The sequence below is a fragment of the Xyrauchen texanus genome, chromosome 1 (genome assembly GCF_025860055.1).
Source record: "Xyrauchen texanus isolate HMW12.3.18 chromosome 1, RBS_HiC_50CHRs, whole genome shotgun sequence".
Taxonomy (NCBI): Eukaryota; Metazoa; Chordata; class Actinopteri; order Cypriniformes; family Catostomidae; genus Xyrauchen; species Xyrauchen texanus.
The window spans coordinates 7,351,625-7,639,982 of NC_068276.1; the positions used below are offsets into that span (position 1 = coordinate 7,351,625).

Genomic DNA, 288,358 nt, shown 5'->3' on the forward strand with positions numbered 1-288,358 from the left:
TTTACTGGATTTCATGATGTAAACAATGGAAGCTCTATGGATTTTTCATTCCAAGTTCATTGTTTTGGGAAAAAATGTACTATGGATATTGTGTAATGGACTATTGCAGTCAAAAAAGACAGATGTCATCATTGATCAAAATCTACATTGCCATAACACAAACAAGGTAAGGACTCCCTGCTTTGTTGTTGTGCTGTCTATTGTGCACTCTTTACACAAAATAAGAAATCATCATCTGAAAGTCATTTAAATTGATCAATGCTTTCATTGGAAGGAATCTGTAGCCTTAGATCTTTTAAATTGTGTATTGGTTGACAAGATTACTTCATACAGCGATACTGTACACATGTGCTGAATGTAAACAATTGAAAACACAAGGCCCCCCCCCCCCCCCATGGCTTTTGCAAGGAAACAATATAAATGTTACAATATAATATTGGATATATGGGTTATTTTTGATCATCTAAGCATCTGGAACCTTTTGAAATTAACAGTTTTATTTTCTTCAAGGTGCTGTGGGAAATCAAACTAAACTGTAAAGAAAATGGAGACTTCACCCACAAGCGGTGAACCAGGTGTGCGAGTGATATGGGGAAGCTGCCGGCGCTCTTCGCATCACCCGAAAACGCTCAATCACTGTCATTTGAACCAGTGTACAAAACATTTATGTATAGCTTCTAATAATGCATTTTCAATTAACACAGTGTACACTTGCCAATAAAGCTTGATATGAATTGAATTTGCCCATTTGATCCTATTATTTAAAAAGTCCACTGAAAAACTTTTAATTACAGCATGTTTATTGATTTTATGGCATGTAGCCTATACATACACTAGTATCAACTATTAATACCTGTAAAACAAAAAAGGTGTCTAATAATCTATTTGCACAAAACAACATAACATTTTTATTGCCAACAGTATTATATGATAAAAATTAATTATGGCTATCAAATTTCTTGTGAGTCCTTTGAGACAAAGTATACAGTAAATAAATGTATGATTATATATGAATGTTTGTTTTAATGCACCATGTACCAGGATTAATCGCAATTAATCACAGAAAAGTGTGATTAATTCGTTAAATAAAATCTAATTACTGCCCTAATTATTACTGTAAATGTGGGAACATATTTTTATTAATGGAACTTGTTAGTTAATAGAGGCTTACTGAGATAAAGTGTGTCTTATGTGGGTGTACATCATTTCAATCTTATTTACATTTATGCATTTGGCGGATGCTTTTATCCAAAGCGACTTACAGTGCACTTATTACAGGGACAATCCCCCCAGAGCAACCTGGAGTTAAGGACACAATGGTGGTGGCTGTGGGGATCAAAACAACGACCTTCTGATTAACAGTTGTGTGCATTAGCCCACTACACCGCCACCACTCCATTTGTTATTTGTTAAAATTATTATTAGGGCCCAAGCACAAAGTGCGTAGGACCCTATTGTTTTCGTTAGGATTATTAGGGCCCAAGCACAAAGTGCGTAGGACCCTATTGTTTTCGTTAGGATTATTATTATTATTATTATTATTTTTTTTACGACTATTGGGGCACTTTTGGGGCTCTTAACGTGCTCAAAAACTCTTGAAACTTTGCACACGGGTCAGAACCCGCGGCTGTCAGGGCCGGGCTGAAGCTGGTACCCGGGCGTGGCAGGGGGCTCGACAGCGCCCCTGGAACAGGGTCCGAAAACTTGGTCTATAACTCAAACACGCTTGCATGTAATAATATGAAACTCGATGCACGTATAGATCTCATCGTTTCATATATCCTTCATACTTTTACTTTTTACCCCAGACCAACAGGAAACCGTCTATTTAGGGTTGTTTGAAAACGCACGCAATGGAATTTGGAATACTCCTCCCAGAGAATTCCACCAATCGCCACCAAACTCGGTCAGCATGATGTCAAGACATTGAGCATGAAAAATTGCCGGCAGATTTTTGATATCTCTAACGGTTTGGCCGTGGCGAGGAAACGAAATGATGGCGCGAAAAGAGAAACAGGAAGTGTGTTATAACTTCTGCATACATTAATTGATCTCCATGAAACCGCAGCAGCGTGATCGCTGGAAGAAGCCGATCGCATGGATGTGACTATTGTCAGTCAAAGTTATAGCGCCACCAACTGGCAGAAGGAAGTGTGTCACTTTTAAAATGCTTTGAAATCACCCACTTATTTTTACCCGATTTACTTAAAACTTTAGGTGTATAATGTAAACACACGGCAGATGTAGACATGTGAAAGGATTATTGATATCTTCGATACTGTCGCCAGCGGCAACGCTTCAAACTCGAATATTCTTTTTGATGCTTTTGAGACTCTTAGCATACTTGAAATTGCATGAAACTCGACAGACTCATCACATTTATTAGCCAGTACACATGTGCAAAGTTTCAGAAACGGGCGTGGTGCAGGGGCTCAGTAGCGCCACCTTTGACAAAAGTGGGGGTTGCTTTACACTTTGACCCACAGTCACAAAACTCAGGAATTATATTGTTCTCATCGAGCCGGACAACTTTCTAATTTACCGTCATTAGCTCAGACCAACAGAAAGTCAGATATCGTGGTTTGAATGTGGATGTTTTGGAGAATTTTCTCTCCCTCTCTCACTGACCCTACGTCTCTCTGTGTCTGGGGGGAGGGTGCTGATTTTGCTGAGGAGTGAAAATGCTTTTATTTTTGTTTTTCAAGGTTTTGGGGCCCTTAACGTGCTCGAAAACTCTTGAAACTTTGCACACGGGTCGGAACCCGCGGCCATCAGGGTCGGACCGAAGATGGTACCGGGCGTGGCAGGGGGCTCGACAGCGCCCCTGGAATGGGGTTCGAACACTTGTCCATATATCAAACATGCTTGCATGTAATGATATGAAACTCGGTACACTTGTAGGTCTCGTCGGGCCGAACAACTTTCGTGCTCTAAGTTTTACGCCAGCCCAACAGGAAGTCGGCTATTATGGGTTGTTTGGAAACACGTGCTCTGGAATTATATATATTCCTCCTAGAGAATGAATCCAATCGCCACCAAACTCGGTCGGCATGAAGTCAAGACATTGAGGATGCTACATTCCGGACGGATTTTTGATATCTCGAACGGTTTGGCCGTGGCGAGGAAATTGATTTATGACTAAAAATGGACACATGAAGTGTGTTATAACTTAGTTAGTTCTATCTACAGTTACAAAACTCGGCGTGTATATTGTTCTCGTCGAGCCGAACAACTTTCTAATTTACAGTCATTAGCTCCGACCAACAGAAAGTCAGATATTGTGGTTTGAATGTGGATTTCTTAAAATTTTCTCTTTCTGAGTGACCCTCCTCCTCCCTTTCTGTGTTTTTTCTCTCAGTGTCTCTCTGTCTGACAGACAGAATGGGCCTGCCAAATTTTTTTTGTGTGTGTGTGTGTGTGTGTGTGGGGAGGGAGGGGGGGTTCTCTGTTGGGTTTACATTTGCTTTTTGATTGTTTGATTGTTTTTCAAGGTTTCTGGGACTTTTGGGGCCCTTAACATGCTCGAAAACTCTTGAAACTTTGCACACAGGTCAGAACCCGCGGCCATCAGGGCCGGGCTGAATCTGGTACCCGGGCGTGGCAGGGGGCTCGACAGCGACACCTGGAATGGGATTCAAACGCTTGTCCATATATCAAACATGCTTGCATGTAATAATATGAAACTCGGAACACTTCTAGATCTCGTCGGGCCGAACAAATTTCTAATTTACAGTCATTAGCTCAGACCAACAGAAAGTCAGATATTTTGGTTTGAATGTGGAACACATTTCAAATTAACTTTGAAGCTCCAAAAAGCACATCAAAAGTAACATAAAAGAAGGAAGTGTGTTATAACTTCTGCATACATTAACTGATCTCGATGAAACTTCAGCAGTGTGTCACATGGATGTGACTATTGTGAGACAAAGTTATAGCGCCACCAACTGGCAGAAGGGAGTGTGTCACTTTCAAAATGCTTTTAAATCACCCTCTTATGTCTCAAGTGAACAAACAGACCAACAGAAAGTCAGATATTTTGGTTTGAATGTGGAACACATTGCAAATGAACTTTGAAGCTCCAAAAAGCACATAAAGGCAGCATAAAAGCAAGGAAGTGTGTTATAACTTCTGCATACATTAACTGATCTCGATGAAACTTCAGCAGTGCGTAAATTATAATTACATTAATAAACCTGAACAGACACCTCCGGATAAATACTGGCCTTCTGGATTAACACGTTTAAGTGCTGCAAAAGATATTGACCTATGACATCAAAAATTATTCTACATTTGAATTACCTCATAGATGTGACTATTGTGGTTCACGGTCCTAGGCACTGTCCCTGTCTCAAATGGCACACTTCATATGAATTTTCAGTCTTGTGTACTTATTTCGTGTGTCCATTAACTCCATGAGACCGTAGGGTGTCTCATTTTTCATTTTAGGTATCGGAAGGGTGCTCACACATACTTTGTGGTTGATATGTGCCCTCCATGCGAACTTTTGCAGAGCCCACGCTGATGCGAGCTCTACAGCACACGTCTTCTCGACGGTCAAAGCGAGGTTACGTTATTGCCCATCGTGCACAGCGACCCTAAAGGCACGGGGGTGGCGGTGCCACCGGCTTGGGCCTGCCATCGCTGCTCGCAGCTATATTTACATTTATAGTTGTAAAACCCTTCAAAAGTGGAAAAATTTAGTAGGAGGTACACCAATATATCGGCTTTACCGATTAATCGGTGCCAATAGTTGCTTTTTAGAACTACGCATTGGCTATCGGCAAAAATGTATGCCAAGATTTTTCTTAACTTCAAAATAAGAGTTCAAAGTGTGTTTTGTACTTGTTATACTAAAAAGTTCCACATTATGCACCAAATCTTCATTTTTTTTTCTCTTAATTATTAGGATTTTGGTTGAACAATAAACTGCATCTAACATTCTATAAATCGATTTTAAAAAACTATCGGTCAATTAATCCGTTATCAGCTTATCCCACCAGCTTAGTCATTGGTATTGGAAAAGGGTTAATCCATCTCAAGTGGTCCAACACAGGTTGCTTGACCATTTTTAACTTTCCTCATTTTTTTGAGTGATTACCTCCTATGTATTGGTATTGCAAAACAACCAGTTATTTATTTTTATTTTACTTGGTTTAACCACGGCAGCCATCTTTGTGCCATGGCGCATGACAAATTTTGGTTATATAGAAACCTCAAGGTCAGGATGGTCCTAGCTCCTTGGAACAAAAACGGATCTCTAGAGCACATTACAAGGAGCATGTACATATATAATACATTTTACACATTTTCCTTAGACTTTGAACTTAAGTCCTTATGCAATGATCAAGATAATTGAAAGTCCCTCTTTTAGGGTCAATTTATAATATAAGGGTTCGAGTATCAGTCCTATATTTTGTTTTAGGGGGTTCCTAGGTAAGTATAGTGTGCATGCAGAACATTTCAGGTTTGATATTTTATTTTATTTTTTAAGGGGGTGAGAATGTGCAATTTTTTTATATTTCCCCTCACTTGGGTTGATTATCTCTGGTGGGGGACCAGATTTAAACCTGAAGTTTTGAGTTTGAGATTCCCCTGGTGACAGAGTTAGGGCTAGTAGAATTCTGGGGAAAAGCCTACTGTATTCATGCATTTTGAGAAATGAACAGATGTAATATAAGCATGACAAAAAAAAAAATGTGCAGTATATTACAGTAATTATGTTTATGATTGACATGTAATATGTTCTGATCAACAGCCTTGCTTTAAAATATATTCCGGGGACACGCCACCCAGGGTCACGTGATCATAAATGGTGAAAATACTTCCTCAAAGTGACCATCACATGTACCCTTAGCTAACGGCTTTGTGGAAGGGCCCTTCGTGGAGGGCTTCAGTTGCTCACTTTCGTTTGGAACACCCCTTTGTGTGGTGCAATGCCCTTTAAGGGTGCAAAAAAGCAGTTTGGAATTCGCCCCTTGTAGGCTCCATTAAAGAAGAGCTCTGATTTCGCCTGCCAAAATGTTTTTGGTAATGTAGTCCAACTGCTCGCTGTCACTATTTTTTTTTATTTGTATTAATGATATCACTTTACCATGGCCACTCTATAAGTTTTCATAGGTCTAAGTAATAATTGTCCTATTTAAAATCTTTCGACCACTGCTGAAGCAACACAGAGTTGGCATTTGTCACGTGATAGCTTTTCAAAGCGCTGAGTAATATGAACCATAGTTCATATTACTTTATAGTTCATTGTTATGACTGAATAACAATTTTTAAAACCAATTGTATGTACATTTTAGAGGAGAATTGTCTCTGTGTCTCAGGTGTGAAACTTTGAAAACAATTGATAGTTTCAAATATTATATGTTTTAGCATAGAAAAAAGTATTGCGATGTATATACACGACTCAGATTAAGATGGAGTGGTGGTGGCGTAGTGGGCTAAAGCACATCACTGGTAATCAGAAGGTTGCTGGTTCAATCCCCACAGCCACCACCATTGTGTCCTTGAGCAAGACACTTAATCCAAGTTGTTCAGGGGGGATTGTCCCTGTAAATAAATGTAAGATTCAGATTTTTGAGCCTTCAAGTGCTCCCTGGAGAAAGAACAACTATGTGTCTCATTATTCCTGCAAACTACAATGTCCAGAGAGCTTTGCAATAAGATGGTCATATCTCAGGTCATATACCTGATAATTTTTGTGTACGTTGGCTTAAACTGCAGTTAGATTTCGTTATTCCAGGATACACATAGGTGAGGACGGATAGGGTTGAAACAGGTGGTGGATGTGCAACTTTTGTAAAGGATGGGGTAGCATACAGAGAGATAGTAGTAGAAACACAAAATCAATGTGATGTGGTTCAAGTGTGGACAGTAGTTGGGAAGGTAAGTGTAGTGCATTTTTATAATACTTGTAAGCAATTATGGGGCAGTGGTGGCTCAGTGGTAGAGGCTCAGGGTTACTGACCAGAAGGTCGGGGGTTCAAGCCCCAGCACCACCAAGACGCCACTGTTGGGCCCTTGAGCAAGGCACTTAACTCCAGGTTGCTTTTTGTGCTGGGGCACTTTGTGCTTGGGCCCTAATAATAATTTTAACAAATAACAAATGGAGTGGTGGCGGTGTAGTGGGCTAATGCACACAACTGTTAATCAGAAGGTCGTTGTTTTGATCCCCACAGCCACCACCATTGTGTCCTTAACTCCAGGTTGCTCTGGGGGGATTGTCCCTGTAATAAGTGCACTGTAAGTTGCTTTGGATAAAAGCGTCTGCCAAATGCATAAATGTAAATGCAATTAACAACTGAAAGGGAGCTGTAGCACTGATAGAAATGGTGTAGTAGTGGAAGAATACACGGACACTTGTATGTTTAAATCCAGAATTAACATTAGAGACTCATCAATGTCCTGCATAGATTCATTAGTATCAGCAACAGGGATCAATTAGAACACACACTCCGATTGGAAGTGATCACTTTCCCATTACATGTAGAGTAGGTATGATTAATAGAACAATTAAAAAATAAACAAAATGGAGATTTGGAAAAGCTGACTGGGTGAAATTGAATCAAACATGTATTGAGGGATTAATACATTTTAATATTGATTGGAAATATAGATATGAAAATTTTACATCAGTACTAATGAGAGCAGCAGAGGAGTCCATTCTTATGTCAAAGGGCAGTGGAAGGAGGAACATAGTTCCATGGTGGAATGATGATTATACTGAAGCTGTTAAAAGCAGAAATCAAGCGTTTAGGGTGCTGAGAAGAACGTTAGTACCAGAATCCATTCATAGCTGCCAGAGGAAAAGGGCACAAGGAGAGTTCTTAAACAGACATATTAAAATATAAAAAGACAAACACAGCTGGAAGATGTATGGAGTTTTATGTATGCTGGGCTAATTCCAAATGTAAAAAAGATTAAATATTTTGGTGCTTGGCATGGATAGACTGGGGTGCAAATCGTTATGTATAGTGTATAGTTTTGCGTCAGCGTCTTTGATCAAAAAGGTAAATGGTATTCAATCCCAAGCTTTAAGATTACGTTGTGGTGCATATAGATCATCTCCAGTAACAGCATTACAGGGGGAAGCGCGGGAAATGCCTTTAGACATCAGAAGACTCCAACTGAAAATGGTTTATTGGACTTCGATAAAAGGTCATCATAATACTCATCCGGTAAAGAATTTTGAAAGAGTGCTGGGAGTATGAATATGAACAATTAAATAGCTTTGGATGGTAGAAAATACCGGGCTCATGACATAGCAATATCAAATGTTGATATTAGCCCACCGGCGGCTGTACTTGTAACACCCCCTTGGCTCTTTCCTATGCCATTAGCTGACCTCCAGCTGCTGGATAAAATCAATAATAAACATAGTGTTCCTAAAGATGTAGTATTTGGATAAGAATTATTATTCAATTATGCAAATTTATACATGCGATTCGAAAGATACTGATACTGGACGTACACCCCCCCTATCCCCACTTGCCCCGCGGACGACGGCCGTTCCCCGCATCCGGGCGGTCGGGCTACTCCGTCACCCGGCAGATGGCAGCGGCGCTCCCCAGGGTGGACAGCAGTGTCGAGGACTCTGCGACGGGCATCCCTCCTCCTTCCCGGCTTTCGGCACCAATGTAAAACAGTTAAAGGATGGGCAAGGAGGAGGCGAGAACCGGCTTGTCAACATAAATAATAATTTAATAAAAAACTTAAAACACAACATAAACAAACACACATGACGGACATGCCCGTAATATTTATTTATTTTATTTATTTATTCTCTCTCTCTCTCTCTCTCTCTCTCTCTCTCTCTCTCTCTCTCTCTCTCTCTCTCTCTCTCTCTCTCTCTCTCTCTCTCTCTCTCTCTCTCTCTCTCTCTCTCTCTCTCTCTCTCTCTCTCTCTCTCTCTCTCTCTCTCTCTCTCTCTCTCTCTCTCTCTCTCTCTCTCTCACAATCGTCACCGGCCGCCTTTATCCCTCGCGCGCCTCATCAGGCTGATTGGGGACCGGGCGCGCGATATTCCGACCCGGCCCCGCCCCACTCCGCTCCACAATTGTGTATTATGCTGTTTACATTTCATTCAAGCGAGCGGTGCAACATTTACTGAAACTGAAATAACTCCAAATTCCTGCTTTTTGCTTCAGTTCTAAAGCTTCTTTTTGAGTTTTTGAGTTTTTTCTCAGATTAGTGCAATTCAGCCTGCTTTTTATTTATTTATTTATTTGTATATACTTCCATAGGGTAAAGAGAACACTCTTGGGGTCATAGTTGTCCTAGTTTACACAGATTATTTTAGATTATATGTATACAGTAGATAGAGCTGTCATTGGATTTGAACACCACAGTGAACAGGAATAGCAATGTTGTTCAATCTACTAGTGACATGGTCTGTCATGGCTCTAATCAAGTCTGCTTTTGCTACTGAGATTAACTGAGAGCAGTTTTTTGTTTCTTAGTGTGAATTAATCAATTAATTAAATTCAATTATTTGCAAAACTGTAAATTGACCTTATCTTTATTGGATGGAGTCAGGACAGATGTGTGTATTCTATCTATGAGCAGTTATTATTTGAGCAGAGATGCTTGTGGTTGACAGTTGTTTGTCCTCTTCATCAAGGTGATTGAGTTTTACATATCTCAGAGGAATGCCATGCTCAGCAGACAAATGGCTCAAAGGTAAAACCCGTGTCCATTACCGCAATCAATGCCACTTGTTATTTGTTTGTACTGCACAAAATATGTTTCTGACATCCAAATGTTCTGGATTGGAGTTAGAGAATTAGAGAATTTGTATGTGACCGTATCAACTTGGACTGGACACTGTTGCATCAAACACAGAATTCTCTTTTCAAAATTTATTTTTTTAAACATGAATTTTACATTATTCTTAAACCAAACTGAGATTAAAATTGCATAATGATTAAACATTGAGTTTACACAGAGGACGTGATTTGATAAATAATAGCAACAAATCACCATAGAATAAAAAATTCAATTACAAAGACCTGAGTCAGATATGCCAACATTTCACAGACTTAGAGGTGGATTTTTAAGACTTGGGCCAGTTAGAAACCAACCAGGACATAGCAATGCACTAAAAATACTGAGTATCCCTTCATCGTCATGGCTGCGTGTTTTGCATAGGCAAGCACCACTTACATTTTTCTTCTTCAAATGTAAAACCCTACATGTGTGTTTTGTAGATGTACCTGTGGATTAAACTCAAGGGTTTTAAAAAGACACACAGCAGCTTATAATGGAGAGAGCAATGGAGAAAGGGGTTTATACACACAGCATTTGTGGTGCCTTGATTTAACGCTAAACTCGCTCACATGCAGATAAATCCCTCATATGCAAAGGTACAAGAAACACAAATGCTTGACTTGTTTGCTGAATGTGATGTGTAAATGGCTGAATGTACTAAATGCACAATAGAAAAGCACTTTTCAAATCAAATCAAATCAAATCAAATCAAATCACTTTATTGTCACACTACCATGTACACAAGTGCAACAGTAGGTGAAATTCTTGTGTGCAGTTCCAAGCAACGTAGCAGTCATGACAGTGATGAGACATATACCAGTTACAATAAACGTACACAAATGTACACATACACTCACCTAAAGGATTATTAGGAACACCATACTAATACTGTGTTTGACCCCCTTTCGCCTTCAGAACTGCCTTAATTCTACGTGGCATTGATTCAACAAGGTGCTGAAAGCATTCTTTAGAAATGTTGGCCCATATTGATAGGATAGCATTTTGCAGTTGATGGAGATTTGTGGGATGCACATCCAGGGGACGAAGCTCCCGTTCCACTACATCCCAAAGATGCTCTATTGGGTTGAGATCTGGTGACTGTGGGGGCCATTTTAGTACAGTGAACTCATTGTCATGTTCAAGAAACCAATTTGAAATTATTCAAGCTTTGTGACATGGTGCATTATCCTGCTGGAAGTAGCCATCAGAGGATGGGTACATGGTGGCCATAAAGGGATGGACATGGTCAGAAACAATGCTCAGGTATGCCGTGGCATTTAAACGATGCCCAATTGGCACTAAGGGGCCTAAAGTGTGCCAAGAAAACATCCCCCACACCATTACACCACCACCACCAGCCTGCACAGTGGTAACAAGGCATGATGGATCCATGTTCTCATTCTGTTTACGCCAAATTCTGACTCTACCATTTGAATGTCTCAACAGAAATCGAGACTCATCAGACCAGGCAACATTTTTCCAGTCTTCAACTGTCCAATTTTGGTGAGCTCTTGCAAATTGTAGCCTCTTTTTCCTATTTGTAGTGGAGATGAATGGTACCCGGTGGGGTCTTCTGCTGTTGTAGCCCATCCGCCTCAAGGTTGTGCATGTTGTGGCTTTACAAATGCTTTGCTGCATACCTCGGTTGTAACGAGTGGTTATTTCAGGCAAAGTTGCTCTTCTATCAGCTTGAATCAGTCGGCCCATTCTCCTCTGACCTCTAGCATCAACAAGGCATTTTCGCCCACAGGACTGCCGCATACTGGATGTTTTTCCCTTTTCACACCATTTTTTCTAAACCCTAGAAATGGTTGTGCGTGAAAATCCCAGTAACTGAGCAGATTGTGAAAAACTCAGACCGGCCCGTCTGGCACCAACAACCATGCCACGCTCAAAATTGTAAATAAATCACCTTTCTTTCACATTCAGACATTCAGTTTGGAGTTCAGGAGATTGTCTTGACCAGGACCACACCCCTAAATTCATTGAAGCAACTGCCATGTGATTGGTTGATTAGATAATTGCATTAATGAGAAATTGAACAGGTGTTCCTAATAATCCTATATGTATATGAAGTAGTATATTGAGGAGAATATGTTGACAGCCCAGTGTGAGATTATAGATTAATAAAGTGCAGTGCTAATTATTGATCCTGATAGATCAAGTGTTCAACAATCTGATTGCTTGGGGGAAAAAGCTATCATGTAGTCGGCTGGTGCGGGTCCTGATGCTGCGATACCGCCTGCCTGATGGTAGCAGTGAGAACAGACCATGACTCGGGTGGCTGGAGTCTCTGATGATCCTCCGAGCTTTTTTCACACACCGCCTAGAGCACATGTCCTGGAGGGAGGGAAGCTCACCTCCGATGATGTTCCTGGCAGTTCGCACCACCCTTTGCAGGGCTTTGCAGTTGTGCGCGGTGCTATTGCCGTACCAGGCGGTGATGCAGCCAGTCAGGATGCTCTCTACAGTGCTGGTGTAGAACCGTGTGAGTCTCAAGATGTCTTTTTTTGAGACAGTGATGTATTACAAGCACTTTTAGTGAGTCAAAGTCATTTGTATGTCTCACTGTGACTGAAGTGCAGAAGTAATACTTTACAACAGCTTTACTGGAGCTCTTTGCCAAATCAGAGATCATAATTTGTGTTTTACATTATGGAAATGATGACTGAAACACCTGATTCTGATTCACTCATGCATTCCTAAAAATTTAAATCTAAAATCTTGCAAATTGTTGATTAAAATGTCCATGGACACGTCAACTTCCCATTTATTTCATTACGTGCTTAGCACCAAAAACGTAAGGAAAGGCACTCTGGTTCATGTTCTTTAATGCAAGATGCAACCCACCGACAATACAGTTTTAACTTGCTTTAATGCAAAATACAAGCCATCTGATAAGACAAAATGTCCTTTTTTTGTGCAGTGATTGAGTGATAGCACAACATTGGAATATTTGCCATAAAAATGACAATAATAGAGGAGTACTGTAAGTAATGATTGTTCAGCTGTTGAAATAAAATGGTGCTAGGTATGTACAGTAAAACATATGTTATATATTAAACATATTTCCAAGTAGGTTTCCAAAAGGGGAAAAATCCCCAAAATTAACTTTTTACCAATGGCAGGTCAAATGAAAAAAAAAAGACAAGTCAAGAAACTGTATTGTGCATTATTATTATCATCATCATCGTTATTATTATTATTATAAAAACGTTTAAAAATACTGTAAGAAATATTTTACACATAGTAAAAAAAATACTGTTTGAAAGGGCGGAGGCCGCGGCCGGGCCATGATTCTACGCACCCGGCCCCTAATCAGGCTAATCAAGCCTCAGAGAGGAATAAAGGCCGACTGGAGACTGCAGTGGGACAGAGAGAGAGATTTACGGGCAGCTGTCTGACACCTTTGTGTGTTTGTCTTTTTGATTAAGTTCCTTATTAAAATATTATTTATATTGTCAAGCCGGTTCTCGCCTCCACCTTTCCATTAATCGCTTTACAATCTGCATCCTAGATAAACTTCTGATGCTGAATTTTCGTTTTCCAATAAGGGAATACTGAGTAAATATAAAAAAACTATGTTAAAGCTAACATTAGTTTGTTCTTAAGTCTGTTCTATATAACCCGCAAGAACAACATGCACTCTTGTTTAATATACTCTTTATTTTTGCATAGGTTCTTCTGGTACCTGGTGGAGTTTTCAACATCAACAACTCAGATCCTTGTCCATACTTTAGAAGGGCCTTCTCCCTCTCTCAACACCTCAACAGATCGATGAGGTACAAGCACACAATTACTCACCAGACTAGTGAGCTGCCTACCAATGGCAGCATTTCTAGTAATCAATGGCTCCTAAAGAAAAGGGGTGATCCAAAAGTTCAATCATTTGCAGCCTTCTAAGATGCCGTCTTTTTGGATAAATCACATGTGTCATTGTGACACATGTGAATGGCAGAGCAAGTCGAGAAAAATATTGATTATACATTTAATTTAATTTAATCGCAAAAAGTAAAAAGTTATTATTTGCCTAATTTTTTTATATAATATAACTATATATTTGATCCTTATTAGAGTATTGCTGCGTTAGCTTAGCAACATGCTAATGTCAAATTCAATAAAGTGCAACGGTGCACGGCCACTTTTTCAGCAGCCTGGGTTCCAGAAGTATTTCCCATTCATTTTTTTCCATGGGATTTCATAAAAGTTAGAAAAGAGTTCTAAGCCATGAACTGAAACCAACCAGTTCTGGAGTGAATCACAACATTACAAACTTTGCTTTGAAGCAGAAAAGAATTTGAAAACCAGACACAAGATAAATGTTCAAGACTGTGTACTTACCATCTTTCATAAGGGAATGAACTACAATGACATGAAGCACCGTGAATGATGTTTCAGAAAAAATATATAGAAATGAATTGTTTAATTGTTTTTAATATTGACTATTTTTTACAATACATTTTACATTTATTGCAAAAAAAATCAGATATGTACAAAATATAAATAATTTCAGATTGTAGAGAGACCAACACGTTTGGTTCATTAGCAGCGTGTCGTAGAAGTTGGTGGTCGCTGCAGCACTTGTTTGGTTGGCCGTGATTCTCTGTTTGGTGGATCTTTCTCTGCTGGATCATGGGAAGTGTAGTTCCTTAACTGGAATTTCGCTATTAAATACGTTTAAAAAATGGCATTAAAATAACGCAGACGGATGGCTTTAACAGGAGCATATTCCAGCAGTTTATAACCTCAGAGTTCACGGTTGGTCTGTCTTATCGTTAATAATTATTCATAGTTATTGCCAAAGCTGCACTATGGAACTTTGGACTTTGTAGTGACACCTGTGGTTGAAACCTATAATTGCCATCACATGCTATTTGAATGTTGATATTATGCCATTCGTTTTAACATTTAGTTATTATTTGCTTTGAGGAAAATAAACAACACTCTTATTTGCGTATTTTATCCACCATGCGTTAATGTTTGTATTGTACTACACATACCAATTTAAGGGGTGAAACTCTTATAATATAATGTAATACGGCTGATATGAGAATTTATATTTACATTACAATCTACAGCCTCAGAAGACAATAGGAATTAACCGTTATAATACAAGAGTTGATCAATGCACTGCAATCTGAATATATATCATAATATTAGTTCACATGTAACGGTAACTTAGCCTATTAAACACATTGTGATCGACGGTAAACACAATATCCCATGTGTAATGTTTGATTAATTAAAGGTGCAGTATGTAAGATTCAGAAACCCTTGTTATTAATGACACTTGTGGCCATTAAGTGAACTGCAGCCAGCAAACTATTGCTCGTGCTAAAACCAACTTACATAAACTATACAAGACAGTTTACTGTTGCTCTGCACTGTTATGTTGCACTATTGTACGTTTTGTACTTCACATGTTGTACTACGATCAAGAAACCAGCATATTTGCTGAAATGTATCCTGTATACCTGACTTTTAGTATAAAGAGAGGATCGTTGAAATTATTTGAAAGTTACGAAGCAAGGTAGTTTGCAATTCGTCAGCGTTAGCAGGCAAAATCAAGATGGTTAAAATTTACACAGATCGATCCTTATGGCACTATATTTCACATGCTTTGCAGTTATGTAAGCTTACCTGTCCAATAAGAGGAACGCCAATTCAGGGTCGGTTTTGATCCCCAAAACCGAACGAAGGTCCTTCCAGGAATCAAATGCCCTGCCGATGTTCACTTTAGTTTTCACTTGACCACGATCACATTCCCGTTTAGCCAGACAGGATTCCGTAGATATATTATAATTTTTTTTTTTTGGCTTACTCAGAGTTTGTGTAGGAGTCGGTGTTGTGCTGGGAGCTGGACGTTTGCTGGATTCCATCTCTAAGATAACGTTGCCTAGTGTTGCAGTTTGTTGTCGCTGTTGAATAGCAGAAGAGAAGCACTGAGGCAAGGCTCTCGAGAGCGCGCATAAACGTCACATCCTTTGGATTTTTCTGGCAAAACCGACCCACCCCCTTCGCATGAAAATCAGTCTCTACAGGCTTTAATAGGCAACCTAGGAAGTCCAGGAAGGGCTAATATTTTTTAAGTTACGTTACAAGCCGTTCACACTGTGGCAAAAAAAGGTGAATATTACATGAAAATATTACAACTAATATAAGCTTCAACAACCCTTCCAGAAAATCTGAAAACATCCATCCTCTCAATGCTGTCCTGATCTGTGACTGATTGAAGCACCTAGTGGCATAGATTCGCTACAACAGAAGTTCTCAGTTACCACTGATGCGATTGTAAAATGTGCTACTCGCATCAGGCCGCTATTTAATTTATTCCGCGAGTGAAAGCCAGTCATATGAAAACAACTGCTTTTTCTCTAAGACTGATATCACTAGAGTGTACATAATTTTAAACATTTCTCAAAAATACTATTCTACTATTATTATTTATTTCTGTTTAAAAGCAATAGCAACTAACAAATCACTGAGTGCACCTTCAATCACTCTGAAGTGACAAATCAGATTTTACCTTTTAAAATGTCTCTCTTCTCTATCCACAGGCTTTTAGGAGACTATCTGATCTTATTAAGGATGCCATGTGAGTGCTTAATTCTCAGGAAGGATGAATTAAGGGTCTGACATGTGTTTGATACTCAAAATCATGAACCAAATGCAGCTGTCACATGCCAAGAGGACAAACCGAAAATTCTTAATCCTCACTTGTGATGTTGGCAATCATGTCTGCCTTTAAAAAATCCATATTTTTTACCTTTGATTTGGTACCAGATGAACAGTACTTGAAATAAAATGTAATAACACTATATAGGGCATATTAAGGGAATACATTTTTCATTGAGCATTAAAGGGATAGTTCACCCAAAAATGAAAATTCTCTCATTTACTACCCCTCATGCCATCCCAGATGTGTTTGACATTATTTCTTCAACAGAACACAAATGAAGGTCCACACAATGCAAGTGAATAGTGACAAAAATTTGGACGAAATAATAACAAAAGAAGCATAAAAGTAATCCATACGACACCAGTGGTTTAATGTCTTCATAAGTGATCCAATCGGTTTGGGTTAGAACAAACCAAAATGTATCTTTGACTGTATATTTTGCCATTGCAGTCTCTAGGCACGATCATGATATCAAACTTGATTACACTTCCTAGTGCTTGATGCATACTCAGAGTTCTAGATGGCTCTCGGAAGAGTAATCAAGCTTGAAGTCATGACCGCCAAGGAGACTGCTTATGTCTTATAAGATTAATATAGAAAAAGGAGTTACATTTTGGTCTGTTCTCACCCAAAACTAATTTGATCACTTCAGAAGATTTGGGTTAATCCACTGGAGTTGTGTGGATAATTTTATGCTGCCTTTGTGATTTTTTGAACTACAAAGGCCTGATCACCATTCACTTGGCCATACAATGTGCCATATAGAGCTGAAATATTCTTCTAAAAATCTTCATTTTTATTCTGCAGAAGGAAGAAATTCATACACATCTGGGATGACATGAGGGTGAGGAAATGATGAGAGAATTTTCATTTTTGGTGAACTATCCCTTTAAGAGTTTGTTTACAACATATCTGAATAAATACACTTAATTACTTTTTCTGATGTATGATCTCTGTATAATTCTGCTGATGTTGTGAGATAATATGACAACATTTTTGTTGCTCAAAATATAATTTTGCGCATGTTGAACTATGGCACAGATACTGTATAATCCCATTTTTCTGTGGCACAACAGAGGCTTTGTGTGCAGTACTTAGGGAAAGTGTTTATGAAGGACTCACACATGCGCACTCAGACTGCTATGATAATTCTGTTTTATGTAAACCAACAGAGATACACTCAAGACTGTTTTAAAAGTGAGATTAGTAGCTTGACCATGAGTTCCCTCTCGAGAGGTCTCTCCTATTGCGTAAGTAGCTTACGCTATGGGAAAACTCCGTTTCTCGAGAAATATTGAAGTCTTTATGTAAAACGCATTGCAGCAGCGAGGCAGCTCGGTCATTGGCTGTGCTGCGGCAACTTGCTTGAACCAATGACGGGGCGACTCTGAACGCTCACGCTCACGCTCGCGCTCAGAGCCCGCCAAGACGGGCGTGGCTTAGGGCTATATATTAGGCGCCCCGTCATGAGAGTTCTTTAGATTTAATCTCCTTCAGCAAAGACCTTCTCTTTGCTGGATCCTCCAGATTGTTGGAGTCTTTCGCCCGCCGTCGAAAAGCCTACAGCAGGACCGCTAAGAGGACGCCGGCGCCTTCAGCCGCCTTCGAAGCCTTCTGCTACGCCATCCGGCGCGCGATCGCTATATCATTTTACTGCAAGCTCGCCTCTGCGACGCTTTTTTGATTAAGTAAAAGAGCAATTTTCAAGGCGTTGTTGCAAATGCCTTCAGCCTGCGCCTCGTGCAGAGGCCCTCTTCCTGACGGGGATCGTCACATCATTTGCACTCGCTGCCTGGGACCGGACCACGCAGAAGCTGCTCTCATTCAGGGCGGATGCCCCGAATGTGACTCCCTGGGCCTCGCCGAGCTGCGCGCTCGCTTTGCCGCTTTTGCCGCAAACGAGCCTGCTTCCACCGTGCTGCCACCCCCTCTGTTCGAGCCACGCAAGAAAAAGCGCCGCTCACAGAGGCTGCCAGAGCACGTAGACTTCAGTGATGTCACGCCGGCTCAGTCCCCACGTGCTTCACCGCTACCAGAGATCTCCCCGCCGCCAGTCCATTTCACGAAGGCGGACCAGCACTCCTCCAACAGAGCGGTGGGTCTCGTCTCGTTCGGCGCGTCAGGGGACGACGATGAAAAAGATGACAGCCTCTCTATTGACGCTGCATCCGACGACTGGCCGGGCTCGGCTTTCGACCCTGCGCCATCGACATCAGCGGACACGAGCACAGGCACCAGCATGGACTCTGAGATCGTCCGCATCCTGTCCAAGGCTGTGGAAGACCTCGGGCTCGACTGGTCTTTTCCGGAAGAACCCGCCCGCAGCCGGCTGGACGAGTGGTTCCTGCAGGGGCGCCGGCAGCCCCTCGACAGAGACCCTCTCCTTTCTTCCCCGAAGTTCACGACGAACTCACGAAGTCGTGGAAAGCCCCGCATTCTGCTCGCCTGAAGCCTTCTTTTTCTTCCTCGCTCTCCTCAGTGGACGCCGCGAGAGAAAGAGGCTATGAGGGAACTCCGCCCCTCGAGGAGGCTGTGGCCAACCATCTGTGCCCACCCTCCACCGCTGGATGGAAAGCCAAAGCTTCTCATCCCTCGAAGCCCATCCCGCTTCATTCAATGGCGGTTTTACAAGTTTATCAGGCCAAACTTCTCCGCACCATGGACGAGTCTGGACCTGAACCTGAGGCTTTCAAGGACCTGCGCAGCGCCACTGACGTAGCCCTGCGAGCCACGAAGGCCACCGCCCAATCCATCGGCCGGGCCATGGCTAACTTGACTGTCCTTGAGCGCCATCTGTGGCTGATGCTAACGGAGATGAAGGACGCGGATAAGGCGCCATTCCTTGACGTGCCTATCACTCCAAGCGGACTGTTCGGACCGGCGGTAAAAGAATTCGCTGAACGCTTTACTGAGGCCCGGAAGGATTCGCAGGCTATGCGTCACTTCCTGCCCAAGCGCTCCAGCTCGTCTCACCAGAGACCGCCTCAGCAGCAGCAGCGAGCCAGGGCGGTGACTCCCGTCTCCCAGCCAAAGAGCAGACCTGAAACGGACGCTCGACGCCGCTCGCATTCCGCTGGCCGAAGAAAGCCGCCTGAGCAACGAGGTCCTTGGCCCAAGATGCACCCCTACACACAAACACTGTATGCATAGCCAAAAAAACCCCGCGCGAGTGGAAGACTTTATGAAAGTGATGCGCGTGCCTACTACAGTATATGCACCCCCACCCATAAGCGCTGCCCATACAGTTTCAAACAGCTCTCTGTCTCATGCCGCAAGCATCACAGATGCGATGCATGAGCCAAGAGACTCCCCGCTAAGAGCGGGAAGCTTTATGAATGTGGCGCGCGTGCCTATTACGATGTATGCACCCCCACCCGAAAACTCTGTCCATACAGTTTCAAGCATTTCTCCGACTCATGCTGCAAGCATTTCGAAGATAGCGCGCGTGCCTGTACTCTCACACGCACCCCTGCACTCGGCATTCAACACGGCTGCTCAGCGCGCACCTGCTCCTCTGAAAGCTGTAAACTCAGTGTTAGCACAAGGCAATTTGCCGGTGGGGCCCATACGTCACTGCTACACGCCCCCAGCCGACATTCAGCCCATATCTGTGCGAGCAAAAGCCTGGGAAAAAATCCCCGACATGCCGAAATGGGTTTTGAACATAATAAAACACGGTTACTCACTTCAATTCGCTCGCGAGACCACCCCGCTTTTCAGCGGTGGTCGAGACGAAAGTGAGGAAAGATGTGTCACATGTTCTACGCACCGAGGTGCTCAAACTGATAGAGAAGGGCTTATAGAAACTGTTCCTCCCTCTATGAGCTAGGCGGGTTTTACAGCCGCTATTTTCTCGTCCCGAAAAAGGACGGTGGCCTCCGCCCCATCCTAGATCTCAGACATCTGAACAAAGCTTTAATGATTCGCTCGTTGAGAATGTTAACAACCAAACATATCCTCGCGCAAGTTCACCCCGGGGATTGGTTTCTATCAGTGGATTTGAAAGACGCTTACTTTCACATTCAGATAGCGCCTCATCACAGGCCTTTTCTGAGATTCGCTTTGAGGGACAGTCATACCAGTACACAGTACTACCATTCGGCCTATCATTGGCCCCCCGTACATTCATGAAATGTATGGACGCGGAACTTTCCCCCCTGAGACAGCGGGGAGTGCGAATACTGAATTACCTCGACGATTGGCTAATCATAGCACAATCAGAGGGTCAGTTAACAATGCACAGATCTTGGATTATCAGCCATCTAGAATGCCTGGGTCTGAGAATCAATTTTGCAAAGAGCGTGCTATCCCCCAGCCAGAATATCTCTTTTCTGGGAATAGTGCTAGACTCAGTGCAGATGACAGCGCGCCTCTCATCAGAGCTCGGGCTCTCTATTCGACGCCTTGCAACATCATTCAGAACGGGCATGCGCGCCCCCGTCAAACGATTTCAAAGAATGCTCGGTCTCATGGCCTCCGCATCAGCTGTACTCCAGCTAGGATTGTTGCACATGCTTCCTCTCCAGCGCTGGCTCAAGAGCCGTGTCCCCACTCACGCGTGGCGCTCGGGCCACTTTTTGATCAGAGCGAATCACGGCTGTATAAAAGCCCTGACACCCTGGAAAGCCGTTAACTGGTATCAAACCGGCGTGAGTCTGGGTGTGAATACGCGGAGAAAAATTATCATGACAGATGCCTCCAAAATAGGATGGGGGGCCCTTTACGAGGGCAGGCCTGTCTCCGGCTTTTGGTCAAACCCGGAAAAGCACCTACATATAAACTGTCTGGAAATGAAAGCGGTTTCCTTGGCTCTCAGAGCCCTGCTTCCGTACCTGAAAAACGAACACGTCCTGGTCCGAACGGACAACATGACGGTAGTTTCGTATATAAATTGCCAGGGTGGACTCAGGTCGAGCTCCCTGCACTCTATGGCCAGGGAGCTCATCTTATGGTCACAGCACCACCTGCGCTCGCTGAGAGCAGCGCATGTGCCAGGCGCCCTGAACCAGGGAGCGGACATGCTGTCCAGAGACAAGGTTCTCCCAGGAGAATGGTCTCTCCACCCCTGACGGTTCAGTGGTTATGGCAAACCTTTGGCGAGGCAGAGGTCGACCTCTTAGCCTCCAGGGAAAATGCGACTGCCCCTTTTCTTCTCAAAGAGCACGGACGCGCTCGCCCAAATCTGGCCGAGCCGCCCCTTGTATGCTTTTCCCCCGATCGCGATGCTACCTCAGGTCATCAGTCGGATCAGGGAAGTGAAATGTGCAGTGCTCCTGGTACCCCCACTCTCGAAAAACCAGACGTGGTTTCCAGAACTGATGCAGATGATGCAATCTGCCCCATGGCCGATTCCGTTGAGGCTTGACCTCCTCAGGCAGGCCAACGGGATGATTCTTCATCCCCACCCCGATCTGTGGGCCCTCCATGCATGGCCCCTCAACGGGTTCCCGAGAACCTCCCCAGTGGAGTTTTGAGAACCATCACTGAGGCGCTGAGCCTCTACGAGGCTTTATATGCCCAAAAGTGGAAAGTGTTCAGTGACTGGTGTGATACCAAGAGCTTGAACCCCAAATCGTACGAGATACCAAGTGTACTCGCCTTCTTGCAAGAGCTGCTGGAGGCTGGCCGCACACCCTCCACGCTCAAAGTCTATGTGGCTGCCATAGCGGCGTCACACAATCCTGACAAGGGACGCTCATTAGGGAAAAACGACCTAATCATTCGTTTCCTAAGAGGCGCTAGGAGGATGAACCCTCCTCGCCCCCCCTCGGTGCCGATCTGGGACCTGGCCACGGTCCTGGACATACTCAAGAGTGCCCCGTTCGAACCTCTCCGAACCGTGCACCTTAAACCGCTCGCCTCAGTCAAGAGAGTGGGCGACCTGCACGCGCTGTCATCAAGCGCTGCTTGCCTGGAATTTGGACCTAACGACTGCAGAGTTGTCCTTAGGCCAAAGCACGGGTATATTCCTAAAGTGCTCTCTACACCCTTCAGAGTACAGGTTATATCTCTGGCAGCGCTATCGTCTCCAGCAGACGAAAGCGACGCTAATTTACTCTGCCCGGTCAGGGCGCTCAGAGTATATTTGGAACGTTCTGCCCCGTTCAGACAGACGGAACAATTATTTGTATGCTTTGGCGGCCGCACTAAATGTCTCGCAGTTTCAAAGCAAAGAATATCAGCTGGATAGTGGATGCTATAGGCTGGCTTATGAAGCCAAGGGCCTTCAATGAACCTTAGGCATCAGAGCTCACTCTACGAGGAGCATGGCCTCCTCGGTGCGTGGTCGAGTGGGATACCCATTGAAGATATTTGTGCGGCGGCAGGCTGGGCCTCGCCTTCGACATTTATCAGGTTTTATAACCTACAGGTCCCCTCATTGCATTCCAACATTCTATCAGCCTGACTATAGAATGGACTAGGGTATGTATATGCTGAGCATTATCTCCTCCCTTATAAGGTTTGTCTCTGACTGACTTAGAGGATTTTTCATGCATATCAGTACATAGAAAAATCAGTACATAAGATATGTGCTTGTGGTTTTACAACGAGCGCCCCACCATAGACCACCTTGGGGCAAAGGCGCTCTGTATTACTCCATTATATAGCTCGCCGTTGGCCGGCTTGTTGAATAATCACTTTGCTTTAAGGCTCAGGCATCTGCCTCTGGCTTTATAGAGCGAAGTCAGCACGCACGGCATTTTGCATGGTGTTCCCATAGCGTAAGCTACTTACGCAATAGGAGAGACCTCTCGAGAGGGAACGACTCGGTTACTAACGTAACCTCGGTTCCCTGAGAGGAGGGAACGAGTATTGCGTAAGCTGCCGTGCTTGTGCTTGGTCAGTTCAGCTTCAGTCGATTGAACCTAAAGAACTCTCATGACGGCGCCTAATATATAGCCCTAAGCCACGCTCGTCTTGGCGGGCTCTGAGTGCTGAGTGGCAGCGCCCATTGGTCGCTGCGTTCAGAGTCGCCCGTCATTGGTTCGAGCAAGTTGCCGCAGCACAGCCAATGACCGAGCTGCCTCGCTCATTGCTGTCTGCTGTGCAGCTGCAATGCGTTTTACATAAAGACTTCAATATTTCTCGAGAAACGGAGTTTTCCCATAGCGTAAGCTACTTACGCAATACTCGTTCCCTCCTCTCAGGGAACCGAGGTTACGTTAGTAACCGAGTCGTTTCCTCTGGTTTTATAGGCTTATCACACTGGCTATAAAGAGATTTTTCTTCAAACATGGTCAAAGTACTGCAAAGTGATTTGACATTGAACAAAAGGGCAGTTAATCATTAAAGGGATAGTCCGTCAAATGAAAATTGTCTAATCATTTGCTCACCCTTATGCCATGCCAGATTTACAGAAGAAGAATTTTAGAAGTATATCTCAACTCTGTAGGTCCTCACAATGCAAGTGAATGGTGATCAGAACTCAGAAGGTCCAAAAAGGAAATAAAATCAGCATAAAAGTAATCTTCTGAAGCAATATGCAATAAGGTATAGGTGAGAATCAGATCAATATTTAAGACCTTTTTACTTTCATTCTCTACTTTTACCAGCCCCAACCAGTAGATGAATTAATGTGAATGCGAAAGTGTAGATTTACAGTTAAAAAGTACTTAAGTATTGATGGTTTCTCACCTACACCTATCATATTGCTTCAGAAGATATGGATTTAACAACTTAAGTCATATGGACTACTTTTATACTGCCTTTATGAGATTTTTGGACCTTCTGAGTTCTGGGTCACAATTCACTTGAATTATAAGGACCAATAGAGCTGAATTATTCTTCTAAAAATCTTTGTGATTTTGAGAATAAAGTGTCATACACATCTGTGATGGCATGAGGGTGAGTAAATGAAGAGACCATTTTCATTTTGGGGTGAACTATGACTTTAAAACGAAATCAAATCTGCAGTAATACGGAAAAACTGGTTCCTTAACACCGAAAATGTTTATGTTTTTTTTTTTTTTTTAACTATCTGATCACGAATTCTGCCAGAATGCTCTTTGTTTTCAGGGCTTATGCAAGTTATGTAACAAAACCTAGAAGCTGTAGAGCAAATAAACCAAACTAGGTGACAAAATTCAGCTCAAATTCACACCAAGTGCAGGAAAAAATGGGTCAGAAAAGAGAAGAGGATAGGCACAGACAGGAGGGGGGGACCAAACATAACGCATTTGCTTGTCAATACAGTGACACAAATATTGTTGTATACTTTGTTTAGAGGTCTGAATTCTCAGCAGGTGTTCGTGTCCCTCCATTGACGTCAGTATTTAACCCGTTTCAGGAAACACATGATTGGCATCCTCAACGAGCTTCACCGTCTCGCATTTCAGGCCGAGCATCGACAGATAACAGCGAAGGAAACAATGGTGTAAGTTTTACGCTATTAAAATATCGTGTAAATAAATATCGCAGTTTTGCGACAAAAGGAAACGTGCTTGTTGTCGGCTAGTCGGTTAGCTGCATATTTAGCGACCGGATAATGACGAAATCCGTCATTACTTTGTGTTTATAAATGTTAATATGTTTATTTTATGTTCTAGCGTTAAATCGTGAATGTTAAATAGCTTGGATATGGAAAATCTGCTTTATTTTGTGTTACTGAGCGAATGTTGAATCGTCATATTACTAGTTAGCCGCGATTAGCTTGAGCCGTTTTTAACAGATTCAAATATAAGACAATGTTTATTAATTTACTTATTTATTTTTTTAAATCACTATGAACATGAAACTCATCTCAGCTGGTTTATATTTGAATGGTAGGCCTAAGTGAACGATCAGGTTTGCATGTATATGATCTTTTAATTAGGTTAAAGGTACAGACTCGTCACCATTTCAGTATATAATCTATATGATTCATTTAAAGTATTTGAGGTTGAGAATGGGATGCTTATTAAATGTAAGTCACTATTTTCAACTGAAATTGCATTATTTTCTTTTTTAACAATTGCACATGTAAGTCTTGGAAATATGAGTCATTTCTTGTTATTCTAGTTTGATAAGAAAATATGAGGGGGAGGAGTCACGGCTTGTTTTTGTGCTAAACCTGAATTACAAGCCCTTATCTCATTCTGACAAATCAACTGTCTTTACATTTTCTTATTTTTCTTCCTCCTTTCTAGTGATGCATCTATGTGAAGGACCATGCATGCCAGCAGTTTGTCTTTGGCTGCTTGCAGATAAGCCGTGAATGTAATATGAGCACCGGTGGAGAATGAAATCTCATTAAGGGGGTTGTTACAGAAAGCCAGAGAAAATGAACCAGGTGAACGGATACGTGATCATTTATTTATTGTCCGTGATCAGTTTCTGTGCCGCAGGGATCTTTAACGTCTCTGCGGTGGATGGAGATGCCACTGAGAATGGGACTGTGCCAGATGGTGGCGGCTCAGTTCCTGTGGTGCTCACCAAAATAGGCCAGATCATAGCCCGGGAGGGAAACTGTGCTTTCATTGACTGTAATGTCACTGGTGACCCTTTTCCGAATGTCCAGTGGTTCAATTCACACGGTCATCTGCTTGATACAAAGAAAAGTGGTAAGTTTACCATTAAACACCTTAAAATACACTGTTTAAATGAATAGTTCACCAAAATGGAAAATTCTCATTTATTTGCTTTCATGCCATCCCAAGAACATGTCAGTAGGCCTACTATAGATTCCATACAATGCAATTAAAAGCTCAAAAAGTACATAAAGGCAGCATAAAAGTAATCGTACAACTCCAGAGGTTAAATTCAAGTTTTCAGAAGCCATACGATAGGTGTGGGTGAGAAACAGATCATTATTTAAGTCCTTTTTCACTATGAAATCTCCTCAGTGAGCAGAAGGTGGTGATATAATCAAAGAATGCGAATCAGCAAAAACAACAGAAGAGCTCTTAGGAGAGAAGACAGCTTAGGAGGGCTGTTTGAAAGTACATTTATAGACGTGTACATAAATGTCCACATACATATGGGAAGAGAAAGGAACAAATGACCGTGTATGAATAAAAAGAGAATAAATGGATCCAAAAAAAGCTGATAGACAACAACAGTGTTTACATGCAAAGCATAATCGACAGGCCTGGATTTTTGTTGATATTTGGTATGCCTTTATTATGCAGGGTTTATAATAAGCATATCATTTTACACATAAATGCACTCAATGTTTTACTTGTTTTAAGAATGGCCGCAATAGATGTTTTCCATTGTTGTGGTTACTACAGCTCAAGGAAGATTTGAGATTATATAATTCATAGTGTAGTGATTTGAGAACAGTGGGCTGTTTATATAAAGCGTGACTTGATAATCCCAGCTGTAACGTTTTCATAATACACTCTGAGTCCCTGCATTTGCGTGACATTTGTAGAATTACTGATGGTGTGTGAGCGTGTTGCTTAGTACCTGGAAAAAATATTAACACTGAAGAGAGGTAGAAACAACATTTAGAGGTGTTAACATGCCAGGTCTTTGTTCATTTGAGCGTGTATAGAAAATTGGAGGTGTGTTCTGCATCTTAAAGCATTTGCAACACAAAAGAATTAGTGCAAAGGCCATTTAATGTGCTTCATCTTGCACTGAAGATATAAGCAGAATGCCACTCTAGGCTCAGATTTATACTCTCCGTATTTGAGGTTAGACTAAATCTAATCTGTCACCATTGAGCTGAGCTTGCGGATGTTAGTTATTAGTCTTATCGGCTTACTGTTACTGTGCAAAGATCAACTGCATTTTACTTTACATGCATAATTGATTGCTGAATTGTTGTGTATGTCAGAATAAATGGACTCTGTTTGCATCCAATAAGTAATGTCTTGGCAAATGATGCCAGAAATTGTGTTATGTTGTAAATTCCTCTTAGCACTTACCACACAAATGGGTTGTGTTCAGTGTATGCAAGTGTCCATGAACCAGGTGGAATTTGAGGATCAAGGATCAGTTCACCCTGTTTCTACGTTGATAAGTAAAAAAAAAACTGACCTTGGAATAGTGCTCTTTATGTATATATTTTTTATTTTTTTTGCCAATCGATTAATCTTAATGTCATCACTCGCAGTGCCTTTGGCTAAAAGGAATAGTTCACCCTAAAATAAAAATGTTCTCTGTTTTCTTCCTCTCCTCAGTCAGGCGTGAGCTGCAGTGCTGCTCTTGTGCGCCATATTTAGTTTCTTATGATCTCATGTTATGTTAAATAAATTTTTAACGACAACATCGACTAATTGTTTCAGCCCCAGTCAAAAGTTGTGTTGTCATGATACCAAAATTTCTGTAATCAGTACCGATACAACAATTCGATACCTGAGCAAAAATATGCTAATATGGTAATATGCTATTGAACACACCCCTATAGCCTATTTTAAATTACATTTCAATGTAAATAATGGATTAAATCAGACCAGGCTACTTTTTTTCCAGTCTTTAACTGTCCAGTTTTGGTGAGCCTGTGCCAACTGCAGCCTCAGCTTTCTCTTTTTGGCTGACAGAAGTGAAACCCAACGTGGTCTTCTGCTGTTGTATCACATCCACCTCAAGGTTCGACGTATTGTGCATTCTGAGATGCTATTTTGCAATTGTACAGAGGGGGTTATCGGAGTTACCATAGCCTTTGTCAGCTCGAACCAGTCTGGCCATTCCCCTTTGACCTTTCTCATCAACTAGGTGTTTTCATCCACAGAACTGCCGCTCACTGGATGTTTTTTGTTTTTGGCACCATTCAGAGTAAACTCTAGAGACTGTTGTGCGTGAAAATCACAGGAGATCAGCAGTTACAGAAATTCTCAAACCAGTCCGTTTGGCACCAATAATCATGCCACGGTCCAAATCACTGCGATTTGTATAATAAATTTGTTTCCCTATTCTGATGGTTGATGTGAACATTAACTGAAGCTCCTGAACCGTATATGCTTGATTTTATGCATTGCACTCAGTGTAGTTAACACTGTTACTGTATAATTTACAGCATTATCTGAGAGAGAACATATGTAAGCAAAATGGACATTATAACTTAAAATATACCCAAATGAATCGGAATCTAATCAAGAGCATGTGAATCGAATCAGGAAATCTGTATCAATTCCCAGACCCAGTCAATGTCACTATATCCAGTTGAAATGTGTGCAGGTTACTGTGTGAACAAATTTGGGCATTTTAGCTAAAATCAGGGAGGAAGGAGAGTGATCTTGTAGTTGACTCACCCATCAGTTTTAAAGAGTGTGCACCAACACATCAGAAAACGAGAGACTGTGAGACTTAAGAGTGCACAGATGAGCTTCAGCCTTGTAGTTTGCACTTGGCTTTAGGCATGAAAGTATTCCCAAAATAGCCTAGCCTCTTGTACCTTATTGCTCAACTTGTTGCTTTTCTCTGTCTTTTTTCTACAGATGGTAAATGGTGGATTCTGGAGAATGGTGTCCTCAACATCACCAGCATCACTTTTGCAGACCGTGGTAAATACACCTGTGTAGCCTCCAATGCGTACGGCATGGCAAACTGCACAGTGACACTTCGAGTAGTCTTCACCAATGGAGATATGGGCGTTTATTATATGGTGGTGTGTCTGGTGACTTTTACGATCATAATGATATTGAACATCACTCGACTTTGCATGATGAGCAGCCATCTGAAGAAAACTGAGAAGGCCATCAATGAGTTTTTCCGTACTGAAGGTGCAGAAAAGCTCCAAAAGGCATTTGAAATTGCAAAGCGTATTCCTATTATTACCTCGGCAAAAACACTGGAGCTGGCCAAGGTCACCCAATTCAAGACCATGGAGTTTGCACGCTATATCGAGGAGTTGGCACGAAGCATACCGCTCCCTCCACTAATCATGAACTGCCGTACCTTCATGGAGGAGATTCTCGAGGTCGTCGGGGTCGAGGAAATGAGACACACCTTTGTTCGACAAGCACCTGAGAGTCCTGAAGATACCGTACATGGCGGTGAGGTGAGAGCTGTAACCTCTGGTGATGTTTTCACCATCTTGCAAGAAAGGGAGCGAGAGAGGGATCGGAGTGAGTCGCCCGTCGTGGATTCGGACGACGTGTCACTTCACGAGCAGCCTCAACACATAGCCATTCAGGTTTCGGTTCATACGCCGTTAGCTGCAGCAGGATGCTGCAACATGGAAGCTCCACCTCTCTCTGAAATTGTCTCCTCTTCTCCTCCTCCTCCCCCATTGGCTCAGCTGCCTTTGGAGGTGGAGTCAGATGAGAAGGAAACTAAACCAGAGTCTGAACAAGGGGGTGGTGCAACTCAGAACACCCAAGTTATCTATGAAAGCCATGTGTAATATCCTGAAACCAGGATAATGACACTGCTATGCATTTTCAGGAAAGGACAAAAATATTTAATGTTTTTGCTCTGATTAGAGAAATAGAGGCTTCTTCTATCATTTAAAAAGCAATTCTGTGTATAAGTTCTATTTTCCATGACAATTAATGGTTTGAATCTCACAAACGTCTGGGTCATATTTCTCACAAAAAATAAATAAAATATACATTTTGCACACTGAAAATGAAGCCTATTTTAGGACCATTAAAATGTTTTGCATTGTGACAACATTTTCATTCTAATTAACAATGCGATTTTGGCTGTACTGTAGTAAAAATCAGTCCTATTGAAGGGGGGTTTCCAGCATAACTTTAATTCAAAACCACAAATACTACCAATACTTGCATTCGTACGGTAACACTTAATAGTAAGGCTCTATTTGTTATCATGAACCTACAATGAACAATATACTATATACTCAATATACAATATACCTATCATTTTTACAGTATTTATTAATCCGTTAATGATAGTTAATAAATATACAGTTGTTCATGTTAGTTTATAGTGCATTAACTACTGTTAACTAATACAACTTTTAGTATATTCTGTCCCAGATTGTTAAAGATTAATGTTCATTGTTAAGTCATGTTAATAATGTTTCTAACTGCTATCAAATGGAACCTTGTTGTCAAGTGTTACCAGTTGTACTTCATAAATGTGCTTTACAATGTAAATATCTTCTGTTTTCGCCCTGCATAACTGATGAGAATGAGATTTTTTTTTTTTTTTTTTACATTACAGTAGGCAACTAACCATTGGGGGGGGGGGTATAAATGTGTTTACGTGTCATGAAAATAATGTCACGATGCAATATATCTTATTAATCTCAATAAATTGCCTTCATTTTCAAAAATTAACTGGTAATTTGTAAGAGTCTTTGATAGATTCACCCGAATAAGCTTGTTGAATGTATTTTGGGCAAAGTACTGTATTTTGCCCTTTTATTTTTTTTGTGTAGTAAATTGATGGAAATTAGGGCTATTGATGGATTGGAAAGCTCAGTCTTAAAAGGCTAACATCTTTTTTGGATGTAGTTACAGATTATACATTTCACAAATGAATGAGGAAAAATTACTGATTATACTCCGGCTGAAAATAACCTGTTGTTAGACCCTTTGAGGCTGAAGTGCATTTATATATATATATATATATATATATATATATTTTTTTTTGACACTATTTCAGAGGTGGCATATTTTTTTTTTTCTTTTAAGAATTTCCCTTATAATATGCATGGAAAAATGCATGTTTTCAATGCTGGAAACTTGTTTGTTTAAACTGTCTTTGCCTGTTATTTATTATTTCTTTCACATTGGACAGGTAAACAGCATCGACACTTTATTGAGTAACATAACTTTCAGTTTGAGGTTGAGGCATTTTATTCAGTTGAAATGTTGAATTCCACTGGAGTCCTTCTACTGTTACTGTAATTAATAATTGATAGTATTATTACTTTAATAGTACTACAGTGAGTATTGCATTGTAATATTAAATGCACAGCTGTTTAATTCTTTTTCTTTTTTCATTGTAAGAATAAGATGTTGCTGTGTTTTTGTTTAAACCATTGTAAACCTTTTCGGTTCCAAAACAATTTTTTCAACAACAATTTCTTGATATCAGAAACCCAATAATTATATTTAATATCTTCTAATGTCTTAGACATTCAGGACATACATTTGCTTCCTAACAAGGCACACCTCTTAACCTCTTAGATTCAGTGATAGAGTTCTTCTATGTTGATGATCTTGCTTTCTTTGGTACAGAGTAAATTTCTTAGTTGTTTACTGTACTGGTAAAAATATGGAGATTAAGCACTAGTGCATTCCTTGTCAGGGTGTGTGAGAGAGATTGAGAGAGAGAGAGAGAGATGGCCACGGTGTTCGTCAAATGCAGTTTTTGAGTAGTGAAATAAACGCTGCTGTGTACCAATTTGTTTGTGTGTTTTTTGCATTTGAATGGTTGAATCTCGCAAACTTTTTTTTTTTTTTTTTTTGCATTAGACTAATTCAAGTAGCTAGTGTAAAATTACAGGTTTTTTATTTTATTTAATCCAACAGTAATAATTAGCAAACTAGCACCCACAAGGCATGGTGCTCTAGGGTTGACACCTTCCCTGTAAGGCAATAAAACAAATGTTTGTGTGGATATATCAGATGAGCAGGAATGTATGTGACATCACTCGGGAGATAACAGAATATAAAAATAGTTTTGCAGTGGTAATTTATTTTTATATGAAATACATTAAAAAAAATCAGTATTTGTCAGAAGTTTACATACACATTAGCCAAATACATTTAAACTCAATTTTTCACAATTCCTGACATTTAATTTTAGAAAACATTCCCTGTCTTATGCCGGTTAGGATCACTACTTTATTTCAAGACCCACAACATGACCCTTTTTCCTCCAAACATAATGATGGTCATTATAGCTAAACAGTTCATTAGACTAGAGGACATTTTTCCAAAAAGTAAGATCTTTGTCCCCATGTGCACTTGAAAACTAGTCTGGCTTTTTTATGGTTGTTTGGAGCAGTGGTTTCTTCCTTGCTGAGCAGCCTCTTTTGTTATGCTGATATAGGACACTTTTACTGTGGATATAGATACTTGACTACATGTTTCCTCCAGCATCTTCATAAAGTCCTTTGCTTCTGTTCTGGGATTGATTTGCACTTTTCTCACCAAACTATGTTCATCTTCAGGAGACAGAATGCATCTCCTTCCTGAGCAGTATGATGGCTGTGTGGTCCCATGGTGTATATACTCGCGTACTATTGTTTGTACAGATGAATGTGGCACCTTGAGGTGTTTGAAAATTGCTCCCAAGGATGAACCAGACTTGCGGAAGTCCAACATTATGTTTTCTGAGGTCTTGACTGAATTCTTTTTGAATTCCAGGATGTCGAGCAAAGAGGCACTGAGTTTGAAGGTAGGCCTTAAAACCTCCTTTCAGGCTTGATGACATTTTCTGGAATTTTCCAAGTTGCTTTAAGGCAGAGTTAAATTTTGACCCACTGGAATTGTGATATAGTCAATTAAAAGTTAAACAATCTGTCTATAAACAATTGTTGGAAAATTTACTTGTGTCATGCACAAAGAAGACGTTACGTTATTGCCATATCAAGAGAACAAAATTCAATGGGACACAACAAGAGGCTCAAATGCTGAAAGAGGATCCTTTCAATTGTCAATAATAAAGAATCACTGATACAAACTGCTTGCCACATTTTAATGAGAAATATATATATATATATTGTAATTTCATGGAAATGTCAACCATACATGAAAATTATTTTGTGAAAATGTAAGATTTACAGGGCCCTATTTTAAAAACATCTACATAAAATAAGTTTGGAGGTTGTTATATGTCTCTTAATAAGACCTTTAAATAATTGTTTTATTATTATTTGAATAAGACACCAAGGCTACATTCACATTAATCAAGATACATTTGAAATTTGCTTTTCTTAAAAGCACTCCGTCCACTCTGCCATTTTAAAAGTTTTCGAAATGTTGCTCGTGGAAAATCGCAGTTCCATTTATGGTCTAAAACTCAATAAATCTTGTGTTCCGCCACCGGACACCGATTTCGTGTAAACTTCCTGTCACCTTTGAAGGAATGCAATGTTAAGGTCTTGGAGTTAGAGTGACACCTAGCGGCGTGCATGCAGTATCATTAAAATTCAATAGTTTTCAGTTGCCAATGGAATAGTAGAAATGTACTATTCACAGTCAGCCATGATTATTTAATCCATGAGAGTAAGTGTCTAATAAAAGGGAGGTTACTGAGATTAAGCGAGTAGTATTCCGCTGGTCATGTGATTCAAACATGGCCGTCCCCATAATGGGACCCTCTCCATGTAGAATAAAACAGAAATGATAAGGTTACGAATATGACTGAAGTCTTCATCTCATCTGAGTGTTCATGATTTTATAAGTTTCAAAATTACAATAATTTTCTTTGAAGTAAAACTTAATTTAGGAAAGAATTACTGAGTGCACATTTAAGGCTGTACAAATTAACATTAACAAAGCTATCAAAGTGGATAGAAGGCTCAAGAATGCCCCTCCACCTTGCGAGGCCATCTTGATTGTTGTAGGTTGAATGGATCGCATGACTCAAATTCTTTATTGCAGGTGCACAAATCCTTTTCTATGAATCATAAATTAAGAAACTCGTATGCTCACATTTTTGCTACAGTTGTTCCAGTGAATGTGGTGCAAAACACATTCACACACCCGCATCAAAAAATGTGAAGTCACGGACAAATTTTGCTCATCCACAAATCAGTTCCACAATTAATCCAATGAGAGTTGCATACTTGTAGAATATTTTCTCACAAATATTTAATTTTTTCTTTGATATTTTTCTCGCACAAACACAAGTACAAAACTACAACTGCTTGAATCTGCTGCTACGAGAAAAACACTGTTTTTCGCGCGCTCTCCCTTTTGCACCACCTGTCTGTGTTAAATATGGAGCAAAAGTGATTTGTGCATCTGTAGAGGCAGGAGGCGGGCACTGTTCAGAGATCAGAGAATTGTGGCCAATCAGAAGAGCTCGTTTGGGCGCCTCTCCATTGGCGGAACATGACGCCCGAACAGGGAGAAGAAAAACAACAACAACAACAACAACAAAAAAACTTCCATGAGCATCTTCCCGAGCTGGCAATGGCAAATACCAATAAAGGTATGTTTTTTTTTCTCTTTATTTTTCTGAAATCACTCACTGTTATACATTTGTTTAGTTTATATATGAACACTGGTCACTGCGGTCAAGCCAGACGCGATTAAAGGGTAACTAAACCCTAAACATTTTTTTAGTTAATGATCTGTAAGCATGGGGCTTTATTAGTACTGGTCATTGATTCAAGTAATTTTTTTGACATTTGTGTATAAAGTGTTTTAATTCTACAATATATGGTGTAAAAACATCTGAGTGCTGCCCTCTTCAGGTTGAACGGTGGCTACTGCTGTTGAATTTTCCTATTGGCTGTTTCGGTACTTCGTGACGTAAGCGGTGACAGCTGATGTAAGCAGAATCCAGCTCACCACGCCCTTGGTACGAGCTACCACGCCCATGGCAGTATGAAAACCATCTCGTTTCGTCAAAACCACTGTAGCGAGTCAGGAGTTGGAATTGCAAGTATTGAAAACGATCAGGATAGAGTATTTTAGCATCTATTTAGCATAGCATTTATATAGTTATTTAGATTATTTCGTGTAGCCTAGGTAGTTAATTAGCATATTTGTTAGTGTAGTATTGTTAGAAGCATAGTTAGTTAGTAGCATAGTATTGCGTCAGTTAGGATAGCTTCAAGTTAGCGTAGATTATCTGTATTTAGTACAGTGGTCAGGATGGTACGTAGGTGTAGTGTTTCTGGTTGCAACAGCACTGCTGGACTGTATAGCTTTCCAGCAGACTTGGTAATTAGGCGCCAGGGGTTGCACGTCCTTGCACGGAAGACCGCGAGTTCCCGCCTAGAGCTGGAGTGTGCAAACTGCATTTTACGCATGATTGCTTCTCCAACGCAGTGGAGGTGGAAATGGGCTTCTCCAAACAGCTTGCGCTGAAAAGCGACGCAGCGCCAAACGCTGCTACTCCTGCATGGACTCCACCACCGCAGCGGCGTCTTGAGGTGAGTGATCATATATATTTGAATCACAATTTATGGTTAGGCTAAAGTTAATCCTCTGGGGTCGACAAACGCGCGTTCTCGATGTGGGAGTGTTAAACGTATTGCACCCTTATACGTTGTATTACGGTATTGACTGTATATTTGGAGGTATACGGTTTTGTACATGATGACGTTACGCTTTACGTCACATTCTTCTAAGTTGAGAGAACAGCTAACTGATGTTATGTTCAAGTGAAGCTTGCTAAATAAAAATCCTGCTAAAAGGATAAACAACACTGAACAGCGTTTCATTTGTTTTTCCTGCACGCGAGTGAAGGTGAATGCGCACTCGGATGCTCAACAGGGAGTTAAAACCGCAGTTTGAGCCAGTGGCTCGAATTGATATGGCTCCGGCCCTGTGTCCACAGACAATTCACCCTCCTCCACTTCAGGTCAAGGTGGGGGAGAAAGGTCCTCGACTTCAAAAGACCGCTCCGTGGCAATGCTACTTGCATCACTCTAGTCACTCTCCATTTTAGAGTCTGACAGCAGCTGTCAATTAATCTGTCACTACGGGTCTCAGATGCACCCCCACCCCCGCTCAGCCCCACCCTCGGTTCGTCCCCTCTATCCCCGCTGGAGTCTGCCCACTTTTCGAGCATTTTTCAAATATTGCTAGTGGGTGGAGTCAGACTCTGAGCAGGGGTTTAGTTACCCTTTAAAAATCCATATAACAGAAAGACGTGCTTTCTGACTCCTGTTGAGTGCAGAAGATAGCGAATCTTTCTTTATTGACAAAAAAGTGTTTATTAAGTGTCTGTGACGTGCTGGTGTTTATTAATATGTTTGATTTAGCCCATGTGAAATCTGCCTGGTTAAGACTCTTGGATAGGACAGGTGAATATTTTATAACCAAAGTTTAATGAATTAAATGACATTAAATGTACATATTACATAAAATAAATGTGACTTTTCTGCCAAGGATCTCTCATTGTCATTCGTATGTACCTTGTAATAAACTTTGAATTGTAAATCCTGTAGGTCAATTAAAAGTGCACAGTGTTTGAGAAAATTAAAGGCAACATCACCCCAAAATTCAAAGTGCATCATAGCTGGATAATTCCCTCATATTTAAACACTCTTACAAAGCTTTCCTTTATAGGTTTTCTTACATTTTCAAAGGATTATAGGTTAGGGTGACCCTGACTGTTACTGTATCCATTTTCAAGTAACTTAACTGTACAGTTTTAGAAAAAATTTATTTTGAGAAAATAAATTTCATTTATAGGTTTGTTATTAATATAATTAATGGCAAAATCACCCCAAAAATCTCATATTGTCAAGGCACGTGGATCAGATCCTCATATTCAAACACTCGTAAAAAGTTTTGAAGGGTTTCTTGTTCAAATATACCATGCTTATTAACATATGAAATTTAAACTCATTTAATGTAGTATTGGACAAAATTACAGAAATACTCTCTTGATATCATACACAGAATCTCTTCTTACATTTTATGTTTTATATAGCATTGAGATTAACTTAAACTTTAAAAAAGATCTATCTAAATGAAAACCCAGATACAAGTGACAGATCAGAGAGATAAGGAAAGAGATTTGTAACACATAGAAATATCAAAACGATGTCATGTCCTTGTTTTCAAATGATCACACTTCTATAAATTATTTTCTTTTCTTATTTCAGATAACAGCTAGGCCTATGTGCATCTTAAAGTACAACCGCACTTTCGGCATGCTGTTGTACTGATGCACAATCCATCAGAATGCACAACGGTGTCTACTGTGGCTTCAGCACCTGTGGAAATTTTTGACTCTCTGCTGCACACTGATGGGTTGTTGTTGTTTTTTTACATCATTAAAAAATTATGTATTTAAGTATTTAAATGAGTATTTAAAAAAGGAAACATGAATTTTTAACATGATTCATTTGATTTCTATTTTTACACCAAACATTTTATAACACAGCTCTCCTGCTTTCCATGACATGATGGTCTTTATTTATTTGATGCATGATGAGTTTATTGTTGCTATAGTAACGAATGCAACATGCATGTGCGTCTGATTGACAGATAAAACGCACGCTCTTACTTCAGTGTTGATGTTAATTTTGTAGTCATTATTCTGTGGTTATTGCTTTGTATTCAGTTCAAAAACATTAATAATTTTGGGGTGATGTTGCCTTTAATTTTCTCAAACACTGCACTTTTAATTGACCTACAGGATTTACAATTCAAAGTTTATTACAAGATACATATGAATGACAATGAGAGATCCTTGCCAGCTCGGGAAGATGCTCATGGAAGTTTTTTTGTTGTTGTTGTTGTTGTTTTTCTTCTCCCTGTTCGGGCATCATGTTCCGCCAATGGAGAGGCGCCCAAACGAGCTCTTCTGATTGGCCACAATTCTCTGATCTCTGAACAGTGCCCGACTCCTGCCTCTACAGATGCACAAATCACTTTTGCTCCATATTTAACACAGACAGTTGGTGCAAAAGGGAGAGCGCGCGAAAAACGACTCGGTTACTAACGTAACCTCGGTTCCCTGAGAGGAGGGAACGAGTATTGCGTAAGTAGCTTACGCTATGGGAAAACTCCGTTTCTCGAGAAATACTGAAGTCTTTATGTAAAACGCATTGCAGCTGCACAGCAGACAGCAATGAGCGAGGCAGCTCGGTCATTGGCTGTGCTGCGGCAACTTGCTCGAACCAATGACGGGCGAATTTGGAACGCGAGACCAATGAGCGCTTCACGCCAGCGACTCAGAGCCCGCCAAGATGGGCGTGGCTAAGGCTATATATTAGGCTCCGTCATGAGAGTTCTTTAGGTTCAATCGACTGAAGCGACTGACCAAGCACAAGCACGGCAGCTTACGCAATACTCGTTCCCTCCTCTCAGGGAACCGAGGTTACATTAGTAACCAAGTCGTTCCCTTTCGAGAGGTCTCTCCTATTGCGCGCACATTTCTTATGTACTGATCTTTCTATTTACTGATATGCATAAAAAACTCCCTAAGTCAGTCAGAGACGGACCTTATAAGGGAGGAGATAATGCTCAGCATATATGTACTCCAGTCCATACTACAGTCAGCCTGATAGAATGTTGGAATGCAATGAGGGGACCTGTAGGTTATAAAACCTGATAAATGTCGAAGGCGAGGCCCAGCCTGCCGCCGCACAAATATCCTCAATGGGTATCCCACTCGACCACGCCCACGAGGAGGCCATGCTCCTCGTAGAGTGAGCTCTGACGCCTAAGGGGCATTGAAGGCCCTTGGCTTCATAAGCCAGCTTATAGCATCTACTATCCAGCGCAATATTCTTTGCTTTGAAACTGCGAGACCTTTAGGGCGCCGCCAAAGCATACTGAATAATTGTTCCGTCTGTCTGAACGGGCAGAACGTTCCAAGTATATTCTGAGCGCCCTGACCGGGCAGAGTAAATTAGCGTCGCTTTAGTCTGCTGAAGACGATAGGCTGCCAGAGATATCACCTGTACTCTGAAGGGTGTGGAGAGCACTTTAGGAATATACCCGTGCTTTGGCCTAAGGACAACTCTGCAGTCGTTAGGTCCAAATTCCAGGCAAGCAGCTTGATGACAGCGCGTGCAGGTCGCCCACTCTCTTGACTGAGGCGAGTGCCAGCAAGAGCGCAGTTTTGAGCGAGAGCTGTTTAAGGTGCACGGTTCGGAGAGGTTCGAACGAGGCACTCTTGAGTGCGTCCAGGACCGTGGCCAGGTCCCAGATCGGTACCAAGGGGGGCCGAGGAGGGTTCATCCTCCTAGCGCCTCTTAGGAAACGAATGATTAGGTCGTTTTTCCCTAATGAGCGTCCTTTATCAGGATTGTGTGACGCCGCTATGGCAGCCACATAGACTTTGAGCGTGGAGGGTGTGCGGCCCGCCTCCAGCAGCTCTTGCAAAAAGGCGAGTACACTTGGTATCTCGCACGATTTGGGGTTCAAGCTCTTGGTATCACACCAGTCACTGAACACTTTCGGGCATATAAGCGCCTCGTAGAAGGCGCTCGCGCCTCAGTGATGGTTCTCAACACTCCGCTGGGGAGGTTCTCTGGAACCCGTTGAGGGGCCATGCATGAAGGGACCACAGATTGGGGCGGGGATGAACAATCATCCCGTTGGCCTGCCTGAGGAGGTCCAGCCTCAACGGAATCGGCCATGGGGCAGATTGCATCATCTGCATCAGTTCTGGAAACCACGTCTGGTTCTTCCAGAGTGGGGCTACCAGGAGCATTGCACATTTCACCTCCCTGATCCGACTGATGACCTGAGGTAGCATCGCGATCGGGGGAAAAGCATACAAGGGGCGGCTCGGCCAGACTTGGGCGAGCGCGTCCGTGCTCTTTGAGAAGAAAAGAGGGCAGTCGCATTTTCCTGGAGGCGAAGAGGTCGACCTCTGCTTCGCCAAAGGTTTGCCATAACCACTGGACCGTCAGGGGGTGGAGAGACCATTCTCCTGGGAGAACCTTGTCTCTGGACAGCATGTCCGCTCCCTGGTTCAGGACGCCTGGCACATGCGCTGCTCTCAGCGAGCGCAGGTTGTGCTGTGACCATAAGATGAGCTCCCTGGCCATAGAGTGCAGGGAGCTCGACCTGAGTCCACCCTGGCGATTTATATACGACACTACCGTCATGTTGTCAATTCAGACCAGGACGTGTTCATTTTTCAGGTACGGAAGCAGGGCTCTGAGAGCCAAGGCGACCGCTTTCATTTCCAGACAGTTTATATGTAGGTGCTTTTCCGGGTTTGACCAAAAACCGGAGACAGGCCTGCCCTCGTAAAGGGCCCCCCATCCTATTTTGGAGGCATCTGTCGTGATCATTTTTCTCCGTGTGTTCACGCCCAGACTCACGCCGGTTTGATACCAGTCGACGGCCTTCCAGGGCGTCAGGGCTTTTATACAGCCGTGATTCGCTCTGATTAAAAAGTGGCCCGAGTGCCACGCGCGTGAGTGGGGACACGGCTCTTGAGCCAGCGTTGGAGAGGACGCATGTGCAACAATCCTAGCTGGAGTACAGCTGATGCCGAGGCCATGAGACCGAGCATCCTTAGAAATCGTTTGACGGGCGTCGCGCGCCGCTCTGAATGATGTTGCAAGGCGCCGAATAGCGAACGCGCGCTCTGATGAGAGGCGCGCCGTCATCTGCACTGAGTCTAGCACTATTCCCAGAAAAGAGATATTCTGGCTGGGGGAAAGCACGCTCTTTGCAAAATTGAATCTCAGACCCAGACATTCTAGATGACTGATAATCCAAGATCTGTGCATCGTTAACTGACTCTCTGATTGTGCTAGGATTAGCCAATCGTCGAGGTAATTCAGTATTCGCACTCCCCGCTGTCTCAGCAGTCCGAGCAGCTGCGAGCGAATTGAAGCGAGTAACCGTGTTTTATTATGTTCAAAACCCATTTCGGCATGTCAGGGATTTTTTCCCAGGCTTTTGCTCGCACAGATATGGGCTGAATGCTGGCTGGGGCGTGTCACAGTGACGTATGGACCCTGCCGGCGAATTGCCTTGTGCTAACACTGAGCTTACAGCTCTCAGAGGCGCAGGAGCGCACTGAGCAGCTTTGTTGAGTGCCGAGTGCAGGGGTGCGTGTGAGATTACAGACACGCACGCTATCTCCGTAATGCTCGCAGCATGAGCTGGAGAAATGTTTGAAACTGTATATGTTTGACAGTGTTTACGGGTGGGGGTGCATACATTGTGATAGGCACGCGTGCCACTTTCATAAAGCTTCCCGTTCTTAGCGGGGAGTTTCTTGGCTCGCGCGCCGCATGTGTGATGCTCGCGGCATGAACCAGAGAACTGTTTGAAACTGTATGGGCAGCGCTTATGGGTGGGGGTGCATATACCGTAGTAGGCACGCGCGCCATTTTCATAAAGCCTCCGGCCATGGCGGGGGTTTTGGGCATGCATACAGTGTTTGTGTGTAGGGGTGCATGCATGACAGCAGGCACGCTGCGTTACCTTTATAGTATTTCCGCTTTTACTGGGGAAGTGTTTATAACTGTGGGAACAGTGCTTGTGTGTAGTGGTGCATACATGACAATAGGCACACGATCTACATTTATGGGGCATCCAGCTTGAGCTGGGGAAGTATTCGGCACTGTTTGGACAGTATTGATATGTGGGAATCGCGACTTTAGTGTGGACACGTGACCCCTTAGTGACACAGGCAGAAAATGACTCTTTTTGTGATTTCTGTGTGTTGCCGTTAAAACGGCGTTTGATTGCATGTGAGCGAGTTCTGTGACTGGCCCATTGACTGCTGTACAGACATTTCCAGCCGCTTGTAAGGGGACTGGGTAATGTTTTACACGTTTTGGAGAGAGTGGTCCGGCTTTTGCGAGACACGCAGTCTGTCTCTTTCTTCCTATGGCTAGGAAGGCTTACGAGGCTCCGGGTTCAGCACGATCTTGGGCCGAGGTCCCCGTCGCTCAGGCGGCTGCTTTCGGTTAGCGGAACGCGAGTGGCATCGAGCGTCCGTTTCAGGTCTGGGCTGGGAGACGGGAGGCGCCGCCCTGGCTCGCTGCTGCAGCTGAGGCGGTCTCTGGCGGCTCTGTGACAAGCTGGAGTGCTTAGGCAGGAAGTGACGCATAGCCTGCGAATTCTTCTGGGCTTCAGTGAAGCGTTCAGCGAACTCTTTTACCGCCGGTCCGAACAGGCCGCTTGGGGAGATAGGCGCGTCGAGGAATGGCGCGCCGAACGAGACGAGACCCAGCGCTCCGGAGGGGTGCTGGTCTGCCTGCGTGAATTGAACTGGCGGCAGGGAGTCCTCGGGTGGTGGTGAAGCACGCGGGACTGGCCCGGCGTGACGTCACTGAAGTCCGCGTGCTCTGGCGGCCTCTGTGAGCGGCGCTTTTTCTTGCGCGGCTCGAACAGAGGGGATGGCAGCACGGTGGTAGCAGGCTCGTTCACGGCGAAGGCGGCAAAGCGAGCGCAGCTTCGGTGAGGCCCAGGGAGTCACATTCGGGGCATCCGCCTCGAGTGAGAGCAGCTTCTGCGTGGTCAGGTCCCAGGCAGCGAGCGCAGATAATGTGATGGTCCCCGTCAGGAAGAGGGCCTCTGCATGAGGCGCAGGTCGAAGGCATTTTAAACAACGCCTCGAATTTGCTCTTTTACTAAGGACAAAAAAGCGTTGCAGAGGCGAACACTTTAAAGTTATTGCTTAGTAAAGGATATCAAGGTGATGCGCGCCGGATGGCGTAGCAGAAGGCTTTGAAGGCGGCTGAAGGCGCCGGCGTCCTCGTAGCAGTCCTGCTGTAGGCTTGTCGACGGCGGGCGAAAAGACTCCAATAATCCAAAGCTGCCTCGCTCATTGCTGTCTGCTGTGCAGCTGCAATGCGTTTTACATAAAGACTTCAATATTTCTCGAGAAACTGAGTTTTCCCATAGCGTAAGCTACTTACGAAATAGGAGAGACCTCTCGAAAGGGAACAGTGTTTGAGACTCGTAGCAACAGATTCAAGCAGTTGTAGTTTTGTACTTTTGTTTGTGCGAGAAAAATATCAAAGAAAAAACGAGTTTCTTAATTTGTGATTCGTAGAAAATGATTTGTGCACCTGCAATGAAGAATTTGAGAAGGTGTAAGTGTTGTGTTGTGTTTGTGGGAGAGAAAATAAATCTACAAGCTTGCAACTCTTAAAATACATTTCTCTGTGACTCCAAATTTACTGATACACATGTGCGACTAATCTCTACAACTACAAATAACACTGTCACAGGTGCTCATTTGTTTTGCACCAAAAATACTTTCATAACATGACCACAAAGATGCCCGACTTTGATTGCAACCAGATTTGCCTGTTGCAGTCGGTGGAGGTGTTGAAAATAGGCACTTTGCGCTTCCCGTCGTCTGCTGAACCCACACCAGTCACAGAAGATCGCACGATGTTTGCAGACAAAATGTGATTCAGATATGCAGATGCTTGATTTATACACAAAATAATCTGAAACATTGTTAATTTGAAAAGGTTTATGTGCTGCTTAATACAGTGCCTGTTGTTTGTATAAAAAGAAGGTTCAATAAAAGCCTGTATTATTTTAATACAAGAAAAGGAGTCAGTATTTTTAATCACATTTATGAATAAACATAATATTACTGTGACAAACATAATATATCATGATATAAACATGATGAATGGTTATAAAAACACGGAGTTGTGAGAGTTTAATCACCACGGTAATAGCATACTACCACACTATTATTTCTGCCATAGACTGAGATAGCGGAAGTCGTAAGCTTAGTATGTGAAGTATGCAATTGAGAACGCAGCCCATGAGACACGTGTAACCGAGTCTGGCCTAAATTCACCCAAGTACTAAAAAAACAATACATTTAACGTTAGAGTTTGTAAAATACAGACTGATGTCTATGTAAGTAATAATAATCCTTTCCATTATAATTCGACACGTTTTATTCATATCAGATACACATTGTGTAAGTTACTTTAATGTTTACTCTATTCTTCTCCCAGTTCACCAGCCACTTACTTTTAAGTATTTCTGGAGTGGATGAATTCACGTGTTGTAAATCCAACAGATCCGATTCTCTGAACTGCGTCTGCGGCACAAACTAACATGGCGGCGCCCATCGCGCACACAGCTGAACTAACGCGATCGTTATAAAGGTGTTTAAACAACAATACACTTCCACTTGCATGTATTTGACAATCGGAATATCAGATATTTCATGCCATAGCTAACACATTTGTGAATATTCTGAATAAAAAAGGAAAAATGACATAAAAGCAGATCATCATTCATTCAGCGCTGTTGCTGCTTGCGGTGTGTCACGTGACAAGCAATGATGCGTCACCATGGAAACCATAAAGTGACACATTCTAAATAACGGTCGCCTAGAAAAACTCAAGCTGGGGGGGTCAGTTATATGTTGTATGCGCAGCCGCAGCAGAGTTCTCTTATGAGAGGTTCTCTCGTATTGCGTAAGCTAGCTTACGCTACGGAAAGATTCATCTTTTCTGAGATATTGAAGCCAAAAAATTATCCTTAATTTTTGTATCCATTGTCAACGCAGTGCGGCAGCTGCAGACCTTGAGCGGGCTAGCTAGCGAGCTCATAGGTTGCTCTGCGGCAACTGCTGCAGCCTATAGAGCGAGCTTGGGCGAACTTCGCATCCAATGAGAAGCGTCCGGCGCTCACTGCAACAAAGCCCGCCAAAATGGGCGTGACTAGAGTGCATATAAGCGTGGTTAAGTAGGCTCTTTCACATCTCTGAACTGGAAGCGGCGTCGCCGTTCGAGGGGCATCAAGCAAGCGTGGACAGCACTCGAAGAAGCCGGCCGTCTTCGCCACCTTCAGCCGTCCTGCGAGCTATGCCATCCGCGACGTATCCTTTTAAAGCAAGCTAGTTCTTATGAACTTCACAAAAAGTACTGGCGTCTTTTTAAAGATGCCTCGCTCCACTTGCGCCTCATGCGCGCCCCTCTCAGCACCAGAGACCGCCACGTCATCTGCGCTCTTTGCCTGGGACTGGGGCATGCAGAGCTCGCCCTGCGCTGAAGGCGGATCGCGATCTCTGCGAGGAGCTTCGATGTCGACCCTGCGGGCTCGACTTCGGCGCTCAGGACCGAAGCCGCCAGCGCGCCTTCCATTCAGCCGCGCAGTAAAAGCGCCGCTCTCAAAGGCTGCGGAACCAGTGGTAGAAGCGATTGCCTCGCCGGAGCCCCTCCCTCGAGCATCGCCTTCACCCTCCCCGCCCACCGGGACGCGCAGTTGCTGCCGGCGGCTGCTCTGCTGCCATCTCGGACGAAGCGGAGGATAAGGGCTGTTCCATCATGGCTCGGACAGCGAGAGTGGTCAGGCTCACGCGCCTCCTCCTCGGCCCAGGAATCCAGCAGGACCAGCGCCCGAGTCGAGGGGAACTAAGCGCCTCCTCACACAGGCCGTCGACCGCCTCGGGCTCAGTGGTCACCGCCCCTGAGCAGGCTCCCAACAGACTCCACGCCGCACCTTTGCCCACCTCCGCGAGATGGCGGTCTAAGCTGGTGCTCCGTCTAAGGCCTGCAGAACTACTTCCGCCTGTGTTGGCGGCGCCTATACCGCCGCCGGCCAAGCCGCATCTGCTCTGCATTCCATGGCCGTCTTACAGACAGAGGCTGTTTCAGATCTGACTAGCCGACTTGGGAGAAGCTGAGCGCTACTGCGCCGCTCTCTCTGTCCGGTCTCTTCGGTTCCGCGGTGAGTGGCATTGTTGACCGTTTCTCGAAGCCCAAGCCATGAATCTCTTTCTGCCTCGTCGCGCTAGCTCCTCTGCAGGCCGCCCACGTGACCAGCCTCCTGCACGAGCCTCTTCACAGCACCCAGCTCAACAAGCCAGACTTCTCAGCGTCGACAGGGCGGCCGCCCTCGATCAGGCTCAGACAGCTGCCGCGAGACCGCCGCCCCCTGCGGGCCTCGGCCTAAGATTGTACTGAAACCTGAGCAACCGAAGTCCTCCTAGCGTTGTTGAGAAAGCGGCGGCTCAGTCCCGCCACGGCGGACCACCGTCAAAGCTTAGCCCCTGTCAGTCCCCTTCTCTCAGGCTACTGCAGTGGTGGATTCAGCACCCAACAAGCGGTGATACTACCCGTTTGCCTGCACTCAAAGCGCCGTTTTCACGGCAACCCAAAGAAATCTTGTAAAGAGTAAACATGCCTTATGTGTAGAAAATGTGCCCACAATCCAGTGCTCACCCCTACACACAAGCATTACACATCCCGTGTCCCTATCAGAGCACACTCACATAAGCGGTTCACGACCGGCTCGAGTGTTAGAGTTAATAACGCGCCCACGAGCCCGTCGCGTGTCCCTCCTCTGCCCGCTCTGTCACCACGGCCAGCTGTATGTAAGTCCCGTACGCCCCTGTCAGTCCCCTTCTCTCAGGCTGCTGCAGTGGTGGATTCAGCAGCCAACAAGCCGGTGATATTACCCGCTTGCCTGCACTCAAGCGGCGTTTCCACGGCGACCCAAAATAAAGCCTTATGTGTAGAAAATGTGCCCACAATTCAGTGTTCACCCCTACACACAAGCATTACCGTCCGTGTCCCTATCAGAGCACACTCACATAAAGCGGTTACGACCCGCTCGAGTGTTAGGGTTAATAACGCACCCACGAATCCGTCGCGCGCCCATTCTCTGGCCGCTCTGTCCCACGACCAGCCTTATGTGTAGAAAATGTGCCCACAATCTAGTGTTCACCTCTACACACAAGCATTACACGTTCCGTGTCCCCATCAGAGCACACTCAAAAGCGGTTACTGAACCACTTCGAGTGTTAGAGTCAATAAATGCGCTCACGCAATCGTCGCGGCGCCCATTCTCTGCCCTCTCTGTCACACAGCCAGCAAACACTTCTCTGTATGTAAGTCCCGTGGCCGTGGCTATGCTTGCGCATCACTTGCGGCAATCAGAGCGATTTGGCCATTCACCCTCTAACATTACGCTTCAAAGCGTGGGAAGATATTCCAGGGATATCCGAATGGGTGTTAAGCACAATAAAACAGGGCTATTTGCTACAGTTCGATCGCCGTCCTCCTTGCTTCAGAGACTACTTTGAACACGGAAGCAGCGTGCATGCTTCGTTCAGAAATAGCAAACCTTCTGTGCAAAAGGGCCATAGAGAGTGCCGCCTCCCTGAGCGAGTCGGGGTTTTACAGCCGTTATTTTCTTGTCCCCAAGAAAGACGGCGGCCTCAGACCAATATTAGATCTCAGGGTTTTGAACAAAGCGCTTGCAAAAGACCGTTCAAAATGCTTACAACCAGCAAACTCCTCGCGCATGATGCGCCAGGGGACTGGTTTATTTCTCTCGATCTGAAAAATGCATACTTTCAGATTCAGATAAATCCCGTCACAGGCCATTCTTGAGATTAGCCTCCGATGGCCAGGTTTATCAATACACCGTCCTTCCGTTCGGCCTGTCCTTAGCACCCGTACTTTCCACGAAGTGCATGGGCGTGGCGCTCGCACCCCTCGTGAGTCAGGGTTTGCGAATTCTGAACTATTTGGGCGATTGGCTGATTTTGGCACAATCACATACGGAGCTTCTGTCTCACAGGACAGTTCTCCTCAGTCATCTGAACAGTTTGGGCCTTGCAGTCAATTGGACCAAGAGCTCACTACAGCCCAGTCAGGCAATTTCCTTCCTTGGAATAGAACTAGACTCAGTGGCAATGGCGGCTCAGCTTATCTACACAGCGGCGCCGTGTGCAGCGACTAGCAGCGTCATTTCAGATGAACAACCTCACACCTCTGAAGAAATTTCAGAGAGTGCTAGGCTACATGGCCTCAGCCGCAGCAGTACTTCAGCTGGGTTTACTGCACATCGCCCGCTTCAGCATTGGCTAAACACCAGCGTCTCGCCGGGCTTGGGCCACAGGCCGCCAGCCCATCAAGGTGACTCAGACCTGTATTTCAGCTCTGCAGCCCTGGACAGTGGCGAATGGTATCAGCGGGGAGTGACAATGGGTGCTGTATCTCGCCGAAAAGTCATCTCGACAGGCAGCGTCCAACACGGGTTGGGCAGCGGTCTCGCGAGAGCTCTCGGTTTTCGGCCTATGGTCAGTTCAGGAAAAGCTCCTTCACATAAATTGTCTGGAAATGATAGCGGTCAGATGCGCGCTCGTCGCTTTCTCCCGGTCATTCAGGGTCACCACGTCCTGGTCCGTTCGGACAACAGATCTGTGGTATCCTACCTAAACCGTCAGGGCGGTGTCAGATCCAGGAACCTCTTCCATCTGGCCGAAGCGCATACTGAGTTGGTCCCAGTGCCACCTGCGCTCGCTGAGGGCGACGCATGTGCCAGGCCACCTGAGCGGCGGCCGGACAGACTGTCCAGAGACAATATTCCCCCAGGGGAATGGTCCTGCACGCTCAAACAGTCCAGGCGTTATGGCACCTATTTGGCAGAGCGGAGATAGACCTCTTTGCGTCCAAAGAGAACTCTCACTGCCCTATATTTTTCTCAGCGAGGGCGCGCTGGCCCAGGACTGGCCCAGGCGCCCGCTTTACACCTTCCCTCCGTCTCGCTATTGCCACAGGTAATGCAGAGGATCAGGAAGCAGCGTCACTCGGTGCTCCTCATAGCCCGCGTTGGGAGAATCAGACATGGTTCCTGGAGCTTACGCAGCTGTCACTGACAGCGCCGTGGCCCATCCCAGTGAGAGCAGATTTCCTCTCTCAAGCTCGCGGCACAATCTGGCATCCCCACCCAGAGCTGGGCTGCATGCGTGGGTGATCAATGACTACCTGTCGCTCTGCCAGAAGGAGTAATAAACACCATCATACGCGCTAGAGTCCCTTCCACGAGAAGACTCTATGCGTCAAAATGGTCTGTGTTCTCAAAATGGTGCACCGACCGAGACCTGGACCCGCGGACATGTGGGGTGTCATCAGCTGCTCGTATTTCTACAAGAGCTGCTGGATAAGGGCAGATCCCCATCCACGCTCAAAGTGTATGTGGCGGCCGTTGCGGCTTCGCTGAACCCCTGCGGCCAGTCATGGGGTAAAATGAGCTGGTCATCCGCTTCCTCAGGGAGCTAGAAGGATGAACCCCAGCGCCCCCATCGGTTCCTATCTGGGATCTTTCTATAGTTCTCGAAACTATGAAAGCCCCCTTTCGAACCACTTCAATCCGTGGATTTGAAATACCTTTCACTCAAAACCGTTTTCTGACTGCCCTATCATCAGTCAAGCGTGTGGGAGACCTTCACGCTGTCTGTCAGCTGCGTGTCTTGAGTTTGGACCAAGTGACTCCAAGGTCATTTTAAAGCCTAGACACGGCTATGTTCCCAAGGTGATCGGTGGTACTTTCAGAGCACAGGTCATTTCCCTATCGGCGCTGCCAGCATCCGATAGCTGACGCGACGCCAATCTCCTTTGCCCGGTCAGAGCACTGAGATTGTATACTGCGCTCGCGCTCCAGATGCTCTGAGCAGCTTTTCGTTTTAGTTCGAGGGCGCGCAAAGGTCTCGCCGCCTCGAAACAGACACTATCTAGATGGATAGTGGGCGCTATTGCTGCTGCATACGGCGTCAAAAGACCTGCCATGCCCGTTGGGCATTAGGGCTCACTCCACTAGAGGCATGGCATCCTCGTGGGCATGGTCCAGCGGGATTTCCATTCACGACATATGTGTGGCAGCGGGATGGACTTCCCCTCCACCTTTGTCAGATTTTACAATATGGAAGTGCCCGCTCTGCAGGCAAAACTACTAGCGGTTTAATACGCTACAGCTCCCTGGTGAGCTGCACTGATGGGACACATTCCACACAGACCGGCACCGCCGCTCTGTCGTTCCCTTCCCACTATGTGCTTATGTATTACACAATCAATGACCCGCATTCTTGCCGGCCAAATATTATTTCCCCACTCATAAGGGCTCCCGGGTCCCCCTTAATTCCCTGGGGCTCATACAGTGGATGCTTGGCGCGACGGCGTTGACAATGGGTTCCCGTGAGCGTAAGCTAGCTTACGCATATCTGAGAGAACCTCTCGTAAGAGAACGTATCGGTTACCTAACGTAACCTCGGTTCTCTCTAGATGAGAGAACGAGTATTGCGTAGCCGGCCGTGCTTTCAGCGCCACGGCGACTTGTACGCTTCAGTCAATGAAAACCAGTGTTCCAGCCTACGAACTACGCTTATATGCACTCTAGTCACGCCCATTTTGGCGGGCTTTGTTGCAGTGAGCGCGGACGCCTCTCATTGGATCGCGAGTTCGCCCAAGCTCGTCTATAGGCTGCAGCAGTTGCCGCAGAGCAACCTATGAGCTCGCTAGCTAGCCCGCTGAAGGTCTGCAGCTGCCGCACTGCGTTGACAATGGATACAAAAATTAAGGATAATTTTTTGGCTTCAATATCTCAGAAAAGATGAATCTTTCCCGTAGCGTAAGCTAGCTTACGCAATACTCGTTCCCTCATCTAGAGAGAACCGAGGTTACGTTAGGTAACCGATACGACATAATTTAAGGACGCGAGTCCCGGAAGAATATGATTTTATCCTCTTAGTGAAGAAAGCAACATTCCGGTAATGACACAAAAACGGATTTCAAATTTATTTTCAAAAGCTCCCACAGCAAAGTGAATAAGAGAAGGGGGGGGCAACATCACTGGATTTGACATCCGATTCATCATTATGTGTAGCACCACCAGCTGAAAGCCGCCGGGATGAGCAGCGGCAGCTGACCCAAGTGAATGAACCCACCACCGCCACCCTCACTACGAGCCACCCTCATCCCCCGTCGCCACACGCGGATAGTCAAAAAGCAGATGCAGGTGCACGTCTATGTTTACCCTCCACTTCGCTGCACTCTTGGTCATTGGCATTTAATATCAATATATTGAAACGTCTGTTTATATACTCCATTAATAAAGGAGTCCAGACACTGGAAAAATATCAGTCCACATGCGTTTTATATTTAATATTTAGGTACTTTTAGGTAGCAAAATATTTTTTTAGAAAATTCTACTAGACTACATCACTCATAAATCATGAAATTTCACACATCCACCATCTCTTGAGTTTTATTAAAAATCTTTAACTTTTAGGTAGCAAAATATTTTTTAGTAATTCTGTCAATTACACTAAGGTTAGATTTCATTGAAGGTCCTCATGTCGGCACATCCTCAATCTCTCAGAAATGCATGTTTTCCGATAAGCTAAGTGCGAGACCATCTCCAACCTTCCGAAAGAGCGGGCGGCCTCGTCTCGTGCAGCAGTGATGATAAAGACAAAGTCACGTCTTTCGCTGCATCAGGCGAGTGACCAGAGGATGATGCTGCCGCACGTCCCCCCAGCTAGGGAGAGGGACGTTCACACACCACTGACAGGGTCAGGGGCGTCGGACTGGGGGGGGGGTAAAGGGTACCGAGTACCCAGGGCCCGAGGCAGGGGGGGCCCCTTAGAAGTCAGTTTTCTATACATACATATTTGGTACGGGGGCCCAGCAAGATGGTTTGTACCCAGGGCCCAAAATTTGGTGCTACGCCCCTGGACAGGGTTAGTGCAGTGCATCTGCTCCATGTCCTTACAAGAGCGGTCAAAGAACTTTACCTTGAATGGTCTCCCCCATAGGAACCTGAACAGTCTTGCCTCAATGAATGGTTCCTGCAGTCCGGACGCTGTCAAACAGCAGCGTCACGCAAATCTGACCCATTCTTCCCCGAAGTTCATAACGAACTAAGTCCTGGCTCACGCAATGATGCCATCCTTTTTAATTTGGATCACAGGGAAAAAACTAATATGCCCAATTACTCCCTGTGGAAGAGGCAGTAGCAGTACACCTCTGCCAAACGAGTAACAGCACGTGGAAATCATGCCCCATACATCCTTCCAAACCATGTCGATAAAATTCTGCACTGGTGGGAAAAGCTTACTCAGTGGCAGGACAAGCTGGATCAGCACTCCACACAATGGCGGTGCTCCAGTTATTTTAAGCCAAGCTCCTCAGGCAATTGGATGAGCACGGCTTCGATCCAGATACATTCAAAGAGCTCCGCACTGCTACAGACTTAGCGCTGTATACCATGAAAGTCACTGCACAGACCATCGGCAAGTCCATGGGCAAACTGGCAGTTCTGGATCGACATATATGGCTGACCCTCACAGAAATGAGTGATAAGGTAAAAGCCAATCCAGTGTCTCCAGCTGGCCTCTTTAGCGGCTCTGTGAATAAGTTTTCTGAGCTTTACGTCATGATTCAGCAGCAGTCACAGGCTATGAGACACTTCATGCCCAAATGGAGTATATCACAGCCGGTTCATCCTCGCTCTAAGCGCCCATCTAAAAGCCCCATACCTGTTGTCTCTCCGGCACCTGTGTATCAGCATGCACAGCAAAAGCATTCCTGACAGGCACAACCCTTTGGAGCAGAAAGCAGAGCCCATGGTTCCCTTTGGGTCTGCTCCAAAAAAGGCTTGGTTGGAGACAAAACAGTGTTCCCCATCTCCACACTACTGTTTGCCGGGAAAGGAATATTGCTGTTCAAAATGTTGTTTTGGTAATTGCCCTGGCTTATGAGTCGCAGGGTAAGACTTGCCCAATTAGTGTTTAAGCAATCTCAATTAGAGGCATGGCCTCCTCATGGGCATGGACGAATTGTTTCCTTACAGGACATATGTTTAGCAGCAGGATGGTCCTCTCAAAACACGTTTGCAAGGTTTTACAAACTAGAAATAACATCTCTATCTTCACAAGTCCTCTCTGTTCGCTTGCTATCCATTGGCCAAATATATATATATATATGACGAGGAGGGTGTGGCTGGGCCATGATGGAGCACAGTAGGCACTGGATCAGCTGATTCAGCACCGGCCATGCTCCATCACGGCCTGCCACCCCTTCCTCCTTGTCACAATATACTTATGCTCCTCCCTTTTAGGACAAGCACCCGATCTTTTACACAACTGCCTGCATTAGGCCATTGTTATTTACTGTAAGTCGCAAGCACTTACATTATAAATAAACGTGCAGATGTGAATTTGATATTCATGAGGGCACATACTGTATACAATATAGACAATGCCGTTCTAAAATTACCTTTAAAATGATGAGACAAGAGTTTATTTTATTTCTATGCCTTTTACTCTCTCCCATTCTTGTTCTTCATTTATAGATTTAATATGAAAATAAATCAATAAATATTGTCTGTAGTGATGAAGCATACAGTCTCCATTTGGCTTAGTAAGACAGTGTTTTATGTTACTGCTGAACAAGCAAACACAATTGACCTGTAATATTTTACTTAATATTTTCATTCATTTCAGATGGCAAAGACTTTGAAGGATGTACCAGTGTGGGAGAAATGTAATAAAGTATGGGCATGGAAAGTAATTAAGTTCAGCACTATTTTACATTGAGTGGAACGTTCTAATTCATATTCTAAGTTTGAAAAACTATTGGCTGATTAATCGTCTGTTTTTCCACCTTAGTTATCGGTATCTGCAAAGTGGTTGACCTCCACACATGATCTCTGGAGCTCAACCAGAGTGACCATCGGTTTCTTGGTCACCTCTCTTACCAAGGCCCTTCTCCCCCCATTGCTCAGTTTGGCCATGCGGCCAGCTCTAGGAAGAGTCCTAGTTGTTCCAAACCTCTTCCATTTAAGAATTATGGAGGACACTGTGCTCTTGGGAACCTTCAATACAGACAAACACATTTTGTAGCCTTCCCCAGATCTGACACAATCCCATCTCTGAGCTCTGCAGGCAGTTCCTTTTACCTCATGACGTTGTTTTGCTCTGACGTGCATTTTCAGCTGTGAGACCTTAAATAGACAGGTGTGTGCCTTTCCAAATTATGTCCAATCAATTAAATTTGCCAAAGGTGGACTCCAATCAAAGTGTTGAAACTCTCAAGGATGATCCAGAGAAATTTAGCTAAATTTCTAAATTTCTAGAATCTAAATTTCAAGTGTCATAGCAAAGGGTATGAATACTTATGTCAATGTGATATTTCATTTTTTTTTTATACATTTGGAAAGTTATCAAAAAGCTGGTTTTTGCTTTGTCACTATGGAATATGGATTGTAGATTTGTTCTTATGGAGTATGGATTGTAGATTTATTTAAGCATTTTTAGCATAAGGCTGCAACATGACAAAATGTGGAAAAAAATACTTAACTGCGCATTCATAAAGTATTAAAAAAATTAAGTATAAGCTGACATTTAGATAAAAATAGTGATAAGCTATCACTTTCTGGTGTCCATTACAAAACCCATACTGCTGCCGAAAACTTGGAAAGGTATGCAAGAATGACAGTATTTGCCTGGGAGTAATGAATACAAGTTCTAATAATATTTATATTATTTTATAAAAAGGATAGTTCTGATACCATGCTTTATTCACAACTAAGCTACTATTTGTATCAGTGCATAGTACCCACAACTGTGACAAGTCCAATTTGGAGGTTGCATTTTTCCCTCTGACATTAAATTGTTAATCCACTGATGGTTAGGTTTAGGTTTGGCGATTTAAGTTGTTGGTGCATTTTTATAAAATATGCATTCCTCTTCAGTGTATTACAGCCCATACAGCTGAAAACAACACTTAACAGCTTGCTTTTGGGGCCCCTCTGTGGACATTACACCTGGAACATGAAGCTCACACGTGCCCATTTGACCACTGGGGGCAATGTTTGTAACCAAGCACGTACGGACCAATTTCAGCTAAAGAAATGTCAACCTACTGTTTCCGATTTCACTGCAAGATCAGTCGATTTGTATCCCTGGAATGTATACTTATCGTTCCTTTCATTCATCCGGGAGTTTGCGTTTCAACATGACCCTGAAGTCTGCATTTATGGACATCCTAATGGTACACAACATGAGAAAGCAACACAGCGCAAACTCAAGAAATACACTTAAAAAATGTCATCTTTACATATGCTTTTAATGTACAATCAAACCATCAATCATATGTAAAATTCTCCATAATTTACAACTATACCTCTAGTATAAATAAAAAAAAAAGATAGATCAATATATAACAACATTTTCTTAATTGATTAACAGGTACATCAACTGCTAACGAGAACACGGAGGCCCTGTCCATACCTGCTTGTTTGCTGTCAATCAGTGGGGAAGGTTTTAATGCTAGTCACCACTGAAACATAGCAAAAGGACAGAACTACATCGATCTGTTAAAAGATGACAATTCGCCCTTGTTAATGAAAAAAAAAAAAAAACATGCTCATGTGTAACTCATTATGGCCCGGGAAAACAGAAGGTACAGAATATGGCATTTAACATACAGACATACAGAGTTATAAGAATAATTACCACCACAATTGTAAAATTTGTGTAAAAATGTGCCATGTATGCTCGCAAAAACAACTGGAGGGGACAACAGCAACAGTCACAAATAAACAAGATTTTAGGGAAGAGATTCTAGGATAGATGGCATGCTTAATGAAAATAAGACTGCGAAGGATATATATGCAGTTCAATAGGTCTTAGGACATGTCTAATTTTACTTTTATCCGTCACAGCCTCTTTTTGAATGCAGCTAATTAAATATGGCATGTAGTCATCTCCATCATCCATTACTACAACCTAACATTTCCTTGTCATTCTCTTAATATCATGAAATTCTGCAATTGTGCCCAAGCATGTCTAAATCTTTGCCTATCTTGGCATTTTTTAATATCCAAATATGTTAGTTTGAGTTGGTTTACATGTAGTCCTTTATATTAGCTTGTGCTTAGATTGATTGCTTTACATGCTAATAAACAATATGGGATGTTATCAATTAATTTTGGGGCTTTAGTATGCTTGATTAACCAGACGATGATTAACAGTGGTAGAAATTGTCACACCACACAAGACACTGCAGAAAATAAACAAAAACACAATTATAACGTGTAAGAACATAGAGAAGGGTGTTTCCTAACTGTACTGGAGTCAAAATCGCACCACTTAAGACATTTACATTTCTTTGCAAACCAAATATAAATTGGTAGTCAAACTTTTTGTTGTGTTGTAAATACATCAAATATTATAGCCCGGATGGACGCTGTAAAGAAAAGCATTCTTTTTTTTGCCTTTCATTCCTAGTAACAAAAAGCACAAAGTGCTTTAGTCTGGACTAAACAAGCCAACAGAGAGACTCTGTTGGCTTGTTACTCCCAATCCCAAGGCAGATTACCGTTGTAGTGTCAAGGTTGAAGACAATTAATGAAGTTTATTTTCACCCTGTTCACCCCAACATCCTTTCCCTAGCTAACATAAAAGCTAATTTTACATTTGATCATCTTGCCATTTTAAATACTTCCAAAATATTGCTTGCGCAGCCAACAAATCTGGACGTACATCAAGGCTATTGAGCTTTTACTCGGCTTCACAAGTCATTGGAATATTGGGGTGCATTCACAAACACATCCTTGCTCCTTCACAACACACACGCACAAAACACAGGTAAACAATGTTATAGTCTGTTTTGGATGTGACGGGGCAGTGACGGTGGGAGGGGTCATGACGGTATATGGTCCACCCTCTGTAGTGAAGGTTCCTCTCCGCATTAGAGCTGTTCATCTTGACCTTTCACCTCTTAAAAAAACATTTCTCAGGCAGGAGGCAAAAAGAGGCCAAATAAGTATTCATGCATGTGTGAGAGTTAGCTTTAGCATTTTAGCTTGTGGAGAATCCCCTCCATGTGGGGCGTCCGAGACCAAACTCAAAGCAGCCAGGCTCTTCCTTGGAAGTCTCCTGGAATCCAGTGCATGTACCCAGAAGATGTGACCAGGGTGGGTTCCTGTTTGGCTTAGTGTTGTTGTTTTTTGGGGGTGTGTGGGGGGGTAAGGGTACTAAAGTGGCGTGTGGTCAGAGGGATGAATTGTCCAGTAAACGGACCTCCTCTTCACTCTCTTCTTCCTTATAGCAGGAAGAGGGCACTAATTGAACATTATGGACTCTGGGTCTTGGTTTGTCATCTGGGCCATATGACGGAGGATATCTTTTTTTGTAATAACACCAAGGAGGCGCCTAGAAAAAGTGAGAAGGGGGAGACACAGACAAAGAATTCAGATTACTACAGCATTTTGGCCCAATGTGGAGAGTACTGCAATCTTCTTTGTTGCCAAGTTTTACAGCTATGTCCAGTTGAAATGGATAAAATCGATTTACTGAGATTAAACTTGCAAACTCTTACAAATAACTCTTAAGTCAAACGGTGCATCACTTATCAAAGCTTTGCTGCAGGCTTGGCAACAGACAGATGACAGTCTCTGGTTCAAAGAAGGGCAGAGAGTGTGGGAGCTTGTGCCATGTTACTCAGTGCAGGAAACACTACATTATTTCTAAGAGCTGACAGCACCTTCACAGTGAGAAGCAAGTGTTGCAAACAGAAGTAAAACAGAGTGAGTGAGAGCCTCCATCTTGTCCACACACTTTGGCCTTGGTGAACATTTTCCAACAAATTCAAGAGCATATTTAAGGACTACAGTGTTGGGGAATGTTACTTTTGAAAGTAACAAGTTTTTACATTAATGCCTTACGCCAACATTTTTGACAAAAGAAAAAAAAAAAGTTTTATATTGTTACTTTGTCTTGTTGTGTCACACTGGCAACATCCACATTAATACGGTAAATTGGAAAATGCAATTAACCTCGTGTTCCACCGCTGGACAACAATTCCAGTAAACTTTCCGTTGCCTTTGAAGGAACAGGTAAAGGATGCGTGACGCACGTGTGAAGACGTGTGTGGGGAGGTCAGGAGATCTTTGCGTTTTTATAGCCCCAGTTTGAAGACATCTCAATGATTCTAAACTCCTGAAGAGAAATGGTCTGGCATCTCATAGCAGTCATAGCGCCTGTGTATGCACGCAACAACATGGGCCGCCATCTTAATTGTTTTGGACTTAATGAATAGTATGACTGCGTCACATGACAACAAATATCTCAGTTTTCCCTGTCCACACTACTACGCGAAGACAGCGTTTTATAATTTATTCACTTGGGAGAGCGTTTTCGAAAAGCTTGGCTTTCACTGGACAAAAATGCCATCTCAGTTTGGACAGAAGGCCAAAACAAAGCGAAATGAATGCGTGTTCAAACGAAAACTTGTTAGTGTGGACGTGGCCTTATTTGCAGTGTAGACATTATGTCACATGCACTGTGTACATTACTTTACATGCTCGATCTTACATCGATTACGCCTAATAAACCGACAATGCTTAAGGTCATGTAAATGCCTTAAATGGTTTCCCTAATCAGGGTACGGTCATAAATGGCATAAGAATAAACCGATACACACACATATTGCCCATTACCCTGATTTTGCGTTTCACGTAAACACATTAATTAGCGTACACATGCCTGTTTACATTTTTTATGTTAAAAGCAGAAAATAACATTTCAAATCTCATGTAAATGCAGTTTTCTATATGAGACAACCTTCTTTTTGTTATAAGCTTATTGGTGTGCATGAAAACACACTCATTATTGTATAACTCCTATAAAAATATAAGTAAATTAGCTTTTTTATTTGTTGTAGTTGTCACATTGCACTGCTCACCTGCACAGACAAACAACTCCAGAGGTTTTCAATTGTATTTGTCAGTAAATCCATTAAATTCATTCAAAACTAACGTGTGCGGCCCATTTGACAAACTAACTGCAAATTCAGGAATACTTTACTCGTTACTTCCGAATTTGTAATTTGATTACTTAACCGGATGTTTTTGCACCCCATTACCCCACAGCTGTCTGTCTAAATGAATATAGTGTATCGTTATTCTTGAGGATGTTGCTGAAATGTTTGGTGTTTTACAACCAACCGTTTCACATTAAATATGCTCTTGAATGTGTGTCACATAGTGAGGGTGAGACAATTTGACAAGAGCTAGAAATGTTGCGTGTCCACCCAAACAGAGATAGAGGCATGAAACTCTTGTGAAATGATTGTCAAACCTTTGTGAAATGTTTGTGAAATCTCTGCAAAACGTTTGCGGACAGGGATAAAGTAAAAAGGTCAAGAATCAGACAACTGAAATAGGACAGGTTGTGGGATCTGAGACAGGTAAGGATTACTGGTTTGGTGGAAAGGTACAGCTGACCACATACTACAGGTAGTGCAATAATTCTACAACAAAGCATCCTAGTAACAGCTAATGACTACGAAGATGAATAAATAATGTTGGTGAATGAGAAAATATGCTACACACGACAGTTACTCGCCAATCGTTTAAGGGCGGAGCTGCGCGAGGGGTCAGATGTCATCGATCTGTAGCCCAGCGGATGCAGATCAGGTGCCCCGAAGAGGAATTTAGCAATAAACAAAAAGGAACACAAACAAATCAAATTTAGATGAGGAACATCACGGCATGTGTATTAGATGTGCTTTGTGATTACACGTGCACAATGTAGAACTGAAAATGTGTGTTTCACCATGACACCACAGCTGTGTGACACACTACTCTACTCTTTGTGGATGGCAGAGTATAGGAGCAACAATCACAAGAACATGATGTCTGCTGAAAAATTAAGTATTTCGAAAGTCCTTTAGGCAGGGTCCAAAATGAATTTAGCAGTTAGATCATTGTGTCATACACTCAGTGACCACTTTATTAGGAACACCTGTACATCTACTTATTCATGCGATTATCTAATCAGCCAATCATGTGGAACTTTGAGGTGGATGGGCTGCAACAGCAGACGACCCCGTCGGATGCCACTTCTATCAGCCGATAACAGAAAGCGGAGGCTTTTCAAGTCTGAAATATTTTTTTCCAATGCAATCAGTTCCCTCTGGATGCAAATGCAAACCAATGCAAACCAATTCCAGCCCTACATTTTTTTGAAGTTGAATATCCTTTTTCAACCAGAAATATGAGACATCACAGAAGTAAAATGAGCTGCGAACTTCATGTTCATTTTAATGGACGAGGGCCAAATCATCTTTCTAACATTGCTTCTTTAATGAGCTATGTTGCAAAAAAAGCCGGTAACTTCATTTAATTATTTGCCAAAGCCATTTTTAGTGTGAATTTTTAAGCACTTGGTGCGTGTTAATTTTGGACCCTGCATGTAGGACACTTTTCCTATGGCGTCATTTTTATATCATCAGAACATAGATTTTCACAATTCAGGTTGTGAAATTCAAGTTTTAATCATTGAAGTTTTGGATTTCAGGTCGTGAAATTCAGGTCGTTGAATAATGGTTGAGAAATTCAGGTGGACAAAATTCAAGGATGACATTCAGGAATGCAAGGAAGAGCAAATAAGCGTCAATGAAATCCATCTCTCTCTTTTGGACAATCGCAAAGTGATTGAAACAACTCAATTGTGACAACATTGTGATAACACAAAAAGGTATACTATAGGGACACTTATTATAACGTTTCATTAATGTGTTTTGAAGAAAAGATCAACTTAATCAGTAAATTGCATTCTTCACCTAACAGCAAGTTTCATCAAGAACCTTATTTCATTATGGGCATTTACCAAATGTTTGTAATAAATGTACAGATTTTTATGTTTCTGAAGGAAATTGGTACTTTAATTCACCAAAGTGGCATTCGACTGATCACAATGTATAGTCAGGACATCACTGATGTAAAAAACAGCCCCATCACTATTTGTAGATCAAATCCAGACAGGCCACATTTCTAGCAGCCATCACTCCAACACCTTATCCTTGAGTAAGCACGTTAATTGATCATTTGGTACTAGAAAATCACTTGCCATTATATCAAACACAGCTGAAAGCTATTTGGTTCATTAAATGAAGCTTAATATTGTCTGTGTTTGTTTTTGAGTTGCCACAGTATGCAATAGACTGGCATGACTTAAGGTCAATATTAGGTCAAAAAGGTGCAGGCCTTATGGGAAGAATTGCAAAGAAAAATCCACTTTTGAAACGAGTAAATTTTCACAACTATACGAGTGGGCAAAGAAACACAGACATTGGACAACAGATAATTGGAAAAGAGTGTTATGGATCTTGACCCCATTGAGCTTGTGGGATCAGCTAGACTATATAAGGTGCGTGAGATGTGCCCGACAAGACATCTATGGCAAGCGCTACAGGAAGTGTGGGGTGAAATGTCACCTGAGTTTCTGGACAAACTGACAAATAGAATGGACAGGATCTGCAAAGCTGTCATTGCCGCACGTGGATGATTTTTGGATGAGAAGTAGTTTAAGAAGTTCTGAACATTTAAAAAATGTCATTAATGTCCTGACTATACATTGTGATCAGTTGAAGGCCACTTTGGTGAATAAAAGTACCAATGTCTTTACATAAGAGCAAAATCTGTACATCATTACAAACCTTTGGCCACCAGTGCATATATATATATATATACACATGTGACTGTCTGATGAAAATCAAACATCTCCACTTTTGGCAATTTTGACTTTTTAGCATAGATGGAATGCACCAAATGACCTCTTCCTACTGTTTGAATTGTGCATCGAAATGACCAATAAAAAGTCGTTTCATCAGTGTGTTTAACAAGTATCCTGCAAGTTTGCTAGTTCGAATCCCAGGGCGTGCCGAGTGACTCCAGCCAGGTCTCCTAAGCAACCAAATTGGCCCAGTTGCTAGGGAGGGTAGAGTCACATGGGGTAATAACCTCATGATCGCTATAATGTGGTAAGTTCTCAGTGGGGTGCGTGGTGAGTTGAGCGTGGATGCCGCGATGGATGGTGTGAAGCCTCCACACGTGCAGAGTCTCCATGGCAATGCACTCAACAAGCCACGTGATAAGATTCGTGGGGGTTGACAGTCTCAAATATGAATGCAGCTGGCCACCCGGATTGAGGCGAATCACTACGCGATCACAAGGACTTAAAAAGCACATTGGGAATTGGGCAATCAAAATTGGGAGAAAACGGGGAGAAAATTAAAAAAAACAAGTATCTTGTAAGATTGTTTATGAGAAAGAGTTTTTCCATGCTCTTCAAAAATGCATTTGTGATTGTCCAAAAGAGATAGATTACATCGACGCTCGTTTGCTCTTCCTTGTATTCCTGGACATCATCCGCAAATGTTGCCATCTGAATTACTCAACCTGTATTTAACAACCTGAATATCGAGACCTGAAATCTACCTCTTGAATAAGGGGAATAATTGAGTTTTTTTTAGGTGAATTCACACAAAATATTTTGAAATATTTATAATTAATCAAGTTCTGGTGATACAAAAATGACACCATATTCCCCTGACCTTAAGTGGAAGACTGCATTTTTTTTAAAAAGTGAGATCAATGAGGATTTTTGCCAATTTATGACATCATGTGGACTAATTTTTTTATATACATAATCAAGACTAGCTTAAGTTAAGACATTCGTTTTTTTTTTTATGGGAACCATCCAGAACTGTCTTTTTTCACTCAAGTTTCATGCGTCCCTCCTAAGAGGCGGAGTCTAACAGGCAGAGTGGGAGGAGCATGGGCAGGGCTAATCACCAAGGGCTCCAAGTGCTGCTTGAGCTCTTCCAGATGTTCTAAAATATTCTTCTTTGTGATGATGCCCAATACAATCCTGCAACACACACCGTGACGACCATCACTTAGCAACAAAACTTACACCACAACTCAAGTGCAAACAAACAGAAATAAAAAAACAACATAAGAGTAACTAGACAACAGAAGCAATTGAAACTGAAATTTCCGAGATTCTAAGACTATCAAATTAATCAGGTGCTTAGAGCTGCAACTAAAATAAATACTGAACAGAATTAAACTGTAAACATTAGCCGCCAATATGTGCAATAAAATAAAAAATCATTATAGGAGTAAATATAATAAGAGGAAGTTTCAGCTCAACTGAACTCTACTTTACCATCCAGGAACAAAGCTGTTCAAATGTTTCTGAAGATATATATTTGTATATTTTGTTTGGAGGAGGTACTGTTATCTATCACTCACAATAGGTGTAGACTGAATCTTTTTATATTTTTGGAGTCCAGAGAGCACTATTGTTAAATCAATAGTTTAATAGTTCAATTCTGGCATCGCTTACTCACACTTGTGCTGTTTTGGTGTGCATTAAAATATTCAGCAGGTTTGACATCAGTGACATCAAACATCATTGATTTTCATGTGTCTCACCTTTGATGTCCTGAAATGATTAGTAGGGGTTGTCAATCTGCTTAAATTTGAAATCGAATTAATTAAATGATATGCAGATTAATAAAATTAATCGCAATCAATATTTGCTGAAAAAGCCCCAAAATAATTTCAATACACAATCAAAATAATTTAATGAATATACTACATTTTCATTTATAAATCATAAAATATTAATAATAATGTAATAATATCAGAAAAGTCGAGTTTCATTGACTTGATGTATGCAAAAGTATACAGTGAAAAAATCTAAAAGTTGCTTTAGAAGTCAATATATTGTTTGGTTTATTTTCATTCCATTAAAAATGTGATTTTACAGCAGTAAAAGTAACTCTGCATTTTAATAATGTTGTAATAATGTTCCAGTTTTGAATTAAATATGCCAATCCATTAGGCTTTTTTATGGTTTAAGTTTCTACATGTGTTTATGCCACTATTTGTTTTATAAATTTCAGTAAATGTAATATTTTCATAATTATTATAACTTTTTTTTTTTTTTATAAAATTCAGTAAGACTAGTTATAATATTCTGACTGTTCCCATGAGCAGAACATTTCCTAAGTTGGGTCTGTGCTAGTGAAAATGTTTGTTTCCTACTCCATAACAGATATTGTTTTCCTTTTATCGGGCTCTTAAAAATTGAAGTAATCTTTAAGAATATCTGAAGGCAAACAAGGAGAGTTTATTAACGTTTATCAATAACATTATTCAAATAGAACATATATTAGACAGGAAGAAAACTTTGTCCAAAATGTGTCAAGTATTGGAGGTGCAGACATTAACTAGAAATGCACCAATTCCACTTTTTCTTTTCCTTCCGATCCAATTACGATACTTGAAATCTCAGTATCGGCCAATCCCGATCCGATACCAGTATTGTTTTTTCTTAATCAGTGTAGAAGATCTATACCTTACTGTGTGATACTAACTGGTGGTCCTCTTTTATATGTAAAGAAACAAGCCCTACACATTAATTCAATATAAATGTACAGTATAGCCTATTAAGGAAAACTTTATTGTTAAAGGAATAGTTCACCCAAATATGAAAATTTGCTGATAATTTACTCACCCTCAGGCCATCCAAGATGTAGGAGTTTCTTACGTGACCTTACCAACGAGCTTACGTCATCCCTCTATTGCGTGCGCATCACAGAGATGTACGGAAGCGAACATTTGTAGTTAAAAAGTATATAAGTATTGTTTGTTTCTCTGTATTGTTTGTGGGTTTAGAAGAACTTTATTTGTCGACTGGAGTTGAGTGGATTATTTTGATGCACCCTAAATATGCATTTTGGACTGTCAAAAAATGGAGTACATTCACTTGGATCATTTAGAGGAGGCCTGAAATGAAATCCTAAAAGTCTTAAATTCTGTTTTGATGAAGAAAAAAACTCCAATACATCTTGAATGGCCAGAGTGTGTAAATTATCATAACATTTTCATATTTGGTTGAACTATTCCTTTAACTAGTTTTCTGGATAATGCAGCAGCAAAATGAACAGTAATTCTAATGAAAGTCTCAAGAAGAATAGAAGTTTATCAACTTGTATCTGGACTTCAAAGGATTTAGATCCTTTTTTTGTAAGATATCAGTCCACTTTTCATTCACAGTTATTCTAGCCAAGAGCCCTGTCAACTTAAAATTTGTAAACAAATTTTACTTTTAATAATAGTACATTATTATTATTATTATTATTGACTTTTATAATTCAATCGTAATATATTTCAGTCATGCACATTTAACTTTCAAACCCTCTGGCTTTTATTTTGATGGTTGGAGCACTTCAGGAAGTCCTGTAATTGTCTGTATGTAGGCTTGTTCATATTTGTTTAATTTGCTTCTTATTCAAAATCTGATGAAATGTTCCTCTGGTGTTGTTCTAAATGCATGTTATAAGTGAACAGAACAGTTTAGCCTCTACCTCTTAAATGTTGTTAGTGTGGAGCGTTCACACATGACATTGTGCGCCACTCGAGCGCATCACTAGCCTGTGTGTGCCATGTATGAGTGTCAACAGAGCATACATATTTACTTCTCAAAACACTACCTTTTTGAGATTCACAAAGCAATTACATGTCTTTAAGTGGCTTTGAATAATATGGACTACTTTAATGGTGCTTTTATGTCATTTTTGGAGTTTGGCAGTTACGAACATGACAAACAGACAGTATAGGATATGGATCTGGTCCGTCGGACCGACAGCCGATCCATCTCAAAACGTCAGTATTGGAGCATCCAGGTGCATCCCTACTTTAAACCCCTTTATGTACTTGCCATTATATTTGCAGTGCTATACAAGCACAGTTAATACCAAGAATAGCTCCTTATTTATGTCCGTGTTTAGGCCAATGTAGTTTGTTTTTCTAAAAAATTATTAATTAATTACATTTTTATCTGATTTCACGTAGCGCCTTTAAGTAAAATAAAATCTGTGTTGAACTCAAAAGGTTCCATATACTTAGATGGTTAAAACAACTTGTATCCAATATAAACTTGAAATTTAATTAAGGAATTATTTTATAAATAAATTAAATGATCGTAAAAGTCAGTCACCACCAAAGTCCAATTCTGGCCCAGGAAAAACCCTGGTGAATTCTCTGGTCAAAATAGCTACTTCAGATTTTTCATGTTTGAAAGGACACGATGGTGAGTAAACGGTGACAGAATATTCACTTTTTGGGTGAACTATTACTTTAATCTCAAAATGTTAATTATGTACTGCAATGATCACAGCACCAAAGCAGGGAGCTGTGTGTGTGTGAGTGTGTGTGGGGTGGTTTAGCAGAAGACAAGCAGCTGAGAGGCACGCGCATCAGTATGTGAATCTCAGATGCATGACACCACAAACTGAATCCCACCAGCAGATGTGTGTGTGTGTGTGTGTGTGTGTGTGTGTGTCTGCTGATGGGGTATGTGTTAGTTGAAATCCATTTCTCACATTGTTCACTGCATTTTTGCTCTTCTTTGCACCAGCGGATACTCACCCGTTGTGCGTCACAAGGCACTGGCGCAGGCCAAGCTTGCGGAAAATGTCCACCACGATCTCCATGGGCGTATGGTCGGTGACGGTGAAGGGGCTCATGTCCAGGATGCTCCGGAGTTTCAGCGGTCGCGGACTGTCTGCGGGAAGGGTTGGGGCATGCTGTGTAAAATAAACCCTTGAGTTCAGCATTATTCCCTCCTGCTTACGTCGGGTGTTTTCTGAAGGGGGCAAAAACAAGAGAGAGAGAGAGAGAAAAAACTATTTCAGTTTTCTTAATGGTGTATTTATAGGCAGAGCAACACATATGGTGTGTTTATACATTAAGCAAGCAAATGTCATGGGTGACTCTCATAAAAACATGTCCAGGTCAGTTTTTGCCCCAAGATTAAAATAAAATAAAAAACAAGTGGGAGGGACTTTTACATTCTAGAGACAGAAATTTCTACAGTGCATTCATAAAGTATTCAGACAATTTTTTCCACATTTTGTTATGTTGCAGACTTTGGCTAAAATGCTCCATACCCCATAATAACAAAGCATAAACCAGATTTTTGATGACACTGCAAATTTATTATGAACAAACTGAAATATCACATTGACATAAGTATTCAGACCCTTTGCTCTGACACTTGAAATTTAGCTCAGGTGCATCCCATTTCTCTGGATAATCTTTGAGATATTTCAACACTTTGATTGGAGTACACCTGTGGCAGATTCAATTGATTGGACTCTTCCTTTAGCTTGCTGCCCGGCCAAACTGAGCAATCAGGGGAGATGGGCCTTGTTAAGAGTGGTGACCAAGGACCCGACGATCACTCTGGTTGATGTCAAGAGATCATGAGTGGAGATGAGAGAAACTTGCAGAAGGACAATGCTCCAGAAGTCCACTGATCTGGGCTTTATGGCAGAGTGGCCAGACCGAAACCTCTCCTCAGTGCAAGACACAAAAAAGCAACTAAAGGACTCTCAGACTGTGAGAAACAAGATTCTGTGGTCTGATGACATTAAGATTGAACTGTTTGGCCTCAATTCCAAGTGTCATATCTGGAGGAAACCAGGCCCACTCATCACCTGCGCAATACCATCCCAATGGTGAAGCATGGTGGTGGTAGCATCATGCTGTGGGGGTGTTTTTCAGCAGCAGGGACTGGTCAGGGTTGAAGGAAAGCTGAATGCAGCAAAATACAAAAGATATCCTTAATGAAAACCTGGTTCAGAATGCTCAGGACCTCAGACTGGGCCGAAGGTTCACCTTCCAACAGGACAATGACCATAAGCACACAGACAAAACAACGCAAGAGTGGCTTAGGGACAACTCTGTGAATGTCCTTGACGAACCCAAACGAACATCTATGTAGAGAACTGAAAATGGCTTTCCACTAACAGTCCCCATTCAACCTGAAAGAGCTAGAAAGGATCTGCAGAGAAGAATAGCAGAAAATACCCAAATCCAGGTGTGCAAGCTTGTCTCATCATACCCAAATTGACAAGGCTATAATTGCTGCCAAAGGTGCTTCAACCAAGTACTGAGTTATGGGTCTGAATACTTATATCAATGTGATATTTCAGTTTCTTCTTTTTAATATTTTTTTTGCAAAGTTACCAAAAATTGGGGTTTTGCCTCGTCATTATGGGGTATGGAGTGTAGATTGATGTGAAAAAAATAAAACAATAATAATACTTAATTTTGAATACTTTATGAATGCATTGTGTACGCTCCTGTGTGCAAGATTCATTAACATATTAAGAGAGTTATCACCATTTTTGGCACATTTTCCTAGAAAAAAAAAAGACTAAATTTTACATGCATATCTCTATTTAATGGCTGTGAATTGATTAAAGTTTTAATCAAGTTAATTACATGATATGGCAATTAATTAATCACAGTTAATCGCATATATTAATACATAATCACATGTATTAATATCTGCTGAAAAAAGAACCCTAAACGAAGATAATTCAATAATTTAAAATAATCATAATTATTATAAATTTCAGGACTGACGATTTAACGCAACAATTAATTGTTAACCCCCGTGATTAAATATATAATAAAAACAATTTAATCATTCCAACGATCCATGCATAAATTCTGTAATAAGGAATGTTCCTACCATCAGACCCATTCAAGCTTGATGTACCACCTTGATGCAGTAGAGTTCAGTCAGCACTCCAGCTGTACAGGCAACACACCTCATGAAACCAACGAGAGCAACAGGCAGCATAGCCTTCCATAGAAGACGCACTCTTGCGCTCAATGACAGCTGGACCGAGCACAACAGAATGAAAAGGCCACCCTATAAAAATTAAGGTTGTATCTTTCTTTAAGCGTAAAAATATTATATGTATTAATTCAAGAAATGCACCTTTCTTCACAGGAAGCTGAAAAACTTGCTAGGGCATGGGGTGGGCATGTGTTTTGCAGTGCTGGTTCGAGTAAGTGCAGGGGAGTCATAACATTGATAAGTAAGCATTTACAATTCAAATGTCTCAAACAGATCAAAAGATAATTTAGGTAGAGTCATTATTGTTTTGGATGAAATACAGGGGCAAAACCTTACTTTGGCTAATATTTATGCACTCAAAGCTGATGATCAGAACTTTTTTTTAATAGATCTTGAGGGGAAGCTACAAGCAGCTGGGATCCTTCATGATATGGTTTTGGGTGGTGACTTCAATCCTTTAATGGATCCAGCCCTTGATCATAGTGATGCAAATGTTTGTAGACCCTTTAGAGTAACATTGACACTTCAGAGGATGTGTAAAAATCTGGGTCTTACAGACATTTTGAGACTTCTGAATCCATCTGGGAGGGACTACACCTTTTTTTTTTCATCAGTTCATAAGATGTACTATAGAATCGATTTTGTATTATATATTTAAGTCACTTATTCCATCTGCCACTGACTGCTCAATTGGAAACATTTTAGTTTCAGATCATGCTTTGGAGTGTTTAGAGATAAAACACAATTAGATGGTGCTTTAATACATCCCTTCGACAGGACCCAGCATTTCAACAAATGTTAAAGACAGAAGTCAACGTTTATGTAGAAACCAACTGGTTCTCAGAATACTCTGTGGGTGTGACATGGGAAAAGTTTCTCATTTGATGTGGATAGGTGGGCTTCAATACATTTGTCTAGGGCAGGCAAGGTCAATGTTATAAAAATTAATTGTATCCCAAAATTAAATTATCTAGTCAGTTTCTCCCCTTAGAAATTCCTTTCTTATTTTTAAACAATTTGATAGAATATCTAAGTGCTTTATTTTGAATGGTAAACAACCTCGGTTGCATTTCCGTAAGTTATATATACCAATTGACATAGGAGGTTTAGGCCTTCCCAAAATTTAGTTTTATTACTATGCTTTTAATCTGAGACACTTGGCCCATTGGTCTCTTCCACCTGAAAGAGCCCCTCCCTGGTACTACATTGAACAAGTAGTCCTTGCCCCAATCTCAGCTTTGCAAAATATTTCTATCAAAATGCCTGGAGATGTAAAAATGCATCCCATTATTTCACACTTACATTCAATATGGACAAAAGGTTTCCTGTACGTTCAATTTTGATCTTTAACTAAATGTTTCTTCAAGCATATGGCTGAACTCCAAATTGTGTTTTAAGTCCCCCTTTTCCTGGATAGAATAGATTGCGAGGGGTGTTCCTACACTTGGTGACCTTTATGAAAATGAGCTTTGAAATCCTTTGAAAATATAATAGCAATTTGGGATTTCTAGGTCCCAATTTTTCAGGTATTTACAGTTGCGCCAATTACTTTGTTTAATTTTTGGTGACAGCCCCCTAAAGCTGCAGACTTCTTCTGTATGGTAATCAAAGCCTTTGGAAAGGGGCATGAAGCATAAGCATATTATTTTTCATTGATTCAGATTCTTGGTGATGGGACCTTTACAGCTCTTAAGGGAAAAAGATTTGAACTTGATATTGGAGGATGGGGAGTAGGAAAGAATAATACAAAAAAAAAGTAAACTATGTTTAGTTGTTGCAAGGGTACGGCCTCAATCAGTTTAAGATTTTGCATAATTTTTACTGGACTCCCTCTAGATGGTTGAGGTTTGGTTTAAAAGACACACCTAACAGCTGCCGATGTCATTTGGAGGATGAAGACGTGCTACGGTAGCCCGTGCTCTGTTGTTCTGCGCCAAGATTCAAGAATTCTGGGCAAGAGTCCAGAATTTTATCTGCAAGGTTTTAGATCCTCAAATTTCATTTTGCCCGAGACTTTGTATATTGGGTGATGGGGCGGTTATTAAACTAGGTGACAAATATAATAAAAGCTGGGTCCAAACTAGCGGAATGATCAGCACACAAACCATTCTTAGAGGATGGAAGTCAATTGCTGCTCCCTCATTTCAAGAATGGTTCACTGAATTGGGTAGGGTGGGGGCATTTGAAATGATGTCATATAAACAGTTTGCCAGATTGCATGCGTGTTAATAACAAAACATTTGAAATTACATTTTTTTTTTATATAAATCTGCAACCAGTGATGGATAAATAGTACTGTGATAAAAGGTGAGTCTTAAGCAGAGCCTTGAAGATAGATATGGAGGAGATGTTGCGGAGTGAATTCCACAGTTTAGGTGCAATTACAAAAGATCTGCCACCAAAAGTGCCAACAACAAAAATATTGAACAAAAAGTGCCTTTAGAATTCAATATATAGTTTACACTGGCATAAATTTCACATGGATACATTTTACAATTGAGTTCATCAAGCTGTCCGAGGGTAACTTGAGATATTCTTACAGTGTGCCTCCCATCTGAACACACGCATCAGGCGGACACTTTTGATGCGTCTCACTGAGGTTGCGTCGCATTTCACTGGTGTTCACCAGTTAGTCTCTAGCCATTAATGGCATGTTTTTTAGAATGCAGTGTCAAGTTAAATGTAGTTTGAAACGTAAAAAAAAAAAAGTTTCAAACTTTCGGTTTGTTGTCTGTACAGCTGCATGTTGCCTGTACAGCTGGAGCGGTGCTTACTGCCCCCTGCTGACTGAGACTCGCAAAACATGAAGGTGGCACACAGGTTATCAGTAAAACCTTATTTTCAAAGAGTACAATAATAACAAAAACATTCAGTAATATAGAAAAACTGCTGTCATGGCAAGAGGAAGTGAAATCATGCAGACTAAACTGAAATAATTTGTATGTTGTGTGTGGGTCTTTTTGTTACCTATTGCAATCGTTATATCCCTACGCAGTGCAAAGCCCACCAGTCTCTGCGACTCTTTGGAGACGATGACAGGGAAGCCATTGTAACTTGTTTCTGTGATTATGGCCTGCAGTTCAGCGAGCGTCATGTCATCCTGCATGAGCACGGCCAGCGGTGGTTCGCTTTGACGTGGACGCATCACTTCCCGTGCCAGTGTGGTGTGCGTGAACTCTTCTTTAGCATCAAGGAACGGGTATCCGTTCAGACGAATATGAGCCTCATAGATACCCTCTCGTCCAAACGCATCGCCCACCCATTTACTAGTCATCACGGCTGCCATCAGAGGAACAATGTATTCTAGCCCGCCGGTCAATTCAAACACGATGACCACTAGAGACACCGTCATACGGGTCACACCACCTACAGAGAATGCAACATTGCAAATAAGTTCACTGTCAAAACAGCAGCGCAACAGATGCAAAGAAAGGATAAGCATGCATTCATACATACCCAGGCAGGCAGCAGCGCCCACCATGGCGTAGAGACCAGGTGTGATGCAGTCAGCGCCCACCTCACACCACTCTCTGAACAGGAACCAGTCGTGGTGATAATACGCCAGCTGCTCTACAGCGATACCCACAATTCGCCCAGCAATTGCACCGATGGCCATACTGGGAATGAACAGACCCGACGGGACCTTGCAGAAAAAAATATCACATCATATCTAATAATTCAGTTACCAACATAACTGAATTTATTTCCATCAAAATATCAGTAATATTGACCACAAGAAATATATATATGGGGTTTAATACAAGTTAAGCTCAATTGACAGCATTTGGGGCATACAACTGATTACCACAAATATTTACTGTCTCATCCCTCAATTTCTTTAAAGAAAATTAAAAATCGAGGTCATAGAGAAGCACTTACAGTGGAAGAGAATGGTGCCAATTTTAGGAGGGTTTAAAAGGAAGAAATGTGAAGCTTAAATTTTATAAAAGCACTTACGTTGATTCTTCTGTTAAAACTCATGTATTATTTGAGCTGTAAACGTGTTTAAATTGTAATTTTTATAGTAATTTTATGGTTTGTTGACATTACATCGTCATGACAATGAATTTGTATAATTGAATATAACTTTACACAGAAAAGGTTAGCATGTTATTTTATCACACTAAATTAATGTTTCTGTACATATTGTTTGTCTTGTGGCTATACCTTTGAACAGTGAGTATTTTAACATAAAACAATTGTCCCCATTCACTTCTTTTTTTAAAGGAGGGGCAAGTCAAAATGTATTTTAGTGGTAATCAATATTCTGCCACAAATTCTGTCTAGTTTAACTTGTATTGAACCCAGATTATTCCTTGAAATTGGCTTGTAGTTTGTGAAACTGCAAATCCTACTATTGAGAAGGCACAGTCCCATGAATACCAATTTGGTCATGAAAACATTGCTTTGTCCCCTTCTAGGATAATACAAATACAGTTTAACAGAAAGCCGGTGTCTCAAGATGCTTTTTAAAGTTCTTTTAATTAGACACTGAACAAATAAAACAAAGACGTTCGTCTAGCGCTGGATGGTTGCAAAAGCATTTGGTGAACAGCCCCTTACAGTAGGCGGAGGTATTTGGACATTGCATCTTGCTCTCTTATAAGCGTTTCTCAGATTAAGCAATGAGGTTTTTTTTAACGCTTTGTCAGGAAAGGAGTAAGAAATGTGTGTCTTGAGATCCTTGTGTTCGGTTCCAGTCTGTTGTGTTCCATCTGTTTGAACAACCCCTGGCTTAGACTCATAGACTGAGCCGCTGCTTCACAGAGTTCAGCCGAATACCGTAATATTGCTACTCTACATTCAACTGTACTGAATAAAAAAACAATGTGGTATTTCACTGTTATGAAGCTTGAGTAGTATACTGTGGCATCAGTGCAAGTGTAACACCATGTGAACTGCCTATTAAAGTGTTTTCCCCATAATTTTTTCCTTTGAAACTGAAACTTTGTATTAATTATTTTATGCACATTAGTTGAAAATGAAATGTTCTTTTTTTAACAGCAGGAATGTTCTTTGTAATAATATAATGGTGCTGTATGGTGTATGTATTAATTGCACCCTCTTGTGGACCGCGGAGACATAGCGCATGTGGAGGCTTCACGCTATTCTTTGCGGCATCCACGCACAACTCACCACGTGCCCCACCAAGAGCGAACCACATTACAGTGACCACGAGGAGATTACCCTATGTGACTCTACCCTCCCTCGCGTCCGGGACAATTTGGTTGCTTAGGGGACCTGGCTGGAGTCACTCAGCATGCCCTGGGATTCGAACTCACGAACTCCAGGTGTGGTAGTCTTAATTTCCCTGTTTAAGTAAGACTACCATAGAAGTTGCTTAGTTTTGCTGACCAAAATACTGTAGGTTGGTTAATTGATAATCAAAATAAATAAACACAAAATGTAAAAAAATTTTTATTAAAAGTATTCTTTTTTTAATAGACCTTTAAAAAACTGAACTTAAACTGTTTCATTGGTAAAACCGATATGTCTGTCTACCTCTAAATATTAGTATAGTGTCAAGCCTAACAGCAACCGGTAACATTTTCCATGCATTATGTATCACAAACAAATAACTATATTTTTTACAGCATTTATGAATATTTGTTAATGTTAGTTAATAAAAACAGTTGTTCCATTGTTAGTTCACAGTGCATTAACTAATGTTAACTAACAAATCTTTTGAATAAAAAAATGTATATGTTGAAATGAACATTAACCAAGATAAATGAATGCTGTAAAAGTACTACTCATTGTTAGTTCATATTAACTAATGTTGTTAACTAATGTTAAAAAATGCAACCCTTTCAGAAACCACTGGATGCTCACCTTCAGGCCGAAAGTGAAGATTGTCATGATGATTTTGAAGATGAGCGCCAGGCTAAGCTGCCACATGGCAGAGTACACGCCGGGCATGGCGGCGGCATCCGAGCCCTCGGGGTAAGCCTGACTGCCGTTCATCTGACTGCGGTACTGGCAGAGCTGCGATGACTCTAGCGGGCCACAGTCAGTAAACAGCTCTTTAATCAGTTCACTGGTGTTCTGCCGAGTGTAAGGGTTCGGGAAAGCTATGATGGCTGTGATGGCCGCCACTGTGATCACCTCCAACACCGGGTACTTACCTGGCATGACACAGATATGTTTGCATTATTCAACTTGTTATACCATATGTATTATGGTATCATTAATATATTACATCGAAATAAACATCATTACTTAAGGGCTGTAGGAATCTTACTTATTACGGTCCAGGGGCATTGCGATTAATTGCGTTAATTTTTTTAACACGTTATTTTTATCAAATTAATCGCACTGAATTAACACGTTAAATCGACAGCCCTAATTTCACGTTATTAATTCGATTAAAAACTGTATTCGATTGACAGACAAATTTAACGGTTATTATAATAATAAATAAAAAATACCCCAAAGAATTTAACATGTAATCAGAAAAATCTAAATATAATTTACATAATCAATATAGTAATTTAGAAAATTAAAAGAGATTACATTAATGTGACAGACAAGTTAGATGAGTAGACCAGTGATTCTCGAGCCATTCTTAGAGGATCACCATCACAGCACATTTTGGAAGTGTACTATATTCAAGGTTATTACTGTTAATGAAAACGATTACTAAGACGAATACTAGCGAAAAATATTTTCGTTAACTAAAATAAAAACTAAACTATAAATGTGCACTACAAAAACAACGAAAACTAAATCATATAGAAAATTACTTTTCGTTTTTCAATCATTGTTGGATGATCAGATTTAAATAATCTATCAAGCCTTATTTCTATTTTTCTCAGTACATGTTTACTAATGTAGTCAAGTTAACAAATGGAACCTTATATTAACATAATATTTAATGTAAAAAATTAACTTGTATATGTTGGAATTAACATTAAGCTAAATAAGTGCTGTGAGTGTTGTTCACTGTTAGTTTATAATAACTAATGTAGTTAAATAATGTTAACAAATGCTGCCTTGTTGTAAATGTCGTGTTACAGATTTGTTGTGGTGTTATAAAGTATGAAAACTACAACTATATTAAGACAAAAGAAAAACTAAAGAGACATATTCAAAAAATAAATAAAAACTATTTACACGGCATTAAAATTAACAAAAAATTGTAATTGATTGACAGACCTATTTAATAGTAATAATAATTATTAGAGGCCATACTAGTTGTCCACTGATACTGTTTTTCAATGGCTGATGCCAATTGTCAAAAAGTGAAACAAACACTTATTTTATGCAATATTTACTCAAATTGTTGATTTCTGAACACTTTCACTTGTCAAGTATTTACCGAAGCGTGTGGATTTGCGGCGATGACACCAGGCGATGTTGGCCCGGATGAAGAATGCCCCCCACAGGCCACCGAAAACCCCCAGCAGAATGAAGGGGAAGAGTTCAAACAGGTACCAGGGCGTGTGATACTCCACATAAAACAGCACCAGCCGACTGTTCCCGAACGGGTTTATGGAGCGCAGCACAAATGCAGCAACAAGAGCAGCAAAGAACGAACGCCACAGAGTCTTCAGAGGGAAGTAGTAACTGACCTGAGAGAGAGAGAGAGAGAGAGAGAGAGAGAGAGAGAGAGAGAGAGAGAGAGAGAGCGAGAGAAAGAGAGATCATCTGTTAAATGTGGTTGCTAAGGTGTTCAAGTAAAAAGAGCCCACTGAAAGCCCAAGTCTCTACGATACTCTGGTAGATGTAGCTTGGGGTAACATACCACAGAAAGTGTAAAACAAATGCCCCACATATTTTAAAGGTGCGGGCAAAAATGCCCTTGTACTGCATTCCTCTGTTATTTTCGCTATTATTTGATAAATAACTCCTATCAGTTTGTACTGTTTGTATTCTACCATAACATCATTTTCTGATATCTTGTGCGCTATTTACAGCTATCTGGGGTTCAATTGGTTTAAACTTTGTACACAGTGAACACACGTACATCTCTCTTCTCTTACATGAAAGAGGGAAACTCACCTCCTCCAGACTGAAGAGTACTCCTCCAATAGGAGCTCCAAAAGCAACCGACACCCCCGCAGCAGATGCCGCAGACAAAACCTGAGTCATACAGAGCCGAAGGAACAAACCGAAGTATTATTTCTTAGTTACCACACGTTGGTGGCTTTAAATTACCATCAATGTCCATGTTTGCTAAGGATGTCTAACCTCACGTTTCTTCGCCTCGTTTTTGCTGTATTTGGGGAAGAGGTAGGAAAAAATGTTGCCACAGCAACAGGCCACATGGACTAGTGGACCTTCCTTCCCAAGGCTGAGACCCGACGCCACAGCCAGTACCAGAGTGATGGTCTTTATTATCAGGGTCCATTTCCCCAGGTACCCTCGAATAATAAAACCACTCAGGATGGTTTTAATCTGATAGACAGAAATGACAGACAATCCGAGACACAAAAATGACAGGGTGCACATTTCAAATGATCAAAATGTTAACAATAACAGTTTTAGGGCAGGATGTGTTTTTGATCAATTAACTTGAGCAATGATCAATGATCCATGAATGAAGCATTTGTAGAACAATCTTTTTTGATAAAACAAAACCTGTGCATAGAGCTTTTGTAAAACTTATATAACTCTTTTTTTATTTATTTTTTTTAAGCATAACAACTGAAACGGCGCCATATCAAAGCAAATACTGAGCTGATTCAGACCTGTCAAACAGCTGAATCCTAAATAAAGGAGTGATCTTAAAGAGACAGTTCACCCAAAAATTTTAATTCTCCCTTTTACTCACCCTCATGTCATGCCAGATGTGTATGACTTTCTTTCTTCTGCTGAACACAAATTAAGATTTTTAGAAGAATATTTCAGCTCTGTAGGCACATAAAGGCAGCCTAAAAGTAACCAATATGACTCCAGTGTTTAAATCATCTAATATAAATCTCCACTTTTACTTTCAGATGTAAAAGTGAAAGTGGAGATTTAGAGTAAAAAAGGACTTAAAATTTGACCTGTTTCTCACCCACACATATCATATCGCTTCTGAAGACATGGATTAAACCACTGGAGTCGTATGGATTATTTCAGTTTCCTTTATGTGATTTTTGGAGCTACAAAAAGGTCTGATCACCATTCTTTTGCATTGTGTGGATCTAGTTGAAATATTCTTCTAAAAATCTACATTTGTGTTTTGTAGATGAAAGAAATTCATTCACATCTGGGATGGCATGAGGGTGGTAAATTATGAGATGGTTTTCATTTTTGGGTGAACTTCTCTCTTTAAGGTGCTTTTTGGCCAGTTAATGTTCCTCCAGAAACAGCCAGGAAACTCACACTTCTTGTTTTACAACTCACGAGTATGAGAGCAAAGGCAGAGGGATTTTAAACTTCAGAAGCAAAAATGGCAAGAGTTGAGAAGAAGTTTGTTTCATTTCTGCGATTCAATGTGAAATGTTACTTTCAATTCAATCGTTTCACAACACTGATACAATGCTTTGTTTACACCATCATTTAAAAGTATTCAAGGAACTCTCCCGGTGGCATTTTACATAATTTATATGCTTTAAAAGTTTTACAAAAAATGTATATGTAGGGAAATGTTGCTATTTATTACTATGGACTTTTATTTTCAATGTAGCGCATTCAATAAAATTGATTACATGATATGACAATTAATCAATCTAATTAATCGCAATTATTCAGATATCAGTATTTGCTGAAAAAAAAATCCCTCAAAGAAAGAATTGAATATGTAATCATAAAAATATAATATACATTATCAATATAGTAATCAAGACAATTCAAAGAGATTACATTAATGTAAAAGTTAGATGACTAGACCAGTGATTCAAGCTATTCCTAGAGGATCACTATCACAGCACATTTTGGAAGTGTACTATATTCAAGGTTATTGTTGTTAACGAAAACTAAGATGAAATCTAGCTTATTTTTTTTTTGTTAACTAAAATAAAAATAAAAATGGTATTTTCACAAAAATTAAAACTAAACTGAAACTTTATATGTGCACTACAAAACGAACGAAAACTAAACAGAATCATATAGAAAATTACATTTGTTGTAATTTTTCAATCATTGCTGAATGATCATATTTTAATAATCTATCAAGTCTTATCTCTATTTCTCAGTTCATGTTTACTAATCTAGTCAACTAATGTTGGAACCTTATTGTAAATGTTGTGTTACAGATTTGTTGTGGTGTTAAAATGTATGAAATCTAAAACTATACTAAGACAAAATAAAAACTTGAAACTAAACTAAAATGTAAAACCAAAACTAAATAAAAAACTATAATAAACCTGCCTGTATCTAACACTGATCTGAACTGGGTGTGCCAAATTAGGGTGACATAAAAAATTTGTAGTGTTAAGTTCAAAGTATACATCGGTCAGACGCGAATGCTAGGCAAATTTAATCATTAGCAGAGTGATCTAGCACTGAACGTGTGCAGCCCGATTTTTCTTACTGTGCGTACTCTGAACAGGCAGAATGTGCATGCGCCTGGAATTATTTGCACTTATTAGTGAGTCCACAAGGTGGCAACACTCACAGATTGCTTTTACAAAAAAGCGTGAGATGTAATCACCGGTAAACAACGGGAGACAAAGGTGAAAACAACAACAGAGGATTGTTCACATCAACTAGAATGTACATTTCCTGAAGAAAATGTGAGTGGTGCTTGGCATGGCAAAACTTGTGAAACAGCATGTTATAACTTGAAAAGAGCAAAAATTATGGTTGTAAATAAATCAACCCAGAAGTCTGTTCGATTTTCTGGTGCAGAAATATGTGATTTGTCGCTCGGTCGCTAGGGTAACCCCATGTGGTTGCTAGGAAGTTTCCATACTGATAATAATGAAGTCTCCTTGCCATCCTGGTTGAAATAAATCAACCCAGAAGTCAGTACGATTTTGTGGTGCAGAAATATGTGATTTGTTACTCGGTTGCTAGGGTACTATGTGTAGTTGCTAGGGAGTGGCTTGGCAGCTGCCAATCATGAAATTCCAAAGGCTGCTTGTCAGTATGAATGATATAAACCAACTCCCATGCCTCTGTGACATTCAGAATGGAAGATATCCCTCTATGGATTTTGGTTGCTAAGGTGCTCGACAATGGTTGCTAGGGAGGGGCTAGGAAGTGTTCAGGTGATTCATGATTGGCTGTTTGCTGCCCCGAGTCAAACTAGACTACCCTTGTGTTTCTATGACACTTCTATCCGGAGATATCCCTTTGATGTCTTTCATTAGAAGTCTATGGGACTTGTTGCTAAGGTGCTTTAAATTGTTGCTAGGGCGTGGCTTGATAGCTTCATAATGATCCTGAGAGACTGATTGGTCGTCTGAGTAAAATGAGCCTGCCCCCTTGTCTCTATGACACTGTGATCCAGAGCTATGTTCAATATTAAACCCCTTTGAAATTTAATTTCATGGGCCGTCCTACACCATTTTAAGTCAATGGGGGCAACTTTGGGCAGCTCCTGCCCCCCAGGGGTGCAACATTTACCCCATATTGAGGTATGCTCTTACAGAGCCTGCCAGCCTCTTCAAATGTGGCAAATCACATGTTTCTGCGAAATCCTTGCTCGGAGCAGTGATGCGTCAAAGTTTGTCGCAATGTTAAGTCTATGGGATTTTTGACGCTTTTTGCCCCTGGGGCAAACACCGTACCCCCGATCGCTTATAAAAGTCATAGCACACGTGTCCTCAATAGGCCGTTCGATTTGACACCTCATTCGTGGGTCTACGCCAAACGGTGCGGGACGAGTTAGGTGCCGAAGTTTTGTACGGAGATATAATAATAAGAAGAAAAATAAGTATGTGAGATTACAATAGTGATGCTTTGCAAGCACCACTAATAACACGTGTGTGAGGAGGTCAGGAGACACCACATGCTAAATGTCTGTGAATGTGCACAGTCAAATGAAGTATAATTTGAAAGATTAGCATTTGACTACATACAGGTGCTAATTGTTCACGTCCAAACCAAAGTACACTTTGGGCTTAGTAGTCAACCAGAAACGGATTAATACACTGGAATAGACAATCCTAAAAAAAAGCGTCTTAAGAATTATATATATTGTTTGTTTCATTTCCATAACATTTAACACAAGCCTATCACTGGCCTGCAGTCACTTTTGGAGCATCTCGTTGCGATTTCGTAACCTCTAACCATAAATGCATTTTTTGGCTGTTGTGTAAACTTAAATGTAGTTTGAAATTTAAAAATGCATCTCAAAGCACCTTCACTCCATCCAGGGGTCTGTTTGTGGCCTTTATTGCTGGAGTTGAGCTTACTGCCCCCTGTTGACTGGGACTCATAAAAACACAGGTGTTACTTCACGTGTGCTTCATTGCTAGAAAGATTCCTTATTCTAGCTCAGCATTCATTCCCTTCAATTCAATTGTAGAATTACCTCAGGTATTCCTGACCCACAGGCATAGGGGGCGAACACTTTCACTAGAGACACAGCCAGGAAGGCAAAGGACAGCGCCCAGAACGTGAACATGAAGTAGTTCATTATATAAGAACCAGGACCCTAAAGGAGACAGACAACAATGAGTAAATAAAACTAAACTCCAACAACATGTTACATTTCATCTGGTGTACAGAAAGATGATGTTCTGACCTCTGCCTGACCCAGGATGAGTTCAGCCCATGTCTTCCACTGAGGGCACTTGTCTCTCTCGGCAAAGGTGGTCTCGTTGGAGCCCCAGCAGCACTGCTCATGGTTAAACCACATGGCACTGAGACACACCCCCTCCTTTAGATCATTCAACCAGTCTGCGGTGATGTCTATAACACCTGCTAATGCTCCTAAGGGGACAAGGGAAAAAACAAATTAGACGATATGAGGCCTTTAAACAAATCAGTGTACCACTAATCACATAAGTGGAACACCAAAAGTCTTTCCAAACACTCCCCATCTTCCATGGGTAGGACAATAAGATAGTCCTGCCCCAAAATCACACTATTGGTTGAGCCATTTAGATTCTCTTCACATTCTTTACACATTTCTTCATTTTCCGACTTGGTCCAAAAGTTGCTGAATTATGTGACACTGACCAACACAGTATTGGAACAGCCAGAATTGGGGTCATAGATGCACACAGGGTCAAGGTGGCACAGGTGACTTGGGCTTTGTTCACACTGCACACAATTCACTATATGGACCACACAGCATTTTTAGTCAGATTAGATGTTATATTGTAAATCCAACACTGTGGGAGCACATGCAATCAGACAAAGCAAGTAAAATTGGGGCAAGAGAGCCAGCCTACGAGAAAGGCTAAAATCTATCCCAAACAAACCAGCCCTGCCCAACCAGTTATCAACAAAATGGACAAAATCAGACTACAAGGCCAATTCACACCAAGTCCGTTTTTGTCAGTGTTCTTTCCGGTCGAGCTTTTGAATGTGAATGACGGATTCCCATGGCACTATTCACAACAGGTACGAGACATTGTCCGCTGAAAATCCAAAGTAGTTTTTTACGGAGAGCAGGAAACATTTTTTTTTTCTTCAGAATGCTGACTGACCAATGAGATTAAAGCCAATCAGTTTACCAAGCAGACAGGATAGCAGACATTTGGCAAGAACAGTGGAGTATGTATACATAACTACACATTGCTCTCCAGATCTATAATATTTGATGAAGTACAGGCCATTTTTAATACCAAGGGAGTGTACTGCCTTATCACTGCAATGCACATACCCCTACAAGTGTGCTGGTCAACTTCCCACTGTCCCAACCACTATCGTTCCTGGGCCCAAAGAGTCTGCAGTGAAATGACTTAACGAGTTCCACCCAATTGCATTATCCCATCATTATGAAGACTTATATTATCACACATCAGAGCCATCTTTCCCAGGGATCTAGACAGCCACCAGTTACGCTGACTTGCTTGCACTCCAATCAGCCTTGAACAGAGCATTCAAGATGCTTGAGATTTCTTAAACAATAATCCCACTATTACTGAGGTGAGATTCTCACCCCGACTAGCAACGTCAGCAAAGACTCAACCCACCCAGGGCACAGTCTGTTTGTCCCCCTGCCATCTGGGAAGAGGTACAGAGCAATCGAATCCCACACAAACAGACTGAAACACAGCTTCTTTTCCAGGGCTGATGCCACCATTATTATTTTTTTTATGAAAATTGTATTTACTGTGTGCAGATTTCATTAGTTTTTTATTAGTCACAAGACCTATAAAAGTAAGCTGCTTTACAATTATTTCTTTAAAGCATTCAAGTTTGTAATGAAAAGAAGTGTAAAACAAAACCAAGTTGTTAACTTGAATAAGCATGTGTGTTGCAGGATTACCGCATGATTCACTCAAAACAAAAGAACGCCTGAGGACAGGATTTAGTCATTAATATTCTTCAGAAAGCAGACTGATTAAACTAGCATAACTGCTCTGCAACTGTTCTAAACAATCTTCTGCAGATTAGTTTTACTCAATTAATTTTTCTGCCAACCCTACCGAAGTGAAAGCTTACAACGTGCATTCATGTGCCGTGTGTGTGTGTGTTTACCTGAAGCGAGTCCTGTTAGCGTAACCACAAGCCACCCTGACCAGGCGTCGTACAGACTCTTGGTGAACTCCCATGCTGATTCCTTCTTTTTACTGTTTATCTACAAGGACCAAAAAATTTGTAAATGCACAAATATGCTTATATAAAAAATAAGTTTTGATTTGTTATACAAGATCACTATATATTAATAATCGTAACACTACACATAGACTGATAATTAATTTGACCTATATATTGTTTTATCGATATTCATAGTTCTTAATACGTTAGTGGTTCCTTAATTAAGCAAGCAACTCACTAAGATTTGGTATGAAGCCAAACAAGCAGTTGATAATGAGTTACCTTGCGATGTCGTTCTCTGTCTTTGCATTTCTCCCTGACCCAATCGATGGTGTGGAAGTCGTCGTAGGTGCCCACACCTGGTATGGGCTCCTCTAGCAGATCCAGCAGGTGAGTGGAAATACTGGCCCCTCCTCCACCCCCACCATTAGACATGGCGTAGTTCGACCCTAAACAGAGAAAGAGAAGAAGGTTAATGAATTGCTAAATGATGTGCAAGTGGTGCTTAAAGGGGTCATGGCATGAGGAATAACATTTTTCTTGATCTTTTGTCACATAAGAGGTCATTGAACTATAAAAACATATTGCAAATTTCAGAACTTAAAACTACCTAATTAATAGAAAAGAGCATATGTTAATAGCTTTGACCATTATCACGCATGTCATGCCGCTTTTAAAAGATGCAATGTCAAGTTAGAACAGCTGTGCTGTTTCTTGCTGCTTTAAAGGGTGTCCTGTACCGTTTTTGCACCCATCTGTGCCATTTTTCATTGTTGGTCTTTTGTAAACATGCACTAGATGGACGTCTTTGATCGTATTGATGCATTTCCCACGATGTGCGCCACATTTTAAGAACGTAACTTTTAAAAATGCTGCTGCGGGCATGACTGGGAGAAACACAAACCGCTCTGTGAAATGGTTTGGAAACCGATGAGAGATGTTGCTCCTGTGAAGACCATCATCTCGTTGAACATAACATAACCATGGATTGTATTACGTTAGTGTTTTCAGAACATTTCAGCATGTTTCAGAAATCTATGTTTTCGTCTCAAATCAGCATGGATTGCTTGTGAACCAGTCAATACATGGTTCAAGCTTTGCAATGGAACTGTTATTGAACAAATAATATTAAAGACAGGGCAGTTAAAAACTTTATTGGACCTGACGGAAAACCGTAAATACAGATTAATTCACAAATATATCATGACTGCTTTACAGTTAAGGTGCCACTGTGCTTAATGTATTCAGATGCAATGTATTGGATATACATTTTGCGTAAACCCTGAAATGTAATTTTTGAATGTTGTGGAGATTGTTCATTTTCTTCTGATTTAGTTTCAAATATGGCTGAATTGGAGGGGCTGCAAAACGTTAGCCAATCATAACAAAGGACGTTTACACTGAAGTCATAAAGGGTCAGAGAGCTTAAACTGAGCATTTCAGACAGAGGGCCAGAGACAGGATGGAATTTGTTTTTATATTAATAAATTATGACCGTTTTGGTGCAAAAAAAAAACCTTTACTAATATTATAAGTGGACCTAAATGGATAATAAAATAATAATTAAAATAAAAGAAGAAGGAAAAAAAAAAAAAAAAAGAGGTTGTCATAATCCCTTTAACCCAAACACTAAATATTGAACTTATTAACTTCTACCATATCACTTGTGCTATGAACCTGAATGATATCTCAAATCGCTCGGCATGTTGAGGAGAGGTTTTAACTTTGTCTAAACAACAGACTTGCATTCACAGAGAGACCAGAATAGGGCTGGGCAATAAAACAATCTTGATTTTATTGAGAAAAAGATTACAAAAAAATAAATAGATAATCATGTAAACTTAAGTAATTCCCAGTATTTAGCCTATGTTCTACATCTAAACAATCAGGTATGTGTTGCTAAAAACACAAAGTTATACACAAAACTAGCTAACTGAACTGTCATGAAATCAGCTGGTTATCAAGTATTAGCTTGATAGGAGCTACCTAGCCATGCTGTCATGTAAACAGTAAAGAAGCCAGGTAGCCGCTATTTATCTAGTCACACACCATATGTAATGGAATAAATCCTCAACGGAGTATCCTTTTTAAACTTCAAAAGGTAGCTTACCCTGTGGAGTTTATATTAATCAACATAAATGGAAGGGATTGTATATTATGATAAATATTAAATGACAATATTTTTGGACATTTCACCTAGATCTAGACCAGAATATCATAGAAACTTGGGAGTGTGCTGTTTTGAATAGGTGGAAGTAAGCAAGCACCCAGAACATTCTAGAATCATGGTGGTAATTTTGCACGCAAGCAACACAATTTATATTTCAGAATCTTACAGGAGGAATGGTGATGGCTGAAGATGGTAGAAATACATAACATGTACACACATTATTGTGTATGCAAGCATTTACAAAGTCTAGACTCTAAATTGCATGTTCAAGGATCACTACTACCACCATGTTGTCGGTCACGCTGACTCACTAAATAAAAGGTAGAGATCCGAGTCATCTGGGTGACAGATTGGACGTGTGTTCTGTTCCGAAAACAGTGAGGGCGAGTCACTCGCATGTAACTGAAGCACAAGAGCTAATAATCAGCTAATCAGCTTTCCAAACATATCCATGCTCGAGGTCAGCCAGACGTGGGTCGACACATGAGGCACTTACAGCTCTTCACTGTCATACACTAGAGCTTAAGTCTGGGAAAGAGCATGGATGTGGCTCTTTCCCAGAATCAGAATGAGCTTTATTGCAAAGTGTGGTCACATCCACAAAGAATTTTACTTTTGGTGATAAGGGAAACAAGTGCACACATAACATTACATTGAGACACAGAATATAAAACAAGATAAGAGTATAAATAAACATCCAAAAAAAAATAATAGGACAAATAACATAGAATGGCATACGTACATGTGCAAGTGGTAATATATGTGCAAGGACTTACGATACGATATAATATATATATATTTATTTATTTTTTTTGGAATGCCCATTTCCCAGTGCACTCTATGTCCTCGTGGTGGAGTAGTGAATCCAGGTGGCGGACGACGAATCTCAGTTGCCTCCGTGTCTGAGATCGTCAATCCGCGCATCTTATCAAGTGTCTTGTTGAGCACGTTACCGCAGAGACATAAGTGCGTGTGGAGACATAGCGTGTGGCAATTTGGTTGCTTAGGAGGCTTGGCTGGAGTCACTCAGCATGCCCTGGATTCGAACTCGCAACTCCAGGAGTGGTAGTCAACATGCAAGTGGTAAAAACACAAAAACGGAGCAGAAATCCATACAAATAAAACAAGTTGCAGATTATATGAATGCAAACTTATCTTCTCAACTATATATACTGTTTATAAAACCTCCGACTAATGGGTTATAAGCTGTCTTCCTTTTCTTTGGATTTCAATCTTGTTTCTGAACAGTAATCTACAGAGAAATTCTGTGATTTGGTGAATAAAAACAGCCATTTGGCTCCTTAATGTTTCAGTTTAGGAGCCAATGGCTGACAGACAGAGTCTGCGCTTAAATTACCGCCATGTTAATTTGACACATTTTAAATATAATTAATAATACAAATACTCTTAAAAAAGAGGATATCTGGAGCAGATGTTTCATTTCACCTCCGGCTACTTCCCTCTCTCACCTGCGGCGCGGGTAGGAAAATGTCCTCTCGCTAGACAGGTAAACTCAGCAAAATAGTTATGAAATCACTTTGGTGGTGGTGCAGGAAGAGGATTATCAAGACGTTGGCTTGCAAGTCGCTATCAATGTTTTCACGTTTGACTTCTTTAAATCTGTGCATGCTTGTAAGTTATTTTCCCACTGAGCTGGCTTTTTTTTTATCCTATAGTTATTATAATTTTACATCAAATCAAAATCAAAATAAACCACTTTGTCACAACATCATAACCATAAGTGTACAGATGGTGAAAAACTTAGTGGATGCTCCACAACAATGCAGTACAATTGGACATATGCTTGTACACTCCACATAATACAAATACAATATGTATAATATACAATACAATATAATATACATTATACAGTGCACGAGGACTAAATCGTAACGGTTTTTGGTTAACATTCTTTACTGAACAGCTGTCATTTTAGATCAACAACTAATGCATGTTGTGAATTAAACACAACTTTTCAATGCATTTTTTCCTCTCTCGTAGATTTGGTATAATTGATTATTTTCAACCATTAGTGAGGATGACTGAGTAGGTTAATGAGTTAGTGGAGGTCGCTAGTGGAGGTCAGTGAGAAAGAGAAGACCGTAGATATGGTTTCATATCTGGGTAGAACAGCGAGCAACACACACACTTTGGTTCTCGGCGGCATACTCGCTCAGCAAAGCGACACCACTCTCCCGTTCCTGTTAAGATTTCCAATCGATTCTCTCCACTCAGTGATGCACCCACTGATGGAAATAGAGAATACAACCACTATTGTTAAATGTATTTTGGGACCACTGGCATCTGCCATCAGATCAAATTCAACAAGAGCTGGCTAATGCCAAATGTAGATTTTCTAAAAACTGTATTCATGTCGGCACTAATGATGTCCGGCTTCGCCAGTCGGAGATCACACGAGAGAATGTTAAAGAGATGTATGTACTCCAGGGTGTGCTGAGTGACTCCAGTCAGGCTTCCTAAGCTACCAATTGGCCTGGTTGCTAGGGTGGGTAGAGTAACTTTGGGTTAACCTCCTCGTGGTCACTATAATGTGGTTTTCGCTCTCAGTGGGGAGTGTGTTTTTGGGGTAGACCAGACCTGCAAAAGAGAGATGGACTCCTTCCCTCCAGGGAACGTGCCGCTCTCCTCTCTACTAATTTGGCTAGTTTGGTCTTAAAAGTGACAGTATTTGACTAACTGGGGCCCAGGTCAGGAAGCAGTTAAACTGGCAAATCCGAATGTCTGCTAGCTGCCGTGAGAGGTCACACAGATCATATAAACTACAACAGATAGAGACTGTATCACCTAGATCACAATGAGTCTGTGTCTGATCCCCAAACTACCAAACTCAAACCCTCCACTATAAAATTTGATAAATGTAAAACTTTAAAAAAAATAAAAATAAATGAAAGAATTACATTAGAACATTAGATCTCTTTCAACCAAAGCACGAATTGTAAATGAAATTATTACAGATCATAGTTTGGATGCATCTGTTTGACTGAAACCTGGCTTAAACCGGATGAATATACTAGTTTAATTTAATCTACTTCCCCAGGTTATTGTTAAAAACATGAGCCTCGTCTGAAGGGTCGAAGAGGAGGTCTTGCTACAATTTAGAGTGAAGTTTTTAATGTTAGTCAGAGGACAGGATAAATATAAGTCTTTTGAAGTAATAATGCTTTATAACGTTATAGTAATACATTGATACATGATTAATCATTTACACCGACATCACCCAGGGAAAGAGCCGCAGCTGAGCCGAAACTGCACATACACCCTTCCATTTTTAAGCAGGCACCCGGTGCCAATTAGTAGAGACATGAAACAATAACAAAAAGCACTTGGGGTGTTCTTGTGGGATTTCCATGTATGATTAAAATACTCAAGCAGCATCATCACAACATCCCTTCTTGTATGCATTCTAATAGCAAGGTTATTACTTTTATAGTGATGTACAGCTTTCGAATATTTAGTATGTTGAGATGAGTTTGAAGTGCACTTTATGTAGATTCATGTAGCGTATTAGTGCAGGTATTAAGATAAAATGTTGATTTAGTAATTAGAGAAATTATTATATATATAAGTTATGGACCCTGACAAAAATTAACCATGGTTTTACTATAGTAATATTGTAGTAACCATGACTACTGTCACCATGGTTTTCTGAGCAGTAATCATGGTACTGATACAATTAACCATGGTTTTATAACAGTATAGTTTCAATATAGTAACCATGATTTTACTATATATTGTAACCATGACAGTGACCATGTTTATATTGTGGTTACTATGATTTTATTACAAAAGCCATGGTTAAGCTATGGTTACTGTTGAAAAACAATGATTGCTATTTAAGGGCAAACCTGTTGAAGTGTTTATCAATAGATTATTCTTCGGATTTGGCAGTAACATATATATCTTTTGGAACAAAGCAAAACTGAACCGTACCGAAACAGTGACCCTTAAACCATGATACAAACCAAACTGTGAGAAATTCAAACCATTACACCTCTAGTGTTTCTTCAGTAATGTGGCTAAACTGGTTAGGAATAAAGGCTCGACTGAACCAGATATTCCTTCACAACACAATAGTAATGAAATTTCTTTACTGATGAAATTGAAATCATCAGAAATAAAATTGGAATTACTCAATTATCGGTCACAGGTACCTCAGAAAACAGTGTCTCATAATTTTCCTCAAGAGCAACATCAATCTTTAACTGTCATAGGTCAAGAAGAGTGCATGCACAACATATGATCTTTTGACACATATAAAGTCCAAATTCAATTTATGCTGCTTTAAATATATCAAGGAAAAACAAAGGGGGCACATGGTATCTACTAATATAATAATTATTATATAACCACATTCCTTTAGATTGCATATAATTCCTACATATACAATTTAATGGAATAGGCTATTAATCAAGCAACAATACTGAAAAACAGAAAAATATTGACAGCTCTTTTCTGGATAACTTAATACAAGGGTGTTCACACTTTTTTGCGTGATGATCTACTTTTAAATGTCCAACTCATTAAGATCTACCAACTAAAAAAAGCAGTTTTGTTTAAAAAAAAAAAAAAAAAAATGCTTATTGGGACCTACTGCATTTATGCCTACATGGAATTTATCTTCTAAATAATAAAAATAAATATATAATAAATGTTCAATGTTGATATCATTCAATTTTAACACTAAACCCAAAACACCTACAGCACAATATAAACAATAGCCAGGACATTTACCTTATTCTGATGATTTGCACTGAATTTAACCTGACAGTTTTGTATAATCCGGGCATTAGCTGTTGGTAGCTAGCCTCAAAAACTGCTAGCTTCGCAATTTCATGCTCCGTTCCAAAAAGCCCTTGGAAGGCGCGAACCTAGTTGTCATGGCAACTGAATAAACAAAAATCTCACCTGGTCAAAATGTACTCGTCAAGTGCAAGTCAGACAGAAACTAAATTATGGAAAAACATATTTATTTGTATAACGAAATACATTTAAATTTTGTGCGATCTACCAGCATTACCTTCGCGATCGACTGGTAGATCGCGATCGATGTATTGGGCTTCCCTGAATTAATATGTCCTTTAAAACTGAACACAAAATTATGATGAGAAACTGCTCATTTCATTTACAGACCCAAAGCCTAAAGGAATTAAATCAGTAACCTATTAATGTATAAAATTTACAGTAGCCTAATAATCATTCTGTGGAGACAAGTAGTACAACAATTATTAATTTCACTTTTACCTGTAATATTTACCTGTAATAATCAAAACATGTAATAGTCCACGTTTTCATTATTGACATTGTAAAAAATTAACAGCAAGGTTTCATATACACTCACCTAAAGGATTATTAGGAACACCTGTTCAATTTCTCATTAATGCAATTATCTAATCAACCAATCACATGGCAGTTGCTTCAATGCATTTAGGGGTGTGGTCCTGGTCAAGACAATCTCCTGAACTCCACATTGAATGTTAGAATGGGAAAGAAAGGTGATTTAAGCAATTTTGAGCGTGGCATGGTTGTTGGTGCCAGATTGGCCAGTCTGAGTATTTCACAATCTGCTCAGTTACTGGGATTTTCATGCACAACCATTTCTAGGGTTTACAAAGAATGGTGTGAAAAGGGAAAAACATCCAGTATGCGGCAGTCCTGTGGGCGAAAATGCCTTGTTGATGCTAGAGGTCAGAGGAGAATGGGCCAACTGATTCAAGCTGATAGAAGAGCAACTTTGCCTGAAATAACCACTCGTTACAACCGAGGTATGCAGCAAAGCATTTGTGAAGCCACAACACGCACAACCTTGAGGTGGATGGGCTACAACAGCAGAAGACCCCACCGGGTACCATTCATCTCCACTACAAATAGGAAATAGAGGCTACAATTTGCAAGAGCTCACCAAAATTGGACAGTTGAAGACTGGAAAAATGTTGCCTGGTCTGATGAGTCTCGATTTCTGTTGAGACATTCAGATGGTAGAGTCAGAATTTGGCGTAAACAGAATGAGAACATGGATCCATCATGCCTTGTTACCACTGTGCAGGCTGGTGGTGTAATGGTGTGGGGGATGTTTTCTTGGCACACTTTAGGCCCCTTAGTGCCAATTGGGCATCGTTTAAATGCCACGGCCTACCTGAGCATTGTTTCTGACCATGTCCATCCCTTTATGGCCACAATGTACCCATCCTCTGATGGCTACTTCCAGCAGGATAATGCACCATGTCACAAAGCTCGAATCATTTCAAATTGGTTTCTTGAACATGACAATGAGTTCACTGTACTAAAATGGCCCCCACAGTTACCAGATCTCGACTCAGTAGAGCATCTTTGGGATGTGGTGGAACGGGAGCTTCGTGCCCTGGATGTGCATCCCACAAATCTCCATCAACTGCAAGATGCTATCCTATCAATATGGGCCAACATTTCTAAAGAATGCTTTCAGCACCTTGTTGAATCAATGCCATGTAGAATTAAGGCAGTTCTGAAGGCGAAAGGGGGTCAAACACAGTATTAGTATGGTGTTCCTAATAATCCTTTAGGTGAGTGTACACAATCACATTATTTCAGATGTGTACATTACTAAGCATTTCGAAATTGAATAGATGTAGTGATATAAGCCTATATTTCACCCATAGGGGCACTTCAGTCCATGTGGGCAAAGGGGCAGTTGCTTGGGTGTGTGTGCATGTGTGGAAACAACTATAGCCTACTACAGAGAAATTTCATGTTGCAGTAGATTTCAGTGAATTTTTTTTTACCGGTTGAGCGTGAGCGGTACTTGAGTGGAGCACCTGCTTGGGCCATGAGCGGTTGAGGAAAGCACACATCATGGAGCGGATAGAGCGGTGTGTCACACTGGTCAGCACTCACATGCTCTGGTATGGAGTGCCACAGGGATCAGTTTTAGGGCCTCTGCTTTTCTCCTTATATGCTTCCCCTGGGAGATATCATTAGGAATCGCAGAATAAGTTTCCACTGTTATGCTGACGATACCCAACTTTATATTTCTTCGAAACAAAAAGAAAAGAAATTTCACAATTCTCCAAATTAGCAGAGTGTATCAATGAAATCAAAGATTGGATGGCCAGAAATGTCCTTCTACTTAATTCTGACAAAAAAGGGGTAGGCTACTAATTATTGGACCAAAACCCTCTAAAAATAAGATGTTACATTTATATTTGACTCCCAGTGAATGTACGGTTACATCGTCTTCAACAGTGAACCAATCTGTCCTTTGAAAATCTAATTTCCAATTTTTGTAGAACAGCATTCTTCCACCTCAGAAATAGTTACGTAAAAGTTCTGACACATGCTCTCTGTTGCTGATGCTGAAAAACGAATTCATGCATTCATGACCTCAAGACTATTACTGTCTGACTATTACCATTACTGGGAGGATATCCTGCAAGTTCAATATGATAGTCTAATGATGGATCACACCCTTACAATAGAATACATAGATTATCAATTCATTGCCAACAAAAGCCTTCATCAGCCAACTAACAAAGGACAATGCATCTATGTGAACTTCTGCAGTTAATCCAGGATGAACTTCAAAGACATTAGTCTTACAGTTCGCGCACAATCCTTGTTTGAACACTGACCCTTAACACTTATTTAGTTTAATAATTTTAAACCATGACTTACACTGAACATAACTAACATTGGCATTATATTAATGCTGTTTAGCCATATGGGAACTGGCTCCACAGTGACCCTGGTTTCTCCCAAGGTTAGTTTCCTCAATTAACCAACATCTTATGGAGATTTGGGTTCCTTGCCACAGTCACCTTCAGCTTGCTCACTGGGGTTCTAAAGACAATTATTATTTAATTATTTACTTTTATACACAATTTTCAATCATATTTAATCAAACTACACAATGATAACTAAGACTTTATAGATATTACAGTTTCATTTTCTGCTAATGCATGGTTTTCTGTACAACTGCTTTGAAATGATGAGTGTTGTGAAAAGAGCTATACAAATAAAAATGACTTGGCATAATTTTCGACATGATTCTCCCTGTCCAATAAGTGATCTGCAGGATTTTGACGTCACATTTAGTATCGGCTGGCTTGGAACCTCGACCGAGGTGGTAAAAAAAAATTATCAGGTACTATCCACAGTGGAAAACCCCCAAAAAGGGAGCAGAGTCGAGTTGTACCATGCAGTGGAAAAGCCCCAAATGACCCTCATTGCTCTAAGTGTTGCAGCAAACTTAATTGTATTTTCTTCCAACATTTGGTTGCTCATAGGAGCGTCACTTCTGCAAACCCTTTAATTATTTCTCTATTTCCTTATAGCAATGCACTGTGTGTTCTCACTGAAATTAATGCAGATGAAGCATTCTCTGATGTTGCGTAAACTCTTGAGACGTAACTTCTTAAGGGGTGGTCACCACATCAGACCCTTTTATTTCTCTCATTTATTCAAAGGTGCATTAACTTATATTTTAGAAAATTAGAGAAATTTCACTTTTTTTAAAAAAAAATTATAAAAATAACATAAGTAGTTTGTGTTCTAGTCTGACACATCAGAGAGACACAGATTGATGTTCATGACGTGAATGCATTGAAGCAAAGTACACTTGTTGTGTTGCTGAGTCAAGCCTGGCATGTGAGTTTCAATGTAAAGCTCAACCGTATGACTCAGTTTTACTCCAAGCAACAGCAGTAAAGCAGAAAGAGCTGAGCTCTGGGTGACATGCAGCAAGATGCTTAGTGCATGTAAAATCATGTGATTTGCAGTATGAGAGAGCTGAAAATTCAGCCAAGATCTCAAATAAACATGACTTCATAAGTAAAAAACATCACAGTGAAAACAATATCAGGGAGAGCATGATTGAAAAGGGTGATTGATTATACTATCTCACTGATAAATTATTCTTGTGGCTTTCTTCTTGCAATTGTGCATTACAGAGAATGAGAAAGAATCAAGCAACAAGTCCCTTCAGTTTAAATAATATTAATAATGAATGACGAATTAAACATCTGAGCTTCTACAAGGCCGAATCGCAACATACCCCCAAATAAAAATGCAAACACACTATCAGAAATTTCCAGGATCATCAAGCTTTTTTGTCCATCCGTTCGGAATTTTTTTTATTCTAATTTCAATATTTTCCTGATGCATGTAAAATAAATCAGATGAGCATTTTAAAACAAGGCCATGAATGTGATAGGGTTGCCGAGCGCTACTCATTTTGATGGAATTGTGTTGCATGTGTATCTTAAAAATAGGCTAAAATATGTTTGAGTATTGATGTTATTATATGATTGAATGATATGCTGTATATGCAGTCATTTCCATATCAATAGGAGTTAGTCATAAATAATAAGTTTATTTCTTGTATGATGGCCAGCAACACGTTTTTTGGTCATTGATCAGGTGTCCAGGAATTTTACAGGGCCAAGGTAGCAACCCTAGTGTGCGTATTTATTGTTTTTCCAAATGAGGATGATCCCAAAATCTCAAAACGAAGGTTTAGTCACATTTAACCTACTACAATTTTGTCCCCAAACTATAGCTATGTCAACGTACGTTTACAAAGACACATTCATATGCATACAAATACAACCATATTGCAGTTGCAGGGAAAAATTTGATTAAGCAAGATAAGATACGGTTCCTGCGAAAATACACACTACCTCACATAATCCACCTCACATAATCCACCACACAGATACAATACACACACATGGACGTCCATTGCTGTTGTGTGATTAAGAATACCGCTCCTATGAGGACACACACCCAAACATATTTACGACACTAGCATAACAACAGCTATATGAAACACACATACAAAACACACCCACACGCACTCGATCAAACCGTCATTGCGGTTAATACTCGATAATAGAACGTTAACTGCCGCAATCAGTAAATCTGCGGCGGATTATATGGGGGTAAATAATGACGTTAAACCGAACGTTGTGCCTCGTACCTCTCCCGCTCAGCTCCTGCAGTGGGATCAAGTCCCCTCCGCCATCGTACGGTAAATACGGGTCGGCGGAGTCATCCTCCATACCGATCATCGGCTCACAGATTCACTTGAACGACAGCAGCAGCAGCCATGATCACTGTGGCGTTTGTTCATATGAGATTGCGCGTCTCCATAGTGCGTCAATGGAGCAGCCGATGACGTCTTCGCGTTCACAGACGCACAGAGCTGTCAACGCGGTGGCCCATCCCCTCTCTCATTATGGCGCTTACTCCGTGCCAAAATCAAACATTCGACCGACCGATCGAACGTCTATCCGAACGTCTTGTACTTTTGAGCGTCTTACCGAGCGGGTTGACCCACGTGACGACCTGACGTGACGTCAACGTCTTGAAAATAGCAGTTTTTTAACCATGCAAGTATCCAAGCTAATGTGTAAAGACTATACATGGACATTAAAGGCACTAAATACAGATGTTTTACCTAAAATACTCAACCATTTCCTGCATTCTGCTGCACTTCCCTGAATAAGCCTTTGGAAAAAAGGTGTTGTAGGCTAGGCCTATTCTAAGTCTTTCTGAGGGATGAACTGAAAAAGATACCACCTGTATATCATGACTTTCTCTGTATTTCATGACTCTAATGTTTCAAACACCAAACTCACCTATTGTAACTGTACATACATACAGTGGTAAGCTTTTTTTCTGTCAAACTGATTAATTATATATTGTCTGATATATTGTTTTACAAGTAAGAGTTAAAAGATATAAGAAAAATGATTTTAATTTAAAAGTTTTCAATGCCATATGGGACCATGTTGTCATTAATTGCCCATTCACTTTTCATGGTAAGTTACCATTGGTAACACATTGAGAAAGACGCAGTTAAGATTATTCAATAGACTTTGTTCATGATTTCGTTTTCTTCCTTCTGAAATTGCCTTTGCTGCCTCCGCTGACTTGTGGGCTGAGTTACTGTAACATAACAAGCTGTTGATGGTTTTGGATAGGCTACTCTGATAGATGAACTCTGATATATACATTTCTTCTGTCAGAGAGAGAGAGGTCACTGTTTCTAACATGAATTTTCACTGTCTCTCCTGTTCTCATCTTGTAAACATATTATTAAAGTGGTTTGCAGCATGGCATTATAATCGTCCCAAATTCTTGTTAATGTAGGCCTATAAAGACTTCTGAAAGATTGCATATTTTGACATTAGAAAGAGTGCTAATAATAGTATGTTAGAGACTAATATTTATATAATAGGCTATATAATCATTATAATATATAATAATTATCTTAATCCTAATTTATGTTTCTGTATAAGCAATTTTTTTCACGGTTCTTATTCACGTTGGAGGGGAAAAAAATCCAGCCAATTCCTGAATATTGATTAATCTAAATTAGATAATGCAATTTTCCGAGCGGGTGCAATGAATAAAACGGGCGGAAACACAAGCACGAAACTTGTAGTCTTGTACATTGATAATAGTATACAATTTATTAATAACATACATTTTATTTATAAATTGGGTGTTCGTCAACTGAGTGCATGCCGTCGGAGATTCCAGTGTTGACAGCTCCGTAAAATATCCTTGGATGAGCTGTAGTTTTGCTGTAGGCCAAAGCCCGTCTACGGACATTCTCTGTAGGCCTATTATAGCTACTGAAAAGTAGGCTAGCTAGCCTACAATACACAAATAACATTTTAAATTACTTCCGTCTATGAACAAATAAAGTAGCCTTGATGTCATAAATACAAAAGCATGATTTTAATACTAATCCCTGCCCTTACCCTTAAACTTAACTTAAAAATGCATTTATATCACATCCATAGAGATTGCAGCTCTTTATTGGAAACAATTGAAATGAAACGACTTTTTTATAGATGAAATATAATCTATTTTATTTTTGTTGACAGACATGCAGCGCATGTTCAAACTGTTGTTACTAATCTGCGATTTTTATAATTCTCTGGTAAATGTTTTATTATCATCCATATCTATTTGTCCTTATCAGGCAAAATATTGATGTTATTTTTTACATGCACTTTTACTAAAAAGAAAAACATGCCATTGTAAATCATAGTTGTATTACAAGTAAAACATATCTCCGCTCTAACATATTTTGCTATGCAATCACGTGCAAGCAGACAAAAAAATATTTTTGAATAACTGTTATATTAAGAGAAATCTGTATCCTTCAAATAATAGCTTATTTGTAAATTGGTTATTTGATTACGCTATTTGTGGTGATATGGTAAATAGTGAGAAGTTAAGAGAATAAATTTAACTTGCATGTCAACACGAGCGTCTCAGCAGGCTTGTTTTAGCACCATGACACAAATAGCCATCCTAACGTAACAATTTTGATTATTGAACTATAAGAAGAAAAAAAATGCCATGCAGAAAGAATAGGCCTAGGCTACTTTCAAAAATTTTTTTTTTATATTATTCTCGCCAATTTTACAGTTAACGAAGAGAAATGGTCTGATAAGATTATCAATACACAGTACACTTGTCTACGTTGAATTTATCTCTTCCTTTTAATCTTTAGGCCAAAGGTGTTTAAGTTTACGGCCCGTCTTTGCGTGGAATATAGGCAGCTTTCGCGACCAATTGTAAAGACCTCTTGCACGCCCATTACTCCAGTTAGTGGACCAATGCGGGGAGGTCTGTCTCCTGCTGCGTTAATTTCGTTGAATCTGCACCTATTCCGCTCACTAACTAGCCTACATTGGATTTTTTTTTAAAGACTCAGCAGGGCGGAGTTTCTCAGTCTTTTCTATTTCTCAGTCTCATTGGTCAATTCTATTATACATCTTATTCGAATTATTCCTCTTCCACATTTATTTATTGTTATTTATTATATTTCAGTTAACAATCATATAACCATAAGTTGTAATTGATTTAAACTATATACAATTCTTATTATTACTCCTGAAATTAAGTCAGGGTTACATTACACTCTTAAGGGTATCATAAAGTAAACATGTGGGCCGGCTTTGCATTTGATATGTCAATTTGTCTGATATAAATGGTCAGGATATTTTATGTAGCCTACTTTATATGATTCATTGTCTATGATTTTTATATTTAGGCAAAGCAGATGGGATACTGATTGCAGTTTTCGCTGCATTTGAATATGGTAGAGCGTATTTCTATTAAATAAGACACATTCCGAAATTAGATCTATTCCTAAACCTTCCGATTTAATGGGAGATATATAAAAATTATGTACAATATCGTGCTTTTCCGAAATAGCCGTTAAAGCATGCCAGATTTGTCAATAATATTTAGCCTCTGCTATATTTAACTTTAATAATAGCCTACACCGCACATAACTTTCTAAGCCATCAGCCATTGCACTAATCAAATGTGGACTAGTTAGAGGACACAATAGAAGCATAAGAAGTTAAACTAAGGTAAGAAAAACACAAACGTGTTACAACGTGTCTTCACACGTAAACAACACGTTGGGATGACGATCGGTTACTCGCGACTTCCGACCGGTCGCCATAGGAATGCGTTAACAACACGTCAGCACACGTAGGAACGTGTTACATATGATTTTATGAAAATGATCAATAATTTCGTTTTGGCTCATTGTTTATATGTGGCAGACATGAAAATCAACGAACCTTAATTACAAAGTAAAGTATATTCAGCTGACTATGTCTATATGTAATATTAGAACTGTTATACAAATTTTTTAAATAAACCTTTCCACTTTAACATTTATGATGTCTATTTGTGAAAGATTATGATAATTTAGTAATTTTATTAAGACTGAGATTATGCTTGATTAGATTAACTTTTTATTAGTTTGTTATCTGTGTGATAGCCTATGTATAAAAAATAGTATGAATGTTTTTAATATATTAGCCTACAGGTTTCCTGAATTGTTAAAACACATTTCTTGGAAACATCATTATTTTTTAAAACCTTAAACACAAAACCAAATTTTCAAACTACATTCAGAGAACATCTGACTCTTCTTTCAAAAAAAAAAAAAAGAAAAAAAAGACTCAAAACCATTTTAACTGTGCTCAAAATCAAACAGTGCTTTCAGATCATGCACACAAGAGTCAATAAAAAAATATATTTGCATTAGGCTATTATTACAGTCAAACCTGAATACAGAGAAAGCATTTTGTTACACATAACAGAAAAAAATCAATAAATAAAAAATAAACAGCAAATATTTTATCACAGCTTAATCCATCTGGGTCTGATCTCATTTCCACCTCTTATTTCAGTCTTCTGACTCAATTATGCTGTGTGGTAATAGCCCTACCAGTTCATTTGTGTATAATTGTGAATTTTAAAATTCAAAACAGAAAATTGTTTGGTCAAAAGTGACCGAAGAGCACCATGACAGTACTGGACTTGTAACATTTGTTGGAAAAGTAAATTATTTTAATTATGCTATATAAAACTTTCAGTAACAATATTATTACAATAAATTGTACTTAGCTTTTTTTAAAGTTCTGCAAATATTTTAAACTGTAGATTCACAGGTCACAACAGTTTAAAATATAAATGTGTGTGTGTGTGTGTGTGTGTGTGTGTGTGTGTGTGTATAAACGGATATTCTATATAGGCTAGGTCTATCTGTATTTCCAAATATATAAATATAATATATATTTATGAAAACCTTCTTTTTAAATGAAAGGCTACATTTATTAATTTGGGAGTGCTTTCTTTTATGGACTGTGAGAACATTGTACATTGGGCAATAAAATGAACAATAAAAACTAGTTAAAATGATTATATTGGTCAAATTAAGACTATTGAATGACTGTATATAGGCTAGCCTACAGTATTTCTGCTCTTTGAAAGTAAAACACATAGCCTCACATGCACAGGATTCAGGAGAAATGTTTTAGTGTTGTTTTAGGGGTACAATATTTATATGTATTGCCTTTAATGTCCATTTATAGTCTTTACACATTAGCTTGGATACTTGCATGGTTAAAAAACTGCTATTTTCAAGACGTTGACGTCACGTCAGGTCGTCACGTGGGTCAACCCGCTCAGTAAGACGCTCAAAAGTACAAGACGTTCGGATAGACGTTCGGATAGACGTTCGATCGGTCGATCGGTCGGTCGAATGTTTGATTTTGGCACGGAGTAAGCGCCATACCTCATCCTCGAAAATCATCCTGCTGCTGTGTCTTGCACGTACATACATGTAAGAAAACTAAAATCTTAAATGCTGCTACTTCTTTTAGCCTTAGTACTAAATTTACAATACGAGAACAGCATAAAAAGCACGTTCGAAACCGTATCATCAATAGCGGATCCTGGCCTCAGCGATATAAGCAGCCAGGCAAGACAGGGTACCTAATCGGTCCCCATATCTCACACATGGCTCTCTTTCTTTTGCAGAATACAAATTCATATTTTTAGAAGATTATTTCAGCTCTGTAGGTCCATACAATGCAAGAGAATGTTGGCCAGAACTTTGAAGCTCAAAAAAGCACATAAAGGTGGCATAAAAGTAATCCATATGACAGTGGTTTAAATCTATGTCTTCAGAAGCGACATGATAGGTGTGGGTGAGAAACAGATCAATATTTAAGTGCCTTTTACTCTAAATCTCCACTTACACTTTCAGATGAGAAAGTGAAACTAAACAGACATCAAATGTGACTTTCAGATGTGAAAGTGGAGATTTAAAGTATAAAAAGGACGTTAATACTGATCTGTTTCTCATGTTGTTGTTGATAATAAGGGGCGCACACATTGGATCTCGCCAAGGGCAGAAAGTAAGCCAGAACCGCCACTGTGTAACAAACATAAATGCTAATGACCTGATTAAACATTTCTTGCTTGTTTGTTTTGTACGGTGGCACAATGCTGCCACATACTTATTTTTTTCTCAATCATTTATGTTGAAAAAAGCAACATATTTTCTCATAATAAAGAGTTACTATGTCATTAAAAACATCATCTTATTATGACATAAAAACATTGTTTTTGCCAGATGTTTTGAGCATCTTCTAACAAACTAACTGGCTTTCACTTTTCATATCCTAGGCAGCACACCTGTGCTTACAGTTCAGTGTAGCTACTCAGTGGTAAATTAATCCAGGTAAAATGTATTTCTTTTGTAACATTTTTCAAGTCAGCATAGATTTTCAGTTTTTCTGCAGAATCAGTAGGTTTAAGAGGAAAATATTCCAAAAAATGAAGCTGGACAATATTTTCTGAACAGTGTTAATGTAATCTGCAGGTCAAGATGTTTTGGAGTGTTCATTTACTGTTATTTATAAAAGCTACAGAGCAGAGCTGCAACTACCACAAAGTGGTAAATTACCGTAGGAACTGTTAGTTGTTAAGTGTCATAATTTGGTTATTACAAGAAAATATATAATTTTATGGCATAACATATCATAAATATGAGAAAAGATGTTGGTCATCGGACATAATATCTCGTTATTACGAGAAAAGATGTCGTTTTTACAACATACCTCGTTATTACGAGAAAAGATGTCGTTTTTACGACATACCTCATTATTGCAAGAAAACAGTTTGCTGAAGACAAGCAGACTAAGGACATGGATTACTGGAACCATGTCCTGTGGTCTGATGAGACCAAGATAAACTTATTTGGTTCAGATGGTGTCAAGTGTGTGTGGCGGAAACCAGGTGAGGAGTACAAAGACTAGTGTGTCTTGCCTACAGTCAAGTATGGCGGTGGGAGTGTCATGGTCTGGGGCTGCATGAGTGCTGCCGGCACACATGACAAGATCCTGTCATGGCCAGCCCAATCTCTAGACCTGAACACCTTTGAAAACCTCTGGTATGTAATCAAGAGGAAGATGGCTGGCCACAAGCCGGCACGTCCTGCTGGATATTTTCGTCATTACAGCACAAACAACTTAAAATACTGCATCATTTTTGGGTATACAGATAAATGTAAGACATCATAAGAAACTATAAATGGTCTACTTTTATTTGTGTACACTCACAATAACAACAAAATCTTGTGTGCTTTTGTAAAATAAAAAGGGTGAGCTTTCAGCAGTCTGTGTTCATGAGCATATTTCAGAAATGCACCACAAAAATGAACTGAAACTCTGTGAATACTTATCACACAAACATGAAACATATGTCTAAAGAAAGCTTAAGATTTCTACTTTTACATAAAACAATTCAAATTTAAAACAAATATTCTCCTGCAATGCAATCTGTTTGAAACAAAGCGATGTACCGTTTTTACTGGCTTAGCTCATTAAATGTAATGTGATCACACCCACCAGCAGAGCGCGCCATTCATACGCTAATGTGAAACGCCCCCAACAGAGTTCAGAGGTTTGATGTAAACACATTTCATTCATTTTTCTGCGCGTTTGCAACAATACACAGGCGAGAAAGCTCCAGGATATTAAGGAAGGGTTATCATTTCCCTCAGAAGAAGAGCGGTAATCCGATGAACGTTTGTATTTTGAAGAGAGACTTGATCCAGCGAGGATACAATTTCGGACGAGTAAGTCATTTAGTTTTCATTAGCTGACATGCTACTTTATATAAACATGTACATATTTTACTAGTGGGACTGTTTCCAGACTTGCCAACCAGGATTCAGAGTATTGACATTTTAAAAATGACTCCTAATAAGCAAGATTTAGTTACATTTAAATGCTGTTTTGGCTAAAGCAGATATTTAAATTGTATGCTGTATAATATAAATATGATATGTAATATTATATAAAAATAATATGAATGTTTAGATTATATTTGATCTAGTGTTTATAATGCCTCATTATCATCAACAAAGCTTGTGCTTGCAAATATGTGTTAGGGTTAAATTAGTAAAATGCACTTTAAATATGCCCATATTAGAAAATCAGCATATTATAATGATTTCTGAAGGATCATGTGACACTGAAGACTGCAGTAATGATACTGAAAACTCAGCTTTGAGCACAAACTGCATTTTACAATACATTTAAATAGAAAACTGTTCTTTTAAATTGTAAAAAGAGTTCAGAATATCAATGTTGTTTCTGTATTTTGGATAAAATAAATCCAGTCTTGGTCAGCAGAAGAGACTTCTTTTAACGGTAATGTAGGTCTAAAATTAAGTAAAGTCTTTATGTAAAGAAAATATATAGTCAGATTACTTCTTTTAACTTAAAACTTGATTTGGATCATTAAGTCTCCTCACATTCATTCTCTATCCCTGATTGATAGGCCCAGGGGAGGGTCTTTGTCTCTCAGGTGTGAATTACAATCAATATTCATGATAGTTCACACCTCCTCGCATATTACCTTTCAACACAAAAATGTCTTACAAAAGTTCAATTACTATATTGTTTTGTATGAATGAGTGATCAGGATGGTTTTCACATTATTTTGTAGCAAAAACTCTAGGCTACAAGATCCAGTTCCCAAATGTCTTGTGGACAAATGTTTAGTATGTGATATATGACCTTATTTCAGTGAACCTTATTTTTAAAAACCATGCATAAACGCTATTTTCTCAAAAATACAAACCTGTACATACATGTTGCTCACATATTTTTGTAGCCCAGTTTGTGCTGAATACAGTGTTATCAGACTTTAGCCATTAATATGTTTTAAAGCAACTGAAAAAAGCACAAATGTCAAGGCATGTCAAAACTTCTCCAGGACCCAAAATACCCTCAGACCCCAGAGGGTTAAACAAAACCGAGGTGCTTGACTTTTTGCACCAGGAGTGGCATAAAGTCACCCAACAGCAATGTGAAAGACTAGTAGAGAGCATGCCAAGACGCATGAAAGCTGTGATTGAAAATCAGTGTTATTCCACCAAATACTGATTGCTGAATAACATTAGTATTGAGTTGTTTAAAAATTTACTTTTTTTGTTATTTTAACCAGTTGTCATTTTCTAAAAAAAATTCTCTAAATGACAATATTTTATTTGAAATGTGGGAGAAATGTTGTCAGTGCTTTATAGAATAAAACAAAAATGTTAATTTAACTCAAACACATACCAATAAATAGTAAATCCAGTGAAACTGATAATTTTGCAGTGGTCACTTAATTTTTTCCAGAACTGTATATCTCAAAGTACCATAGCTTTACCACATAATGCGATCACTGTGTAGTGGTACTGCCACAGTACTTTTTTCTTTATGGGATGTTTAGTTTTACAGTAATACCAGTCAATATTAATATATCTCTGAGGACAGCTTTCATCAACAAATATAAAAGGAAATCGGTCCTAATATGTCTAAATGAGATCCTTTCAGCAAACAGATCAATTCTGGAAGCAACAGCAGCTAAAGTATGCTCAGCAGGTTACTAAAATTGATCACTAAATTTCATAATGTCACCTGTTATTACACACAAACCTGCCACCATATTTCAATGGCGAACAAAGTAGACTACCTCAAAATAATAGATTCACATCAGCATCTAGGGGAGACCAAGAAATGTCACCACAGCACTGAAACGCTCACCACACACACACACACACGATTTACCTTCAACACTTGTTAATAATACTCCTGTTGCCAGGTAACTGCTTTGGGCCATGCGATGAGGTCATCCATTGGCTCTGTCAAATAATGTTGTTTAAAATCATAACAAATACAGCTCTGTCCCGTTAGAGCTCCTCAAGTGACAACATTGCCCTCACATATCCGCCTGTCACTGGAAACACAGAGCACTGGAACAGTACAGCTGCAGCAGGGAACCCCATCGTGTGGTGGTTTAAAAAGAGCAACCCAAAGTTTGACACCAACAATGGCGCTAGAGGATACCAGTTTAAACTTCCTGCATCGTCACCTTCAAGGTGACAGGTTTGCCAAACTGGTTCCCATGTGTTGTTTCTTTTAAGCCACGTCATATTTATTCACACCAGTTGAACGTGCAAACCTTCTGGTCTGACAAGCCAGTTGTCACCCTGAACCTAATGTGAACTTTCACCTAGTTTCCCACCATCTATAATAAGCAAACCATTTATTTCCTGAATATGAGCACTGTGCCAAACTTTCCTTGAGCAAATTCTCCATTGTCATCAGCTGCGGTTCGTGTCAGACAGGTAACTTTCCAAGTCCTGGGCAGCCGGAGAGAATCTGATAGGGCAAAGATTGTTGAATGGCATGGAAAGGCGACACCTCCCTATTAAACAGCCACAAAGGCTCTTGTTGGGTATGTGATCCAGCAAACAAAGGTTTGTCAGGCCGCCCACTGTGCTAGCACTGGGATGCTAATGAATAATAAAACCCAATAGTGTGCCAAAGGTTAAAAAAAAAAAAATGCACTACTGCAGACTTCTGCCAACTTTAAAATAATTTAGTTACACTTGACTTACTCCTTTGATGCACAAACATCAAAACCCAACAACCACAACACTTGGAAATATTAATACAAGTGACTTTATCAAATGATATCCTAATTGTGGCCCTGAATGCAGATTGGTCAATACTTCCACTAATGTAATAAAGAACAGCTCTTTAAATATCTACTGCTCCCCTGTCTGAGCTATGGTCCATGTAGCATTCGTTTCTTGTATTGATATGCATGAAAAGCTGTTATAAAGTACAACTAAACTTTCATGATAACAAAGACCTTTGCTAAATGCTGCCTTCAAGTCATGTTGGAATGATGTCATAGTTACAAGATGACTACACATAAACTCCACCACAATGTTCTAATTACCAGTAGGGAAAAGACCTGGCTCAGTAATTGTGAATGCTGACATTTGTACACATTTGAAAAGAATACAGAAATGATCACACACCAAAAACTGCTGTCAAATCAAAATATACATTTTCATTACATTTAAGATAAAAATGCATTCTAATCCTAAAACTGTGCATTCAAATTTTGGATGTGTGTCAAGCACTGACCATGACTTCAGACCATTTATGCACTAAAAATGCTAGATGCAGTGCAACAAATAGAATTTAGCAAGTTGAAGTACTTTTTAACTTGACACATCTAAAAACATAGCACTCCTGCACGAGATGCTGAATAAACAGCAAAACGCACCGAAACTATCAAAGACGTTTGTCTAGCACATTTACAATAAATGTTAAACTGGATGGTTGCAAAAGCGTTTGGTGTGAACAGGTGGAGATCTTTTGCTGTTGCGTCTTTCTCTTATCAGCGTTTCTCAGATTAAGCAATGGGTTTAAAAATGCTTTGTCAGGAAAGGAGTTTAATTTGGAAATGTGTGTCTCGAGATACTGGTGTACTGTTCCATTCGGTTGTGCTCCGTCTGTTTAAACAGCCCTAGCCTGGGCTTATACGGTCTAAACCGCTGTCCGATTATGTCATCAGCATTAGTACAAGCAGCAGCTGCTTTCCACTGTAACTAGGTAACAAATCTATGGAAGTGTTCATTCCTTTGAATTTACCACCAAAACTTGAATGAGCAGTGATGTGAAGAATGTTAGCGTTTTACTGCCGCAAGCCCACAGATGTGTGTTGCAAGACGAGAAGAATGTGAGCTGCTCTCTGAAGGCAATTTATTTGGACACAAGCAGGTATGAGAAATGAATTATACTCTAATAATTACGACCGGAAGCCTGCAAAGATGCAAATATACATCATCCATAGTGGTTCACTTCTGCAATTTAGGACGATTGGGTTCATATCAGCAGTGAACTGCCCCAAAGTTCACATGAACCGTACCCTAGACTACCTTCACAAGCGGACTTGGGTGCAAGTTCGGAAAACAGCGTTTACTTTATCCAAATGAACCAAATTTTTATGTCAAACCTGATTGCACACCAAAAATGGTGGTGTGAAAGCCACTTTACCACAGCGTTCAGCCGAAAACCACTACTATCTAGGAATATTACTACTGTACATACAATTGTAATGAATGAAGAAAAACACTTAGGTATCATTGTTATTATGAAGCTTGAGTTTGGGGTACTACTGTGGCACCAGTGCAACACCATGTTAACATAGAACTTTCTATTATAACACCCCCCATCAACAAACATCAATGTTACAACTTCCACTACACCACCAATGGCTGAAAACTACTGCAGTTGTGGCTGATGGAACCAGCAGCACAATATTCCTGGGATCGTGTCGACCTCAAGGAAGTTCATAATCTTGGAAAGAATTAATAAGAAATGGATGATGGTTGTGCTGGGGAAAGGGTTTGGAGGAATGGAAGAATGGAGGTCAGACATAGGTACATCATGTGTGGTCCTACCTGGTGATGCATCCCCGTCAAGCAGGTTGTCGTCCTCTGTGGTGTGGAAGTCCATGATGATGCCGGCACCATCGAGAAGCTCTTCGTCACTGCTGGCACTGGTGATGCTGTTGTAGCTGTTCCTGCAGTAGCCTCTGTTGAACAACTGCTCAGACTCCATTTAGCAACACAAAGCCCTATCATAGAGAAACCATCCAGAGAGTCAGATGACTTGATTTGGCAAACCGCAAGGGTCTGTCTTGTGTACTTGCATCCGTGCAATAAGATATATGCAAGAGGCACACAGCAGACAGTTTATTGACCAAATCAAATTTAAAAAAAAACTTACCAAAATGTATCATTGTAACTTTGGTAAGAGACGGTAACATGTTAGTCTATGTCCCAATTAGCATGTGTGTATTATGCACTAAAAGTACAGTATGTACTTCGGTGGTGAAAGGCAGGGCATTAATGCACGGGCTTAAGCTGGAGCCACACTAGCAAACTCAAAACCCTATTTAGACCGAGGGTGACACACTTGCCGACTGTTTTGCTGAGATCTCGCTCTCTTCAGTTGGAGATATGACACAATTGCCGGTACAGAATGGTGGAGGGGTGACAGACATTCCAACTCAACACAACCCTCTCTCTCTCTGATTCCTTGTCACATGAAGCTCACCGAAATAACAACAGGAGTACTGCGTGAGCATAAACAATTGTAAAATGGTGATTTTCAAAGAGAAAAATCGTTGGATCCTTTTTTCCCGTTGCTGTAACCATTAACTCAACCTCCCGCTGGCAGACACTAAAGCATGCTTCGTCTCTCATCTACTGGCACTCACCTCAGGCACCTACAGAGTCTAAATAGATGTACAACCTACAGAATTTCAGTAGTACATCTAAATGGCAGTAGTCATACTGTTTGTGTGTTTTAATTGCTGTAGATTATTTTTCACATTGTTTCTTCATCAAATAGCAATGTCAAATTTAAATCAGGTCATTCAATGTACAACAGCGCCACCTTAAGGAAAAAAATAGCATGTGTTATATGCATATGTACACACATATTGGAGAGACTGACAATTCAACATCACTGCACAAGAAAATTGACATGATAAAGTAGTCATTTGTATGAATACATTACAAATTCTTTTTAAATGTAATTTTGATTTTATGTATATAAATGCAGCATAAAAAAAAAAAAAAAAAAAAATAGGCCGCTTAGCAATAATTTTTTTTGCTGATTTCACACGCGGTCCGCCCTCACACCTTCTTCACTTACAGAATTTCACTGTGCAAAGGTACATGTGACCACGCCTTTAGACTATATATTTTACAGTATATTACATATGTTAAAGGAATATTCTGGGTTCAATACAAGTTAAGCTCAATCAACAGAATTTGTGGCATAATGCTGATTACCACAAACATTTTGACTTGCCTTTCCCTCCTTTTCTTAAAGAAAGCAGAAATCTGTGTTACAGTGAGGCAATGGAAGTAAATGGGTGCCAGTCCGTACATGTTAAAATACTCACTGTTTCAAAAGTATAGCCACAAGACAATATACATGTAAACATGATTTTAATGTGATAAAATCACTTACAAACTTTTCTGTGTAAAGTTATAGCCATTTTTACAACTTCATTGCTATAATGATGCAATGTCAACAAACCCTAAAATAACAATTACAATGTAAACAACTTTACAGCTCAAATAATACATGAGTTTTAACAGAAGAATGAATGCAAGTGCTTTTATAAAATTATAAGCTTCACATTTCTGTTTAAACCCTCAATTTTTGCTTTTTATATTTTTTTTTAAAGAAAAGGAGGGACAAGTCTAAATGAATTTTTGTGATAATATGCCACAAATGCTGTCGAAACTTGCATTGAACCCAGAATATTTCTTTAACCCAAAAAGTAAGCACAACTTGGAAGACGCACCGGAAAATGCATATCATCAGGGCACCTTTGGCATACTACTTTTGAATGTACTCTAATTTGGGACAATAACTCAAATCTTGCACACCATTTAGGACAGAAAGTACAGTATGTGAACTCGGATGCAATTACTACACTTACTATTACTGATGTAAAGTCATAATACACTACTATGGGATCTCTTTTCAATAGTGTAGCTTTCAGAAATGTTCTATTCTTTTGTTTCATTTCTCTTTTGATGAAATACTATGTTACCACAGTTTTAATGTTATAACAAATAATAACTCAAACAATAACTCTTGCAACTATGGCATTTTGTCAGAAAAAACTGTTACAATGAAACATTTTTGTGGAGGAAGAACCGTTTTATTTAAAAACCACTTATTTAAATATGAGTGACCTTCCTATAAATCCTATACATATTCCCACATATTTAGAAAGTTACAGATATTTCTGAAACTGAGGCTAGGAGGCACACAGCTTTTACAGACATGTTCGGTCAAGACAAGGAGTTATACATTCATCAGCTTTTGCATCCCAGTGTTATGTTCAAACTTCCATGAGCCCATGTTCATAGGGTTAACTGGCAAAGGAATGTTCCTGGGCAATGATCATTGACAGTAGTACTATACACTGTCAGAAACAAGAGTACGGTCGGGGTCCGTTTGTGATCACATAGGGTACAGCTTATGTGGTTGTACCCTCACTGGGTCAAAGTTACACCTTAAGGTACTAATATGTACTCTTTAGGGGTATATAAGGTACAAATAAATTTCTGTCCATCATAGGGTCCATGTATGTACCATTTCACCCAAAAGAGGTACAAAATACTACAATCAAATGATTTGCCTGGTGGGGTATGGGGTGGTTCAAGGCTGCCAAAGCTGAACCCCTTCAAGTGCATGAAATTCACTTTATTGTTGTATACGGGATCTCAACAATTCAACAAACAAGCAAATTAAAAATCCCCAAACACCAACATAAACTTAAATAATACAAATAAAATGATATCCAGTTAAATAGTTCATGTTCTCTGGTCACTGACCTTGTATTTTAGAGTTTATATTTATTGTGTCAAGATGATGATGATTATTATTAATTTACATATTAAACAAATTCATTAAATTACATTACAAACAGGTTTAGAAACGATGCCATCTTATCCCATATAAAGTAAACAAGCAGTTTCTTTTAATAAAATCATTAAACTTTGGATCTTTTGGGTGTTTAATTTATTCAAAAGGAAGAGCGCAAACTTCTGCACAATTAAAACAAACTTTTTTAAACAAGAAAAACTGAAGAGCTGTAAGTGCACAATGTAGGGCTTTATTCAAATTAGTCCAATGGGATTGACTCACTGCCTGTAAGGCGTCAAGAAAGGAGGATCAAGGGGAATCGGGCTGAAAGGGAGGATGCGGGAAAATCAAGGCGAGAGTTTTGAGAGACACGTGCATTGGAGAGGACAACAACTGACTGTGGACTTACTACTATTGAAGCGAAAAACAGTAAGACCGGGTATTCTGGAGGACGTGTTGTGTGTGTTGTGTTGTGTTGTGAATATCGACCAATGGCCTGTATAGGTCCGGAATGATATTGTTACAGGGTTCCTTGCAATACCAAACAACATGGCACGAAGAGAGACAGAAATCTATAGTGACAGTATGGATTATAGTGAGGAAGATGGAAGTAAGGGAAGTGAATGGGCTGAGGTAAGGAGAGGAGATAAAGGCAAAAAAGATCCAAGTGTAGGAGAGTCAGAGAGTGAAGGAAGAGAGGGTGAGAAGTCAGAGGAAGGTTTGAAGAATGTAGTAGTTAGGTTCAAGGGGGAAGGAGTTAAGAAAGTGGATCTGATCAAACTAACAAAACTCATTAACCCATTTGTGCCCAAATTTTTCTGAATGGTTTCATGCATATAGTCATGTTAATAGTGTCCTATATGAACACGTTCTGCATTTGTTTTCCCAAGTTTTTTTTTTCTTCTTCTTGAAAATCATATTTGAATGTGCGGCAACTTTAGTTGCCACTGGGCAAATATGTTGTATGCATGCCTTCAATGTCAAATTTGTATAGGAGGAGAACATTTGGCATCTTTCTCAAAATAACTGCTTTCAACAGATCAATCTTTATTCATAAACAAATTTATTATGTGTAAAAGTATAAAGAAATTCACTGCAAACCCAAAAAAGCTGCTTCTATCTTATAATCTCTTGAATTTGAAAATAAATTATTAAAATGTCGTAATTATCTTGAATAAATGGGGATTTAAACCGTCATCAACAAACCCATTTACTTAAAGTGGTGGAACATAGTGCAGAACAAAATGCAGACATTAAGTTGCCCTAACAGGGCATTGTGTATCAAAAAGTTAAATGAAAATAAATATAATTAATGCATTAACTCCCATGGCGCTGGAGAAAACTCTGGGCAACCAGCCTTTGAAAGGAGAGGAGATCTCTGTCTCCCTCTTTACATGACTGGTATGAATGAATTTTCAATGGGTGGGTTTTGAATGACTGAAATAATTAATAAATACATGGTTAGTTTTTGTGTCATGCCACCTAACATAAGCCCCATCCTTCCAACCTGCCACCCCACAGCCTCACCTCCCACTTCCCATTACACCTTCATGTACCTCTAATAACACCAGGCATTGACCATAGCACTGTTGAGTACCCAGCTGTAGCATGGCCACCACCACTTCTTTGATCGGATGCCAATCTGGTAACGGTTTACACATTGGTCATGCAGGTCAACACCTCCCATATGTGCATTTCAGTCTTTATACTGTAGGTGATTTCATAAAATAATGTAAATGTAAACTCTTTACTTGTCTGAATTTCAACTTTATAATGGAATCATAAGCTACTAGTCATAAAAAGTATTAGGATCCTTGACCGATTAGAATGAAAGGCATCCAAACTGGATGAAGAGGTCTCAATATTTTGCCCCTTACAGGACATAATATCATAAAAGTTTGAAAAAGATAAACTACAGCAATTAATCCCATGCTTTAAGTTATGTTTAGGTGGAATATTATAAAAGTAAAAATCACTAAAAAAGACCAATAACCATGATTTATTAACCTATTAAACACAGTAAACCCCATATCCCAATGATATATGTACTTAGAAGGTATTTGCACACCGGCAACTATTGTTGCCGCTTGGACTTTTGACTAAGTATACAAGACACTATAGATCTCTTGTAATATTTGTTTTGTTTGGGTGATTCTAGAGACCTTGATGATTATGTAGATTTATATATGTAAAAAAAAAATACTTAGTAGTACATGAAAATGACCTTTTATTGGGAGGGTTTGACTTTGCCATGCTTCCTGGAAGAAGGGGTAGGAAGTTGACAGCATTATGTGACAGGAAGGAAGTGAACACCAATTTTTTTTATTGAAATCCTTAATTTGGTTGTTTTCTTGCAAGTCATTGAGATATAAAATATGGATAGCATCTAGAAAAATACTTACAAAAGGAAAATGACAACTATAGACTGCGGCAACTATAGTTGCCGGTGGGCTTAAATGGGTTAAAAGGACAGGTTGAGAAAGTAAAAAATGCGAGAAATATTAGGAGATGGATACTTATTATTAGGATGCAAGACTGAACCACGGGTAGAAAAGGCAAAGAAAAGGATGAGCATTGGGAAAGATAAAGTGTTTATGGTTGTAAAAGTTGGAGAAAAAAGATTCAGTGGTAGTAAGGGAGTGATCTATGGGGTTCCTCTCAGTGTTAACATAAGAGATCTAGTGGAGAACCTGAAGGTGGAGAATAATATGGTAAAGAAAGTTAAAAGAATGACAAGGGGAGTAGAGAAAAAAAAAGTCAGACTGAGTCTGTCCTGATAGAGTTTGAGGAAAAAGTACTTCCAAAAGTGGTGTATTTGGGTTTGTTAAGATACAGTGTAAGAGAATACATTCTAAAACCCATGAGATGTTTTAATTGCCAGGAATTTGGTCATGTAGCTAAGGGATGTAAGGGGAAAAGTAGATGTGCTAGATGTAGAGGGGAACATGATTATGGGAAGTGTGGAGAGGGAGTGAAACCAAAATGCTGTAATTGTGGAGGAAACCACAGTTTTGCAAATTGGGGATGTGCATTGTATAAAAAGGAGGTGGAGGTACAACAAATAAGAATAAAGGAAAAAATAAATATGCTGAGGCAGTTAAAATGGTAGGACAGGGAAAGCAAAATAAGGAGAAAGAAGTTACTAAAGAACAAATGGTGACAAAAGAGCTGCAAGATAAAAAAAGATGGAAAGCATGGATGGAAAAGAAGAAGTTGGTGACATTTATAGCAGGTGTGATAAATGCAACGTATGAGATCAAGTCAAAAACGGAAAGGATTCAGATTATTGCGAAAGCAGCAGAACATCATTTGAATATGGTAGGATTAAAATGGGAAGAGATAAATGATGAGCTAAGACTGCAGTCAAGCCAAGAGTCTGCATGTGTAGGCGGTTAATATTAATAGTGTTAATATTAAAATGGAATGAGAGAAGCCTAAATTGTTTAAAATCCTGTCCGTTTGCAATCAGAGTTAATAGAAAAGATAAACCAGAGACCTGGCTAAAGCCAAACTTAGTTTATGTGTTATATGGTTATGTGGCAGTAACACAAAATATAATATAGAATAATAGGTGTAGGAAGAGAGCAAGAGTATGTGGTAGAAAAAGGAGCTAGTAATTATTAATTATTATAATCCATGCAAAGGACTAGAGGTTAGGAAACTAAAGGAAATAGAAGGTCAGAGTAATGGTAGTGTAGTGTGGTGATTATAATGGGCACAACACTTTATGGGGAAGTGAAAGAACAGAAAATAATGGTCAGGTAACAGAAGAAATATTAGATGAAATGACAGAAGTAGTAGATGTTCATACAGGAAAGGAATCAGTTTTGGATGTAACATTTGTAACAAACAGCATCTGACTATCTTAGTGTCTATGCTGTTGAATTATTTGCCATTTTGATGGCAGTAGATGGATTGAACAAGCCAGGGGTAAAAAATTGTAAGTATGCAGTGATTCAGTAGCTGCTCTTGTAAGCACTGAATCAGTTGCAACCAGAAACCATCAGGATCAGCTCTTTGAAATCTTGTTTAGCCATTCAAGATTACCTAGGCTGTGAATTTTTTTTACATTCATGTGGGTATCCAGGGCAATGAGAGAGCAGAGAAATTGGCAAAAAAAGCAGTCAAAAAAGAAAATGTTGAATGTAATATTAAATTATCAAAATCAGAAGGGAAAAGCATTGTGGAAAATAATTAAAAAAATGGCAACAAAAGTGGGATAATGCAGTAAGAGTGAGACATTTATACTCAATACACAGTAGGGATTGTAAGAAATAAAGAAGTGAATAGGAGAGAGCAAGTAATAATTAGCAGGCTAAGAATGGGACATAGCAACCTTAAATGGTACACTTCACATCATGGGAAAACATCCAACAGGTCTGTGCACTCAGTGCCAGGAATATGAGACAGTGGAACATATTCTTACGTCATCTGAGAAATTCAATCAAGAAAGACAAGAATCGTTGCTACAGCTATGGGAAATGGGACGGATTGGTCAATATTAAAGGTATACTAGAATGTATGGAATTATATTCCCGACATTATTCAAAAGGAATTGCAAATTGTATTTGCAATTGCGTTTTCAATTTGTGGATGCATAAAATGTGACATAATCCAAACGCAATTGCAAATCGCGCATTACCGTTTGCATTTTCGTTTAAGCGAACGCACAGTGACTGCCAGATTTCAAATGGAAAAGCAAAGTCCGTTTGCAACTGTGTTTCTCATATCTTACGAGTTTTGGCCCTGTCATATTTAAATAGCAATTTCAATTACCACGTCTGCTTTTTCACTTTCTCAGCGTCGCGTATGTAGCCAGCCAAAACTCAAATGGAATACTAATTCCCTTAGTATTTCCATTTCCGATGCCTTACACAGAAACCTGTCAATCAGGGTCAAGGGTGGGATTATGCTATGGGGCGTGTTTGTCTTGGGAAGTGACATCACTCACAGTCTATCAGGATCAATAATTAGCACTGCACTTTATTCATCTATAATCTCACACTGGACTGTCAACATATTCTCCTCAATATACTACTTCATAGATATATATTTCATATACTCCTACTTATTGTATTGTATATTGTGTGTATTGTTTTCTGTACATTGTATATAATTATCGTGTTGTGTAAGTATGTGTACATTTGATATGTAAATTGTGTTTTGTAAGTATGTTGTTTACTGTAATTGGTATATGTCTCGTCACTGTCATGACTGCTATGTTGCTCGGAACTGCACACAAGAATTTCACCTACTGTTGCACTTGTGTACATGGTAGTGTGACAATAAAGTGATTTGATTTGATAAACCGGCATCTGTTCAGGGCATCACCTCTTGACCGTCGACTGTGAGTGACGTCACTTCCCAAGACAAACACGCCCCATAGCATAATCCCACCCTTGACCCTGATTGACAGGTTTCTGTGTAAGGCATCGGAAATGGAAATACTAAGGGAATTAGTATTCCATTTGAGTATTAGAAAATCAGTTATTTTGAATTCTTATAATAAAGGTGGCTTAAATTTCATTGATTTTGATTCTCTTAACAATACCTTAATTTATTGGCTTAAACGTTTCCTTCACAATCAATCTTCTATTTGGAGTATAATCCCAAGATATATTTTTTCTCAATTAGGAGGTATACATTTTCTTTTAATGTGCAATTATTCAATTAGTAAACTTCCTGTCAAACTTTCCAATTATCATCAGCAAATGCTTATGGCTTGGAAACTTATTTACAAGCATAATTTCTCGCCACACAATTTTTTAATTTGGAACAACTGTAATATTCTTCATAAGAGGAAATCTTTATTTCTTGAAAACTGGTTCAATAATGGGGTGATATTAGTAAACCAGCTATTTGATAGTGAAGGTAATTTATTTAATTATTCCGATTTTGTTTCAGGATACCAATTCCCAGTATCTAGTAAAGAATTTAATATAGTTTTCAAGGCCATCTCTTTGGAAATCTGTATGCTGTTTAGAAACAATAATAGTGCTACGGTGACTTCTGTTTCTCCCCCTAACCCTGAATCTACTGTGGTTGGTTCTATTTGTTTTTAATACATAAATCCAATTATAAAATTAGGTCATTATTTTTGGACCCTGTTACTTCAATTCCTTCCTCCATTTCTTATTGGAATAACCTTTTTGATGATATTAAATGGTCATATGTTTGGTCACTTCCTCAGAAATTCTTTCTAACTAATAAAGTTAAAGAAATATCCTATAAAATTATTCATAGATTTTATCCAGTTAAATACTTTTTAAAGAAATTTAGAAATGATATTGATACTTCCTGCTCTTTTTGTGAAGCCTCCTCTGAAACTGTTGATCAATTGTTTTGGGAATGTCTTTTTACTCGGTCTTTCTGGAACAATATTGGTGCTCTGATTGTCCAAAAGTTTTTATGTAACTTTTCTTTATCATATAGACACATTCTTTTTGGATTTTATGTTAAAGACAAGAATCTAATTAATGCATGTTTTTGTATAAACCTTCTTTTATATATTGGAAAGTTTCATATCCATAAATGTAAATATATGAAAAGTAAACCCCACTTTAGCTTTTTCAAAGAAGAATTGAAGATGTATTTAAATACAATTTCAACTTCTGTTAACAAGAAAGCAATGAAAACATCCAGAATTAGTGCCATGTTTAATATTCTCTCTTAATGTTTTTTTCTTTTGTGCCCTCTTCTTCTTTTTTTTTTTCTTTCTTCTCTTACTCTCTTTTCTTTTTAGACTATTGTTGAATATATTTAAATTTCTTTTACATTTCCTCTCTCAACTTTTCCTTTCTGAACCATAATTTCTCTTTTGTTTTGAAAGATTGTTTATATTTCTTGTATGTATCGTCTTGTTCTGTTTGTTAATATTGCAATAAAAAAAAAAAACAAGCTACATACGCGACGCTGAGAAAGTGAAAAAGCAGACGTGGTAATTGAAATTGCTATTTAAATATGACAGGGCCAAAACTCGTAAGATATGGGAAACACAGTTGCAAACGGACTTTGCTTTTCCATTTGAAATTTGGCAGTCACTGTGCGTTCGCTTAAACGAAAATGCAAACGGTAATGCGCGATTTGCAATTGCGTTTGGATTATGTCACATTTTATGCGTCCACAAATTGAAAACGCAATTGCAAATACAATTTGCAATTCCTTTTGAATAATGTCCGGAATATCATTCCATAGGAATGTGCAGACATTAAACAAGGGAGGAAGTGTCTATTTAATCATAATAAAAAAAAAAGACTGGACAAGCGACTTTATATAAACAGACTTTAGGTAAGAGGAGGACAGAAGATGGCAGTAATGCAACCATCCGGATGCCAACTGCCATAAAACCCCAAAGAAGAAGAGTGCACGGGAAGTTTGGGATGTGCACGGTAAGTTTGGGATATGCACAGCGTCGGCTCGCTACATCATAATGGATCTCTGACTGTCGACGGAGGACCTTCTCAAGTTAAAAGAACCAGGAAGTCACTGAAGAATCACATAAATTCAGAGGTACGTTTACATTTACGTTTTGTTAGAATTGGTATTTAGTGTATTTATCCAATTGTTATGTGTTTTTTTTTAGGTAGTAATTTTCGTTGACGGCCGTTGACATGTTCACGTTCTAACCAGATTTGTTCTCCAGCTAAAATACATTTTTAATAATACAGGCTTGAGAAAGTCAACACATTGTTTTCCTACTTCAGTTTAGTTTGGAATAATTGAATCGAGGGACTGTCGAATTATTGACAATTATTGCACACCCCATATTGGTAATCGTGTTGTGGCCAGTACTCCTCAGGTTAGCATTCATTTTCAATAATTCGGTGTTTGAGACAATCATTCCGCTTATACCAATACCAACTACATCTCAAGACGTTTTTTTGTCACTTGGGCATTTTTACATTGCTGAAAGGTTGTTATAGTTTATAGTTTTGTTATAGTTTACCCAAAAAGGAAAATCCTGTCTTTTACTCACCCTAAAAGTAATTTCAAACCAACATGACTCTTTTCTTTGTAACACAAAAGGTGAATTTCTGATGGCAGGACCTAAACCGCAGTAAAAATATTTTAAATAAAATGTGCAATGTATTCCAGGTTTTCTGCAGTAATATGATCACTTTGATGAACAGAACAAATCTTAAGTTGTTATTTACTACAAAATTAAAGCAATAAAGCTCTGAGAACCTCACTGGTTCTCAATGCATCCTGTGAACAAACTTGGAATATAGTTTAAGTAGCATTGGTTACTTTTACTGTTTATTTTTTGTTGTATTTTTTCCTCTTTTTGAGCCATGCACTTACATTATGACCAATAAACACTATGAAGATTTCAAACATTCACCTTTTGTGTTCCACAGAATAAAAGATATACAGGTTTGGAGCAACATAAGGGGGAGTTAGGACATCATTTTCATTTTTGGTTGAACTATTTCTATAAGACTGGTGTGACCACTTTAATATCAAGTTAATATTAATGATTAACTTTCCTTTACTATTGTCACCATTCCGTTGTTGTCTGCCCTGGGTTTCACTTGTCATTGTTAAATGTACTACACTTCCCAGAATCCACCTGCCATCACCACTGCCATTTTGTTCATTGTTCTCACCTGTGTCTAATTCAGTCATCACTCCCTGGTTATTTAAGCTCTGCTTTTTGTTCACTCCTTGTCGTTCGGTGAATGTATATTGTCAAGCCTGGAATGTTTCTCCTGCCCGAGTTTACTCCTTTATGTTTGTTTCCCCATCGAGGGTTTTTCCTTTGTGTTTTGCCCGTTTACCTTTTTAATAAAAGTCTGCATTTGGATCCGCGTCTCCTCGCTGCCTCATTCTTTACAGAACGACAGACCAAACAATGGATCTAGCGACTTTTTTCAATGAGCTGGCCCAAGCGGATCTGTCGATCCGCGAATACACTTACTTTTTTGTCGCCGTGACCAGCATTGGCGGATGGAGTGAGGAAGCGCTGAAAGCGACGTACCGAGTCGGCCTGCCTACGCACCGGTGGCAAGAGTCGCCCGGAATCGAGGGTTACACCTGGCGGGAGTACGTCGATCTAATCTTGTCGACGTTCGCAGCTGACGAACCTCCCCTCTCAATCCCGGGTGTGCTCTCCACGGGAATCAACACCTCCACGCTGCCAGCTTGGTCCGCTCCAGAGCCGGTGTGCCCAGCTTCCTCTGCTCCTGCGCCAGCGCGCTCAACCTCGTCAGCCCGGAGGAGGAGGAGGAGGGCAGAAGCTTCTGCTCGCTACTCCACGCCTTCCACGGTCAGCGAGCCTGTGCCCATGCCTTCCACGGTCTGCGAACCAGAGCCCTCGTCAGCTACGGTCAGCGAGCCAGTACCTGTCGCCTCAGATGTCAGCGAGCCAGCGCCTGTAGCCTCCGACGTCAGTCAGCCAGCGCCTGTAGCCTCCGACGTCAGTGAGCCAACGCCTGTAGCCTCGACCACCCCTGAGCCAGCGCCTGTAGCCTCGACCGTCCAAGAGCCAGCACCAGTAGCCATGACCGTCCAAGAGCCAGCACCCCTCGAGCCTCCCAGGGCTCCGCCTTCCGAGCTTTCCAGAGCTCCGCCTTCCGAGCTTTCCAGAGCTCCGCCTTCCGAGCCTCCCGAGCTTTCCAGAGCTCCGCCTCCCAGGCTTTCCAGAGCTCCGCCTCCCAGGCTTTCCAGAGCTCCGCCTCCCAGGCTTTCCAGAGCTCCGCCTCCCGAGCCTTCCAGGGCTTCGCTTCTGGAGCATCCTACGGCGCCACCTCCCTCGGCTCCACCTCCAGAACCTTCCAGACCTCCGCCTCTAGAGCCTCCTACGGTGCCACCTCCATCGGCTCCGCCTCAAGAGCCTTCCAGACCTCCGCCTCTAGAGCCTCCTACGGCGCCACCTCCATCGGCTCCGCTTCCAGAGCCTTCCAGGTCTCCGCCTCTAGAGCCTCCTACGGTGCCTACTTCCACGCCTCCGCCTGCAACGGCTCCACCTCCCACGGTTCGGCCTCCTGAACCTGTCCTTGCCCTGTGGCCGACTTCCAGGCCTACTGAACCTGTCCTTGCCCTGTGGCCAGCTCCCAGGCCTCCTGACCCTGTTCCCATCCTGTGGCCTCCTCCCAGGCCTCCTGACCCGGTCCCTGTCCTGTGGCCTCTTCCCAGGCCCCCTGACCCAGTCCCTGTCCAGTGGCCTCCTCCCAGGTCCCCCAAACCTGTCCTTGCCCTGTGGCCAGCTCCCAGGCCTCCTGAACCTATCATTGCCCGGTGGCCAGCTCCCAGACCACCTGAACCTGTCCTTGCCCTTTGTGCCCCTTGGACTGCCTGTTTTCCCCTTGCACTCCCTTGGTCTGTCTGTTTGCCCCTTGTGCTCCTCTGGTCTGTCTGTTTGCTCCCCCCCCCCCCCACTCCTTGGACGATTTTTTTATTTATTTTATTTATTTATTTTTTTCATTTATTTTTTCTCTGAGGAGCGTCTGGAAGCCACTCCTTTGAGGGGGGGCTATGTCACCATTCCCTTGTTGTCTGCCCTGGGTTTCACTTGTCATTTTAATAAAAGTCTGCATTTGGATCCGCGTCTCCTCGCTGCCTCATTCGTTACAACTATAATTGTTTTTTTCAGTTATTTGTTGAAATTGACAGAATTCATTCATCAACTGTCCAGTGCTTCAAGGAGGGCTTCACTAGTATTGTGAATGAGCTTGCACCAAGAAAATAATTTTGTCCAAAATATACACTGGCAGCAGAATGTTTGGAATAAAAGTAAAGATTTTGTTCTTATGGAAAGAAATTGGTACTTTTATTCAACAGTGGCATTCAACTGATCACAATGTATAGTCAGGACATTAATAACATGAAAAATGACTTACAATTTGAAGTTTTAACTACTCTAAAGTGTTCTCATCCAAATATCCTCCACAAGCAGCAATGACAGCATTATAGATCCTTGGCATTTTAGCTGTCAGTTTGTCCAGATATTCAGGTGACATTTCACCCCACGCTTCCTGTAGCACTTGTCATAATGTCTTGTCGGCACTTCTCGTGCACCTTACAGGGTCTGCATCCCTGAGTCTTCTCTTTACTGTTGTACATGAATCTGGTGTTGAGCGGGTAGAATTCAATGAAGCTGTCAGCTGAGGACATGGGTGGCGTCTATTTCTCAAACTAGAGTCTCTGATGTACTTATCCTCTTGTTTAGTTGTACATCTGGGCATTCCACATCTCTTTCTGTCCTTGCTAGAGCCAGTTGTCCTTTGTCTTTGAAGACTGTAGTGTACACCTTTGTATGCATTGTACAGCCTTTTGTCCTCAAAACAATGATTAACCGACGAGATTCTAGAGAAAGCAGTTTCTTTTTTTTCCTAATATTGACATGCCAGTATATTGCATACTGTGGCAACTCAAAAACGTAAGCTTCATTTAATGAACCAAATATCTTTCAGCTGTGTTTGATATAATGGCAAGTGATTTTCTAGTACCAAATGATCAATTTAGCATGATTACTCAAGGATAAGTAGTTGGAGTGATGGCTGCTGGATATGGCTGCTGGATATGGGGCCCGTCTAGATTTGATCAAATATTACTTTTTTGAAACAGTGATGGTTCTGTTTTTTACATCAGTAATGTCTGGACTATACTTTATGATCAGTTGAATGCCACTTTGGTGAATTAAAGTAACAATTTTCTTCTGAAACAGCAAAATCTGTACATTATTCCAAACGTTTGGCAGCCAGTGTACAGTACATTGAAGCAAGAGAGGAGATGCATGCACAAGATCTTCCAGGTATTTACTGTGGCATTACTGCAGATTATATGAGTAGTAAATATTGTCAAACAAATGTTTTTGTTTCATCAGAATGATGTAATGCTGTAAGTTTTGTCATAGCAATTTAAATAAAGCTTGGATAGTTGTTTTTGCAGATTTTGCATGATTTTAATACTGTGCTAACATTATGTTTTCCTCTTACAGTGTCATGCTGAAACCTTATATATATATTTGTAATGAACATCACAGCCCACACTTTCAATGCAATGGCAGTGGATAGAGGCTCAATTTAAAGCTTAGAGTACGCAAAAGATGTCATAAAAGTAGTCTAGGTGACTTGTGCGTCTAATTTCAAGTCGTCTGAAGGTATACGATAATTTTTCTTTTTTGAGAAACAACCTAATTTTAGGTTAAATTTAATTTGTAGTACCATTTTTAAAGCGAAATGTCTAAAAAACAAAACAAAATTATCTTACTGTATTTGATGACAAATTGTGGTTCTGATATGTTTAAAGTGTTAATTCTGTTACATTGTGAACAAAAGGTTTTAATTATTGAAGGTTTCATGTCAATGAATAAATGCGATTAAACATCAAGTTGACAGTTTTTAATATGCTTTATTGAGTATAAATTTGCCATTCATAAGGTACAAAGGGCTTGTCACTGGGGCAGTACCCTTAAAAGGCAAAATTTGCACATTTTCCAAGGGTACATTATAGAACCATATCACTGAGGTCTAAGTTACTTTGCCTCTTAAAAGGTACAAGCTGTAAGGGTTTGAAAATGTACCCACATTTAAGGGTACACGTATGTACCTTTGTGGGTACTGCCCCGGTGACCAGCAGCCATTGTACCACTAATGGTACAAATTTAGCAAATTTTTTCTGACAGTGTATTCCAAATTAGTTCTGCCCCCTATTGGACAGAGTTCAATATTAACATTAACAGAGAGCCTTTGAGGTGCAAATGACTCTCTTTACCTTATATTCTAGAGCACAGTTAAACAAAGCATTTCTAACTACATTTCACCCTTTTCAAGTGGAAAACAAAGTTCAATACTGCATTGACAAACTATTCTTTATCTTGGATGTTTGTACACTTACAAATAAGTACCAAAAGGTACCAAGGAACATATAATGATTCTTTTGGACACAGTACCATGGCAATACCATTTTCTTTGTATTTGACATATTCAGTGCTAGTACCCAGAAATTCTATGAAGTACATTGGAGTACCGTGCAAATACTTGCTTTCATTTTCATATAAATTCAGCACCATGGCATGGTATTACTATCTGATAATATCACCTTACCATAGTAACACCACAGTACGTTTTTGTAAGGCCAAATATCTCAATGAAAACACTATTACGAGGGACGAGTACACTGGTTCCCTCAATTGATTAAGTAATGGCGTCTCCAAAACTTGTGTAATTAAGCTCACTTAACTTGGCATTCAAATAGAATATAGCCTACTTACATTTTTAAGTTGAGGTAACTAGATGCAAATAGAATTAACTCAGACTTTCTTTTAATTTTAATTGAATGCAGTCAAATTTAGCTTGTGCAATTACACAGCTGAAATAATGAAGATTATAACTGATTCTAGGTCAATCATTAAATAGACTTCTTTCTCCACAGAAATGCATATAAACTTGTACCTTAGTTGTACATGCACAAAAGAGAATTGAGATAGTAAACAGCATACAACTTTACCAAAGGGGGCCTAAAGGTGACATCACATGGAACAAATATTGGCAACAAAACAACATAATCTTACAAAAGAAGAATTGTTACTGAATTCTTAATAACAATGATTTATATGCCCCCATATGTTTGAGCAAGGAAACAATTAAATAATTAAACTGCACTGTGTGGTGATGTGGCTGAGCGACGTCTATAGAGAGCGAGAGTAAGAATGGTAAGGATTGACACCTGTGGGAAATGAACTCTAACAGCTGTTTTGTGTTACATTAAGAGTTGGAGAGGGATAAAAAGGGAATCCAAGCTGCCAGAGGGGAGAGAGAGAGCAACACACAATGGCAATCTGCGTGTTGCTCTCTCTCCCACTGTTGCTCTGGCACCTCTTTATCTCTCATCCAGCTGATTGAGATACACACCCCCCACCCCCAGTGTCCATTATTACCGCTCGCCCACGCCTGCTCACCACAAACGGCATTGTGGGTATTCCCCATAACCTACATTTTTTACTCAATGGTTTGAGTAATTATCACTTAAAATCTTAAGTTTAAGAAAAATAAGTTCAAGGAACTTAGATATGAGTTATGAGCCCAAAACTTGGTATTTCAAGAAATGTTTCATTAAGACAACTTGATTTTTTTCCAGGGTTTACAGTGCTCTAAAGAATCACAAGCTCTGAGAACCAATTAATATAACAAGTAGTGATGCACCGAAATGAAAATTCTGGATACACTTGGCCGAAAACAGCTTTTTTTTTTTTATTTTATGCCTTTTTTTTTAAAAGAAAAAAAAAAATTATAATTATATATTTTATATATATATATATATATATATATATATATACACACTCACCTAAAGGATTATTAGGAACACCATACTAATACTGTATTTGACCCCTTTCAGCCTTCAGAACTGCCTTAATTCTACATGGCATTGATTCAAAAAGGTGCTGAAAGCATTCTTTAGAAATGTTGGCCCATATTGATAGGATAGCATCTTGCAGTTGATGGAGATTTGTGGGATGCACATCCAGGGCACGAAGCTCCTGTTCCACCACATCCCAAAGATGCTCTATTGGGTTGAGATCTGGTGACTGTGGGGGCCATTTTAGTACAGTGAACTCATTGTCATGTTCAAGAAACCAATTTGAAATGATTCGAGCTTTGTGACATGGTGCATTATCCTGCTGGAAGTAGCCATCAGAGGATGGGTACATGGTGGCCATAAAGGGATGGACATAGTCAGAAACAATGCTCAGGTAGGCCGTGACATTTAAACGATGCCCAATTGGCACTAAGGGGCCTAAAATGTGCCAAGAAAACATCCCCCACACCATTACACCAACACCACAGCCTGCACAGTGGTAACAAGGCATGACGGATCCATGTTCTCATTCTGTTTACGCCAAATTCTGACTCTACCATCTGAATGTCTCAACAGAAATCGAGACTCATCAGACCAGGCAACATTTTTCCAGTCTTCAACTGTCCAATTTTGGTGAGCTCTTGCAAATTGTAGCCTCTTTTTCCTATTTGTAGTGGAGATGAGTGGTACCCGGTGGGGTCTTCTGCTGTTGTAGCCCATCCACCTCAAGGTTGTGCGTGTTGTGGCTTCACAAATGCTTTGCTGCATACCTCGGTTGTAACGAGTGGTTATTTCAGGCAAAGTTGCTCTTCTATCAGCTTGAATCAGTCGGCCCATTCTCCTCTGACCTCTAGCATCAACAAGGCATTTTCAGCCCACAGGACTGCCGCATACTGGATGTTTTTCCTTTTCACACCATTCTTTGTAAACCCTAGAAATGGTTGTGCGTGAAAATCCCAGTAACTGAGCAGATTGTGAAATACTCAGACCGGCCCGTCTGGCACCAATAACCATGCCACGCTCAAAATTGCTTAAATCACCTTTCTTTCCCATTCTGACATTCAGTTTGGAGTTCAGGAGATTGTCTTGACCAGGACCACAGCCCTAAATGCATTGAAGCAACTGCCATGTGATTGGTTGATTAGATAATTGCATTAATGAGAAATTGAACAGGTGTACCTAATAATCCTTTAGGTGAGTGTATATATATATATATTTATTAGTATATTATTAATATTATACTTTTTAATTAATTTCATGAATTTAATTAATATGAATTGGAAAAACTTCAAACCAGTAAAATGATCACACTTTTATTGAAAGTAACGCACCAAAATTGGACAAAAAATCTATTAAAACAATATTAAAAATATTATTCTTTATTCAGTTCTTTAACATTCAAATTCAACAGATTTTTTTTGCCAATTATCCAAATAATGTAAAGTTCAAGAAAAAACTAATGATATGCAAAACAGCAGTCAAGTAATTAACTTGGCAGCTCTAGGCTAGCATCTTGCAAATACAAAAAGTTTAAATATGCTACAAAGTCATTATAATGAAAACAACAGGCAAAACACAGAACGGCAGAGGGCCTCTATTCTGTTTATGTAAACGTATTTCCACTTTAATATAAAATTATTGTTCAAAACAACAGTGAAAAACAGCAGTAATAGAACTAAAACCAACCTCAAACTGTAAACGACAAATGTAGCCTCAAGTAAAGAACAAAGTTTTGCATGGCTAAACAAATTTTAATGTAATTGCACATAGCAAAATGGACTGCTTTCCATTTAAGTAAAAGTGGCAGGTTTCTCTTCAAGAACAAAAGTTGCTCAGCTTTCTGGCAGGAGAGATGGTTCCTCTTCTCATCAAGAACATGAGATAATGCACTGAATAGTCTCTCTCTCTCTGTGCTGGTGCTGGCAGAGAAATACTTGCATACAGTATTGAGAGAGCACCACGCAGATTGCCATTGTGTGGCAATACAGTGTGGAGTGGTGGTGTAGTGGGCTAAAGCACATAACTGTTAATCAGCACATAACTTTTAATCAGAAGGTCGCTGGTTTCGATCCCCATGGTGTCCATGAGCAAGGCACTTAACTCCAGGTTGCTCTGGGTGGATTGTCCCTGTAATAAGTGCACTTGTAAGTCGCTTTGGATAAAAGCGTCTGCCAAATGCATAAATGTAAATACAGTCTGCACAAGCAATGGAAAGCGATATTTGTTCATGTACCAATAGTCCAGAGGTTTGTCGCCTTCACATGATATGAGCGTGAAGCGATCGTCTGTGTTCCGCAACTGCTTTCGGGTTCTTGAATAACGTATAACGTGCGAGGAAGGGCACCCAGTGGATTTTCTGGTGCCCTTCTAGGGTAAGATGGTGCCCCCCCAGGTCTTGGTGCCCTACGCAGACTGTGTAGAATGCGTATCGTGAGTGGCGGTACTGCTTTGAAATAATTCCGCACTGCTGACATTGGCCATTGCTTGGTAGCGCCGTGATAATGGCTAGATCGATCTAGAGTGAAACCTGAGCACTGAGGGGCGGGGAGGCATATATTTTCAGCATTTTTTCTCTTTCGGCCAAAACAAAAAATGCAATTTTCGGCCGAACGTTTTCGGTGGCCAAAATTTCGGTGCATCCCTAATAACAAGTAATGATCAACCGATCTGGCTTTTTTTAATGGTCAATAATCTCAAATTTCCCACATATCAGCTGATTAATCATTCTGGCTGATACACTGGTATATCAAATAACTGTCTATTAAAAAGTGTAATAAAACAGAATATCAAATGATCAAATTCTACATTGACACTCCAACTGATATAATAAGTGAACATCATGACTTACAATCTGTTGGGAATCCCAGAGGAAAACTCCCAGAGGAAAGTTTTCCTGCTGCTGTGATCATCTTAAAACACAACAGATGTTCACTTCATTGCAAGTTTCCTTCTTGCCTCTTAAACACACTGAATGCTTTTCTCAGTTTGTATTTCCTCCCTGTCCCATTCCATTTTCCTCTCTCCCTCTTTCTCTCTCCTTCCCTTGTTATTTTTCCTCTCTTTACCCCAGTTTAGCATCTTTCTTACAGTTTCTCTTTATCTGGGTTTTAAAAGAGTCAAAAGTCATTGTTTGACTAAACATACAGAACAACTTCAACTAATAATCACTGAAAATGAAGATAAACTGAAAGGACAAGTTGAATATAAACCCTGAGCATGTTCATCTAAACACTGTTGCTGTCGCAGACTCTTTTTAAACATTAAAACTTTGTACAATATATAGATGTTTTCTCTCTTTGATATATTGTTACTAAATGGAAAAAGTGGATGATTAGGGTAATCATTTGACAAACAAATCATGAGATTCAGGAATCTAGTGCTTCAGTAGTCGCAGGCCACAATCACAACAGCTTCTTTGTGAATGATCAAACTGTCTAGAACAAGACCCGGGTTATATCTAATTAAAGCAAGACATTTAATTTATTTGCTTCAATTTGAGTGTTTTTTTTATGCTCAAAATTGAGCGCAGAAATATGAGAGGCATTGCCAAGGGTTTTCAGTAGCAGACAGCAATCACAAAGCCAATAAATACAGGTTCAACCTCATGGTCTACTGGTCTGGCATTTGGAGGAAACCTTCCAAAAAATCTGAATTACACAGGGCACTGAGATTAGTGTAGAATAGTGTCAAATAAGAAGTAGTCAGCTGACCATCTCTAGGTCCTGAAATGATCCTGTTACATGGGTGACTGACACACTGTGCTGGTGACATCAATAAGCATTTTGGTCTCCAGCAATTGTGTTGATAAGTTCACCTTAGCAACCTGCTCCAGAGGTGAGGTCAGCAAGGGAAGACGTAAGTAAACAGATTGTAAATAAACTGCAGTGTCAGATGAATTTGAATTCCAAGATTTGAAATCATTGCATACAGTCTGTTTACACTACCAACTTCTCACAATAAACAAGTAAAACAAATTCTAGAGCAAATTTTCATAAAAATGTATGTCCATGTATGTGGACAGTGGGACTAGTTTGTGAAATTTTAAGTAATACTAAGCTATTGAAAGTCAGATTTTTTCATCAAATAGTTTATAATAAAAGTAGTGTTGGTTATTCATGTTTTTGAGACGTTATAGACATTACAGCTGATTTTCTATAAAGCTGAATTCATAATTCTTATTAAAATTAATGGCCAGCATCATCAAATCAATGCAAACCATGTTAAAACAAAATTATACATTATAACATTTTGAATCCATGTACTGATAACCAGTGTCCCATATCTGCAAACATGTTGAGAGGTCCAAACATCATCTGCAGCCTGACACTGAACTTTTGGTTGGATTTTAGGAGGGAATGCACTTAACAGCATAGAAAGCTATAAGATGCACCCTCGCTCCCAATTTAGAGAATCACTTAACCTCCAGTGTGCCGCATGACCACACTGGTCTCAGAACAGTTAGAAATGCACCTTATTTTCATCCTAACTCCATATGAAGCCTCTGAAACCAAAATATTTCAGCTTTTAGATGAATAAATTGATTCTCAATGTGAAAATGCAGAGTAAATATAGGAATGCATGTACTAATGTCAATGAACAGAACAATATTGTACAGTGATCACAAAATAACAAAATGTATATTAAAATTAAGAGAATTGACCCACAGATGTGTTGAGGAAAAATATTCAAAATAACTAAAATGTTTTTTTTACTTTTGAGGGAGCGCGGTCCTATTTTCCACATATGTGGACATCATGTTTATTAGCATGCTGATGCATGAAAAATGAGTGGATGAGTGCATCGCTTGTATATCAACTTCATGCTGTTCTGTCACGTGAGTCACGCATTTTTTCAGAAGTTTAACCCTTAAATGACAGTGTAGAGTCTTGCTAACAGTATTCATCTGGTTTTAATTCGTTTAAATTATGCATTGCATATAGCAAAGCCAAATTACAACATCCACACATGTGGGCGTGGGGTCCCATGAGGTTAAAATTGGATGCAGACGGTGCAGTAACTGGAGAAGAACCTCTGAATTCAATTGCATTTGGCCCAGCCCATTAGCGCTTTGCGTGCACGATTTCACCAAACCCACTTGCGCCGAGACTTAGCACATGCTCGCACGAAAATACCAAAACTTCTTGACCATGCCCACTGAAATTGCACTTATGACATAGGGCAAAACGGTTCCCTTAGTGCTAGTTCCCTTAAAATAGGGCCCTTAATATTAAGGTACTTGGATATTAAGTACAAGAAGGTACTTTTATTGTTTTAAAATGCATGTTTGGGACAACATTTAACTTACCTTTAGCACCACAAAGTGGATATTTTACATCAGAAGTGACGTGATACACAAAATCATGTAATATCATTTAGCAATAAATGTTGACACAGCAACGTAATTTTCATGAGACCAGGCTGCAAAAGAAAGCCTCAAACACTGTTACACAAATTTAACCATCTCTCTCTTTCTCTCTGTTGTCAAGAAAGTATCACCTAGGTGATGGTTGCTTGGCTATGAATCAGCGTTTTCATATCCGCATGAAATGATGGGTTCTCACTACCGCTTATTTTTCAAACTGCCAGTATAGATCAGTGGTATAGACAACAATTCAAGAAAAAAAAAAATCTAAGTATTTCAACCACCTGCTGTGTGTGGTGTATAAATAGTTGTCCTATGATGTTTTATATATACACACAAACCTCATTATACATGAAGTATCCTACAATGGATAGAAAAGATAAATAAACCCTAGTATCTGATGTAGATGCAAAGAGTTTGTTGCCATTCTCTGATATTACTGCAAACAGGGCCCACCATCTGCTAAAACCACAGTCATCATTTCTAAGAAACAACAAGTTCAATGGCACCAGTAAAAAGACATGTCCCTGTTGACAAAAAAAAAACTAAAAAACTGAAACCAGTCTAAGCTCTAGGCTAGTTTTAGAGGGGTTTTGGGCCCTTTTCAACTAATCAGGCTGGGTGACCAGCTAGACTAGCTTAAACCAGCTAAGACCAGTAGCTGTTTGTATCACAATTTCAATATAAAGTCTGCGACTTTTGCCCTATTCAGAAATGTATTTTCAGTGCAGAGGAAGTCGAACACAAAGAGGAACATGGTCATATTTACAGCTGACATCAGACCTTCAAATGAATGAGAGAGACCAAAGAGATTGCACTCTGCATATTCAGATTCCCAGCATACATTAGGGATGCACTGATCCTATATCTGGATCGGTATCGACTCCGATACGGATGTGTTCTAGACGAATCATGTATCAGTCCGACGAGCCTGATCCAAATCATATACTGTGTGTTAGTCATTTTCGTTACTGTCAAGCAGGAGCGTTTCTAGGACTTGAGGAGGTTCGGGGCTTAGCCCAGCCAGCCCATTTAAGTGGGTGTGGCTTTAGGTGCCCCCCATCTAATTTAAATAAACGCTCTACCTTTATGTTTTTTTCTGCACTCTGGCACCTTACTTACAATGAAAGCACAGAGATTCCCACAGGATTTTGTCAGACTATGGGGGGTGGACCTCCGATCCTCTAGGGGTGTTTGGGGGCATGCGCCCCCATAAGAAAATGTTTTACATTTTAAAGTGAAATACTTCCATCTGGTGCACTTTGAGAGCAAAATTAAGAGTCTAGTGTTGTACTCTTGTAAACAGTTTTGTGCTCTTAAAGCTGCAGTAGGCAACATTGAAATAAATTGAATTATGAGAAACAGCACCCCCAATTCTTCCCCATAGACATGATGCTCTTCACCCCCAGCCATGGTTTAATTGACAGAGCCAAGGCCTGCCTCGCCAAAAGCAATTGGCTACAATAAGCTGGATTGACACTATAGCTAGCTAGTAAAGCCATAATTAGTGTAGCGTTATGCCAATTGACCTAGTAATGCTAATGTTAATGTACGTTAATCGTCATGATTGTAACTTCGGCAGAAATATTATTGGTTTGCTCTTGTACACTGATGATGATAAATTGTGTGTGGAGTAGTGTATAAATGCAGTGGATACATTTCATGTTAGTTAACGTATACCTCAAAGATTACCTCCTCAACCAAATACTTTAGACGGATCCAGTGCATATATCTGCGAGTATGTGTTTAGCGCATGAGTTTACAGCAGCGGGTGAGGAGCTGACTGGTGCGCGAGAGAGAGAGCGCAAAACACAACCTTTTATTTTATGTTCTTATGAGACTAAGAAGTGCAAAAATATTTTAGATGAGAAGTCTAAAAAAAATTTTGGTTCATTATGAGACCGTGGCAGTGCAAATGAGACAGTGGTGGGCCGCCAGAGTCTAGTCAATTAATGGGAAACACTGAAGTGCATTTGCTGTTCATTGGAAATTTCAATGTGTACCTCAAAAATGGCTAATTTTCTGATTTATCATTAAAAAGTAAAACAATTTATTTTGGTGTAGCATTAGTTTACTCTAATATGAACATCTAAGTCAGTCAGTTGCTGATTACTAGCATAAGTGGACTAGCACAGCCCATGCAGACCTTTTATAATAGGATTCAAAACAGTGCTACTATGAATGCAAACTATTAGCATAACATAAATATATATAAATAAATATAAATGCCCATGTACTAAAATAACATAATTGATGCCATGAGTGTACCTTCATTTACTATTACTATTATTTTGAATGGCCATGGCCATTAGCTCCGTGATGCATAAAGGATCAGCAAAAGGTGAAAGTTCATCTTGAACTGCGTTACAATGTGTTAGGCCCTAATAAAAACTGCAAGCATATTAATAATTATAGGGTGCAGAACGTTACACCGCAAGACAAGTGACCTACTCACAATCATCTTGAATTTGAATTGGTAATATGGGCAACACTTAAGCTGCGTTCACACTGCCAGCTACTTTGCCGCTGCATGTCGCCAGTGGCTGGTGGTTAGGTCACTAGTGGTATGTATGGAGAGTCTAAACAGCACTGTTTATTTACAATTATATTATTATTATTACAATATTAGGATCATGTGAGCTCTATCATCTTCTCTCGTGTTGGCTGTCGCTCCCGAAAGTTGCTCTTCATTTGCATAAATTTAAACATTTCTCAACTTTGTTGCATTCAGCATGCCCACATCCAGGCGCCAACGGTCGCCGTCGCTCGTGTTGCCAGAAGTCGCCAGCTCTCATTGAAAATTAGTGAAATGAGGTTGATTTCTCGCTGCATGTCGCTGGCAGTGTGAACGCCACTTTATACAGTATTTAGCCTAGGGTTTGTCCCATGTGTTAGGCTGGTAAATCACACATCTGCTGTTGTTTATGCATTCCAAAAATTTTAAATTTTACTATTCAGCCTATGTGATGTTATTAATTTTGCGCCCATGCAGTTCATAATAGTATTACTCAAAATATCGTAATTTTGAGGAAATTTTTGTATGATAAACAAATGTGTTAGGTCACCACTTAAATGACTAATACAGGTTCAATACAAGTTTAACTCAATCAGCAGCATTTTTGGCATATTATTGATTACCATGAAAAATGTATTTAAACTCAATCCTCCTTTTCTTTAAAATAGCAAATATCTGGTTTACAGCGAGGCACTTACAATGGAAGTGAATTGGGCCAATCCATAAACGTTAAAATTCTCACTGTTTGAAAAGTATGGCCACAAGACACAAACCATATGTGTGTTAACATGAATAAACTCGCTTACTAACCTTTTCTGTGTAAAGTTATAACTTTGTAACAACTTTGTTGCCATGTCAACATAACGCCGTAAACCCTGTAATTCCGGTATTTAAGTAGTCTGCTGCAAAACAAAACAAAAACTAAGATATAATAAAATTTAAGAGATTTAACACAAGAATTAATGTAAGTGTTTTTATAAAATGATAAGCTTCACATTTTTGCTTTTAAATCCTTCAAATTTGGTGACATTCACTTCCATAAGTGCCTCACTGTAAAACAAATGACAAAGTCAAAATTATTTTTGTGGTAATCAAAATGATGCCACAAATTCTGTCGACTGAGCTTAATTTGTATTGAACCCAGAATATTCCTTTAAGCCCCATGTAAAATCTGAATCCTGAAGCAAAACCTGCTGAGAACCACATCTCTCTAAACTGAGGGTTTAGGGGCCTCAAGTCAACATCAGTGACAAGCATGTTAATGTTCAGAGCAAAAGCATGCAACAAACCATGCCACTAACAAAGAATCTGCAAACACAAACAAAACTGTAGGACCTATTTGTATACACTCAAAAATATGGTGGGTAACTGTGAGTGCATTTCAATCTTAAGAGCATACAGTATAACTAAGTGGTCTTGCTTAGGTAGCATTAAATATTGTTCAAATTCATGTAATAACCTAAACTGCATTGATAAACTATGCATCTCACTAATATCGCTGGATAGAAAATAACAAAGTGAGACGAGTTCACACAGCATAAAAATATACGTAAAATGGGCATCTTTTTTAAAAAGACAAACATTAAGACGTTTGCATGATATACCGATCAAAATGCTTGACAGGGGCTTTTAAATTAAGCGTTTGAAGTGAAATATTTTCTAGTGAACCTGCGCGCGATGAGTGAGAGTCTCGCGCTGTAATCACAAGCGCTTTAATAGAGATGAGAAAGTCTTACCTCTGCGATGCCTCGAAACGAGCTCTGAAGACGCAATTCATCCCTTCAGCACAAATAAAACACAGAAATAAATGTTTCTCTTAAGAATAGTTTGTCATTCCTCTCTGGTTATTTTGGCCCATTCCTGTGTCAGTGACGTTCACTTCCGGTGTCTCTCCACCTCCATCATAAAAGAGAGCCGAGATCTTAATATAAGCTAAACGAATTTGCTTTTTTTTTTCCCCAATCTGTAAGATTTATAAGGTTTTATGAGCAATTTAATATCGATTAGTGATAATTGAATATATATATATATATATATATATATATATATATATATATATATATATATATATATATATATATATATATATATATATATAAGTAGGCCAAATATTTTTAATAATGTACAGATTTTTAACCTATTGAAAGAAATTGGTACTTTTATTCTCCAAAGTGTCATTCAACTGATCACAATGTATAGTCAGGACATTAATAACGTGAAAAATTACTATTAAAATTTGGGGGAAAAAATCATTTCTTAAACTACTTTAAAGAGTTCTCATAAAAAAAAACTCCATGTTCAGCAATGATATCTTGCAGACCCTTGACATTCTAGATATAGATATTGACATATAGATGTGACTGTCTGGTCGAGCACTTCTCAACACTATTTTCCAATTATCTGTTGTCCAATGTCTGTTTCTTTGCCCACTCTAACCTTTTCTTTTTGTTTTTCTGTGTCAAAAGTGGCTTTTTCTTTGTAATTCTTCCCATAAGGCCTGAACCCCTGAGTCTTCTCTTTACTGTTGTACATGAAACTGATGTTGAGAGGGTAGAATTCAATGAAGCTGTCAGCTGAGGACACGTTAGGCATCTATTTCTCAAACTAGAGTCTCTGATGTACTTATCCTCTTGTTTAGTTGCACATCTGGTCTTCCACATCTCTTTCTGTCCTTGTTTTTATTGTCAGTTGTCCTGTCTTTGAAGACTGTAGTGTACACCTTTGTATGAAATCTTAAGTTTTTTGGCAATTTCAAATATTGTAAAGCCTTCATTCCTCAAAACAATGATTGACTGATGAGTTTCTTTTTTGCCATTTTTGATCTAGTGACTTTAAGACATGCCAGTCTATTGCATACTGTGGCAACTAAAAAAAACGAACACAAAGCAAATGTTGAGCTTCATTTAACAAACCAAATAGCTTTCAAATGTGTTTGATATAATGGCAAGTGATTTTCTAGTACTAAATTAGCAATTTACCATGATTACTGAAGAATAAGATGTTGGAGTAATGGCTGCTGAAATGGGGTCTGTTTAATTTGATCAAAAATGGCTTTTTTCAAATACAGATGGTGCTATTTTTTTTACATTAGTAATGTCCTTTTTTGTGATTTCTGATCAGTTTAATGCCACTTTGGTGTATTAAAGTACAAATTTCCTTCCAAAACTGCAAAATCTGTACAATATTCCAAACTTTTGGCTGCCAGTGTGTGTGTGTGTGTGTGTATAAATATATATATAATAACGTGCAATAAACAACTCCTTAGAAATAATAATTATAGTATAATAGGCAAGAAGGGCAAATTGCCAAAAAATGGGCAGTTAAGAGTAAAAAGTATAATACTGCAGAGTATGATAATGTATGTAAAATAATAATTAAAATAATTGTAAAAACATTATACAAAAGAATGGAGCAATAAAAAGCGAATTGGTTATTTATAATATAGAATAGTTGTATAATCCATAATGTAAATAATATACTTTATACTGCAATGCAATGGTAAAACACAGTAACTACACATTGTCAAAAATGACCAAAATCGGATCTCTCTGATTTATCCTGTGACAGTCGGTTTTGGCAAAACTATGGTAAGATTCAAAGACAGAGAGATACTCTTTTGAAGTCCACAAAAAACCTCAGAGTTCAAGTAGATTGTTGTTTTAGGTTTGTAAGGCAGTATATTATATTAATAAAAAGAGTTGGGTAAAAAATAATTGACAAACAAATAGACATTATCTATTAGTTTTCAGTTTATATAAATTTATGAGGGAAATTGTATTTTCCAAAAACAAATTGCAGTTCTCATTTACAGCATATCATATATTTACATGTATATACATATAATTACACAATAAGAACTATTTTGGATTTAATAATAGATTTACTGTTGAAAATGACCACAAAAGATATTTCAGCAATTTCTGGTTGTCAAACTGACTTGTGAATTTGAGAGGAATTGACCAATTGGTTAAAATTAATTCCTAAAAAGTTTGTTTTGCAGATGCCACATGACTTAAGTGACTCATGTGTCCAACATTTTCCAAATACTTATTAAGGTCACAGTAAAATATTGTCTTCTAATCAATCAGTCCGACAAGTAGTTCAATCCAAACTGCAGTAATATCCCTTTTCTCTTCGATGCTGTTGCACTGGCATGTCCCTCCTGATGTCTCGCAGTCCCTGCAGGTCAATCTGAACCATGGCTATGCCCACATCAGTGCCCCCACAGTCACCGATCACCAAACCCCATGGATCTACCGCTGAGGCGTGTCCGTACGACATCCGCTTGCTGTGATGAGCTCCGACCTGTGCCGCGGCAAGAACGTAACACTGCGTCTCAATCGCTCTCGCCCGAAGAAGCACCTGTGACAGAGAACAGCATGGTCCGGTGACATTAAAGTGCTGTATAATAGCATGCGTATTAACATTCTAAATCTACTAAGGTTTAAAATATGGAGACAGATTTCCAGGTAGAATTTATTTTTCAAAAGCAATAGGCATGTTACCAGCTAAAAGTTGCATGTCAATCAGCATCACTTACTGCACTGGAATGAATTAATTCAGCCCAACATACATTAACAAAGACAGGATTAAGAAAAGGACATAGAAAAATGAATAGGAGCAATAGTAGCACTCAATATAGCAGCTGTAGAAATGGAAATCCCACCTTTCAATAAAAAGAGACAACTGTTTTTAAAGAGGCATAGCCTGATATAGAATTTTTATTTCCCTCATAACAGGTGCTCATTTCCTTCGCAAAATGTTTAGTATTACTGTATTATTATGGATTTACTACTAATATTGTGGTTAAAATATGGTTACTATAGTAAAACCATGGCCAATTTTGTAGTTATGATTTCATTGCCAGGAATCTCAAAATGTTTTGGGAGGCAAAGCAAATATTTTGTCAGGTAAAGAAAAACTTATTGCGAGGGAACACAAAACATTTTGTGAGGGAACGTAAAACTTATTGCGAGGGAAGGCAAAACTTTTTGTGAGGGAACGTAAAACTTATTGCGAGGGAAGGCAAAAAGTTTTTGCGAGGGAACGTAAAACTTATTGCGAGGGAAGGCAAAAAGTTTTTGTGAGGGAACGTAAAACTGATTGCGAGGGAAGACAAAACATTTTTGCGAGGGAACGTAAAACTGATTGCGAGGGAAGACAAAACGTTTTACGAGGGAACGTAAAACTGATTGCGAGGAAAGGCAAAACTTTTTTTTGCGAGGAAAGGCAAAACATTTTGAGATGTAAGGCAAACCTTAATGCGCGGAATGCAAACCTGAATGTGCGGGCGGGAACGCAAACCTCAATGCGCGGGCGGGAACGCAAACCTCAATGCGCGGGAACGCATCATTTTTTGAGAGGGAATGCAAAATTTATTGTGAAGAACGTACAACGTATTGCGAGGGAAGGCAAAAAATTTTGCGACGGAAGGGAAGTTTACACTGTATCTTTCTTATGCTTGTGCAATGTTAAATGTACAAATAAAATACAAAAATTTCACTTAAATTTTATATAAAAAAATTAAATAATATATATATATATTTTTTATATTTATAGTGAAAAGAACAATATAGATACATTTGTAAAAATATACAATAAAACTAAATTATATGAAAATGTATAAATTTGTATTTCCTGTTTTTACTCCTTACTATGGCTTTCAACAAAGTAAAATAGTTGTGATTAGTCTAATGATTTCAGAATTTCAAATAATAAAAACATTTTTGCAATTTTTCCACTGAAATTCTTTGCACCCCCTACAGTTTGAAAACCCTTGCTCTAAAAGGCACTTAGTATATGAGGCCACTGATATTAAAACCTACAGCAATGTCATAATACATTAAATGATAATTGGCATACGGCAGGGTTGTACCTCCCAGTGGGCACTTCCTGTTGCCACAGTGAAGGCTGAAGGGTATGTCAGGATCTCTGCTCCATGTCTCTGTAGAGCAGACGACAGCTCAGGGAAACGCAGATCATAACACACACCAAGACCAACCTAGTGTGAATTAAACATCTTAATGTCAGAATATGCCAAAAATGTAAATCCATATTAATGTTCTACTTTGTTGCTGTTGTCGTGATAAGAGTTGGTAAACCTTTCCGATGGGAGTCTGGACTGGAGGAACCAGGCGAGGACCAGGTATAGTGAAAGAGCTCTCTTTAAGAGACACACCTTTACCAGTCAACTCAACATCAAACAAGTGTCCCTTCCTGTACACGGACGCAATCTGACCTGCGAGTAAGAACACAGAGCAAGTCCATATTTTTTAAAATGACATTTTCCATAGACAGGCTGTCTATGTCTTATGCACAACAGTGTTAGGACACTTATTTGGTAATATTTTCAACATAACCAGCCAAGCATGTATTGTACACACAAAGATCACTGATTCTTTTGATTTAGAAAAACAGAAAAGAGAAATGTTTTGACATTAACTGCCTAATAAAATAACTTAAGTTCTATGTAAATAGACTAAAGTACCTTGTCCATCAATGATAATATGGCTGTTATAAATTCGTTGATCAGATTTCCACTCATGACCTCTTTCGTGGAATCCACCCAAAGACAGCCACACATCCAGCTTTCTTAAAGACAAAACAACTCATATATAAACGCGTATTTCTTGCAATATATTTTGTTTCTTGAGGCATTGAACACCAGCCATTTTATTGTTTGTTTTGTATTTTACATTTTGTATATTTATATTTTACTTTTAATCTTCTGTAATTCCATTGTTGGACACTGGGTGGCACTTGTTGACATAGCAGGTGATATATATGTGAGCACAGAGGAAGAGGCAGTAAGGTGGTGTTGATGGGAAAGCACAACAATTTTTGACCATGTTCAGGAGATCACGGTTAACATGTTTATTAGAACGTATTCTTGGCGAACAAGTTAAAGGATCGTGTTCATGAGATTGTGGTAACAGAGTTCATGTCAAACCATGTCAAATGGATTGTCTTTACATGTGAGTGGTACTGAATCAACCTTACTTCTATGAACTTGCTACGAATAAAGACATTAACGTTATTCAACTCTGGTATGGAACATTACTGGAGGAAACAGAGCAGAAACACATGCCACAAACTACTGTCAACAGCCCCTATGTGACTTAAGGCTAGCGTTAGTCAATACACCTTGGTTAAACTTATTCCACCCATCATTGAGAGTCTGGGAGAGCACTCATCAGTGGCCTATTCAACAGTAAACTTACCTGGCAAGGTGGGTGTAGCGAGTTATAATGTCGCCATCAAGGCTTTCTGAGAGCTGTAGCGTCTCCTCTCGGCTTGAGCCAATATAATCAAAGCCTTCAGGCAGGAAAACCATACTCGCCCCATTTTCTTTGGCCTGCTCAACCAGTCGCTTACATGCAGTAAAGTTGGCTTCTTTGTCAGGGGTGGAGGTCACCTGACAGACAGCTGCTACAGGATGGGATGAAGACATCCTGAGAAAAAAAAAAAGTCAAAAAGAAATTGATCATGGCCCAGAAACAATACAACATATTATGTTGAGTGGTTGAAGAATATGTTCAGTTACAAAAAGACAGACTAAATTATAAAAGACCCAAATGACAGAGCCCCTACAAATAGTTTTAAAACATTTTGTGTTCCCTCAAAAAAAGGTTTAGCGTTCCCTCAAAAAAAAAAAAAAAAAAGATCCGATAAGTCTAAGTGGTCGTTAAAATTTTTTTTTTTTATAAAAAACACACTTGTGGTGTTCAGGTCAAAATTTACTTGCCATATGAAATGAATGGGAAATACTAAAATACAGATAATAATTAAAAAAAAACACAATGTTGTTGTGTTCTCATTGGATTTTTCAACAGTCTCTAGAGTGTATAGAGAATGGTGCGAAAACAAAAAACATCTAGCTAGAGGAAGTTCTGTGGACAAAAACAGCTTGTTGATGAGAGAGGACAGCGGAGAATGGCCAGACTGGTTTGAGCTGACAGAAAGTAACTGAGATAGTGCATGGAGCACTAAAGCCATCTACTGGACATAACTGTCATTTCATGTCATTTTTTATTTTTTTATTCCAGCAGATGTCAACAGAGACACCTAATTCATGACAAATTGTTATGTTTTGACACTCTTTCATTTGACTGAAATTGAAGTGAAGATAACAAAATGTGCTTATTTTTTATGAAAATTATGTCATTTAGAGCCAAATAAAATCTAAATAGCCCCCCACCCCCAATCTCTCCCAAAAATGCACAACTTAATTTATTTCAAATTTGAACAAAGTGTACAAGTGTGATTCTAAAGCGAAGAGTGCACAAGGGTTATTGGTTCAATTTGAAATGAAACCGATGGGCTAAACTGTACTAGACTTTTCAATAATAGGCTAGACCAAATTCAGTTCACTCTGCAGCCAACTTGGGAATTCTCCGCCATTCAAGTACTCTGTCTTGGGCTAAACAACAGCAGGGTTGTCAAGTCTGCGTTTTCCCCTCAGAATTGGGCTACTTTTAAACTGTTTCCTCGAGTTGATTTGTTTTTCATGGGTTGGATGTTTGACAATGACATGTTTAAATGAAGGCTCTGGCTCTGTACTAAATGCTTATGTAATTGTTAAAATGGTCTGAAACCATGTGACGTGTAGAGCTGCTATTGTGCTCGCAAATAGAGCGCACACTGTACAGAGCACATGCAGACAGACTCTCTCAAATGCACTTTCCTCTCTTGTGAGTAGCGCTGGGCAGTTTGCGGATCATTCAACTACGATTGATTCATTCAGATGTTTCAAAACGATTCGCAGCCACGGACATCACAACGTTACAAGAGGGAGAGCATCGGAGAGTGCGCTTATTGTCTCTTACATTGCCCATGTTTATTGATTGCTGTCTGTTCACTATGCATGCACATGCTTGCCAAACAAATGAACATACTAAACATGTATTTATTTTTTTATTTTACAAATTTAAATTTTTTGTGAAGGTTAGGTTTAGGGGTAGGGGATAGAATCTATAGTTTGTACAATATATAAATCACTATGTCTATGGAGTCTGCTCATAAGGATAGCGGTGTGTGTGTGTGTGTGTGTGTGTGTGTGTGTGTGTGTGTGTGTGTGTGTGTGTGTGCACTGAATGCATATGATAAAGAGAAATGTGAATAACCCAAGGGCAGTGAAATTAACAAAAGCTCTTTGTTTTACATAGAAAATGACTATTATAGTTATATGTGTTTAATAAACTAAGTACGTATAAAGTTTCATTAATCGCTTAGCCAATAAAATTACGCTTCAAATGAAACAGCTATTTTCATATTATGATACATTGGTGATCAACAGTGTCCTGTATTTAATAGTGAAGTTATTGGAAATATTAAATATGCACCATGCGAGTATCGGTATTCATACTCATTTTCTTAAAATGCTAATTTATCACATGAAAAATGGCTCAAATTGGTGTATTCTGGAATTATTTTTATGCGCTGCATTTGCGGTCTGAACTTGGCCTACAAATGAAGGCAAATGGTCAGAAAGTAGACTACAGGGACTTTTAAACGTTTTATTAGGTTTGGAGTAGCATATTTAGAGTTTTGATAGTGGGCTAGTTTTATAGGTTATTGTGCTAGTTCTCTTATGAGAGGTTCTCTCGTATTGCGTAAGCTAGCTTACGCTACGGGAAAGATTCATCTTTTCTGAGATATTGAAGCCAAAAAATTATCCTTAATTTTTGTATCCATTGTCAACGCAGTGCGGCAGCTGCAGACCTTGAGCGGGCTTGCTAGCGAGCTCATAGGTTGCTCTGTGGCAACTGCTGCAGCCTATAGACGAGCTTGGGCTTAACTCGCGATCCAATGAGAGGCGCCCGCGCTCACTGCATCAAAGCCCGCCAAAATGGGCGTGACTAGAGTGCATATAAGCGTAGTTCGTAGGCTGGAACCCTGATTTTCATCTCTTCAGCGAAGCTCTCCGCGATCGCTGACCTGGAAGCCGCGTCGCCGCTCGAGGGGCATCTAGCAAGCGTGGACAGCGCTAGAAGAAGCCGGCCGCCTCAGCCACCTTCAGCCATCCTGCGAAGCTACGCCATCCGACGACGTATCCTTTTATTCAGCAAGCTAGTTCTCACGTAACTATTCACAAAAGAGTACGAAGCGTCTTTTTCAAGATGCCTCGCTCCACTTGCGCCTCATGTCGCGCTCTTCTCAGCACAGGAGACCGCCACATCATCTGCGCTCTCTGCCTGGGACTGGGGCACGCAGAGCTCGCCCTCACTGAGGGCGGATGCGATTTCTGCGAGGAGCTACCGATGTCGACCCTGCGGGCTCGACTCGAGCGTCAAAGCAGAAACCGCCAGCCGCTTTACCCTCAGCCGCAAGCAGGAAGAAGCGCCGCCACAAAGGCTGCCGGAAACTGTGGTTGAAGCGACTGCCTCGCCGAGCCTCTCCTCGAAAGCATCGCTTCACCCTCCCGCCCCGCGACGCCGCAGTTGCCGCCGAGCGGCCGCGACTGCTGCCATCTCGGATGACGAGGCGGAGGATAAGGGCCGCTGTTCCATCATGGCTTCGACAGCGAGGAGTGGACAGGCTCCCAAGCCTCCTCCTCGCCCAGGAATCCAGCAGGACCCGCGCCGAGTCGGCGGGAGTTAACACGCCTCCTCACACAGGCCGCCGACCGCCTCGGCTCGAAAGTGGTCACCGCCCCTGAGCAGGCACCCAACAGACTCGGACGGCTGCTTTCTTCAAAGCCATCGCCGCTTACACCCGCGGCCCGGCCGCCCCTTCCTGCCGGAATTACATACGGAGCTTGCAAAGTCGTGGAACGCTCCTTTTTCAGCCAGGACCCGCTCCCACGCCTCCACCTCTCTCGGCCGGTGGACGGCGCCACTGAGAGAGGCTACTCCTCCATCCCCCGGTCGAGGACTCGACAGCAGCACACCTTTGTCCGCCCCGCGAGATGGCGTTCCAAGCCTGTGCTCCCGCTCTAAGGCCTGCAGAGCGACTTCCGCCTATGTTGGCCGCGCCTATTCCGCCGCCGGCCAAGCCGCATCTGCTCTGCACTCAATGGCCGCTTTACAGATCCTACAAGCAGACCTTCTTCGGAGTGGGATGAGAAAGGCAGGCACCCAGAGGCTGTTACTGATCTACTGGCCGACAGACCTCGCCCTTCAGGCCACCAAAGCTGCAGCCCAAGCTCTAGGGAAGTGCATGGCCTCGCTGACTGTGACCGAGAGACACTTATGGCTAACACTAGCCGACATGGGAGAAGCAGAGCGCTCCACATTCCTCAACGCACCGCTCTCTCCGACCGGTCTCTTCGGCTCCGCGGTGAGTGGCATTGTTGACCGCTTCTCAGAAGTCCAGAAAGCCACCCAAGCCATGAACCTCTTCCTGCCGCGTCGCTTAGCTCCTCTGCAGGCCGCTCACGTGATCAGCCTCCTGCACGAGCCTCTTCACAGCGCCCAGTTCAACAAACTCAGACTTCTCAGCGTCGACAGGGCGGCCGCTCGATCAGCGCTCAGACAGCCGCCGCGAGACCGCCGCCTCGCGGGCCTCGATTTAAGGTAACGCTGAAACCAGAGCAACCGAAGTCTTCCTAACTTTGTTGAACAAACGACGGCTCAGTCCCGCCGCGGCCGGACCACCGTCAAAGCTTTGCCCCTGTCAGTCCCCTTCTCTCAGGCTACTACAGTGGTGAATTTAGCAGCCAACAAGCCGGTGACACTGCCCGCTTGCTCTGCACTCAAACGCCGCTTTCACGGCAACCCAAATAAATCTTGTAAAGAGCAAACATGTCTTATGTGTAGAAAAAGTGCCCACAACCCAGTGTTCGCCCCTACACACAAGCATAACACATCCCGTGCCCCTATCAGAGCACGCTCTCATAAAGCGGTTACGAACCGCTCGAAGCGCCAGAGTCAATGAAGGCGCTCACAAATGCGCGTGGCGCCCATTCTCTGCCCGCTCTGTCACACGACCAGCCCTATGTGTAGAAAATGTGCCCACAATCCAGTGTTCACTTCTGCACACAAGCACTGCATGTCTCGTGGTCCCCACCAGAGCACGCTCACATAAAGCGGTTACTGAACAGCTCGAGCGCTAGAGTCAATAAATGCGCCCACAAATGCGTCGCGACGCCCATTCTCTGCCCGCTCTGTTACACGGCCAGCAACCATTCCTCTGTGTGTAAGTCCCGTGCCCATGACTATGCTTGCGCATCACGTAACAGATGTGACTCTTTCCCCATTCATTCCAATCGGAAGTCACTCACAAAACAGCCTGTTCATGCTGTCTGCGAGCAATCATGCATGAACACACTAAACGCGCCACACATTTTGTTCAGCTCTGTGTGCGGCAATCAGAGCTGAATTGGCCATTCACCCTCTAGCGTTACGCTTCAAAGCGTGGGAAGCTATTCCACGGATATCCAAGTGGGTGTTAAGCACAATACAACAGGGCTATTTGCTACAGTTCGATCGCCGCCCCTCGCTTCAGAGCGTGCTCGAAACCACTGTGAACACGGAAGCAGCGTGCATGCTTCGCTCAGAAATAGCAAGCCTTCTGTGCAAAAGGGCCATAGAAAAAGTGCCACCCTCTCTGAGCGAAGTCGGGCTTTACAGCCGTTATTTTCTTGTTCCCAAGAAAGACGGCGGCCTCAGACCCATATTAGATCTCAGGGTTTTGAACAAGGTGCTTGCAAAAAGACCGCTCAAAATGCTTACAACCAGCAAACTCCTCGCGCATGATGCGCCAGGGGACTGGTTTATTTCTCTCGATCTGAAAGATGCATACTTTCAGATTCAGATAAATCCCGTCACAGGCCATTCTTGAGATTCGCCGACGGCCAGGTTTATCAATACACCGTCCTTCCGCTCGGCCTGTCCTTAGCACCCGTACTTTCACGAAGTGCATGGATGCGGCGCCGCACTCCCTGCGGAGTCAGGGTTTGCGAATTCTGAACTATTTGGACGACTGGCTGATTATGGCTCAGTCACATATGGAGCTTCTGTCTCACAGAGCAGTTCTCCTCAGCCATCTGAACAGTTTGGGTCTTGCAGTCAATTGGACCAAGAGCTCACTACAGCCCAGTCAGACCATTTCCTTCCTGGGAATAGAACTAGACTCCGTGGCAATGACGGCTCGCTTATCTACACAGCGTGCACGCCGTGTTCAGCGACTAGCCGCACCTTTTCAGATGAACAGCCTCACGCCTCTGAAGAAATTCCAGAGAGTGCTAGGTTACATGGCCTCAGGCGCAGCAGTACTTCAGCTGGGTTTACTGCACATGCGCCGCTTCAGCATTGGCTAAACACCAGCGTCTCGCCGGGCTTGGGCCACAGGCCGCCAGCCCATCAAGGTGACTCAGACCTGCATATCAGCTCTGCAGCCCTGGACAGTGGCCGAATGGTATCAGCGGGGAGTGACAATGGGAGCTGTATCTCGCCGAAAAGTCATCTCGACAGACGCGTCCAACATGGGTTGGGGTGCGGTCTGCGAGGGCTCTCCGGTTTTCGGCCTATGGTCAGTTCAGGAAAAGCTCCTTCACATAAATTGTCTGGAAATGATAGCGGTCGAGTACGCGCTCGTGCGCTTTCTCCCGGTCATTCAGGGTCACCACGTCCTGGTCCGTTCGGACAACAGATCTGTGGTATCCTACCTAAACCGTCAGGGCGGTGTCAGATCCAGCAACCTCTTCCATCTGACAAAACGCATACTGAGTTGGTCCCAGTGCCACCTGCGCTCGCTGAGGGCGACGCACGTGCCAGGCCACCTGAACGACGGCCCGGACAGACTGTCCAGAGACAATATTCCCCCAGGGGAATGGTCCCTGCACGCTCAAACAGTCCAGACGTTATGGCACCTATTCGGCAGAGCAGAGATAGACCTCTTTGCGTCCAAAGAGAACTCTCACTGCCCAAGAATTTTCTCGAAAAGCGAGGACGCGCTGGCCCAGGACTGGCCCAGATGCCCGCTTTACGCCTTCCCTCCCGTCTCGCTATTGCCACAGGTAATGCAGAGGATCAGGAAACGCGTCACTCGGTGCTCCTCATAGCCCCGCGTTGGGAGAATCAGACATGGTTCCCGGAGCTTACGCAGCTGTCACTGACAGCGCCGTGGCCCATCCCAGTGAGAGCAGATCTCCTCTCTCAAGCTCGCGGCACAATCTGGCATCCCCACCCAGAGCTGGGCGCTGCATGCGTGGGTGATCAACGACTACCCGTCGCTCTGCCAGAATGAGTAATAAACACCATCATACACGCTAGAGCCCCTTCCACGAGAAGACTCTATGCGTCAAAATGGTCTGTGTTCTCAAAATGGTGCACCGACAGAGACCTGGACCCGCGGACATGTGGGGTGTCGTCGCTGCTCATATTTCTACAAGAGCTGCTGGATAAGGGCAGATCCCCATCCACGCTCAAAGTGTATGTGGCGGTCGTTGCGGCGTTCGCTGAACCCCTGCACGGCCAGTCATGGGGTAAAAACGAGCTGGTCATCCGCTTCCTCAGGGGAGCTAGAAGGATGAACCCCCCGCGCCCCCCCCCATCGGTTCCTATCTGGGATCTTTCTATAGTTCTCGAAACTATGAAAGCCCTCCCTTTCAAACCACTTCAATCCGTGGATTTGAAATACCTTTCACTCAAAACCGTTTTTCTGACTGCCCTGTCATCAGTCAAACGTGTGGGAGACCTTCACGCGCTGTCTGTCAGCGCTGCGTGTCTTGAGTTTGGACCAAGTGACTCCAAGGTCATTTTAAAGCCTAGACACGGCTATGTTCCCAAGGTGATCGGTACTCCTTTCAGAGCACAGGTCATTTCCCTATCGGCGCTGCCAGCACCGGATAGCGAACGCGACGCCAATCTCCTTTGCCCGGTCAGAGCACTGAGATTGTATACTGCGCGCTCCGCTGCTTTCAGACGCTCCGAGCAGCTTTTCGTTTTGTTCGAGGGCGCACCAAAGGTCTCGCCGCCTCGAAACAGACACTATCTAGATGGATAGTGGACGCTATTGCTGCTGCATACGCGTCAAAAGACCTGCCATGCCCGTTGGGCATTAGGGCTCACTCCACTAGAGGCATGGCATCCTCGTGGGCATGGTCCAGCGGGATTTCCATTCACGACATATGTGTGGCAGCGGGATGGACTTCCCCTCCACCTTTGTCAGATTTTACAATATGGAAGTGCCCGCTCTGCAGGCAAAACTACTAGCGGTTTAATACGCTACAGCTCCCCTGGTGAGCTGCACTGATGGGACACATTCCACACAGACCGGCACCGCCGCTCTGTCGTTCCCTTCCCACTATGTGCTTATGTATTACACAATCAATGACCCGCATTCTTGCCGGCCAAATATTATTTCCCCACTCATAAGGGCTCCCCGGGTCCCCCTTAATTCCCTGGGGCTCGTACAGTGGATGCTTGGCGCGCACGGCGTTGACAATGGGTTCCCGTGAGCGTAAGCTAGCTTACGCAATACGAGAGAACCTCTCGTGAAGAGAACGTATCAGTTACCTAACGTAACCTCGGTTCTCTCTAGATGAGGGAACGAGTACTGCGTAGCCGGCCGTGCTCGCGCCACGCAGCGACTTTTCGCTTCAGTCAATGAAAACCAGGGTTCCAGCCTACGAACTACGCTTATATGCACTCTAGTCACGCCCATTTTGGCGGGCTTTGATGCAGTGAGCGCCGGACGCCTCTCATTGGATGCGAGTTCACCCAAGCTCGTCTATAGGCTGCAGCAGTTGCCACAGAGCAACCTATGAGCTCGCTAGCTAGCCCGCTCAAGGTCTGCAGCTGCCGCACTGCGTTGACAATGGATACAAAAATTAAGGATAATTTTTTGGCTTCAATATCTCAGAAAAGATGAATCTTTCCCGTAGCGTAAGCTAGCTTACGCAATACTCGTTCCCTCATCTAGAGAGAACCGAGGTTACGTTAGGTAACCGATACGTTTTGATTGGTTATTGGGCTGGGTTTGAAACAGAGACCTGTCTCAGTATCGAATCTGTCTAGAAGGGCACCTAGAATCATTACCACCTTTCACCCCACTAGGCCTGTTATGACTACAACAAATTAAGCAAACGCATGTTTACATGCCACTTTTATCAAAACCTCATGCATATTTAAAGAGCCTGGGCTAAAGGCTCTGTGGTGATATGCAAAAATGTGATATCTAATTAGATAGCTCAAGGAGTGCACAGACATAACTTACATGCTGGAAACTCGTCTTTGCACTGCCTTCGATCTCAAAGCCAAGAGACCTGCTGCAAGAAAAGGCACTCGCTTCTCCAGTGCAGAAAACAAATGCATTGGTAGATTGTTTTTCTGTAGGATTACAGATTGCACTTTGAGCCCAATCCAATAAGTGACCCAACTGCTGACATATTAACACAACACGCTAACAGGCCACAGTTGCTGAAACAATAACCCAGTTCCATGCATTTAATTACCGTACCGTAAAAACTATTCAAACCAATAGAAAATTATAAGCGGGTAGAATGGAAAAGGGAATGTCTAAAACAGGCGGGGCTTATCGACTCGAATATTGTCCAAGTACAATACATCTAAATTATATACATTAAGTACTACTCCTATTATTTTGATTTTTTTTTTATTATTATTATTATTATTTTAGAACTATTCTTTCTCCTTGTCACGACTCAGGTGCAAGTTATTCCAGAATACTACAATTCTGAAGAAGAGTAGACGGTCTTGGTCTTGGACCTGCTGCTTTTCTCAGCGCGGCGGAGGAAGGACAAAACACATTCGTTCATGATTACTAGCTAATGAAAAAATATTTTGGATTGATTTAAGAAGCGTATATTTATTATAGAATACTTACCAGTAATAGATGGTAACATATTGTACTTTTAAGTGTAAAAATGTCTCCAATTAGACAAAATACGTACGAAGTATTAAATGGAACTCGGATTTCTGAGCCGATAAGCGCCCCTAATAGCTAGACAGAGATATTCTATAGCCTACTGCAGTCACAACCTCCGCGTTTTCTTCTTCGTTTTCTTCGTTTTCTTCTTCTTCTTCTTCTTCTTCTTCTTCTTCTTCTTCTTCTTCTGTTGTTTTATGGCGGTTGGCAATCCAACTTAAATGGTGCATTCCCGCCACCTACTGGATTGAAGTGTGGAGCGCTAAATGGTTGGAAAGTAAAAACAAAACAAAACAAAAAACACTATCTTATATTCTATTGATTAATCTTGTATCTTTTAAGAAATTAAATAATTCTTGATAAATTCTTGATTGCTTTGGGCCATTTCCTAACAAAACCTGAAGTGACACATAATTTACTCCCAGAGATCATAAAGCTCCAGTTAGATGGAATCTTGTTCTTTTATATGCATCACATTTTATAATGACATGTTCTACTGATTCTTCTAGACCACATTTATCACATTTACCATTCTCATGTTTCCCTATTCCGTACAAACACTTATTTAATGCACAATGTCCAATACGCATTCTAGAAATTAAAACATCCTCTTTCCTGTTTCCAAATGTTCTTCTTTCTATTTCTTGAATGTGATGCAAGTGTCTACCTTTAGTTCCACTGTCCCACTCTTTCTGCCATATCTTTCTTATTTCACTCGCTATAAAAGTTTTACTTAATGACACTTTTATATCAATGTGTGAATGTTTCAAAGCCTGTTTAGCCAGATGGTCTGTCTCCTCATTTCCTTTTACACCCACATGTATGTGATGGTACCCACAAAAAGTTTACTATAAGTCCAGATTGTCTTATTCTAAATAGACTCTGCATCACTTCATATATCAAATCTTGTCTTGCTACCGATATTCCACTTGACAAGCTATTGCTGAAAGTGAATCTGTGCATATCACTGACCTTGTATTTCTTCTAGCCATTGAAGCGCTAGGAATATTGCTATTAATTCATAATACAGAAATATGATCAGAGATTCTCTTTGAAATTTCAACTTTAAAAAGAGGTATATGTAAGCTGCTGCTGCTGTAAATCCGGAATCTGGATCCTTTGATCCATCTGCATACATTTGTTATGCTTATCTTCATACAACTGAATGTCCACTAGAGGCATAGAGAATAGCCAACGGGTATTGCTGACATAGCGACAGAAGGGGCAATGTTGATATCTATTATTCCTATGTTTTGTGCTCCCTTATTGGCTGTCCATCCAAAGCTTGTTGATTTTTTATACTCGTATTCCCAGCAATCATTCAAGACTTTCTTAATTGGATGACTATCCGAATGACCTTTAATATTAGTCCAATATCTCATCTTTAATTTGAGCATTCTAATTTCTAGAGGCATTTCATCCATCTCTACTTGTACTGCTGTTACTGATGATCTTATTGCTCCACAACATATTATCAATGCTTGTGATTGCAATGCCTCAACTTTTAAAAGTAGCGTTTTAGATGCAGAACTGTACACCTTACATCCATAATCAATAGCAGCTCTTATTAGTGCACAATATATAATTTTAAGAGACTGACGTCATGCTCCCCATTCAATTCCTGCCAAACACCTCATTATATTTATTGCTTTTTTGCATTTGTCTATCATTTTCTGAATATGCACTTTAAAATTCAATTTTGAATCCATCCACATTCCCAGGAATCTAACTACTGATGTTTGCTCCATTTATTCATTCCTGATATTTATTGTTGGGTTAATTTTTCTTTTTGTAAAACAGATCACCTGAGTTTTTGCAAAAACCCCATTCAAAAGCCCAATTCTGTACCTTTCTTACAGCAGTTTGAATACACCTCTCCACATGCCAAACATTGCATTCTCTCTTCCACAGTGCCCCGTCATCTGCCTATAAAGACCTCCCTATCCCTGAATCTATTTGTGAAAAAAATGTCATTGATCATTATGTTAAACAGAATTGGACTGCTAACACTTCTTTGTGGTGTTCCGTTTTCTACTTGATATACCTGAGAAAAAGCAGACTCTCACTTGTATAGTTCTTTTAAAAACAAAAATCATAATCCAGTTATACATTCTACCTTTTACTTCCATTCTATCCAGTTTTATTAAAAGTCCCTCTTTTCACATCATATCGTAAGCTTTTTCAACATCAAAACATACTCCTTCTAACACCTCCTTATTTACTTGGGCCTTTCTAATTTCAGAATCCATTGTGCTTCTACCTGTTCTGTAACCACTTTGAAATGCAGAGAAAAGGTTTTTCTTTTCAATAACTTATAACAATCTGTTCATGACCATATGCTTCATTAGTTTGGATAAATTTGACATTAATGCTATGGGCCTGTAGTTAGTGGGCTGCGAATGATCCTTCCCTGGCTTCGCTAGTGGCACTATGATGCATGCTTCCAGAGTCATCTGGTAATTTCCCTGATTCCCACACCTTATTAAAAATTATTCTTCAGTTCAAACAGGGTAAACTCTAAATCTAATGTACATCTTGATGGTCCTTTTTCCTCCAGAATTTGAGGGTTTTTACTCACGCTCAGATCCCTAAAGCTCCTCATTTCTACTGTTACATTTGAATTACTATGCACATTTGCAAATGTTTCTGCTAACACCTCTGCTTTTTCACTGTCTGATATAACTGATCTACTGTTGTATACAAAGACAGGAATGTTACTGTTTCTTTGTTTCCCTCCCATCTTTCTTATCATACTCCATTAATTTCAATTTCTTCTCCAAAATTATTACAAAATTCCCTCCAATATATTTTCTTAGATGTCTGTATTACTCTTATCACTATAGCCTGTGCTCTTTTATAATTAATAAAATCATTATAATTTAATGATCTTCTTACTCTCTCAAGTGCTTTATTTTTTTTTAATTGCCTCATTGCATTCCTTATTCCTCCATGGGACAGCTTTTCTCCTTCTTCCTGTCCTTTTCTTACCAATTACTTCTTCAGCTGTACTCCGAAGAACTTCACTTACATTATAATTAAAAGCTTCTACATCCTCTATAGAATTACAGATTTCTGCCATTTTATTTTGACATAATTCCTTATATTTATCCCAGTCTGCTGTTTTAAATTTCCACCTTGGTAATCTTTCCACCACTGTTTGAGCTATGTCCACACCGATTTTACTACTGACAGGAAAATTATCACTACTTATTGTACTTTGATAATAAAATCATTATATTTGAATGATCTTCTTACTCTCTTAAGTGCTTTATTTTTTATTTTAAAATTGTCTGTGAAATTCAAACATGTGTCTCGAGACACAGCTATAGCTCATTCTAAAAGCATTGATTAAAGTGTGAAATATGTTGAAGATTAACAGACAGGCGGACAATTTATTAAGTGATTCGACCGATGTTTCCTCAATAAAAAAAAACCCGGTTTATTTAGCGTAATGAAGCATCATTTCTGTACACATCCATCCTCTCGTCTCCTCGCCATTGTAATAGCGTTGTGCATTGTTTTGCTAAATTTGCAGGTCCCTCTTCTTCTTCTTTGGATTTATAGGCGGTTGGCAAACCAGTTTAGGCGCATTTTTGCCACCTACTGGGATGGAGTGGGAGGTATCGATGAAGAAGGAAATAAAAAGACGGAAAAGAGGGGTAAAAAATATAATTGTTTAATCTGAATATTACATTATTTCCCAAGGACTTGATGATATATTCTTCTAATCAGACCTGTTGTCTTTAGGAAATGTAATACAGTGTATTCACTTTTGTTATTCAATAAGTTCTGTAATGTTAAACTATTTATCCCTTTGGATATGTTTTAACATCTTCTCTGAGCTGGGAGTTTTCTTTGTAATGACCTATGAATTCTGATAGCGCATGTTCAACAGTTTCCGGTAATCCACAATTATTGCACAGTCCATTGTTATGCTTTCCTATCTTAAATAGTGACTGGTTCAATGCAGTGTCCAATATGGAGTCGTGAAATTACTGTGTCATCCTTTCTTTCCATCTCTTCCTCTCATTTCCTACCTCTTTTTAAATTCCATATAGATGTCTTCCCTTTCTCTCCAGGGTCTACATTTCTTGCCATCTTTAAACTGTCTCTTTAATTCATCCTTTAATTTCCACTTTACTCAGTGGTGCATTCATATTTATTATTGGATACTCTAATGCCTGTTTAGCCATTTCAACTGATACTTCATTGTCTTTTACCCCCACGTGTGCCGTCACCCACAGAAAGAATGTTTTTAATCCCTTGTTGTTCTATTCTAAATAATGTCTAAAGGTTTTTAAGAAGAATATCCTGTCTAGAATTAGATTTCACATTCAATAAGCGGGTAAGGCCAGAAAGAGTTGTCAGAACAGACATTATTATTGTATACCAATCTATACTGATGGTTCAAAGGATCCAGAGTCTGGACATAGAGCAGCAGCAGTAGTTATTCCTCAGTTTGACTGTAAAATAGGTTCAGCCACTAAATGTGGTGGATAACTTCTACCTTTTATTTTCAGAGATGCAGAAGCTGAACTATATATTATACAGCCATAATCTATAGTGGATCTTATTAAAGCACTATATGTTCTCCTTAGGGAAGGGTGACTAACCCCCCAATCTGTCCCAACCAAGCATCGTAATATTTTTCCCTTCTTACATTTGTCTACTACTTTTTGAATATGGCATTCAAATGTGCAGGTCCACCTTGTAGAGGGGCTCTAATTTAAGCAAAGCCTATGACAGCATATGACTGACAGGTGATTGGCAGGTTAGTTTTCTGATTGGCTACAAAAGGGCGTGCCACCAAAAGTTTTTTAGCAAGTCAGTTCACTCGGTGGCCATTTTTTGGAACGCTACCGGCAGCTACGTAAACAAGCGGCATACAAGTACAGCTCCTATCTATTTGAATGGAGAAAGACCGAAATCTCCAAAACGTTTTTGATCAAAGAACATATTTCAAATCAACAGTAAAATCTAACAACAAGTATCATAAATTGTGCTTTTTTTTTATTACTCAGATTACGCAAAAAATCTAATTTTTCCCAGGCTCTTATAGCTAATGTGCATGCGCGTGCTCGAGTTGACTGACAGGCGATGTCTGTATCTAAAAGGTGACTGGCTCTTTTAGCTGTTAGGCGGGACTTACTTTCTACATCCGTTGACGATTTCAATTTCTCCCATTCGTTGTAAACGTCTCTGATATATATATATATATATATATATATATATATATATATATATATATATATATATATATATATATATATATATATATATATATATATATATATATATATATTTGTTCCTTTATTGAAAATATAAAGAATTACATACAAACATGGCTGCATAAAATCCGTTTCTTCAGAATAGGATACAGAGAAATATAGCCAGAGGGAGCAGCTCTTAATACAAACATATGTAGTCTTACTAACAAAAATAAGGATGATTTATAAAAGGAAAGAGAAACATTCAAATAAATAAACGGTAGGAAATTATAACATAAGGGGAGAATTCAGTCTTTGTTCAGCTATTTACCTCAGTTGGGAATGTTTTAGGGTATCATATATTTTATACCTTTCAGAGTTTTTAAGGATTTTATATACAATTTAAATTAATTTAATCGTCTCTGCTATATAGCCTCTAGTGTCACTCCCCTGACATTTTTGCTGTTTAAGGAACCTGTCACAAACACTGGTGTAATTTATTATGGCACATATTTCAATGGTATATGCCAGGTAATAGGGATATTATATAATGGTATTCAAAAAGCAGCCCCTTTAATATCTGCTCTGAGAGAGAAAGAGAGAGAAGAAACATAGGCACGTTCGCGGTCAGCCGCAGTTGTGACGCGATCGGGTCTCCCTGTCGCGAGGGGTGTTGTGTGCATAGACGTCTCTATATAATATCTATTTTTTTTTTTTTTTTTTTTATTGAATTTTAAGAATTACAATTTCAGTCAGGGGTACAATGAATAAACTAAATAAACAAACATAAAAAGACAAACAAAGCAGTGACAAACTTAAAAGTTAAACAAAACAAAAATGTGAAAATGTATATAATATCTATGGTTGTGTGCAGTTCATCAGAGTTTTCACTTTATATTCCCTACTTTCATTGGATAGAAACGCCCATCCCGATTTGAAAACGCCCACTGGTTTGAAAACACCCATTACTGTTCCGCAGAGACCTGTACTTGGTTCATCATGGCAGCGAACAGTAGCAACAACACGAGCAGTAAAAGCGGCGGAAAGCAATCAGCTCCCTCCGCCGAGCAGGTAACGGGACGTCAGGCTTGAACATCAACACCCTATTTACACTGCAAGAGGACGAAGCCACTCAACAAAACTAGAACGCTTCCGTTATAAACAGCAAAGCTTTACGCGCGTGACGGTCTGTTCGTTCATTAGAGGAGCTTTGCAGTTATGTTGCGTCGCTCGTTCGCTCGCTTTGTAGTTGGGGTGTAAAGCGAGAATATTGTTAACATATGTGTATATGGTTAACAGAGGCGTGGATGTTACTTTACAGTCGCTATGCATTGACTTAAACTTAAGATCTGTGTTACACGAGAGATCAATAAAAATGCATCGATGCATTAGGATGTTATAATGAATTAACGTGCCCAAATGTGGGTTGTTCAGAGTATACCGAGTCTCCACCCATAAGAAACAAGTGCATGCCCCGCTGTCTTTATAAGGAATGTGCGTATCTATTCCTGCCATGCAACACATTTCAGATAGCAGTTACTACTATAGCGATAGTAATTATTAGTATGTTAACAATGAGGAACAAAACAGCACCTTTAAACGAACTGATGCATGACATGTACTCTTTTGTCAATTGATGGTAAGGGATGCATTGATATAGACATTTTTGGCCAGTACTTAATTGTTTAGGTCCCAATTTATATAAGGGGTCTTTAACTACTATTTACTAACATAAAAAAAAATACAACACAACGTATGCATTGTGTAGCTACATGATGATCTGCAAAATTTTCACAAGAAAAAAATAACAATGAAACACAGATCACAGCTTAGCAATATATCTTTGTTTCATCTTTAATTAAAGTTAATATAATACGAGAGCGTACCATGTAAATAAGCACAAACTCCAAAACTGTCATTCTCTGTGCGGTCAGAGCTGCTTCAACGGAAGAGACCAAATCTGAGCATGAGTCGAGACCAGGACAGATTTAAAGTTCCACCGGCTGATGTGCACTCTAACGCGGAGACGCTCGTCTCTCACTCCCGCTGTCTGTAGCTCACAGCGTCATCATCATGATAAGATCAATCTTATGTGAAAAATAACACTAAAATGACAACAACAATACAATGTGTGTGTGTGTGTGTGTGTGTGTGTGTGTGTGTGTGTGTGTGTGTGTGTGTGTGTGTATGTATGTATGTATGTATATATATATATATATATATATATATTATATATACAGTATCTCACAAAAGTGAGTACACCCCTCACATTTTTTTTTAAATATTTGATTATACCTTTTCATGTGACAACACTGAAGAAATGACACTTTGCTACAATGTAAAGTAGTGAATGTACAGCTTGTATAACAATGTAAATTTGCTGTCCCCTCATAACTCAACACACAGCCATTAATGTCTAAACCGCTGGCAACAAAAGTGAGTACACCCCTAAGTTACTAAAATATAACTAAAATGTCAACAGTTTTCATTGACTAAAACTACATTAAAAAGCCCAGACTTTGTCAACTAAAACTAAAACTTGACTAAAAAAATTTAATAAAAATAGGATAAGGTTGACTAAATATGATAAAAATCCTGTGTCAAATGTCCTTTTTAGTTAAGACTAAATAAATAAACAGCTGACACAATTAACACTAGTATTCAGTTGCCATGTCATTAGTAGTGTATTAACGCAAAGCCAATGTTAACATCACTTTTTTGATCAGTATGGAACCACCTCCGCCTCATTTTGAGCCAGAAAAAAACCTTGGTGATATGGCGATATTTTGGCTTTAAGATAACCGACACTGAGCAGAGAGAGGTACTGTGAAAAATAAGCTAAATTAAAGTTGCTACATCACGTGGCAACACAACAAATTTATATCATCACCTGAAACAGCACAGAGAAAAGTATGATGAATGCATGATGGTGAAAGCTTAGTAAAGATTAGTAAAGAGACAACAACCTGTAAGCAAAACAACACAATTACAGATGTGTTTGTGAGTGTCACGCCATATGACAAGTCTTCACAGAGATATAAAGAAACCACTGACCCCATAATGCACTGCTTGGCAAGAGACATGATGCACCGTTAGCAAAGTGGGATTTCAGAATATTATCCACACACTGGACAAGAGTTATCAGCGATAAGTATAACTTTTTAGAAAGAGGATTTGGACATACCAGTTGGTCATTTAAATAAAAAACACAACAACAACAGTTTTAGTGGTTTGAGTGAACCACACTTTTATATCCAGTTTCCTTTTCAAAAGAGTTTATACAAAGGACATGTTACATCCTGCTGTCCCTGTTTGTTTGGACAATCTTATTTTCTTGAAAATTTGTATGTTCTTATTTATTATAACTGTTATTATAACTGTTATAATAACAGTTCTATTATTATAAAATAGAACTGTTGACATTCTATTTTATGTAGGTGTAATACTGAGAAAATAACAAGTTTGCAGTAAGGCAAAGATATTATTATTTTTGTAAAAATATAATTTTAATCACTGCATTTATAGTGTTTTTTGTTGCTAGTTTTTAAGTTTTGAGTTGAGAAGTACACATTTCAGCATTATCAATAATCTATTTGTGCATTTTCCTTGATAACCAAGGAAGTTGACTCATCATTCCATTTGTTTATTATATCGCATATAATTAAACTCAGTAATCGCAATATGAAATTTTCCCCAAATCGTGCAGCCCTACCAGACATCTATTTGATGTGTCTGTTTACATCTGGAAGACTTTTTTTTTATTTTTTAGGTTGTTTGCTCATCTGCAATATATCCTTAAGATGTTTCTTGTAAATCTTTTACATGTTTAAAAATCTCATTTCAAGATGATTAGCAGATGTTAAAATGTGATGCTTTCCAGATGAATTGCTCTTAAAGGCATAGTTCACCCAAAATGAAAATTCTCTCATCGTTTACTCACCCTCTTGCCATCTCAGATGTGTAAGACTTTCTTCTTCTGAACCCAAATAAGATTTTTTTAGAAGAATATTTCAGCTCTAGGTTAATTAAATCCAAGCGAATGGTGGCCAAAAATCTGAAGCTCCAATTATCACATAAGGCAACATTAAACTAATCCATACGACGCCAGTGGTTAACCCATATCTTCTGAAGGGATCCAATCGGTTTTAGGTGAGAACAGACCAAAATATAACTCAATTTTCACTGTGCATCTTGCCATTGCAGTCTCTAGCCACGATCATGATTTCAAGCTCAATTACACTTCCTATCGCTTGACACATGTGTAGAGTACTAGATGGCACTATAGGAAGTGAAATCATGATTTCTGTGACAGTTACATGTCACTGTGACTTTGGTCTATTCTCACCCAAATCTGAATGGATCGCTTCATTAGATATTAATTAAACAACTTGAGTCATATGGGTTACTTTTATGTTGCCTTTATGTGATAATTGGACCTTCTGAGTTCTAATCACCATTCACTTGCATTGTATGGACCAGCAGAGCTGAGATATTCTTTTAAAAATCTTAATTTGTGTTCTGCAGAAGAAAGTAATACACATCTGGGATGGCATGAGGGTGAGTAAATTCTCAGAGTTTTCATTTTTGGGTGAACTGTCCCTTTAAACACATTAAACATGGAGATGTAGGTGTGCTTTATGGGATATTACAACTAGTGATAGACCAAATTTCGATCAATTAATTGTCTGATATTTGGCCATTTTGGGATTATCAAGCTATTTCAGCTTTTTTTTTTTTTTTTATCTCATTTGCTGTCATTAAATTGTAGGTTGTATATTGGCCATCAGCCACCCTTATCTCTAGATATCTATATCTGAATCAGCCATAAAAACACACATCAGTTAACAACTAATCAAACATTACAATGCACGATAAAGAAAATGGAACAGTCTCATATTTGTGTACCCAGGCATACTATAAATGAGTGCACTTGTTGAATTAGAAAAATTAATCCTTGTTATCTACTACCAATAGTGCCCCTTCACCAATGATTTCTGTGTGGCATTTGTGTTTAAATCAGGTGGTGGCTACTTTTCAGAGGATGCGACAGGAACAGCGCAGTATGGCTTCTAAAGCTGCAGAGTTTGAGATGGAGATCAATGAACACAGGTGTGTGTGTGTTTTAGAAAATGTCAGATAATCATATAAAAAGTTACCTTTTTGGGGGGAACCTTCACTTCTGGCATGCATTGATTTATGGGTTGCCTTGACCTCAACAGCCATTACAAACATTTACCATGGTAATCATAGTTTCTATCAGCTTTCAAATAAAATGTAGGGCTTTTCATTTAATGCATTATTTTGTTTTTTTTTAAATTAATGATATTAATCATGCCCCCAGACTATAATAAGTAATATTCCTACCATTGGGGCAATTTAAAGGGGTCATGACATGAGGAATCCAATTTTCCTTGATCCTTTGACATATAAGAGGTCATTGTACTATCAAAAACATACTGTAAGTTTCAGAACTCAAAAAATCCTCCTCACTGCAAAAAGAGCATTTGTTGAAACCAAGCTGCCAAAATGACTCGTTTTCTAGTTTCTTTGTGATTCATTGTGATATCACACTGTGGTAGACATTTGCATCTGACCGTCTCCACAACAATACATCAACACCCACTCTACCTTTAATCACTTCTGCAGCCCCGCCTAGTAACTGTGAGCAGTAAGATTGCAGTGAGAGAGCCAATCAGAACAGTGGGTGTCATGTCTTAAAGGAGAAGCAATACCAAAACAGAGCCTTGCTGACAGTGTGTCAGAATGAGGGTGGAAAATTATGAAGGTAAATCTGTTTTGATAAGTATTCACATCATTGCTATGAGTGTAAATTTTAGCTTACAAATACAAATATTTATTGCCCAATTTCTCAAATTTAAATCTACAAGCTCTCGAGTTTTGCAACAGATTTACCTTCATAGAATATGAACATGTTTTACAAATATATGCCGTGTTTTTTGTTTTTGTTAAAAAAACTTAACTAATATTATAAGTGAACCTCAAGGAACATTTAAAAATAATAATAATAATAAAAAAAGGCATGTCATGACATTTAAGCTTGACGTACCAGCCTCATGTTTTTATGAGTCTCTAAGCGCAGCTCCAGCTGTACAAACTGCACTTGCTGAAAGCAGATAGAACAAGATGAGGATGCGTTGGACAAAGCACTACTCCGAATGTAGGGGTTGTTTTTCTAAGATTCAAACTATGGTTAACTTGTCAGTGCATCATAAAATGCTGTGTTTATGATGCAATAACCTAAGTGAGGCTCTCAGAAAGTGTCCATCTGACGCATGTTTTGGATTTGGATAAAAAGCGTCTGCCAAATGCGTAAATTTAAATGCATGTGTACATAGACACGTCCTTATAAAAAGATTACCTCTGACTGATTGATGAATACAATTGTAAAATGGATTGCTTTAAACTGTAGGCCATTGATAGGCTTATATTCAATGATTTGGAAATAAACATTATATTTCTGCCTTCTTATGCCACTTTTTATGTTGTCTAATCATTGCTTTGCTCGTCTGCCACAATAGTGTTATGCATTTTAATCATTTGAATTATATTTATTTGTAATTTTTTAATTATTATTTATGATAATGTTATGACAATATATTGTTTAATTATGTTTTTTTTGGGGGCTTTCTCCAAGTATTGATGTATGCAATTAATTGCGATTAATTAATCGGCATATAATGTGATTAATTTGATTAAATAAAATTAATCGATTGACAGTCCTTATAAAATGATTATAAATTAAAGGTGCACTCAGTAAATAAATGTTGTAGATATTTTAAACCAATATTCCAAAATGATGTACTCTCACATGCGATGCATAGAAATGCTGTTTTATTCTACATGGGGTGGTTCAACACATTGGGGCCAATGTATTAAGATCACATGACCAGCCAAATACAATTCCCTTTAACTTGGTAAGGAGACTACTATTGGACACTTTCACTTTAACACATGTTAAAGGCAGAAAATGCCTTTTTTGCCCATGTTCTTGTTCTAAAAGCTAAATATTTTCCTTTCCCTAGCCTTGTCATTGACACACTAAAGGAAGTAGATCCCTCACGAAAGTGCTTTCGTTTAGTCGGGGGTGTGCTGTTGGAGAGGACCGTCAAAGAAGTTTTGCCTGCTTTAGAAAACAACAAAGAACAGGTACAAATCTGCTGCTACAATCACTATTGTTTGCTTGTCGTATATGAGGCAATATTATATGTAATTTGTATGTTTCATTTTCTATCAGATTTCAAATATTGTGGAGTCGCTTAACACACAGATGCAGGCTAAGGGGAGGGAACTGACGGAATACCGTGAACGTTACAACATCCGATTAGTCGGAGAGGATGACAAACAGGGCAAAGCGGATGCCAGTCAAGCCAAAGAGAGTGAAGGAGGAGGAGGAGGAGGGTCCAAAGGTGGCGCTGGAGTGCTTGTCTCTTAGTGGATGTGTTCCTTAATAACTAATTAGGAATTGTGCTTGTTGGCACTTTAATACACAGGGAGAGATTGAGAGAACATGTTTCTTGTTTAGTCTTACAGATGCCAGTTATTATACACAAAAGAGAGTGAAAGTCTTAGTTTCAGTTAAGTGAAAAAATTTTGTATGCTTTTTTTATTCTCATCATTTGACAGCAGTTGATCTTAGCAAAATAAAAATCATCATTGAGCAAAACAAAATTGAAGAGTTTAAAGAGTCAATTTGTTGCCTTTTGATTCAGTTTATTACAACTAACAGTCAAAAGAAAAAAACATGTCTTAGTTGAAGTGCATAAATTCACCTGAACTTAACATATTTGGCTCAGAATCTGGACTTTTTCAACTTCTGCTTTCGGGAAGAAATTGTGTTTAGTTGTTGGTGCCATTTTGACTGAAATTACCATAACGACCACTGACTTTCTTGTAACATGGACCTCTGACCCCCATCATTGATCACATCATGGACAAGATTTGTTTTGTTATTATGGTTGTTTTGGTTAATTAAAAATACAAAATTGAGCAAGATCTATTCACAGTGTTTTATGTTTTGTTTGTCCCTGAATTAGCACCGTTTAAACAATTTGAATATGAAAACTGAGGTTAGTGTGTAACAGAGTCTTCCAAAACATAAATATATGTGAAATACATAGTTCTGATCTATTATGATGGGACTAAATTTCATTCAAACATTTACCAATGGCTACTAAAAAATGTAATAAAGGCAGGAGTTACATGCATAGATGTTAGTAATATTAGTAATAGAAATCTGTGCCTTCTGTCAATTAAAATTGAGATTTTAAAGCAATTCAGAGATTGATCAGAAATGCAGCATTGAAATGACTGACTTGAAAGGGAACTGCAAGATTTACATTTAAGGCCAAGGCTATACATTCAGCAAATTTTTTTAAGGGGTGTAATGATGGGGTATGACAATTGTTTTTTCCAGAGAATATTAGAAAATAAGTTGGTTCATTCAGTTATTGATTTACACTGCCTGTCAATAGTTTGGGCACACCCACTCATTCTTTATTATAACTATTTTACACATTTTAGAATAATAGTAGTCAAAGCAATTAATTAATAGGATATATGGGAATTATGTTGATTAGATTATTGGTTTAACTAGTCCAAATCATACATTTAAACAAAAATCCTTAACATTTAAGTATCATTATATATAAAAAAAATATGCACAATTTATGTTTTAATACAAAGCTCATTTAAAGCATAAACGTTTAGGTGTGTCCAAAGATTTGACTGGTAGGTCCTCTGTCCGTACCCTTACAAAAAATGTGGTGGGTCCATGATACTTTGATATGCCAAATAACTATTAACATATACCAATAGTCCAATGATCTTTGGTTCTAAGATGAATACAATTGTATATGGCAAAACAAGATGGTATTGTCATTGAGATCATTAAGCACATACACAATTAGTATAGAATGAATTTCTAGATATAGACGATTTGTAAATTTCAAAATTTTGTCGACGAGGATGGGATTCGAACCCACGCGTGCAGAGCACAATGGATTAGCAGTCCATCGCCTTAACCACTCGGCCACCTCGTCTCACGGTTGCTTTTAACATATATGTATAATTTTACCTGCAAGTATATGATAAAAAACTAAAAATTTATTTTAACAATGTAATTATATAAATTTCATATTAACTGAAATTTTCTCCGATATTTGCAACAGGAAATGTGTATAAAATAAAAAAAGATCGCTCACGCCCAGGCTGGAGTTTCATTAGAGCCCGTCGTAGAGTGCTTACGGTAACCGCGACACACCGTATAAACATGCGACGCCATGCGCAGTGTCTGGTCTTAACGAACGATGGGTTCTCTTTTGTGTGTTTAAGGGCGTCTTAAACATGCGAATTAGTTCCCGCTCAAATATTTCGACATACAGACTTTGACAACAGCTTGCTGCAATGCAAGTGCGGTTTCATGCATGCATGAGGGTGTCTAGCTAGCTAGTGGCACCCAGGCTTACCCTAGGTGATCTGTATTCACAGCAGCCACAAAGCTTGTATTTTAGGATTTATTTCATGCACGTTCACTTAAAGGTACAAAGTATTGTAATGCATTTCTCTAAAAAATGCTCCGTTTTTAAAGTGGTGCTCAGTGCCCTTCTCCTTGTTGCACTGTTGCAGCTTTTATATCTGTCTTTCATCTCAAAATTGCATGGCAAACAGCAGCGCTACAAGTATTCTGAGCTGTTTGGCTCCAAAAAGACCTCACATCAAGAAAGAAATCCCAGGCTAGAACATCTTAGATATTCTTTATCCACAGGTGGCATCTTCGATGGTAGCGGACAGTACCGTGTGTATAAGAATTTAATCAAAAGTGACTTTTCTACCAATCAGAAGCCAGGTGCAGATCCAAGATCACACCACCTGGCTTTGGCTTCGCATACTACTAGTAATAACCTTCATCATTTGAACTCTTTGCTGGAGCGCTGGCAGAATCCTCTGTCCGTCGCCATATTCGCCCACGGCCAAGATGTCAAGTTTGCCACCACCTTTGTATATGCCCTCAGCCTCTTCTGTCCTCAGATTCAAGCTCTGGTGGACTTCCATCTGGTCTGCCACTCAGGAGAGATGGCCAGCTTTCCAGAGCAGGACAGAGGGCATTTTGATGGGCTTGAAGAGAAAGGGTATATTGGTGTCTTTGCAAAGCTTGAATCCTACCGAGACAAGTATAAAAACTACGCCATTGACAGCAATGTTTCGTACCCCAATAACCTCCTCCGTAACGTGGCCCGAAGTGGCACAGATGCTGCCTATATCATGGTGATTGACATTGATATGATCCCTAGTGCTAATTTACACCACCAGTTTGTGACCATGTTGATGAAACATGAACCAGCAGCGGACAAAGTCCTCGTGCTTCCTGCTTTTGAAATCAGACACACTCGTAAAATGCCGGCCTCTAAGTCAGAGCTGGTACAGCTCTATCAGGTTGGGGAGGTGCGGCCGTTCTATGATGAACTTTGCCCTCGTTGTCAGGCTCCCACTAACTACTCTCAGTGGGTCAATCTGCCCAGCAAAAGCTCTGGGCCAATGGAGGTGGCGTACACTATAAATTGGGCGGATCCATGGGAGCCCTTCTACATTGGTGCTCAATCCGTTCCTCTATATGATGAAAACTTCAGGCAATATGGCTTCAACCGCATCAGTCAGGTGAGTGTATGGATATGCGGACTGCAAGAGGAATCAAACGTTGGCCATATGATGCTTGATCTATTGAGAATATCATAACGTTTGATCTCTGTTTTAGGCCACGTCCACACTAATACGTTTTCGCTTGAAAAGGTGCTGATTTCGCTACATGTATGCCTCCTATCCAGGCTAGAATGGCGTTTTACACCACCGAAAACGGAGACTTTCAAAACTGCTTTTTATTACCCTATACTTTAGAAGACAATGACTTCAGGAGACTGAAAAAAGAGAATTTTAACTTTGCGGTTAGTGTGGATGTGGCCAGTTCTTATAGAGCTCAGCAGTTGTGTTCTTAGAAAATTAGATTTTTAGTGACAACATAGCTTTTCAACAGATATCACGCTAATCCTTTTTCAGTTTTAAAGTCTGAAATCTCTGAATACATTATTGAAATTGTAAATGGCTCATTGCATCCTGTTTCACGCATTCAGTACTCACAAGTGCAACACAGCCTGTCCACTTTTTCAACCACATGTGTTGCCGAAGTATTTTTCCCATTAAGTATTTCATAGACTTTTCATAAAATCCTTCATAAAAGAGTTCTAAACCATGAACCAAACCAACCAACCAGTTACCAGGTGAATCACAACATTACAAACTTAGATTTGAAAATTATTTTTAAGTCAGACAAAAGTCAAAGGTGCAAGACAGTGGCTGAGTTTGGAATTGCATACTACTACACTACTCATACTATTTTTGCCATAGACTCATACACTCACCAAGCACTTTATTAGAAAAACATGTACACTTACTCAGGAGCTTCAGATGTTCACATCAACCATCATATTGGGGGAATTTTTTTTTCAATTGTAGTGAAAGTAGAATAGCATCTCAGAATGCACAACCCATCAAACCTTGAGACAGATGGGCTACAATAGCAGAAGACTACTTCGGGTGCTTTATTAGGTTCCAATTAAAAGGTTTTTAAAAAGTTAATAGGTTCCATAGAACTCCTAATAAAGTGCTGGGTGAGTGTATGGCAGAAGTAGTATGGGCAGTATGCCATTCCAAACTCCTGTATAAATACCGTCTTTCACGAGGGCACAAATTACAATCCCATTGTGAATTGGGAATAACGTAATTGAAAAAACGGAAATCTCTAAAAATACTGATTTAAAGTTGTTTATTAAAAGTATAGAAACAATGTATTTTACTTATTTTTTTTTTATTGCAAAATATCCAGATAAATATAAATGAGTACTTCAAGGATGGCCGACTCTATTGTGTTATTCACAGCATGCCACTGAAGTGCGCGGTCACTTCCAGGCTGGTATGGTGGGCTTTCTTGGGCGCAGTTCTCTGATTGGTTGTTTTTCTCTGCTGGACCACGGGTAATGTAGTTGTTCACTAGGTGCTCTGATCTTAAACACAATTTTTAAACAAAAAAGTTGAAATAATGTGAACTGATGGCTTCAACAGAAGCATATACCATTGATGAACAATATTGGAGCTCACAGTAGGTCTGTCTTTCAAGGATTGTAAGTTATCGTTATTAATCAATTAGTATATGGAAAAATTTGTATGGGATTTTTACTTCTGGAACCTGACTGTTGTGCTCTTTCAGGGCTGGACTGGTAATCTGGCATACCGGGCATTTTCCCTGGTGGGCCGACGCACTTTTGGGGCACATCAGGGGCGGAATGGCCATCGGGAGAACGAGCGGGCCAGTGGGTCGGCAGCGAAACTTGCTGAATGGGCCGCGATAAGCTAAAATGAGCTGTCGCGTTATGCTGAACGGACCGCAAAACAGCGCACCCCCCTCCCCCGCTCAACAAGTATTGGGCCAGTTGCCATGTAAAATCCTGGGCCGATTTCTCTTCCCAGTCCAGCCCTGTGCTCTTTAATGGTGAAAACCAAAAACAACATATAAAGGATAAGATGAGCTCTGAATGATCACCAAAAAACCATTAACTGAAAGTTGCAATAAATACAATAACAGCAGCATTAATTAAGTCTGCAAAAAGTAAAACAGTACACAGCTTGGAACTCGAGTGCCGCTTCTAATCACACCGATATTAGACACGGATAGCACACCTTGCTGAACACTAAAAATAAGTCATGAAAAAACAACTTTGTGACTGTTTCAGTCTTTGAGGCTTTCTTTGTTAAACGGTTGGCCAAAACAGTGCTTGTCAAAACATAAGATGTTTTGTCAAGAATAATCTGGGGAAGGAATTCAGACATTGTCGACACAAAGACGCAAAAACTCACACAGAATGGAAGTATGAGCCATTAATCTGCAAAATAACTATCTGCAAAGATCTGCTCTCCAAGAGGTATGTGTTTATAGGTCGCATATATTTAAATTAGTATATTTTTTTATATTTTAATATATTGTGTTTATAGGCCCTATATGTGTCTATTTAAAATATGTAATTTTATTAGCTACCTGATATTCACTGATGGTTTAAACTCTTTTTGGAATTTTTTTTACACTTATTTGGTTAGTAGAAAAAATTCTAAGCATTGTCTGCAGTTTTCTGTGGTGTGACATATTTTCTTCATTCTGCATTTTCTTGTTTATTGTACTTTACTTGCTGTTTCCATGTCCTCATATTAATTAAGAGAGTTTGTACTTCTAGAAAAACATTTAGATTTAGTCCCATATATTAATTTAATTATTATTTCATTTATTCTCAGGTACAGACTCATTCACTGACTGTTTAACTCTTTTCTCTAGGCCTGTGAGCTTCACATAGCAGGTTACAGATTCTCTGTTGTGAGCAATGCCTTTGTGGTGCACAAAGGGTTTAAGGTCCAGGGAGATTTCCACAGCAGAAAGGACGAGGAGAACCAAAAAAAACGTCTCTTCTTTCGGAGCTTTAAGGAGAGTTTGAAGGCAAAGTATCCCAACTCTCCTCACCGCTGCTAGACTATTGTTGTCAAAAATGTGAAGTCTTCACAACACATGCAGAAACCTGACCCTAATCAGCATTTTCCAGACATACAGAGGCTTGGATTTAATAGCTGCACAAAACTGGACCTAAGAAACTGTCTGTAGTTTTCTGTGCATTTCAAATGGCAACTTGCTTGTCAAATAGGTCGATGCTCATATAAAATACTCAAAGTATTTTATTCATCGAGGTTGAGAATGGTTTGATGCTTTGTAAAGAGGTAACACAATGCGTGATGTGGTCAAATAAAGTTTTTTTTTTTTTTTTGCTAAAATGTATTCATTTTGAACACACACACAAACTCTGAGAGCAAGTAACATGGTTATTTCAAAGCTAATTTATGCATTTATTTTCATTTTGTATGCTGCTCACTTTTTTAAATTTTATACAATTTGTTTCCTTTTTCTTTAACCTCAGAAATGTCTACAATTCTTGTATACTGTGCAAATTGTGTAAGCAGGGGCTAGTTATTACATTACTGTCAAACAGTGAAGTACAGTGTGTTATAAATTGTTAAGTGGCACCCAAAGCATTACCAAGACATGCAGCTCTCTGATACACACACACACACACACACACACACACACACACACACACACTAGCCTGCCATGGGAGCAACTTGGGGTTCAGTGTCTTGCCCAAGGACACTTCGGCACGTGGAGTCATGTGGGCTAGGAATCGAACTGCCAACACTGCGATCAGTGGCCAACCCGCTGTTGAAACAATGTTTTTGTCCCCATTATTATTACTTTAGATATAACAGACTGCATTTCTATTAATACTGTACCTCATTAAGAAGGTTTTGAAGTGTATTTTACCATCACACTGGCACTCTCAAAGATCACACACACACAAAAAGATGCTGTCTTTCAGTGTTTCTGAAACGTAGGATTACTGGGGAAGAGTTATTTATATTCATAAGAAAAGCTATACCTGATTAAACGATTCAGTCATATTTATCAGGAAAGAGCTACCTGATTGGTCATATAAACTATAACCCAACCCTAAACTTAACCGTAACCAATCAGGTAGCGCTTTCCTCATAAATATAAATGACTCTTCACCTGCCTTACCACATTTTGGAAATCTGTGTGCGTGGGAACCGAAATGAGGAAATGATCGTTAAGATTCTCGTTATTTGTGGAGTTTCTCTCTCCTTTTGACCTGTTAATGAGATCGACCTGTGGTTGTCTTGTGATTGACTGGTTGACATAATGATCAGCTTTGGGGTATACAAGGAATTTCTCTTGCCACAAGTGAAGATTTACAAAGGGTAGTCAAAATACACTTTACACAATTCAAACAGAACCGTACACTGTCAATCAGTGTCTTTTTGACCTCACTAAATGGCATTGCAAAAACAATGCCTGTTTGTAAACAGGTTTCCTGAAAATTTCTCCCATCTGCCAAGCTCTGAATATAATTCGGACCCGTTGCTCATTTTCCAAAAACACAACATACTTCCATTGTAAGTACACGGTTTCTGTTTGCTTTATCAAGCGTACGTCAATCGTCATCCCTTTCTTGTGTTTCTCTACATTCTTTAATTGAGTTTCTCTTGTTTTCTCTGGCCTGAAAAGATGTGCACAAGGAAGCAGAAGGCATGATGGGTGAGGGGGTTTGTGTGGATAAGGTGTTTTATTAAGCAGGTTTGGTGAGGTAAAGTGGGGCTTATCCCTGCAGCTTTGGGTAGCAAGGCTTATTTGGGTCACAGGGCTTTACGACACAAGCAATTAGCACTGGTGCTAGCAGGAGGGAGGCAGTCCTCAGATTAGTTGATCTGAGGCAGAACAGAAGGGCGGGTTCTCCCTGTGCACCTTTGACAGCTGGGCCTTATGAGGGGGTTTGGGCTGAGTTTCACGATCCATAGACAAATTGGTTTCTCTTCACATGCAACCTGACACTCTCATGTGGACAGATTTTGATACTGACTCCAGTAAACACAGATTTGTGCAAGAGGGAGGCAATGTAAACTAGTGCTACTAGTGACTTTTTGCCTGCATCACAAACAGTGTTGGAGGTTACGTGTTAAAAGTAATGTGTGTTACGTAATCAGATTACTTTTTGAAGTAATGAGTATGTTTATTTTAGACCATAATATCTGAGATATTTTTAAATAAAGCAACACATTGCTTTTGTACACCTCTACTTTCCCTGTATTGCGAGAAATCAAGAGTAAAAGTGTGAAAACTTTGGGAAGGAGACATAGTGCATGATGGGCATTGTAGTTCTATACGGTGTGAGGCCAGAGACTATTTAGCAGAGATTAGTCAATGCCCAACCAAGAAGCTCTAGCACCGAACAGTCAATAGATGTAGAATGTAGTCCCAACTTGAAGGTGAAAGAGCCAATCACCTTTTAGAGGCAGACGTCCGCTGTCAATCAACTCACTAACGTGCATTAGCTATGCAAGCCGGGAAAATTGAGTTTTAGCATAATATGAGATCAACATTCGTTTGAATGAAACATGGTTGATTCACGTGTTAATACACACTGCATTGAAATAAATCTGTAAACGTGTTTAGGCAGAGGGATTATAAGACTGGTCGTCCACTGGCCACGACATGATACACAGAGTGTTGCTACCTTGTGGACACACTAATTAGTGTAAATAATTCTAGGCGCATGTGCATTCTGCACATGGTTAGAAAAAATCACATGGTTCGAAAAATCGAGCTGTGTGCGTTCAGTGCTCGGTCACTCTGCTGACGAGAAGATTTGCGTCACGCATCCTGTACACGTCTGAGTGAAGTACACTTTGGGCTTTACTCAAAGTTATCCACAACAAATGACTAAATACTTCTCTAAATATGTAATCAGATACTTCGGTGATTACTTCATCAAAAAGTAATCACATTACTCATCACTTAAATTTTCAAAATTGATAAATACTTTCCAAAATCTTTGCACGAACATTTTAATATTTCTTCTTGTTCATTGCCGCAGCTGTCACATAAACGCGAAGAGGCCAATATTGATTTTTTTAAAAAATGTATTATACAGAAATACATTTATTTTACAAATATGTGTAACCCAAGTAATGTTCTTAAAAGTAATTATCTTAATTGGAAGCCAGTAACTGTAATCTGGTTACAAGAAGTAAAAATGTAATGCATTACGCTACTTTTTGACTTTTAATTAATTAATATATTGCAGTAACTAATTGAGCTGTAATCGGGTTACACCAAACATTGAAAATAACCAACCAACAATATAAAAGATGTAACAAGCAGATATTAGTTACAATAATTTATACCAAAAATGATACACTAAAACTTTTCAGAACTGCTCATGCAGTATTCGAAGTAAAACTAAAAATGTTAATAACTGAAAATCTTCCTTTAAAGTAAATTGTCACATCGTATTCAAAAATTTCATTCCAAACATTACAATGTCGCAACACTTATTTTTTTTCTTCAATTTTTAACATTTAATTGAGTGTTACCAAAGTCCCTTTCATGGCAAGTCAGGCCACTTGGCAGCCATCTTGTGGACAACTATTTTTAATATTGATTCTCTGTTTTCTGTATTGCCTTTTTAGATCACGAAAAAAGAAAACGCAGTCTTTTAGGCTGGTCAAATTAATGCACATGCGCACTCTCGAGTTAACTGACAAGCAATGTTTGTATCTTAAAGATGATTGGCTCTTTTATGTGTAAAGCAGGACTTCCTATTCTACACCTGCCATATTAGCCATTCCATTTTTAATAAAAGTGGTGCTTCTCAGTTCAATTATATGTACCGATATGTACTGTACGTTGTATGTATGTACGTTGTATGTATGTATGTATGTGTGTCTATCATCCATCCATCTACTGTATGTATCTACCTCCCTAGCAGTTCAACCATGTTGCACAACATGCCACACTAACCGTCTCACCTAATCAAAGCTGGACTTAAGAGCTCACCCAGCTTTGAGGAGGTAACCTGTCTGTCTTCACATGCATCTCAGTGGGGCAGTGAGACGTGTCGTTGGACGCTTTGGCTGCCTGAGTTTTAAACCAATCCTGTTAATACGGTGATCATGTGTAGGGCAGCTCTAATGAAGGATGACACTAAAACAGCAGGAGCGACACAAGAGAGGAGTCAAGCAGTCTTATAGCCTTTACTTCACAGGATTTTACACAAACACAGATGGGCGCCCAGGTGCGTACACTAGTCAATGACACAGCGCATAAATAAAAAAAAACATTTAAAGTAAGGTTAAACCGGTATGATTTAAGTGAACAAAGACATGTTGTTTTAAAAGAATAGAGGATGAGGTAACTGAATGTATAACTATATACACCATTGAGTTCTTTCTCTCTCTCTCTTGCTCTCTCTCTCGCTCAAACACACACACACACACACACACACACACACACACACACACACACACACACACACACACACACACACACAAACACATATACAGTAATAACACATGAGTGCCAGAGCAAAACTGACAGCCTATGGATTAATCGATACACTAATGCCTCTTTTGAAAAATAATTGACATGATATAATGACCACTGAAGATGGACTTTCAGTTCATCTCATGGACCTTCTCCATTGTTCAAAGTATCCAAAATTCAAAACCCAACAACATTTTGTATTTTTCAGAAACTTTTACATTGTCATTGTCAGTTTTATTTATTTTTATTTATATTTTTGAGAATTGAACCCATGACCTTTGCATTTCTAGTGCCAGTGAGTTAAAGGAACCCCACCAAGCCTGTCAGAATCTGACAAAAAAAAGTGCATTTCATAAGGGTTTAAAGGGGGTCATTAAAGGGATAGTTCACCAAAAAATTCACCTCTCATCGTTTACTCACCTTCATGCCATCCCAGATGTGTATGAATTTCTTTCTTCAGCAGAACAGCTCTGTTGGTCCATACAATGCAAGTGAATGGTGTTCAGACCTTTGTAGCCCCATAAAGCACATAAAGGCATCATAAAAGTAATCCATACTCCAGTGCTTAAATCCATGTCCTCAGAATTGATATAATAGGTGTGGGTGAGAAACAGAACGATCAAGTCTTCTCGCTACCCAGATATGCACGAAGAATGTGAAACACCAAAAACAAAGAAGAATGTGAAATAGAAAGTGGAGATTGACTGAGCAGGGAGGAGACTTTATAATAAAAAATAATTAAACATTGCTCTGTTTCTCACTCACATCTATTGCTTCTGAATGCATAGATTTAATAGTAGAGTCTTATGGATTACTTAAAGGCTGACTTATGTGATTTTTGGAGCTTAACATTTTTGGCACCCATTCACTTGCATTGTGTGAACCAAAAGAGCTGAGAAATTCTCCTAAAAATCTTCATGTATATGCAGTAGATGAATGAAAGTCACACACCTGGGATGGCATGAGAATGAGAGAATTAAAATTTTTCGGTGAACCATACTTTTAATGACTAATAGTTAATTTACAAATTCATTCTAAATCATTGATATGTGTTTAAATCAACATGCATAAAAAGGGTGATTTTTTTTGCAATACCTGCCAAATTGTGAGCCATTTTCCCTCACATGTTATACATGCTTAATAACACTTATCCAACATCAGTTACCTATGAACATTTACCTTCAGTGGACACATAGTGAAGTTTTATTAAGGTGTTACCAATATAAGAAACCTATGCACATAAAGTTCAATATGGTTTAATAGTATTTAGGCTTTATTATATGATACATACTGTGAATGCATGAACATGAAGACCTGAAAAGTATTTTTGCATAGGATTTATTTAAGTTGGGACACCACTCAGATTAATGCCATACTTTTGACATTAACACGACATAGAAAATGCACAAGTCATGAATTAGGGTATTTTAAGTTTTTGGTTAATATAAGAATGAATAAGTGTATTTATTAAGTATTTATAACATGTAAGTAACATTTGCTCACTATTTGGCAAGAATTGCATGACAGTTTCCTTTTTATAGTATTTCAACTGCATATCATTGAATTATAATGCATTTGTAAATGACTAATTAGTCATTAACAAAGCCCTTTGTAAACTATGAACAAAAAGAGTTAATGTTTTGATACAATGTTCCAGTAAAGGAGAAGAAATCCAGAAGAATGAGAGACAAAGCCAATTATGACAAGGCCATTATGAAATCATCACATCTGAATGCCCACCATTCTATTAATGTAAATCAGTGTGAGATTCAAAATGTCTTTAAAACTATAAAGTCAGCCTTTACCAAAATAGTTTGCACACCTAAGGCTGACATTATCTACAAAACAAAGTGTGACTGGAGTCTGTATATTAAGCGGATCTAGCTGAAGAATTTTTGGAAATTTCCCTGACATAACAGAATGTTGCAATGCAAAAAATTTAATAAAATAAATAAATAAAGGTCAGCTATGGGTGATGCAGTGATGTTGTTGTTTTGCGTTAATAACTATTAATAATTAACTGAAATAATTGTTAAGAACTATTATTACACGGCTCTCTCGATTACTCAATTCTGACTGGTCAGTTGCAGCATCGATTGGTCTTGTATTTCTGAATAACGACCGCACATGTGTGGACAGGTCATTCGGGTATTAGAAGTCATCTTTCCTTCATCTTGTATCACTCTGTGATCTCAACAAGAAGGCTAACAAAATAATTTAAACTCAAATCAATATTTAATTTCAATTTATTTAATTATTTGGCAAGTAGTCTTGTAATAAGCGGGATAATGAGCAGTCAGACAGTAATTTTTGCAAAATAAACACCAACAAAACTCGGACTCGGAGGTAGAATCCAACTGTTTCTATAGAGTCTCCACTATTTCTTTCAGATATTTCATGTTTATTTATTTATTTGGTAGGTACCTGTGTAATAAGTGGGATAATGTACAGTCAGCTAGTCTTAATTGCAAATAAAACCCTTCAAGTTAATACAAGACTCCCCCTCCCCATTTCTCAGTGTGGTCTTGGGTGTCGGGCTGTACATTTTCTTACTTAATTAACTAAAGTATTTTTTCCTAGACACATACTGTACCTGGCCAGTGGGATGAGATGGACAGGCTGTTGTAGGTGGGGCTTGTGGAGCAGATCAGGGTGGACGGTGGAAGTCCAGAGGCAGGCCTTAATGAGCATTAAAGTATTAGGTGAGAATAAGCCTTCAGGCTAAGCCCTTTAGAATTCCTAAACAACTCCAGTAACACCTGTTATATCATGGAATCACCTAAGATTGAAATGATTTTCCTAAGCTTAAATAAGCCCTGCAATCCACAACATCTGCTATATCTTGATCAGATATCACTTTAGAGGTCAAGAGAAGCCAAACATAATAACAAACTTATCAGACAAGAGGAAATATTTGTATTACAGTAAGAAGCCACAAAGGTGCTAACGTGCCAAGTGCTGATATGCAAAAGAATGTTTCAGATATATGTCATACCTTTAAATAAAACATATCTAAACTTTTAAACCATGATTTTTAAACCATAATGAACAATACAGTACGGCATTTGTTAATCTTAGTTAATGTTCATTTCAACATATAATAATACATTTTTAAGTTCAAAAGTTGTATTTGTTAACATTATTTAATGTACTATGAACTAACATGAACTAACAATGTGCAATTGTGTTTTTATTAATTAACTATAACAAAGATTAATAAAAACTGTACAAAACATTTTGTTCATTGTTAGTTCATGATACCTAATGCATTAATTAATGTTAACAAATGGAACCTTATTGAAAGTGCTTCCGGATCGGTTTGCTAACATTAGTTAAATCATGAACTAATAATGCACAATATTTAATTACAATGTTTACAAATCTTGGTTAATGTTAATTTATGAAAATACAATAGTTCATTATTAGTTTATTTTAGTTCAAAATGCATTAAATATACACATAAACATATACACAACTTTAACTTTTTAAAATGTAATAGTATCTGTTGATATTAACATGAATCAAGATTAACATATACTTTTAAAGTATTGATCATTGTTATAGCATGTTAAATGGTTATGGGCCTAAAGAAAAATAACATATATATATATATATATATATATATATATATATATATATATATATATATATATATATATATATACACAATCACGTTTTTCATCAAAATGGACAATGATGACTCTTAGACATTACAGACATTACAGGTTCATTTTCTGTAAAGCTGCTTTGAAATGATGTGTGTTGTTAAAGCGCTATACAAATAAAAATGACTTGAATTGAGTAGTTATTAAATGTCAAAAAATACAACTTTATTGGAAAGTGTTACCAAAGAAACCATTTAATTTATGTTAAAACCAGGTCTTAAGATCTGATGATCAACATGTGAGTACATTTTGGTCATTTACAAATTGTACACAGAAATACTACATAAATTTAAACACTATTTCCATTTTTTATTATTTTAACATATTTGTAATAATTATGGCCCCCTACAACTTAATCTTAAAAAGTCTGCAAATAAAGAAGATTTCGGTCAAATTTTGCCACATTTAGTCTAAATTTAACCCTTCAACACTTTGAAAAAGTAGGTATATTTTTCAAACTATACATATTTAAATTTTTGTTTATTTTATTATATTACGTTATTGCCTCATATTCGAAACGTGATCTTATTTTGATTTGTTTTTTTATCACAATCCCTGTAAGATGGGATGGGGGAGGATGGGGGCTGTATGTTTATTGTTCTTTTTTTAGTTAAAAGACTCTGATACTGTAATCCAGCCCCAGACAAGAATAATTGTGTCTTTTTTCTTTAAATTTTTTGCCTAGAACCAGAAAAGTTCCTCTTGTTGAAGAATCACCCATATACAGTTTACTGTATATACAGGTCATTTATATATATATATATATATATATATATATATATATATATATATATATATACACTCACCTAAAGGATTATTAGGAACACCTGTTCAATTTCTCATTAATGCAATTATCTAATCAACCAATCACATGGCAGTTGCTTCAATGCATTTAGGGGTGTGGTGCTGGTCAAGACAAGCTCCTGAACTCCAAACTGAATGTCAGAATGGGAAAGAAAGGTGATTTAAGCAATTTTGAGCGTGGCATAGTTGTTGGTGCCAGACGGGCCGGTCTGAGTATTTCACAATCTGTTCAGTTACTGGGATTTTCAACCATTTCTAGGGTTTACAAAGAATGGTGTGAAAAGGGAAAAACATCCAGTATGCGGCAGTCCTGTGGGTGAAAATGCCTTGTTGATGCTAGAGGTCAGAGGAGAATGGGCCGACTGATTCAAGCTGATAGAAGAGCAACTTTGCCTGAAATAACCACTCGTTACAACCGAGGTATGCAGCAAAGCATTTGTGAAGCCACAAAATGCACAACCTTGAGGCGGATGGGCTACAACAGCAGAAGACCCCACCGGGTACCACTCATCTCCACTACAAATAGGAAAAAGAGGCTACAATTTGTAAGAGCTCACCAAAATTGGACAGTTGAAGACTGGAAAAATGTTGCCTGGTCTGATGAGTCTCCATTTCTGTTGAGACATTCAGATGGTAGAGTCAGAATTTGGCGTAAACAGAATGAGAACATGGATCCATCATGCCTTGTTACCACTGTGCAGGCTGGTGGTGGTGGTGTAATGGTGTGGGGGATGTTTTCTTGGCACACTTTAGGCCCCTTAGTGCCAATTGGGCATCGTTTAAATTCCATGGCCTACCTGAGCATTGTTTCTGACCATGTCCATCCCTTTATGGCCACCATGTACCCATCCTCTGATGGCTACTTCCAGCAGGATAATGCACCATGTCACAAAGCTCGAATCATTTCAAATTGGTTTCTTGAACATGACAATGAGTTCACTGTACTAAAATGGCCCCCACAGTCACCAGATCTCAACCCAATAGAGCATCTTTGGGATGTGGTGGAACGGGAGCTTCATGCCCTGGATGTGCATCCCACAAATCTCCATCAACTGCAAGATGCTATCCTATCAATATGGGCCAACATTTCTAAAGAATGCTTTCAGCACCTTGTTGAATCAATGCCACGTAGAATTAAGGCAGTTCTGAAGGCGAAAGGGGGTCAAACACAGTATTAGTATGGTGTTCCTAATAATCCTTTAGGTGAGTGTATATATATATATACACACACATACTGTATGCATTTATATATACACACACACACACACACACACACACACACTATACAGAGTTGGGAGGGTTTTGAAATGTATTCCACTACAGATTACAGAATACATGCTGTAAAATTTTATTTGTAACGTATTCCGTTAGATCTAAATACTTTGGATTTCTTCTTCAGCACTGGTACATTTTTTCATTTGTTTTCACTATAAAAACTTTGCCTGTACAGTAAGACAAAATACATTCTCTGAAAAACTTAAATATCTTATGTAGTGTTGTTTCTAGAACAAAATAAATCAAATTGATCTTGTTTTAAGGGTTTTTAGATATTTTTACAGGAAAACAATACAAAAATTATTATCAAGAATACGATTTTTGCCCTAATATCAAAGATCTTACTTGACAAAAAGAAATTATAATCTAATATGAATTTCTTTGATATAAAAATATGATCGTGTCTGGTAACGTGCATGTAAAAGGGCTAGAAATAGCATTTTAGCTTAGCATAAAGCTGACAATTTACACAAGGTTTATTTCTATTTCTTCTGCTCCAAATTTACTTCAAACTAACTTCTCTGTCTGCTCGTATGAATGTAACACATCATAAGAAAGTGTTTCGCCGCTGTTCAAATGCACTTTGGATCGCATCATTTATATGTATAAATGTTTTTCATCTGAAAAGACTAAATATTAAATGAAACAAATGACAATAAAATGCAAAGTAATCTCTTCAGTAATAAAAATACTTTTTAAATGTAACATTATTGTAATTACCAATAATTTAAATTGAAATTGTAATGGAATACAGTTACTAATATTTTGTATTTTAAATACGTAATCCTGTTACATGTATGCCGTTACTCCCCAACACTGTATAGTATACCTGTACCTACCTGGAAGAGGCTAACCTACAACTATTTTCTATGAACAGAGGGGCTTAAATTAGCTCCAATGGTTACTTTGGGCTTTGGCAAGCTGATCTCAGGCCATGATCCATCCGTGGGTGGGATATTTACTGTCTGAGACACAACATACAAACACACACACGCGCACTCACACGCACACACACACACACACACACACAAAAGACGGCAGGAGTCAGGCCAATGTAACATGAAAATGATTTGAACTCATTTTCCCTGTATGTGAAAAACAAAACTGATGTTTCCATTAATGCAACTTTGATGAAAGTTTAAGGGTCAAGGCATTCCGGAGCGTTTTAAAGAAGAAATGTTAAGTTAGTATCTTTGTTAAACCCTTAAATGTATGGGTGTTTCAACAAACATTATTACATACCTCGGATCTTTAGCGACCCGACACATATCTGTCCCAAATGGATCTACAAAATGCCCAAATAGTGTCAGATTTTAAAAACATTTTCAAGACAATTAGAACATAATATAATAGAACACGTTCTTATATATTTTGACAGTTTATTTTTCATATATCAAAGGGGAGAAATACTAAAGAGGTGTGGGTGATGGTAAAAAATGGATGAGGTACACAGGGTGGAATGAGGTCCCGGGACACTAAAGACCCAAGGTGTGCATTAAAGGGTTAAAGCAGTGGTTTGCAAACTTCTTGATGCTGAGGACTTCCACGTATAATTGCCTTGCAAGTGACCCCTGTTCAAAAATATATAAAGGTTGCTATATATTGTCATGTATAAAGACACATTTAAACTGTGTAAGTAACATTTTAAACAATGTAAACATTTGGCTTTTATATTGTTGTTGTACTGAGGCCAAAATAAATAAATAAATAAATAATTACAATATTATCTGGAAAATATGTTGACAGCGTATCTTTTTTCTGCCTAATATCTGAGTAATGTTAAATACAATTGTGAATAAAAACATTTTGATTGAACTGAAATGGCAATAATGTCAATTTAAGCAAATACTGTATAGTTTTGATTTTTGAACAACCTTTCCACGGACCCCCTAGCAGGGCCCCCTTTGAATTCCCAGACCCCAGTTTGAAAACCCCTGATTTAAAGGATAGTTAAACTAAAAATGTAAAGTGTCATACATTGACACTCATTTCATTCCAAACCAGTCCCAGATTCCCAGCCCCACATGTGCATCTCTGAGACGTCTGTTTTAGATCTTTTCATCTGGAAAGCATCACAATCTAATTAACATCTGCTAAACATCTTAATAAGATCATATTTACAAACAATCTAAATCATAAACGTCTCAAAGACATCTGCTAAATGTCTTACTGGCATCTGAGAAGAAACGTCTTATAAACGTATTGCAGATGAGCAAAAAAACTTAAAAAAATACATCTTCCAGATGTAAACACACACATCAAATAGATGTCTGGGTGATGTACGTGTGCTATAAATGGGATGACTTTGTCTTAATAGGGGATGTTAGGCTTTTTTTCCAACATGGAAAAAATATCAAACTGAATGGCAACTGAAACTGTCAGTTCTAACATGCTGCTTTCAGTATACATGTGATAAGAAAGAAAAGAACATAATAAAAGTTTCCTGTTTTTTGGGGAAGTGAAATTCACATTTGTACCCCAAAATTTCAACCAAACATAACATTAAACTGCTCAGCTAATTTTTCATCCACTACAATCTAGGACTTTTTCTTAAACGCTTATTTGCACACTTGAGTGTGTGTGTGTGTGTGTGTGTGTCGGCTCTTCCTATTCCACTGATTGGAAAACAGTTTATCTTTTCTTATCCACTCCTCTGCAACAGAAGGGGAAGTGGAGCAGTCGTTTATTTTGCGAATGGCACCAGCATGTCATTGAGGGGAGGGGGGATACCGCAACAGTGTCGCATTGATTTGCAAACGAGTTTGTAATTAGCTGTTTGCAATGGGGTATTAGTGTCTGTGCGTGTCTTTCTGTAAGAGCACCCCTTAAGCACATTTTTTGTGATTGTGTGACCCTCTTGTCCTGGGTGAATGAGGATGCTCCGTGATAAGGAGATAACACTAATTAGTTCTCCACCCATTTACTTGTTAACTGTGTTTGTGTGGATTTATAGGCCTGTGGTAATACTCCCCACACACACTCATTTAAGCAGAAGGAGATAAATTTAAGCCTAATTAATTATGCCAAGTGGGGTTCCATGGCAAAGACTAAATAATGTGAAAAGACACTTCATGTATGAGCTTATCGGATCATAATTGTGGCTGGGATAGGCATGAACAAGACCATACGTTAGTTAATAAGCATGCATATGTACATATGTTTAAAAGTTAATTGATTTTGTAACTTTTTAATCTGAAATTGTAATCCACTTCATCTGGTCAGTTTACAATAAAATAGCATTTCAATTCAATGCCAGAAATTACAGATACAGTTGTATTCATTTTGATTAAAGGGACTTGAAAACATTATTACTTAAAGGAATATTCCTGGTTCAATACAAGCTAAGATCAATCGACAGCATTTGTGGCATATATTGATGACCACTTTTTGAGCATAACTTGTATTTAACCCAGAATATTCCTTTAATATTATTTTTATAAAAAAAAAATGTGTCATTTATTAAAAAAAATACTTTTTTTTTAAATGTTATATTAAACAACCCTTTAAAAATGTAATATGACATGACCTGTGCCACACATAGAGTTTCATAGAATATTTTTTTTTTATGTATTCAAGGGGAAATTATATTTAAAATGTGTAATCTGTAGACAGATGATGAGTTGAAATTTGAGGGAGAAATTAAAATAACTACAAGCCAAGAAAGTGATTGCCCTGATCTGTTCAAACTAGATACACTGGCAGAAGTATAGATCCATACATTGATTAAAGAGAGCTAAACACACACACACACACACACACACACACACACACACACCCACCCCTCAACCTATCTTCATCTTATGATTCATCCTCTTCTAGAAGCTTGGGAAGTTTTAAGCAGATTTGAAGTCAGTCTGTTCTCAAAGTGTTAAAAAAGATTGGACCCATTTTGTATGTGTGTGTGTGTGTGTGTACAAAGAAGTGTCTGACTGTCAGATTAATAGAGAAAATGATCTTCGCTGAGCTCATTTCTCCCCTTTGGTGCAACACACTGACTCACACACACACACACACACACACGTACACGCACACACACGCACACGCACACACACGCACATTTTGTTTCTCTTATAATATAATATAATAAAATGTACCAGCAAGGTAAACAGGACTCCAACACAAAGTGGAGGTGTATAGTATAACCCTATAGGAGTTTATTTTGAGATAATGACTGGCTAATTTGTACTAATTTGCACCGGGTATTACTAGCTACTTAGCAAATAAATAAATGTACATTAAATATTGTAGTTTAAAATATGTTTTGCTTGCAAGAAACAATGATCAAACATACAGTTGAGCAGTCATTACAAAAAAATATTTGACCACAAAACCCCATGAATACATTATTTTCCAAATCATTTTTATAATGAAAATCAAATAACTTTATTATTGCAAAATCTTGAAAGTTTTAATGATCCAAAATATTTATTTATAGACCTATCAATTAACACTTAACTATGTACCACCAAATATTAGTTTTTAACTCTAATTTTACAGTTCTGGAAAACACAGTTATATGTTTTTTTGTAATTATTAAAAAGTAATCTATATTTTAATAAAATCTATTTTGATATTATATAAATATGATCAAATTTGGTGTAATAATTACCAACGTAGTCTCAAGACGATTCATGATAATTTGTCTGGCAATGTACACAAGTCTTTTACTTTTACACACCAGCCAATCAACAAACACAATTTCAACCCAATACAATTCACTCACTATCCAACACTTTCTTTTAAGTAATGTACAAATTTTGTTTCTCATTGTGCATTAAAAAGACTGATGTACACGATCTGTAATACACCCCTCATCTTCTTTAAAACAGTCATGATTTTTTTGCTTCTGTTGTACACAACTGTAATTTTCCTCTTTAAATCATGGTTAGGTTTAGGATTTAGGTATACGGTATTACACCTTATGGTTAGGGTTTAGAAACCCTGTGGTTTCTTTTGTACGTTTTACACAGGCCAACTCAATTTCGCCATCTCGTACTGTTCTTACAACTTGTCATGAGATTGCATTGGTATTTACACTGTTGCTGGTGGTGTAGGTAACAGATGTTAATTGATTTCGCACTGATAGGCATATCAAAGGCTTATTTGCTCTATAACAACAAACACTCAAAACTTGCAGAATACACTAATCCTGCCCCCTCTAATGGATCAATGGAAAACTAGACATATCATTTTGTCCTCAGATAAAACCCCTAACCTCAGTCTAAACCTCGACCTTTACCTGACTGCAACCTTTATTGAACGGTCTGTATAAAGATTTAACATGATTTGCCCTGAGAGCTCAATTAGGCAGACTGATTTTAAGGCAACCATATGCAGTCTGCAGCAGGTCAGTTAGACATAACGCTGACTCTTAAAACATAGTCTGTGACCTCATAACAAAAGATTTGTTCTAAAGCCAAAATGTTTTTGTGCCCACTCTTAAAATTAATGGCTCGAATTAGAACCAAAAACAGATTTACAGCCTCATGTCATAGGACAACCTTTTAAAGTTATTCTGTAGTTCTTTTGAAAAATACCATTGGTGCGTTAATGAAACCAGAAGCCAATATTGATCTGAAGAACTATAATGCAACATCAAGAACTTTTGAGATCTCCAATAAACCATATAGCCAACTCAAGGAATGTTTATGAGGCTTGTATTATGTATTTTTAAGAATGTGCTATTTCCGGCGATTGGTACACAGCATGTAATCAGCCTGCTGCCAGGCACATTTTCTTCCTGGTGGACATCCTGTCACTCTTGTTGGTCTGGCCAGAGATTTACCAGACATCACAATCATTCCATGTCACAGATATTTATGGAATATGTATGTCTGACAGATTTTGATAATTGAATGGATCATTTTGCATGTGATGTCTCACACAATGAAATAATGTTTAGAAGTTGTGAAGAGTATAACAGTTTCACTGAGAATCAACTCATCAGTGTTGATATTGTGCATATATGTATCATCTGTTTTTTGACAAATTTGTTAAAAGATGCTAATCTTGAACTGGATTAATAGTAAAATTGTGCTCTAGAGGATTAATTAATACCCAGACTATCTCAGGGATTCAATTGAGAGAGGGGATATTATCGTAATAAATTGGCCCAAGGTGGCATTCAGCGTCCCGGGCGGTTAGAGCTACTCCAGGGTCACGGAGGATACAGTATAACCATGTCCAGATTAATTAAGGAGGTATTAGTCAGTCGGGATTGAGGTGGATTCTGAAGCGATTTAGGCTGCATGTGTCTCAAAACATCTCCACGAAACCACATGTGATAGTGATTTCCAGGACCAAAGCACCTATGTGAAATGAAATCCCAATTAAAAGCGGTACAGCATCACTGGCGCCCTTTAGCCCATTTACCCTCTGACATTATGAGCCCATTATCACATACAGTGTCTGATCACCAGTCCAAATAACGAAAAGTATATTAAAACAGGATTTGAGCATATAAAATAGTGGCACTTTAGGTAGTCCCATAATAGTTGGAAAATTGACTCCAGAAGCTTTTTCAATTAGTGTATGAGGGATTTTTAATGTGTTATGTTTCTTTTCATAAAATTAAATTTATTTGCTTTGTGATAACATGAGACATTTGTCATATTCAGTGTCTAAGAAATGAAAAGGGGGTGGGGGGGTCATCTTCTGAAATGTCAAGGTTAGATTATGCTTTAATGATGAATGGACATATAAAAGGGTTTGTGGAGTCATAGAACTCCACTGATTGACTGATTAACAGATTGATTGGCAGATATCACAAAAAATACATAATAACGGTCTGTAACCAGTTTTTATGGATGGACAGACAGACAGACAGAAAACAGATAGACTATATACAATATGGATGGCTGGATGGATAGACAGACAGACAGACAGACAGATAATGACCCATAGATAGATAGATAGATAGATAGATAGATAGATAGATAGATAGATAGATAGATAGATAGATAGATAGATAGATAGATAATATGGATGGATGGACTATATACAATATGGAAGATGGGTGGATCTAATTTATTATTTACAATATGGATGGATGGATGGATGGATGGAGACAGACAGACAGACAGATAGATAATGAATGGATGGATGGATTCAAATATTGTAATTTTAATATTGTGTTGGCATCACTGCTGACTCATATCACTTCACAGGTAAACCCACACCAGGTGCAAAATACACCATAATTCCCGTCTTCAGTGATTGGATGATATTTTAATGAAATAACCTTGTTGCCAGCCAGCCACAATGACAGTTAATGTGTTCCTCAGTTTAGTCTAACAACCTGATCATCCAGTGGGTCACCTCCATGAAAAACAACCCCCACTAAGTGGCTAATGACCAAGGCATATAATCCCCCTCAAAACAAGCACAAAGATGCTAATTGAATCTTTCTATAAATAGGCTTGACTTCTGCTGCTCCTCCTTTGCTAGAATTGGCACCAGTAACCTGGAACCTGGATAGGAGTATTTCATGGGCTCCCCATATCCTACCAAGAAATCAGACAGACTAGTGGTACATTATATAACAGGTGCATCCTCAAGTCAATCACAGTTTTTTCAAGGCTGTAACGCTTTGGTTTAATCGAATCAGTCAGAGTGAAATCCATCTAAGCAGCAACGGTGAGGTTCGTAAAGTCCTACTTTCGTTTGGTCCTGGCGCGCTTTGGAAACGCCTGCTCGCAATGGTGCTATAAGGAGAGATTTACGCACTAACCAAACCTAACCTAACCTGTAACGTCCTAAATAGTTGCACCAGAAAGAAGCAGAGCAAGTCATGTTTCATTTACCGATGTTCACACCTGATCAGGTGGCTCGAGTCTGTGAGAATCTAGAGGAAACCGGAGATATCGAGCGCTTGGGGCGCTTCCTCTGGTCCCTGCCCGCGGCCGTTCCGGGCTCGGCCGGCGAACTTCTCAACCGCCACGAGTCGGTGATGCGAGCCCGTGCTCTCGTCGCTTTCCACGGAGGGAATTTCGAAGCTCTCTACCAGATCTTGCAGACTCACCGCTTTACGCGAGAGTCCCACGCCAAACTGCAGGACCTGTGGTTGGACGCGCACTACCGTGAGGCGGAGCACCTGAGGGGAAGACCGCTGGGTCCGGTGGAGAAATACCGCATCCGTAAGAAGTTTCCCCTCCCTCGCACTATCTGGGATGGGGAGCAGAAGACGCATTGCTTTAAGGTGAGCCAAACTGCTCAAGAAAGAAGACGTCAAAACCATTCAACTCTCGTTAATTTGTCATTAAGACTCGTGTCTCTATTTTTAAATGCGAACAATATTTGTCATACAGATGGTCCAGAAACCCACTAGTGAAAAGGTATATTTTTCCTTAAAAATAGATAAGCTTTAAAAAAAAAAAAAAGTAGAAGAAAAGAAAAGAAAGTAAGAAATATTACACATTACACCATCAATTAACGTTTTGAGTGAAAAATGTAACTATAGAAAAATTATAATATGAATTTCAGAATTTCTCAGAAGCTAACTGGTTTGTCCCCCTTTTTGCATTAATAATTGCATATGGTGATCCATGTTATCCCAGCATGATGTTTCAAGCAGCATCTTGTGCTTCCATAGAAGCGAGGCAATCTTAACTTACACACAAAGGAATTAAAATAGTCACAAAAATGTTACAAATTTGATTAGTGACCAAACGCAAACGAGTCTTAAATATAGCAGTTCTCAAAGTCTTTGAAATTAAAAATGTAACTTTCAATAATGACCGATTGCTTTCTAGTTGGCTGCATTGTTTATACAATGTAAAAATGTTTTGGAACTTAAAAAAAAATGGTTGTATTCTAATTGATTTTAATTGAGTAACAAATATGATTTAATATGCCTAAGCCAACCTGACACCAACAGAAGGAGTTTTAAGGGCCAGATTATCTAGAAACAGCTCCTTTACTTAACAACTATATATCAACTTCCACAGTGCAAACAAATAAGGACTTGCACTGCATTCTTGATGCAACAATGTAAACACTGCGTTAAGCTTCTTCTCCAATGATAGCATGCCGAGACTTTTCAATGCACGCTCATTGTATAGAGTGCACAAGGTCTTGCACCACATTGAGACGTTGCTAATAGACTATGTTTCTTAAGCCTCTTGAGCCAAGGCCACCTGTGGCATTTAAGCTCTCATTCCACACAGATGACTTTCCACCTTTTCAGCTTCACCATGTTCCAGACACCAGTCGTCAGATTAACTAACAGTTAAACTGCTTTGCAAAGCTCTCATAACAATTCCTTGAGTCTGTAATTGTTTTTGCTGACTGATTGAATGAGAATTGCAGTGGAAAGTGGATAAGAGATTATGAAATGGTCTGTGGATAAAGTTTAAGGGGTGCTGCCACTTTATGAAGGTGGTCAATAGTTACTAACACAGGAAGTGAACTGTAATTGCTGTCCCGTAAATAGATTCCTCCAGCAGAGAGTAAATGAGATAAAATAGTAAGTGGTTCTCTGTAGGACCATGGCATGTATGTGGTGGCCAACAGACAAAAGCAGGATTGAGTCCTACAGTAAAGCCTTTCTTAGACAGGATTCCATCAGATCAGGGGTCATCAACTCTTTTCTGAACCAGGGACCCCCAACCCAGACTCTCAGCCAACCCCTTATCTAAAACTGCTAAATTTTCTAAATGACACTTTATAAAACCTTTTAGAATTAACATTACATTATGCCTATGATTCCATTCACCACTGTATTTTTTGACAGCGATATAGATTAACGAGTTTCATGCCCTACCCAAGCAACCATACCGTCTAAAGATGACATAAGATGTTGTTTATTTCAACAGTAATTTTGTAATAAAACGCTGTAGAAGAAATCAAACACATTTAGAAATAAAGAATATTTAGAACATTTAGAACTCTATTAGAAATTCCTCAGTGTTTTAATTATAAGTCCAGGGACACCCTGCAGTACCTTCATGGACCCCTAGGGGTCTACAGATATCCACTTGAAATGTTTGTCCTGCAGGTTAGTGATCTAAATACTTCCTTCCCAGAAGACTAGTTATTTTGAATGAGGCTTAATAAGATATAATGCTATTAACTTTCTTGAGAAGATTCTGGAGGACTCTCTTAACAGTGAAACCTACATCCTGATTTTTTTTTTTGTGATTCAACCTAATTTTAATCTGTGGACTTTCCAGGAAAGAACCCGTAGTCTCTTGAGGGAATGGTACCTGCAGGATCCCTACCCCAACCCTTCTAGAAAACGGCACCTGGCTCAGGCTACAGGTCTCACACCCACTCAGGTGGGCAACTGGTTTAAAAACAGAAGGCAGCGGGACAGAGCGGCATCTGCTAAAAACAGGTACACAAAAACTGTACAATAGCAACATTGTACAACCAGTACTAACAAAGAGACCTCACCCATTTCTTCAACCACACACCCTCTCTCCTAAACTCTGTCCTTCAAGGACAGGTCAGGTCAGGTCTGCATTTTATGCATGGTTTTAAAAAATGGTAATTCAATTATTGAATGCCTCATTTTATGAATAGAATTCACATGAAATCAGTAAAAGAAGCTGTTTTAACTACTCAACAATGATTTAAAGTAATATATATGCAGCAGATAATGTGTAATTTGTAATGTTTACCTTTTGCATATAAAGTATGGCGCTAACATGTATATGTAGCCATATTATGCATTGATTACACTCTGTTATTACATTTTATGATGACACAGATACAACTGCAAAGATGTATATATAAAAGAGTGTTAATGGTAAGAATACAGACAAAAAAAAGATGAGAAGCAAATCTTACGTTAATGGCTTTCGCTGCAGGCGGCACATGAGTGAAGCAGCATATCAAACAACAGAGTGAATATGCACTTAAAGTATTTAAATTTCTCAAATGTAAATGATCGTACAGATGTAGGTACATTTGCACCAGCTCACTAATGACACTACAAGTCTTACAAAAAATAAGGAGTTCTGCAAACTTACCGCAAATTTCCCATGCATTGTTTTCACGTGTAAATGAGCTTGAGATTTGCAACAAATGTTTGCCAAAAGTTTGCATCTCTTCACTGGTAGTGGTGAACCTGCAGCAAACCTTTGGCGATAATTAAGTCAAGTTTGCCAGAATTCTCTATGTTTGTTGGGGTGCTGAACAGAAGTTAGTTGTCGGCCTCAAAAGAGGTGGAGCTGCAGGTCACTGGTGCACTGGTGAGCTGTTACGAGAAATTGTGTTCTAAATGATGTCACATCCATTCGTTCTTCAATTTCCTATGAAGTGTGTTCTAATAAGGTACAACATGTTAAATCAACAACCCTGATAGCGCACGTACATCACCCAGATGTACGTGTGCTATTTATTGTGTTTTATCCGAAAGATGTATTTTTTACATTGTTTGCTCATCTGCAATATGTCTGTAAGACGAATGTCAATAAGTATGTCTCAGATGTCAATAACACATTCAGCAGAGGTCTTTGAGACGATTATGATTTAGAATGTTTGTAAATCTGATATTTTTAATATGTTTAGCAAATGTTAATTAGTTTGAGATGCTTTCCAGATGGAAAGATCTGAACTAGACATCTCAGAGATGTGCTATCTGGGAAGCTATCTCTTCCATGTAAATCCATCCTAACCAGCAATGAGCTTTTTTGAATTTTCTGTCAATTCACGTAGAGTTTTCAACTTCAGTGTTGACAGACAAATTGATTGTCACTGGAAAATTGCGGCATTGCACACTGTGTTAGTTTTGACTTTCAAACACTGTCAGCTCAAGCAAAGTGTTAATTTTCTTATTTATTTTTTTGCAGACTGCAGCAAGACCACCCCCTCCTTCCCTCAGGTAGCTCTCTGGAACGTTCCTCATCAGAGCACAACCCCCTCCTCCATGGCTCCTCCCCACAACATCCTGGCAGCCCAGAGAACAGTGACTGTAGCTCGGGTACAGGGCCGAGGAGGACTGGAGCCTCCACACTAGAAATATCAGTCAGCAGTGACAGTGAGTTTGAGTCATGAAGAACGCCTGGAGCAGCCCTCAGTACTGCACAGAACTGTTGAAAAGAAAGCTTATAAATGCACTTAAAGGAATGATTGACCACATCTTTTAAATCTGCTTTTAAAGGGACTTTTTCCATGTGATTTTGCTGTTTAAAACAGATTTCTTTTTTTTTTAATTTTTTATTATCAAAACAGGCACATTTGGGCTCTTGGTTTTCTGGGAAAATTGAAATAATCAGGAGTTAATGCTTTCTTGAATGTTTCATTTGTGTTATGTTTCTTCCTTACCAAAGAAGACCATGCCATTTCAAGGCTGATGACTAAACTGTGCACTTGAAATTGACTCCCAACGGACTTCTTAAAAGGCATTTGCCAAATAAATATCAATCCAAAAATCTATTATTCATAATTTTCTTCTTTTTTTAATCAAGTGAATACTCAGGTGGTACAAAATATGAGACATATCTTGCACGTGGACCTACTGTATTATGCAGATTGTGTATCTGAAGTGCTGCTGAACTACTTCAGCAGATGGCATAATCAGTAATTTTGTCTTGTTTTCCACTATAATTAATTTTTGTTGTTGTTGAAACCTATTAAAAAATAAACTTAATTCAATATATGTTCTTTGAAAACAAGCCTTAATATCTTATGCAGTTTTGCTTCTCATGTAAATGTATATATATATATATATATATATATATATATATATATATATATATATATATATATATATGTTTTTTTTATTTTTTATTGGAAAACAAGACTGATTAATAAGATTTTGTTCCCCCACAGTTTATCCAGACCATTATTTCTCTAGTCTGGAGAGCCAGGACTGTCATAGCACTATAAACCTCATGTTACAGTTTTTCCTTTAAATGTGAATACCATGAAAAGTTCTAATTATCTTTTTATCTTCTTATTTAAAAACTGGTTTACTTGCATGTCCATACAAAGAAACATTGAAAATGAAGTTACAAGTAACTTACTGCTATATGTTTTTGTAAGCATATAGTTACATGTAGTAACATGACAAATGTATTGGTTTTCTTTTCTTTTTGTGGGTCAATGACGATATATATCAATTAAACTGTTTTGCACAGAATATAATGACAAAATCTGAATTAACATGGATGAACTGACATTTTAGTGATTAAATATTAATGTGATGCTGCTTAACTTGAAACATGTCTCCCTAAATCAACTTCTATATACTCTACACAAAGATGATACTGGCTTCAAGTCATTTTTATGTGCCTACATTTGAAGGATAATGTTACATGACAGTCCATAATTTTTAATTTCCATATACCCATATACTCACTGAAGTTACCTGAAAATGAGAAAATATTGTTCCTATCTGTCACTCACTCGACGTTGTGTCGATGTAGTGACACTAGGGGTCGCTCATGGGAGCCCCAAACACCTCTGAACTTTGAGAAATGGTCAATGGCATTTGGTGAGTGGAATTTGCATGCCACTCCCCCAGACATACAGGTATAAAAGGAACTGGCTCGCAACCATCAGATTTTTAATTCGGAGCCGAGTGGTGTTGAGTAGAGAGTTCCACTGCCATTTCATTCACCTCACAACGAGAAACGTATGCTGTTGGATATATGGCACATTTAAGCGGCTTTCTCCCCCTCTTCGGGATTGATGCAGAGTATGCCCCTGGGCGCTTTGACAGCTGAAAGATTATATATTCTTGCAGAAAAGAGTATATTTCCTTCTAAAAGAGTGCGCACTGATGGGGAGCATCTTCCCTCTGTGTGTAGTTCCTGGATATCTATCTGTCCGCTTCTGACGTGTCTGGGCTGTAGTCACGTTGAGGCAGCATTCATGGATGGTTCATGTTCTCACTGCGAGAACATGACCATAGTCTTTGCTTTCCTTCTGCAGGGGGAAAGCCACTCCAGCCGCTCCCCAACCCATGCCTTCTACCTAAGGGCACTAGGGGGGTTACCCCCTAACCGGGTCGGTTAGCGCTGGGGCGATTTGAGGACACCAGTGGTAGTGCTTCTGCTGAGTAATCCCCCATGGACCTCCCATTCCCTAGTATGCTCATTTGCCCAGGTCGAGTTCTGGGATGAGACAGGCGGCTCGCCTCAGGTCGAATTTAAAATCTCTATCAGAGCTTGTGAGGAGGCTGAGCTCTTGATCGCAGCATCAGAGTGTGGGATGGCACAGTTGGACGCCTTCGGCTGTTGACCACCACACTTGCCCAGGCTGCCGCATGTGTCGGGCTGGAGTGGATCCCTCCATCCTGTCCTGAGCCGTCGCGGCTTGATGATTGGTTCCTGGTTCGGAGCACCACTCACGGCCGTGCCTTGCCCCGGTCCCATTCTTGCCGGAGGTACACGAAGAACTCACAAAGTCATGGTGGGCACCTTTTACTGCCCGGCCCGACTTCTGGGTTGTCCGCTCTCACTATCCTCGACAGAGGGTCGGTCAGGGGGTATACAGAGATTCCTCAGGTGGATAAGGTGGTTGTGGTGCATCTGTGCCCACAAAACGCCATCACCTGGCGGAATCACCCGAAACTCCCATCCAGGGCCTGTAAGTCTACGTTGTCTCCTCCGCCCTGCATCTCCCGCAAGTACACCTGGCCAAGGCATTGAAAGAGCTGCACGAGGGTTGTCCTGACCCCGAAGTGATGCAGGAGCAGCACTCGGCGACCGATCTCTCCCTCCGGGTAGTAAAGGTCATGGCGTGGGCACTTGGGCAGGCGATGTCCACCTTGGTTGTCCAAGAGCTCCACCTATGGCTGAATCTGGTCAAGATAAAGGATGCCGACAAGGTCTACTTCCTCGATGCTCCCATCTCCCAAATCGTCCTATTCAGCAACACTGTTGAAGACTTTTCCCAGTAGTTCTCAGCGGTGAAGAAGCAGAAGGAGGCCATTCAACACATCCTGCCCCGGTGTGGTTTAATTTCCTGCACCCCGCCTGATCACCTCCGAGGGCATCCTCCTGCCGCTGCTACTCAGGCGGCTTCAACGCAGCCCGAGCCAACTGGCACTAGAAGCCCCAAGAAGGACCCCCAAGCGCCCCTAAGATGGACGACCCTGGGAGGAAGAGGCCCGCTGGAACCCCGGAGCTGGTATCTATACTACTCTGTCCCTCGGTGGAGGGCTGGGAGGAGAATCCTGTGTTCCCTTTTGTTTGTTTTCGCCGCACGCCCGGCGAAAACAAAGGGGCTGCGGTACCCACATTTAAATAAAATTTTTTTAAAAAATTTAAAAAAAAAGAGCGGTTTTCTCACTCCCTGGGTCACACAGCCAGTGTTTACGGCCGACGTTATCACGACAGCTGGACACCGCACATTCACAGTAGGCATGGTGCTGTGGAGGCAGGCCACTCGCCCCTGCGTGCCCAGCTGCAGCACACACCCACGCCTGGGCGGTTGTGATGAGTCACAAGGACGGTCTCCCTCCTCCCCATCGCTGACCAGTTCTATGGTGGGTATGTGGGAGGTAGGTAAGTGCTTCGATGTTCCCCTCAGCACAGCCACGTGCTCGGGATGCGAGGGTCCTTGACGTGTCTCCTGCTCTGCTGCAGGCCCCAATTGCAGGTACATCAGAAGTGATTGTCCCCTTGCTGATCCTTGCCCGGAGCACTCTCCAACCCATCCCGATGGCTGGCCAGAACCATCCGACTCGGCTATGCACTTCAGTTCCCCAAGCACCTGCCCGGTTCAGCGTAGTCCGCTTCACCTCGGTGAAGGGCGAGCATGCTGCTGCCCTGCGTGCGGAGATCGCGACCCTTCTGCAGAAGGACGCAATAGAGCCTGCCCCTCCAGCTGAGATGAAGAGAGGATTCTACAGCCCCTACTTCATTGTGCTAAAGAAAGGCGGTGGGTTATGGCCAATCTTGGACATGTGAGTACTGAACCGGGCTTTGCACAGACTCCCGTTTAAGATGATGGCACAGAAATGCATTTTGGCATGCGTCTGGCATCAAGATTGGTTTGCGGTGGTAGACCTGAAGGATGCGTACTTCCACGTCTCGGTTTAACCTTGGCACAGGCCCTTTCTGTAGTTTGCCTTTGAGGGCTGGGCGTACCAGTACAAGGTCCTCCCCTTTCGTCTGTCCCTGTTGCCTTGCGTCTTCACGAAAGTTGCAGACTTGCCCAGACTTGGTCCCCTACAACTTGAAGGTGTATGTGGCCGCTATTGGGGGTCCCTGGGGAAGCACTACCTGATCATCAGGTTCCTGAGAGGCTCCAGGAGGTTGAATCCTCCTAGGCCACCCCTCTTTCCCTCATGGGATCTCTTCGTGGTCCTGCTGGGCCTGCGGAAAGCCCTGTTTGAGAAAATGGCGGTCTCGTTGAAGGCTGCCTTCCTGACTGTGCTCACGTCCATCAAGAGGGTTGGGGACCTGCAGGTGTTCTCTGTCAGCGACACCTGCCTGGAGTTCGGTCCAGACTTAATTCACAGGATATGAATGCTGATATCAACAATTCAATTTTTAGTAGTTAAAACACAAATTCTTGATATGAGGAATGTCATTACTTTAAAGAAAGCGCAAATTTTTTATATCAGTAATTACATTTGCTCTTGTGAAAAAAATCCTTGATGTAATTACATTCAGAAATACACATTGTTGATTTTTTTAAAAAAATGCCATTTTCACGGGAAACAAAATAATTATTGATATCTATAACAAGAGATGGGGATTCAAGATAGAGACTCGGACACAAGTCCCACTCAAGTCACATTTTAATAAACTTCAGACTCAACCTAAAATGACTTCAGACTTGACTTCACAAAAGGACTTGACAGTCTTTTATCCTGAAGTATTAATATCTTAAAGGAAGAATTTGTGTTTTATTAGGGCTGTTCCAGTGGCACTTACTGTATTAACCTCTGCGGTGGTTAAGGGCCAATCACTGCTGGTGAATGGTGTTATATGGTGGTTGAAGGCCCGGGGAGGGAGCACCTTGTTGAATCAATGCCACATAGAATTAAGGCAGTTCTGAAGGCGAAAGGGGGTCAACAGTATTACAGTATTAGTATGGTGTTCCTAATAATCCTTTAGGTGAGTGTATATCCGTGTGAGCTCCATTTAACTAGTTGTGAAGTGAGTTCTTTTCAGCTGTACATGATGTAATTCAGTGAAGAGGAATGCATATTTTATGGACTCTACCCCACAACACAAAACCAATCCTAAACATAACCATTAGTGGAGTAAAAATGAAATGTTAGCGGGGAAAGTGCAACCTCCGAATCGCACTCATCATTGATTATGCAAATGGGATTATTTTCTGATTTCAGTGTGAATACGAACCTGAGTCTCTCATGCTGCTGACGCAATGTGCTGATGGTAGATCTATATACGTGGGAAGGAAAACACACTAAAACCGGTGCAAAAATGTCTGGTGGGAAATGCCAGATGCCACGTCATTGAGTCGACATACTGTCACCGATCCTAGTATACCAGAACATAAAATGACTTCAGACTTGACTTCACAAAAGGACTTGACAGTCTTTTATCCTGAAGTATTAATATCTTAAAGGAAGAATTTGTGTTTTATTAGGGCTGTTCCAGTGGCACTTACTGTATTAACCTCTGCGGTGGTTAAGGGCCAATCACTGCTGGTGAATGGTGTTCTATGGTGGTTGAAGGCCCGGGGAGGGAGTGCCAGTTATTGTGCATCAAACTTTAAAAAGTGCGTCATTGAACATGAAATGAAAATTAAGCTCTTTGTAAAATGTAAAAAAAAGAAATAATAATAATAATAATAATAATAATAATAATAATAATAATATATATATATATATATATATATATAAAATTCACATCAGCACATCAACAACACTATTTTCAATTTGAAATGTTTTACCTGCAGTCATGACCTGATACCCCTGAACAGAATTGCGTCTTATCTTTTTAGACTACTTACTTGTCATCCTGTCCCAAATTCTTTGCAGTTTGTCAAGTGTGGTTTTGCTGGGTCCAATTTCCCCGACCATATCTTCCCAGCCCTGGTGGGTCGTCCCATCATTCGGTCAGATACAAAATTAGGAAATATAGAGATCAAGGGGAGTTCTCCTGGTCTTACTTGAGTCAGTCCCTTAGATCCTTGTGTTCTGTGTAACTGTCCATCTATCCTAATCTAAAGTAATTCATGACATCGAAGTTAAATTGTGACACTGATTTTACATTGACAACATGGTTTTATTAGTATGCATAGTTAACTAAAGTGTTTAAGCAATTCGATTTTTTACTTTTGGACATACACCAGTGTGTGCAACACCGACAATGAATGCACTTTTGCATATGTGGGTTGTTGACGTGTAACGGTAGCTAGCTGGTAGGTAGCTGTGCATTGTGTAAACCTCACTCCCCTGGCCTCAAGAGGCGCACTAGCAACTGACACTAAAAGGTTGTAGCCTTTAAATGCTGTAGCCTTTAGCCTCTTTGTTAATGCGCCTGCCTCCCATGCTCAGGTTCGAATCCCTCTTGGAGCAGGTCAAGCAGGAACGGTTCCATACGCATAACATGTCCATGGACAACATCAAGATTTCATCATTAAGTTGAAATGCATATGAATAAAAAAAAATTGTGAAAGTCACCAAGAATGCTTTGATCACAAATTACAGTAAAGACATTATTTCTGTTCATCTCAGAATCCTCCACTTGCACACTTGCATTCTAGCAGTCAGTTTATTATATAGCCTGATATCAGAGTGAAATCGGAAAGAGAATGTCAAACTATATTTACTGTATTCTGGCAGAAATTTAAAAAACTGCCTCCAGTGGCCAAAGCGGGAAGTGATGTATGGGGTATATACACTCACCTAAAGGATTATTAGGAACGCCTGTTCAATTTCTCATTAATGCAATTATCTAATCAACCAATCACATGGCAGTTGCTTCAATGCATTTAGGGGTGTGGTCCTGGTCAAGACAATCTCCTGAACTCCAAACTGAATGTCAGAATGGGAAAGAAAGGTGATTTAAGCAATTCTGAGCATGGCATGGTTGTTGGTGCTAGACAGGCCAGTCTGAGTATTTCACAATCTGCTCAGTTACTGGGATTTTCACGCACAACCATTTCTAGGGTTTACAAAGAATGGTGTGAAAAGGGAAAAACATCCAGTATGCGGCAGTCCTGTGGGCGAATGCCTTGTTGATGCTAGAGGTCAGAGGAGAATGGGCCGACTGATTCAAGCTGATAGAAGAGCAACTTTGCCTGAAATAACCACTCGTTACAACCGAGGTATGCAGCAAAGCATTTGTGAAGCCACAACACGCAAACCTTGAGGCGGATGGGCTACAACAGCAGAAGACCCCACTGGGTACCACTCATCTCCACTACAAATAGGAAAAAGAGGCTACAATTTGCAAGAGCTCACCCAAATTGGACAGTTGAAGACTGGAAAAATGTTGCCTGGTCTGATGAGTCTCGATTTCTGTTGAGACATTCAGATGGTAGAGTCAGAATTTGGCGTAAACAGAATGAGAACATGGATCCATCATGCCTTGTTACCACTGTGCAGGCAGGTGTTGGTGGTGTAATGGTGTGGGGGATGTTTTCTTGGCACACTTTAGGCCCCTTAGTGCCAATTGGGCATCGTTTAAATGCCACGGCCTACCTGAGCATTGTTTCTGACCATGTCCATCCCTTTATGGCCACCATGTACCCATCCTCTGATGGCTACTTCAAGCAGGATAATGCACCATGTCACAAAGCTCGAATAATTTCAAATTGGTTTCTTGAACATGACAATGAGTTCACTGTACTAAAATGGCCCCCACAGTCACCAGATCTCAACCCAATAGAGCATCTTTGGGATGTGGTGAAACGGGAGCTTCGTGCCCTGGATGTGCATCCAACAAATCTCCAACAACTGCAAGATGCTATCCTATCAATATGGGCCAACATTTCTAAAGAATGCTTTCAGCACCTTGTTGAATCAATGCCACATAGAATTAAGGCAGTTCTGAAGGCGAAAGGGGGTCAAACACAGTATTAGTATGGTGTTCCTAATAATCCTTTAGGTGAGTGTATATCCGTGTGAGCTCCATTTAACTAGTTGTGAAGTGAGTTCTTTTCAGCTGTACATGATGTAATTCAGTGAAGAGGAATGCATATTTTATGGACTCTACCCCACAACACAAAACCAATACTAAACATAACCATTAGTGGAGTAAAAATGAAATGTTAGCAGGGAAAGTGCAACCTCCGAATCGCACTCATCATTGATTATGCAAATGGGATTATTTTCTGATTTCAGTGTGAATATGAACCTGAGTCTCTCATGCTGCTGACGCAATGTGCTGATGGTAGATCTATATACGTGGGAAGGAAAACACACTAAAACCGGTGCAAAAATGTCTGGTGGGAAATGCCAGATGCCACGTCATTGAGTCGACATACTGTCACCGATCCTAGTATACCAGAACATTTGGAAACAGCATGCTAATTTCCTGTTTGATCATACTGCAGCGATCATAGATCTTCAGGTAAAGGTTCGTCCCAAGCTTTTGCAGCACTTTTTGGCGAATTGGATTGAATGGGGCACTTCTGACAGATTTTCCAAAAAAGCATTTCTAACTACAGCTCAACACCTCAAACTTTGTTTCATCCATCCATAATATTAATTTCTAATAATTAACCACTCAATCTTTTAAGTCCATTCTACCAATGACTGTTTAGTAAGCCTCAGAGCACTGGTATTAAAACGTAATCGTGACCAACTGTTTTGGAGATGTCAGTCTTTCTCCATTCAAGTAGATAGGAGCTGTACTTTTACGCTGTTTGTATCCATTGAAAATAGCTGCCTGGGAACATTCCAAAAATGGCAGCAGAGCGGACTGACTTGCCTTCAAAGGGACTCAAAGTCGACCCTTTGTGTCTCATTTGCCAGTTTCAGATGTGGCTTATTTTTTTAAAGTCTCCCTAAAATCCATCATTCCAGTCATCTCTTCACTGTTCCAGATTGTTGGCATGTACTGGTCATTAAAGCTGCCAGTTTACCACCTGTGAGGTGTCTGTTTTTTAAACTAGAGACTCTGATGTACTTGTCTTCTTGCTATTTTGCATTTGGGCCATCCACTTCCCTCTCTATCCCGGTTTGATCCTGTTTGATTTCTTCTTTCAAGATGGTAATGCACTGATAACCTTTATATCTCCAAAGAACAACAGACTGAAATTTGTTTTTGGCCATTTTTTTAATTAACATTTGACTCACAAGGGAATTGAATCTTAAAGTGGTTAAGTTTTCAACTGTTCTAAAGAAAAGAAATGTTTCTTGAGTACTAAATTAGCACAGGACTTTGTTACACATTAGTAATGACTGCTATAAATAGCGCTTTGACACCACGGGTGAAAAATACATTTTAAAACAAATAAAGATATAAAACGGCATTTTAAAAAAGTAATAATAATTAGCAGTATTATTAATGTTTAAAGTAGTGTTTTTGATCAATTTAATGCATTGAAGGTGAAGAGAAGCATCAATTTCCATCAAGAATAAAAATGTCTTTTGAAGGGTAGTGTACAAGTGAAAGTCCTGTAACTGGTATTTATTTCCCTCTATTTTGAATCACCCTACTCTAGTTGGTTATTAGTAAAATGCTGTTTAAAATAGTTTTAGATGGAGTATAAATGTTCACAAATTCTCTGTTTAGTTTCATAGAATATTGAATTCATAAAAGATTAATTAAATGTTTGATTTTATTTGATATTATTATTTACTTGTTTATTATTGAAATCAATATCCACCCCACACACCTCACCGCTCCTCACTTCAATTCTTCTGTCTCTCTGTCAGGATCTGATGGTTGGGGAGGAGGCGAGTGAATGTCGCTCCATGTCGGAGGTCTCGTATCTTATGGAGAGCAGGATTGTCTGCTGCTGGGAGGACATGCTGCACCTGTGGGACCACACCTTCGTTCTGCAGTGGCTGAACAACATCTCTCCTGACTCTATGGTTCTGCTGACCGAACCATCCATGAACCCACTGAAGAACCGTCAGAAGATTGCAGAGTTCATGTTTGAGACCTACAAGTTCCATGGCATCTACATCGCTATACAGGCAGTGTTGACTCTGTATGCTCAGGGTAAAGCACTTCAGCAAGAGTTCCTTTAGTGTCACTCTGCATGTCAACACCTTTACCAGTGTTCTATCTGTTAGGCCCAATATCTGTATATTCATGATATACTCATGATGATTCTGCTGACGATATAAAATGAATCAATATAGCAATCATTTGAATGTCCCTTTTTGGCCATTTAGTTTCAAATAGAGCACATCAGTAGACTATTTCACAATACTTCAAGGCTGCACAGTTATTCAAAATTACATAAAAATGCTGATATGGTCACATGAGATTATTAAACTGCAAAAGGCTGTGAAAAAAGATGGCAAGCAGAGAGCTAATGATGTTTATTTTTAGCGCTTTTTAGAGCTATTCACATGCATTGTGAAAGAAAATGACTGCAGGTTAAAGTATGTCTTCAATAATATCTCAATATTTTTCAGCCTATTGACGATATTCGATATGTATCTCGATAATTATATATTTTCTCTAAAATGGCTCAAATGTGTTCATTAAATCAACACAAGGGAGAATGAAATTCAGTCATTTTCATTTATATGCCCTATGCATTTATATTTCATATACAATGATACATAGTAACTTAATAAAAAGTATTATTTACCTTCAAATGTTTTTACAAATAAACAACAAGTTGTGCAATTGACTCACGGCAAAGTTACTTCACTGACCACTGACACTGATTCTAGAAAACCCGGTTGAACATTGAATAAGTCTACATTATTACTGTGGGGCACATCATGTTTGTTATTATAATATAATGCTGAATTATCATTCTTATTCTGATTACTAGATTTACGATACACAAAAATATTTCTGTCCTGTTTACTTCACCTCCACCTGGGACTTTTATTTTGACACCAAATGTGCTGTTGTATTTACTACAACTTCGCAATGAGCTTTTATTTTATTAATTAATTGATTAATTGTGCAGCCCTGAAGGATCATGAAATTAGTCTACTGATGTGCTCTTTATAAAACTTAACGACCCATTAAAAGCACATAAAAATCATCACAATATTCATGATATTGGTCAATTTTACATTGTCAACAATATTATGATTATATCGCTAATATTCAATATATCACACAGCCCTAGGTTCAAGCATTTGCACAATTCCTCCAAATCACTCCAAATTATTAAAACAAATCTACAAAGATGGCACAGTATAACAGAAAAGCAGAAGATAACAGCATTTTACGCAAGCAGAACTTTGTAAACTGCAATTTCAGTGTGCCCCAGGTGAAGGTGAAATGTCAAAACAAAAGCTTCCTTGAAGGTGAAGAATCAAAATGAAAGTTCCGGATGAAGATGAAGTGTCAAAATTAAAGCTCCTGTTGAAGGTGAAGTATCAAAATAAAAGCTCCTATTAAAGGTAAATTATCAAAATAAAAGCTCCTGTTGAAGGTGAAGTATCAAAATAAAAGCTCCAGGTGAAGGTGAAGTGTCAAAATAAAAGCTCCTATTAAAAGGTAAATTATCAAAATAAAAGCTCCTGTTGAAGATTGTCAAAATAAAAACCTCCTGTTGAAGGTGAAGTGTCCAAATTAAAGCTCCAGGTGGAGGTGAAGTAAATAGGACAGAAACATGTTATTTTGTATGAAAGAAATGTTATCCTCAATGAGAATTCAGAATTATATTATAATTCTCTCTCTCTATAAAGGTAAATAATTTTTGTACTAATATAGAATATAAATATACAGTGCATCTGGAAAGTATTCACAGCACTTAACTTTTTCCACAATTTGTTATGTTACAGCCTTATTCCAAAATTTATTAAATTCATTATTTTCCTCAAAATTCTACAAACAATACCCCATAATGACAACGTGAAAGAAGTTTGTTTGAAATTTTTGCAAATGTATTAAAAATTAAAAAAGAAAGAAATCACATGAACATAAGTGTTCACAGCCTTTACCATGACACTCAAAATTGAGTTAACAGTGCATGTCAGAGCACAAACCAAGCCATGAAGTCCAAGGAATTGTCTGTAAACCTCCGAGACAGGATTGTAGCAAGGCACAGATCTGGGGAAGGGTACAGAAACATTTCTGCAGCATTGAAGGTCCCAATGAGCACAGTGGCCTCCATCATCCATAAATAGAATACATTTGCAACCACCAGGACTCTTCCTAGAGCTGGCCGCCCGGCCAAACTGAGCAATCGAGGGAGAAGGACCTTAGTCAGGGAGGTGACCAAGAACCTGATGGTCACTCTGACAGAGCTCCAGCGTTTCTCTGTGGAGAGAGGAGAAACTTCCAGAAGAACAACCATCTCTGCAGCACTCCACCAATCAGGCCTGTATGGTAGAGTGGCCAGACGGAAGCAACTCCTAAGTAAAAGGCACATGACAGCCCACCTGGAGTTTTCCAAAAGGCACATGAAAGACATCAAAATTCTCTTGTCTGATGAAACAAAGATTGAATCTTTTGACCTGAATGACAAGTGTCATGTCTGGAGGAAACCAGGCACCGCTCGTCACTTGGCCAGTATCATCCCAACAGTGAAGCATGATGGTGGCAGCATCATGCTGTGTGGATGTTTTTCAATGGCAGGAACTGGGAGACTAGTCAGGATCGAGGGAAAGATGAATGCAGCAATGTACAGAGACATCCTTGATGAAAACCTGTTCCAGAACACTCTGGACCTCAGACTGGGGCGAAGGTTGATCTTCCAACAGGACAACGACCCTAAGCAGACAGACAAGATAACAAAGGAGTGGCTACGGGACAACTCTGTGAATGTCCTCGAGTGGCCCAGCCAGAGCCAAGACTTGAACCCGATTGAAAATCTCAGGACAGATCTGAAAATGGCTGTGCACAGATGCTCCCCATCCAAGTAATGGAGCTTGAGAGGTCCTGCAAAGAAGAATGGGGGGAAACTGCCCAAAAATAGGTGTGCCAAGCTTGTAGCATCATACACAAAAAGACTTGAGGCTGTAATTGGTGCCAAAGTGCTTCAAGAAAGTATTGAGCAAAGGCTGTGAATACTTATGTACATGTGATGTACATATATGTTAATACATTTGCAAAGATTTCTAACAAACTTCTTTCACGATGTCATTATGGGCAATTGTTTGTAGAATTTTGAGGAAAATAATGAATTTAATCAATTTTGGAATAAGGCTGTAACATAACAAAATGTGGAAAAAGTGAAGCGCTGTGAATACTTAACGGATGCACTGCATATTGATCAATAAACAATAAGCCTTTATTTTTTTTTTATATATAATTTTATTCACTGCCTTCAAAATCGAATTGGCTGCAATGGTTGTTGGGATAAAATGATAGTTCCTCTGATTTAATAAAAAAATACATTTCAGAGCAAATACATAATTAACAAATTATATTTTTGTAGCCATATTGCCCAGCCCTACAGGCTAATAATTTTGCCTCATCCCTCAGTTTGAAAATAAATAAACAAAACTGAATTTACAGTAATGTTAAAATATAGGTCTATGGGGCAAGGCATTGATTGCACTTGGATAAATGTTACAATTCACACTGTTTCAGACATTATACGTGTTAACATGAGACTAGTATGATTGGTGCAATTGGTTGCCAACCTTGTCCAATTCCTGATATGACCATGTAAAGGCGTTAAACACTTTCTCATGATACGGGCAATGACATCACAAACTGTTCACGTAAAGAAACATCCACACACTGTACTGTAAAACCAGAAGTGAATATAACAGAAGACCCACTAAAAGGATGATTCAGGCAACTTTAAAGCTCACAAAACAATTTTGTTCCGAAGAATTCATGTAAACGCTTTCACAAAAATATGATCTATTAAACCACCAATGCCTTCACCTCATTTATATTAATTGTAAGTAATTACCTTTAATTCAGCAATCACAATAAGTTTGTTTTAACTAACTGAAGGACGAAAATATTTTCAGGGTCTTTAGAATGTACTGAAACTGCAAGACCCCAGAACATTATTTAATTGTCTATTTTGCTGATGTGTTTCCAAAATGTTTAATTAGACCAAAGCAACAAGTAGACTTTTTAGGGCTGAAACAACTACTTTAAATGTGAAAAAAAATTCATTTTTGGAAAAAAATTAGTTGTCAGTATATGGAATTAGTGCAAGCAATTATAGATACCAGGTTTGGGTTAATTCAGCTAACATCTTGAGTTGCTGAAATGCATATATTTTTCTTCTTTTCTTTGACTTTTCCATGTAAACATTCATCCATCTATCTTTTGCTTCTGCGGGGCAATGCCTTCATTCACATGCGGACTTCCAGATGAAGGAGAAGTTGTGTTTTGTAGGCTACAACATCGAGCAGGAACAGAAGCTGGCCAATGAGATCATAGTTCTGGTGGAGTCATACACGGTAATAAAGAACAAATCCAAAAGGTGTATTTATACTGGTAGTTGTTGAATATAAATGTAGCTTGTGCCAAATTAGTCAAAAATAAAGCTCATACCTATGCTTTTTACTGCCAAATTATGGTCTTATCCATCATGCGCTGTGCATTTATACAGTGTGTTCAGTATGAAAACATTAAATAGTTTGTATGTGTTATTAAAGCAGACTGTGCATATTTTCTTTTACTGTTGATGAACAATTTATGCAGATAACCAGATAAATCCAAAAGGGGTTACATACTGTTTCTTGCAACTGCAGATTTTCAGTTGTTAAAATGCATCTATTGAGTGCTTGGAGCGGTTATTGCTCCCTAAAAATACAGTATTTAAACTTGACTGCTCCCTTCATAGCATATAACAGCATTTTACTGACCTATTGTGTGCACTTACCAGATGGCCAGACCTTAATGGTTGGAGGTGAAAGATTTGGAAGGCCAGAAGCCCTATTTCAGCCTCATCTTATTAATGTGGAGGGTGTTGGTGTGGCTGGACTGCTCTTCAACTTCATCCAAGCAGCAGACATTGTCTTATGGTCAGAATTATTCAACACCATCATTGTCAATTAGTTGACGTTTAATGCTTCACTTGGTGTAGGGCTTGACATTCTACTTCATTTTGAGAATGTGTTCTAGAAAAGTAATAGGGCAGATTCTTCTGCTGTCAAGTTCTTGAGCCAATAAACACAGGAGCTTGGAGCTATTTTACCCAAGAGCTTTTGGAAACATTATTGTATAGCCACACTCAGCATGACTATTGGTCATTAGCTGAAGTGTGTAATTGTTTTATGTTAAAATATTTTCTCCTATCCCATCTTAAATGCAAAGACGTTAATAAGTAAGCCTTTTGTTGGTTGATATCCACTAAAAGTGTAAACACTGGCTCTGCGGCGCTATAAAAAAAAACACTCTGATGTTTGATCATCCCGAATAGCCTGACACAGAAGTATTGTATTGTATTAAATAGTAGTGTGAGCTGGACTGTTAGCTGTTATTCGGGCCAATAACAGACATTGAGTGTGTGGGAAACCTGTTTGAAAACAATGACTACTTTTGCAATTCCATTTTATGACACTAGTGGTGCTGAAATTACACACTTCAGCTTTAAGCTCTATCGAAAGCATTTGTGGCATGCCGTTGATCACCACAGAAAATAATGTTGACACGTCCCTTCATTTGTGAAAACAAAATAAAAATGTGCCCTAGCCTATGGGGGAAGTTCACAGCATAGTGAGTAAACTTTTCAAACAAGGGCGAAGATTCACTTGAATATTGGGGAGACACTACGCCCCTGGTTTCAAAACCGTTACTATTTCAAAAGTATAACCATACCCAAACATTATGCGTGTTAGCATGTTACTGGTGTGATCGATTAGCTTACCAACCTTGTGTGTGTAAACTTATATCCAGTCTTCAACTTGTGCAATGACCAAAAAAATCTGATAAAACTTTTACATGATATCTGTGCAAGAAAAATCCACCTAGTAAAGCAGACCCACTTCAAAAAGGGGATTTAGAAGACATTACAGCTCATATATCAAACAGTTTATAACTAAAACATTTATGTAAATGGTTCAACAAAATATGACTTTCACATTTCTGCCCCATAGACCTCCATAGTAAGTGCCTTACTGTACACGTTTGATAGATTATAGTTTGTAGTATTCAACAACCTTAAAGGAACAGTTCACCCAAAAATGAAAATTCTCATTTACTCACCCTAATGCCGTCCCAAATGTGTATGATTTTCTTTCTTCAGCAGAACAAAAATTACGATTTTTAGAAGTATATCTCAGCTCTGTTGGTCCTCAGTGCAAGTGAAGGTGACCAGAACTCCAAAAATCACATAAAGGTAGCATAAAAGCAATCTATAAGACTCCAGTAATTTAAGCCATGTCTTCAGAAGCATTATAATAGGTGTGGGTGAGAAACAGATCCATATAGAAGTCATTTTTACTATACATCTCCACTTGAGCCCTGATCAGTAGGTGGCTGTATGTGAAAGTGAAAGTAAAAGTTTAGATTTACAGTAAAACAGGACTTAAATATTGAACTGTTTCTCACCTACACCTATCACATTGCTTAAGAAGACATGGATTAAACCAATTGTTTTGAGTTTTATAGATTATACTTTTCATATCTTCATGTCCCTTTTGGACCTTCAGAGTTCTAGTCACCATTCACTTGAATTGTGTGGACATACAGAGCTGAAATATTCTTCTTAAAATCTGTGTTTGTGTTCTACAGAAGAAAATCACACAAATCTAAGATGGCATGAGGGTGAGAATAAAATAAGAGAATAACATTTTTTTGGTAAGCTATTACTTTAAGTTGTATTTAACCTGCAATATTCCTTTAATGTGGTTCATGAGCTTCTTGTGTTGCTGTAAATCTTAAGGGCAGACTTTTACAAACACATAGTCCTGTCTGGAGGCACCACCATGTACCCTGGACTTCCTTCCCGTTTGGAGCATGAAATCAAGCAGCTTTACCTGGAGAGAGTTCTGAAGGGAAGCACTCAGAAACTCTCTGCAAGCTCAATGCTAATATCTGTGTTGCTAATATGCTAAATTCCACATTCTCTAATTCCATTTACCAACATATATAGCGCCTTTCTGACAATTCAAGGTCACTATACATCAAGAAAAACAATCAAAATAAATCACAAAATACAGGTCAGAGGGGAAGAAAAAAAACGATATTGTGATTTCTCATTTGCATCCGTTGATATACAAGTACTACTAATAGTTACAATTGTTAAAGTGATAGTTTTAAATGCACATTGCTTCCTCCATTTCAGACATTGAAAGAGAATACATCTATATTGACAATTTTCTCAAACAGGGTACAAAATGTGGGTCCCATTAGTTTTTATTTTAAAGAAAAAATATCTCATGAATTCCCCTCATGCCATCCCAGATGTGTATGACTTTTATCTGCTGAACACAAACCAAGATTTTTTAGAAGAATGTCTCAGCTCTGTAGGTCTATTCAATGCAGGTGAATGGTAACCAAGACTTTGATGTTCAAAAAGCACATAAAGAAAACATAGAAGAACTCCATACTCAATCCATACAGACTCCAGTGATTAAATCCATATCTTTAGAAGTGAAATGATAGGTTTGAGAGGCAGATCAATTTTTAAGTCCCTTTTTTTTATACTATAAATCTCCACTTACAAACAGCCCTCCTAAGTGCTCTTCTCTCTTAAGATTTCTTCTTCTTTTGGTTTTGCCAATTTGCATTCTTAGTGCATATCGCCACCTACTGGGCATGAAGGAAAATTTTTACTTAAATATTGATCCGTTTCTCACCCACACCTATCATATCACTTCAGAAGATATGGATTACTTTTACACTGCCTTTATGTGCTTTTTGGAACTTTAATGTTTTGGTCATCATTCACTTGCATTTTATGGACCTACAGAGTTGAGATATTCTTACATAACCCTCTGTTTATGTTCTGCAGAAGAAAGACAGTTATTCACATCTGGGATGGTATGAGGTTGAGTAAATCTTGAGAGAATTTTCATTTTTGGGTGAACTATTCCTTTAAATCACAGTTTGCAGATACAATTATAAGTAAGCCATTTCCTCGAAAACTGTAATCAGTGTCATTAAAAATTCCTCTGTTTTAATCGACCTGCTTAGACTCGCCCCAACAACGTTACTCAACCAATGATGTGAGTTGGGGTGGGACTATGTGTTTGTTTGATCAGCGCAAAATGGGGGGCATATTCAGAAGGCTGTTTGAAAACAATGTTTATTTTTGCTATTCCATTTGGTGCCACTAGTGGAGTAGAAATTACACACTTCAGCTTTAACATAAAATTAACATACCACGAAAAGTATTTAAACACAACCCCTCTTAAAATGATAAGATTGGCCTGTTCCACCTTCTCGACAATAACCAATATATATATATATATATATATATATATATACAAAACAGGCTATATTTTCTTTTAGCTGTATTACACATTTGGCATGAGATCCTGTTACCACATTACAAGCTCAAACACTGAAACATGTTTCCAAAGTTATAGTAAGTAAAAAAATATCTGCAATATCTGCAAACCAACATTTGGTCCCAAACTATCTATCCCGTCCAAGTAATAGCTTAATATAGGAAAACTCTGCATTTGGTACACTTTTATTTCTGTTACTGTCTCTTCCACAGAAATTTAAAATCCGTATTGAAGACCTTCCATGCTGTATGCACATGGTATTTATGGGTGGGGCAGTGCTGGATAATATCATGAAAGATAAAGAATTTTCAGGTTGTTGCGAGCAGAGTACGAGGAGAAAGGCATAAAGGTGCTGGACAAACCAGGAAGTGGTCTGCCATGAGAGAGCAAGAATGTGATTCTTCATACACACAAAAGCTTGTATCCACATCCTTGTGGGGACATTTCCATTCACATCCATTGTTACTAATATAACATAATTTGAATTACTATACCCTAACACTAACATACACTTTTTGATGTGTAGGCCTATTTCACTGAAGACTATATTTGATCAATTTATGAACCTTCTGCAATGAGTTTCTGTCAGGTTTTGTTTACTTTTCAGGCAATATGTAGATACATTTTGTAACTACAATGTTAGCAAACAAAAAAAAAAAAAAAAGTGGAGGGATTTAACTTGGCTCTATGTTAATTATCTAAGTGTATGCTTTTCTATGTTAATGTACTTTCTCCCCAGCTTAAAGGTGCAGTCAGTAATTCTTCTTATTTTTTCTTTCTAAAGAAATATGTATAACATATGTTAAAATCATTCAGCACTCACATAAAATAATAAAAATAAATTGATCAAGTGTCACACATTATACATACATTTCTGCATATACATGGTGAAATTATTTATTTTTCACATATCCCAGCTAAGCTGGGGTCAGAGTGCAGGGTCAGCCATGATACGGCGCCCCTGGAGCAGTTAGGTTCAAGGGCCTTGCTCAAGGGCCCAACAGTGGTGTCTTGGTGGTGTTGACATGAGATGAAGACTAATGCAGTCACATCAGTAACTATTTAAAAGCTGTTTTATTCTACATAGAGGGTCCCCTCTTGGGGGCTGCCATATTAGCATCATAATACCAGCCAAATACAAATCGCTTTATCTCAGCAAACACTGTTATAGAACACATTTCTACAACGGCAATTTATAGAACTATTGAGTTTGAATTATGCTGCTTACATCCAAGACAACATTAATAAAAAAAATTACTTAAGGCACCTGTGGCTCAGTTGGTAGAGTGGGTCAGCTGCCAATTGCAGGGTTGGTGGTTCAATTCCTGGCCCACACAACTCCACATGCCGAAGTGTCCTTGGGCAAGACACTGAACCCCAAGTTGCTCCCAATGGTAGGTTAGCGCCTTGCATGGCAGCTCTGCCACCATTGGTGTATGAGTGTGTGTGTGAATGGGTGATTGGGAAACAGTGTAAAGCGCTTTGGTAACCTCTAAGGTTAAAAAAAGCGCTATATACTGTAAGTGCAGACCATTTACCTTTAATATGCAGAAACCAAGGGTAGGCCAAATTAGACCCAGGCCCACAAATAATTTTATAGATTATTATTTGACTTCAAATATGTATTTATAATTAAACAAAAATGCATAAATTCTTATTTCTGAAAGTGTGAAAGAACATATGAATGTGCCCCTTCTCTTTTAAGAACAATTTGATGAAAACAAAGTTGGGCGAAAACTTGGCCTTTCCATTTTTATTGAGACCCACCCAAAAGTAATTTAGTGGTGTAACGCTTCCCACAGGAAGGAGGACAGGAAACAGGTGTTCAGCACAAGGTAAGCTTTTATTCTCTTTCTTTACAACGTAATACAAGCGCACTGAGTTGGCTTGTCGTCTCTCTCGACTGGAGGCTCTGTGTCTGCTTTTATGCCGCTCTCCTCGTGCTCACTGGAATTAGAGACAGGTGTTAGGCATAATTTAGCTCAGGTGTAAGCGCCCTTACCGCTCTCCTCTCCCGGACGGGCGCTTGACCACGCCCCCGCTGCCACAAGTGGCTACGCCCTTGGGAGAACCATAGACCATTATAAAGAAGCAATTCGTAGATGAATTCCTCAAAAACTGTAAACACTGTTTCTGTGGCACAATAAAAAGTTTGCTTTGAGTGGCACGTCCATCCCAACATGGACCCTTTTTACATTTGCCAGTTTGGAATAGGGATGGGCATTTTGTCTACTCGAGTACTTGTCGGGTACTCAAGGGGCGATTACATGTTTATAACTGTATATATAATAACATGTGTGACTATTCATTATTACTGGGGGTCGGGGGGGTCAGGACCCCCTATCTGAGGGTTGTCCCCCCCTAAAATATCATTAAAATATGTGTATTGTAAATAATATAATGATATATTCTTAAAATAATTGTTTAAGAAATAAAAGAATACAAATGCAAACGGGGCAACAACAAAAAACCCCTTCAAAAGTTGCTCTTGAGAATTGTTATGTTTATTGTCCATCCCCCCATTTTGATGAAATTTTCGCCCCTGGCCATAACCATTGCGTTATTAATATGCGTGTTAAATTGAAGTTCAGTTTGAAGTCACTGCACTGTGTTCCATTTAGCTGCACTCTGTCTAGCTGTTTGAAACACTTGCCTGGCTGCTGTATTTGCGTTGCTTCAGCGCATTGAGTCCACCGCTACACCTGCCTGGTGTGTGTCCACAAATGTTCGCTCTTATGAGGAAAGCCGCGATGCTCTGTATTGCTATTGCTGTGATTCATGAAGTTGAAAAGGTTCCTTTGACTCAACCAATGGTGTGCTTTTGGGGTGGGACGATCTATTTGTTCGATCAATCGCGGATTGGGTTTGTTTGAACAAGAGGTTTGAAAAGAAAGCTTTTTTTTTGCAATTATTTTTGGTGGCACTAGTGCTGCAGAAATTACACATTTTAAATTGAACTCATTTGTATATATTAAAGGTGCTCTCAGTAAATTTTTGTTCATGTTGCTCTGGCCAATATGGCAGTGGTCTTGAACACATACTGACACCTAGTGGTGAGGATGGATCATCATGCAAAAGTTTTTGGTTAGCGATGCTGTAGTAGCAACGTGCTAAATAGTCAGACATAATTAATTTACTCCAGGTGTGAAAGCGTCCAATAATAGAGGAGTAACTGAGGCAACATCCACACGTTTTCGATTGTAGAAGCTTTAATTCCGATACATTTACACCTCTCATCCACACTAGAATGCCATTTTCCTCCACGGAAACGCACTCCATAACCGCATACTTTGGAAAACGATGACATTAGGAAACTGAAAACAGATTTTCAAACTTAAGCGGATAAGTGTGTGGATGTGAAACCTTTTTTTAATCAGGACAAAATGACAATGCACCTTTAAAAACAGATCAAGCTTTTTTTTTTTTTTCAGTCTAAAATTATTATTTTTTTTTTTTTTTATAAAATGTTAGTAGCAGTCCATTTTTATGCAAAATCATTATAAGTACTCACTGCGTCTGACAACAATGTTGTCTCTCTTGTTTTTCAAAAAAATTACCAAACAACATTTTATTAAAAACCTACTTGTCACTCCACATTAGGAAAACATCCTCAAAACTACATCAGAAATGATTGCTTTGTTGTAATATGTAAATTACTCTTGTACATGCTATTTGTTGATAAAGTATTAAAAAAAAAAAAACATTTGTGGTTTAACCACTAGGTGGCACAGTAAAAAAAAGAAATTATTACTAAATTACTGCTGCCATCTAGTGGATTACAAACACACATCATTTCCTTTGACGATCAAGACCACAAACTTTCCAATGTTATTTAACCTGCAAGTAATTAACATGGCAAATACAACGGAGAGCTCTAGACTGAGATATGAGCAGTTAGCATTCACATTGGAGTTTAATATTGTAAGCCAGTGAACAAGAGTACAGCACCTTTCTTTAGGCAGTAAACATTTAAAGAACTTATGTACAGGTGTGATGCATGAAACAACATGAAGCGTACTGTTCATTCATGCGTCACAATGAACCGCATCACAAACGAATGCATGCACAGTTCAAACATCAAGAGTTCAACTGATCCAGCAATGAAAGCAATCCAGCAATGAAAATCGAATTCATCTTCAAAAACCCATAAGAATTACATTATAGTTCATACACTGGAGAAAGAAAATCTTACAATGTTACATTAAATTTAAATCAGTAATCAGAGTTTTTTGGCTTCAAACTAAAACCAGTCTGAACAATACTCTGTGTCACCTACCTTTCCTCAAACCAAGAGGGAAATCTCCTGACTTAAAGAGATAGTTCATAGACAAATACAAATTTTCATTATTAACTTAGCAATCATCCCAAACACTTATTTTTTATTTATTTATAAAATTATGTGAAACACCAAAGGAGTAGTAGCAAAATATCTAAGCTGCTCTCTTACATACAATGAAAGTGGATGGTGACCAGAGGCTATCAAGCCCCATAAAGAACTAAAAACAATAAATAAAAAATCACAAGAAAGAAAAAAGTATTATAGAAGTCATCCATACTAGTTGTGCACTATATCCCAAGAATTTTGAAGCACAAAGGCTTTCTGTGAGGAACAGACTAAAAGTTAAGTCATTATTCACTGGAAATCTAGCTTGACAGTTGTCGTTAATTCACTTTCATTGTGTGAAAAGAGGAGCTTAGACATTCCATATACAGGTGAAACTCGAAAAATTAGAATATCGTGCAAAAGTTCATTAATTTCAGTAATTCAACTTAAAAGGTGAAACTAATATATTATATAGACTCATTACAAGCAAAGTAAGATATTTCAAGCCTTTATTTGATATAATTTTTATGATTATGGCTTACAGCTTATGAAAACCCCAAATTCAGAATCTCAGAAAATTAGAATATTACATGAAATCAATAAAAAAAAGTATTTTAAATACAGAAATGTCGGCCCTCTGAAAAGTATAATCATGCATATGTACTCAGTACTTGGTTTGGGCCCCTTTTGCATTAATTACTGCCTCAATGCGGCGTGGCATGGATGCTATCAGCCTGTGGCACTGCTGAGGTGTTATGGAAGACCAAGATGCTTCAATAGCGGCCTTCAGCTCTTCTGCATTGTTTGGTCTCATGTCTCTCATCTTTCTCTTGGCAATGCCCTATAGATTCTCTATGGGGTTCAGGTCAGGCGAGTTTGCTGGCCAATCAAGCACAGTAATACCATGGTCATTGAACCAGGTTTTGGTACTTTTGGCAGTGTGGGCAGGTGCCAAGTCCTGCTGGAAAATGAAAATGAAAATAAGACGCTTCTGACGTTGTTTGTTGTTCAGGAGTGGCTTGACAAGAGGAATACGACATTTGAAGCCTCAGTCTCCTTGTGAAGCTCCCCCACACATTTGAATGGCCTTTTCCTGACAATCCTCTCCAGGCTACAGTCATCCCTGCTGCTTGTGCACCTTTTTCTTCCACACTTTTCCCTTCCACTTAACTTTCTATTAATGTGCTTTGATACAGCACTTTGAGAACATCCAACTTCTTTTGCAATTACCTTTTGAGGCTTTCCCTCCTTGTGGAGGGTGTCAATGATGGTTTTCTGCACAACTGTCAGGTCAGCAGTCTTCCCCATGATTGTGAATTCAACTGAACCAGACTGAGAGACCATTTAAAGGCTCAGGAACCCTTTGCAGGTGTTTTGGATTAATTAGCTGATTAGAGTGTGACACTTTGAGCCTACAATACTGAACCTTTTCACAATATTCTAATTTTCTGAGATTCTGAATTTGGGGTTTTCATAAGCTGTAAGCCATAATCATAAAAATGATATCAAATAAAGGCTTGAAATATCTTACTTTGCTTGTAATGAGTCTATATAATATATTAGTTTCACCTTTTAAGTTGAATTACTGAAATTAATGAACTTTTGCCCGATATTCAAATTTTTCGAGTTTCACCTGTAAACAACTAACAAGTAATTTTGTCTTCCACTCAACATAGAAAGTCATACAGGGTCATGAGGGTTAGTACATGGGTACAGAATTTCCATTTTTCTGTGAACTATCCCTTTAACAGCATTTCTTCCTGTTATGAGATGCAGTCATAAATCAAAACTGAAGTCACCGAAAATGTCACCATGTTTATCTGTCCACCATAGGGTGAAATTACAGTTGTACATTCAGTGAATTCGGCATGGTGCATTTTTTTGTCTGAATTTATAAGCATAATACATTAGTATTGATTCATTAGAGAATTAAGAACTGTTTATGATGATGCATATTCCACTGTATTTTCCAAACAATTGAATTAATGCTTATAACATAACTGGTGCATTTCAAGTAATACTCGTACAGGTGAGCAATCAGAGCAGGCTATAGTACCAGTAGTGTTATTGTAAAATGCACAAACATAGCTCACAATATAGTCCAAATACCACATGGGTCCTTCTCAGGAAATGGTGACATTTTTGCTTATGCTATACTAATTGTTATTTTATTAAAAAAGTTACTGGATTCTTATCTCCGCCAGTAATCATAAATATTGGGGGCAATATTTTTTGTTAAAAATGTAACCATATTATTTGTAAAAATAAATAATAATTGATCACTATAATATTTTTCTATTAAGATAAGCAAATTAAAGCCAATATAAGTGTAAACATAATAATAAAAATAACTATTAATAAATAATTATATAATAAAATATTATTAATACATTTATAACTATTAATAAAAACACAAATAGAGATTAAAAGCTGTAAGTCGTCAGAAACTTGCTTCTGTTTTAATTATGTGGTCAAATTAATTATGATGTCATTCCCAGAAAAAGCAAACAATATTTTTGAGGCAATGTCACAGCATAGTGGGACTTAGACAGAAAGTATAGGGAAAAATTCCGCATATTCTCTGGAAAGCTAAAAAAATAGCATGATATTGCATGAATAGCACTCGGCCATCTGGTGTATGAATTTTCAATATGAAGGATAGTCCCAAATAGAACACTAAAGTTTTTTTATTCCACGGAAGCATTCTTCGTTTAACAGCTGAAGATTTCAAATGCATGCCATGTATTGCTGCTAGCTTTAGCATGTTAGCCAACCTCAGTTTAATACTTATATCTCAAATAACGTACATATTCCCACAGTGTGGGTGATAGTAAAGCATTGTACTCACATTTGCAAGGTGCTGGGTTGTCAATTTCACCATTAATTACAGCATCGCAGCCTGGTAACCCTGCCCCTTCCGCTAAGTAGTGCAAGCATGACTGCCAAAAGCACAAAGTGTCCGAAATGCTAGACAACAAAATGCTGTAAAATAGTGCAGAAGTGTGTATGATTTGGGATGCACCTTAGCCCATTGAAATATAATGGGTTGAATGGGCACTTGCAGATTGGCTGATATTCCTATGAAACAAAATCTTATTTAAATGTTTTTTCTGTTGCATTACACACCAAAATTTAGCAACAAATAATGTCCCTAAAATCGGTTCAGTATCCTGTTAATAAATTCTTGGGGACACCGGCAAATGGAACCGTCTCCTGAGAATGACCCAAATACAGAGCATCACAGATGCATACATATATTATGTAAATGTTTTATGAATATTTTTTATGAATATTCAATACTTTGGTATTGTTGTTTGGCAATACACACTTCTGGCAAGCCAATCTTTAAGTTACAATTAAATCTCAGATTGCTAAACTCTTTCCAGATCCTCTCGTTAGGCAGATATTGCTTTTTGCATTATTAGCACATCTCATCTGTTTCAATTCATCTAAAACACTGATGTGCTTTCTGATTTGTTACACATAATGAACACACACGCACACAAAAAATAATCACCATCATCCGTTGAAAAATATACAGCATTCAAATCGTCTTGCCACAAATGCGACCAAAAGTGAAAAAGTAATTCTACACCTGTTTCTCTTCACTCCTCACACACAGACTCCCCAAGATCGACAGCGCCCCCTCTGGTCAATCTGCGCACTTTGCTAAAGTCGTGATCAGAGCGGAGGTACGACAGAGATCCTCCCTCGTACATGCCCAGCTGATGGGGCTGAATGTGGGCAGGTAGAGGATGCATCTCCCCTTCACTCCTCCAGAACAGACAATAGTGCTGGGGATCGTTCACACCAAACAGACCAGCGCAGGTTTGGGCCAGTGCATCTACGTTCTCCCCTGCCTTCCAGAGCAGTGTCCGCACTGCACAACGACTGTCATCCTGGAATAACACACGGACAAACCTCTACACAAACAACACAAACACACAGAGTAAGCGGTGGATTTGAGAACTTTATACTAAAGAGTGAGAAATAAGTAATTTTATTTTGTGCACAATTTAGCAGGGCATTCTACTCTAAAAAAATAAACTATTGGTTTCAATATTTGCTATCGTCACAATAACGTTCTCTTCCTCTGAAAAGACTTCTCTTCTGCTGTCCTTATCAAGGGGAAAACAATACTATCCAATAACATCATAGCATATTACACCACCTCATGATCCTATCTAATCTTGATGGATAAAATGAAGCCCCACCCTAGATCATGTCTTATGCTGCATTCCATTAAACTCGGAAATTCGGAATTTCCAATTTCCTACTAAGATAAATGCAATGGAATGCCCCTTGAAGTACGACTTTCAACTTGAAAATTCACACAAACATGTCGGCATGAGATGTACAGAGTTACTGATAAACATTTACTTTTATTAAATAATATCCATCAATGAGTCCTAAATTACATATTAATAAAACCAGTTTCCAAATATTTGCAGGGACAGGTGTTAAAATATGGGGCAGTCTTTTGAGAATTGTATGCTTGTACAACATATGGTAGTATTGCAGCATCATTTATCAATTTGGTTGCTAGGAGATGTCTCTGGTAACAATAAAACACCTGCTAAAATAATGGGAGCATACAAGCTTTGTTTGTTTATATCTTCTGTGCATCAGGCAATGGAATGCATATTTTGTCGGAGATTGGAGGTATCAAATCAGAATTTCCCACATCCTACTTTGAATGGAACGCAGCATTGATATTGTGTTTCATTTAGAAATACAGTATTTTGTTGCCAAAGCTGTTTAAGGCAGGCGTCTTCAACCTTTTTCAAACAAAGTTGTTATTTATAGAAACTCTGTATTCAATTTTTTTTATTTAAATAACCTTTAAACCTTTAAAATCTGTTTTCCTAATAATTGGGCAATAAGTGAATTAAAGAGTGCAGTGAAGAAAAGAAAAAATCAAGACGGTGTGTGTGTCTTGGTTTCAACCTGTTTCTGCTGACTGTCCTTCTGGGCTTTTGCTTCTTGGCCACGCCTCCTGCTCCACTCCCTCAAGCTCTGTTGAGCCTCATTGGTCAAACTACAAGTGGGTGTGCTCCCAGGCTTGCTCTGAATCAGCCATATACTGGCATAAAAACTTGTCAAGTAGTATCCACCTATGAAAGATGTGCAGGGTCAGGGTTAAGGTTAGAGCTCGTGGTAACCAGCTTACAAGGGTTGGCAACAGAGTCTATTCCTTTTTGATTTTGAGGTGCCTTCTCTTTTACCTTCTCCTGTTAGCCATGATGGCTCAAGCAGTTCCATCATGTACTCCGTCTCTAGCAATAGTTGCGGGATATTACACTGAACTAGCACATAGGACAATGCCGGTAGGAAGTCCTCAGACCCCACTTCATGATCTGTAGAAATAAAAAAGTAAAGTAAACTTGTACTTACAGTACAGTCAAGGATTCATTTAAAGTCTTAAAAGAATAGTTCACCCCAAAATGATAATTCTCACATCGTTTGCTCACTCATGTCATTTCAGACCTGTAGGGCATTCTTTCTTCTGTGGAATACAAACAAAGATATTTTGAAGGATGTGTGATGTGTTTTTGTTAGGGCTGTCAATCGATAATTTTTTTATTGAATTAATTACATGACCTGCCAAATAATTATCCATTTACAAACTGCACTCGAACAGGCGATGGCCACCCTCGTGGTCCGGAAACGCAACACATGGACTGGACCTGGTCGCAGTAGAGGAGGTAGGCAAAGCACGCTTTCTCAAATGCTCCCGTCTCCCATCTCCGTCCATTCGGCGACACCACCTGACGATGCCACCCTGCAGTCCTCAGTGGTGAAGAAACAGATGGAGGCCATTTCACACATCCTGCCCTGCCGCAAACCTGCTGCCAGGGGCCATGCCCTGTCTGCTCGCCGAGGGCGTCCTCCTGCGGCTTTCAAGAAAGAAAGAAAAGCAGTGCTCCGCCTCAACAAACATGGGCCCAGCTCTCAGCCCCGGCGTCGAGCTCCCCGCAGAAGATGGACGCCCCCTCATCTCACGGACCCCCTCGAGGACCCCAAAGGCTCCCAGGCGCTCCTGAGATGACCGACCCAGAGACCGAGATGTTAGCTCCGGAGCTGGTAAGACCACTCCGTTCCCCGGTGGGGGGCCGGGAGGAGAATCTTTTGTTGAATTAATTTCATTTGCCACACCCCCTAACGGGGGCTGCGGTACTCACGTTCTCAATAATAGAGCTATTTCCTTTTTCCTTGTTCTCACGGCACTCTGCCGCCAGGCCTCAACAGTCCCGGCATGCTGGACACGGCCCCAGATCCGCCTTCAGCCCCACGACTGTTCCCCAGCCAGCCGGTTCTGACGAGTCCAGAGGACACCATTACAGGACCTCCTCCTCAGTCACTAACCTGCCCCCTGCCGGATGTGCGGAGCAAGGTAAGTGCTTCGAGTCTTTTCTCAGCACCAGAGCCTCGGGACGCGTCCTCGCCTCCCGAGGGCGTACTACCTGCTCCGCCCCGCTGCGAAGCCCTTCCGGGTACGTCAAAAATACTCGTCCCTTTGGTGCCCCTAGCACGGAGATTGGATGTGTGGCTCTCACTTCCCAACCCGTCTCGCTGGCTGGCCCGGACCATCTGACCCGGTTATGCAATTCAGTTTGCCAGGCCCCTGCCCCCCTTCACGGGCGTCCACTTTACCGCAGTGCACGGCCAACATGCCAAACTCCTGCGCTACTCTTCTACTCAAAGACGCGATAGAGCCTATCCCTCTAACCAAAATGAAGAAGGGTTTCTACAGCCCTTACTTCATTGTACCCAAGAAAAGCGGCACCTTATGACCAATCTTGGACCTGCGAGTTTTCAACCGAGCGCTGCTCAAACTCCCGTTCAAAATGCTCACACACAAGGGTATCTTGACATGCGTCCAGCACCTAGATTGGTTTGCAGCGGTAGACCCGAAGGACGCGTACTTCCACGTCTCAATTTTGCCGTGAAACATTTCCGGCTCTTCAGAAAAATCCTGAATGAACTCTAGTATTTGCTTCGCCTTTATACCCGTATGTCCGGGGGTGAGGTATGAAAATACTGACTGCCATTGGCCTTTTTTCATAGATCAGAGGTATATTCTGTGCTCAAGAGAGACCCCTAGTGTCGCTTCTCCGACACAACGTCTCATTCCCTCCATCAGGGAACGGAGGTTACATCCGTAACCTAGACGTTCTTTGTGGCATGGATTCCACAAAATGTTGGAAAAATTCCTTTGAGATTGTGGTTCATGTTGACATGATTACATCACACGATTTCTGCAGATTTTTCAATCTTCTGTTCTACCACATGCCAAAGGTGTTCTATTGGATTCAGATCCTGTGACTGGGAAGGCCACTCAAGAACAGTGAACTCATTGTCATGTTCATGAAACCAGTTTGAGACAACTTTTGCTTTGTGATATGTTGCATTATCATGCTGGAAGTAGCCATTAGAAGATGGATAAATTGTGGCCATGAAGGGATGCACATGGTCAGCAACAATCCTCAAATAGGCTGTAGCATTCAAGCAATGAGATCGGTATTAACAGGTTAACATTTCCCAATACTGATTGATCCAAAACTCTACAGAGCACTCTTAAATCATTCAGTCATGATGCTTTTGGGAAACGGGCCGCAAAACTAAGATGAATCGTAAGATAAATTCTACGATCTACTCGTTTTGGGAAACAAGGCCCTGGACCGTTCAAGATTCATCAGACCAGGCTATGTTTTTCCCATCTTCAACTGTCTAGTTTTGGTGAGCCTGTGCCCACTGCAGCTTCAGCTTTTTGTTCTTTGCTGACAGAAGTGGAACCTGATGTGTTCTTCTGCTGTTGTAGCCCATCCACCTTAAAGTTCGATGTGTTGTGCATTCTGAGATGCTATTATGCTAACTACAATTGTACAAAGGAGTTATCTGAGAACTATAGCCTCTCTGTCAGCTTAAACCAGTCTGGCCATTCTCCTTTGACCTCTGTAGGGTTTCTTGGTTCAGGTTTGGGGAATGTACAATTAATATTAATGATTGTAATCAATGATTAATCATATGGTTTGAACGAGATACCAATACATTCTAAATTGCCCCAAAACAGGGGTTATATAGCCCAAAAGTCTACTTCAGATATATATAGATAATTAACACAACGAATTATAATTAATTAGGAATATACATCATATGCAGACAGGCTGTATTAATTTTCAGAACACCTTAATGGAATTAACCCGTACTGCAACCAATCAGTTCGTCCACCGAACCACTTTGCTTGACACTCTTGATCAATTCTCCAGAAGGTTTATTCTTAATATAAGCTTACTTAATCAAAGCATGTTAACTTACTTTGATAATATCAGCTCGTAGCTTTAGATCGCGCATTAAAGAGGCTTTGCTTTATGACCAACAAACACAGACAATCAAGCGTATAATTGGGTTTAATACAAGGAACTAGGATATATCACTACACTTAAACAAACATATAACACATTTAACAACAAACATTTGACATATTACAAACAAAGTAAAACAGTAAGGAAAATGATAGCAAACTTGTTACAACAGTTAAACCTTAAAAGCCAGCAAGGGACTTACACACTTTAACGCATTTGAATTTAGATGGGATAATACTTGCAAAATGGACCTTTGTGTCGCTGAACAAGACTGCGTGTGTGCGTGAATGTCCTCGTTGCATCCGTGAGATGGAGGATTTCTGTTGGTGCTTCTCGAGCTGGATCGCTCGCGGGAAGTTCAAAGCATCTTAGGAGTAATGGTTGAAACTGAGAGAGAGTCCTTTCACCCAGAGGATATCGGACTGCCCCAAAAACGTAGTGTTGAGCTTTGTCCGAAGACAAGAAAAAGACTGAGATAAACACCAAATAAAACAAAAGACATGTCTGACGAGAGTTTGAAGAGAAGTTGAAGAAAACTTGAAGAGGTTCAGAAGAGTAAGGGAGTAAGAAAAGTGTAAGAGAGAGATGTAAGGATAAGAGGACAAAGAGAGAGTGATTCCACACCAGATCCTGACTTTTAAGGTAGGGAGGTTACGCCTCCTTTGGGAGGAATGACCCAATGAGGCTCCTCAGTTTTGGCGCGGATGGTTCCCTTTGTCTTGTCAAGGCTAGTCATTTGCCTAATTTATGACAGGGTCCGGATGTGGTTTGAATCACTCAAAAGATGGTAAAACATAGCAAAATACATTTTAATGTAACCTTATATATATATTCAGCTAGGGCGAGTCGTAAGGTTTAATTTGATACCAAGAAACTTGTATTTGGTACACTTAAAAGTGAATATATATTCTTAGACTCTTTATATAAGCCCTCAGAGATTAACTACACAACTAAACAATCTTAACTAGTTTGATATAGCAGCAGAAATACCCAAGCATACGGGAATAAAACATATTTCCTTAAAAATAAGCCATTTCTTGGTTTTAAATGGTATGAACGTGTGTGTGTATAGATTTTCAGTGTGTAGATGGCGATATCACGAGTGTCTCTGAACAGGCTCTTTGGGTTGTAAAAACGTCAAGAAGCATTCTAACTCCCAGACTTGCTGGCAGTACCTCGTGATTTAGATGGGGAGTCACAGGGTGTGGGTTTAGGAGCCTTCGCATAAATGTGTGCATTGCATTCAGAGTTAATGAGTTCATGATTTTCCGTTCATACTCTACACCTCTCCGTCCACAAAACTGCCACTCACTGGTTGTTTTTTGTTTTTTGCACCATTCTCTATACATTCTAGAGACTGTTGTGCATGAAAATCCCAGGAGATCATCAGTTACAGAGACACTCAAACCAGCCCGTCTGGCACCAACAATCATGACCCATATCCGCATGATTTTATGCATTGCTCTGCTGCCACATAATTGGCTGATTAGATAATCGCATAAATCAAATCAAATCACTTTATTGTCACACAACCATATACACAAGTGCAACAGTAGGTGAAATTCTTGTGTGCAGTTCCAAGCAACATAGCAGTCATGACAGTTACTAATACTAATTTACAATAAACAACATATTTACACAACACAAATTACATATCAAATGTACACATAATTACACAACACAATAATAATATACAATGTACAGTAAACAATACACACAATATAGAATGCACATACAATACAAATAAAAAATAAAAGTATATACAAAAAAAATAAAAATATATATATATATATACTGTATATACTGTAGTTTTATCGTGGAGAATATAATTATGACAGTCCAGTGTGAGATATAAGATTAATAAAGTGCAGTGCTTGTGTACAAAAGTGTTCAAAAGTCTGATTGCTTGGGGGAAGAAGCTGTCATTTAGTCGGCTGGTGCAGGTCCTGATGCTGTGATACCTACGAAATTGCATCTGGGAGTTTTGTAGCTGATTTATAATGAAAAATCATGCAAATAGCTAACTAATATGTTGAACACACCCTCCAAAAGGAGGCTTGCAGTACAGCTCTCACTGTAACAGATACACAGACTCGATGGTAGTGTTAAACCCGGAGGTGATGTTTATTAAGGGATTTAGGGGAGCTGGTGAACCTGAGTGCACACCACAGTGCAATGGAGAGGAGATCACGGGAACTTGACGATGGAGTGATGAAGTGAGGAGCTTGAACACACCGGCGCGTTGGAGAGGAGAACTACGTGGAACGTAGCTGGAATGATGGAGCGAGGAGCTTGGAGAGGAGATCACGGGAACTTGACGATGGAGCAATGGAGTGAGGAGCTAGAACACGCCGGAGCGTTGGAGAGGAGACTTACGTGGAATGTTGCTGGAACGAAGGAGCGAGGAGCTCTGGACGATGACCATGAAACGTCTAGGAGAAGAAGCAGGTAAGTGAGTCTATGATCAACGTGTGAGACCAGAACCAGAGTGAATGGAGAGTGGAGCTTATATACAGTGAGGCAGATTGATGTGGGAACAGGTTTCAGGTGCGGGTGATTAGTATTCGGGAGAGAGAGAGAACGTGGAGTGTAAGTGCTGGGCGTGTCAGGCAGAACTGTGACACTCACTAAATAACAATTAATTTTTATTCAATATGGAATTTAATATAGTAAATGTTTATTTATAGGATTGCTGTATATGATATCATCATAAAATCCCTTCTATTTAACAGTGTAATAGTAGTTGATGAGAATATGCATGCATAACTCTCTTTTCTTGAAATATTTCAGAATGAAGCTGAGCGAATTTATAATTCACAAAGAAGCAAATTATGTACAGTAAACATTAAGGCCTCACACCACTAATGTATACTAAAACAAAATCTGAATTTCAAACCACAATCATCTTAACCTTGGCTAAGTTAGCTGTGCTTGAGAGGGACACAGGAAGCTTCACTGGAGATAACCGACACTCATTGCTCATTTCTGTCACATTTTGTTGTAGCTGAGATGAGACGGGAGGTGATGGATCTATTTACAGGCTTTTAATGAAGAAACAAATCAACATGAACACAAGTAACAACAAACAGAACTGACAATGAGGAAACAAATCTAGAGCGTATTTATACAAACAGGTGATGATGAGGGAATGGAGAACAGGTGATGAGGGCAGTGCAACATGGGAAATGTAGTTCATGGTAAACTGATTACAGAAGACAAAAACTATATAAAAATAAGAGTCCTCGAGAACATAATAGTGAAACACTGACAATTTAATGGGATCAAGATGACAGCTGTTCGGTGTAACAATGCATATTGGCCCATTTCAAGTTCTGGAAAGAAACTTTTTCAATATTTCACCAGTTTAAATTTTTTTTTTAAACATTAAGTTGCAAACTTATTTGGGCATAAATTGTTAGTTATGCTTATGCATCAGCATGTTATCAGTTTAGATATCAAAAATAACCACAAGTTCTAAAATAGTTGGAGTCCTAAAATAACAGAATAAGAAATTATTTAATTTCACATTAGTGTGTGTCATCAATGTGCGTTCTATGGTTATCCATTGTCAAAGTCTCTTTATTGCCACAGTGACAGCATGATGCACAGTGCAAATCAAATTAATACCTGCCTTTCATTCATAATAATTTGCTCTCGCATTTTTGTGACTGTCAAGCTTAAAAAATCAATTTGTGGGTGCAATTTCATTAATTTGCATCTACTCTGCCCTTTATTAAGTGTATATATGACACGGCTCTCTGAAATACTTGATTCTGATTGGTCAATGGCGCTATCCAGTGGTCTGATACGATTTCGAAGTATCAGACCGCTCATCCGGGTTCTGCGAGCCATCTCTCGTGCTTCTTGGATCACTGTGTGATCTCTTCAAGTGAGCTAATAAAATTATTTGTATTTATGTGCATTTATTTATTTGGCAATAGGCTTGTAATAGGCTGAATATTGAGGAGTCAGACGGTCATCTTCACAAACTAAACACCAACAGAACTCTGACGCAAACCGGAGGTGGATTTCAGCTGTTCAGCTATTTATTTCTCGTCACATAATTACATAATTTAAGCACAAATCAATATTTCATGTCCATTATTTATTTGGTATGTAGTCTTGTAATAGGCTGAATATCGAGGAGCTTTCTCTCATGAACGCACCAAGGATAATCTGGCTATGAAATTTTATGAAATTGAAATGCATTTTTATTTTATGGCCATTATTAAATGTATTATTGTTAAAATTCAGTAAATGTCTTAATTATTGATACCTCCGAGTCAATTCGGTCCACCATCTACCTGGATGATGCGACGGCAGCCATAGTGCGCCAGAACGCCCACCACACACCAGCTATTGGTGGAGAGGAGATGGTAGAGTGATGTAGCCAATTCAGGGATGGAGATTATTAGGAGGCCATGATAGATAGGGGCCAATGGGGGACTTTGGCCAGGACACCGGTGTTAAACCCCTACTCTTTACGAGAAAGTGCCCTAGGGATTTTTAATGACCACAGAGAGTCTGGGGGGGGCTCCAGGAACAGGGTTGGGAACCACTTCCCTACATCATACATCAACATTTCGTGTTCAGCAGAAGGAAGAAAGTCGTACAAGTTTGAGACGGCATGAGGGTGAGAAAATAAAGAGATTATTATTATTATTAAACTCAGCAAAAAATAAATGTCCTCTCACTTTCAACTGCTTTTATTTTCAGCAAACTTAACATGTGTAAATATTAGTATGAACATAAAAAGATTCAACATCTTAGACATAAACTGAACAAGTTTCACAGACATGGAATAATGCATGGGGGGGTCAAAATCAAAAGTAACAGTCATTATCTGGTGTGGCTTGGTCATTAAGCATTACGTACTCCTCCTCATGGACTGCACCAGATTTTCCAGTTCTTGCTATGAGACCCTATTCTTCCACCAAGTCACTTGAAATTTCCCTGACATTTATGGGGGGAATGTCCATAGCCGTCACCCTCTGATCCAACAGGTCCCAGATGTGTTCAATGGGATTGAGATCCGGGCTCTTCACTGGCCATGGCAGTACACTGACCATCTCCTGTCTTGCAGGAAATCATCCATGGAATGAGCAGTATGGCTGGTTGCAATGTCATGCTGGAGGGTCATTTCAGGATGAGCCTGCAGGAAGGGTGCCACTTGAGGATGTCTTCCCTGTAACAGACAGCGTTGAGTTTGCCCCTGTAACGGACAGCATTGAGTTTGCACGCAAATGACAACAAGCTCAGTCCGATGATGCTGTAACACACCACCCCAGACCATGATAGACCCTCCACCTCCAATTCAGTCCTGCTCCAGAGTACAGGCCTCGGTGTAACACTCATACCTTTGAGTCTGACCATCACCCCTGGTGAGACAAAACCATGACTTGTCAGTGAAGAGCACTTTTTTGCCAGTCCTGTCTGGTCCATCGAATGTGGGTTTGTGCCCATTGGCAACATTGTTGCCGGTGATGTCTGGTAAGGACCTGCCTTACAACAGGCCTACAAGCCCTCAGTCCAGCCTCTCTCAGCCTATTGTGAACAGTCAGAGCACTAATGGAGGGATTGTGCATTCCTGGTGTAACTCGGACAGTTGTTATTGCCATCCTGTACCTGTCCCGCAGTTGTGATATTCGGATGTACCGATCCTGTGCATGTGTTGTTACACATGGTCTGCCGCTGCGAGGATGATCAGCTGTCCTTCCTGACTCCCTGTAGCGCTGTCTTAGGCACAATAGTATGGACAGTGCAATTTATTGCCCTGGCCACATCTGCCGTCCTCATGCCTCCATGTAGCATGCCTAAGGCACGTTCACACAGCTGAGCAGGGACCCTGGGCATCTTCCTTTTGGTGTATTTCAGAGTCAGTAGAACAGTCTCTTTAGTGTCCTAAGTTTTTATAACTGTGACCTTTTTTGCCTACTGTCTGTAAGCTGTTAGTGTCTTAACTACCATTCCACAGGTGCATGTTCATGAATTGTTTATGGTTCATTGAACAAGCATGGAAAACATTGTTTAACACTTACAATAACGATCTGTAAAGTTATTTGGAGTTTATAAAATTATCTTTAAAATACAGTGTCCTGAAAAAGGAACGTTTCTTTTTTGCTGAGTTTTATTTTGGGTGAACTTTCCATTTAACTTTAATAAGACATACAGCTAATTCTAAACTAGTTAGAGAGTGATAAATTCCAGCAGTGACATTAAATCTTTACTCACCAGGCAGTGTCCCCATGGCTTTGTACACACTCTTGCACACCTGCAGCAAAAGTAACACCTTGTCAATTGGTGAATGGCTGCGTTGCATTAACGTGAGTTTATTCTTTGCTCTGTCTATGCCTCGAATATCCAGGAATCCCACTCGTACACCCAGCAGCTCTAGTGTCCCCTCCTGGCAGGCCAGCATGCTGTCAGTAATCCTCTGTAAGGAGCCATCCCTCGTGTGAAGAGAGACAAGCGTCTGCTGCAGCTGAACTTTCAACGGTTTCAATACGCAGCCAAACAGAGCCTTCTCCAGTGCCAGATCTGTGGGTCGCATGACAGAAAATGAAAGAGGATACTAAGCCTTTATGTTGCAGAGTGACTGTGAGATGTTAGTTTGGGGAGAAATGGTTTTACAGAAGGCCCACATGGAATCCATGGCCAAAGAATTTGAATGTTATACACATCCATGTCCCTTGCCTATTTTTTTATTAAAGCAAATGTTCATGGTTCAAAACAATTTACGCTCTATGAACAGTATCTGAGGCAATTTCAACTCATCCCTCAGTTTGTGAAAATAAGCCATACTTTGCCACCCCAACTCAGACCCTGCCCGCATCCTGGAGATTGTGCACAATGGCTTAACCTTTCCGTGTTGCACATGGACCATAACAACGTTCCACTCGTGTCTGGGAGGACACAGCGTTCTGCCTCAGTAGACCCCCCAGTCAGACGGAATCCTCAGCAAGACAACACCACACGTCAGACAAACTTACTGGATGCCACCCCTAACTCGACTCTTGCCTCCCCTTTGCACCCCTGGCAAAAAATCCTGGACACACCCCTGTCCTGTATGCCAGTGGCGTTACTTACAGTGTAATTCTTATGGGTGGATTTTTCTGTATGCAATCATTCCCTTTCTGGTATCCTTGCATATATTGTGTGAAAGTTAACATGCTTACCGGATAAAACTTTGCACAGTCAAGGTTAGTAAGTGTTTTTATCAGATTACTCTCATTTCAGCACATATAATGTTTAAGTCTGGTGGTTAAACTTTCGAAACAGTGTGTATTTTAACATCTGTCCCAGTGCAACACCTTGCCCTATTCACTTCCATTGAAAGTCTCATGATGTTGACAGAGCTTAACATGTGTTGAAACCAGAACATTCTTTTAAATATTTTGACTAATTTAAGAATGCTCTTAAGTACCAATAAGAGTGTAGTACTCTCAGTTCTTTTCAGTGCTTTTTACCAAATTTAAAAGCATTCTGTAAAATTCTGCAGATTTTCAATACAATACTGTAGAGTGGAGGTGGGTGGGCCGGGCTGGAACGATGCACGCCTGGACCAATCAGCCTGATGGGGCGCACGAGGGATAAAGGTGGCCGGAGACGACAGTTCGAGAGAGAGAGAGAGAATTACAGGCAGCTAACCTGTGTGCGGTTATGTTTGTGTGTTTTTGGTTAAGTTGATCAATAAAATATTATTTATATTGTCAAGCTGGTTCTCGCCTCCTCCTTTCCCTTTAACTGTGTTACAGACACAGAAAATGTGATAAAAGTGTGCAGATTTCTTGTAAGCCTATTCTTTTGTAATCTATGTGCCTTTCTGAACACATACCACTTTTACTCCATTAAACATACTTTTGCCTGTGAGAATGTACTGTACATATACTGTAGGTACACAGCCATTGAGCAGCTTGACAATAAAAGAATAAGCTCCTCTGTTCAATATAAATTACTTTTTGTACAGAGCAAGAAAGATCCAGACACATTATAGCAAACAAGAAAATCTCCCAACAACCCCCCCCTCCCCTCTCTCTCTCTCTCTCTCTCTCTCTCTCTCTCAATGTGTTTCCTGAAGTATGCGTGGGAATGTGCTATGTGCTAATGATAAATGCAAAGTGGAAAATACAAATGCCTCCAGCAACATCTGAAACAGCATACATCCCTACAGACCCAGAGATGAGGTTGGTTTTTATTGCTTGCTTTGATTTGGGGGAGATAACTCATCTTTTTGAAACCACATTATCAGTTCTTCAAGCAACACAAGCTATAAAAGATTGGATGTTTTTCTTTTAGTATTGTGATTCTTCCATAAAAATAAAAATTAAATCTATAAAATTAAATCTAATTTCAACTTGCGTCTAACCTCTATCCAAGGTGTATTATCCGAAGCGGAGTTTCCCACAATAACATTACTAAATGTTGTTTGGAACATGTTGCTTCTTAAAGGAATATTCTGGGTTCAATACAAATTAAGCTAAATCGACAGCATTTGTGGCATAATGTTGATTACCATAAAAATGTATTTCTGTTATGTATACCCTGTCTTGTTTTTTCGTTGCCCTTTGTTTGTCATTTTTGTCACTTTTGTAGCTCCTTAGTTTTCACTTTTGGCACCCTTGTAACTCCATAGTCTTGTTTTCCCTCGTGTTCACTGTTCATTGTTTTCACCTGCCCTTGTTAATTTGTCATTTGCTTCTGTTAATCACCTTGTCATCTAGTTTGTGTTCTGGTTGTTCATTGGCCCCTTTGTCTCACATTCTTGTATTTAAACCCTGTCTGTTTGTTCAGTCTCTGTCAGTCGTTGTTTGTTAATGGAGGTATGTTGTTAGCCTGGTATGGGTTCCCTGCCTGAGTTCTCTGTTTGTGTTCATCGTGTTTAGTTTTCAGTTTTATGTTTTGTTTCCCCATTGAGGGTTGTTCCTTTGTGTTTACTTGTTTATTTAATAAATTCTTAACTGCATTTGGATCCGCATCTCCTCGTCTGCCTCTCTGCTCAAGCGTTACAATTTCAACTTAATTTCAATTTCAGCATGTTGTTTGTGTCTTGTGACTATACTTTTGAAAAAGTGAGTTTTTTTTACGGTCAAAAATTGGCCCCATTCACTTCCATTGTAATTGCCTCACTGCAACCTTGATTTTGGGACAAACCCTTGGTGGGACAATCTGTTTGATCAAACAATGGGAGACCAAGAGTATAAACATAAATCTGTTTTAAAACAATGTTTATTTATGCAATTCCATATGGTGGCACTAGTTTTGCTAAATTACACACTAGGTAAATATCTCACACATAAAATGTATTACAGGTAATTTGTCACTTTTGCTGTTTTGCTAGAAATCAGTTTTTCCAAAAATGTCAATAGCTACACTAAGAAACCAATGAAATCTCCCTTATTTATCCACTTTCTGCAAACAATGTCTGGACAATTAAAAAAATAAAAACAATTAAAGCCCACTTTGGGATTTGATTGGTTTTCTTAATACAATTAAAGTCACCGTGGGTAGAGACTGTAACTGATTTTCTTCACAATACTGAAATATTTTTACATTTAAATATTATGTTACAATAATTGTCCCTGTAGTACATGCACAGTAAGGCTAGAAACATACTATTTGCAAGTATGCAAATACAGACGTGAATGCTTCGCCAACATACTGCAAGCATGTGGTCATGTTGTAAATTGTTGTTGCGTTACTGTAGCGGTAACAAATCTCAGTACTCCATGGGCAATAGTTACATTCAAGTGTCTTATCTGCCAAATCAGATGTGTTATTATTCAGGTAACTAGCTTTAAATACATTTATAAGATTGCTCGGCAAGATTCTCCTTTGATTGTTGCTCCACAATGATATAAGCTGATCTGATGTGCATTTCTCACTGTCTACCCATAGAATGATCGCTAGTCACAAAACCGTTGTAACTATCTTGCACATCTGCCATTCTAGCCACGTTGGTTCAACAAGATAGAGCAGAAGTTAATAATATTATGCCAGGGGTGGAGTGATAATTTCTGAGGAGATTAAATGAATGTCAAATTTTATTACGTTTACATAAAAACCAGAAAGCCGTTTATTATGAAAATGCTGCTTAAGAGACGAAAGCAGAGTTTGCGTTTGTATGCCATTTGTGTGTAATCAGCGTTATCTTTACCCCCATATACATGTGGCTCGGTTAGTTCCCCTCTTACATCACTCTGGGGTTCCACCAGCACATTTAAACACATATGAACCGACAGCAAGCTACATGTGTTAAGTCACTTCTCTTAGTTGGTATACGGAAAATGGCTACGCTTACATACATTTCAGAATGCCACTTTCTACAAAACCCCCGGAATGAGCTGTTTTCTTAAACGGGATCTTAAATCATACAGAATGGAAGATCTATAAGAAATAATAGATATAGAAGCCTCATTCAAAGTCAAATGACATTGAAACCATAAATTAACAAGAAACTATACTTATACTATAGTGACTTCTGAACGCATGTAGTTCCAACCAGAAAACATTGCGATGCTGATTGCGAATGTTTGTTGGAACTATGGCTGAGGGAAACACCAAATCTTGATTACCATGGAATTTATGACAATAGCAGGCTAACAATGATTTTGGGAAACACACACCTGAAAGAGAAAACTGACTGTAGAAATGCGCTAATGCTTGTTAGAGCACCCCTTGTGGCAGTGCTGGATGCAGCCATTTGTACAAATCGATATTGCACAACTAGAGGTGTTTGCATTTAAATATTTACTTAGATTATATTTCGGGTTTAAATCACTTTGAATGTCTGCTAAGTACCAACTTACTAACTAAAACAGTAATGCCTCCTACCTTTCTCGTCCTCTGGCACCAGTGTCTCAATTGGAGGCTCTATTTCTCCTGCTTCCAAAAGGAGGCTTTTGGCTTGGGACAGAAATCTTCTAACTCCCTGTAGCAGCTCGACAGTAGAAGTCAGTATTGAGGCGTCCATCTCTTTCCTCTGTTTTTCTAAGAAGTCCTGCACCAATGATCCAAATGTAGACCGTCTGTCATGGGAGAGTTCATCCACTAATCGAGCCACTCGTCGTTCAGGAGCAAACACACAGACAAAAGCAGCAGTCATGCGGCGCAGAGTTGAGGTTGGGTTTGCGGAGGGGAAACGGGAACCCCTTGCAGCAGGGGGCCACTGATGGTTGGAGTCTGCTTGGGCGTCGTCCTCCTCCAGACTGCTAAAGGAACTATTGCTGTCCAGTTCGGCAAGGGAAGGAGCTCGAGTCCTCTCCAAAGCAAGGCAAACCTCACCGTCTTCAGGATCTTTGTTGTCTTCATCATTGTCTTGTTGGGGTAAAGAATCACTCTAGAAGGGGTGAGGAAAAACAATGTTCATTTGAGGATTTGGCACAGTAAAAATACTGTCAAACAAATATCACGATCATGACCTTCCATAACTACAGTGTTGTGTAGGCACAGTATGTTGAATATTATTATATTGTTTGTAAGAGGCAGTTCAACCAGTAAAGGTCATATATATGCTGAACTCTCTCCACCCACACTATCTTGCGTGCTGACTATGATTAGTAGAATGTGTTTCTTATGTTGATCCTGGAACAACATTACTGTCAAACTTAGTCCTTACCCTTATCCTATCCCTAACCTCTAATCATTAACTACCTCTAAAATCATAGGGAAATTAAAAGCTTATCTGAATGTTGGACAAGCCTCAACAACAGTCATAAGCCTAACTCTACACTTTTCTCTATCTTAATAATCTTATTGATTAAAATACATTTTATTCAAGCCCCTAACATCTTAACCCTAAGCCTTTTCCTATCCATAAACATTTAACTGGTTGATAGAAATGCTATTTAAGTCCCTGCCCTAACTTTATTCCTAAATGCTGTCCCAGGACCAAAAAGGATGTTAATACAGGAACTAATTGCTAGTCATGCGAAGCCACAGGGGTACGATGACCACGATTTAGCCACTAGAATATGTTCCAAGATCAAAATCTTTTGTTGGTCCTTGAACCAGATTACTGTCTATATTACATAGTCCTAGTCATGACCCTTACCCTATCCCTAACCTTAACTACCCCTAAAATGAATGGGCAATGATAGGTTAAGAGTGTTGTACAAGACCCAACCACAGCCCAATGCCTAACTCTAACCTTTTTTCTGGAGACAAAAAGGGTTAATAGGAATGTTGTTTAAGCCCAAGGTTCTCCCTAACACTAAATGTTGGTCCTTGAATCAACAAGCGCGTTGACACGCTTTGACACTTGACTTGGCAAAATCATGGTCAACCAAGAGTACACACATTTACAGTTTGTATCGGTTCCATTATGTGTTCGTCTTCCTCTTCTGAGGTTGGAGAGAGTGCCTGGGTCCTCCTGAGCATGTTCACGCCACCGGTCCGTCTCTGACCTCCCTGATTGGAATTCTGTCCATGCGTCTCACCCTGGGCTGGGTCAGATTCTCCACCCGACAGACTGAGAGAGGTTTCATTAGACACACGGACCCTGAGGCTGCGTTTGAAGCGGTGGCGCTTGTGTGAGGCGGCTCGGCTAGGCTGGGGTGGCTGAAGGAACAGGGGGTTGATGAAACAAGGGCTGATCACTCTGGATGTCTCGTGGGGTGCTGAGGGAGAAGGGGGTCCATTAGGAAGGCTAGGGGACATCTGAGAATTCCAGAATTCTGAGAGAAAAAATTTTCATAGAGATGGAAAACAAACCTTTTGATCATCAGTCATTTGATTACATAAATTATAATAATTCCATTCTTTTATGTTCAGCTCTATTCTATTTTGTTCTGCTTTGCTCTATTCGAATCCATTCTACGTGTTTTTATTTTATCATTCAACTATATTTTTTCATTTTTTGTTCTGTTCTATTCTACTATGTTCTGTTCTTCTCTGTTTTATTTGACTGTTTTGCATTCTATTTGTTTGTCCTGTTTTACTCTGTTTTCTATTCTATGTTCAGCTCTATTCTATTCTACTGGACTTTACCTATGTAACTTACCGAAACCCAGATGTGAAATGTTTTCAAGCTGAGTATGTGTTGTGGCCTGTGCAATTACTTCTGGGAGCTCAAGTGGGAAAGGCAATACATCCCTGGAAAACACACACACACACACACACACACACACACACACACACACACACACACACACACACACACACACACACACACACACACACACACACACACCCACCCAATGAGCTGATTATATGTGCCAATTACATAAAACACAACAGATAAAAATACTTATTTTCTCTTTATGAATCATTGTCCTGTAATGTACAGTATGTTGTTTTAATGTACCTGCTTATGGTGTAAAAGGCCACAAGTCTGCAGAGATCTGGGAAGCTCAGGGCTGAACTTTCTAAAGAGAATGCTGAACAGAGACAAAGCATATTGAACACTTTGTAAACATTACCTAATATAAAACATGTCTGCCAGCCTTAGCTATTATTTAATACTGAGATTGTGAGGGTGTGTCTCATTTATCGATATCAATTAAAGAAATAAAATGGGAGTTTAACAATTAAACTCACTGGAGTCTTCCTCACGGATGGGATACTGTGACACACTCTCCCTGGCCTCCTGCACCCGCACACACAGAACTTTCCTATGGGTGGCGCTACATTTACACACCAGAAATGTCTGTGTACAGAGGAAAAACAGGTAAAATTTGATAAAGCTTATTAGATATGACAAAATTTGATAAAAACATTATTTTTTTTTTTTACATATTTAATGATGAAAAGTTCAAATTTGCACGAATGTGCGAGACCTTCTACGTGTGGAAGTACTGGACTACTTCATGGGCCATGTTTGGCACCAGTAAGCCAGAGTTGATCAGGAGGTGGGAAAATATTGGCAGCTGCAAATATCTATGAACTACATGACCTTGTTACTGTTGATATATCATCCATTATCTGCTGGTGTTTACATTAATTGCAATTAAACCAAGGTCATGTCAATTGAACACTGCTTTCTCACTATATCTTTTTCTCTTTCAGCTAAAAACAAAAATGACATTTTATTGAAATATTTTGGTGCCTGAGACTTTGTTGCATTCCTAGTTTTCTAGCTTGTAATTAGAAAATGTTTGACTACTAGCTACACTGTCTGAACAGTAATCATGCTACTCATTACTGGTACTTAGAAATCAAATAGTCCTTTCAGTTTATTAAAATCCAATAAAATCTAGTTTGTGACATAAATATTAGTTAACTTGTTATAATATATAATTTACATACAATTAACATTTAATTAATATTCACAATAATATAATGATTTTGCAAGGGATAAATAAACAAAATAGCATTATCATAAACATTGCGATTATTTTCATGTGTTTTGGCCACTACGTTTCCTAACTAATGCATCTTTAGACAAATTTCTTAATAGCAGTACAAAAAATCTATGTGCTCTTATGTGATTGTGAAACCAAACAAAAGGATAAATAAATATAGGTAATGTCCATTTTGGTCTGTGTGTTTATTTTTTTTTTTTATTTATGCGACTCCCAAGGCCCCGCAAAATAAGAGCATAATGCCAAAATAAATACGAAAAAGCCAAAAGAGCTGATTTTACATTTGCCACAGGCAGGTTTTAAGAAAAGAAGCAAATTCACAAATGAAACACATAACATATAATATTTTTTAAATAACAAGTTAACAGAAAAAAATTTGAAATGCAATCATAACTTTACACCAACAATAGCTTTTATACTGTAGGCTGCACTACCATTTCCAGAATATCCTGGAGTATTCGTTATTTACAATCCTCTGTAAATGTGATTAGGTATTTAAAATACTTACATTTTCAACAATAAAGATTTAGTATATATATATATATATATATACTAAATCTTTATTGTTGAAAATGTAAGTATTTTAAATACCTAATCACATTTACAGATGATTGTAAATAACTAATACTATATATATATATATATATATATATATATATATATATATATATATATATATATATATGGTTTTTCATATATTCATGTTTTTTTTTACCCCTGATGTTGTCCTGTGGTATCTGGCACCAAGGCATTAGCAGCAGATCCTTCAAGTTCTGTAAGTTGCGAGGTGGAGCTACTGTGGACTTGTTGGTCCAGCACATCCCAAAGTTGCTCATTTGGATTGAGATCTGGGGAATTTGGAGGCCAGGGCAACACCTTGATCTCTTCATCATGTTCCTCAAACCATTCCCAAACAATGTGTGCAGTGTAGCAGGGCATTATCCTGCTTAAAGGGGCCACTCTCATCAGGTAATACCATTGCCATGAAGGAGTGTACCTGGTCTGCAACAATTTTTGGGTAGGTGGCACATGTCAAATTGACATCCACATGAATGGCCAGACCCAGGGTTTCATAGCAAAACATTGCCCAGAGCATAACACTCTCCTTCCACTGCTCCAAGGTCCAGTACTGAGGCTTACTTGCCCATTGTAAGCACTTTCAATAGTGGACAGGGGTCATCATGTGCACTCTGACTGGTCTGTTTCTACGCAGCCCCATATGCAGCAGGGTGCAATGCACTGTGTTTTGTCACATTCCTCCCATAACCATCATTAAAATTTTCCGTGACTTGTGCTACAGAAACCTTCTGTCTGTTCAGACCAGATGGGATAGCCAACGTTGCCCTTAGTAGTGGACCATCTATGATCTGCCTCTTCTGCATTGCCATGGAAGTTGAAACCAGTGTATATACATCCAGGTGGATCACATCCAATATTTTGGGTAAGATCTACACATCAACAGGTCAAGTTAGTGTGGCACAGCATCCAATGGTTGTACTGCAAGCCTACCAAGCTGATATGTTGAAGAACTTGGATAAACAAGGAGAGGTGGGCCCTGAGTCTTTCCAGTAGCTGTGTCGCACCCCAGACCTGGCACCGAGGGCTACCAAGATCACTGCCCAGGCCATCGGCAGACCTTTGGGATCCCTGGTGTGAAATGAGTGGTATATCTGGCTCAACTCGTCAGAGCTGAGAGACAGAGAGAAGGCTGTCTTGCTGGATGCCCCAGTGTGTCAGTGAGGCTTTTTTGTTTACACAATTGTGGCCTTCAAAGAGAGGTTTCATGCAGTTAAAAGAAGACCAATGGCCTACATGCAAATCCAGCCTAAGCGTGATGGCAGTATAAACCAATTAGATCAGGTTGTCCCTATCTCCTTGCACATTCAAGAAATGTCCTGATGCAGCACTCTTTCCACTTCAGCTAAGTGTCCGCTTACTACATCAAGTGTTGTGCAAGATATGGGAGGACAAGAAGATGATGTTGTTAGTTGTGCCCAAATGGCCCAACTGCCACTGGTTCTCAAAGAGATTGAGCTGCTGGATGCTCAACCATGGGAGATTCCATTGAGGAATGATCTTCTCTCACAGAGTCGAGACATGATCTGGCATCCTTCATATCTGGAAAAACTGAAAGCTTCATATCTGGCCCATGAAAGGGCTTGTCTGTCACAACTGGGGTTTTGGAGCAAGTGCTAGACACCATATTTCAGGCTAGGCTTCGCTGATTGGTGTTCCTCCAGGGATGAGGACCCAAAGCATTGATCTGTGCAGATGATACTTTGCTTTATGAAGGAGCAGTTGGATGCAGATCTCACTTTATATAAAGTATATGTGACAGCTATAGCAGCAACACATGACCTCTGTGGAGGTTTGTATATAGGCAAACATCCTCTGGACTGTCAATTTTTGAGGGGTGCAAAATTGTTGAGACCCTTTTTATCCACTTCTGTTTCAGTCAGGGACTTAACACTTATGTTGATAGCACTTATGGGTTCTTCGTTTGAGCCATTAGAGCAAGTTGCTTGTGCATACTCTCACAGATGTCTGTGCTGCTTCCTGTCTTGGCATTGATCAAACTTTTGGGGGACCTTAAGGAATTATCGGTCAGAAACTCTTGTTTAGAGTTTGTATCTTGTCATTCAAAGGCCATTCTCAACCCCAGAAAAGGGTATATACCCAAACTACTAGCAACCCCCTTTAGGGCTCAGGTTGTTATACTGCAGGCATTGTCAATTACTAAAGTTGCACTTTAATTACTGTCACTTTATAACTGTCTGCTACCTAAATAACTGCTATGTGCATAGAACACTATCTTATAGTATGTTATGTTTACGTTTTTACAAACTGTCATCTTTTTGCACTACTGTGTACTGGTCGGCGCTGCACTGTGTCTATTGTCCTGTTCATTGTCAGAAATTTGTTGTACTGTCCCGTACTTTTTGCACATGTTTGCACGTGCACTTTATATAGGTATATATAGGTATTTTATATAGGTATTTTATTTCATTGTGTAGTCTCATGTGGTCCTGTGTTGGTCCTTTGTTGTTTTTATGTAGCACCATGGTCCTGGAGGAACGTTGTCTCGTTTTGCTGTGTACTGTACTAACTGTATATGGTTGAAACGACAATAAAAACCACTTGACTTGACTTGACTAAATACTAAAATACCGAATTCAATTTAGGGTGTCTGACAACTGTTTAGTTGTTTTTGAGGCTGCTACAAAGTTTTAGCCATCTCCAAGCTGAGAATTTTCCATTGGGTTGTTGAAGCCATTGCCCTCGCTTACAAGTTGCAAGATGTATATTGTTCTATGGGTGTAAAAGCTCATTCTACCAGGTTTATGGACTTCTCCTGAGCATGGGAAAAGGGTGTGTCCTTACAGTATGTTTGTATGGCTGCTGGTTGGACTTCCCCTAACACTTTTGCTAGGTTTATTAACCTGCATGGATCTTCCCTCCTTTCTCAGAATTTCACTGAGAATGATGGTTAGTTGTCAGTGTTCACTATACAATTGTTTAGTGTCATTGTCTGGTGTTAGGTTGGAATATGTAGTCTCTCTATTTCCAAAGGTGTGAAGTGATCATGTAATGTTCACTACCCCTGAGTCCTAGAGTCATTATGCATAGCCCATAGCATGAGGTCCGGCCTGCTCCCCTTATCCCCTATCGTGCATAGATATGATTTGATATTGGTCCACTAATTGGTTGGTCAGTGTCTTGTCTTGATAGTGATCTGTTTAGTTCTGGGTTCACCACTCGCTTCATATTTGTTAATACGAAGCAGAGGTTTATGCAATGTCTTTTTCACTACCCTGCTCTCTAATGGACATTGCTGTTCAGTAGCACAGAGTTATGGTATACAATCCCCTAGTGCCAGCTTCTGATGCAGTGTTGATGTTACCTTCTTGAAAGGGAATGTCTCGGTTACTCATGTAACCTTGGTTCCCTGAAAGGAGGGAACGAGACACTGCATAGCTGTGCTGCACAACTGATTTTCCCCTGGAAGGAGTTGAGAGATTTTCCACCTTATATACTCAGGGTAAGTGAGCATGGGGCAGAGTCCATGGATCAACAACCAATTTAATTAGTGTGTTGGTATTAGGTTTCAGGGTATGGCCTTCCTAAGAGGAATCCCCAGCATCAGCATCTGACGCAGAAGGTTTTGTGAGTAACATAGACAATTTACTTGATGCATTAGATTTTGAAAGATATTCTCTCACTGATTACGATTTTTTTAATTAAAATGGTTCCTCTGATTAAAAAAGTAACTTGCCATTTTAGAGCAAAAACATTATTATCAAGTAATATATTGAATATACAATATACATAATTTTTAGATAATTTTTGTAGCCATATTGTCCAGCCCTAGACATCATAAAATCAAAATGCATTATTTATAATGTAGGAAAATTTACACAATGAACATTGTGCATAATCTGCATGGTATTCATTTTGGTATCTGAGCTAGCACTTGTACTCGTACTTGAGCATTTGACTCCCATCACTACTTTGGAACCGCAATCATAAATATTTCTAAATGCCAACCTACAGAAGTACAACCATTTAAAATAAACCATGAAATTTAAAGTAATAGTTCACCCAAAAATGAAAATTCTCTCATTATTCACTTACCCTGATGACATCACAGTTGTGTATGGCGGTCTTTCTTCAGCAGCACACAAATTAAGATTTTTAGAAGATAAAGCTCTGTTAAGTCCTTATAATGCAAGTACATGGGTGCCAAAACCTTGACAGTCCAAAAGACACATTTAGGCTGCATAAAAGTAATCCATGTGACTCCAGTCTTCTGAAGCAAATCGATAGGTTTATGTAAGAAACAAGCCGATAATTAAAACGTTTTTAACTTTAAATTCCGTCCAGGGCTATGATGCTGTTTGAAATGGCCATGACGTTCGTTCTTCTGTTGTAAACAAGCAAATTCTCACATGAACTCACTGATGCACTTACGTCACGCAACAGTTACATGATGCGTCAACTGCTGGCAGGAAACACTTTTAAAAAGTTTAATTCAAACTTTATTCAGATGTATCAATTCGCTTCAGAAGACATTCATTTATTGACTGGAATCATGGAATCATGATGCCTAATGTAACTTTTGGACCGTCAAAGTGCTGACATCCATGCACTCGCATTATAAGGAACTGATAGAGCTCTATCTTCTTCCAAAAATCTTTCTTTGTGTTCTGCTGAAGAAAGACAGTCATACACATCTGGGATGGCATCAGGGTAAGTGTATAATGAGAGAATTTTGGGTGAACTGTTCTTTTAAGGTTTAAAGTAACCATTGTTATTTGAAATCTTATGTGTAACACATAAAAAATATTGACACAACAGTAGGTGCTATAGGATTATTGAAAAATAAACAGTAAAAAAGTACTCTAAAGTAACACTTTATTTTACAATGTCCCTGTTACAGTGTATTTACCCAATTAAGTACAAAGTACTAAATAATGTAATAACATGAAGCAATATGTACTTAAAATGTAACTAAGTTATAGAACAGCATGTACATACATATTGTAATCATGTACAGTATGTGTAATAGACAAGTATTATTACATATGTGTAACAGGCCAGTCTTGTTACATTTGTATAATAGGAAGATTTTGTTATGTGGAACAGACAAATCTATTTACAAAAAATTGCTGCTTGTGCTGGCTTTGCTTGGTCAAAGAGTATCCCAAATAAAAATAAAATAAAATAAATGAACCTATAAAATATTACCTGGACAATTGCTTCTCTACATGTGATTTCCACATAAATTATTCCAAGCAGCATGAGTTTATTGTAGGTATGGGCATACGGCATTGTTTTTACTGTTCAATTGTTGCATTCTTTTCCAAGTAGATAAACAATGAAATATCAATGTATGTATGTATGTATATATATATATATATATATATATATATATATATATATATACACTCACCTAAAGGATTATTAGGAACACCATACTAATACTGTGTTTGACCCCTTTCGCCTTCAGAACTGCCTTAATTCTACGTGGCATTGATTCAACAGGGTGCTGAAAGCATTCTTTAGAAATGTTGGCCCATATTGATAGGATAGCATCTTGCAGTTGATGGAGATTTGTGGGATGCACATCCAGGGCACGAAGCTCCTGTTCCACCACATCCCAAAGATGCTCTATTGGGTTGAGATCTGGTGACTGTGGGGGCCATTTTAGTGCAGTGAACTCATTGTCATGTTCAAGAAACCAATTTGAAATGATTCGAGCTTTGTGACATGGTGCATTATCCTGCTGGAAGTAGCCATCAGAGGATGGGTACATGGTGGCCATAAAGGGATGGACATGGTCAGAAACAATGCTCAGGTAGGCCGTGGCATTTAAACGATGCCCAATTGGCACTAAGGGGCCTAAAGTGTGCCACGAAAACATCCCCCACACCATTACACCACCACCACCAGCCTGCACAGTGGTAACAAGGCATGATGGATCCATGTTCTCATTCTGTTTACGCCAAATTCTGACTCTACCATCTGAATGTCTCAACAGAAATCGAGACTCATCAGACCAGGCAACATTTTTCCAGTCTTCAACTGTCCAATTTTGGTGAGCTCTTGCAAATTGTAGCCTCTTTTTCCTATTTGTAGTGGAGATGAGTGGTACCCGGTGGGGTCTTCTGCTGTTGTAGCCCATCCGCCTCAAGGTTGTGCGTGTTGTGGCTTCACAAATGCTTTGCTGCATACCTCGGTTGTAACGAGTGGTTATTTCAGGCAAAGTTGCTCTTCTATCAGCTTGAATCAGTCGGCCCATTCTCCTCTGACCTCTAGCATCAACAAGGCATTTTCGCCCACAGGACTGCCGCATACTGGATGTTTTTCCCTTTTCACACCATTCTTTGTAAACCCTAGAAATGGTTGTGCGTGAAAATCCCATTAACTGAGCAGATTGTGAAATACTCAGACCGGCCCGTCTGGCACCAACAACCATGCCATGCTCCTAATTGCTTAAATCACCTTTCTTTCCCATTCTGACATTCAGTTTGGAGTTCAGGAGATTGTCTTGACCAGGACCACACCCCTAAATGCATTGAAGCAACTGCCATGTGATTGGTTGATTAGATAATTGCATTAATGAGAAATTGAACAGGTGTTCCTAATACATACATACATACACACCAAGTTATGCAATCTAGACTGCTAGTATACTTCATGTGTAACTATATACCTTAACAAGCTGTGCTTAAGTTTAAATTAACTCGCTAGTATACAGCTCAGTAGATGGTATTACAATGTTAAAGTGTATTAACCCATCCACATGCTTGTCATCACATGGACATTAATGAACGAGACATGCGCAAATGTATTTAACAAAATAAAACCTTTATTATAACATCACTTTTTGGTTCAACCTGCTAGAGCTGTTTATTTTTCTCTTTAATTTTGTTTAACTGGAAAACATGTAAAGAATTTTTTTTTTCTACAACTAACTACTAAACAGAATAAACTTTGAACATAATTTTTAAATGTTATATTTTTTACCTATTACTAAACAGTAACAAGATAAACAGTTTACCATTCTTGAACCATTGGTTGGGTAGCCATAAACAAGGTAGTTAACTTTAACCTTTTCATTTAAACTTGTGCTCAATGAGCAGGAGCTTTCCCTTAATTTTCAATTCTACTATTTTGCTTAATTCCGCACATTCATTAAACAATTCTAAAGTTTTGTCCCATTTGGGGTAGAATAGGGTGTTCCTGTCCACAACTATGATTTTGATTAAGTAAGGCATTAAGTAGGCATTAAGTAACTTTACATCTGCAACTGTACAGTGATAAATATTGTGTTATTCTAATGTAATTATGAAGCCATTACAAGTATTCAGCTGTATACTAGTGAGTTAATTGAAAGTGAACTTCCTATTACACCAATAGGTAACAAGACTGGCCTGTTACACATATGTAATAATACTTGTCTATTACACATACATAATTACAAGGTGAAAGTACATGATTCCATAACTTAATTACATATTAAGTACAAGCTGTTTCATATTATTACATTATTTAGTACTCTGTACTTGGGTAATTACACTGTAAAATAAAGTATTACCCAGCCATCTTATTGGCAATTACTATGCAGGTCATACCAAGTTGTGTGATTGGATGATTGCTGTAATTGTAACTGTTTTGTTAAAAATAATGATTTGATGCTCAGTGACTGATAGGATTTTCCCACCCCAATTATCTCTCGTTGTAGGATTTTGTTGGCGGAGTCGAGGTTGATTGACAGCTGCAACCATATGGAGTGTGTGAGGAGAAGACGATCCAGAACACTCAGACTCCTCTGGAGAGACACATCCATCTGAAATGCAAAGGACAGGAGTAAATACATAAATAAACAGACATAAAATCAGGCCGACATGGAATCTGCACCTACAGAACTAAATTTAACTGTAGGAATGTTTGTCATTCATAGAATTTACCAAAATTCCCCACTCCTTGCCTTTGATTTTAAAATAGTTTGATTATGAATAAATTGATAATGCTAATAATGATAGTTAGTTAACTTTCAATGAGAGTGTAGTAGGAACTTCCAAAAAATTAAGTACAAACCAACAAGTTACTGTTTAAAACACGGATTAGTATGATTTTGTTATTTTCTAATATTAAATCACATGGTTGTAAATTTAGCCTTAATTAGTTCCCTTAGTAGCCTTAATTAGTTGGTCACTTCGATGCTGCGTCAGCATATGTTGCTGAGGCTATGGGGAGCTCCTCCCAGAAGTGAAAATCTCTGAACACCTTTACAATCACATTTATCCAGGGGCGAAAATTTCATCAAAATGTTGGAGGGGACAATAAACATAACAATTCTCAAGAGCAATTTTTGAAGGGGACACCAATAATACAGGCAAAATTGTACTTGCAAGGATAAGTGTACACTGAGGAAAACCTTACAACTATTATTAGTGTAGCATGGAGACCATTCCATTATCCATCTTCTCAAAGTTTCTTTCTGGTTTAATGACAAAGCTGACTAAATTGACAAAAAAATTCTTCAAAACCATACATTTTTTTGTAAATAAGTTGTTTTATTTATTTATATCACATTTAATAGCAACGTTGTTGCTTCACAGTTATAATTAAAACATACATAAAAACATTTACCATGCCTAGCAAATGAAGGCATGACTACACTCTTAGACATATACCCTCACACAACAGTATAGTGAGATCAGTATAGACGAGAAAGAGGGAAAGAAAAACGAAATAAAAAAAAGTTATTACTTCAATTAACAAATACAATGTACCTTTTATGGGCATTTTTACCTTCATAAATTTATTTTTAAAGCTAATTATATGCATGCATGATCTTTTGTGTAAATTTCATAAATGTAATCAAATTAAATTATAAGAAGACACAAAAGGGCCGTTACCAATCAAATTAAATAAGTATCAACAAAATATTTGCAATGGAGAGGAAACACAGAAGCTGCATTTAAAGTAGCATTTAGATGTTTTTACACAGACATAAATAATATGACGTTTTAAAAATAAAATGTTGAATATTTATATTTGAAATGATTTAAAACATGAAAAGATACTTTAAATGTGAAATTAAAACCGCCAGTAGGTGCCAGTAAGTCACTGTTAATGAGTGAGTCATTGAGATTCATTCAACTGATTGTTCAAAAAGCTGATTCATTCAGTAAGGAAACACCTCGGTGAGTTTCTCAGAGACGCAATTACAGTGCTGTGGCTTAGGTTTCAACTATTTTCGTTGGTAAAATGGAGCTAAAACAGGCAATATGGTGTCTAAAATGTACATCACTTAATATTAACTTCTTGTTTATTAAACTTGTATAAAATCAAAATCACATTTGTTATCATGCTGATATCTGGAGAAAAACTGCACTCTTCGTGTGAAACTTGAAGAAAACTTCAAGTTTTCTTCATTGGATTTAGAAGATTTGTATTCTAAGTTTTTTCCCTTGAGCCAAGTTGACTCAGTGGATAGTCAGTGCCACTCCCTCACCAGAGACCCAGGTTTGAGACCGGCTCGTGACAGGAAAACCAAGTCAACATGGATCCAGAGACAACTAGCACTTCCAAGTACTCCAACTGGCTCGAAGCTAGTGTGCAGAGACATGAGAAATGGACTGTGGATCAGGTGGAACTGCTGGCCAAACATTCAGAGCTGTTGGCTGAGATTCTCCCCGCTCTGAAGCAGGTTTTTGAGAGGCTGGCAGTGCCTGTTCCTTCTGCCCCTGTTCCACCTCCGTCAGTCAATGTCCAGCAGCCAGTGTCTGCCACTGAGCCAAAATTACCTCCACCCCAACGATTCTCAGGTAACCCGAGTGCATGTAGAGGCTTCTTGACACAGTGTTCCTTAACATTTGATCTTCAACCCTCCAGTTTCCCCACTGACCACTCCAAGATTGCTTATGTGATCACCCTGCTCTCTGGTACTGCCCTGGACTGGGCCACTGCTGTACGGGAGGCACAGAGCCCCTGCTGTGCTAGTTTCCAGACTTTCACAGATGAGTTTCGGCAGACTTTTCATCACCACCTAACCAGTCGGGAGTCCTCCAGACGTCTTCTCTCCCTGCGCCAGTGACAACGTAGTGTGGCGGAGTACACCATCCAGTTCCGTACCATAGCTGCAGAGAGTGGCTGGAACAAGGAGGCTCTGATGGCCAGCTTTTCGTCTGGGCTCTCAGATGATATCTTGGATGAGCTCGCTACACGAGAACCAGCCGTGAATCTTGAGACCCTCATCGAGCTCTCCATTCTCCTGGATAATCGTCTTCGAGAGAGGGCACTCAACCGCAGGTCAGCTAGACCCATCTAGCAAACCCCTATCCTTGACCCCTATCCTCCCTCTGACCAAGAACGTCCTGAGCCTATGCAGGTAGGCCGAGCCCGGATCACCTCAAGATAACGAGATCGACGCATGTGGGAGCACTGCTGCTTATACTGCGGCGGAACCGACCACTTCCGAGTGACGCTCGACACTGTGCAGGTCAGGGAGGACTGTAATGGAAGCTGCCCTCACCTCCCTATCTTTTAACTCTGGTCTTTTTCTACCCGCTACCCTCGAGTGGAACTCTCACAGTCACCATCTACAGGCTTTTGTGGACTCGGGAGCAGCTGGAAATTTCATGGATACCGCTTGGGCCAACAAACATGGAATCCCATCTGGACTCCTACCTGTGCCCACTGCAGTTACAACCCTAGGCGTGGAAGGCGTCAGCCGGGCCGCAGAGCCTCTTTCTCTCTCAGTCCATCATCACCAAGAGAAGCTGACTTTTCATCTCATCCAGTCCCTGGAATTTCCACTCATTCTTGGTCACCCCTGGCTTCAACTGCATAATCCACAGTTTGATTGGACAACCGGATCCCTTATTCAATGGGGCCCAACTTGTCAAACCACCTGTTTACACTCTGACTCTCCTGTCTCACCTCCCGAGTTCCCAGAGTCCATTGACCTCTCCCGAGTCCTCAGTGTGTACCATCAACTTAAGCTGGTATTCAGTAAGCATAGAGCCACAACACTGCCACCCCACCGCCCATATGACTGCGCTATTAACTTGTTCCCTGGTACCAGTCCCCCCAGAGGCCGGATTTTCTCCCTGTCGGCTCCAGAGCGTGCAGCTATGGATGAGAACATCAAGGAGGCCCTTGCTGCTGGTTTCATCTGTCAGTCCACGTAACCTGCAGGAGCCGGTTTTTTCTTTGTGGGGAAGAAGGACAGGGGTCTCCGACCCTGCATTGACTACCGTGGATCTATCTGGATGATATCCTGATCTTTTCGAGTTCCCTGCAAGAACATATTGAGTATGTTCGACTAGTGCTCAAACGCCTTCTGGAGAATCCTTTGTATGTCAAGCCAGAAAAATGTGAGTTCCATGCCACTAAGGTGCAATTCTTGGGATTCGTAGTTGAACCCGGCCATATGCTCATGGACCCCAGCAAGGTCAAGGCTGTGTCAGAGTGGCCCACCCCAGCCTCAGTCCAGGAAGTCCAGCGATTCGCCAATTTTTATCGGAAATTCATCAAGAATTTCAGCTCTGTGGCGTCACATCTCTCAGCACTCACCAAGGCAAGCCACACCCGTTTCCAGTGGACCCCAGAAGCCGAGGCCGCCTTCGCCAAGCTGAAGCGTCTGTTTACCTCCGCACCCATTCTCTCTATGCCTGACCCTGAAGTTCCATTCGTCGTGGAGGTGGATGCCTCAGATGTAGGAGTGGGAGCTATGCTTTCTCAAAGGGGGAAGGATGAGCGGCTTCAACCATGTGCACCCATGCCCATGGCCTTACATCAGCCGAAATGAATTATTCTGTGGGGAACGTCAGGAGCCGTTCCTAGTGGGGGGGGTCCTGTCATGTATTTATCTGTAATTCCCATTTTTGCCCACTAGATGTCCCTAGTTCTCTGTTTTTGTGTCCTGTTTTCCCGCCATTTTTAACATCATTGTTTTCACCTGTGTCTTGTTTGGTATTATGTACTTAAGTTACCTCAGTTCCCTTGTTTGTCACTTGGTTTTCGAATGTGCTAGCCACCAGTCCCTTGTGTTGCTCTCTCAGCCTGCCCTGTATCTAGGAGGAGTGAATTCTAAGTTATTTCCCTTGCTGGACTTACTGAGCTTTGTTTTGGATGTTTCCTTTTCAAGTTTTCTTCATTGGATTTAGAAGATTTGTATTCTAAGTTTTTTCCCTTGTGCTAAGTTGACTCTTTTGGTACCGAAACCTGGGAAGGAGTAGGGATACGCCGTAGTGGACTTCTCACCATTACCATTCATCCCAACGGAGCAGCCACGGCCATCTGCCGGGGCACGGAGGAGCCCGGCCGCCTGAAAGCGGAAGACGGCCGCCGACCGCAAGGGGAGAAGGTGCCGCTGCCAGGAGCGGGGGGAGACCCTTTCTGTTCCCCGATAATGCAGCGGGGCGTTCAGTCCGTCAGGGACCAGAGGACTGCCTCCGATCCGCCCGGGGATGCGCGGCTGTCGTCCGTTAGAGGGTGGAGGTGTGGCCGAGGACCAGCTGATGTGGACCCTGTACCAAAACAATTGCACACCTCTGCTCAACTGAATATGTTGGTTTAATACTGTAAAATGGAAAGCAGATTTCCTTGAATCCCATCAAATACAAAATTGCTGCATCAAAACATATAAACGTGTATGATTGTGCAAATCAGTGTGTCCTAATCTGCATGTGCAGCAATTTGCTGTCGTTTTCAGCGACTGATGAAAACGAAGCAATAAATGTGTTGTAACATTAATGTTATTTACATTAAGTAGCATGTAAACATGATTTAATATATTTAAAAAAATTTGTAAATACGATACATCTCCACTTTATACAGAGCACCCCCACTATTTTCAGAAGCACCCTCAGTGATTTTGATCTGGAACCGGGCCTGGCCTGGATCAACATAAAAACTAACGGCAGTCAATTCTTCAAACAGTGTCTCACTTTTTGCGGTGGCACTGTGTGGGCAGCCTGAGAGGATGCTTATGCATAACAGCAGATGGTTGCCATGGCAGCAGATGCCTACACGTCCTACCAGGCAATCCCACTCAGACACCTACTCACCCGTAACACACACACACATATATACACAAAAAAAGACAGACTTTGCTAAAAAGGCAAGGAACTGTTGACAAAGTGGAGAGGATATTTAAATTTTTCTCTCTGATGGCCTTTCTTTCAAAAGCAGAGTCAGAGAGCACTATAAGTTATTTTAATCTTGTTTTTGAAATCCACCAACACCAAACCCCCCATAAAAATAAAAACACATTTGCTCTACCGTTCTCATATTAAGGCAAGTAGAAAGTCTGTGGTTTAGCATTTCTTGGACATAAGACTATGTAACAATAGTAACTATGCAATTGTACAAATATTGTGATCTTAATGATGCTTGAACTTAAAAGCTTAGTACATCCATAAATACAATTCTGTCATCATTCTCTCCTCCTCTAAAATTAAAGAATAATTAATTGTTAAAAAAATTTATATTCTGCCATTATTTACTCACCCTAATGTTGCTCTAAACCCATATGTTATTCTTCCTTCCGTGGAACACAAAAAGTGAATTTTTAAAAAGTATTTACAGGGTTTATTTGCCACAACTGAAGTGGACAAAAGCACAAAAAACTTTTAAAACAAATAAACAGAAGGCTATAAACTAATTAAAAGTAATTGATAGAACTCATGCACTATATTCCAGGTCTTCTTACAATCATGTTTTACAATAAACAAAAGCGCATACCTATAAACTTGTCAGTGTGTTTCACCCCTTTCTCTACTTTCTCCCTATCTCTCACATGCCAAACTAAAAGAATGACATGCCTTCTCTCGTTCAGTCAGTCAGCAGATCTTCATTCACGAACAAGGACCAAATAGTTTTTAATTTAGTTCAAAAACAAGTTTACCAGAACATTCAGTTGGTTCATGAATGACACCTTTCATCTAGTTCAGACTCAAATGACTGATTAGTACTAGTTAGGTGAAGGGGTGTTTTTGTTCAGTGGGTTGAACCAATGATATGCTCCTTCACAGCCCGTACTCGAATTCTATTGGCTTAAGCTATAGTCTGTCTTTACAGGCTTGAAAAGCCACCAAATTAGTCTCATGCTTCAAACTACATATTTGAAAGGGAGTAATGTCAGAAGACATGAATCTCATAACATTATTTATGCAATTGTAATTGCTGTGCTCTGAGTAGCATTAAACAGTCTGTGTAAATACTGTACACCTAAATGCCACTTCAGAAGCAGATTTTGTGACACCATTGCAGTGTAAAGATGGCTTTAGAAAATCAGACTGTGGTGCGGTGTGATTCCGCACCCCCGGTCCCTTAATCAGGCTAATCAAGCAGCTGATTCTTTATCTACTTTCAAGAAACATCTAATCTTTCGTGAGCACTTGACCAGTTCTACTAATGCACAAAAAAAATAAAAAAACAATTATCACTCCTTTCACCACTGTATATCACCTTCCTCCCAACAAATCTGAATCTTTTTTCTGTAGCACTTCTCATGATATTGCCTTGCTTTTGTGGTGTTCCTCATTTGTAAGTCTCTTTGAATAAAAGCGTCAGCTAAATGAATAAATGTAAATGTAAAGTAAATGGATGTAATAAAGATTAATTAAGTTTTATGAAAGTTAAAACTAGATAACATTGTTTTGTTTATTCTTTGCTCCAGTCTTTTTTCCACCAATTCTGTGTGTGACATAATTGTGCCACTGTCAAAATATTGATCGCAAAGTTTGCTTAGTAACATGCTAATGCTAAATCTATTTAAATCAATTGTGAGTTGAGTGTCCTGTGTGTCTAACATGAGGAGCACTATTTGTGTAGCGTAGAGTTGCTGCCAATGTAGAGTATTTCAAATCAGTCTCTTATGAGCAGGACCAGAGAATCTGTGGACTTTTGAGGAAAATATGTGAATCAAATTAAACATGGTAAAATGTGTGAAACGGAGCTGAAAGTATTGTACTTTCATGAAACACATGAAACATGACATAATCCCAAAGTTCTGTAGGGAGATTGGGGGGTCTTGATTAAAACATGGTAAAATGTGTGAAACGGAGCTGACAGGGCGTGGAGTATGGGATCAGGACAACACCAGTGGAAGGTGGAGCCATGAGAGGCTCGAAGGGCAGAGTCTTGAGAGACTTCAGAGAATTGAAGGGCAGAGCCATGGAAGGCGGAGCTGTGAGAGACTTAAAGGGGGACACCAGGGAACTTGGCATGGTGGAGCCGTAGGTTCAGAGGACCGAGGGAGTGCCATAGGCTCGGAGGACCGAAGTAGAGCTGGGGGATCGGAAGACAGAGGCAGAGCCGGTGGGACTGAGGACCAAGGTGAAGCAGTAGGGATCGAAGGACCAGTGTGGATTCCCCTGCTCGGAGGGTCTAGGTGGGGTCGGAGGGTCGAAAGTTCCCCTTGCTTGATCAGGAGAACTAAGGGTGGTCACAAGGGCGGGAACCAATTCCATCTCAAATAGCCCAGTGAGAGATGGCTCTGGAATGAAGGAGACCTGCAACGCTGGTTCATTAGTCAGAGGTGAGCCTGAGACCTTGCATGGAGCTGACTGAAGCTTGGCTGTGACATGGTATGGAGCACACTGAGGTGTGGCTGTGATGTGGCATGGAGCAGGCTCAGGCATGGCTGTGATGTGGCATAGAGCAGGTTCAGGCGTGGCTGTGATGTGGCATGGAGCAGACTCAGGATCCGGGGGAAAAGATGGTGCTAGCTCAGCGACCATGACGAGGAACTCTGGCTTGGTGGCCATGATGTGGGACCCTGGCTCGGCGGCCATGACGTAGGACTTTGGCTTGTTATCCGCCTCCCCAACATTGAACCACTTATCAGTTGGGCAAGGTTGATAAACTGTGTCAGGCTGTAGGTACTCCAACCGTCAGGCACTAGGGAGGAGACCGGCTCATTCAGCCCAAAATGGAAACAGTCCTTGAGGGAAAACTCATTAAAGTCAACCCTGCAGGCCAGAGCGCAGAAGTAGTCTGCATATTCCTCTGACGTAAACGAAGAAGCTAAACTGCTAGGTTAATTTTGCAGTCAGGTATTCAATAACAATTCTGGCAATGACAGGCAGATGATGATGATGAAGTCATCATCTGAGTGAAGAGTGAAGAGTGAAGAGTGAAGAACCCAGGTGCAGTTTATTTACATGAAGCGTGAAAACGACAAACGTGACTACAAAAACTAAACTAGACTTGACTTGACTTGAATTCCAAACAACGTTACATAAACACACAAAACCTGACAATGGCTACATACTGTACTAATACAATATGTTGTCATTTGAAAATGTATTAATTTTGCTACGTTTATTCTTCTCATCCACAACTAGAGACTTTCGAAAAAACTGAAAACTGAGTTTTGAAACTTAAACAGCTTAGTGTGGACATTGCCTTTATGAACGATGTGCATTCCAATTTTTTGAGAAATCTTTGGAACTTTCTGTGGAGTTCTGCATATGCAGATTCTGTGTAGGCTGCTTATGAGGTTCCATTTAGTTAGGATGAAACCTTAGAAAGCTGATGCCTATGTTGAATAAACAGCAAGGCAGCTGTTGTAACTGTGATTTCTACATATTTATGGCAATATGCTGCCTCTGTGAATTAAAGTGTCTGTTAAAATAGCTAGCAAACACATTACTCAAACTCAATCCAAGCTCTCAATATTCCTTTGTTCATTCCATGTGTACATTTAAAACCACTGTCACCTATTAGAGGTTTATTAAGAGAGTTTGTTATGTAAACGTCACATTACCGCCCTGGTTGACTTTCCCACCCACAAACTCAATCACTAAACCACTGGATCTACCCATTAAATACAGATGGGCCAGTAACCTTTATAATGCAAACCCTGACCATATAAAAGAAGAGAATAGCGAGCGATAGAGGAGTGATTCCCATTGGTAGTGTAGGCCTCCTTACATAAAACCCTGAGCAGCCTACACATGCAGTTATGCAATTAAGCTACGTACAGGGAGAAACACAGGAAGAGAAGAAAAAATAGAAGGAGTGAGTTAGTGAGATAGATTCAAGCAATGAGTTTCTCCTCTTTAACAACTTTTTTCATGAAGATATTTTTGAGTCTGAGATCAGGAAGATTATAATTATGAATCAATGATTTCTTAAATGTATATATATATATATATATATATATATATATATATATATATATATATATATATATATATATATATATATTTTTTTTAACTCGTTTTTATTTGTATAACGCTTTTCAGAATACATGTTGTTTCAAAGAAACTTTACAAAACATTTTCAAGTTCACCATTCAGCTAGGCTTCCCCCTTCCGGGACTACTAATGGATGGAGATGATTATATGGACCAAATACCTACAGGAGGAGTGAGGGAGGTGGAGGGACACAAGGAAAACTGACACTGGGACGAAGTAATAGGTTGATTTTACACTCTGATAATTAATTTGAAGATTAGATAGGTGTGCTCCTCCCGAACTTATGTTTAGTTACTTCATTACACGACTTTGTCATTACACGACTTAGCATAAATGGTAAACCAGGTTTGACTTGCTGTCCACAATGGAGGGGCTCGAGGATATACCCCCAAAAAGTGCAGAATAAAGTTTAGTACAGCAGGCAGAAAATTAAAGGATCAAATGCTCATAGCAACTTAATTGGCATGGATGATCAGGCTTGATGACACAAAAGAGACCCCAAAGATGATTACAAAAAAGGTTAGAGCAAAAGAATGAAGGTGACATGACTCTTGTGGGAGCTGTAGGTGGGGCACTGCTGTGGGAGCTTTATTTGGAATGGAGAATCTTTTGGTGCTTGAAGTTGAACACTTAATTTAGAGGAATAAGACTATTGATGCTTGGATGTTGGTTGCCATGGGGGGCAGAGAGATAAATGATACTTCAAATGACAATTCGAAGGGTCGTTGACTGTGTCAGGTTTGGCTGTTGTGGACTTTAAACAGTCACAGAAAGGGCTGGTAGAAGACTGACTTTCCAGACTGGGTTGAAACCAGAAAGGAAATACTGTGCAATTTTTTTGACAGGTTGATTCATTATTTCATGTGGTAATGAAGAGAAAATAAAAGGAGATGACAGATAAGTTTTTAAAAGAACGAGGAACAGGACAAATGGAGCGAGCATGGTCTCCGCCGCAGAAATTACAGACATACATTTAGCTAACGCAGCCAAAATTGTTGAAACTGTTGCATACTTGTCTTCCTGAAGTGAATCTAGGATTTCGGTTCATAGAATCGTTACTGGACAGTAGGACATGAGAAGTAGAATTAATTGGGTTAAAGAACAGGACTAAACAGAGGGCGTGAAGAAGATAAAGAGCAACCCAAAAATAACCTATTATATAGCTCTAAAGTAAGGGCATTAGTTCCATTGGGTGACTTGAGTGGAGCATTTAGCTAAAAAAAGGAAAGTGACAGGTCCACTTTTATGGCGAGATAGTCATATAGTCCGATACGCCTTGAGGGGTATGTGGAACATATTATTTTCATAAATATTTTGAAGACGATGCAAAATTCAGCCAATGTATGCAATTCGAGCTGGAGTTTAAATTGCTTAGATTAATGGTTATGGGTCTGCAGTCAAGGCTGCGACAGGATTCTTTCATAGGAACAGAGGAAAACAGAGAAGAAACATCAATGTCAGACCCTGCTAAGATCTGAGAGATGAGGGGATACTGGTGGAGGATCCATTGTGACTGTGGGAGGAGTACATATCTGGAGCTGATGCTGTGGAATTGGGAAGAGGATGGGGTAAGAGATGTGACCGTTTGCCAAGGCAGCCTCATGTTTGGACCAGCTCCATAGACTAGCAGTAGAAGGTAGATTAGCAGTGGAAGAAGGAATGAGGTTTACCAGAGCCTATCAGATCCAGATCCAGTCCTGTTTAATGTCCTACTCCCACCCATACTTGTTACTGAGTGATGATTACTAACTGCAGCCTATGCCAGTGACACATCACTTTAGTTTACCACGAAAAACTTCACAGTGGAAAACTGCCATCTTCAACCGTAAGACATGGAACACTTCACTGGCCACTGCCTGAACCTTCTTCATAGGATGGACTTCACCACAATTGCCACAATCTCCCTGCCGGACTGCGATGCACCTCACTGACCTCTACCTGCATCATCTTGGTCATAGGATGGACTACACTCTCAATTGCCAACTAAGGATGGAACCCCCCCCAAGTGAACCTGGTTTCCGCCAAGGTTATTTTTCTCCATTAACTACATCTTGTGGAGTGTTGTGTTCCTTGTCACAGTCCCCTTTGATTTGCTCTCTGGGGGCATAATCTAAATTTGCGTTTGTCATCAAACCGTACAATGAAGACATTACAGATTCAATTTCTGTAACAGACACATTTTCTGTAAAGCTGCTTTGGAATTATGTGTGTTGTAAAAAGCACTATACAAATTAAAATGACCTGGCTTGACTTGAATTGAGGTAAGGGGGTAGTACATTTACAGAGGCAGCCTCACGCTTGGGCCCACTCCATAGACAGGTAAGTTAGTAGTAGAAGAAGGAATGGAGTGAAGGTGGAGAGAGAGGGGTGGGACCATTTGCAGAGGCAGCCTCACGCTTGGGTCTGCTCTGTAGATAGATGAGTTAGATTGAAGCATGGGAAGCTAGAGGAAGAAAATAAAATTGTGGAACAGGGGAAGAAGATTATGTGTTGAGTGTCTGATCAGAAGGGGGGAGGGAAGGGGGAACGATTGCTTGCAGCCACAAAAGTCTGCGACCAGGAAGAAAGGCAGATGAGGAATTGCTGGCAACTTAAGCAGAAGAAGAGAGCTGCGTAATGCATTTCATGGTTCGCTTCTGGCCCCTTTGGAAGGTTTTCGGAGGGGCTTTCAAAAACCTGATCGATATTAACGGGGCATGTAGAGGTCATAAAGTTGCGTTTTGGTGGTTCTTTGTGAGAAATCTATGCTAGAATTAGAAAGGGCTTGACGAAATACGTTAATGGACCATTTTGTAATAGGGGGAAATGAAGAGCTTGCATCTCTAGGAGACGAAATCTGAGAGGCGGGTGTATGAAGAATGGTCAAATGTTAGGATGGCCCTGAAGGAGGAGGAAAGAGCGGTCTTGTTGAGTAAGTTTTAGTAGACTGGAATGTGGTGTGATGGATTTGGCGTTCTGAATGATCAGCAGGTGAAACTTTGCCTGGAATAAAAGAGGAGGTATCCAGTATGGTTTGAGATGGATAAGTGGGTGTCTCCGGAGCATTGGAGAGTTCATCGTCCGAGGGAAAGAGCATGATTTCCTGGATGTCAGACACGAAGCCGCTTTGGGCTGGACAAAATGGTAGGAGAACTGACACTGGGACGAAGAAGATGCTTTTATACTCTGATAGTTCATTGGAAGATTAGATGGCCGTGCTCCTCTCAAATGTATGTTTAGTAACTTCATTTAGGAAGACCAGATATTTTCTTTTCTCTTTTCTAAGCTGTCTACCGCCCACAGTGGTTAACAGGATCACTCAGGCCAGGGCTCTTTCTACAAGGCAGCTTTACAACGTCCCTGAAGTGGCGTTTGTTCGCTAAGTGGTGTTCTTCCCGTAGCAAAGACCCCCAGAGGTGCGCAGTCAGGTCAATGCATTCCTTCCTGCAAGAGAATCTGAAGGGGTGGCTGTCCCCCTCCACCCTGAAGGTGTACATAGATGCTATAGCGGCACACCACGATGCAGTTGAAAGTTAGTCCCTTGGTAAGCATGACCTGATCATCAGGTTCCTGAGAGGTGCCAGGAGGCTGAACTCTCCTAGGCAGTGCCTCTTTCCCTCATGGGAAATCTCTGTGGTCCTGCAGGGCCTTCGGAGAGCCCTGTTCGAGCCCCTAGAGTCAGTTGAGTTAAAGGCTGTCTCTTTAAAGACCACCCTCCTGAACGCGCTCACTTCCATCAAGTGGGTCAGGGACCTGCAAGCGTTCTCTGTCAGCGGAACGTGCCTGGAGTTTGGTCTGGGAGACTCTCACGTGATACTGAGACCCTGACCAGGCTATGTGCCCAAGGTTCCCATGACCCCTTTTAGGGATCAAGTGGTGAGCCTGCAAGCACTGCCCCCAGAGGAGGCAGACCCACCCTTATCATAGCTGTGTCTGGTGCATGCTTTGCTTGGATCGCACGCAGAGCATTAGACGCTCTGAGCAGCTCTTTGTCTGGTTTGGTGGACAGCAGAAAGGGAACGCTGTTTTCAAACAGAGGCTTGCCCACTGGATAGTGGATGCCATTGCATTGGCCTACCAGACACAGGGTGTGCCCGCACCCTTGCGAGTTTGAGCACACTCTACAAGGAGTGTGGCAATCTTGTGGGCACTGGCCAATGGCACCTCTCTAGTAGAAATCTGCAGAGCAGCGGGCTAGGCAACACCCAATACCTTCATGAGATTTTACAATATCCAGATGATCCGGTTTCGTACTGTGTTCTTTCAGGTATGAACAGGTAAGTTTCGTAATGTGGGGCAGCTGGCCAGGTGTACCGCTTGCGTATAACACCTTTCCCCTCCAGGAAGTGCTCCACAGGTGTCGGTTACCCCAGTAACCTCCTGTGATGTATCTTCCGCGGCACGGTCTCCATTCGATAGACCCATGTCTCTCTTGGGCAGAGCCCTCTCTGGGGAGAGTGGGGGAGTCGCTGTGTTTGTAGAGCTCCTCCCCTTTGAAGGGCAGGACCTACCACCACGCCCTATCCATTTGCGGCCCTAAGACCATGTGATGTATTTGCCACATGCTTACCCCCCCCCCGGGGCAGCATGCAGTCTCTGGGGTCTTTTACCCCTGAAAGAATAGGAAAGGAAAAGATCGCCTTCCCCGGTGCATTTTATGAGCATTAAATGGCCCCAACAGAATCTAATACTCTGTGGAGAGAAAAACTTAAGAGAGAATAGGCAGCGGCTGGCACGGCCTTCTCCCATACTAGATATGTCTCTGTCGTAACCTCTGTTCCCTGATGAAAGGAATGAGATGTTGTGTCTTTCTTGCCACAGGCTGTACTACCCGCTGAAATATCCGGGTCTCTGTCTCGGCTCCTCAGCACAAACCTGAATGAACTCTGCATTCCAGCTCCCTTTTATACCTGTATATCCAGGGGAGTGGCATGCAAACTCCAATCGCCAATTCTCATTGGCCTTTTCTTAAAGATATGAGGGGTTTTGGGTTGTTGTTCCTCTATTTAAACTCTTTCCACACTTTTAAACCAAACCAGAGAAAATGCATAATAATTGAGAAATTCTATATGTCATCAATATGCTGAAATATATATATATATATATATATATATATATATATATATATATATATATATATAGTATAAGACTAAACAACTCGAGATCAATTTTATTAAGAAGCTTTAAACTGTAAGTGCTAATACCTGCAGGTACCCTGTCACCAGTGGCCCAAAAATGTCTGAATGTTATTGCAGGTTAAGGTTGTTTTACAAATATATTCATATATATCCTATGGTATATCCATAAAGCCATCAAACGTAATATACAGTATATAAAATGCAAATATAATATTAATGGCCCAGTCAACATAATCACACAAATATATCGACATGTTGTTTCCGAAGTTTATTTACCCTAAAACGAACCCTTTTCTTCCAAATTACGGAAAAGTCAATTCCCTATCTCTGGGATTACTCACCATCAGAATTTCCCTCACCAGACATTTTTGCATCAATTCAGATTATCTTTCCCTGTGGTGCTGCTGGTAGCACATTGTGTAAGCAATCATTAAGACATTGCTTCTGGTCCCATAGAAACCAGGAAGTAATTGTGTCCCCATAAACAATGGTGAGTGTGATTCTGAGGTTGCATTTCAGCTCATCAGCACTTTTAGTTTCGTCCATTGCAAATGTTCGAATTTCAGTATGACTTATTTCAGCAGCAGCACTTTCAACTTACTGTCGTAGAATTCACAGTGTGATCATGCTGTCCCAGTAACTGACAATAAAAGCAAAATGTTATTCTAAAATATGTTTTTAGCCCACATGTCTACCATCTGTTCACTTTCAAGCCATCTTTTCTCCTGGTAAATGATTTTGGAGAGCTCAGACGAGCACAGAACACAAGGCTTTCTCAAACACTGCTCTGAAATTTCTCTCCAGGATACTTAAAACATGAACAGGGACAATTGCAATTTCAGTTCTCTTGGAATGTATTAAAGTAATTAAAAGGGAATGCCAGAAACAAACTAATTGGGCAAATATTGCTGGGATTCTATAAAAATTTTTTATGTTTGCACTTAAAAAAATCCTGAATAGAAAAATCACAAAATATGTGCATAAACTCTCTAAAATCGCTTTAAGGTTTAAGTGCAAGGCAGAGGTGGAGTTTCACATACTGTAGCTAAGTGTGCATTCAAGGTGATGGAAATGCAAAACAATTACAGTTTCTTTTGTTTTGACCATTTGTTCACATGAACGGAATGTCCGTTCTTGGTACACAATTCTTGGAACCTAGCCCTTGACAATTGGGAATGTTTAACTCACAGCTAGTTGTTAAAGTGGCATGGAGTACAGGCATAGCAACCATTTGATTACCACAAAAAAGAACTTCCACTCGTCCCTACTTTTCTTTAAAAAAAATAAATAAATGGCTAAATCGGGGTTACAATGAGGCACTTCAATAGAAGTGTAACACTGTTAAAGGATGGGCAAGGAGGAGGTGAGAACCGGTTTGACAACATAAATGATAATTTAATTAAACTCCAACCAAAAGCACAAACATAAACACACACGACAGACATGCCCGTAATTCTCTTTCACTTGAACCATTGTCACCGGCCGCCTTTATCCATCGTGCGCCTCATCAGGCCGATTGGGGACCGGGCGCACGATATTCCGACCCGGCCCCGCCCCCCTCCGCTCCACAAGAAGTAAATGTGGCCGGTTTAAAGGCAGAAATGTAAAGCTTAACATTTTATATAAGCTCTTACATAAATTCTTCTGTTAAAACTCATCTAATATTTGAGCTGTAAAGTTGTTTAAATGTACATTTTTACAGTAATTTTAGGGTTTGTTGACATTACATCGTCATGGCAACAAAGTTGTTAAATTGCTATAGCTTCTCACAGAAGGTTAGTAAGCAATTTTATGTTTGCACACATATTGTTTATGTCATGTGAATGTACATTCGAAAAAACTTGCCTCCATTCACTTCCATTGTAAGTGCCTCATTTTAACCTGGATTTTTTTTTTTTTAAGAAAATGAGGGACGAGTCTAAATAAATTTTGTGGTAATCAATATTATGCCACAAATGCTCTCGATTGAGCTTAACTTGTATTGAACCCGGAATATTCCTTTAAGATAATGCTCATGACGCAGTGGATAGAAACATGCAAAAATTTCCATTCGTTTAAGTTGAATTTAATAAAAAATGCTAAACATTTGGATAGAAACCCAGATTTATCATTAGAAGATACACCAATTATGCTCATCATTTTTTAAAAAGGCTCATCCCTTTTTCACTATAAATCTTGTCAGCAGTCGCCCCTGATCATGATTTCAAGCTCGATTACACTTCCTATAGCACCATCTAGCTCTCTGCGCATCTGTCAAGCATTAGGAAGTTTAATCGAGTATGAAATCATGATTGTGCCTGTACAGTGATAAAGAAGATATATTTTGGTCTGTTCTCACCCAAAACTGACTGGATCATTTCAGAAGACATTGATTAAACAACTGGAGTCGAATGGATTGCCTTCCTCTGCTTTTAGGAGCTTCAAATGTCTTGCCACCATTCACTTGCACTGAAATGACCTACAGAGCCGAAATATATATTTTTTTTAAATATCTTTGTGTTCAGCAGAAGAAAGAAAGTCATACATATATGGGATGGCATGAGGGTGAGTAAATGATAAGAGAATTGTAATTTTTGGGTAAACTATCTCTTTAACAGTTTGTACCAAGGGGTCATGTTTTTGCTGATGAGTCAACAATGGATGAGTCTTCAATATTTTTGGTACACCTTCACGGAAAAGCAAAAGATTGCAAATTTTAAATACTTAATTGAGGTTATTTTGTCAACTTTTAAGAGTGCACTAGCATATGGTCTGAAAAATAATAGCAGCATTGGGCAAAGATTTGTCTAATTCTCAGTTGGAATTGGAAGTTAAATGATTCAAAGTGAACTGGCCATGCCTCACTATATATTGGAATGATAGGAGGAATTCAACAAAGTCTCACAACAGAGAAAATACATTTTTCCAATGCAACTTTTGTGACAAAACATTAATTGTGACAAAACATCATTTTATTTAGTAAATGTCAATTTATTCCATAATGTAGAGAAAAAAAATCTAACAATCAGACATATTTCTTTACACTAAACAGTCATTACAACAGATTTTAATGTTTTCTTTTCAGCACTACCAACACATTGTTTTCAGATAACTTTATAAAATGAAATATTGACACAAAAAATTGGGGCATTCTAGGGAATTTAATAAAAGATTAATTAAAAAAATGTAAGTAGCATTTCAGACATAATTAATATCATCTAATGTAGCTGGAAATAGGCTTACCCCATATATTGTGTGAATGATTCAATTAATTGAGGAAAAATAAAAAACACTGTTAAAAACTACATTACACTTTATTTGAATGTCATTCCATTAAATTCTACTTCCTTAAATTCAAATTTTAATTACCATTCTGAATCTATTTGGCTACCTCAAATTCAATTTAAGCGCAGACTGAGTTTTGATTTCAGGTGGGCACTAGCTGCAGCTCAGTGCAAATGGGAACTAAACTTCAGTGACATTAGGACACAGTCTGTCAGACAGCTCCACAACTGCTGCACTTCAGCAAGACAGCTCTCAACATTTCCAGACACTTCCACAATGAGAGAGAGAGAGAGCGAGAGAGAGAGAAAGAGAGATAAATATAGATAGATAGATAGATAGATAGAGAGAGAGAGAGAGAGAGAGAGAGAGAGAGAGAGAGAGAGAGAGAGAGAGAGAGAGAGAGAGAAGGTTTGGGTTCATCAAGTATAAGTGTGTGGGAGATTAAAAACAAGTCGCAGCAGAAGTCTGTTGAGGAAGATCTCCAGGGACAAGAGAAAATGTGAGAGAGAGAATGGAAGAAGTGAGGATAGAGAAAGGAAACCATGCAGAGGAAGAGAACACTGCACCTTTACCAGTCAAATGAGCATCAGGAGCTGTCAGAATAATGCTGCTCAGAGAGACAGAGAGAGAAAGAAAATGTATCACTGAGACATTGTGGTACGTTAGGATGGCAATGGGAAATATGGAACATATAGTCAAAAAAAGATGTCAGGAAACGGTATATCACTTCACAATCTGACTGCCAGAAAAGTGTACTTTGAGCAAAACAATATTTTTATGACCCAAATGATACAAAGAAAAATCTTGATTTTGAGGGAGTGGTAACAATAATAATATTGAGAAGTAGAAGAAAACTGTTAATTTAGTTTAGTTAACGTTTATGTGTGTATGACATATTGATTTGATTATTGGTCTTGACTTGAACTGTTACGATGCTGCTGCAGCTGTTAAGCAAGTATGGAGAATTGCTTCTGCTAGAACACACAGACATACTGATTTAAGAATGTGGACATGCTGCTGCTGCTGCACAGTTAGAAAAACACAAAATAGGCTGTATCAAGCATTAATGACAATGCTGCACAGTTAGACATGTAGCATATCTAGACCTGTGAAGCTAGGGAGGAAGAGGGTTTCAGAGAAAAATTTAACAGTGAAACAACTTACTTGCAAACTAAGCTAATTTAAATGTTAGGCAAAGAGAGAGTACGCAAGTTGATTGGCTACCCGGTCACACGTCAAAACTGGTGTATATTTTAGGTATTATTTATTGTTTTATTGTGTCTTATGAGTGTTGTAGCGTATTGTGTGGTACTGTAGTCACTGTCCAATGTTGAGGCTGCTTGTGTCACTGGAGTCCAAGACAAATTTCCCAGAATGGGACAATAAAGTATATTCTATTCTATTCTATTCTATTCTACACTACTTTAAAGGACATATCAGCTTACACTGTGTGAGCTGACTGGATTGACATTTCACATGTGAGTGAACTGATTAGCCTACAGATAACAAGTTCAAAGAACCTATTAGTTTACTTCAGGGGTGCCCACATTTTTTCTGTGATGATCTACTTTTAAATGACCAACTCAGTAAGATCTACCAACTAAAAAAAACACAGTTTCATTTAAAATAAGAAAATGCTTGTTGGGACTACTGCATGTATCCAGTTCATTTCAACTCAATTTAAAATGTTTCTTTAAATTCAATGAAAGCTCAGTTTAGCTAGTATCTCACAAAAGTGAGTACACCCCACACATTTTTGTAAATATTTGATTATATCTTTTCATGTGACAACACTGAAGAAATGACACTTTGCTACAATGTAAAGTAGTGAGTGTACAGCTTGTATAACAGTGTAAATTTGCTGTCCCCTCAAAATAACTCAACACACAGCCATTGATGTCTACACCGCTGGCAACAAAAGTGAGTACACCCCTAAGTGAAAATGTTCAAATTGGGCCCAAAGTGTCAATATTTTGTGTGGCCACCATTATTTTCCAGCACTGCTTTAACCCTCTTGGGCATGGAGTTCACCAGAGCTTCACAGGTTGCCACTGGAGTCCTCTTCCACGCCTCCATGACGACATCACGGAGCTGGTGGATGTTATCGAGACCTTGTGCTCCTCCACCTTCCATTTAAGGATGCTCAATAGGGTTTAGGTCTGGAGAAATGCTTGGCCAGTCCATCACCTTCACTCTCAGCTTCTTTAGCAAGGCAGTGGTCGTCATGGAGGTGTGTTTGGGGTCGTTATCATGCTGGAATACTACCCTGCAGCCCAGTCTCTGAAGGGAGGGTATCATGCTCTGCTTCAGTATGTCATAGTACATGTTGGCATTCATGGTTCCCTCAATGAACTGTAGCTCCCCAGTGTCAGCAGCACTCATGCAGCCCCAGACCATGACACTTCCACCCCCATGCTTGACTGTAGGCAAGACGCACTTGTCTTTGTAATCCTCACCTGGTTTCCGCCACACACGCTTGACACCATCTGAACCAAATAAGTTTATCTTGGTCTCATCAGACCACAGGACATGGCTCCAGTAATCCATGTCCTTAGTCTGCTTGTCTTCAGCAAACTGTTTGCAGGCTTTCTTGTGCATCATCTTTAGAAGAGGCTTCCTTCAGGGTCTTGGCAATCTTCTTATAGCCTAGGCCATCTTTATGTAGAGCAACAATTATTTTTTCAGATCCTCAGAGAGTTCTTTGCCATGAGGTGCCATGTTGAACTTCCAGTGACCAGTATGAGGGAGTGTGAGAGCGATGACACCAAATTTAACACACCTGCTCCCCATTCACACCTAAGACCTTGTAACACTAACAAGTCACATGACACCGGGGAGGGAAAATGGCTAATTGGGCCCAATTTGGACATTTTCACTTAGGGGTGTACTCACATTTGTTGCCAGCGGTTTAGACATTAATGGCTGTGTGTTGAGTTATTTTGAGGGGACAGCAAATTTACACTGTTATACAAGCTGTACACTCACTAGCAAAGTGTCATTTATTCAGTGTTGTCACGTGAAAAGATATAATCAAATATTTACAAAAATGTGAGGGGTGTACTCACTTTTGTGAGATACTGTAAGTTCTGAGTTCAGTCCCATTCAGTTCATGTTAGTTGTTAAAGTTTGCCAGCAACTAACATAATAAAAAAATCTGCTTTTCAATGGTTAAATGATTGCATGCCATTTGTCTTAAATTTGTCTGAACATGCGTTTCATTATTAGTGCATTAATCCTGTCATAGTCTTTTTAAGCTCATGATGAATGATGACACACCGCAGCTGTGGCGGATTGTGCTTGTGTCTAAAAAAAGGCCTAAAGTGACGGATAAGATTAGGTGGGATGTGTAAAATCAGGGGCCCTAATGCCAGCTGCCCACTGAGGAGCCTGAATAATAAAAAAGGTGCCCTTAAAGTCATCTTACAGAATGACAGAAGTGACAAGTGGGAGAAAACAGAAGCAGAAATGGGCTTATTTTGAATATTATCATGGTTATTGCTATTGGAACACTACTCGTATGAAAGAAAAAACACAGATAAGATCTGTTTACAGTAACATATCAATTGGAGATAGACATAGCACAACAATGACTAACACTATGCTCAGATACAGTTCTAAAGTTTTCTGTCAAAAGGCAGAGATCACAAAATGAGTTTAAAACTTTTCTCAACTAATACATCCAAGAACAAAATTCAAATTCAAATTACTTTATTGGCATGACAACCAGTAAGTGCATATTGCCAAAGCATTACAAGAAAAACAAACAAGTGAATACAGTAAAATGGACATTAACAATAAAACAAAACAAAACTAGACAAGAAACAACAAAGGAAACAAAGACATGTAATTGTGCTCGCCATATACAGTAAAATGTAAATAAATAAAATAATAAATAAATAACAGTAGTTAAACTTAACTGCTGAAACAGGTGCTGTATGTATGTTCATTTCATAATTTGTGGCATTTGTTTATGTAATTGGCCACTAAGGCTGAAGTGGGTCCTTCGCCAAGTAAGATTTTCAGATTGTCATTTTGACTGAGGGAATGAAACTCTGGGATAAGTTGCTGTAATTTCATATATAATGAAAGTGGTGTGAGTATTTTTCACAGTGATTGAGGAAGTGTACTTCTGTCTCTACTTCACCTGAAGTACAATGGACACATGTTCGATCTTCTTTAGGTTGTCATGTCTTTTTATGCCTTTCTATTTCAAGGGCCATTTGGTGGTCTGTATTTGGTTAATAGTTATCTATATTTGGTATTTCTGACCAAGAACAGATATTAAGAAAGTCTATACCCTCTGTTGAGTTTAAGGTAATGTTGTAGGTTACATTGCGTTTTTGTTTGTTCCTCCAATGTTCCATGTATATATATACTGTATCAGTTTGGAGATTCATTATTTCTTTTATTCTTATTAGTTGTTTTGAATTGAATTTGGGTGCTTTGTTTGTGAGATGTGAGACTAATAGGCAGAGAGGACTTTGTGGATTGAGTTCTTGTGTTTTCAGTGCTTTATAATGAAGAGTATCTTTAGAACTAGAGTTTAAGTGAATCCAAAACTTTAACATTCTTTTTTAATATTTAAGTTGAGAGGTAGACGGCCAAGTTCTGCTCTACATGCATTATTGGGGGTCTTTCTGTGGACATGAAGGACACTTCTACATAATTCAACATGTAAACCTTCTATCGGATGCTTGTCCCAAGAATTATGGCTGTAATTACTTAATGGAAACCAGACTTCATTTCCATATAAAGCAATGGGGAGTATGACACTATCAAATATCATTGTCCAAATTCTGATAGGAATGTTTATTTTGAATAATTTCATTTTTATGGCAGACATTGCACTGCAGGCTTTTGTAATTAATGTTTTAATTGCCGAATTAAAATTTCCAGAGGGGGTTAAGATAAGTCCTAGGTAAGTATACTCTGAGGTATGTTGAAGTGTGGTATCATTTAAAGTAAATTTCTATTTTTGTTACAAATATCTTTTTTTTGTCTGAAATATCATAACTTTAGTTATATCAAAATTCTCTCTCTCTCTCTCTCTCTCTCTCTCTCTCTCTCTCCACAACAATCAAATGATGCATCACTACATCAAAGCTGAAGAGCACACAATAGTGGAACGTGTGTCTTTGTAAAAGAGTGTATGAGTAATATAACATTGCACATGGTTGCCTGCTGGTGAAGAGCTCTCAACAAGCAGAAAAATAGTAGGGTGAGGGCAATTTGAAATAGTCCTTGAGGAGATGGTGACTGTGAAGCCATTTAGATTGAGTGCTCATTCTGTTGCAGGTGTTTCTGGCACTTCAAAAGACAAATAATGTGCAACATCATAATCCAGTGCTGTATTTTCCAGAAAATCACACTTAAGTAGCACCTTGTCAAAATCCTGTTGCTGAGAAAACCCCCCACACAAATGGTTGTTTATACTGTAAATAATATGCAGTGCCAGTCCTAGCCTTTTGGGGGCCCCCATCAATATGTTCATAACATACACTTATTTTCGTAAGACAGTGTGGGTGCCCCATGGTGGATAGGAGGCCCTAAGCAACTTGCTTAATTTGCCTATAGGTCACTGATTATATGCCCAAATCCTTTATATTTGTGGACAGAGGAGTAAAAGATGTTAAAAAAGAAATGTCCTGCTTTTATTTTCAGCAAACTTAACGTGTAAATATTTGTATGAACATAAAAAGATTCAACAACTAAGACATAAACTGAACAAGTTTCACAGACATGTGACTAACAGAAATGGAATAATGTGTCCCTGAAGTAGTACTTTTGTTGGTCAAAAGTAACAGTCAGTATCTGGTGTGGCCACCAGCTGCATTAAGTACTGCAGTGCAACTCCTCCTCATGGACTGCACCAGATTTGCCAGTTCTTGCTGTGAGATGTTACCCAACACTTCCACCAAGGCACTTGCAAGTTCCTGGACATTTCTGGGAGGAATGGTGAGATCCAGGCTATTTGCTAGCCATGGCAGAACACTGACATTCCTCTCTTGCAGGAAATCATGCACCGAACAAGCAGTATGGCTGGTGGCAGTGTCATGCTGGATGGTCATGTCAGGATGAGCCTGCAGGAAGGGTACCACATGAGGGAGGAGGATGTCTTCCCTGTAACTCACAGCATTGAGATTGCCTGCAATGACAACAAGCTGAGTCCAATGATGCTGTGACACACCATCCCAGACCACGACGGACCCTCCAACTCCAAATCGATCCCGCTCCATAGTACAGGCCTCGGTGTAATGCTCATTCCTTCGACAATAAATGTGAGTCCGACCATCACCCATGGTGAGACAAAACCATGACTTGTCAGTGAAGAGCACTTTTCGCCAGTCCTGTCTGTTCCAGCGAAGGTGGGTTTGTGCCCATAAGCGATGTTGTTGCCGGTGATATCTGGTAAGTACCTACCTTAAAACAGGCCTACAAGCCCTCAGTCCAGCCTCTCTCAGCCTACTGCAGACAGTCTGAGCACTGATGGAGGGATTGTTCATTCCTGGTGTAACTCGGGCAGTTGTTGTTGCCATCCTGTACCTTTACCGCAGGTGTGATATTCGGATGTACCGATCCTCTACATGTGTTAGTACACATGGTCTGCCACTGCCAGGATGATCAGCTGTCCTTCCTGTCTCCCTGAAGCACTGTCCTAGGCATCTCACAGTACAGACATTGCAATTTATTGCCCTGGCCACATCTGCAGTCCTCATGCCTGCATGCAGAATGACTAAGACACATTCACGCAGATGAGCAGGGAACCTGGGCATCTTTCTTTTGGTGTTTTTCAGAGTCAGTAGAAAGGTCTCTTTAGTGTCCTAAGTTTTTATAACTGTAACGTGACCTTAATTGCCTAATGTCTGTAAGCTGTTAATGTCTTAACGACCGGAGCGGTCATTAACCAATTGATCCAACATGCAGGTGCATGTTCATGAATTGTTTATGGTTCATTGAACAAGCATGGAAAACATTGTTTAAACCCTTTACAATGAATATCTGTAAAGTTATTTGGATTTTAACAAAATTATCTTGTCCTGAAAAAGGGACGTTTCTTTCTTGTATTGTTTGTGCACTGGAAGCTTCTGTCACCAAGACAAATTCCTTGTATATGTAAGCATACTTGGCAATAAAGGTCTTTCTGATTCTGGTTCTGATTCTAGTATGTAGCTTAGTTAAAGTGACCAGGGGCTGTCAAGCTCCAAAAAGGAAAAAAGAACATCATAAAAGTAGTCCATGTAACGTGTGCACTATATTCAATATCTTCTGAAGCCATACGATATGTTTGCATGACGAATAGACCAAAATACATTTTCATTGAAAATGTGGTTGTGTTTGCCATTATTCAAACATAACTTTCAATATGATGTTTCAAAATGTAAAAATCCAATGGCCAGCTACTGGTCACAGTTTGCTTTCATTATATGGGAAAAAGCAAGGTCATCAATCTTCAAAATTTCTCCTTGAATTTCCACAGAGTATTTTTACTGCACACTTTTTCCAAAAATCGAATAATGGGAATGGTGTTATGTCTGCGTAACAGTTCAAATGACATCACAAAACAGAATATGAGTTTCATTTACAGTATGAGTCAATGTGCTGTGAATATAGCCACTGCCAGTGTGAACAGACTGCATGCATGTGTGTGTGTGTGTGTGTGTGTGTGTGTGTGTGTGTGTGTGTGTTCTCCCAGGAGGCTCTCTACCACACTTTTCACACTCCCACCCCCGCAGCCCTAGATGCTTGCAGCCACTGCAGTGTTTCTGTCAAACTACCACCAGGCAACAAACCTTTTCTTTACATGCTAAAAAATAAAGTCTTTCAAAACAAGAGATAAGCAACAACAAAATACATATTCAGGCTATATTCAGGCTTTGTACTCGATTAGTGGGGGGTTACTGTCTGATATATTATTAGATAAACTGTATTATATAAAAAAAGCTAATTTTATTAATTATTATTTACATACTCTACATATTATACTCATGCCAGGGTTTGTTATACACATTCTCAGGTAGTGCTATACGCATACGTGTCAGTTTACAAGCATCAGATGTTTAGACTGGTTTCTAATAGGTTTATAATGTATATCCATAAGCAACTATTGAACAACTAAACGTATGGTATCTTGAATTATGTCATGATATAGTTTCTATAAGTAGAAAATCTGTGATTTGCAAAACAACGTAATTGCTTTTGATGAAAAAGACTACTTAGTTACTGGCCTGTTTTAGCAAATCCCCATCAGCTAAAGTGGGCCACTTTATAAACTGACTTAATGGAGATGTTTTGATGGTTCCTTTCATTACAACGGCTCAAATAAAATAGAAAGATATTTTGGTATTGTTTGAAAGGTACCCATAAATGGGCTCAAATACACACAACCACCTAACTCACACTCTCACAAACACTCATTCCTATGTTATTACAAATGCTATGAGTAAAAAAATGCATTTACAAAATAAAATTACAATCACAACTGCTTATCAGCAATGCTGCATACATAGTTTTTAAAAAACAACACAGTGTACGGTCTTAAAAGCCCACATGCACCTACAAATTTACCCCAATCTCTATGAGCTCAGCCTTCCCCGCTACACACATATATTTGTAATGCCATAATACATTTACTGGAATGCAAAGCTATTAATACAATTCGAAATTACTGTAGCCTACATAAATTAAAAGAACAGTTCTTTGTTCACAATGATGGCTTGAGCTGTACAGATTCACTGGCTCATTTTACATGAACAAATCAATAATGACATAGAGGTGGACTTTTGACATTTAAATTGTTCTTGGGCTTAAACAGTTGTTTTATGTTACATAGTTTCAACATAAAATTATAGAAGAGACCTGAATTAACAAATAGAAAGCAGTCTGGTATAATTTGCATAGACATTAATGCTGTTCTAGATGATTTACCAAAAAGTACCCCACTTTAGCTGACATCACCCCCACCCATGAATAGTACTTCAAGATACTTTAAACAATACAAAAATATAGGTAGGCTGTATAAAAATAGTAGCCTACTCGTCTATCTTCGACGAATACCATGGCATTACCATACAACCATGGTACTTTTTTGGGTAATCTTTTTGAGTGTAATAAGATGTGTAAGAAAGATTCTTCATGCATGCATTATTTTACCTTCTCCGTTAATAGATCATCATCTTCTTGTCATCAGGTTGAATTGAGACGCACGAAGTGTCCACACGCGTATGTTCCTTTCAGGAGCACCGGGAGCATGTGTGATATGAGTTTAATATCATGAGATATGATGTGTTTGATATGATCCTGCGTGCTCATCACATTGTGATTCATGAACACTGAACACACGCCTCGCGCTGTCTTCACGCGCAACTTTCCCCACACGACCAAACTAATAATTTGCAATGTGGGCAGATAAGAACTGAAAATAACGATTTTAGCCAAGAAAACGAACAACAACAACAACATGAATGAAACAAAATAAAACTAATCGAATATATAAAGTAAAATAATAATAATAGTAAATACTTCAGTAATCGCATCAGTAATATCCTTTTTTGCCTTAGGCTGTCAAATAATATGATACTGATATGAAAAGTCGTTATATACTTAATTTAAAACTTATATACTCTGTAATATCTTTAATGGCCGCCAAGAATGTGACAATTGTAAAGTGAACGTACTAAAGGCGCAGCATATACTGGAGCTCTTGCTTTTCCCTCAAAATCCGCTAGATGTCACTAAAGGAAAGCACTTGAGAGACAGACAGATAGTGGAATCAGACACAATTACTTCATTTTACCCTAAAATGAATCTTAAAAATGCATATTATGTTAACGAGAATACATGTACTTTTACAATTAAAATTACGATAAAAAAACGAAACAATAATCAGACGTTCCCGGAATTCCATGCGTGCCACATCACATTTCACTATATTTTATGGAAAGCCGTTTCTTCTAATTTTTTATGTTATATTTGATGTAGTTGAGTTCATGTTTATTGCATTATTTTTGTGTCACAGGTCATCGATAGTGTTTGTGTGAGTGGCATTATATGCACCATCCTATGTGTATTAGTAATTGCTCTTTGAAGGGGCAATCTTGATGAACTTTAAGTCTTCTTGTAGCCTAAGTAACTACAGTGTTTAACACTATATTTTAAAGTGCAAAAACAGTTGTTTATAATCCCAGAAGGTTAGTATATTAAGTTTATATCTACAATATTATAAAATAATCGAAACATTAGTGAACCGTAAAACAAACAGACATCAAAATGACATCCCATAATGCTAAAAACATGGATAATGTATATTTTTACAATGAATTTCTGGTAACCACAGCTGCTAGTATTTTACTGTTTACCAGATTTTTTTTAAATTACTTTTTTTTAAAGTGACACACTATACCTAACCCAAATAGAATAATTTTCGCATTACTGGGGGAAAAAATTATTTGGTTACAGTTTACAATAAGGTTCTATTTGTTAACATTAAAAACAATTATTAACATTAACAATGAACAAACGGTTACAGCATTTATTAATCTTATTTAATGTAATTTCAACATATACTAATACATTTTTTAAATCAAAAGTTGTATTTTTTTAACATTAATGCACTACTGAGTAAGTTCAACCTGTCGCAGGTGCTGCTGATACAGTTCTACTCAGCGGTCATTGAGTCTGTCCTCTGCACTTCAATAACTGTCTGGTTTGGTTCAGGTTCGAAATCGGATATCAGAAGACTACAAAGGACAGTTCAGACTGCTAAGAACTGTACACTTCCAGAGTGAAGAAAAAGGCCGAAAAAATCACTTTGGACCCCACTCACAGTGCCCACAACCTTTTTGAACCGTTTCCTTCTGGCCGATGCAACCGGAGCACCAGAAAATGTCAGGCACAAGAACAGTTTTTTCCCTCATGCTAGCCATCTCATGAGCAAAAACTATGTGCAATACACAGTTTAGTCTTTTTATATTTATCCAACACATCCTACCTCTTTTGCCATTACATTCCCTTGCAGTGGCATACAAAAGTTTGAATAGTTATGTGAGTAGAAGATGAACTGATCTCCAAAAGGCATAAAGTTAAAGATAATTATTATTTTGTTTTTTGTTTTTTAATTTTAAGCAATATTAGTGTATTATTTTTATTTTGTACAATATTAGAGTGAAAAAAGGAAAGGAGCACCATGCAAAGGTTTGGGCACCCCAAGAGATTTGAGCTCTCATTTAAGTTTTACCAAGGTCTCAGACTAGACATCATTTGGAAAGGCCAGGTGATGCAAATTTCAAAGCTTTATACATACTCCGACTCCTCAAATCTTGTCCCAACAATCAGCAGCCATAGGCTCCTCTAAGCAGCTGCCTAGCACTCTGAAAATTTGAATAATTGATATGCAGGAGAAGGCAATAAGAAGATAGCAAAGTGTTTTCAGGTAGCTATTTCCTCAGTTGGTAATGTAATTAAGAAATGGCAGTTAACAGGAATGGTGAAGGTCAATTTGAGGTCTGGAAGACCAAGAAAACTTTCAGAGAGAACTGCCCATAGGATTGCTAGAAAGGCAAATCAAAACCCCTGTTTGACTACAAAAGACCTTAAGGAAGATTTAGCAGACTCTGGAGTAGTGGTGCACTGTTCTACTTTGCAGCAACACCTGCACAAATATGACTTTCATGGAAGAGTCATGAGAAGAAAACCTTTCCTGCATCCTCACCACAAATTTCAGCATCAGAACTTTGCAAATGATCTAAACAAGCCTGATGCATTTTAGTAACATGTCCTGCAGACTGATGAAGTTAAAATATATATTTTTGGGCAAAGGTATGCTTGGAGAAAAAAGGGTGCAGAATTTCATGAAAAGAACACCTCTCCAACTGTTAAGCACGGGGGTGGATCGATCATGCTTTGGGCTTGTGTTGATGCCAGTGGCACAGGGGAACATTTCTCTGGTAGAGGAAAGAATGGATTAAATTCCAGCAAATTCTGGAAGCAAACATCACACCATCTGTAAAAAAGCTGAAGATGAAAAGAGGATTGCTTCTATAACAGTATAATGATCCTAAACACACCTCAAAATCCACAATGGACGACCTCAAGAGGTGCAAGCTGAAGGTTTTGCCATGGCCCTCACAGACCCCCGACATAAACATCATCGAAAATTTGTGGATAGACATTAAAAGAGCAGTGCATGCAAGACGGCCCAAGAATCATGGAACTAGAAGCCTTCTGCAAGGGAAAATGGGCGAAAATCCCCCAAACAAGAACTGAAAGGCATTTAGCTTGCTACAAAAAGCTTTTACAAGCTGGGATACTTGCCAGAGGGTGTTACTAAGTACTGACCATGCAGGGTGCCCAAACTTTTGCTTTGGGCCCTTTTCCTTTTTTGTTATATTGAAACTGTAAATGATGGAAATAAAAAATTTAACTTAATGCCTTTTGGAAATCAGACCATCTTTTGCTCGCTTAGCTTTTCACAGCAACAGAAATTTTGATCAGGGGTGCCCACATTTTATATGCACAACGTATGTGTACGTGTTTATGTATATATATATGTATGTATGTGTGTATGTGCTTGGGGAGTAACGGAATACATGTAACAGGAATACATATTTAAAATACAAAATATAAGTAACTCTATTCCACTAAAGTTACAATTTAAATAATTGGTAATTAGAATACAGTTACATTCAAAAAGTATTTTGATATTTGAGATTACTTTGCATTTTGTTGTCATTTGTTTCATTCAATATTTAGTCCTTTCAGAAGGATAATGTTCAGATACATTCATACGTGCAGACAGAGATGTAAGTTTGAAGTAAATTTGGAGCAGAAGAAATATAAATAATCCTTGTGTAAATTGTCAGCTAAAATGCTATTTCAGTCATTTTACAAGCACATGTTACGAGACACGATCATATTTGTTATCAAGAAAATTTGTGTTGGATTATAATTTCTAGACCTTTGATATTAGAGCAAAAATCTTATTTTTGATCATATATTTTGTATTGTTTTCCTGTAAAAATATCAACAATTCCTTAAAACAAGGTCAATTTGATTGATCTTGTATTAGAAATGACACTGCATAAGATATTTAGGTTTTTCAGAGAATTTATTTTTAACATTAACATTTTGTCTTACTGTACTGGAAGAGTTTTTATAGACAAAACAAGTAAAAAAAATCTACCAGTGCTGAAGAAGCAATCCAAAGTATTTAGAAAACGTTACTGACCTTGAGTAATATAATGGAATACGTTACAAATGACATTTTACAGCATGTATTCTGTAGTTAAATAAATTTCAAAAGTAACCCTCCCAACCCTATATATATTAGGGCTGTTGAGTTAACACGTTAATAACGCACGATTAATTATACAGAAAAAAAGTGTTAAAAAATTAACGCATTTAATCGCATGCTTGTAGTACCACCTGTATACTCCAGAGGGCAGTAAGTGAAATTTCAGCTGTGTGAGCAACACAGTTTATACAGTGAAGAAAACAACACAGATATGTGTTACTAAGTGTTCAAATGTGAACTACATGGTTAAAACCAGTTACAGATGACCCCAAAAAAGGAGAGTGCAGGGTGCGCCACCAAAGTTTCATGGAGAGCTCTGCTGAAGCATTTCAGTGCTCCAAACATGACAGCTCTGAAATCTTTGGCTTGGAGCATTCCTGTCACCAACGCGTTCGTGGAGAGGGTGTTTTCACTGATGACCGCTGCATGGACAGAGACAAGGGACTGAGCATCTGTGGACCTCATCAAAAGTGAACTCCTGGTGAAAATGAACACCTACACCTGCCAGTTCTACAGTCATAATAAATGAGAAGGCCCTACTCGAAGCAGCCAGATCAGACAACATTTTTTAATTCAAGATGCACTAAATCCGGTAAGAACGCATTTAATCTTTCTAGTCTTTAATAATGGAATTGATGTGCTTATTTGGAAATGTGCTTATTAAAGATTAGATTATTATTTTCACTTCATTTACATTGAGTAGGTCTGTGTCTAACATCACTGCAAAAATACATCTAATATAAAATCAATATTTATTCACCTAGTACAATAATAGTAAGTTATCTCTCCCTCGTGTCCCGCATTGTCCCGCAAAATCAGGTCTGCTGACCTGCAGCAGAGCAATAGCCAGGTGGTCACCCTATCGTATGGTCTTTACCTCACAAATATTGAATTACTGGTTAAGGAGGTGTCCTTTAAACTGTTACACCGTTTTTACCCAGTAAATCTTTATTTAAGAAACATGCTCCCTGAAATAGATCCACTTTGCTCCATCTGTAATGCTGTAGATGAATGAATGTGCCCACGCAGTAGTATTTTGGAGAATTATTTTTTTATATATAATTTTTATTTTTACCTCCAACAACTCCAAAGCATTGAAAACCATTGCACTATGTAATGAATATAATGTCTTGGCATTATTGTCAAATATATCTGTAGTATTGTGTACTATGTATACCCCTGGCTTGTTTCTAAAAAAAATATATATATATAGCTGACGCAGGTGTTCATTGACAGGTTCTTAAACAAGCCCTCATAATAAATCTCCAACTGATTGACAAATTCACTTGTGAAATGGATTGAACTGTATGCCAATGATCAATAATATGGTAAACAATTAATTGTATTCTAAAGCCACCTTTATATTGTTTTATCAGTAATTAACTGTTCTGCTACAAGAATGTAATACATTTAAATTATCTGAATATTTTTTTTATTTTTTATATATATATATAAATTTTAATATTTAAAGATAACCATGTATAATTATTTCATCATTATGTTTGAATTATTGTTATATGAGGGGCTTTCTCAGCAAATATTTGTATATGCGATTAATCGTGATTAATTAATCGGGACACCATGCAATTAATTAGATAAAAAATTGTTATTGATTGACAGCCCTAATATATATATATATATACAGTGAGGAAAATAAGTATTTGAACACCCTGCTCTTTTGCAAGTTCTCCCACTTGGAAAACATGGAGGGTCTGAAATTGTCATCGTAGGTGCATGTCCACTGTGAGAGACATAATCTAAAAAAAAAATCCAGAAATCACAGCGTATGATTTTTTAACTATTTATTTGTATGATACAGCTGCAAATAAGTATTTGAACACCTGAGAAAATCAATGTTAATATTTGGTACAGTAGCCTTTGTTTGCAATTACAGAGGTCAAACGTTTCCTGTAGTTTTTCACCAGGTTTGCACACACTGCAGGAGGGATTTTGGCCCACTCCTCCACACAGATCTTCTCTAGATCAGTCAGGTTTCTGGGCTGTCGCTGACAAACACGGAGTTTGAGCTCCCTCCAAAGATTCTCTATTGGGTTTAGGTCTGGAGACTGGCTAGGCCATGCCAGAACCTTGATATGCTTCTTACAGAGCCACTCCTTGGTTATCCTGGCTGTGTGCTTCGGGTCATTGTCATGTTGGAAGACCCAGCCTCGACCCATCTTCAATGCTCTAACTGAGGGAAGGAGGTTGTTCCCCAAAATCTCGCAATACATGGCCCCGGTCATCCTCTCCTTAATACAGTGCAGTCGCCCTGTCCCATGTGCAGAAAAACACCCCCAAAGCATGATGCTACCACCCCCATGCTTCACAGTAGGGATGGTGTTCTTGGGATGGTATTCTTCTTCCTCCAAACACGGTTAGTGGATTTATGACCAAAAGTTCTATTTTGGTCTCATCTGACCACATGACTTTCTCCCATGACTCCTCTGGATCATCCAAATGGTCATTGGCAAACTTAAGACGGGCCTTGACATGTGCTGGTTTAAGCAGGGGAACCTTCCGTGCCATGCATGATTTCAAACCATGACGTCTTAGTGTATTACCAACAGTAACCTTGGAAACGGTGGTCCCAGCTCTTTTCAGGTCATTGACCAGCTCCTCCCGTGTAGTTCTGGGCTGATTTCTCACCTTTCTTAGGATCATTGAGACCCCACGAGGTGAGATCTTGCATGGAGCCCCAGTCCGAGGGAGATTGACAGTCATGTTTAGCTTCTTCCATTTTCTAATGATTGCTCCAACAGTGGACCTTTTTTCACCAAGCTGCTTGGCAATTTCCCAGTAGCCCTTTCCAGCCTTGTGGAGGTGTACAATTTTGTCTCTAGTGTCTTTGGACAGCTCTTTGGTCTTGGCCATGTTAGTAGTTGGATTCTTACTGATTGTATGGGGTGGACAGGTGTCTTTATGCAGCTAACGACCTCAAACAGGTGCATCTAATTTAGGATAATAAATGGCGTGGAGGAGGACATTTTAAAGGCAGACTAACAGGTCTTTGAGGGTCAGAATTCTAGCTGATAGACAGGTGTTCAAATACTTATTTGCAGCTGTATCATACAAATAAATAGTTAAAAAATCATACATTGTGATTTCTGGATTTTTTTTTAGATTATGTCTCTCACAGTGGACATGCACCTACGATGACAATTTCAGACCCCTCCATGATTTCCAAGTGGGAGAACTTGCAAAAGAGCAGGGTGTTCAAATACTTATTTTCCTCACTGTATATATATATATATATATACTGTATATATATTAGGGCTGTTGATTTAATGCGTTAATTCAGTGCGATTAATTTTATAAAAGTTTTTACAAAAAATTAACGCAATTAATCGTATTGCCCCTGTATAAGGAAGATTCCTGAGAAATGCAAGCTTGTAGTATCACCTGTTTACTCCAGAGGGCAGTAAGTGAAACTTCAGATGTGTGGCAACGCGCAGTTTATACAGTGAAGAAAACACCCTTGAGCAGCAACAACACAAAAATGCGTTAAATTCTTGCGTTCAAAACACTTGATGGAGCGCAAATCCAAACTAAGGGATCTCAAAATGTGTTCTAAGTATTAAACTATATTTAACTTGACACAGTGACCTAAAATTGTTTTGTTTATGATGTGACACACCCGAGACGCTACTCAAGCATGTCTGACCCAGATGTACATTGACGGGTCCTTAAACAAGCCCTCATAATTGTTATGATGCAGGAGGAGGCAGACAAGAGGTTGGATCTAAGAGCGGCTTTTATTGCTCAAAACACAGAGTAAACAAAACACTGGGAACAAAATAAGACATCCACGAGGGTATAAACAAGAATGTAAACATTAGAAACAAGAAAACCTCAAAGGAACACGAACTGGGGAAACAAGGCATAAACAGGAACAGCGAAACACGGGAGAAACATCAATAACAACATTCATCAACATGAAACGACAACGATCGACAAAGGAAAGGGAAAACAGCGGGGTTTAAATAAACAGACACGATGATGACAAAATAATAATCAGGTGTGGACAATAATGCAGTGAGGGCCGGGAAAGATGGGAAGTGTAGTTTTTACAAGGACAGTGAAACACGGGGCGGACAACAAGGAAAACATGACATGGAACGTGATCAGTGAAACACAGACAACAAGGGATTGTGACAATAATAAATCTCGAACTGATTGACAAATTCACTTGTGAAATGGATTGCTGTGAACTGTATGCCAATGATTGACTTAAGTTCAATAATATGGTAGTAAACAATACATTGTATTCTAAAGCCGCTTTTTGTATTGCCTTATCAATGATTAACTCTTCTGCTACAAGAATGTAATACACTTTAATTATCTGAATATTTTTATTATATATATATATATATATATATATATATATATATATATATATATATATATATATATATATATATATATATATACAGTGAGGAAAATAAGTATTTGAACACCCAGCTATTTTGCAAGTTCTCCCACTTGGAAATCATGGAGGGGTCTGAAATTGTCATCGTGAGGTGCATGTCCACTTTGAGAGACATAATCAAAAAAAAAATCCAGAAATCACAATATATGATTTTTTAACTATTTATTTGTATGATACAGCTGCAAATAAGTATTTGAACACCTGTCTATCAGCTAGAATTCTGACCCTCAAAGACCTGTTAGTCTGCCTTTAAAATGTCCACCTCCACTCCATTTATTATCCTAAATTAGATGCACCTGTTTGAGGTCGTTAGCTGCATAAAGACACCTGTCCACCCCATACAATCAGTAAGAATCCAACTACTAACATGACCAAGACCAAAGAACTGTCCAAAGACACTAGAGACAAAATTGTACACCTCCACAAGGCTGGAAAGGGCTACGGGAAATTGCCAAGCAGCTTGGTGAAAAAAGGTCCACTGTTGGAGTAATCATTAGAAAATGGAAGAAGCTAAACATGACTGTCAATCTCCCTCGGACTGGGGCTCCATGCAAGATCTCACCTCGTGGGGTCTCAATGATCCTAAGAAAGGTGAGAAATCAGCCCAGAACTACAGGGGAGGAGCTGGTCAATGACCTGAAAAGAGCTGGGACCACCGTTTCCAAGGTTACTGTTGGTAATACACTAAGACGTCATGGTTTGAAATCATGCATGGCACGGAAGGTACCCCTGCTTAAACCAGCACATGTCAAGGCCCGTCTTAAGTTTGCCATTGACCATTTGGATGATCCAGAGGAGTCATGGGAGAAAGTCATGTGGTCAGATGAGACCAAAATATAACTTTTTGGTCATAATTCCACTAAACGTGTTTGGAGGAAGAAGAATGATGAGTACCATCCCAAGAACACCATCCCTACTGTGAAGCAGGGGGTGGTAGCATCATGCTTTGGGGGTGTTTTTCTGCACATGGGACAGGGCTGACTGCACTGTATTAAGGAGAGGATGACCGGGGCCATGTATTGGCGTGATTTTGGGGAACAACCTCCTTCCCTCAGTTAGAGCATTGAAGATGGGTCGAGGCTGGGTCTTCCAACATGACAATGACCCGAAGCGCACAGCCAGCATAACCAAGGAGTGGCTCTGTAAGAAGCATATCAAGGTTCTGGCGTGGCCTAGCCAGTCTCCAGACCTAAACCCAATAGAGAATCTTTGGAGTGAGCTCAAACTCCGTGTTTCTCCACGACAGCCCAGAAACCTGACTGATCTAGAGAAGATCTGTGTGGAGGAGTGGGCCAAAATCCCTCCTGCAGTGTGTGCAAACCTGGTGAAAAACTACAGGAAATGTTTGACCTCTGTAATTGCAAACAAAGGCTACTGTACCAAATATTAACATTGATTTTCTCAGGTGTTCAAATACTTATTTGCAGCTGTATCATACAAATAAATAGTTAAAAAATTATACATTGTGATTTCTGGATTTTTTTTTTAGATTATGTCTCTCACAGTGGACATGCACCTACGATGACAATTTCAGACCCCTCCAAGATTTCTAAGTGGGAGAACTTGCAAAATAGCAGGGTGTTCAAATACTTATTTTCCTCACTGTATATATATATAATTTTTTTTATATTTAAAGATAACTATGTATAATTATTTCATCATTATATATTGAATTATTGTTGTTATATGAGGGGCTTTCTCAACAAATATTTATATGCAATTAATCGCAATTAATCAATCTAATTAATGTAATTCATTTGATTAAAATTTTTAATCGATTGACAGCCCTATATATATATATATATGTACATATATGTACAGTATTTATGTATGTGTGTGTGTGTGTGTGTGTATATGCCTTACTGTGTATTCTAAATATACTTTATTTCTTATTTTTTGTATACATTTTTGTTATAATTTTGTTTATTATTATCTCTGTCTTATTGTATTGTTTGTGTACTCCTGCCAAAAGCCAAATTCCTTGTACGTGTAAGCATACCTGGCAATAAAGCTGATTCTGACTAACATGAAGTAACAATGAACAATTGTATTTTTAACTAACATTAACAAAGATTAATAAATGCTGTAAAAATATGCTGTTCAGAATTTATTCATGATAATTAATGCATTAACTATTGTTAATGAATGGTACCTTATAGTAAAGTGTTATCAAGTATTTTATTTATGTAAGGATATTACATTTTTTAAATGAGGACGTCCCAAAATGTTCCCAAAGGGAGATGTTTAGCCTTATTTTGCTCACTTCTGTGAAAAAATGTGTCCCCATACTACAGCTTTATGTAAGTTAGTACACAGCAATTTCCTCACTCACAAAACTCAGTAGCATCCAAGGAATAATTCATCCAACTTGTCTATATCATCAGTGCCATTTTCATTGTTCAATCTCCCCTCCCCTTTTTAAAAACTCTCTGCTTCAGCAGCAAGCAGTTAAAAAAAGAAGTGCGTAACAATCTCCACGCGCTCCAGTGCCCTTATCCTCGGCAGTAATTAGTGCCGAAAGCTGACTGCTGTGCCTCTGGCTCTCTACATGCCTCAATAAGGTTGATGTTTTCCCCTTCACCGGAGAGCTGAGGAGAGGACCATGCCGCAGTCAAAGCAAGAAGGAGAGAAAGAGATACATCTCTTCAACAACAGGCATGGGACAGCTTATTAAAGCATATAAAGCCAGGGCTAATATAGAACAGGCTAGGCTCGGGGTAGAGTGATACTGTACTGTAGGGCTGCATGTGTTCATGCACACACTGTCATCAGAGTTAATTTACAATTTGCAGGCAAACTCTGGAGACATGTCCTCTCAAGGCACGTTTACAGTACATATCACAGGATCATAAGCTGTGCATTCTATTTTTGGCTTTTGTAAATTTTGTGCTTTATAATATATTTAAGATTAAAGTTTAAATATCTCTAAATGACTTACATTGATAGAATTCTCAGCATACAATATGTAACTGTAGTGATGTTAATATTTATCTTACAGGACATGCCCAAATTTGGATTGTTTTTGTCTTCCTTACATTAAAGACGGTTTTGTGTTTTTTTTTGTTGGTGTGTGTGTGCAGTCTACAGATAAAATGGACACACCAGGACAGATGAGCACTCGCACTAAAAACTTGATGTGTTCACGTATATTTCTTATCGCCTACAAATGCTTAGTGATTGGATCACAAGTGTTGGGCACGGTTTCCACTTGTAATTATTGCTGCCCATTTGTGATTATCTGAAATAGATGTTAACACCAGGTGTAAAAAGAATAAGAGGGCTGCTTTTGGTTGTCATTAAGATGTTATGGTTGTCCACATCCTCTAAATTCCCTTGATTGCCCCATAGGATCACCACTGCTACACTATATCGTGCACCAATCCAGATTCAGAATGAACAAGGACTCAGGGCAGATATGCTGCCTAAAGTGACAAAAATGCTTCACATATTAAAATTGGGGGAGAAATAAAAATGCATGAATGCTATAAATTCTTTAATGTTAACTAAAATGCCCTCATCTGTCTTTGTCAAATGCTTCAGATTTCCACAAGAAAATTCCTCCTGAGGATTCAGAATGTTGAAACTTCCAAATGATGGAGAGAATTGGATGCAGGCTCATTGTCCCATCAACTGCACAGTGATGAATGTATGATTCAGTGTCTCTGGATGCCTGCAGGAAGTGACACTTTGTCAGCAATGGCCTGAAAGTGACCCCATCCGCCTGCTGAATCATCAATGGGACAGAGAGAGAGAGCACGAGAGAGAGACAGACAGACAGACAGACAGAGAGAGAGAGAGAGAGAGAGATTTTAAACAGTAATTTAAAGGGGTCATGACATGAGGAATCAAATTGTCTTTGACCTTTTGGCATATAAGGTGTCATTGTACTATTAAATACATACAGAACTGAAAACATCCTTATTAATAGAAAAAGAGCATTTATTTTAACCAGGCTCTAGAAACATCTCATTTGGAATGTTGAACTCGTGACGTCACAAGAACCAAATACAGCTTCATATGACTGCCTCTACAGCAAGACATCAACGGCTATTATTCGTCACCGCAATGTAAAGTCTGTTCATTGTCTATGGATTGTGTTTCTTTAAATATGTCATGATCCTTCTTTAGTCTTTAGTCTTTACAGGTTAATTATAAAAATCATGCACATCAAGTAAAAACAAACAAACAAACAAACAAACAAACAAAAACAAAAAACAATATGATGTTGATCCAAGACAATTAAACAACACACAAAATCCTTTACCATATCACAGATATTTTAAGTTAAATTTAAATTAAACACCAATTAATCATCATAAATAATATATAAAACTTGATTGACACACAATATCGTACACACCACATTATTTATAATTTTAAATTTTTTAACCTTCCAGCCACCAAACTCTTATACATCCCTTCAGAATCTGTAAAAGCAATCTGTAGTAGACCTTTACTTTTCCATGTTTTGTTGTTTCTATCAAGTAATTCAACAAGCACACTTTCAGTCTACTTGAATATATATATTTAAGGTGGAGTAAGTGATTCCTGAGAAAGTCTGTTGATATTTGACCTCAACAGCCAAACAAACATCATGGTTACTGTTGTAACGTCTCAGGTCACTTAACTGTAACCCCTTTTCCCTGATAAAAGCTTTGGAAACAACTTTAGGTGTGACCAGCTGTGAATATGTGTGCAACACGTCAATGAAATTGATTACAATTTATAGCCTCTGCTGGTGACATCATTGGATACACCTGTAGCAGGGCTATAAATAGATGCGTCACAGGTGCATCGTCAGGTATTTTGTTTGAAGAGCAGTCCTGGGGCATCCCAGTGCGCCAATGAAGCGCAGCATCTCGTTCCGCTTTTATCAGGGAACAGGGGTTACAGTTAAGTAACCCGAGACGTTCCCAATCAAAAAGCTATACTTTGATGCTGCACTGATTTATTGCTTTGGGAACGAGAATACCCATGCCGCCGCACTGTGGATGTCCAGACCCCTTACGGTTGTTTAGTTGTGCTCGAGAGGTCTCAGATATGAGCTTGTAATGTCGACTCAAGGACATAAGAGCCCGGAGTGGCATGAACATCTAAACTATAGAATCTTATGTATGTATACATAGAGGACCAGCCCACCACATTACAAACATGTTGCAGAGGGACACCTCTAGCCAAGGCTTTAGAGGAGGTGACACCTCTGGTAGAGTGAGCCCTGATCCCTACAGGTGAAGCTTGACAGCGTGCCTCGTAGGCCAGAGCAATAGCATCCCTCACCCAATGTGACATTGCCTGCTTGGTGGCGGCCGCCATGGCAAATGGATAGTTGCCCTGACTTATGCCACTGACTAGTGCGGAGGACATAAGTCTGAAGGGCACGGACTGGATACAGTCCGTGAAGTCTTTCCTGCTCCAGCGTTGTAAACGCCGGGTAGCAGATGGCTTCAAGAGTGACCGGATGTACGGTCGAGAAGGAACCTTAGGCAGGTAGTCAGGATGAGGGTGCAATATTGCTTTTAGCCGATTTCGGCAAAATCTTAGCAGGCTGGCAAGACAGACAGAGCCTGCAGGTCCCCAATTCTTTTTAGAGAAGTAATTGCCATAAGAAAAAACATCTTGAGAGTTTCTCAGATGCTGACTCTAGAGGTTCAAAAGTGGTCTCAACCAGACCCTCAAGGACTATTGCTAAATCTCATGAAGGGATACTGGTCCTAGCAGGAGGTCTCAATCGCAGGGATCCACGGCCGAAGCGAACAAGCAGAGGATGTCTCCCCAAAGGCATCCCGTCAGTCAAGATGTGGCAAGCCGATAGAGCGTCCACATAAACCCTGAGAGTGGCAGGGCATGTACCTGCTGATTATTTTCCTGCAGAAAGTCAGAACTGAAGCAATCTGGCAGTTAACTGGATCTGCATTATGTGCAGTGCACCATCCTTCAAAGACACCTCGTTTATTGGCATAACTTCTAGTAGAGGGAGCCTTAGTGCTCAGAATGGTCTCGATGACTTCAGGTGAAGGCCCTGTGTCCCTCAGTTGGTACCCTTCAGGGGCCAAACACGAAGGTTCCACAGTTCGGGCCGGGGATGAGGTATCGTCTGCGCCTGAGACAGAAGGTCCCTCCTGTCCGAAATCGGCCGAGGTGAGCCGTTGAGGAGAGACATTATCTCATAAGAAACATACCCTGTTCGGCCAACGCGGCACTATCAGTAAGAGGCAGGACCCTTGCTGGCGAACTCTGGCCAGGACTCCCAGGAGCAGAAAAACCGGAGGAAATGCATACATGCACATTCTGGGCCATGTTTGTGACTCAGAGAGAAGTAGAGGGGACATTGCGCTGCCTGTTGGGAGGTGAAGAGGTCCACTTCTGCTCTGTAAAATCTCAACCGGATTTGATCCACTACCTCGGGGTGGAGTTTCCACTCCCCCATCGGTATTTTCTATCTGGACAGTAAATCCGATCCCATTCAGGCATCCAGGGATATAAGCTGCTCTGATTAATAGGAGCTTGCCCTGGGCCCAAAGGAGAATCTGCCATGCCAGTCTATTCAGCTGGCGTGAACATAGACCTCCTTGATGGTTTATGTAAGAGACTACCGCTGTGTTGTCCAACTGCACTAAAACATTGCAGCCTCTGGAGGAAGTATTTCAGGGCCAGAAATACAGCCATCAACTCAAGAGTTAATGTGACAATCGAGCTGACGACCCTCTCATTCCCTTTGAGCTGGATGACCACTTAAGACTGCTACCCAGCCTGTCAGGGAGGCATCTGTCGTTAGCAACCTGCGATGGCAAGATGCACCTAGAGTGGGACACAAAGTGAGGAACCGGGGTCTGAACCACATAGAAAGGGTACATAGCACACGGCGCGTAACCCTTATCAGCCTAGGGGATTGGCCCTTGGTTGAAATCTCCTGGCTTTGAGCCACAACTGAAATGGTCTCATGTGCAAAAATGCCCAAAGGTATCACGGAGGACGCAGTTGCCATGAGACCTAGTAGTCGTTGATACTGATGAAAAGTCCAACCTTGGCCTAGCCTGACTTTGTTCAGGGTGTTCTGAATGGACTCGATTCGAGCGGTAGACAATTTTGCCCGCATTGTGATCAAAGATGATCCCCAGATAGGTAGTTTTCTGAGTGGGAGAGAGGACACTTTTCTTGGCGTTGAGCCTCATCCCCAGAGAAACCAGATGAGCTAAGACGATATCGCTGTGCTGTAATGCCAGTTCTTGTGACTGTGCTAGTATCAGCCAGTCGTCTATGTAATTCAGACTGCGGATGCCCCGGAGTCACATAGGAGCCAGTGCTGCATCCATGCATTCCGTGAATGTGCGGAGTGATAAGGCTAGACTGAATGGAAGAACCCGATATTGGAAAGCTTCGCCCCCGAAAGCGAACCTCAGGAACTTCCTGTGTTGTGGCAGACTTTCTATATGAAAGTACGCGTCCATGAGATCGATCGTGACCAACCAATCATGATGTTGGATTTGAGACATGACCGTCTTGACGGTTAGCATCTTGAAATTGAACGCCATCTGAGCGATTCAAGCCTCAAAGGTCTAAAATCGGACGCAACCCCCCATCCTTCTTGGGAACCAGGAAGTATCTGCTATAGTAACCTGACTCTCTCTGGACGGGGAACATGTTCTATGGACCCTTTGACCAAGAGATTTTGCAGTTCTTTCCACAGTAGACATGCTTGTTCCAGTTTCACGGTAGTGGGAACCATGTCGTTGGAACGCGGAGGTTGGCGAACAAATTTAATTCTGTAGCCATTTCTACTATTCTTAGGACCCACATAGAAACACCTGGCAATAGTTTCCAGGCTGCCAGGTTTTCTGAGATGGTATCGATTCACTGGAAACCGCTAACTCCCAAAACACCAGAGGTGGCAGAATGGAGCAGTTTTGTGGGGTTATCGGTAGGGTACAGGTGGATGTTTCACGCGACCCGTCCCAAGGGGGGGGGGCTACTCCCACAAGGCTGGGCGCAAAACCTTCAGGGTTTTTTTCTTTTTAAAAATAACTGCCCTGAGGTCTTGCTTTGGGGGCTGCTGAGGGCGACGAACCGGCCTCCAGTCTTTACGATGGGGAGCACGATTCGCCAAGCTTTTTTTTTTGAGCCTCCCATCTAGATGGACCGGGGCGGGACGGGGCTGGTTGGTCGACGGCCCCTCCTCCTGAGTGCAGCGAGGAAGGAATTGCCCGAAGGCTTCCTCGTGGCTTTTTGCCTCCTGGAACCTGGTGATGACTACATTCATAGCATCACCAAATAAGCCAGAAAGCGAAACCGGGCATCGAGAAGAAAACTTTGTCCTTATCTCTGATGCCAGACAGGTTGAGCCATAAATGTCTCTCCATGCTCACTAAAGCAGACATAGACCGGCCAATGGCACGAGCCGTCTGTTTGGTCGCACGGAGAGACAGATCCGTGGCTCGACGAAGCCAATGTAGTGACACTAGGGGTCGCTCTTGAAAGCCCTGAACATCTCCCATTCTTTGAGAAAAGGCCATCGAGAAATGGCGAGTGGAATTTGCATGCCACTCCCCCATAAATACGTGTTTAAAAGGAGCTGGAATGCAACACCATTCAGGTTTTGAACTGAGGAGCCGAGACAAGCCATTTCAGCGGCTCGTACAGTGTTGTGTCAAGAGGGAATCAGGGAATGGAGGTTACAACAATAACCATGATGTTCCCCTTCTGTCACTCACTCAACGTTGTGTCGATGTAGTGACAGTAGGGGTCCCTATAGAAAAATGCCACAACATCTGAACTGTGTTACAAGGTCTGCTGATGCAGGTGCAAGCAGGCTGCTGCGTGCATAATAGCAGGTGCATCAGACAGCACGTAACCTCCCACAACGCCCCAGTAGTTCCCTACTCAGGGATGTAGTTCCCTAAATCCCTGAGGTGGGAAAGCGATGTAACTATCATGGGAGCAGGCCATGCCAGCCTCGGCCTTTTCTCTCTATGTTTTCTCTCCACAGAGTATTGGATTCGGCTGGTGCCATCTAACGCTATCATATGCATCGGGGAAGGTGTTCTTTTCCTTTCCTATTCTTTCAGGGGGAAAAGACACCGTGGAGACCACATCCTGCCCAAAAGGGGATGACACATGGGCTCAGAAGCCGCACATGGAAG

The 288,358-nt window shown here is 39.7% G+C and overlaps 7 protein-coding genes, 1 non-coding gene and 1 pseudogene across 18 annotated transcripts; 5 read left to right on the forward strand and 4 right to left on the reverse strand.

The window, feature by feature from the left end:
- Positions 1–24,613: 24,613 nt before the first annotated feature.
- Positions 24,614–31,681, forward strand: LOC127648442 (microfibrillar-associated protein 3-like). The gene is made up of 3 exons (XM_052133155.1): positions 24,614–24,818; positions 25,570–25,983; positions 28,807–31,681. The coding sequence occupies exons 2-3, from the start codon at positions 25,704–25,706 to the stop codon at positions 29,712–29,714; spliced, it is 1,188 nt and encodes a 395-aa protein (XP_051989115.1). The 5' UTR covers positions 24,614–24,818; positions 25,570–25,703; the 3' UTR covers positions 29,715–31,681.
- A 23,100-nt stretch (positions 31,682–54,781) lies between these two features.
- Positions 54,782–134,122, reverse strand: LOC127647866 (H(+)/Cl(-) exchange transporter 3-like). 7 transcript variants are annotated; one of them, XM_052132756.1, is made up of 16 exons: positions 120,913–120,929; positions 107,080–107,255; positions 83,054–83,220; positions 82,712–82,811; positions 80,805–80,992; positions 80,592–80,714; positions 76,373–76,579; positions 76,184–76,264; positions 75,501–75,753; positions 74,015–74,307; positions 71,639–71,825; positions 71,150–71,548; positions 65,959–66,175; positions 62,311–62,386; positions 59,078–59,123; positions 56,789–56,884 (listed from the first exon to the last, which is right to left on the reverse strand). In XM_052132756.1, the coding sequence occupies exons 2-15, from the start codon at positions 107,237–107,239 to the stop codon at positions 59,109–59,111; spliced, it is 2,466 nt and encodes an 821-aa protein (XP_051988716.1). In that variant the 5' UTR covers positions 107,240–107,255; positions 120,913–120,929; the 3' UTR covers positions 56,789–56,884; positions 59,078–59,108. The 7 variants fall into 7 exon arrangements, with proteins under 7 accessions (XP_051988453.1, XP_051988377.1, XP_051988670.1 ...); XM_052132493.1 differs by lacking the exons at positions 59,078–59,123; positions 120,913–120,929 and adding an exon at positions 133,986–134,122 and having other exon boundaries at positions 54,782–56,884; XM_052132417.1 differs by lacking the exon at positions 59,078–59,123 and having other exon boundaries at positions 54,782–56,884.
- Positions 134,123–135,994: 1,872 nt separating this feature from the next.
- On the reverse strand, positions 135,995–149,260 carry nit1 (nitrilase 1). 5 transcript variants are annotated; one of them, XM_052133223.1, is made up of 7 exons: positions 149,193–149,260; positions 148,408–148,520; positions 139,470–139,700; positions 138,737–138,840; positions 138,351–138,487; positions 138,125–138,250; positions 135,995–136,611 (listed from the first exon to the last, which is right to left on the reverse strand). In XM_052133223.1, the coding sequence occupies exons 2-7, from the start codon at positions 148,503–148,505 to the stop codon at positions 136,351–136,353; spliced, it is 957 nt and encodes a 318-aa protein (XP_051989183.1). In that variant the 5' UTR covers positions 148,506–148,520; positions 149,193–149,260; the 3' UTR covers positions 135,995–136,350. The 5 variants fall into 5 exon arrangements, with proteins under 5 accessions (XP_051989183.1, XP_051989268.1, XP_051989345.1 ...); XM_052133308.1 differs by having other exon boundaries at positions 149,038–149,234; XM_052133385.1 differs by lacking the exon at positions 149,193–149,260 and adding an exon at positions 149,105–149,122.
- Positions 149,261–155,248: 5,988 nt separating this feature from the next.
- LOC127648903 (prefoldin subunit 2-like) lies at positions 155,249–162,292 on the forward strand. Its single transcript, XM_052133764.1, has 4 exons — positions 155,249–155,357; positions 159,307–159,395; positions 161,330–161,453; positions 161,542–162,292. The coding sequence occupies exons 1-4, from the start codon at positions 155,286–155,288 to the stop codon at positions 161,737–161,739; spliced, it is 483 nt and encodes a 160-aa protein (XP_051989724.1). The 5' UTR covers positions 155,249–155,285; the 3' UTR covers positions 161,740–162,292.
- Positions 162,293–163,263: 971 nt separating this feature from the next.
- trnas-gcu (transfer RNA serine (anticodon GCU)) lies at positions 163,264–163,345 on the reverse strand. Its single transcript has one exon. It is a non-coding gene; the product is annotated as a tRNA-Ser (tRNA).
- Positions 163,346–163,700: 355 nt separating this feature from the next.
- LOC127648350 (beta-1,4-glucuronyltransferase 1-like) lies at positions 163,701–168,101 on the forward strand. The gene is made up of 2 exons (XM_052133043.1): positions 163,701–164,960; positions 167,680–168,101. Exons 1-2 carry the CDS (start codon positions 163,827–163,829, stop codon positions 167,869–167,871), a joined length of 1,326 nt encoding a protein of 441 aa, XP_051989003.1. The 5' UTR covers positions 163,701–163,826; the 3' UTR covers positions 167,872–168,101.
- A 17,551-nt stretch (positions 168,102–185,652) lies between these two features.
- six7 (SIX homeobox 7) lies at positions 185,653–190,603 on the forward strand. Its single transcript, XM_052133641.1, has 3 exons — positions 185,653–186,228; positions 188,201–188,364; positions 189,824–190,603. Exons 1-3 carry the CDS (start codon positions 185,821–185,823, stop codon positions 190,026–190,028), a joined length of 777 nt encoding a protein of 258 aa, XP_051989601.1. The 5' UTR covers positions 185,653–185,820; the 3' UTR covers positions 190,029–190,603.
- A 2,741-nt stretch (positions 190,604–193,344) lies between these two features.
- Positions 193,345–208,801, forward strand: LOC127631497 (actin-related protein 2-A-like; annotated as a pseudogene).
- A 6,397-nt stretch (positions 208,802–215,198) lies between these two features.
- On the reverse strand, positions 215,199–270,785 carry LOC127648292 (ras and Rab interactor 2-like). Its single transcript, XM_052132934.1, has 11 exons — positions 270,658–270,785; positions 243,631–243,756; positions 234,643–234,751; positions 234,410–234,482; positions 234,107–234,198; positions 233,404–233,780; positions 231,940–232,444; positions 227,341–227,646; positions 217,969–218,100; positions 217,691–217,857; positions 215,199–216,666 (listed from the first exon to the last, which is right to left on the reverse strand). The coding sequence occupies exons 2-11, from the start codon at positions 243,754–243,756 to the stop codon at positions 216,349–216,351; spliced, it is 2,205 nt and encodes a 734-aa protein (XP_051988894.1). The 5' UTR covers positions 270,658–270,785; the 3' UTR covers positions 215,199–216,348.
- Between the last annotated feature and the right edge of the window lie 17,573 nt (positions 270,786–288,358).

What these genes read in the sequence shown, in the direction of transcription:
- LOC127648442 (XM_052133155.1), top strand. Translation starts at nt 25,704, where the DNA reads ATGAACCAGGTGAACGGATACGTGATCATTTATTTATTGTCCGTGATC. An exon ending in GCTTGATACAAAGAAAAGTG is followed by an intron (nt 25,984 to 28,806) that starts GTAAGTTTACCA and finishes TTTTTTCTACAG; the next exon opens with ATGGTAAATGGTGGATTCTG.
- LOC127647866 (XM_052132493.1), bottom strand. Translation starts at nt 107,239, where the DNA reads ATGGAGTCTGAGCAGTTGTTCAACAGAGGCTACTGCAGGAACAGCTAC. An exon ending in GCTAACAGGACTCGCTTCAG is followed by an intron (nt 80,993 to 82,711) that starts GTAAACACACAC and finishes TTGTCCCCTTAG; the next exon opens with GAGCATTAGCAGGTGTTATA. An exon ending in GTGGGTCAGGAATACCTGAG is followed by an intron (nt 76,580 to 80,591) that starts GTAATTCTACAA and finishes TCTGTCTATCAG; the next exon opens with ATTAAAACCATCCTGAGTGG.
- nit1 (XM_052133223.1), bottom strand. Translation starts at nt 148,505, where the DNA reads ATGCATTTGTTTTCTGCACTGGAGAAGCGAGTGCCTTTTCTTGCAGCA. An exon ending in TATTATCATTGATGGACAAG is followed by an intron (nt 138,488 to 138,736) that starts GTACTTTAGTCT and finishes TCTTACTCGCAG; the next exon opens with GTCAGATTGCGTCCGTGTAC. An exon ending in CAGGAAGTGCCCACTGGGAG is followed by an intron (nt 136,612 to 138,124) that starts GTACAACCCTGC and finishes TCTCTGTCACAG; the next exon opens with GTGCTTCTTCGGGCGAGAGC.
- LOC127648903 (XM_052133764.1), top strand. Translation starts at nt 155,286, where the DNA reads ATGGCAGCGAACAGTAGCAACAACACGAGCAGTAAAAGCGGCGGAAAG. An exon ending in ATGGAGATCAATGAACACAG is followed by an intron (nt 159,396 to 161,329) that starts GTGTGTGTGTGT and finishes TCCTTTCCCTAG; the next exon opens with CCTTGTCATTGACACACTAA. An exon ending in TAGAAAACAACAAAGAACAG is followed by an intron (nt 161,454 to 161,541) that starts GTACAAATCTGC and finishes ATTTTCTATCAG; the next exon opens with ATTTCAAATATTGTGGAGTC.
- LOC127648350 (XM_052133043.1), top strand. Translation starts at nt 163,827, where the DNA reads ATGCACGTTCACTTAAAGGTACAAAGTATTGTAATGCATTTCTCTAAA. An exon ending in GCTTCAACCGCATCAGTCAG is followed by an intron (nt 164,961 to 167,679) that starts GTGAGTGTATGG and finishes TCTTTTCTCTAG; the next exon opens with GCCTGTGAGCTTCACATAGC.
- six7 (XM_052133641.1), top strand. Translation starts at nt 185,821, where the DNA reads ATGTTTCATTTACCGATGTTCACACCTGATCAGGTGGCTCGAGTCTGT. An exon ending in AGAAGACGCATTGCTTTAAG is followed by an intron (nt 186,229 to 188,200) that starts GTGAGCCAAACT and finishes TGGACTTTCCAG; the next exon opens with GAAAGAACCCGTAGTCTCTT. An exon ending in GCGGCATCTGCTAAAAACAG is followed by an intron (nt 188,365 to 189,823) that starts GTACACAAAAAC and finishes ATTTTTTTGCAG; the next exon opens with ACTGCAGCAAGACCACCCCC.
- LOC127648292 (XM_052132934.1), bottom strand. Translation starts at nt 243,756, where the DNA reads ATGGATGTGTCTCTCCAGAGGAGTCTGAGTGTTCTGGATCGTCTTCTC. An exon ending in CATTTCACATCTGGGTTTCG is followed by an intron (nt 233,781 to 234,106) that starts GTAAGTTACATA and finishes TTTTTCTCTCAG; the next exon opens with AATTCTGGAATTCTCAGATG. An exon ending in AGGACAGTCAGCAGAAACAG is followed by an intron (nt 216,667 to 217,690) that starts GTTGAAACCAAG and finishes TTGTTTGTGTAG; the next exon opens with AGGTTTGTCCGTGTGTTATT.